Source organism: Alligator mississippiensis, chromosome 6 (assembly GCF_030867095.1).
Source record: "Alligator mississippiensis isolate rAllMis1 chromosome 6, rAllMis1, whole genome shotgun sequence".
NCBI lineage: Eukaryota > Metazoa > Chordata > Crocodylia > Alligatoridae > Alligator > Alligator mississippiensis.
Genome location: NC_081829.1, coordinates 17,531,469 through 17,797,349, shown reverse-complemented (window position 1 = coordinate 17,797,349; position 265,881 = coordinate 17,531,469). Strand labels below are relative to the sequence as shown.

The 265,881-nt window shown below is 45.4% G+C and overlaps 3 protein-coding genes across 6 annotated transcripts; 2 read left to right on the top strand and 1 right to left on the bottom strand.

Annotated features, from left to right (window-relative positions):
- Positions 1 to 3,255: 3,255 nt before the first annotated feature.
- On the bottom strand, positions 3,256 to 21,794 carry NOLC1 (nucleolar and coiled-body phosphoprotein 1). 4 transcript variants are annotated; one of them, XM_019489281.2, is made up of 14 exons: positions 21,650 to 21,794; positions 21,498 to 21,553; positions 17,643 to 17,761; positions 16,157 to 16,314; positions 14,721 to 14,880; positions 13,946 to 14,061; positions 13,167 to 13,326; positions 12,039 to 12,194; positions 10,675 to 10,764; positions 8,963 to 9,106; positions 6,675 to 7,262; positions 6,298 to 6,410; positions 5,837 to 5,917; positions 3,256 to 5,560 (listed from the first exon to the last, which is right to left on the bottom strand). In XM_019489281.2, exons 1-14 carry the CDS (start codon positions 21,758 to 21,760, stop codon positions 5,402 to 5,404), a joined length of 2,211 nt encoding a protein of 736 aa, XP_019344826.1. In that variant the 5' UTR covers positions 21,761 to 21,794; the 3' UTR covers positions 3,256 to 5,401. The 4 variants fall into 4 exon arrangements, with proteins under 4 accessions (XP_019344826.1, XP_019344840.1, XP_006257809.1 ...); XM_019489295.2 differs by having other exon boundaries at positions 13,167 to 13,323; XM_006257747.3 differs by having other exon boundaries at positions 13,946 to 14,058.
- Positions 21,795 to 44,940: 23,146 nt separating this feature from the next.
- On the top strand, positions 44,941 to 130,657 carry PIK3AP1 (phosphoinositide-3-kinase adaptor protein 1). Its single transcript, XM_059729669.1, has 17 exons — positions 44,941 to 45,028; positions 53,848 to 54,264; positions 83,164 to 83,312; positions 87,459 to 87,603; positions 88,459 to 88,601; positions 89,891 to 90,023; positions 91,027 to 91,223; positions 100,833 to 101,022; positions 105,946 to 106,041; positions 111,209 to 111,391; positions 112,248 to 112,310; positions 116,492 to 116,697; positions 118,479 to 118,551; positions 121,253 to 121,408; positions 124,054 to 124,124; positions 125,301 to 125,416; positions 126,501 to 130,657. Exons 1-17 carry the CDS (start codon positions 45,016 to 45,018, stop codon positions 126,553 to 126,555), a joined length of 2,406 nt encoding a protein of 801 aa, XP_059585652.1. The 5' UTR covers positions 44,941 to 45,015; the 3' UTR covers positions 126,556 to 130,657.
- An 11,712-nt stretch (positions 130,658 to 142,369) lies between these two features.
- TM9SF3 (transmembrane 9 superfamily member 3) lies at positions 142,370 to 263,703 on the top strand. The gene is made up of 15 exons (XM_014605000.3): positions 142,370 to 142,540; positions 160,296 to 160,491; positions 187,116 to 187,238; positions 194,669 to 194,829; positions 201,483 to 201,560; positions 206,633 to 206,764; positions 207,491 to 207,657; positions 213,155 to 213,249; positions 219,294 to 219,424; positions 234,684 to 234,823; positions 239,619 to 239,687; positions 239,781 to 239,927; positions 240,195 to 240,278; positions 241,554 to 241,630; positions 256,935 to 263,703. Exons 1-15 carry the CDS (start codon positions 142,448 to 142,450, stop codon positions 257,000 to 257,002), a joined length of 1,761 nt encoding a protein of 586 aa, XP_014460486.1. The 5' UTR covers positions 142,370 to 142,447; the 3' UTR covers positions 257,003 to 263,703.
- Positions 263,704 to 265,881: the final 2,178 nt, after the last annotated feature.

Here is a 265,881-nt window from a genome sequence, read left to right as displayed (position 1 = left end):
CCAAAAACTTCAGCTGTCTCCTGCATTGTCCATGTCTCAGCTCTGTACAGCAAGGTGGGGATCACGACTGCTTGATAAAACAGCCACTGCACCAGCACATGGCTGGATGCAGGCATACCCCGCTGGTCTAGTGCACTGCATCACACCTGAAGTTGGACCCCATGTGCCTAACCCATGGTGGATCTGGCCCACAGACCAACCCTGCACCACTCACCAGGCCTGCAGGGCTGGATAGGTTGAGCACCACTGGTCTAGTTCTACAGCTTTACACACAGAGCTCCAGGGAAGCCACAATTATGACAGGTCTATATTTAAGGAATACATAAGGACTATTCCTCTAAGTGAAGGCCTTTGAATTTCCTAGTCATCATGCCAGCATAGATCAGAGAAGTGGACTCTAGCTGTGAGGAAGCCTATTAGATACGCTGCTATAAGTCAGGGTGGATAAAATATAGCCCGCAGGCCGGATTCAGCCTGCCAAGGGATTTTATCTGGCCCATGGAAGGTATCTTGGCCCTGCCCAGCCCATGGGGCATGCACCTGGTCCCTCCACCCCCAAGAGTGCTGTGGAGCAGGCCAGCACAGCAGATGGCTCAGTCTGCCTGGCTGCTGGCCCAGCTGCCCTGCACCCACCACAGGGGGTGCTGGACAGACTGGGCAGGTGGGATCTCCATGAGGACTGGCCTGGGACTCCCACGGGCAGGATGCACTCAGTCGGGCAGATGGAATAGGGCTGTGGACAGGTAAGGAGCAGCATCTGGGAGCAGCATCCAGGAGTGGGATAGGTGGATGGAGAGCAGCCTCCAGAAGCTAGACAGGCAGGTGGGGGCCAGGGTCTGGATAGCACAGCAGTGACAGCATGGGCCCAGTGCAGAGCCACGACGGGCTTCCTGCATGACTGCCTGCAGAACCTGCACCCACCACAGGGATATGCAGGCAGCTGATAGTGGCTCTGCCCCTGGCCTGTCCCACACTCTCATGGCCTCATAGTCCCAGCCCCATCCTATATACCAAGGCGAGCGTGCCCTGTTCACAGGGGTCTCAGCTGGTCTCCATGGAGACCCTGCCTGCCCATCACACTTGGCAGTAGGTGTGGGGTGGATGAGTCCAGGGCTGGATAGGATCACTTGCCCCCCACTTCCAGCACTAGGCCAGGTCAGCAACCCCTGCTTTCACCCACAACAGCTCACTGAAACTCCTTAAATGGCCCTCCAGCTCAAATACTTGCCCACCTCTGCTATAACCACTTGGGCCCAAGGGTCTCTCTCTTCATTACTGTCTATGAGTTAGTCAACCAGACTAGAATTACGTAAACCAGTATCTCCATCTTACACCTGTACAACAGGGCAGTGGTTCCAGCCATCCACAGGGTCAAAGGAGGTGTTTTATTTTTTGGAGGCCTAGTTAGGGTATCAAAAAAGGCACCAAGTCCAAAAGTAGCAGAGGGTATGGGCCTGTTCATCTAACAGGAAATAACTGAGACAAAGGCTGATCAGACTTTCAGAGTACTGACTTCCCCCAGCATCTGCTGAATATGCTCAGCGTCCACCTCGGGAGATCATGTTGGCCTTTCAGCCAGCATAGCATCACCCCAGGAACTCCATACTGAAACTCAGGGATCTGGGAGGGGCCCAACCTTGTATAACTACAAAGGTGAAGGTCCTCTTATGTGAAGTGACTGGCACCATAAATGGCTTGACAGGGCTGTCCACTTTAAAAGTTCCCAGTAGGTGTGACAGGAGGGCTTGGAAGCACAATAAACTCAACTTTTTTGTTTTGTTACATCAACTCCCCAGTGCACAAGTCTGTGATCTTCCCTTTGCATTAGGCTTGGTGTACCTGGCACGTGTTTGCTCAACAGACAAATGGTGGGGCACACAGAAGGGATGCCTTTACAGAAGTATCTATTAAAAGGGCTTTTTCCATGTTATGCTTTGTGCACAAGATTCTTGTTCCACCAGAAGCATTACACAAGAGTAGCTCAGTGCCCATGGTAGCCAGATTCAGGTAGCAGAAGGTATCCACTACCACAAAGAAGTTAGAATCAGTGTCTAATCATATTTCTTTCTGTAGCCTAGAGTACAGAGACTTCACTCTTTGGCAGCCTTAGTTCACTAGAGTCTGATCTTAGTTCCTGTTCACACTCCACAACAGGTCACATTCCTGAGCATGGAACAGGTCAGTTCCTTTTATCCCACCCCTTTGTTTATCAGAATGGTGGGGGGAGGAAGAAAGAGGCTTTTCTTCCCATCCCCTGGCATGGACAGAGGCAGAAAAGGATCTTGGAGTCGCTGTTAATTTTAAGGTGAACATGGGCCGCCAATGCAAGGAAGCAGTCAATAAGGCAAACCGCACCTTGTCATGCATCCATAGATGCATCACGAGCAGGTCCAGGGAAGTGATCCTCCTCCTCTGCAACATTGGTCAGGCCACAGTTAGAGTACTGCGTCCAGTTCCGGGCACTGCACTTCAGGAGGGATGTGGATAGCATCGAGAGGCTCCAGAGGATGGCCACTCGCACGATCAAGGGGCAGCAGGATAGGCCCTATGAGGAGAGGCTACAGGACCTGAACCTGTTCAGCCTCCACAAAAGAAGGCTGAGAGGGGATCTGGTGGCCGCCTATAAACTTGCCACGGGAGACCAGCAGGCAAAGGGAGAGTCCCTGTTCCCCCGAGCGCTACCGGGAGTAACAAGGAATAACGGCCGTAAGTTGATAGAGAGTAGATTCAGGCTAGACATCAGGAGGCAGTACTTCATAGTCAGGGTGGCTAGGAGCTGGAACCAACTTCCATGGCAGGGGGGTCAGACTTGACGATCTGCTCAGGTCCCTTCCGACCCTACCAACTATGAAACTATGGACCGCCCTTTAGTTCACACTGCGCAGTATACCTGCATTCTTTTCCTGCTTCTTTTGTATGGTGTCAGATACCGATTTCCAAACCTATTCCCAAAGTCTGGCATTACTGCTCAATGTTCAGATTCCATTTACCCCATCTAGGCATTTGTAAAAATTGCAGCTTTCAATTAAGTGCTGTGCTGTTTGCTGGATACTGCATTCACACAGGACTGGATACGGACACTTCAAAACACGAACAATCTTGGACACCTGCATTAAAACACTAATATGGATGATTAACTAAATCAAGCCTAATCTAAGCAAACACAGCAAGACTTACTGGTAGAGTCTGCCTCAGATACTAACCCCACACCTGCCCAACTTCCATTCCAAAAAGTTAACACTCAGTGAAGCACAATTTACAAATTGTCATCTTTATTTATGTATGACACTTGCTCATACATAAAACACCTCCCAAATCTTAAAAAAAAAGTTTAACCATCACAAGTTTGTGAAGTTCCAGATAAGGAGGACAGCAAGGTCTTGACAAGTAACTGAGACTGCTCTAAAAGACACCCCACAAAGGAGGCAAAAAGCATATTTTCCCCTCCTTCAGTCTCTAAATGCTACAAGAGCCATGGTTTCCTGAGCCCATCTGCATTACTGCACAGAAGCCAACCATCTGACTTGTTGTGCAAGCATCAACGGGAGATGCTGAGAGATGTTACTTTCAACATGCTGAAGCTAATGTGCATGGAGGTAACTTAGTCACCCCTCCAACTCTCAATTATCTGGTACTGCCTCTCAGACATATCTAAGCTTCCTGTAGCAACAGGAGGGGCCCCATTCTGCTGGAAAGGAACAGGAGGGATAGAAACCAAGCCCAGGGTTACTCCTCTCTTTGGCATCCAGTGCCAGAGATCAAGCAGTTATGAGTTGCAGAAATTCCATGGGGGAGTGGGACCTCAAGCAGCAACTTGCCTGGATTTTGCTTGAGAACAGGACGTTAACTTTTACACTGATTCCATGCCAGTGTGTTGATACTCAGGCACAGGCAACTGGAGTTCTACTTCTTCAGAAAGGTGCCATAGACAGGAACTAACCCCCAGAGAACAAACCAGCTAGGGGAAGAAGTTTAAGGCAGATTAAGTTACATTCATGTCACTTCCCTCATGGGTTGTACAGCACATTGCCGGGGTAAAGCATGTCCTGGTGAATCAGATTCCTGAAGGTGACACAGCACAGCTTCTACTGCAAGAGCTGGGCAAGGTGGGGGGCCTGGCCTGATGCTTTTACCTACTTTGTCTTTTTATCCCTTCTCTTGAGCCAGACTTATCTGAGAGTCAGCAGGTAACCAGGCATTTCCTCACATCTTCTCTTGACTGGCATTTCCCTCCAAAAAAGCACTGCAGGACTTGCAGCTCCTGGTCTTAGTCCCCATGTGGCACAAAAGCGGGGAAAGCCCTATAGCTCCAAATCCTGAATTTCCTAGTTGGAGAACAGGCCATGGAACAAAGAGCATTTTATTGCTTTGCCTTCCCAAGGGATATCAAATACACCAGACTACCAGTGGAAGGGGGGTGGGGAGAGACACAGCCAGGGGGAATGGCCCACCACAGAATCCAGGGACCATGGACAAGGTGACTGGCAACAGGAAGGCATGCAAGGCTGATATAACTGCAGTTGCCATTCAGCCACTTGCCTGTCGCCACTTCTGCAGCCTTAGCTCCTGGCCCTGCTACCACCCTATGCTAAAGTTAGAGCTGTTGCCATGGCATGGGGTGGTGGCAGGGCATCAGCTCTGGCTCCAGGCATTCACCAGGGGTTGGAGCTGCACTGCGTGCCCCAGGTCAAAACTGAAGCTGCCATTTGCCCTGGTCTGGAACCACCCCAAACCCTGGGCTGGATTCAGCCTGCAAGGAGCCCCATGGTTCAGATCCAGCTTAGAGTGCAAGGCAAGTTTGACATCCTGGCCTACTCTGCCTAGCAGCACCCACGGGATTTCTTCAAAAGGTAGAAAGGTCATTGCAAAGTGGGGCCTTTAAGAAGGACGGAAGAAGAGAAGAACTCTGTCTGTCAGGTGTCTGTTCCCCCACTCAGTTTTCATTTAACAGTGGGGGCATCCAGCAAGGAAAGCTCTAACCACTGGCCTTTCCTCCTTGGCCATAAGCAAATTACAGTACTGTAAATTTCACAGATTTACACTGGCTGAGAAAAGGGGGCTTACAGAAAATAGAAATCCTTTGCTTTAAACAATAGGCAGAGGCCTGAAATCCAGGACACTGCCAACCTTTTAAAATAAAACTGTACAGAATAAGCAATATAACCCTGATGGTTACCAGGCCATAGTCTGGTACCACCAGCTCTAAGGCTCTTACCAGGGCCAAGGTCAGAATTAGTTAGTAATGGTGTGGGAGTCCAGCCACTCTCCCACAGCCCTAGTGTGAGGCATAGGGAAGATTAAGTCCATGAGGATTGATGCCCACTGTGTCCAGTCTTTTCACATGCCCGCTTAAGGGACTGTGGTGGGCACATGGGTTATGAGCTCTCCAACCACATGCAGCTCAGTCACTTTCAAACTTGATGGAATTGACTTGGGTAGAAATAGTGCCTCCGCAGTAACTGCCCCTTTTCTTTTTTGTCTTCTCGTGTCGGAAGGATTTGCCTTTGGTAAATTTCAGGACGTTGTTGGCTCTCTCACCCCAGTCGCCTGCAGCTCCTTTCTGTGACAGAGGGAAGGGAAGTCTGGTCAACAGCCAACAAGCAGTGCAACACAGACAATACTCGGCACTACATGATACACAGCAACAACTTTTAAAGAATGGGTTTCACCCAGCACTCCTGCTTGGAGAGAGTGGGTGCTCCACACTGCCAGCACTCATGAGTTCCTCTAACAGAAGCAGGTCAGACAGGAGGGCTGCCTACAAAGCACCTGGGAAATATCTGCCAGATGGCCTGTCTTATAGAGGCAGACTGTCATTCTGGCCTCACGCGCTTACCTTTGCATCAAATGAGTTGTCAGCTACGCGGTTATCCACTTGGATCTCTTCCTCTCTCACTCTTCGAAATGGAGAAGATGGCTGATTGAAGGAAAAAACAACAAAAAAAGGCCATGGTCATACTAAGCCAGTACACATCCCAAAGCTCTCCTGGCTAGCCCAGGCAGTAATGCAGGGCACCTTCCCGAGACCCATTTGACCCACCTTGCCCTCGTTTCACTGGTCTCGTTTCCCAGGCCTATGTACCACACACCTCACCTGCAGCAGGGCAGGACTAAGGTGCACAGCATGAGCATCTTAAAGGTACCATAAAAATGGACTCTTAGGACAAGTCAAAGAGGGTGCAGGGATCCTACTAGGATCCCCTGCAGCTCTGATGATGAAGGAAAGCAATAGATTGCTGGGACCGGGGGACAAGAAAAAGCATTTCTTCTCACTTAGTGGATTCTGCTTTCACTCACCTGCTTTACTTTGGGAAAGGAATGGGGCGTCTTGTGCTTGGATTTCTTATTCTTATTCTCTGGTGTCGCCAACTCTTGGTCATCTTCCCTCGCCCGCTTCTTCTTAGTAACGCCTGTTAAAAAGGCACAGCAGTCAAACTTCAAGGTGAACAGAATAAGGAGTTTTGTTTCTCTCCTTGTGACTTGGGTCAGCCATAATACAAGCCAAAGGCAGAAGTAGGCTGGGAACCCAAGGACCAACTTAACAAACCTCTAGTAATATGTGGAGGTGGCTGCAGGGCATAGGCTATGCGCACAGTGCTGTTTTGGAAACTGCCTGTGGAAGAGGACCCCGTGCATGCCATCTGACAAATCCTTCCCCAGCCATGAGTCAGTACCTCCGTTTGCTTTTCCCTTTTCCTCATCGGCACTCTCAGAACTGCTCTCGCTGCTGCTGCTATTGCTGATGCCAGCTGGCTTCTTCACAGTTGGCGATTTGGCTACAGGAGTGGATGAAGACTTTGGTTTCTTCTTGCTCACGCTGGAGTTGTTCTGTGCCTCTTTTTTTGCTTTCAAACCAGCAACAGGAGTCCCTGCAGGTTTCAGCTTCTCAGCCTCATCACTGGAACTGTCAGAGGAGCTGCTGGTATTGCTTGCAGCCACTCCTTTCTTCTTCAACGGTGCTCTAGCACTCCCTGCTGGTTTGCTGGCCGATTTCATCGCTGGCTTCTTTCGCTCCTCCTCGCTGCTTGAGCTATCAGAGTCTGAGCTGCTGGCCTTGGGTCCTGGGGTGCAGGGTTTGGACCCTGGTTTGGCTGCTTTCCCTGCTGGCTTAGTTGGAGGGGCTTTCTTCTCCTCCTCAGAGCTGCTGTCTGAGTCAGAGCTGCTTTGTGCTTTCTTTGCAACAGCAGGTGACTTCTTGGATGCTGGTGGAACTGGTTTAACTGCAGGCTTTGCAGGGGCTTCATCCTCAGAGCTTTCAGAATCTAGAAGGGAAGCCTCCAGTGAGAAACCACAACAACTGAGCAGAGCTGGTTCCACAAGACCAACCAGGCAAGAACGCTATCTAACTTAGCATGTGAGCAAAACCTACTTTTTTGCCACTGGTTAAAAAGGCAGAACAACACCCCTATAGATCAAAGTTCTCTGCTTACACAATAGCCACAACATGAATAGCAGCAGTCTCCCCTTAGACTGCCACAAGGGGACAAGCATGGTGGGTAGGTGAGTACGAGTGTGTATTTCCACATGCATGCGCACTGTACATACCTGCCCACTAGGACAGAGTCAAATTTGAGTCACTCACAAGCCAAACAATTGTCAAACCACAGTTTGTCCCCAACTCCTCAATGGAATCAAGTGGCACTTCCAGGACTGAGCTGAGAACATGCCCACCTGCCTCACCTAGGGAGGCTAGAATATGGTTTAATGACTGAAAGCAGCTAGAACAGCATGTTATTATCAAGCAACATGGCATGGCAGGTCTTTAGAAATATTAACCTGGGCAGTGATTATTCGGTAAGTGTTAGGAATACAACTGTCCCCTCCTGCTGCCTTCACCTCCCCGCTGGAGAATGAAGTTCACCCCCAAAATACTAATTTTACAAATATTAACATCTGAAGCTATTCACCAGCAGGGATGACATGTCAATCACATGGTAGAGCAGGGGTAGACAAAATACGGCCCATGGGGTGGATCCGGCCTGCCAAAGCATTCTATCTGGTCTGCAGCGGCTAGACTCCGCTTCCCAGCAGCCCCTGCAGTGATGGCTTATTTCAGCTGCCACTACTAGTGACTCCACAGCCACTGGCCCCAGCCCAGCTGCCTGGGCACCCCAGCCCATCCACCCCATTCCCACTGCTGGGGGGTACAAGATGAAACAGGCAGGGTCTCCATGGAGACCAGGCCAGGACCCCCAGCAGGCAAATCACGTTTGGCCAGGTGGATGGAATGAGGCCACAGGTGGGCAGGGAGCAACCAGGGCTGGGATTGTAGGGCGGTGACAGCATGGGGCCAGGGCCTGGGGCAGAGCTCCAATCTGCTCCCTGCATGCCCCTGCCTGCAGAACCGGTGCCTGTCACAGACACATATAGGAAGCAGATCACAGCTGTGTCTCAGGCCCCAGCCACATGCCATCAATGCCCTGTGATCCTGGCCCCACCTGCCTGTTCTGCTCCCAGACACTTCTCCCCAACTGCCATGGCCCCATCCCATCTGCCCAGCCAAATGTGCTCTGCCCACAGGGGCCCTGGCCCATTTCCAAGAGACCCTCCCTGCCCACTTCATCTAGCAACTCTGACAGTGGATGCAGGGCGGACAGGCCTGGGCTGGATGGGATCAATTCCGTCACCCCCCAGGCCCAGAACAGCTCCCCAAACTTCTTGAAGTGGCCCTCCACCCAAAATAATTATCCATCCTGTGGTAGAGGCACCAGCACTGCAAGTGATAGGGTGTTAATTGGTTAGGAACTACTTTGCCTGCAATTTGTGCCCCAAACTGGCATTTTGTAAGAGGTCGGTTCTGCAGGCTTGGCTTTTACTGAAAGGAACTGATCGCTGAGAATCAGATCTGCTGGGTCACACAGAATCCTTTAGGCATTCACTGCTGGGAATGCAGATCCAATTTTGCATGGCACTTATAGTTATTCAGCAATTGTGGAACATAATAGCCATCTGCTCCCAATACCTGAGCTGTCTGAGGATGAGCTGGAGCCTTTCTTTGCATGTCCTGCCTTGGCAGCAGCCTTTGCTGGTTTGGCAGGAATTGGTGTTGAAGGTGACTTAACAGAAGGCTTCTTCACTACTTTCTTCTCTTCCTCAGAGCTGGAATCTAGGCAAAAGAAACACATTCCCTACATGTTGGGGATGCATCCCAGAAGCACACTAAGACCAATAGGAATCCTGATCAGTGGTAGTTTAAAGCATAGGTGTGGCATACAGTATCACCCACTAGCGATATTCCCACTGCCAGAGTTTCTATACTCATGGGATAGAAAATAACCAACAGGAAAGGCAGGGCCAAACAATTCTGATAAGCATTCCCAGAACAGCAAGCAGAGAGCATCTCGTGCAGCTCTGCCTTGAAGATTGTCAAATTTCCTTTGTTAGCAGAACAGGACTGGCAGCAGCAACTAGGTGCACCCCTAAAGAGTTTTTCATGAGAGGTGGCTGAGGAGCGTTAAAGAAACTAAGCGACTAAGGAGCGAGTATGGGTCTCAAATGGGAAGGTGTCAGAAAGGAAACAAATGGAACGAGAGAGTTGCAATGGAGATCAAAGAACAGAAAGAAACTAGGAGAGAGGGGAGTCAGTGTACAATACACGAGTGAGAGGAATGAATGGAGGAAGCTACCTAAGAGGGTTAAAGTTTTTCTTCCACATGGCAGGCTGGGTCTCGGGGGTGGCCCAGTGATGGGACTGGAGATCTCTGGATATGCCCACTGGCATGTTGGTTTGTCAGTCACACATCAACTTTGGAACTCATCTGAGTCCCAAATTTCAGGGAACATTCATACTAAAGAGAACAGAACCCTGTCAGTGTGGGGAAAGCTGGAATGTAAAGCCAGGGGACACAGGCTTTCTGCTATGTTGAGCCAAGGGACAGGGTAAGCCCTTCCAAAGGTCTGTGGATAGAACCTGACACCTTTCAATGTGACACCCAGTTCTGCCTATCCTTCTCTGGGGTTAAGCATGATGACATCCTCTTGAAAAAGATAAGGCAACTCAAATAAGGATTAAGGAGTGTACACTGAGAGTGCTGAAGAGAAGGAAGTTAGAGTCGCTCATTATATGCTTCAGAGGGCAAAGATGAGACAGAGGGAGGCAAGCGGCTCCCACTGTAGGCAATAAGTGTGATCAATAGAAGATACAAACTGTGGAGCCCCCTAACTCTGGAAGCCCATCAGGAGTTACCTTTTTTCCCCACCGTGACCATGGCAAAGGTGATGGTGACACTCAACTCAGACACCTGTACCTGAAGCTGGCCCTGGCCCCATTACAGATGGCCTGAAGCTGAAAAGCCCAGAAATGGGTCCCCAAGCAAGTTAATCCCTTGTCTGAGGTGCTTGTTCAGAAGCAAGATCCCTCCAGCCTGCAATGGGGAAGACTTGCTTGAGCTCATCACTGTTCTCATCCATACTGCTCAGTCATGCTTCTCATCCGTCCTGTACAGGTAATTCAGTTCTCAATGGATTTTGGCATGGATAGCAGGAGAGCTAAGACTTGCTCCTACTTGAGACCCCAGCAGACAGGAGGTCACTGCACAGTGAGAGTATGGACAAACATACATTTAGAGCAGTTTCAAAAGGGGGGGGGGGGGAAGGAGGAGGGGAACGGGGACTTGAGAGGGGGCATGAACAGAGTCCCTGTAAGGAGAGGTAAGATCACTCTACCTTACTCACCTGAGTCACTGTCTGAACTGGATTCAGCCTTCTTGGTGGCCACAGCTGCAGGTTTTGGGGTAGGGGGCGTTTTAACTGCTGCTGCTTTGGCTGCAGGAGAAAGAAACATAATACACATCTTGCACTTACATATAACCTTGCATCCAGAGACCCCAGTGAGCTTTACAATGGTAGACCAGCATTAGCCTCTTGTAAAGCAGAGAAGCAACTTCACTAAAGCTACAGCTTAAGCCTTCTAGATTTTTCCATCCAGAGCAAACAGGTGCACCTCTTATGTAAAGTGACCATATGTCCTGGGTTGGCTGGGACAGTCCCAGATTTTGTAGGCTGCCCCAGTTGGTTGGTGAAAATTGAAACAAAAGACCCAGATTGGCAGGGGGGAAGTGCTGCATGAGATGTTCACACATGCATGTGTATGTAGCATCCCAGGGGCAGTAGGGGGTGCGGGGCAGCTTGGACCCCTTCCTTGAGTCAGCAAGGGTCCCCCCATCCTGGTTGAACCTGTGTCTGGGGGTGGGAGGGGAACAGCTCTAGGCTCTGCCCTGAGACTGAGGCCCCACCCAGGCTAGGCCTATTGGCAGCTGCTATGCGAGGTACTTGCATGTACTGCCAGTGCAGGATGGGCACAGGGGGTGGCAGAACTGTGCACTTGGCTGTGCTGGCTGCAGGGGTGCCGTGTACCTGGGTCTGCAGAGCGCAGCACCCCTAGCACGCCAGTTTGCACCTCCTTCCAGGTGCTGCAGCCAGGAGCCAAGGGTGTGTCAGACAGCCTTGTACCAGGTGAAAGGGTGCATGCATTGGGCAGGGGGGTTGGAAATCACAGGGGCAGAGTGCAGTCTGGCAGGGAGGCAGAGTAGTATGGTGCACTTCTGCCTGTAGCAACACTGCTGACTTTGGACAGCTGGCGAGGGCAGTATCCTGGATTTCCCATGGTGCCCCTACCCTTATGGCACACTGCAAACTAGGCCTAACTCACAGCCTAGCTCTGGCCTGGGAATGCAGTACCCCACATTACTACACACACCCCTGCTCAGCAAACTAAGAAGATTCTCATCCAGGCAATACATTCCAACTCAGTGTATACCTTTGGGCAACTTCAATATGCACTTGATTCATCCTTAGCATAACTACACTGAGGTCACTGGAGTTACATGAGTGGTTACTTGATCCAATGCATTCAGGTTAGAAATGGGACTAAGTACAGTTTGGAGCCAGGAGTTCAGGTTTTGTAGTTTAGGGAGTGACTAATTGCTTGGAGACATCAAGGAGTCACATACAGAATCCAAAACTCAAGAGTAACTCCTAGAGGAGCCACATGCTTTCCATATATTGATTTCATGGCCAGCTGTCGCCCCACCACACACCTGCTGCTCCCTTTTTGGGAGTCTTGTCTGCTTCATCACTGCTGTCCGAGCTGCTATCTGAGGAATCGCTGCTCTCAGCTTTTTTCCCAGGTGCCTTTGCAACACCACCTTTCTTTGACAGTGCTGTTTGAGGAGGTGGCACAGCACTGTATAGAGCTATAGAGAGACCAGATAAGGGTCAGAAGAAGCACAGCATGCACAGACCACAACTAGAGTGTTGACAAATGCAGCATGTGGCTCCTGGGTTTATCCAGGACAAGCATATAAAACAAGCCATTTGTTATTTGCTCCCACACACAGTCACACACGGGGACTTTAATAAAGCACAGATGCAACACTCTTTCCCCCTCCCATCTCTCTACACTCCCATTACAGTTCCTCTCTCCTCTGCCATCCCACCCACCCTTCCAAGACTGGTAACCAGCACTGCTCCCTTCCAGACTTGGCAGGCTGGACTGATCTCCTGAGCTAACTCTGAATACAGGGAGCAAAGAAGCTTGTATTGCCAAGTACCGTGGCTTAGTACAGCCAGAGGCTTTGTTTGCTGCTCCAGCTCATTTATTCCATGCCTTACCAACTCCCAATGTAAACAAAGACTGCTTAACTTTTAGGGATTGCTTCTTCCTCCACTTGTATCAACTCCCACATTAGTGGGGACACAGGAACTACTATATCAGATCAGAACAGAGGACACCTAGTCCAGCATCCAACTCTGACAAGGGTCAGCACACAATGCCTCAAAGATGCAGGAAGCTCTGGAGTGGACAACTGCAGAATAACCCACTCAAAGCGGAGTTTCTTCCCAGCTCCTGACAGGCTAGGAATCCTGCATGAGAACAACCTTCAATAGCTTTGACCATGGGGCACAAAAGCGATGGGAGAATGCAAGAGGCAAACAGAACTGTCTCCATCTCAGAAGGATTGACTTTTAAGGCCTAACCTCACCAGGCTGTGGCCAGAATAAAACCCCTGCAGCTGTGGCACTTACTAACACCATCACTTCTCTGACCCTTTTTAGTTAGCACCCAGTTAGACTTCTCTGTTAGCACACTTCCTTTTCACAGCATAGCAGGGCAAGGAGGAGAAAAAAACCTCCTTCCCAACACAGCATCAGCCTTCAATACTCACCTGGCTTAGGTTTAGTTTTTGAGGCTGGCTTTTCATCCTCTGAACTGTCAGAAGAATCCTCACTGCTGGAGCTCTCTTTGGCAGGGACTTTAGTTTTACCTGAGGGTGCCTGAGCAGCTGCAGGCTTGACTATCTTGGATGTTTTCTTGGGAACGGCCTTCTTGCAAGAAAGAAAAAAATACCCTTCCTCAGTAAGGAACCTATGCTTTCAGAGAGATGCCCACCCCTACAGGAGACAGTCCTGTTCACTGGACAGATTTCCAGGACATAGAATCAGGATCAAATGAGGTTTCTTAAATGCTGGGAAGCCCAGGATAGCCTCTCAGGCTGGGAAGAGCTGAGATGGAATGTGAGCAGCCTGGAGAGAGCGAAATCCCTTACCACAGCTGTTTACACCCTAGCAGGAAACTCTCTGGGAGATCCTCCTCCTGCTGAAGTAAGACTTTTTGAATTAACAGATTCCCTCTTGCAAAGGCAGAAGCCATGCTATGGCTGGACGAAGAGGCGGACTTTGCACAGAGGAGGAAACCCACAGGGAGAAAGAAACATGCAGATGCTGCAGAAGTATGCTGGGTCGGGTTCAAGGAGAAAGAGGAAAGGGCAGCCTTGTGGTAAGCCCCTGGAGTGAAGGGGTCCCAAGGCAAAGCCCACTAACAAATGACCAGCCGCTGGGAGGTCTGAAGGTTACTTTTCATAACTATTAGAAAATAGGGACTGACTCAATCTCAGCAGGTTTGCACCACACCCAGGGATCCTCATATGCTGCTAGTCATACCTACCTTCACTGGTGCTGCCTTTCCCTTATCGGAATCCTCACTACTACTGCTGCTGCTACTGCTGCTTTCTGCTTTGCCATTGGCCACTTTGGGGGTCACCCGGGCAGCTTTACTTCCTGCTAGGAACAAGGCAAAGAAAATAATTAGAAAACATGAAGGAGGAAGAAATGATCATTACAGTCAATAAAAAGAAGCATAAGAGGAGAATTGCAGTTACACACTCCTCCCTGGGCAATACAGGACTTTACATTCAGGCACCCTGTTTATACTCCTGCTCCCTATCAGGACAGTTCTAATTTTCCACCTGCAGTTTGCTTTTGACACAGCAAGTTGAGTGGAGACAGTCAGGAAAGCACTGACTGCAGCTAATTAGAAGTTCCAGAAGTGCAGGCTGGGCTTAAGTTTGATTTGCCCTGGTCCCATGTGGCCTCAGGGTTGACATCATTAGCAAGAAGCATATAATACCAAGCAGTCTGGGTAAGGGATTGTAAGCAACCACTGGAATGAGTCAGGATTCATCATGCAGCATTTCAGATGCAATTTGTCTAATTTTGTTTTTCACTGGAACTTCCAAAAAGTCAAAGTTGAGTTACATTTCCAGCATGTCCCCATCTCTTGCAGTCCTATGGAAAAAGACTGAACTGATCTGCCTGAATGGATGGTGGGAGTTGATGGTAGATGCATCTTTCCTATCTTCATTTTCAAAGGATTTGATCCCAGGCTCCTCCCCTGGGTTTTCCATTCACATAATCATTCATAGTATAGTGGCAATGTGTACCTGATTTACTGGATGTTTTAGCTGCTACTGGCTTTGGAGTCTGCTGCTTTGGAGTTTCATCCTCTGAGCTGCTAGAGTCTGAACTGGAGCTTTCTTTCTTCTTCTTTTTCTGGGGTTGAGTTTTGTGGTTAGCTGGCTTGGCTTGGGGCTTGGCTCCCTTCTAATCAGAAGGGAAAAACAAGTCAGTTCTTGTTGGCCTAAGAGGGCAAAACTGGCTGAGGTGTGAGAGAGGTGGGAAAGTAATGTAGCAGGCACCCTATTCAGTACAGCGGATGGCTATAAGCAGAGGTTAGACAACTTCATTTCAGGTTTTCCATTCTTGAGTGGCTGAATGCTCATTCTGAGGTACAGATGCAAACGGGCAGGGCATTTCTTAAGCTTCTTGATAACAATAATTTTTCCTTGTACCCTGATACGGCCAAACAAGTACTAATTATCTGGTACAATGCTTCTTCCTCTATAAGAAAGGAAACTGAAACACTCGACACAGACCTGAGGGAGAGGAGTGTTCTGAGGTGTTCAGTCAGCATGCTATATCCTCAGACTCATGACTGTCCCAGAGGGAAAGGAAGCACCAGGGAGAGTTGGGTCCAGGTTGAGCCATGAATATCTCAGCATATGGCTGATGCTCCTGGATGACCATGAGGCCACACTGGACATTTTCTATGCTTTGGGATTCAGTCACCAACTCTGAACTATCAGACAAGGATGGCTTTGGGACTGTGCAGGGGATTGGAGCAGATGATCTTTGGGCTCCCTTCCAACCCAAGGATTATTAGCTTAGATTGTTAGCTCAGAACCTCTCTTTCCCACTGGACAGCATTAGCCTAAGGGTTCAGTGCTGGTGGGGAATGGTTAGTCCTTCTCCTTGGACTCAACTGTGTCTTGATCCTCCAGCTCCCCTCATACTCATGAAGGAAACAGATACCAGCTTCGCAGTCAGGGTGCAGGGGAAAAAAAAAAAGGAGGGCATGTGCCTAATCCTCCCCCATTCACAGGTTACCAACTACTATTTGATGCAAGGAGGGAAGATTTTGCACGTAGGCACTTTGTGCACTAAAAACTAACAGAAGCAGGGCTGAAGGAACAAGTCACAGCAGTAGCTTGGAGCATATGGTAATAGACCCTACAGACCTGTCTCTGCTTCACTGGGAATGAGCTAAGGGGAGGCCTATTCAACACAGGCCTGACTTAGTCACATAGCTCCTGCACACACTAGATGCTTTGATCAGGAAAATGTGGTTCTGCCTCACAGAACTCAGTAAATTGCCCTTAGTCTGAATTTTAAGATTAACAGAACAAAGCAATACAGGCCCATGCTCTGTAGCCAAATCCCAAATCCAGGAGTGGTCCCCACATCCCGTAGTGCTGGTCACACCCTGTATTCTCCAGTGCTGTTGAGCATGTTTTGGGAAGGGCATAGAGGAAGATCTGACCTGTGCTGGTTTCTTCTTCTCTTCCTCAGAGTCTGAATCATCACTGGAGTCCTCACTGCTGCTCTCTGCTTTCTTGGCTGGAGGAAGCTGTTTCTTGGCTGCTTTCTTGGCTGTGTCTGCCTTCACAGACACCTTGGACACAGGGGCTGGCTTAACAGCTAGATTGGAAACAGCAGACACAACACTCACTCTCAGCTCCCATACAGTACTAGAAAAGAGATAAGTCTCTCACAACACAGCTGCTGAGTCCTACATTGAGACCCAGATGCCTACTTCGGCCTCCAAAATGGGAAGTCAAAGAATAAACCCACCAGATTCATTTATTGCCAAGCATACATGCAAATGCATAATTCTCTCACTGAAGAAAATGCTGGGTTGAGCACCAAGGTGTTAGCAGGCTTACTAGCTCAACCTGTGATAGCCAAATCAGCTTTTCTCCTTCACTTCATTGTTAGCTGAGGAGCATGTTCCCAGACTCCTTTTTAAAAATCAAGGTCAGGGTCAAATTCAGAGCCAGAACTGGAAAAAGGCCAAATTAAATAAAATATCCAAGTGGTTCCCTCTTGGCTCCCCTAGACTCTTATGCATTTTTTCCTTTTTCAGAATGCTTGATCCCTTAACCTGAGGGGGCCTCATTGCAACCACTGGTTTTGGCTCAAGCCTAGTTTAACAGGCAGATTTCTGTCTCATTAAAACTGCACTCACTTGCACTGAATTGGGGCCTCTACCCAGCAGCACAATAAAACAGCATTCCTTTGAAAACCAACGTTTTGCTGGACTGTTGTCCCCTTGGAGGCAGCATGTCTGGTATAGGACAAACCTTTCTGGCCATCTCTTTGTTCCACAAACCCAACAATTTAGGCACAAAAAGATGTTAAGGAATGCGAACTGAGGTATCAGAGTACTGGCCAGAGCTGAAGTAGATGCTGACAGGAGTCAGCGTGTCAGAACTTGACAACGTTCAGAGAAGTGAAGACCAGACTCAGAACAAGAAGAAAGATAAATTAAATCCAGAAAATTGAGGGTGGAAATGATTTAATTCTGATTTTTAAAAATTTTTAAATGGGTTTTTTTTTTTAATTAACTGCCACATCTCTACTTTCTTCCCATTTTAAATTCCTAACATTGATGATATGTACTTATTTTTTTAGTTACCCATAAATAAAACAAGCCTGACCTAGACTTTTTTCTATTGAGTAGTTCCATGATTTATCTGATTTGTCCACAGAAACTAGTTAGATGGCAGAGAAGTCAAGAGGCATGAGCACATAAATTGAAAGTGGAATGACAGTGGGAGGGCAGAGGTTCTACCAGAACACAGACCCCCAATTCCCAGTACCAACCCCATCTATGAGAGCTGTTCAAGGACCTGAACATAAGCCACAAAGGCCCAGCCAGGCATCCAGCATAAAACAAACAAACAAACACTTCTCCAAAGTAATTTGGGTCACACCTGCCCATCCTAAAGGCTTTTTGTAAACTTCACCTGGCTTCTTGGCTGGAGGCCCCTCATCTTCATCACTGGAGCTCTCACTGCTAGAAGAAGATTCTTTCTTTGAGGAAGGTCCATTAGGAGCAACCTTCCGTTTCTTCCCTGCAGGGGATCTGAAGAAAGTTTGAAACAAAATTTTCCTGATTTTGAAATACTGTCAGCATTTTAATTCTCCCTTATAAAGCATTTTAATTCTCCTATAAACATCCAGTTTATTATTTGTATTATATCGCCCAAAGACTAAAACTGAACTGGAGCTTTATTGTATTAGGCACTGGACAGCTTAAGACAGTTCTGAAGAGTCTGCTGCCTAAACAGATCTAGGAGGAGGGAGAGGAAAGAATGCAACAGGCTGATAGCTTGCTAATTCCACAAATCTCTCTTTTTTTTCTTTTTAAGATTTGTGGGTGGAGTGCTCAGGTGTACTCTGATGCTTATGAATATAAGGAACGGAGCACTTTCAATACCAGGTCCATACACTTATCATAACAATTGACCACAGCCACTCAGTGAGAACTCCAAGGCCCTTCTGTATGTAGTAATCAGAGAGATTCCTTGCAACAGATAAACTTAGCCTCTTAAAACTACAGCACATCTTTGAGTTATATGTAACCACAGATTTCATATATAGTACCATTAAAAGTGTTAAGGAAAGTTGCCATTCTCCATATTATTTTATAGTGGTGGCCTTAATCCTCATAGCTACAATTGAAAATGCTAAGGATTAACCAAACGCTAATAAAATGAAGCCAAAGGCTACACTTTACCTTTTTGGAAATATAAATGCAACCATGAAATTGTGCACACTTTGGGTTATTTCTGATGGCTTACTTGGACACTTTAATTTATGACTTGTATATGCAACTCATTTTCAACTTTATTTTTCAGTTCTTCATGTGAAGCCGCTGACTATTAAGATAATTCCTACAACAGAAAATGCTTTATAACAGTGACATACATATCCTGATAAAGGCAAGGTTTATTCCACATGCAAACTAGGGGTGCACCAATAAGAGATTTTGGGGGCTGATACCAATAGCTGATTTTTAAAGAGGCATATTGGCCGATACTAACCCAATTTCTTAAACAGCTGCATGTAGGTGGTAAGTCTGTTGTGGTGGAAGGGGAGGGGGAAGGGAAGGAGTGTGGGGGGAGATCAAGTCCCCTGCACTGAAGAAGCAGTGCTGGGGCAGGCGTTGCCAAGCCGGGGCAAGGCGCAGGATGGAGCCATGGTTTGTCCAGGGGGGTGGGGCATGGAGCAGCTCCTGCTGCTGCGCGCATCCTGGGGTGGGGTGTGTGCACGTGTGCCCCCCAGACCTGTGTGGGGCAGGCTGCAGCTGCAGGCTGGGGCCGCACTCAGGGTGGGTGGCAGTGCTGAGAGGGGGACTATGGGGAGAGGGCTGCAGCCCCCGCCCAAATTTCACCATAGCCCCCCCATAGCCCATCCTCCCAGCACCGCCACCCCCCCTTCTGCCAGGAAGAGCCTGGCACAACCCCAGCCGCAGCCTGCAGATGCAGCCTAACCTGCACCCCACGCAGATCCAGGGGCACATGCCACCCCTCCCCCCCAGGGTGCATGCATCACCAGGAGCCACGCCCCTGCCCCACTATGCCTGGACGAGTTGTGGTTCTGTCCCGCCCCCCGCCAGGCAGCACCTACCCTAGCTCCTTCCTTACTCCCTCCCTCACCACAGGGGCCTTTTCTTTACATCAGTGCTGATCCGATATCGGACCAATGTATCGGTGCACCTCTAATGCAAAACACTGTCCTTCAGATCAGGGGTCAGACTGCCACCCGAACAAAATCAACACAGAACAACCCTGTTCAAGGGACTCCTAGGGCAGTGGCTCCCAACCTTTTTTTGCAGCAACCCCAAATCCAGATCGTGAACCCTGCCCCCAACTCACTCATGCCCGGTGGTGCCAGTAAAGCCTGGGCTGGGCTAGGATTGTGGGGGGCAGCGGCAGCGAGAGCCGCATGGACTGTGCACCGGGACAGCCCCGCAGGCAGAAGAGGTGGAATGAAGGGCAGACCTCCTGCGACCCTGATTTGGGTCATGACCTGAGGTTGGGAGCCACTGTCCTAGGATCTACAAACACACACCTGTGCTTAAAAAGAAACAAAAAAACCCAAGAAAAGTAAGCAAAACAACCCCAGAAGCAGCATGACTGGGGAGCTAGGTAGAGCAGAAGCAGAAACTGGGGGAACTTAAAAAAAACTGATCCAAACTCCTCACAAGATAAAGGAGTGGCTGTGTCAGGGTATTCTCTGCTCCTGCTCTGACACTTGTGGTACTGGAGATCTGAGTGCAGCTCGACTCTCTGCCATTTTTATCTCAATACAAGACAACTTAGAATGTAAGACAAATACCTAATAATTAGATTCTATATATTAACTTTTTACAATTTTCCATGCGCAGAATCTAATTCTTGGGTGGGTTGTCTTAAGTGTGTCCCTACCATTGCTGTGACAGGGAAAACAGCAGCAGGGGGGCAAGTAGTGACAAGGAGATACGCAGCTTGTCTCCCACCTCATGCTCCCTGTGCCTGCATCACCTGGCACCTGCCCCCCTAGCACTTACTGCCTCCCTGGTGCCTGCCCCCCTTGGCACTTAGCTCCCTCTCTAGTCCCAGCCTCTTCCTACCATTTGCCTTCGCCTTCCCCCCTGCCACCACCACTTACCCCAGGTTGTGGCTCCAGGTCTGGGTCCAAGTCCAGTCCTGCTCTGACCCAGGGAACATGCCAGTTCTGGCCCCTGCTTGGCTCAGAAGCAGCAGCTATGGACCTGCCCCAGCCCTGAGTCAGCACTAGAGCTGCCAACACTTGCAGCAGCTGCCATCCCAGGTAGAGCCTGGAGATAGCATGTGCTCTGTGCTCTAGGCCAAAGCCAGGACCCCAGGTAAGTAACAGCAGCCAGAGGGGGAAGAGGGACGCAAAGGGGTAGACTGGCATGGGGCAGAGACGGAAGCTCTGACTCTGGGTCAGGGCTAGAGCCACAGCAGCTACCTACTGCTCCATCTTGTTCTCAAATTTACCCCCCACCTCTGTTGAATGGGGAAAATGACCTCATCTCAGATTTGAGTAAGTATGGTACTTTCTGACCAGAAACGCTAGAAAGAGTTTGACTCTAGAGTAGGAGTTTCTCCATGAAAGCAGTGAGGATTCCCAAGCTCAAAACACGTAACCCTCTGAAGAACATACAGATGCCCTGAGCCCAACCCCCTTTCTATTGCATTGTCTTTTTCATGGGGCTGAAACACGCTTAACTGTCTGTTCTGGATTCATAAATCAGCGGGGCCAACCGTTCTGGCAGATGCGTCACAAATTAAGCCCCGTACCCTCCCTGAGTGCCACTCCAACCCCCCTCCGGCGGCATGACCTGCTGCTCTGCTTTCTGCCCTCCCTGCCGGGGGCTGCAGCCCCCTCCTTGATCTGCCGCGTGCCATGCGCAGACTGCTTGTGCCACGTGTGGCACACATGCTGCAGGCTGGCCACCCCTGACTTAAACAGAGGGTTATGGTGAAACCTAGTGTTTCAGAAAGGCTTACGCCAACCCACGACAGCATTTGTGTTTTACGCTCAGGAGCGGCAGCTGCATCTGAGCTGAACTCGTCTGGTCCATGCACTCCCAGTCACAAACTCATGCACCACTCGCTGGCCCTTGGTGTTGGCTGTCCAGGCATGGCTGGCTGGAGGAAGCACTCACTTCCCAGCTGGAGCAAGGCGTCTCCCCCATCCAAGCCCGCGAGCGGGACCCTCCCCCCACGGACCGACCCGGGGGTGGGGAGGGGAAGGAGGGCGGCGGCCCGGCCCCCAGCCCGGCCGCACCTGGCCCCGCCGGCACTCACTTGAGCCAGTGGTCGAAGACGTCGAGCAGCGAGGCGGCGTTGGGGTCCTGGTCCGCCTGCAAGAGCACACACGGGCGTCAGCGCGGGCCCGGCCCAGACCCCCAGACCCTCCGGCCCGACCGCCCCCCGACCCGGCCCAGCCCGGCCCGCACCACTCCGGCCTCCCGGGCGAAGGCGCGCGCGGCGCGGTCGAAGCGGTGCTGCCGCAGAAAGCCCAACACGAGGGGCAGCAGGTCGCTGGGCACCACGCGCCGACCCGCCATGCTGCCGCCACCACGTGTACCGCCCGCCTCCGCGGTAGGGGTCGGAGGTCAGGGGTCGGGGGCCAGGCCGCCGGCAGGGGCGGGCGGAGCGCGGCCGCCATCTTGAGGTCGGGCAGCGCTGCTCGGCAGCTGCTGGCGCCACCTGGCGTCGGGCGGCCGCACTGCGCGTGCGCCGGGCAGCCCAGCCGTCCGGGGGCGCTATGGTTATGGTGTTTGCACAACCCCGGCACAATGTACGGTCAATGATAGCCACGGTGTTCAACATGTAGGGTCATTTTTTGAGGCAGCGAATTGATGCAGGATGTGCAGAACCCAAGTCACTCGGAGAGTTTTAACCCACTTTTTTTTTTTTTGCAAAAATACTTCTATATAAATAAATAAATAAATAAATAACTCCACCTCCAACAGTCTGCCAAGTTCACTGGCAGCGCAGCACACTGAAAACCCATTACACGGTTCGCACCGCGTGACCGCGCACCCGTCCCTATACCCGTCCCCGCGCCCACTGCCCCACCCAGAGGCGCTAATTCTGAAAATGTCTATGCCAGGCCCCTCTCCACCAGATGAGGTCTGCCATTTCTTTCCTGTCATCCTCTTGTGTCTTTCTGTAGTACCAGTACATTTCACTTTGTCCTTTTTTAATACAGTCCTCAACTGTGGGGTCCAAGTGTCAGTCTGTGAGCAGGTAGCTGGTTTTGCACAGTGCCCACCTGAAGCAGGCAAAGAACTGGTCGGGGCCCCGTGCTGTCTGGGCAGGTGCAGTGGCATAGGCGGTGCACGGGGGAGCACATGCACCCCCTGAGAGCGCCGGTGCACCCCCCGACCGGCAGCACTTGCCGCTTAGGCGATGGGCAGGTGGGAGTGCCGGTGCCCCCCTGCAAGCGCCGGCTGATCGCTGCAGTCACTCCCGGAAGCGGCTGCGGCTATAGGTCGCAGCGATCGGCCATTCCGGGATCGGCTGTGGGGATCTTCCCCGGCTGCGGGGGTACCCCCCAGTCAGCGGGACTGGTCACAAGCGGGGCACAAGTCGCCCATGGTCAAGTGCCCGTAAGAACCTCTTCCCTGGTCAGGTCTCTGAAACCTCCCACCACCAGGACGAGCGCACAGACTTTCTTCCCACCTCCCTGGCGTGTGGGCAGTCCCAGAAGAGACGGTCGCATGTTTCTGCCTGCCTGCATCAGGTCAGCCTCAGGCGGGGCAGAGTCGTAACCGACTGCCGAGGTTGCTGTCAGCACTGTCTTGTGACAGCTGTCCTCGAAATAAACAAACGCGTCAACTTGTTCTCACTCACTCACTGGCGACTTAAAGTGAGAAGCAATATAAAGTCAATAAAAATAATTATTTGCATACTTATTTGCATACGTTTTCAGTGTACAATCGTTTTTCAGCAAATGTGATAATTTCAAATTTGATCATTTCATTCCTTCAAACCCTTAAACCCGATGTGCCAGCCCTGGTGCCCTTCTTGGGGCTGCCAGACCCTTGGGCCTGGCCTGGCCTTGCCGGGGTGGGCTTCTAAAGCAGTGAGTCTTCCTCCACCCCTGAAGAGCCCCTCAGGGGTCACACCATGATAGATCCGCGAGGGACTCACAAGAGAAATGCATGGGGACCCCACAGGGCTTGTCCTGCCCTGCCTGGGGTCCAGTGGGGCCCTGCCATCAAAGAATGGCTGGAGGCAAGAAGCAAGGCGCCCATGGCCTTTCCAGTGGAGCTGCATCCTGCGCAGCTTGCACCCCTGCTCTAGGTGCTGCCATCAGACTCGGATGCAGGCACCTCCCCAAAGGCAAAGGCGGGAGCATGAGGCAAAGCCAACAAGTGGCAAAGATCCAGGCCAGAGCCCTGTCCATACATGCCCCCCTTAAGCTCCTGCGGCTGCCCCGGGGCTGTGGTGGGCCACCCGGGAGTCCTCAGCTGGGGAAAAGGACCTTGTTGAGCTGAGAGGAGGCTTTGCAGGGGAGCTTGGTGGGGCCTGGCTGGGGGCCTCTGCAGGCACTGAAATGAGGCCTGTTACTGTAGCACCCAGCAGCCCCAGTCACCAGTCAGCATCCAGGGGTGCTCGGTGCTGTACCTCCAGAGCAGGAAGACCACCTGTACACAGAGAGCTTGTGAGTGAAGCATAAGGCAGTGACAGATGAAGACAGACAGATGGAGGAACGCAAGGGAATAAAATGAGAATACCAGGCACCATGGGAGGCAACAGTTTTGGCAGCCTACTCATTATCCGTACAGTTTCCTTGAAATCAGGGCAAAGGAGAATCCTGATGAGGGTCTTGAGACTGAATAATATGGTCATTCTGCAGATGATTATGGGGAGCCTGTCCCAGGCATGGAGAGCAGGATGAAAGGCTTGGGTTGAAAATCTAACAAGTGGTTGATGGCAGCTAACATCATGAGTTGATCAGAGGAAATAGACCTCTTGATGCAGAATGAGAGAGGATAGGTAGGGTAGGGATAGTTTGCAAAGGGATTCATAAGTGAAGATGAGTAGCTTATGTTTAATGAGAGGATCTCTCACTGTTTCCAATAGGATTGAGGCAGGCTGTCCTCTTGCAATCTTGGTTCAGAGTCTTGTGTTGTTGGACATTATGGGTAGGAAATGGGATGCACTTCAGGCCATAAGGCCATTATTAGACTTTGACATTATTACAGTGCTATTATCTGAGATTTTAGGAGTGCTGCTCTCTCTTGAGGAGCTCTCAACACTGTTGAATCTGTATCACCAACTCCTCTACTTCTTTTGCAAATGTAAGATTTGATTTAAATTTAAAAGAGAGAGAGAAAGAGAGAAAGCAAGCCTGGCACTGAACAAAGAAGCACTTGCTTTTGTAATTTTAAATTTAAATTTTAAACATATCTATGGTGTACGGATCTTCAGGAAAAATAAAATTCTACAGGGATTTGGTATTTATACGCTTATTGACAAGAAACACAGTCCAGCATGTATTACTGTAACACAAAGAATTGGGTTCTGCAGAAATAACTCTAAATGGGCTGATGTGGGGAGGAGATTGCTTTGGTAGACATAAGACATCCTGCAGTGGGGGCTTGGTATGGTTATACTGATTTCTCTCCCAGCAGCAGTGTACCCTGCACTCCAGTAGCAGGGAAAATCCAAAATATGCTGAGCTCACTGTGTGGCTGTCTTCCTCACTTTGCCATCTCCAAAAGCTTCTACATCCAGAAGCAGCCACATATCTCAAAACTAGATCTGATCCCATTAAAGCCATCCTTCCTGAACACCCTTTTGTCAGTCAATGGACAAGGACTCATTGTTAGAGTCCACAACGTCTGAGTGCTTGTGAAAGATCTTGTGTTGATACTGTTGGCTTATAAAAGCTTCTCTCGAGGAGATAGGGATTGTACTAGCTGATTCTTCTGTGTGCTTGTAGCAGGATAGAGCCCCCAGGGGTGGCTGTGATATCCCCTGATGGCAGCGCAGCTCCTGCACCCACTCTGGCTCCCTGGGCCCCTTTCCTTTTCCCTCACCTGCCACACCTTGATGTAATGAGTTGGTTTGTGAAATGGAGGCTTCCCTGGGGTCTCCAAGTGAACCCTGGGGTCTCCAAGTGAACCCTCATCCATCCTTCTTGGCCAGTTGGTCCCTCCTGGACCCCCCTGGTCCCCAAATCTGCCCCTCAGGCACTAGGTGGGCCCTTCTGATCCACCCATGCTCCCTCCAGGGCACCTGTTGCCTTAAGGGCTAATTTTGTGGTCTTTGTCCTCCTCTGTAGCCATGCCCATGCCTCGTGGAGGTTATCAGTCAATCAGTGTCAGGTCTGGTCTTTTTCAGACCTCTCCACTCTTGCTGGGGCTTCAACCCTCCTGGCTGCTACCCCTTTCCTTTCATTAGCTCCTCTGCCTAGGCCCATCGTGCTGGACCTGGCTTCTGGGCTCCAGCTCTTGACTCACCCTCTCGGACTATGTTTTGACCTCTTGGGCTTGGGGCCCCTGGCCCTAGTCTCACCCGTCTTGCGTCTCTGGCCTTGGCCTTCCCAGCTTCAGTCTGTCTCTAGCTCCCCCATCTCAGGCTGTGGGCCCCTGGACTTGGTTTCACCCTCTTGGGCTCTACCCTTTAGCCCTTCCAGCTTCAGGCCACCTCTTTCACCAGGCTTTAGACCTCTTAGCTGCTGCCTGCCTGGGGTTTGAACTCAGCCTCTAGCAAGGGCTCAAACACTCATATGCCCCATGGGCACTACTGTGGCTTGGACCCTGCCCCTGGCACAGGTCACTGACGTGCCTCTCTGGAGCTCTGGGAACTCCTTATCCCCTGATAGTCACATCCCAGCCCATCACTATAATTTTTAGGGCTGTGTGAAGCTTCGGATGGTGATTCGATTCGGAGAAGATTCAGTCCAATTTGGTGGCTGAATCTCCGAATCCAAATTGAATCAGGGGACCAATTTAAAGGTCCGAATCATTTCAAAGCTCTTCAAATCTTCAGCAAAGATTTGGAGAGCTTCGATGATTCATGCATTCCCAGGTGAGCCACTCTGAGCTGGTAAGTACTAGAGGAGGGGGAGGGGGGAAGGGACCATGGGGGGGATCTAAGTCAGCCCCCCAGCCCCCGCCCACTCCCCCAGCTGCCCTGCCTGCCAGGACTCTGGCCCTTTAAGAAAAAAAAAGTGGAGAAAAGCCCCTGGGCTCAGGCTCCTGGTGCAGCCTCAGGGCTTTGGGGGCTCCTGCAGCGCCCTCACCTGGCTCAGAGCATCAGGGATTGCCCCCTGTCCACAGCAGCAGCGAATCCCAGGTTTCTTCAGGCTTTTTTTTCTTAAAGGGCTGGAGCTGGCCCATGCGGGGCACCCATGAGGGGGCTGGGAGAGTGATGGAGGGGTTGTGGGGGCTCATGCAGAGCCCCCCATGCAGCATGGGGCAGCGGGGATTGCCTCCCACCTGGCAGCACCTGCTGAGCCAGGGCTTTTTTTTCCCCAAATGCCTAGAGCTGGGGCAGGCGGGGTGGCCATTGCTGGGCTGGGAGAGCAGGTGTAGGATGGGCCTGGCCTGGTTGATTCGGAGACTCGGCTAAATCGAATCAGGACAGTGATTCAAATCACCGAATCGAATCACTGTCCCCCGAATCAGCCGAATCCGAATTCGAAGCAAATACTAGCCGCTTCATTCAGGCCTACAAGTTGCCCCCTGCAGCCACCAATGCTGTCCATCATTTCAGTTCCCTAGAGTTAGTTGGTTTGTTCGATCGCTAGTTAGCTAGTTATCAACAGTTTTTAAACCAAGTGTCTGAAGCATACACCTTTGGAGACACGAGTGCCCTTTCTCATTCAGCCGTGGGGGCAACACTGGGGACACCCCGCGGACCTGTCACAGAGACTTTGGGGAGATGTAGCAAGTTGCTGCTAGGGGCTCAGGTTGTGCCAGGGCCCAGGACATGGTCCCATGCCTCATCCCTGCTCTTGGCAGTCAGTCTCCTCTTTCCCTCCTTCAGCTCAGGGTCTGTTTTTGTTTGCAGATGCTCCAGCAGGACAAGTTGTCACTGGTGCGCCTGCGCTCCAGCAACCCAGGTGCAGCGTGGGCACATGCCCTCCATGGGATCAATGAGGGGTGGGCAGCACAGGAGGCTTCAGGCCTGTGTGGCCTCCCCTCCCAGCAGGGTTTGCCTGGACAGGCCAACCCCCGCTGTCCCAGGTCCAACCTGGACAGACCCAACTCCGTCCCCCCCTCCGCCCCCAGGAATCACCCCCTGCTCCTCACCAGCAAGTTCCCTGGGGAGGGGGAGCAGGATTGGCCTCCACAGGCTCCGTACTCTGCTCCAGGTCCAGGCCCTGCCCATGCCCCTGCCCTGGGAGTCTTCCCCCTGGCAATGGCCCTGCTCCCCTCTGCTTCCTTGCAGGGTGGGGCCCACATAGGCTCTGGGATCCCCATCCTCACAGTGGTCCACCCAGTGTGATGCGCAGCCCTCATCTCCCCTCAGCACCAGATGCCACCCTGGGTGCAGGCAGGTGGGCAGGAGGAAGACTCCCCCCATTAAGGGCTCTCTATGTTTACCCTTCTGGGGTGAAGGCCAGGGGAAGAGGGACCCTGCACCTGGCGAGTTTGGGTCCAGCCCAAGCTGGGCGGTGGGGCGGGGAGCTTGTGCGGTGGCATGGGGAGAGGGCAAGGTCTCTACACGAGGGCACTCCCCTCTCCCTCCTCAGCCTCCATTCCCAGGGGCCAAGCTGATCTAGCCCCTCCCAGCCTGTTTGGGGCCACCCTCCAGAAGCCTGTTTATGCCAGGAGATCCATCCCCAACCTTACCACACCTTATCCCTTTGCCCCTAGGGACCTATGCTCTGCCAGGGGCATTTGCATCTCATGCAACCAGTCATGTTCCTGGGGTCTCTCCCAGACCTGCTCCATGAAGGGATTCCCACCCCGACCCCCATGGAGGAAGGTCCTGCCCTTGCAGCATGCAGGACTCCTGGCAGGTGCCCCCATGCATTATGTCCCAGAGGGGATGGTCGCCCTGCGCCTTGGCAGCAGAGTGGGCCCAGCTGATTCATGGCCCCTTGTCTCTCCTCAGAACAGGAGCAGTGCTGGGCGCAAGTTGAGGGGTGTGGGAGACCCTGCCAGCTGTGCCAGGCAGTGCTGCAAGGGGCCAGATGTAGCTGCACCCATCCACTGCAGTGAGTCTTTCCCCTGCCCAGGGAGTTGGAGGGGCTGACCTGGGGTTCAGGGGGCTCTCACCAGGTCCCCCGTGCCCCTCCCAGGTAGAGTCTCACTCTCTGCCGACTCCATGGGCCCTCCAAGAATAAGGGAGGGGGTCGTGGGTGCATCCACCGATCACAGGGACAGTCCTTCCCAAACTGGAGTGTCTGAGGGGATCTGGCACCTTGAGTTGGGAGGTGGGGTCTCATTTGAGACAGGTGGTAACAACCAGCCCCTGGGATCCCTGGGACCCAGGTCTGTGAGCCCTACCTGGCCCCAGGGCTATGGGGGCTTCCAACCCTGCATCATGGGGAGATGGGGAATTCACTGCCCATTGCTACAGCAGCTCTTTCCTTCCCCAGGAGGAGAAACCCCATGGCGGGCACCGCCGGAAGTAGGTGAGAGGGACCCAGCTGGGGTGAAGGGCTGTGAGTGAGACCAAATAGGCTGGGTGATGGCTGCCTGGAGGGGTGGACCAGAGGGACAAGCGTGGGGCCAGGCTGGCGGCTGGAGGGTAAACACAGGGCTAGAGGGACAGATCTGGGCCAGAGGTGGCTACGTGTGCAAACAGGCAATGGCATGAGGCCTCTTTAACCCAGACTGTGTCATTCTGTGGCAGCTTGAGCTGAAGGTACTTTGGGCCCAACTGGCACAGAAGGAGCAGGACCTGGAAGTCCTCCTGTCCTGGTAAGTGTGGGGCTGGGGAGGGAGCTGGCGGTTCCCCTTGTGTGGCATGGGGGTTGGGGCACAAGCCCAGGACCCATCCTTGCTTCTGTGCAAGTCTCTCCTTGGGGAAGGGGTATTTTCTGGGATGGCACTGTCAGTCTCTCTGAGCCCGCAAATGTTTTTTGTCTTCACAGTGCACAGCAAAGGGAGGAGCGGCTCCTGGTGAGTTTGCACATGGCAGAGGCTGTCAGGGTCATGTGGCAGGGGAGAGAAGAGGCTGAAGCCAAGCTTGACCAAGCAGGGTGAAATCCCAGAGGATGCTGAAGCCATGAACAGAGTCCTGGCACATTGCATGTGGGGAGAGGTAGTCCCTGATGGGTGACAGGGAGGTAACACTGCTGGTGCAGAAGCCCAATATGCTGGGTACAGGCATGGGCAGGCTCTGACGGGCTGGGGAGATTCTCGTGCAGGCCCAAATGGAGGACCTGAGATGCCAGAATCTCTTCCTGATGCTGGCCCTTGAGGCCAATATGAAGCAGGGCCAGGCTCTGGATGACAGCCCCACAGAGGTGAGCTGCTCTGCATGCCCCTGCCCCAGGGGGGTGGGTGAGTGTGTGTGTGCTGTGTGTGCACAGGGCAAGGCTGTACCCTGCTGTGCCAGGCCCTGCAGTAGAAGGGACAGGGGTTGCCCTGGCTCTGTGGGAGGGTTTGTGTGTGCAGTGCTGGGCACCACGTGAGCTTTGTGGATGTCACACTGTGGGACTGGTGGGGTGACATGTCTGTGCTGCACTGACATCCCCTGCTCTCTGGGTTGCTCTCATCCAGGCTCCCCCATACTCTGCCAGGTGCCAGCTTGCAGCCAGGGAGCTGGATTTTCTCTTCACTGCCATTTTTCTTTTTAATTTGCAACAGCCTCCCATGGATGTAGAGGGGATAACTGAGGAGTGCTGGCCACCATGGAGGGGGTAAGTGGGGGACTGGGAGGAGAGGGTGAGGTGTGGGGCTCTCCTGGGTAGCTTGTGGGCTCTGGAGCAGGCTATGGGGTGTTGCAAGTGGTGCTGTTTGCAGGTAGGGGAGTTCTTTTTCTGGTGCTGGTGGGGATGAATTCAGTCCAGGACCCATTTCTGCCCTGTTCCTTTTTGTGCAATCAGGAGCATTAGCTCCCTCCAGAAGGAGGCAGGGTCCCAGCACAGCACAGGGACCCAGACCAACGTGCCCCTTAATGCAGAGGCCAGCACCCTGGCAGAGAGCCCCTGGCACAAACATGCCAGCACCCAGACCAGGGCCCTTTGGCTGACTGAGGTGGGGTGCCAGGGTGAACCCCTGCCAAAGATGGAGGCAAGCACCCAAACCAAGGCTCGCCATCAGCAGAAAGAAGTAGGACACGGGGATAGTTATGATGCTTTTTATACTGTTAGTTTGTGAGCCTGGGATCAGAGCTGGATGGGAGCTGGGTGATGATCAGGGCCCTTTTTGCCTCTAGGCAGGCCAGGATGACCCATGATGGCCATCCCGCAGGGGGCCAGTGCCCTGTACCAAGGAGTTGTCTCCTGTGTCAGTCCCTCATCATCTCTGGGCCTCCAGATCCTGTGCTCAGGCAACGTGTGGGTCACATTTTGGGAGGGGATTGCCCCCAGGCTCTGTGAAGCCCCAAGAGGCTGGTGGGAGGTGTCGGTAGGGGTGTTGTGCACACCAGGTCATAGTATTCTGGTCCCTTCTGTCTCCGTCCATCTGGGCCTGAGTGGGGAGCAGGCTGTTCAGGTCTACTGGGGAAAGGGGATGATTTCTGAGACAGCTCCATTTCTTTTTTGTTTCTGCAGTCCCCAATACAGGCAGGGGAAGCTGTTAGTGAGTGTGTGTGGAGCAGGGGCAGCAGGGCTCTGGGACCCTCGGGAGAAGGCCAAGGATGGAGAAGGGAGCCAGGAAGGGAGCAATTCCAGAGGGTAACCCAGCAGGGTCCTGACACACTCAGTGCAGGCCTGGGCAGGCACTGACAGGCTGTGCACCATCTCATGCAGACCACCTTGGGAGAGCTGTTTGGGGGGAAGTTGAGGACAAGCAGGACGAGGGGAAGCCATTGCTCCTAGAAACCCCTGCTAGGGAGAACGGCAATGCAGAGATGAGCCCCTCTATGTTCCTGTACCCTGGTGCTGGAGAGAAGAAGGCATTGTGTGTGTGTGTGTGTGTGTGTGTGTGTGTGTGTGTGTTGTGGGGGGGGGGGTCGGGGTGTGTGTGGAAAGGGCAAGGCTGTGCCCCCCACTCTGGATAGTCCCTGAAGGGGGCATGGGGAAGGTGGCACCTTCCCAGTGTTTTGTGGGAGGGTGTGTGCACACTGCTGTGTGTTGTGCGGGGGATGCCCAGCAGGGCTGTGGGGGGCAGGGAATGGGGGCCCCCACACCTGTCCTGCAGGTGCCTGTCTTAGGGTCCTGGAGGTGCATGTGAGGGAGCTCCAGGAGGAGGTTAGCAGGCTGAGGGGAATCAGGGAGGCAGAGGATGAAACTGATGGGTATTTTCTCTCCCTGCAGGGCTATGCATCCAAGGAAGAAGCACCCCAGAAGGTGCCCTCCACAGCAGAGTGGCAGATGGTCCTGTCCAGAACCAGGGCTGCTCTCAGCAGAGCAGTGCCAGTTCCTCCAGTCTGGCTGAAGAACAGGTACGAGGCCCTGGTGACACTGCAGAAAAAGGAAGGAGAGGAGGAAACCTCCAGAGAGGAGGCAACTCCACACTCTGAACAGGCTGAAGGAGCTAAGCAGACCCAGAGGAAGAAACGTCGAGTGATCATCATAGGCGACTCCATCCTGAGAGGTACAGAGGGTCCCATCTGTCACCAGGACCCCTCGACATGCAAGGTCTACTGCTTGCCAGGAGCAAAGATTCAGGATGTGACGGGGATGATCCAGGCCATTATCTGGCCCACCGATTACTACCCCATGGTCCTAATCCATGTGGGGTCGCTAATGATGTGGCCAGAAGAAGCCCTGATCACCTGATGATGGACTACCACGCTCTGGGGGGCATGCTGAAGGAGATAAGGGCAGAGGTGGTATTCTCTTCTGTCCTACCAGTGAGCGGACATGGAAGATGACACGAGACCTGCATCAGAGAAGTCAACTTGCAGCTTCAGGAACGGTGTCTCGAGGCAGGCTTCGGCTTCCTAGACAATGACCCACACATCAGTCCTAATTCACTATATCATGCATGAAGTCCACCTCAGCACGGCTACAACCAGAGCAGTGCAGGACTCCAACTGCCATAACGGTCATAACAGAGGCGCTCACGTCGTGGCCCGGTCAGATTCTGACAGTCTGCAGGTTCTGCTGAATCCCTGTCATCAACTATCTCAGACAGGACACGAGGAGAAGACCAGCCCCAAAGGCTGCTGGATCGATCCGTGTTTGATATCTTCCATCATGCCCATCCTTATGGCCACAAAATGATGTAACCCAAAGACGCAACCAAAGAAGAGGTTCAATGTCAAGTGCTTCAAAAACCCTGCTAAAAACAGCACCTCCAGCAGTGATCTGAAAACTTGCAGAAGAATTAGTCAGGGGTGAACATGGCAGGATACCTGTTGTTCCTCTTAGGACCTAGGCCCTCAGACAAGGAAGCAGAAAGAGTCATCCTCAGCCTGGTGCCTGTGTTCAGACAAGGCCTGGAGGAGTCCTGATGTAGTTGGGAAGCTCTGTGGAGATTGTCAAGGGACAACGATCAAGATGCAGCAAAGGAAGCTTAGGTTGAAGATTAAGAGGAACTTTCTGACTATGAAGGTGGCCAAGCATTGGAACAGAGAAGCTGTGGAATCTCCATCCTTGGAAACTTTCAAGAGCAGGTTGGACAGACACTTGCCTGGATTGGTTTAGTCAGGGATGGTCCTACCTTGAGCAGGGGACTGGACTAGATGATCTCATGATGTCCCTTCCAACCCTACTTTCCTATGATCCTAGGAGTAGAAACAGTTATCACCTGATGTCACTTTTGTGTTGCCATAACTGTTTTAACCAGGGCACAAATACTGAGAAAATGCATCACTACCCTTTGTTGCACCACATCAGTAATGTGACACAAGGTACTAATAGATGGTGCTGCTTTTATTGTGTCAGGTGTCTATTTGCTTTGTGGCAGGAGACTGTAGGCAGCTTAGAGCTGCCTGCATTCTCCTCTTACCCTCAGCATGTGCTCTGTTGGCTTTTGAGCCTGATCTTGCACATCCCAGGTAGGATAGGGCCCCTCAAGCCCCCAGAGCACCTGCCTATTTTTCCCCACATACAGAGATGTGCCCCACAGGTACATCTCCAGAAGCAGAGAAACCCTGCATGGGTCCTGGCATGGAGGCATGGGACCTGGGGAATGCCAGGCACCCCGTATGTCCATCCTGGGGCCCACATGACCCCAGACCTCCATGCTAGGATCCTCACTGATCCATACCATCACTTGAGGCACAGGTCAGTGCAGAACCTGACATGGGGCAGCAAGGGACCCAGGGAATCCCCAGGCAAGGGGAACACATCACCCCTTGTCCTGTGTTGGGCAGGAGACCTCATATGGGGCAAGCGTTGATGTGTGTGTTACCCAATAAAGCAGATCAGCTGGAAAAACATGTCTGGCTGCAGCTGAGCCACTTCAGTTTGGCAACGTAGGTTTCTACCCTATGATCCCACCTATAACAACCCATGAGAATATCATTGGAATTGCCCAGCTCAGCCAGAAGAGGGAGTGCCAGGTCACCAAAGCACTTTTCCTTTCTCTGTTACCAGAAGCAAAGATCTACATGGTTGGGGTAGACTTAGGCAAGCTTTCAAATGCAGTGCTGCCTTCTTCAGGTGTCTCACACTCGAAAGCTTGCCTAAGTCTGTCCCAACTAAGGTGCTGGCCCAATAAAAGATATCATCCACACAAATCCTTGCCTCTCCCATATCTCCTGCACCATCATAGCTACAACATTGCCCCAGCGCTACCTTTCTCTATTATGCCAGTGTCCCAACACAACAACTTGAGACATGGATTCCTGGTTAAGAAAAGACAAAATATGGGACATTTAACCCTCACTCACCTTTCTTGTTGGGACATGGCTGCTGTAATGTCTGCTCTGGCAAAATGTACAGTGCCTTGAGGCTGGCCACTTGTGCCTCTGTAGGCAGACTGCAGTGTAGGTCAGTTGTAGTTTAAAGCTGGGGATGGGGGTTAAAATTGCATTCTCTTTGCTAACAGTTTTTCAGCCATGGAATTAAGTTAAAGCCACTGGACTAAGGCCCAGATTCTAAAAAGTACTTGATCATCTGCCTGTCTCAGTAGACTCCTAAAGCCAATATCTAGGCACCACTGATATCTTCAAAATTGTTACCCAGTTGTCCATGTGGCCATGTGCCTTAGTTCCTGCCATTCAGAAAACTACCTGAGGACTGATGCTGGTTGGAGGCCTCACTGAAATGGAAGCTCGGAGACAGTCCAGCAGGATTCTCATAATAGATGTATCTCTTGTTTATCTAAGTAGTTGGATCTGAGCCTCTAGGCTTCAGTTGAGTCCAGGACCATGTCACCTCTGGTAATAAAGAAGGGAAAATGGTGATATAGTACTCTTCATACACGGGGAAAAAAGTTGTTATAAAGAGGATGGTGATTATCTGTTCTCCATGCCCACTGGGGTAGGATGCTGAATAATGGCTTAACTTTTTGCAGAGGTCATCTATGTTGGAGAGTAGAAAAAACCTTCTGTCTCCTATAAGGATATTTAGGGATGGAAACAAGTAATCCCTGCCACTGAAAGATGAGAATAGGATAGGTAACCATATCAGGAATGGTTTAGGTACAGTGGATCCTACCTCAGAGCAGGGGTTGGGTTAGATGACTTCTTGGAATCTTCTTGGTTAGTCTACTGAGGTGGAGCCGGTCATGCTCTCTGATCAAAGCATTTATTACAATTAGGACTGAGATGGTGACAGTCTGGCATCTCGCCACTTCCTTCATGTGGCTGGTCTGGTATGCAAACTCTTAGGCAGTGATTCCCAAAGGGTGTGCTATAGCACACTAATGCACCATGAGAGTGGTGGAAGGGTGCTGTGAAAAATGATACTTTACTTTCTTTTTTTCCTCCCTTGTATTTTAAGCCAGAGGCACAGAGTCCATGCAGAGCAAGGCACAGTGCAGGGTGCAGTACAGCCACAGCACTTTGCAGATGTCCAGTCCCAGTACAGCTCCCCAGTGGCTGGAAGCTGCACATGCACTGCATCCAGGGATCCAGGGGTTGGGAGCAATGCCAGTGGCACTGGGACCAGACATCTGCAAACTGCTGCTGCCACACCCTGCCTGTACCCCAAGGACATGACTGCACTGTGCACCGGCACATTAATGCCACACTTTGCTGTGCCCAGGTACATGGCAGAGTGCACCTGTGCAGCTCCCCCACTCCTTCTCATCTGGCTGCAGGCAACTGGAAACCCTCTTGCTTAGCCCCCAACCCAGTCCCTTTGAGTTCTATGGAGACCTTGCAACCAAGTATCCCTGTGCCCCACTCCTGACTCCAGCCATGTCTGTACCCTGTGGCTTCCCAGGGCAGTGTGGAGTTTGCTTGACACTTCTGTCTTGGTCCTGGGGTGCACAGTGAAGTGGCTCCATGCACCCTGTTGCAGAGACTGTTGCTCCAGTTCAACCTGATGATGCCTCCCTCGGGGAGGGCTTTCCCCATTCTCTTGCCACTGCTGCTGCTCCCAGAAGTGAGGTCTGTGTGCAGGTTCCAGCCACTGGGGAGCTGTTCTGGGATCAGACATCTGCAAACTGCATTTGCACCGCTACTGCCACTTTTGCCCATTCCCCTTTGCAAGTGTACAAGTGAAGTGTGCTGCCAATTTTAATTCAAAAAAAGTACCCCAGATATCAAAAGGTTTGGGAAACACTGCTCTAAGCCTTCATTTAAAGTCTCTGGTTGAGGTGTCAGCAACCATGCCAGTTTGTATGAAAGTATGATTCTGAAAGGAGCAAGTTACTCCATTTATTTTAGTGGGGTGCCTCAGATGCCCAGTGCTTTTAATGTTAACACTGTTAAATGTCGCTGCACACGAATGTATGGAAGAAAGGAGAGGGAGAAACATTAAGACATACAGTCAACTGTAAGCAGTGGCACATGGGGGCAGACCTTAAAAGTGTCTCTCTGTCTTCCTAGTGTCCTGGTTAGAGGCTGAACAGCCTCCCACCCAGGGCACCCCAGAGAACTGGATGTAACAAGAATTTAAGGCCTTGTATTCATTACAAAGTCCCCCTGACAGTGAAAAGATCACCCCTCAGAGGTGGCATAGCTTGGCCAGTAACACCTCCTGATGCAGATGTAGTTCTGTTCAGGGGACCTGGTATAACACCTCCTGATGCAGATGTAGTTCTGTTCAGGGGACCTGGTATAATGCTGGTGGCAGAACTCTTTCTGTCAAAAATGTGTTAAGACCAGGAGGCTTCACAAACCCAGGTAAGCAGCCCTTTAGTGTTGACTAAGTACTCCAGAAATACAAATGATTCTCTTGGGGCTGAATAATGGATTTGGCTGCTCCTCTGGGAGAAAGGGGAAGGTTTTTGCCAATCCTATTTCTTCCAACACTTCAGCATTTTGTCCTAATTCCCAATGTGTTAAAATCTAACACATTGTTTTAGTGTTTGTTTACTAACATTAAGGGTAGTAAAATACTTGGCAAACAGTGATCCAATTTCACAACACCTTTGTGATGGAAGAAAACAACTTTCTTATGCAAAATGAGAGGCAGTGTTGGACTAATTTGGCACTAGCAAGTTTCATGGTAGTACTGAGTCCTGAGGTGCTCTTGACAGCAGGCAAATCTTTCCCCATCCCTGCTTCTTCCCCTTCCTCCAAACATCAGTAAGTTTTCATTATTAACAGAGATCATTGCAACCAAACAGTTCAAGCAGTAACCAGTTTCATAAAGCTTGGTTTTAATTGTGCAGTTTTCCAGAGTGTAAATTCTAGCATGTGGATTGAAGATCAAATGGGGATGCAGGGAGTCTGTTCTACCACAAATTGTTCTGAGTACAGTCTAGGTAAAGAATGAATAAAGAAGCTTGGAAGGAGACCCTGGATGTGAAATTACCTGTATTCTGCTCCAACTGAAACTGTCACAGATGGAGGAAGGGCTGACATCAAATGTGGCTCTTAACTTTTCCTATTTTGGAATCACCTCATTAGACCTAAGCTGTGAACCAAATCTTGCCCAAGATATATGGTTTTGTTTCAGACTCAAAATCAGTGTGTTTGGTCATACTTACAGTAAGAGGCTAAGGCTGACTAGAAATTGGAATAGATGTGCTGCCAGGAGGAATTGTATTAACTGGTGAAAAGCCAGTGCTCTTATCCAAGACTAATACCAATTGTTCATGCTCTGATAAATCAAAAGTAATTCATTGTAACTTGACATCTGTGCTTCATTGTTTCCTGTTATGAATGTAATGCTTCTTTTAATTCGGCTCTGAAGGGCTGGGAATATGTTTTGAAGGTCTGGATAGCTGGTAGCATTATGGGGTTACCTGATGGCATACAAAAAAGGTAGCTGCCTTAGGGGGAGTATGTCGGGACAACTACTGGGCTTGACAAGGATGAAAATGGAAAGTATTGGTCAGTGCCTGACTCAGTACCTTGGACAGTGCCAACCCTTGGCAAAAAGCCTTCTAATAGAGCTGGAGGTCTGATTTTTAAACTTAGTAGAATTAAACCAGTTCACTGATCCCCACTAAATAAATCTTCATATGGAGCCTGACTAGTCTGCTTATGACTAAAACAGGAACTTGACAGGCCTGATATGTGTGCCTTCCCGTCAAATGCAGATTAAATCACTACCAGCATAGAAAAAAAAAACTGTTGGTGACACAGAAGCCAAGGCAAGGGCAGGAAAAGGGAATTAGAAGGACATAAAATGATTTGCATGGAAGTCTTGAATCAGTATATTGTATCACCACTGTTATTCTTTAACTCAATGGGCAGAACCCCCTGCTCTTCTGCTGCACTGCGAGATAAGAAGCCATAGCTCTAGCATCAGACAAGCCTAAACATGAAGAAAGAGTAGAAGCATATAGCAAGCTGCATCCAATTATTTCCTTTAAGATCTCCCCACCTAATACCTTGATGATGCTCTCAGAATATCAGGTTCCAAGCTGCCTTTCTGTTTCAGCTGTAAGTATAGTTGGTCTACTCCCAGGCCAGTTCACTTCAGAATGAAACCAGGACTTCTACCCCAGAGGAGATTTGGGAAGGGTCATAAAGATTTCAATAATCCTCTGATGTAACAGAGTGCAGAATTTTGCTCTACATTGTTAGCATGGCTTATAGAAGCCCCATCAAATCCAATAGGAAGTTGGCATGAGGGTGGTCCTTGACACTGGTGATATAGAAAACCTCCAAGATACTTTTTAGAAATTATTAGACACTTCAACGGTAAATTTATGTCCCTTTAACCACCCTGGCAAACACACCAAATTAAAATGACTTGAAAAGCCATTTTTCTCTTGGATTTAAATGACACTTCATTTCCAGGGGCCTCATGTCAAATCATAATCTAGCTTCCAGTCTAGGAATGGAAATGGAGAAGGTTCTTATAGATGTTCTGTCTGGATCAAAAAGGGCCTTAGGCTTACAGTGGAGGTTGGACCCTTTTAGTTAAGCCCTGTAGGGATATTTTTGTTTCTCTTAAATTGATTGGGAAATGTTCTAAGCTAAGTGTAAAAAGGTAAACCCCAACCCAGCATGAGTGCCTGATTCCCAAGGAGCAACATTGCATCTAGATTAGGAAGAGAAGCTAAGGGTAGTTGTTTGTTTAATGAGAAGAACCAAGACTTTCCTATATTCAGGGGGACATCAGTCTAGTATTTATTTAAAAGAGATTTGATTTAACAGATGTTCTTTTAAATAAGCTAGGCTGATGTCCCCCTGAATATAGGAAAGTCTTGGTTCTTCTCATTAAACAAACAACTACCCTTAGCTTCTCTTCCTAATCTAGATGCAATGTTGCTCCTTGGGAATCAGGCACTCATGCTGGGTTGGGGTTCACCAGAGAGGGGTTTGATCATGTACTTTTTGCAACCACCTCTGTTTTGGGACCAGCACATGGAAAAATACCCAAGCTGCATGAAGAAGGTACTCTGACTCCACAGCCGTGACCTCATCTCCACAAAGATCAGAACCATGAGACCCTGCATGTCTATTCCTGCTTTGCAGAGGGGCAACAATAATGGTTAGTTGTCAGTAAAGAAATATTTCTGAAGGTGATCTTCATGCATATTGTCTTCCTAAGCCTGCAGGGGGACACGCTGAAATAATGACCAAGATGTAAGCCATGACTAACTCCAACAGGAAGTTAACTCTGAATCCTGCCTTCTAAGTGCCAGCACTATTTCACTGCTGCTTATTTGTCTTGAACTTAAACTATCCTGGGCACAAGGTCACTGTGAAAGCTAGCAAATTCAAGCTAAAAACAACAGGCTTAATCCTATAAGGCACACTTCACAAAGTGCAAGTCACTTAACTGTCTTTTCATTAATGATTTGTTGTTACTTTAAACTGGAGTAAAACTCCTTGCTGCTAGAAGTTAAGCATGGAAGCTAAAATTAAAGGCACAATTGTGGAAAGGGATGTTATATCTGCCCAATGCTAGAACCCCTGTTGCATATTTATCTCTGATTAAATATCATTGCTGTCTCTAGAGTGCATAGAATATGAGCCTTTCTTATTCTCAGATTTTTGGTTTTTGAGAGAACTTATGACCCGATCTGGCTGGAAAATGTCATTTTCATTCCATGGGAAATTCCAAATTTTAGATGTTTTTTTTCCAGTATGAATTGACCCAAAGCTAAAATTTTCCACGGAACAAATATTCCAAAACCCCTTCATTTTGACAGTAGTGAGTCATCTGTTTTAGAGAGGTTAAATCATCATAATAAAATATCAAATATATATAGTTAGTAGATTTTATTCTAAGGCCAAACACTTTTCCCCTTCTGCTATCAGACATCATTAAGTGATACATCCCCACACAAGTTTTAGCTTTTGACAAAACCTTATACTTTGAAAAAACTGTTTTGCTGGAAATTTTTTGACCAGCTCCACTTGAAACCTATCTTCCCACAAAGGTGATGCCACTCACCAGTAACAGTAAATGGCAGATTGACTTAAGAGTCATAGAAAAATAGGGTTAGAAGGGACCTCAGGTGGTCACCAAGTCCAACTGTTGCTCAAAGTAGTTCAGACAGGGATGATCCCATCTCAGCAAGGTGTTTGGAAGTCCTTAAGTACTGACAACGGAGATTCCACAACCCTTCAAAATAATGTTTTAGTATTTACCCATCCTCATATTTAGAAAGGTCTTCCTAATATTCAACCTAAATTTCCCATTTCACTTTTAGCCCATTACTACTTGTCCTGTCACCTGTGGAGGCAGAGACTTGGTTGACCTTTAGGATCCCTCTGAGGTCATTGCTTTCTTTACTGTTTTATTTTAGAAACTCCTGTGAAACCATTCCTTGGCACACTCGATGGAGATCAGCAGAGACCAGAATCACTGGGGGCACAGCCGAAGGAGAAGCAATGAACAAAAATGTAGAGGACACAAACTGCAAAGGAGAAAGATTTTTTGCCAGTGGTAAGTCTTTGAAGAACTCAGTACTGTGTGGGTAGAATAGGACTTTTGAGGCTGATTGGGAGCAAATCTGAGGGTTTCTACAAAAGGAGAAAGGGAACTTTGTACACATTTGAGTATGTGTGGCATGATATGGTCAGATGTCTTTAAGGGTACACCTTCAATGTGGTAATGTAGGCTAGTTTAACATTGCAAAGCTCTAATCTTCTCAGCCCCATGGGCCTGTATTCATAAGGAAGCTGTACTAATCTGGGTGCTGGGACAGATTTCTGGTGCTATACTGATGGCTTAATCCTCTGCTCTCTGACCTCATTAACAGGTGGCTCTCTCTTGCCTATCATAGAGTGGCAGTCTGGAACAGTGACATGAGAACAACACTTATGCAAGGTTCCAATAATGGCATTCATTCTTCCAGCACACGCTTCCAAAGGGAAAAGCGGACAGCATGTCACAGCATGGATGTTTAATGAATGTCATCAGAATCAGTCTCCAAATCACGAAGAGATTTGTAGCACATTTCTCTGACTTTTCCACCTGTCCAGTTCTTTCTTGTCCACTAAACATAACCTCTGTTCTTCATGCCACTGTACAGAGTTTCTTTGGGTAGTGTCTGCCAACTTCTAAGACACCTTCATGAAGCATTGGTGTTGTTGGAGGCCCTCTGTTTAGTGTCTGTTTAGCCCTTTGACCTCACTCCCATCTCCAAGCTGAAGTATCCTCCGTATTCATTTGAACCATCACCCTGTCTGAGTTGTTAGTTCCAGGTGGACCCAGACCTGCCTGTACCAGTCACTCTAATAAACAAATGTGAAAATGTCACCATGGGTCATTTTCCTGAGGTTATGGGTCTAAGTGATATCACACCAGCACTTCATTAGAAGGCTGGTGTCAGCTACTATCCTATGGTCAGAATAGGAGGAAGACTGTGTCAGTGTTCAAGCACCGTACAGGTGCAGCAGAAAAGAAGCAGATAAATGTGAGGTTAAAACACTAAGTGCAGTGGCTTCTGAGGAAGAAGGGAGGAAGCAGACAAAGCACAGACCAGGTGAAGTTGTGGGATGTGAAACTGTGCTGGGTCTGATCACTCTGGGTTCTCACTGCAACACAGGCTGAAACAAAATGCAGGTTTAAGGCTATGTCCTTAACTGTGCTTGCTTACTCATATTTATAGCATGCTCGAGTTTAGTTAGAAGTTTTTCTGTGTAGCTGAGGGCTGCGGTAGCACCTGCATGTACTCTATATGCAGAAGACATTCTGAAAGTGGCTGGCAGCATTCTGAAGAACTGGGATAGAGCTGGGAGACAACAAAGTCTAGGATGGATACAGCATCAAACCTAGCAGCAAATGGGGGATGTAAGTTAAGAAGAGATCCAGAAAATTTGGATACAATGACTGGTGTGCTGTTCCACAAAGTGTGAAGGGGAAAAACATCTTACTTAACACTGCATCAGAAAACAAAGACATCCAGTTGCCCTTTAATTCCTCCTTCAGACTTATATCTTAAAATCCTCATGTGGCTATCAGCTAGTTCCCTTGAATTCCATGTTTCAGTTCACATTTCTTTCTGATTTATTTTTCATTTCAGTGAATTCAAGTCAAAAGGGGAAGAGCTGGAGCAGCCACAGTTAGTCAAGTTGGAGCAATATTAAAGCAGGCATGTTTCCAGTCAGCATCTTTTGGTATAGGACTGGCTAATTTTGAAAACACATGAGTAAGGCTCCATGTTTAGTTCAGCTATTTATAAATTAGAAAACTGTGGAGCTGAGGCAGAGATACGTCATACAAAAGATAATTTGGGAAGGATGGTGGCAAAAGGTTACTAAGCTCTTGGGATAGATCGTGTGTAATTTCCTGGGTCTGCATGCTAAACTTCCCCAACTAGAGTCAAACTCCTTTTGGAGAAGCATATAGGCAATGCTAATTCCTTGTACCATCCTAAGCTCTTAACTGCCCCGCAGTGTTAGCGGACAGGAAAGGGAGATGGAGTAAGTGTTGTTTGTCAGTTTAAATGACCAACATTGTTTATCTACACGTGAGGGAGCTGTTACTGCTAGAAAGGAATGTGTGGTATGTGCACTGAAATGAAAAGCAAGTAGATAAGTGAGACCCTGGTTTCTGTACAGGATATGAAGTAAGGGTGGGAGTGAGCAGGAAGATGTGTGGTCGAGGTTTTGGGTGTGAACTCTATAAGGGTGGAAGAGTGATATCTAATTTAGTGTTCAAGACATAAGGAATAGGAAATAGTGAGCTCTATGTATGAGAATTAATTTGGTGCCAAAATGTTTAACACTGGGTCCAACTGCCAGCATTATATCACTCCACTGAAGTTCCACCATGGTGAACTTTGCTTCCTTTGTCCTTTGGTACTTCATGAATTTGAGGTAACTTCTGTTTGCTTCTGAATTGCAGCTGCTACTGAGGTGGAAACAACAGTTGTTACAATACTGAACCAGAGCTAGGAAGGGAAGGGCAATCTTTGTCCGCTTAAAAGATCTGGGATCGTTTAGGTAGATACTCCCTGAAATTCAGACTTGGTGTGAACAGGTGAACTCCACTGGCTTGCTTACACTGGCTTGCTTACACTCCATCTCAGGGTTTAGTCTGCCTAAATGAATTAACTGAACTTGAGGTTGGCCAGGGTGTTGCTAAGTTAACATAGTGATTAATTCCTTCAAACAAACCATGGGATAATTAATGACCCACAAAGGTAGGGAACTATTTGTCCCTGAAACCCAGCAACATACTGCTCTTTCAGTGTTTTGTCTTGTGGTTCAAGTTCTTTGTAAACCTGTGACAGAGCTCTCTGAAAAACGAGGTAGAAAAGTGTTAGGTTGCCCAAGCATAGGAATGCCTGAAGAACAAATTCCCCTCTACCCCCTCAGGTGGGTCTGTTCCCTGCTGATTTCCTGTACAATGTTCCCTATTATACCCTGGTGAGCTCATGTTTTGCTTAGGTTCCCAAGCTATCCACCCCTTTCATCACCAGAGCTGGGTAGGGAAGGGGAAAGATTTCCAAGTTAGAAGAGAAGCATGCACCCTGCATTTATAGCCTCCCGTCCTTTCAGCTGCCCAAATCTCCCTGTTCTGGGACATATACCTTCTTCATCCCCATGACACGAACCCTGCCCAGACCTGAACTAGGCCTCACTGTGTTGGACCCGGGGTAACAGTGTGGGCAATGGTACCATGGGATCAAGAAAAGGGCATGTGGGTCCATGCCAAACAGCACTGTCTCCTGAGCACCTGGTCTCTATACAGTCCTTTTCTGTGATTTCTCCCTCTGGTTCATCATTTCCACATTGGACTCAGACCTGCTGACGTTTCTGGTTGTTCTACCAACGGCCCCATCCCCATTCCTCCAAGCCTGACCTCCTCTCCCCTTCTTTCTCTCTCCCACACACTCCCCCCAGTCCCCTTTGTCTCACGTTTGGGACGATGTGAATCTGGTTTAGGCCAGAACCAGCCCTTTGAGAGAAGCTGTGGGCCATTTAATGAGCACCCCAGGGGACTGTGGGGGAATAAGAAATCCTCCTGGCTCCTTGCTGTGAAAACCTGCCCCCACAGGTGATCAGCACCTCCATTTTAAATAAATGGAAATCAAAACAGCCTGGACCTGTGCGCGTGCGCGCGCACACACACACACAGAAAGGATAAGGGGGATTAGGACTTTGTATGGCACAAGTTTTACCCCTTAAACTAGAGAGGGGCTATAAACTGGCTCAGTTAAACCAACTCATGTCCCCGTAGGCTACTCCAGTTCGGGCTGAGTGGCTTCCTTCAGCTTCGTTTGGATCAGTAAGGGGCCTCCATGAACCTGAAGTGCCTGTCCCTGGGAGGAGCTGGTGCTGGGCTGCGCAGGATAGGAAGCGAGGGCGGGAGGACGAGCGGAGGGTAGAAGTGGCCCGCTTCGGATCCGCGCTGTGCGGCGGTGGGTGGGTGACAAGGGCTTTTGCTGTGAAACCAGTGCCCGCACGTCGAAGCCGACATGGCCACGGTGGGAAGGGAGCTGCCCCCGGTCCGGCCGGGACGTGGGGTCTGCGCTCCCCAAGGGCGCGTGCCGAGGGCTGTCCTCCTTCTGCGGCCAGCAGGACACGGGGGCAGAGGCGCAGGCGGGGCGCTGGCCGGGCGCGGGGGGAGGCTGCCCGAGGGCCGCTGGCGCGCGGCACGTGCGGGCGGGCGGCCGTGGCCCCCGCAGCCGGGGCGGGCGGGCGGAGCCTGGCGCCGCGCTGAGGAAGTGGCCGCGGGAGGAAAGTCCCCCTCGGGTGCCGGCGGCAGCCGCGGCCGGGGCTGCAGGGCACAGCGCCGCGCCGCGCCGCGCCGCGCCGGACTATGGCCGCCTCAGGTAGGCGGGCGTCTCCCCGAGCCCCAGCGCTGGCTCGCGCCGCCCCGCGGAGCCGCCGGAGCTGGGCGCGCCGCGCCGTCGGGGCCCGGGGCGGCAGGGCTGCAGGGACGGGGCTGGTGTCCGGGCACAGCCGGGGCGGCGGGGACCCTGCCCGGGGCGGTGTTGGACGGCGAGCGGGTGAGGGCGGCTCTAGCTCCGTCCCGCGGCTCCAGGAGACGGGCCTTGGCCGATGGCAGCGGTTGTTGCCAAGGTGCCGCCTTGCCTCGGGCGCCCGACTCAGTTCTCCCTGGTGCTGCTTTCCTGGGCCAAATGCCAGGAAGGTTATTCCCGCTCTCGCTGCGTAGCCTGGTGGAGAGGACAGCCAGAGGCTTTCACCGGGCAGAACTCACCCCTGTGCCCCCTCTTCTGCACTTCAGTCCTCCTTGGTACCTCACGCCTTGGTACCTCAGCTGGTAGCCTGGTACCTCAGGCTACCAGCTGCCCCGACTGTTTTCCTCGAGGGTCCTGCCATGAGATAACAGAGAAAGGGGGGCCCTAGAGTCAAAGAGAAGTTGGGCTGGATGGGACTGGCAGAGGTCATCTAGTCCAGTCCCCTGCCCCAAGCAGGATCACCCCTGTCCAAGACATTTTCTACAGTCCATCATGGAAACCAGGGGTGGACAATGATTTGGGCTAGAGCTCTGCTTAGGGGGTTTTAGTGAGCTCTTGTGGCCCGGGTCAGCATGCCCCCCACCCCCAAAGGTCACCAATGTTTCCTAAGTGACTCTGCTCCATGCTCGGCAGGGTGGCTGGGACGGGGCTGCAGGCAGGCAGAGTGACATCCAGGAGCAGGATGGGCAGGCTGGGCCAGGGCTGGGATTGTAAAGCCATGATGGCACAGGATCAGGGCTGAGTCACAATCTGCTCCCCATAGGCCCCTGTGACGGGCACCGGTTCTGCGGACAGGGGCATGTAGCTCTTCCCTGGGCCCCAGCCCCATGCTGTCACTGGCCCACAATCCTGCGGTCTCTGTGGAGTCTTGTTGGGACCTGTGCAGGCAGGGTGCATGGCCAGGTGGATGAGATGGGGCTGCAAGTGGGCAAGGAGTGGTGTCCTGGACAGGTGGATGGGCCGTGATCTTGGGGCGGTGGTAGCATGGGTCTGGGGCTCCAGCATAGAGCTGCAGTCTGCTCCCCACATGCCCCTGCCCATGCAGGTTCCACCCCTGATGATGGGTGCAGGGTGGATGGGCTGGGGTGCCCAGGCAGTGGGGTTGGGTTTGGCAGCAACAGCAGCCAGAAGGAGCCGCTGCTGCCGGGGCTGCCAGAAAGTGAGTCCAGCCCTACTGCATGCCTGGGGGTGGCAGGACCAGCCACACACACCATACCCTGGACTGCCCTTCACATGTGGGATGGGTGAGGTCAAGGGATACAGAGTCAGATGAAGTCTTTTGCCATATTTTGCCCACCCCTGATCTAAACTCTACCTAAGACTATCGCCAATGCTATAGCATGCAAGGGTGATTGCTCTTTAATTCTGATCTACTTGAAGAAGTTGGAAGGCTGGGAAATAAGGGAGTAAAGTATGTTACTTAGTGCCTTTGATGCTTCCCTCGGTGTGGTGTTTCTTCCATGTCATGGTGTAGGCAGTGGAGTAAAGCTGTATGCTGGTCCTAATTCTCATGGTGGAAACAGGCAGGAGTCTATCCAAGAACCTGTGAGTGTTCCCAGATATATACAGGTGCCCCAAGATGTGGCTCAGGCCTTCATATCACTCCCTGGGCTCTTGCACGGCAGTCCAGTTGCCTGTGGGGATGCCTTGTTGCTATGCAGTTTTATTGCTAGTGTCAATAACCATCCTGCTATATCCCGCTCTGAATGAGGAGGTAGCATGCAGCCAGGGGGTTGGGGCATAATGCTGGCTGGAGTCTTCTAACTCTTGGACATGCTCCATAATGTGAAGTCCATTCCTATTCAGATCAGTAGTTCTGAACTGGGGTGTTGTGAGCCCCTTCCAGGGATGCTGTGATGTCTGTGTGGCTACAGCCAGGTTAAAATTCCTGTGGAGGTAGATGCGGAAGCAGTTGTGGTAGAGCCCATGTGCTTCCTGCAGCCTTCCCTGGTCCAACCCCACATGCTCCCCCATGAAACAGAGATGCCCTGGGAAAATGGGCCTATCCCGCACCCCTCTATTTCTGGGAGGAGCATACCGGGTCGGACCAGAAAAGCGTGCGCTCTGGCTGCAGCCCTTTGCATTGCCTGTCCAGAGGGGTCTGGCTGGGCAGCAGCAGTCATTTGTATTCCTTACTAGATGAGTCCTGCTGTGCTGGAGCAGCCCTTTGCACTAGCTGAATGGAGAAGCTGGGTGTGGGAACCCCCAGGGCAAGTAAGACTGCATTTCTTCCCTCCTCCCAACCTGGAGGCACAAAGGAGTTTTGTCCAGGGCTCAGAACTCATTAGGTAAGCCTGTGCTCCTGCCTGTTTTAGGTTTGCCAGAAATCCCTAATACATGCTGAAGCTTGTGGTACATCACCCTGGTTGCGAACCACTGAGGCAAGTGGAGGCAGCAATGGTTCTCAACTGAGGTGCTATCAAATTCAGAAAAGCTATGGAGGGTGTCTTGATTCTAAAAAAGGGTGAGAACCACTGACCTCTATAACACTGTACAGCAACTTGTTTTCTACTTATCCCCTGATATGTGGCAGGGGCCAGAGATCATTCAGAGACCTCCGGATGCCACTTTGCTCCCGTTCACTTGGCTGAACTCATTTTTTATTAAGTGAGTGCACACACTACAAGTATGTAGCATGTGAGCCCTGGGTGCTCAGTAAAGGGAGGTGGAGGAATGGACATAAGAAGACTTGAGCCTTTGGCTACTTGGAGCGAGCGGGGACAGGTTCTTGCTGCAAATGGAGGTGCCAGGTGTCAACACTAAGAGTCAACCCGTCCCTGGCTCTGTAACTGATGCCAAATTTAGGGCTTTATATCCTCACTCGCCATATTAACTGTGGTGGTTGCAGGGCCTGGCTGTTGGCAGTGACACCTCTCTTACAGCAGCATCTGGCTTCTGCTCCACCCTGCTCAGCTCAAGGCCCCCCTGCCTCCATCTCAGCACCCAGGGTGGAAAATCTTTCAGGTATACCTTTGGGGGGCAGGAATCAGAATGAGCAGAGTGGGGAAGGTCAAGGCCTAACTTGTGCCCTGTCTACCAAGAATGCTCTACACAAAGCAGCTCAGGAAAACATATCATGCAATATAGTTAATAGAAAATGGTTTAAGAAATCTGTGACTAAAATCTAATGCCATTGGTATGTGGCTCTGGAGTCCCATGGGAGTAGGGTTTGGCCCATGTTGCTTAAGTCTTACTGACATTGAACTTGCAAGTCCCCCCTCCCCCGCAGGGAAGCGTGCTTGTTTGTGAGATCTTCTTCTAAAAAAGGGAAAACGTGCCCTCTGGGGCTGTGAGGTAACGTTTGTGCGTCACTGACGCACATCTCCTTGTGATGTAAAAATATCTAAATGAAGGTCTCAAGGGACTCTCAGACAGATACCAAAATTACTTTCTCTTCAGTAAACAGAAGGTGGTTCTAAGAGGAGACTTTGTTATAAGCAGAACTACTTTAGATTCACATGCTGGTTTATGCAAATCTTGTGTTCCGATCACTCAGAGATGATCTTGTTTGCAAAGCTCTTTATCAACTTTTATCCCGCTATTTCCCCTGAGTTTGTTTGCAGCACTTTTAAATAAAGTATTGGTTTCCTGGTCCAGTCAACCTGGGAGACTTTGATAACATGTTGGTTAATAATTATTTTGGGCGATTAGTACTGAGAATGTTTTCACTTTTTTATGTATTCCAGTGACAGACAGCAAGTAGCCATTTTCTTATGTACAGCTTAAATGCAGAAGCTCTTGCCTAGGCCCAAGGGCTGAGATCTGCCAAGGGAATTAAGTATGGCAACACCATACCTAAGTTTAGGTGTTGGCTCTGGGCATGGAATTCAACCCAATCCAAGCCAGGTACCTTGAGTGCCCAGTATACTGAAAGGGGAGACGTAGGTACCTCAGGAATGGGGTTTTCAACAGCCAGCACAGCACACTGGTTGGGGAGATAGCAAGCCAATAGGAAACACAGAAGAGAGGTGTGTGCCTGAAATCCCTCCTCTCCGCCAGACTTCAGCACCTGCCTTGCAGGCTTGAGGCAGAGGTGCCAACAGGAGACTGGGATTCATAGCCCAAAACTCCCTCCTGGATTTAGGCACCAAAGTCATTCGCTTGTGTACAGATTTGCTCCTCTCCTTTTGAAGATGGCTGGTGGTGGTGCCCAAGTTTCAGATGAGTAGCTTTGGGACTGAAAAAGGCTATTACGCTGACCTGGGTAGACTCTTAGCCTAAGGTAACATAAGATGTGCTCTTTAAGTACCCAGTGTAGTCAGTGCTATGATATTAGCAGCCCCCAAACTTACTAGGTCCCTTCCTTCTTGAGACTTCCAATATCTAGTTCTGGCCCTGCTGAAAATGAGTAGAGGTTGCAGCCCTGAACCTGACTGGGTCCCTTTGTTTTCAAGTTTTTAAGAGCAGCCCTTTGACAGCTGCTTCCCCTTTGCTCTTTCTGGAGCAGTTAGACAGTGTATATGACTGGTTATAAAGTAGACATGGATTTACAGCTACCATGCACTTAACTGGAATAATCTTAAATTACGAGGCAGAGAGAGGGGCTAAAAGATGCTACACTTTTAAACAGCTTTGCTATTAAATTTTATGCAGACAACGAGAGTATATTATGATGTAAGCACTGGACAACTGTTGGGATGGGTGTTGTATTATGTAGTTAAGCGAATGATGCACTTACCCATGTAAGTGGAGTGCAGTGCAGTAGCCTGGTAGTTGGGGTCCACCCCAAGGCTCTGAGGTGGTTCACTGGGGCTTTGTGGCTTTCTCAGATTCTACCAGAATTGCACTTTAGGTGCTGAATCCTTTCTTGGATCTGACACTAAGTGTGCCAAGTGCTGAGAATCTTCATTCTTGCAGGAGCTGCTGCTGCCCACAACCGCCTGACAGCACATGTACAAGACCAAGAATTAGGTCTTGGTATAATGAGGACCCTGGGCCTGATGCTGCTTCAATTGAAGCTGATGGCTTCTGTCTTCAGTAGGAGGGAAATAGGTCCTCAACAAAGGACCAGCATTTGAAACTGTGGTAAACAGACTGGTCTTATACCTTTCATTCAGGCAGATCACAATCACTTCACAGACTGTCAGTACTGACCACAGGCTAAATAACATCCCTGGGGTAACCCCTCTGAAGTCATTAAAGTTACACCAGGCATAAAGTTAGCCTTGTTGATAAACTTTTCTTCACATACCACTTACTGAGGTCAACTCAGTAGAAGCATACCAGCTGTCTGACAGCACCCTGTGGCACAAGATGGGAAAATGAAGGCTGTATCCTGCCAAAACTCAGGAGTCATTAAATGGACAAAATGCAGTTATGCCCAAGGAGGACTTTTAACTCCCTACTCTTGGAAATATCGGCTAGTTAATGACCAGAAGTGATCAGAACCCCAGTTTTATACTCTGATAACCAGAGACCAGCTGCTCAATGTCTACCAAGAACATAAGGGCCACAGCCTGGTAGCATGTTTATACTACATCAGACCATGCTAGGGAATGGTGCTATAAAAATGCACTTGCCCACTCTCTCATGCTTTTTGCATGCTGAAAAATGTGTCAAGTAATTGCCATACTCACAAGTGTACCTGAGCCTGAGAACCATGCTATGTATTGGCCAAAAAAGCAGCTACAGGGAAGTGAAGCAAGTGACTGGTGTGTCTTTTCATGACAATACTCATTAGTCCACTCCAATGCAGTGCAGACATAGCCTTACCTCCAAACACTCCTCAAAGATGACCCTGAGGTCTCTCTGTCTCAAAGCCTGAAAGGATGGATAAAGCTGTGTATGGTACAGGTTCTGGTCCAAGGCCTTAGGAGACTTTTACTGTATTCTTTGTGCTTCTCTAGACCATCTATGACTGTAGGCAGGTCACTTTCTGTGTTTAGATTATAAATTATTTGAGATAGGGACTTTCTCATTGTTTCTGCACAATGCTGGCATAATGGGGCTCCAGTCTCTGTCAGGGCTCTTTAACAGTACTGGATCATCATCTCATTATGCACAGTGCCACATCATTGTGATGTAGTATATTTTATAAGGTAATTTTAAAAGGGGCACCCTCAGTTCAAGCTGAATGAAAAGCTTATAGTCTGTAAATATTAATTCTTGCTAATTTTTTTCAATTTGCTAACTTGATAAATTGACCTCTTTCCATGAAGTCCGTCCTTCCTCTTTCATGTCCTTTTGACAAGGTATTTAGCAGAATTCACAGATTCATTGGAATCTAACAGGGCCATGCTGTGAGCACTTCTGCTGTAGCTTTGCATTTGTGACCTCTGAGATGTCAACTGTACACCTGAGCACCCATGGCATCCCAGCCCTTTTCCATGTAATGAAAAAATCTAATGAAAAAATCCTGAATTGCTTGCAACACTACAGAATTTTTATAAAGTAAAGCAATACATGCTTTTATGCTGAAATAAAATGACACCAGAAGTATAAACTAGATTTTAAACTTTTTGAAAATTTAAGGCAGTGCTGCCCAACTGGTGTCCCAGGGGTTGCATGTGGCCTGCAAGGTGCTAACTCATGGCCCCTAGGGCTCCTGCATGGCTGCTGCTCCAGCCATTGCTTCAGCTGCTGCTGCAGGGTCTCTGGGTTCCCCATCCCTCATCGTGCTTCTGCTTCCTTCCCCCAACCCCAGGGACATGGCATCATAGCCCACGGAGTCTGGGGCTCAAGGGACCCTACACAGCGGGGTTGCCCATGCGCTGAGGGGAGCCTGGAGGAGCCCCTGCAACAAGGCAAGCATGGTGGGGGAAGCATGGGAGATCCTGCCTGCACAGTGGTGAGGGAGTCTGTGCAATGCAGGGGGGAAGGACAGGAGTGGGAGGAACCTGTGCAGTAGTCCCCAGGTGCTGAGAAGTAGGACAGACCTGATCCAAGATGCTCTAACAAGTTTATGGAAAGGAAATGAATTTATGCAAAATGAGACTTGGAAAATGTTCCTTATTGTGTATTGTCTTTTTACTAATGAAGCATTAACCTGTGAAACTCCTTGCCAAAACATGTAGCTGACTTGAAGCGCAGGATGACAAAGGAGCTTAGTTAGAGTAAGGACCTATATTTTTAACTGTGGACTTCCTTATCCAGGCACAATAGTGTGTGGCCAGCTTGTGCCCTGAAGCATGAAGGTGCATATTCCTTATGTGTTTACATCAACTGCTGTGGGAGGGAGTGAACTCATTCTATGAAAGGCCTTCCTAGAATTCTCCATTTCCTTCACATTTCTGTGCCAGCTTGTATTTGATGCTTCAGGGGCAGGTACTAGACTAGTTCCACAATTGTCTGAATCAGTGTTTGCTCTGGCAAGGAGGAAAACTGAGCATAGAAATACATCTTATGCTGTCACTGGGTTTGTTAAAACAAATCTCACACTGCCTGTGGTTCCTGTTTGTATGCCAAAATTCTGGTTTTGATACCTTCTTTCACTGTAAATGTGGAGTTCCTGGTGGGAGGTGGTTTGGAGGTTCTGACACCTCAAAAGTAAGTTTGAGGTTCTAGGAAAGGCAGGTAGGAACAGAAACATCCAGCTCAAGTTATCCACAGTGAGACTGACAATGGCAGCTGAGCTGTATACTTCAACTTTGCGTCTATATTCAACACCGAGGTGAATGGAGAAATTCACAATTAAAGTTTCTCTTGAGACTTGGGGAGGTAACATACCCGCAGGTCACATTTGTTCCCTCCTTGAGGCTTTCTTTACATTCTAGATCTAGAAACAATTTTCAGTATTCTTAGGTTCTCAGGCACAATTATATAACAAGTACTGGTCAGGAGTGAAATCCTAAAATAGGGAAGCTGTAGCCATAGGATCCATAGGCATTTCAGTACTGCTTGAGGTCTTGATTTAAACCAATGCACTCTTAATTCTTTGCCTCAGACATGGGGACTAAACATGCTATATAGGAAGTTTATTTCCTGAAATGTGACAATTAAGGGAGAAGTGGTCAAAACTGGGCTTATATGGGAAAACGTCTTGGAGCCTTAGCTATGGAGTTCCTGTCATGGTTCCATGCTGGAGACTCTGGTGAGACCTGATGAAACTCATTTCAGTTTCATACATAAGTAGGCATCTCACAGGCAGTTTGCAGAATGAGCATCGGACAAATACAGTATAGCCATTGTAACTTCCTGTAAATCTTGAGACACCATATTTAAATAAAGACCTTTTTATTATAGCGGTTTACTATATTTAGTTCAGGTTCCTCTGCTTCAGTCTGTAACTTGTGGGCTCGTACTTGAAAACTAACATAATCCACATAATCAACTAAAGTTAATCAATTTTTTACAATAGGCTTGGCTTTCTTTTACCTTAGACTTTTAACCAACCTATTCAATCCGAAAATTTCCATTTGTGGCTTTTCACACTCAAAATTGAGTAGGAAATTCCCCTCTTCAAGGGGGGTTTGTGAGAATGAAACATCTACTCAGATTTTAGCAGAGGAAATGCAAGTGTGAGTTCAGCCAGCCATACAACTGCTCTGTAAATGCAGAAGACATCTGCTTATTCTGCCTATATCTGCTACTTTGTTAAACTTCCATCAGGTTCAGAGCTCATGTATATGAGTCGGAAAGAAATGAGAATTGGTTTCTTTGCTGCAAGTCTAAGGTAAGATTTTGGTTGCAGAGTTGACACTTCTCCCTGTTCTTATCTTGCACCTGCACAGGAGCCCCTGGGGCTTGTGACGTATTGATTGCATATACAGATGATGCCGCTGAATGGTGTCAGTATCTTCAGAATCTCTTCATCTCTTCTCGGCAAGTTCGAAAGCAGCGGATTCTGAGCTACAAGGTGGAGAGTGGGACTGCTATTCCCCATGAGGAGCTGGACCTATTCCGTAGTAGCCGATGCATCCTTGTGTTGCTCTCTGGTGAGCTAGTGCAGAACTTTTACGTCCCTGCTGCCCTTCAGAGCCTTCAAGAAGCTTTGCATCCCCCACACAAAGTGGTCAAACTGTTTTGCGGTGTCACGGATTGTGATGACTATCTGACATTTTTCAAGGAATGGTATCAGTGGAAAGAGCTCACCTATGATGATGAGCCTGAAGCTTACCTTGAAGCTATCAAGAAAGCTATTTCAGAAGGTAAGTTGGCCACCTTGGTTGCATGTTTTCTTTACCAGGGAGGCAGTGTGTGATGTTATTGATCTCAATTTTGTGTGCTGTAAAAGTATTTCCCTGAGTACACAAAATAAAGCAAATCCCATAAGCCTCTTTAGTCAAGGAAGCTCTACAGACCAGAGCCCTTTACATCCACCCCACCAATGGGTTCTTCATTGGGAAAGATTCTCACCAACCTTCAGACAATTCTTTTATTTGGAATGCTTCATAGCCACTTATAATTGAAGAATCCCTAACACGGGCTCCTAGAAAGCAAGCTTTATTTTTCCAGTTAGGTAATAGTGTTTGTTTTACAGGTGCCAATGCATTTTCCAGTAGTCACCTTTGTATATCAAAAAATTCAGCCGAATTGGAAACGTGCTTCTGATCTGGACAGTGGGGAAAACATTGGCTTTGCTCTACCATTCCCACTGAAGGCAGTTACTGTTCACTATGATGCATCTGACATCTGAAAAAGGCCAAAGCCCTCTTTTTAGTTCATAAGCAGTATTGGAGGTTCAGTACGTACAGAAATGTTATTGGGCTCTAGAGAACCCTGAGCTGTGAAGCCCTGTCTAAGTCTAAACTTTGCCAGAGATCCAGGGATGCTCACAGTGCTGTCTTATCAAAAAGTTTTTACAGTAACAAATCAGGAGAACAGTGCTGGGCTTTAGGTTTGTGCTACAGCCAGAAGTCTCTGTGAGTGCCAGTAATCTCCAGTAATCTCACAGGGGATTGAGAGTTGCTGGTATATCTCACCGTCTGAACCTTAGACCTTATCTATACCAGAAAGTCATGCCTCTTTAATGATGCAATATAATTCTCAAGTTTGGCCAATCATACTTAAAAATATATTTAAGTTTTGCCACATGGGAAGAGGAATAACTGTCCTGGTATAAATCACTTTTTTACTGTTGTAATTATTATGGTAAAAAAATCATGCTTGTAAACAGAGTAGTCATAACAATAACATTATTTAGTATAGACCAGGTTATGTTCCCAGCACAGCTGAGCCACAGTAGCTCCTCCGTAGCTCAGGCTGCAGTGAAATATCTGCATTAGCTCAAATTTGGATCCCTCTTTCAAATTCACCAAACCTACTTTGACTTCAAAAAGGTTAGGTTTGGGAGCAAGGCAGGAGTTTCTCTGCTAAACTGGATGTGAATAGGGCAAAAGGGAGCTACACTTCTTTCCCACAAGAACCAGAACCAGATTTCAAAAGTCTATTTGCTGCTTTGCAGGGAAAAAATCCTCCTCTAGGGGAGATATAGCACATGGTACTAACTTTTAGCTGATTAAAACATATTTCCAAAGTTAGTCTTTGGGAACGTCTGTACAGCAGCAATTTTTTTGAAGCCTGTCAAAGGACCATTGGAAACCTATACCTTTAAAATGGGAGTAGGAATCAGCTGTTAGCTTCTTTGTTGCAAATAGCTGTGTCATGTAACTTGACTGATGGGGAGGCTTGTTAATGAGGGTTAGTGGGAGAATGTTAATTGCTGGATTGGTGGTCTCTTTATAAGCCTGGCAAATGTTTGATGGAGTTTCTCTAGTCCTTCCAAAGTGAGGAAACCCCTAGGAGAAAGAAGGACTTATCCTTATTCATCTTATTCTTCCAAATACCTGCTGTTTATCATTTTCCTTCCTGACATCCCCTGATCCTTTGATGGCTCCTAATGTTTAAGTGGCACCAGTGTGCACATGTGGCAGCAGCGTGCACTGCCCAAAACTGGAGCCTGACTGGCCAGAGCCACGCTCCAGCTTCTGGCCAGGCTCTGCACACTGGATCACTGCCACTGGAGTCCTGGGAGGCCCTCAGGACCCCAGGTAAGGCTGCTGCGGGCAGCCCAGGTGCTGGCCCCAACCTCTCCTGCCCCACCTGGGGCAACTTGCCACACACCAGAGCACGCATGCATGGATGTTCCCTAGGGACAAGTAGCAGTGGCACAACTCACCCACTTTAAGTTAGAGGAGATGATTTTTCCCTAAGTTGCCAGGAACTGAGAATATAGTTAAGGTTAGACTGGAAAAGATGGCACCCAAGATAACTGCAGTTTGTTCCAGAGAAGTCACTTATGTGTACCCAAATACTAAAACAACAGCCAAACTATGATCTTATCTCATACAGACTGGGAATCACCTTATGCTGAATCTTGTTCTGCATGCTCGTCTTCTAACTTAATAATATAAGCTCATGTAGTTCCTATGGGAGGTGTGCTACCTCTTAATGCTAGCTGACTAGCTAGCAGCTTCTGGAATCTTGGGTCTGACCTTCCAGGTTCTGAGCATCTACTGTGAAGTGCCAGATGGTCTCTGCACCTCTCAGGACCAGCCCCTACAGAGGAGATAGGAAATTATTCCATTCTGCATGGTGCTGTATTTGTCTAGTAGGGAACTGGTAAAATTCTTTCTGGTATGGATGACCATAATGTAGTATGATTGCTCTACAACTACAGTGAAACTTCTTGTGGGCAGGTGGTAGGAGTCTGATTTTCTCAGATGGAATCTTATAGCTTTCTCTATACCTATTCTTCTGAAAGGTAACATGCACTGAAACCACTGGCACTTGCCTGCAACATCAATTACAGCTAAATGCTATTTTTAATGAAGAGTATGAGGTTTTGTGGTACAATTTTCATAATGAAAAACCCATCAAACTTTGTTTAGTTTCTTCGCCTGAACTCAAATGCATATATTGCCAATTGGCTTTATTGTACTAGAGGCAAAAATTCATCAGAAGAAAAGATAGTGTAAATAAAATACCTCAGTTAAAACTAATTCCTATTTACCAAGACGTTTCTCATAGTCTTTTTTCCAGGCAGTATGATTATGACTGGAATTACTTGCTTTATTCCAATTTTAACATTAACTCCCTCCTCCCCTCCCAACCTGTCTGGCACCTGGGACCATTTTAAGTATATAATGAGACACTTCTAAGATTATCAAAGCACACAGTTTTTTGTCACTCTGACTCTGAATTGTGAATCTGCTTAAAATATGTTATTCAAAACAAGATATAAGTGACATCTTCCATTAAAAATCCTTTCATTCACTGAGTGTGGATACACAATCCATAACCCATCTCCTGCTGGACTGTGATATGATTGCAGAAAAGGTGGGATTGTAATTAAGGCTTTGCATAATCTTGGTTCAGTTCCAGTCTCTGCAACAGACTCCCTCTATATTCTTGGGTAGGTCATTTAACCCTTCTGTGCCCTAGTTTGCAATTTTCTGCTAATCCCTTTCCCCACCCACTTCCATTCACATTTATGTCACGGGGGAGCATTAAATTAGGTTAATGCACATTAACCTATTTTAACGCGTATTAAAGCATCACAAAAAATGGCATTCTTTAGCTAATACACATTAAAATAGGTTAATGCACATTTTTCTAGTACCTCACAATGGAGGGTACCTGTAGACATGCTGGGAGGCTGCTACAACATGCTGTTACAGTTCATTGGAGGAGACTCAATTAATCGAGTCTGCTGGAGTGTGCTAATTAGCGTGCCAGCCTCCATGTCTCATGTATCAGCGTTCCTGTGCATCACCTTATTTGAGGAGCATTAGTTAAAGTGCCCCTGCCACCAGGGACACTGATGCATGACATGCACAAGACACTGTGGCACTTAAATTAGAATGGCTCCCCCACTACCTGCAAAGCACACGTAAAAATGTCTGGAGGAGGTAGTAGATTTAATGTGGTTACTTAAAGTGCATTAATGAATGTGTAGACATGCTCAGGGTGTCTCACTCTACAGCACCTAGCATAATGCTAGTACAATGTGCCCTGATATTATCTGAGGCTTCTACTAATAATGTATCCTTGTCTGCCTGACCTGCTTGATCTCTTTCTGTCTCTCATGATGGTTATAACTGGACATGTCCCACTGTAGTGGCAGCACCAGCAGCAAATGAACAATTAGTGAAATCTTAAAATTTCTGTTACTTGAATTCCTGACTGACTGAGCATGTAATAAAAAGCATCATAATGACAGGTAACTGGTAATATGCTATGTTTTGGCTCTAGAATGGTAACGGTGGTCAGTACGTTTGGGCTTTGCTTTGGGGACTGCAATATTGCCTCCACTGCAGCTGCTAGTGTGGTTTACTTCATATTTCACTGCTGTGTCCCACCCTCAGATATCACATGCAGAATGCTATTTTAATTGCAGTGCTAGTTCTGTAGGAAGTCAGAAATGTGGAAGCTCTTGTAGAGGCTGATACACCCAAGGTGATACTAGTACTTGAAATTGTGTAGCTCTTTAGTACTCACAAGGAGTTGTTGAGTGTTTCTGTTGTTTTCAGAGTTGTCATTTCAAGCACACCTACAAATTAACTTATTATGCAAAGCTTTCTGTACTCACATGAATAATTCCAGGTCTTCACCTGAAAGTGAAATGGGAAAGTGAGCTTCTGCTAGGATTCTTAGTGAAATCTTCCCTGTAATAAGAACCATGCCCCAAGTTACTTAAAATTGAATTCTGTATCCAGAAATATAGTTCACATGTGGAAGAGACATGGAAATTGGGAAGTATGTCTGGAGAGGTCAGTTCTGAAAGACATCATATAAAGTGCTCTTTCAGGGGACTGGAGATGAGGGTAACTGTTTGATGTTTAAGTGAAAGGCTGTGATAGACAAAAAAAAGTGTAGGAGACGTACTCTGGGGCAGATAGCAGGAATGCTTGGGAGGTGATGGGCAGAAGGAAATGATCTGAGAAGCCGGTGGGACACGAATTCTGCAGAAACTTTTAAGATGATGGAGACAGCTCATAAGGGACTGAAAACTGACCCCAGATTAAATTGATGTGCAGTGAGCCTTGTTAGATAATATGAAAGCTTGATATAATCTTATGAAATCATGCACTGAGCCACCACCAGCAATGGAAACAAATTCTGTACCATTTGAAAATCCTGAGGAACCATGCTATGACACTCTTGTTAACCCTGTTGGAAATAAAGCCAAGGGATTCCTTTTTCCTAAGGCATCCCTTGGCACTGAATTTAGTTATTGTCTGTCCTAAACATTTAGAGCAGAGTAGTTCACACAAACTATTCATGTGCTAAAGACTTCAGTGACTTAAATTACAGGAAATAGTGTGATATGCTATAAATGGCCTGATTTTTTTTTTTTGTTGGAGGGAACTAGAGTAACAGAAACCACACAAAATGTTTTATATGCAGGAAGAACAGTGAGAGAGAATGCTAATTAATTTCTCAGTTCTCTTCTTTTGGCCTGGTGAAACTATGAATGAAACTTCAGAGCACATGATACTACTTATCCAAATGCTTTTACTTACTTACTTAGCATGTTGCCAAATTTCACCTGCACAGAGATTTTTCACAACTCGGCAAGTATCTGACTCCACAAATCAAAGGCCTGATTGGTTGTTTAGCTTTACCATATGAAGGGAAAGAGACCCACTCAGAAAGATCAACCTAATTAAAATGGCCGAAAAGACAATTTTATGTTCTGCTTATGTACAGAGCTGGCTGCTATTGGCTATCATTGAAGCAAATAGTCTCTTAATTTTAGTGTTTTTTGATTATTTATTTAGTGTATGTAGGACCAATCTTAACATTGCTTAGCTATCAACCCTTACACATCAGTGCTTAAATTGACCTGTAGCTGGCCCTGGGCAACATTTTCAATCTGTTTTCTATGTCATCAAGGTTCTAGGCTTTATTCTATGCACCACACCAACCCACCAGTGGTACATTGGTGGCAATCTCAACTGTGAGAAGAGGGAGGAACAAACAAGTCATATAAGATAATATGCAGAAGATAATTATTCTGTTGTACTTAGCACTGATAAGGCCTTGGATGGAATACTCGATCTAGTTTTGGTCTATTATTTTTTGTGTCCTCCGAGGGAAGGAGTAGAAGTAATCAGCCTAATTTGTAGCAAGTGTGATTTAGGTTGGATGTTAACAAGATTTTCTGGACTGTAGGAATAGTTGAGCACTGGAAAAGGTTACACAGAGAGATTTTGGAATCCCCATCAGAGGTTCTTAAGAAGCTGCAATAAAGGTACTTCTGAGGGTGTGTGGGAAAGAAGGAATAGGAAAGCAAAAGTGACAGTGGAAATATAAATGGAAAGCTTCTCTATAACCTCTCTTAAGTGGTTGCAGAGATTACAGTGTGGTTGTAGTGCCATGAAGTGTTATTTTTTTAATGATAATATGGACTCATAAAGGTACAAAGTATATCACACTTGAAAATGGGTGCATGAGCCAGCAAAGTCTGAGAACCACTGGGTTAGACAAATATCTGTCAAGGATGGTCTAGGTGTATTTGGTCTTACCTCTGGGGTTAGACTAGATGACCTCTTGAGATCCATTCCAGCCATACGATTTTGTGATTCTTGGTTAATGATTGTGCTCATCAGAATCACAAAAAACCCACATTCTAATTCTATTTAATAATCTTGGAAGAGGAATGAGTCTGAACTAACTAGTGAGTTATGTGGGATCCATGAAACAAATTAATTATTGTGAGAAAGACTTGAGAGACTGGTCAAAAGTACCTTCTTTTGAAAATCCCAGCATTTTTGACTTGTTGATCTCATTGTTGAAAGAAATTTGAGATGTACCATGTCATTGCTCTCTCAAACTTGTATAACATTATAGAGCCAAATATTATAGCAATGAGTCTCATGCTTTATGTATGAACTGACTGTTTAGAGGGTGTCAAGAGACCATTCTTTCTTCTGACACAGAAAGACTGGATTCTAAGGGCTCTGGATCTGGGTAGTCTAGTAGACAGCATGGGATTCTCCAGAAGATTGGACTAACCTATGTTCTACTCCTGTCTCTGCTGCTGATCGGGAACTGCTGTAGGTCATTTAGCTTCAAATTTGCTGCCTAATACTAGACCCGTAAGTCCATGTGAAGCATTAAGTCTAGGTTTGACTGTGTAGTTCATTTCCTGGGCACACAAATGGGGTTAGCAATGATCTGTCTTGTGAGGATTTATGAATTTGTATTTGGGTCATTCTTGAGAAACGTAGTTGAAAGGTACCCTGAAGCTTTCATCTGAAATAGTCCACTGGCCAACAGGCTCACTACAAAATACTGCTAGCATTTACTCCTATGATCATTACTTCTGGCTGATTCTTTCTATTGTACCTTGATATTTTTTAAGACCTTCAAATCTCTCTATGACCAGCACATTGAAATCCAAGGGTATTGAATGTGCTCATCTTCAAATTATATCTAAACCCCTAAGTGCCCTACAGAAGAGCAAAGCAAACCCCAGAGTAATCTCAAAGAAAGGTCTGTAGCTTTTGTGGATGGGATTTTTAAAAAATTACATACTTTTAAAGGTAAACCTTCGCTCCTGCAAACCACAGAAGCCATGAGAGTACAGTAACTGATCAGCTTTGCTAAAGTAACTGTTACTCGATTGTCTAGTAAGGTTGCTATATTGCTACCAAATTGTCTAGGTATGCATCTCTATATTTAGTGCTGAGTGCTCAGCTGCACAGTGAATTTACTCACTCATCTCTTTTTGACAGTGCTAACTGGTTTTTGTCTGTCATGTCTTGCTTGTTCCTCACTTATATTTCTGTAGTAGTTCATAAGGTAGTTCAGTCAGCTCATTGTTTAGGTATACTGGCAAGGCAACATAGGAGTGGGATGTATGCTGGAACTGAGTATTGATCCACAATACAGCTACAATTTGCAGAAATGTTTGTTTAGCATCTGTCAGAGCTTGAACATCAGATTTCATGTGTTGAGACATAAGCTGAACAGTGCAGGATGCAGGAAATTAGTCTAGCACAGTTTAATTCAGTGAGGCCCAAAGTTTTTGGCAGGCACATTACAAACAAGCCCCACACCTTCCTCTAGTGCCAGTGCCTTTCCCCTGCCTGATCTGCTGCTCAGATTTATGTTCCCAGCCCCTGTTTTCCCTGCCTGATCTGCTGCTCTGTTTTCTACTTCCTACCCTATCTGCCACTCTGCTCCTTCCCCACACAGAGGCTGCCCATGCTACTTGTGGCACTCATACTGCATGTTGGCCATCCTTGGTGTAAACATTATACAGTCAGGTGCATAGCGGCTGTTTTGAACTATAAGTCTTTGCATTAGAAAGTTCTTCGGCTGACTGGAAGTCTGTTTCAGAGCGCAACAGTTTTGTAACATAGCTTGCTTCTGGTGTGTGTCAAGTAGTTAAAGACCGGAAAGTCACACATAGGACTTAAGGGTGAGAGAACATTATCAGTGCAAAACAGTAACCATTCCTTAAAAGCATAGTGTAGTTTTAAAGAATAGCTATGAAAACATGGGGACACTATAGAGTTCTATGTTTGCTGTGTTGGGGAAGTATTTAATATTGCATGGTCCAGTTAATGGTCCAAGGAATTTGAATTGTGCCTTCCAGAGATGCTCTTAGAAACAAACTGATACCCTTATCCACAACAAATGGGTTCATTGCAGCAGTAACTGCACACTGAAATAGCTTTTTGAACTATAGAATGGATACATGATTATAAACAATCCAAGTTGCTTTGTAAATTTTTCATTTGTGCAAGCTAAAAGCACAGTACATTATGACTTGCCACTCATTTAGGCTAGGGACAGACATTCAAAAAGCCTGAGTCTGAATTGATTCAATCTTTGAAAGTCAGGCTAACCTATCTAGGTTGAACTGGTTTGCAACTGCACAGACATTCTCTCTGGACTGAGGAAATTTAGGCACGTTTGCAGTGGCTTAGGCTAGAAGCTGGGGGGGGGGGCACTAGAGCAGCCCTCCTTCCCTTCTGCAGAGCTGAGCTGAGAGGGAGCATGGTGAGGCCCCAGCAGGATGCTCTGATTAGGGAGGGATATAAGCCCCTCCATGCCTGCATAATTCCAGGCTTTTCCCCGTTGGCTGTTGAAGAGGTGGGAGTGTTGCCAGTCCCCAGCCCCAGCCTAGCACTCAGAGGCAAAGGTGGGCTGGAGTGTGCAGTGCATGCATCTGTTGATGATACTGAGCTTTTTGATCTCCCTCTCCCTGCTTCTTTATACTGTCTGCAAACCTGACAAGCTAAGGAACCAGCAGGGGGCTGATAACACCAGATTTATCAGCCCATCAACAAACAAAAGCCCCTCTCATTAATTCAAACTCTTCTTAAACAGGTTTTTCCAAGGAAGGAATGGAGGGACATTACCAGCTGACCTGTTGATTATTAGCTCCCCAAAAGCCCTAAACAGACAGTGTTCTTTCTGTCTGTTCTAGTGAAATTGGAGACACACCTCTCAGCATTAGCTAGCATACCATATGCCTAGGGTCCATGGGGCTGGGGACCATGCTGTAGGAGATGGAAGGGAGGGGGGGGGGGAATCCCTGCTTGAGCAGCAAGCAGTGAGGGTAGTGGGGAGGCCAGGCAGACCCTGATGTGCCTGCAGTTTCAACCAGAGCTCTGGCTAGGGAACAGAGAGGTGTGACCAGCTCTGCTCTCTGGAGCAGACAGCCCAGCCCAGCCCAGCCCAGGGTTGCAAAGCATCTGGGATGCTGGGGGACTGTGGTTTAATTTAAATTAGGAAGTGGTCTGGGACAGACATTGCATAAATTGGTTTGACCTAAATCAGTTAAGTCTGCATTCAACCAGGTTTATCTTAAACCAGTTTCAGCCATTTTGAAAGTGGTTTATGTACACTGAACTTAATTCTGTTACAGGTTTAAACCTGTACACTCTGTGTGTACACATTCACACTCTGTAATGATTTCTAATCATTCTGTAATGTCTGTTCCTAGCCTTAGGGTTTTTCCAGCTATATAAATATCCAACTGTGCTAGTGCATTTGTCTAGGTTCAAATAATAAAACTGCACTTTTCTAATGAGTGCTACACAAAGTGAGTGTGGTGAGAAAATGTGTATTTATAATTGACTTCATACATATCAGGTACTCTAAAAATACTTCTTTGAACTGCACATTTTCAGTAATCTACCCAAAAACTGAATAAGGAAGGGGCTTCCTTCAAAGTATCATGGCCACACCCATATCTTGAAGATTCTTTTAAATCTTTATGTAGAAATACTAAGAAAACAGGCCAGTGGCACTTACTGTACCATTATAGTTGCTGTCTTTGGAACAGGGTGGCCATAGCTACAGGCTATGTTTCTCAAAACTTTTAGAAAAATCCATTGTACAAAACAAGTTTACTTTATGAAGTAGATACAAAATTAGAAGGTTAGTTCTGGTATCCCTACAGGGCAGAGTTCAGATTATTTGTGAGTCTTGACTATATATCAGCACTCTGCACTTCCCAGATTTCTTAAGATTACTATTTAACTTTGAATTTCCCATGTGTCCAATGGCTATAATTCATGTCTGCATTGGTATAGAGATTTTGAATAACTCATTATGACATTGCCTTAGCAGCCTAAGTCCCACTGGATTTAAGTGGGGCTCAGGTTCCCAAAGCACATAATGAATTCAGACTAAAATTTTCACAGGCACCTCGCTAAGTTCCTTCACTCAGGATTCCAGGCTAACAGTTCATGGGATCTGGAGGCTTTTCTGTGCATGTTGTACTGAGGCAGCCCTTGCTCTGCAATGCTTACCTCTTAACTGGATGGGAAATAACTGATTAGTGCATTCAATTTTCCCTTTTTTGTATGTAATTGCTCAACAGGAAGACATGAATCAGGAACTGTTAACAGCCTGATTTTTCTGCCCCTTGAAAAGTCCCCAGGTCTGCAATTGCCTGATTGGTTAAACAAGACAGAAGGAATGGATCATTTCTCCCTTGTTCCTTGAGGTTTGGGGCACAGTTTTTATGAAGATTTTGACAGACAGCAATGAACTTTCCACAACTCACACCTGTGTCCTCTTCAGGAGCTTTTTTCTCCTTTGGTTATGTTAGGAGCTATGCTTCTGTCTGAGCATTTCTCCCTGCACCGGTTCCTCAGCTCCCACGGACATATACATTGAAGTGAACTTCCTGCTTGCAGTTGCTTGGGTGTAGCAACTGGACACTGTTACAATCACACAGTAGGCCTCTGTGCCCAAAAGGACCAGTAAGAATAACCCAGTCTCAGGTGAAGTGGAATCTTTTCTGGGTAAGTAGTGGACCTCTAGGCGCAGGTTTGCTATAAATGTATTTCACCTGGGAGCAGGAAAGGGTGGTTCTCTTCTGATCATGGAGGGCAGTCTGATTATATTTCAGAAGAGCAGATTTTAATCAGTGGTCATAGCCTCCTGCCAGGAAGAGTTATGCCCCTTTTCTGTGCGCCTATCCTAGGAATTTGGGTAACAATATGGTGTTCTTACTGGGCTAACAGTGTCTTTTGAGTTATTCACTGCTACCTATGCCTGGGTCCCTCTGGCTGCTTACTCTGCTTGTCCTGCTCTGAGGCAAGGACAGCCTGCAGGCCTCAGAGCACTGCAAATTCACCAAGAGATTCTGTGCAAGGTGTGTAGTGGTGTTTTCAATTTCATCTTTATTCAGTGAAAACACTTTTTTCTTTTTCTGGAAGAGGAGGCTGTTAGTGTTTCCCTTTTGTATTGGGAAAACTTGCATGCCAAACTTCTGTGGAACAGCTCAGTGCTCTGATACTAGTGGGCAGATTTTTTATGGCTGACCACTCAGGTCTCCTAGCTTGCTGTCTATGGAGAAGAAACCAAGGATCAGGTTCAAGTAGAAGCCTGAACTCCATTTCCTTTAAGCCAGATACCTGCAGGTGAGGGTGGGAGAAGTTCACGGTAGCAGCATGGTTGGATGCTTTGTGTAGCTGCAACAGGTGCTGTGTTTGATCTTCAACTAAAACTTTGTCACCAAGCTAATCTGGCATCCCCATTTTGATCCAGGCTTTATACAGCAAGGACTTTCACCTCAGGCAGTCTGCTATTCCTATAAATCCTTCAGGGCAAGTAAAGTCATGTGCACGTGGTGGAGACCTGCAAATCACTGTGGGAGGGCTGTGTTAGCTACTTGCTCACTTAATCACTACTGTTTCTCTGTCCATTGTGCTCCCCACCCTGCAGCTGTTTGGTTTATCAGATGAAACACTATGTGGTTAAATTAGAAAGCTCACATCGCAGAGGTATTTAGATGTCTATCGCTTATGGAAATCACTGAGAGTCAGGTGCCTAAATTCCTCTGGATCTGGGCCTACATACTTTGGGATAGGGTCTGCGTATGTGGACAGCACCTCACATGATAGTACCCTGGTCAAGGCCTCTGGGCATTGCCATGACACAAGTTATAGCAATAACCTTCTAATTGGCACCATACTTCTATGAACACTTAAACAGGGTGCATCCTGAGCAGCTGACTGAAAGCTATTTTTTAATGTCCATCTCAAAACTGAAGGGCCCCTACTGGAAGTGCCTCAGATCCCTTTGCTTCCTCCTTGTTTCCTATTGCTGCCGCTTCCCCTTCCGCTTGCAGCTCTCTTTATCACTGCACCGTCTGTTCCCCATATCAGACCATGTTTTCCTCCTCCTCCTCTTTGCTTTTTCTTTTGTTTCCTGTGCCTTGTTTTGGCTCTCTTCTTGTTAACCTCAACATTCTTAGAACTACATGCTAGCTTTCTGGTCCCTTCCTGCCAAACACACGTGGTTTTAATGGCTTCTTCATTGTCCCTGCTTACTGGTTTTATAAGAGGGACACGGGACTGCCTGTTAGTGTACCCCTCAGAGCTGTTCGCTGACTCAGCTCTGTCCTTCAGCTTGTTTGTTCATTTTGGAGATTAAATTAAAGAGTAACTCAGGAGCAGAGTTTGGTGAATGCTGAACTCTGGGAGACTGAAGGGAAGTCATCACTTGAGTTAATTTTTAATGAACTGTGGAAGGTCACAGAAGGTTCCTGCAGTCTGCTGAGAAGAGGCATTACTGATAAATCTTATTTCCTTTTTCATTTACAGTTCTGTGGTTCTGGTGAATAACAAGGAAATGTTTTACTTATTTTGGTATCAAATATTCTGCATATTTGAACTGCAGAATAGCAAATGTTACTAGTTTCTATGGCATACACCTGCTTTAGTAGCTAGGTACTTATACAAAGCTAAGCACTATTCTACCCAACAGCTACCCACAATAACTGAGAGGCTGGTTCTATCAAAGGGCCTCTTGCCTAGTGACCATCTTATCTAACAAAAAACAAACATAAACAAATGCCAAGATAAGTTAAACTTATTAAATACAACTTGCTTCCGCAAAAGGGAGGGTATTTTAGCGTATTGTAAAGCTTCCAAAATCTGCTTTACAGATAGTGTGATCATTTCTATGAACAGTACATCATCTGTTTCAAGGCAGGCCATGCATAGATTTAACTATCCTTGCTTTCTCTTCTCCCAACAACCTACATATCAAAATTAAGGATTGGAGCAAAAATAAAGGAGTTATTTTCTTTTTCTGCTTGCATGGTCATTTGGTATCATATTAGGATTGCTTCTAACGAAAAAAAACAACTTCTAAGTAGCTTGAAACAATCTTTGTTCCTTTAATTGTGAAGTGAATTTGGGGCTGGTTTTCTCAAACCACGAGGTCAACTTCTTTAATACATGTGCACATTTTATCCTAGCTTTCTTTGCACTGTGTGAGATTGGGCAAGCTACTGAAAGGCCACAAGCCACTGGATGCAATAAGTGTTCAGTATTAGTGGGAAAGCACTGTGTGTGTTCATTTAGGTGTGGACTTTACTGTAGCAGGGACATAGGGCCGTAGGAGATGAGACTCATCCTCAGTCAAAAGTCTTCTTTGGGAAATGTTATGGAAATGCTGAGGGGAGCTGAAGTTCAGGAACAGTGACAAGGCATACTGGAAGAGACCTTGAGTGAGGCAAGGTTTGCAGTGGATTCTTCATGGACTTTCAGTGTGAGGGGGCCAAGAGAAAGGCATGATCAGGGAGTTGGCTGTGGGCAGAAATAGCATAAGAGTTTCGGATGGCAAGAGAGTCCTGGCTTCTACTTTGGGCCTACAGCTGTGGCTTCCAGAGCGTGAGATGAAGCCTCTTTCATTCTTTGTATCAGCAGGAAGACATCAAGATGGGGTGATGGGAGAGAGGAGCTACTGAATAAACCCCTGGAAGGCGAACTTGTGACAGATTAGCATCAGTACAGAGAAGGCTGTGGGCAAAGATAATCAAGGACATGTGCAATTGCTCCCTTGTCAGGGCTTCAGCCTTCTCGGCTTCTGCCCATTTTGTTTTGCTGGGCCCTTTTAGCAGCAGTGCACTGTGCTGGACCAAGCTTTTGCTTCATCCCCTGTCTCTTTTCCTTGGATTTTGAGTCCCTTGCACCATATATTATTCCTTGTCAGGCACCTCTGGCCCCATCTCTGCCCAGCTCTGTGTACTGAGCCTACTTTGACCGTCTGCCTGAGCCCCTGGCCCCGTATTCACTCTTCTCTGGGTGCTGAGTGGCTCCCAGAGAGAGGAGGCGGAGAGAGCCTCCTTTGACTCTCTTGTCTGCTGTCTGATTTCAGGCCAAAGCTCACTCTGTGTCCAGGGTCCCTAAATGCCTGGGTCCCTGAATGCCTGTTGATTGACCTCAGAAGAGGGAGGCTTTAGCCTTACCTAGCTAGCATTCTCTGTATTGAAAAGGAAAAGCAGTGTTGCTCTAGTGCCAATTTAAAGTAGGTTTATGAGATGCTTTTTTTTATTTTGTCACTCAACGTGAACTTCTACCTCACCTGACAGTGCAGGAACTTTGCATGAATCTGAAACAGGCTTGTATCCTTGGGTAAGGCAGCACCGTTAAGGCTAGGATAATGACAAATAGAGCCTCATGTTCCTTACTGTAATTTCCTTATTTCTACTTACAGGGTTTTGCCAAGAGTTTGACAAATGCAACTGAGTTTGTACATACAAAAAACTAGAACTCTTGGTTCCAAAATGATACCTTTTATTAGACCAACTGGGAAATCACAAGAAAATTGTCCTTTTCTGTAAAGATGTAGGCTCAAAGGCCCTTCTATCAGGCTCTGAGAAAAGTATAGATGGTACAAGATGGTAAAAAGTCCCCATAGGTAGGAAGTAAACTTCATTTTTGCACAGAGGGAGCTGGAGATGGAAAGCTGTCCCTCTGGATCCATGGGAGTGTCTTTGTGAGCTGTGTTGAGTAACTCTGGTGTGTAGATTAGGTAGAATTCCTTCCCTGAAGGTGTCAGATGACAGGCAGGCAGAGAGGTAAAAAATATTTCTTGTTGTTCTGCAATTAATTTTAAAATCCAAAATTAGCTAAAATTTGGCATCGTCCATGTTTCAGGGATTTACTTGGTAGCCATGTTGGTATGAGACAAGACTTTTACCATCTTTTACTATATATACTTTTCCCAGAGCCTGATGAATGGCCTTTGAGCCCGAAAGCTTGCAGAAGAGGACAATTTTCTTGTGATTTCCCAGTTGGTCTAATAAAAGGTATCATTTTGGAACCAAGAATTCTATTTTTTTGTATGTCTTCTTGTCTCAGACCAACATGGCTACCAAGTACATCCCTGAAACGGAATTTGTACAGCATTATATCTGAATACTTTTTTCTGGTGTGGAGTATCAGGAGTGATGGACCTGAGCAATCACAAGACTTAAAAGTGATGGTGCCAAACCATTTTCATGCTTTCATACTCATCGCTGACATATTGACATTAAATTCTGCTGCGCTTTAAGCATGTTACTTCATTTGGGGGATAAGCAGTGAGTAGAGCAAATGGAGTATCCAAAGATCACTGGTAAGGGTGCAGTTTTGAATTGACTCACTGACTGACTACTAAACCTTGTGAAGATGATTCATGCCAACCCATGTAGACTGGATTGATAACCAGACACTGGCATGCCCTGGACAAGCTGCTGGTTTTCTGTGTTCATGTGGCTGGCAGTGTATAAATTAAGTTCTGAGTACCATGAAACCACAGCTGTTGTCTCCATGCAGATAGTCAGTTTAGCCTAGAGGAAATGGATGACAGACCGGACGTATGTTTGATGGGTAAGAACATGCATCTTAAAATAACTTGTTGCTTTGCATCGGCATGTATTTCTAGTAAACAGTTAACAAAGCAGGTGGCCAGACTAAGTTTTTCCTGGGGTTTTTGTCTGGGAACTACAGATGCACACTGAGTTTCTAAAATCAAATAGCCCAGTGGAATTGAAAGCTCTGGGTGCAGAGGGCTAGGCTGGTTGAGATTACTGTAGCAAGTTCATGTTCCAGGTGCAGCTGTGACAGCCCTTGCCATGCCTTGGCTCTAGGGTGCCCTCCCCTTCTCACTTTCCTGCTAACCTTAATGTATTTGTTTGATAGAAAGGGAGGCTGCCTAAGGATCCTAAAGCAAGCCCCAGTTCTTCTAGCAGCCAGCCAGGCCCTCCTGGGTTCTACTGTTCTCAGTTCTGCTTCTCTCAGTCAGGTGGGTCTGCCTGACCTGTCTGTTTCCCCTCCCCACCGCCCTGGGTGCCTTAAGAACCGTTATGTGGCTCCAACCACCCTTTACACCACACCCATGTCTTGCAGGTGTTACTGTGAAATTGCTCCCTTGTCAGGGCTTCAGCCTTCTTGGCTTCTGCCCACTTTGTTTTGCTGGGCCCTCTAGCTCCAGTCCACTGTGCTGGACCATGCTTTTGAGTTTCATCCCATCTCTCTCTCTTGGATCATGAGCCCCTTGTCCCATGTATTATTCCTTGTCAGGCACCTCTGGCCCCATCTCTGCCCAGCTCTGGGTACTGAGCCTACTTTGACCGTCTGCCTGGGCCCCTGGCCCCGTATCCACCCTTCTCTGGGTGCTGAGCCTCCTTTGGCTCTCTTGGTTGCTGTCTGATTTCAGGCCAAATCTCACTGTGTCCTGGGTCCCTAACCCCTGGTGGGCTCAGGACCCCTGTGTACCCTCTGTCAGCTAATAATAGTCCTAAACCCAAACCATGGGATTAAACTGTAACAAAGGAATAAGCACACTGGGCATACACAAAAACTAAACCTGTGTTGAGTCAAACATCAACAGTAACTTCCATGCCTTCTCTTGCCTTGGGTTACATCCCCCTGATAGTGAGCATTCAGTGCCTTACTTTCATCCTTAGGGGGTTCCAGGAGTCAGCAGAGCCCTTTCCTGCAGTCCATTACCAGGAGCTTCTCGCTCTACAGCTTGCTGGGTCAGGCTCTTGACCTGGTTTAGGCCCTAGGATTATTTGCAGCCTAAACTCTGCCCCTTCTGGTTGGGTAGTTCTCCAGCTGAGCCAGGGGTTTCTCCTTAGGGCCTGAAGGTTGGTTGCCATCGCAGTTTATGACTGCTGTTCTAGCAGCACACCTGTTCTGCCCTACTGGCCTATTTCCTTGCAGCCAACTCCTCCCAGACAGAGTTTTCCTAGCTGACCGTAGGTGCGCCCTTTCACACCAATGGGCAGCTCTTTGCCTAGGTGGTAGTGTTTCTTTGCTGCCTTCCTTCTTGTGGCTAGCCCCTTTTTAGCTGTCTGGGCTCTGTCTGTTGCCATTTCTCTCTCTAAAGTAACAAGAGCATGAGGCTCCCTGTTACAATTACTGCATGAAATTTGCCCATTGGCTCTTCCTGGATAGGTGTGTGTTCTTTAAGGGAAAGGCTGTTGGCTCAGAGTGCCTTTCCTTACTTGGATGCTGTTCTCTCAAGTAAGTGCCTTCCTGAGAGGCAGTCAGATGTGTTTTGGGGAAGCAGTCATTTCAAAGGGAGCAGAAGGGTTTTGCCTTTGGCAAGACAGAAACTAAGACTTCTCATTTACGAGTTGTTGACCTGTAGTAACTGCGTATGGGAAAAGCTCAGTTCAGGTTTTATCTTATTGATTAGGAAATACTGCATGAGCCTGTCAGCTCCTGGGTAGTGGTCTCTGCAATCACTATGATGAAGCCCATGCTACCAGACTTAATATTAGACTGTAGGTAGTGATACTGAAGTCATAAAATGCTTAGACAAGAATAGTTTGTTGTCTGAAGAGAGAGTTTATTGACACAGCAATTCATGATTTCAAGCATATGATAAAGAACAATAGAAACACTCTGCCTAAGCAAAGACACAGTCCAATAAAACAGTGACAACATGCAGCTTAACCTAACTTAAAATGCAACATAAATCAGAAAGACAAGAGAAAGTCTTGCATAGATCTTACATAATCCTGAGGGCAGAGTGTCTCCCTGCAGCCAGAAATTCTGAAGATCTTTCTGAGGGATCCACAGATCTTCTGGGCAAATGAGGAGGAGATCTGACCTTTGCCTGGGTTTTTATAGGCAGCCTGCATCCCCTTCCCATTGGGTGCCTTGACATGGCATGCTTTTCACATCCATCATGTATCCCTTGTCCCTCATGATTCTCATGCATTCAGAGTCTCTATCTCTTCTCAAGTATTCCAGTCTCATGCCCCTTACAGGTTCTACTTTGTAATGTAAATGTAGCTCCCTGCATGTAGTTATAGAATCTGTGAAAACGACCACACTTATGACTGTGCCAGGTCTTTGCCAAACAATCCCTTCCTTGATGGCCCTCCTAGAGGAGCCATCACTCTTATATTTATGCACAGGGGCGGTAGAGTATTTGAGGCCTATTCAGCTCAACACCTAGTGGGCTGCAGCCACCAAAGGAGCAATTCTTAGTTCTTTTTGATAACGCTCTCACTATCCTTATCCACTCTTGCCCTGGCCTCCATTATGATCTTATGGTATGGGTCTGGTATTGGGTGTCACAGGTTCCACTTTCTCTACACCTAATGGGTTGCAACCATTTCACAGAGACTGATCTTTGTGGCATCTTGTCACCATAACCCAGTCTTGTCCTGTCTACTATTCTTTACACAGGAGGGTTTCCATCCTGGCCATTAAAATTCTAAGGTGACTATACAGGTGACGTATATAGTGCACATAGCTATAGCTGATAACATCTGAGCTAAGAACTATTAATATTACTAATATTAAAACTACTTAAATTTATATGTTAAAAGAGAACAAGGGAATAAAACTACATTACTATCCTTCTGGATTTTTTTTTCCATAATAGCAAGACATGGTATTCATTCATTTATTGCTTCCATTGTTTTACAGACAGCTATAACCAAAGCACAGTACAAATAACAATAATTTGAATCAGTCATACAGTGATTAGTAGGTGAGTAATAATGTGAATAAGTCCTTGGCTGAAGTTCCAATGGGTCAGTTTATCCTACCAATTTTCTGCAGTACTTACTTGGATGCTAGCGTTCAGTTCTTTTAGCTGCTTGTTCTTTCAATCCACAAGCATACCCACAACTTTTCCTTCTACTTTTAGTCTTTTTGTAATTTACCAATTTCCTTCAGCTCCTTCTGTAGCCAAGAATGCAAATTAAGGGGACCCACATTAAAATGCTTCACTAGCTTCTGGGTTCATTTGTTGTGTAATACTTTGCATATGTGATACCCAGAATCCAGGGTATCCTTTGGCCCCAACATTTTGTAAGGACATGTTACTGCACTAGGTTTCCTCTTGTAATTCTTTTTCCCCTATCATTTGATTCTGTGTGACATAGGTAACATTTGTTAGTGAGAACACATGCAGGCATACGTGTCTATCACTAAAGTGCCACAGGCCCTTGCTATGTCCTTTTATAGACACGCACACTTCATGTGCTATTTGCTTTTCCCCCACAGCTCTGTCCATTTTACACCATATTGCCTTCCTGACAAACCCAAATGCTTATCTGGTGTTGTCAGCATGTACATTTATAGCTACCTACTGGTCCTTTTCCCACATGACCCATTCAGGGGCTCCAGTGGCCATGATGGCTGTGCCATTTATCATGCTTCCAATGTTTACAACAGGGTATGTCTTCTTCACAACTCCAGTCACTGGACCTAATATGTATATAGTGTATCTGTTAAAGGTGCAGTCTCCTAGACTTACTTCCCACCAATCTACCCAAGGCATATCTGAGTTACTTACCACTATGTTCCAACTAGGAAGCCATATCTTATGGGATGCATCTCATATTGTTGATTTTAATTTCCTCTGGTGTCCATAATTCAGTCACTTGACACCCCATGGCCTGTGAGACATTATGCATGGCAGTAGCCTGCATTAATACCAAGGCCTTTTGTCCAAAAAGTAGGTTTTCAATTTTTTTTTAATGTACTTACCTCCAGCTTCTTTCACCCTGAATTTACTGCCAATTGATCTTGCCACACTTGAGACGCATAGCCTCCTTCTGATTGTAAATTGCTTTCTAATTTTTAGATGTCTCCTGCATTTAAACTGCCTATTCCTGACCCAAATGTCCCTCAAGGAGTATCTACTAGGCTCCATTTGTCCCTTTCCTTTGACCTTTTCTTGGGGTTTTGTGAGTGAGGCTTATCCAGTCCTCTAAGTTCTTTTGAATACTTGTGATAGCCATGCTACAGCTGGGATACCTTTCTTGTATGGACACCCTTTTGGGTACCCACTTCTACTTAGTCAATCTTAAGGAGGCATTGAATACTATTTGTTTGGGCATGTCTACTTCAGCTTGCAATGGGGACCCCTCCTCTCATTCACTGTAGGGTTTCTGTGCCATAATGACAGATGAATTCCTTAATATTCCACATTTGGCGGGCCACCCTGGAAAAACCCGTTTAATTATTCCCATAAATGCGGGAAGTGTTTTTAGTTGCAAAGTTGTGTTCCCATTGTTTTCACTATTTGTGTAGTTCATCAAGTTCTACAGCTGGAATTGGTTTTGTACGTCCTATCCTACAGTCCGAAAGGAGGGGTGATCTACTGTCCTTCTTCCTTCATGCTCTGCTTCAAGTAAGTCAGGACTGAAGCCTTTCCACTTGCAAATTATAGACATATTGGCCCCTTTGGTCCAAATTACTATTTGACCACAATTTAGCATGGCCTTAAATTCATCACTTTCGCATACTTTCATTATCCACATTACACAAACCATTATAACCACAGTCTTCATCACAGATATTCGCTGAATCACTGCTTGGACCATTTTCTGGGTCTGTTGAGTAGCACCTGAAACAGTTGATACTAGGGTCTTCACCCCTCATTTATTTCCTTTCTAGGCCTTTAGTTGTGAGGCATGAAACCATTTTTTTGCTTGCATTTGGAATTTTGATACATTTCTACTTGATATATGGTTGGACTGGCTTTGTTCACAATTCTGATTGGTCCCATCCATACAGGCCTGAGTGCATGATTTTTTTTCTTAACTTCCTTATACAATACCTAGTACCCAATCTCCCATTCTTAGGGATGCAGCTTGGGGGCTAGATGCTTGTCCATTTTCTGGATATTGGCTTTCAAGGTTGTAGCCAATTGTCTCTGTGTGGTGGCCATTGATTGTAACAGGCTTTTGTAGCCATTGATCTGTAAGGATACGAGGTTGAAGACTGTTCGACGGCTCCCCTACTAACCACATTGGTTTGGTAGCTGCATCTCTGGCCCCGTCATGGCTTTGTATGGGGTGATTCCATGCATGGCTACATTTCCTCTTAGTGACATCAAAGTTAGGGGTAACTTTTGATCCCAGTCCTTCTCTTGTTGGTTGACTATTTTTTGCAAGGCAGTTTTTATGGTTCTGTTTGTCCTTCCTACTTGACCTGAACTCTGGGGGTGTCCTGCAATGTGCAATTTTTGTTTTAGTCCAAAAGCTTGACAGATAGCCTATGTGATTTCTCCAACAAAATGAGAGCCCTGATCCAGATCATTTTATTTGTCCGCCTCCAAAAGAACACTTTTTATACCAACATGCATGCCATGGTGGTCACTGTGTTGTTATGAGTGGATATAACTTGGATCCATTTTGTAAAGATATCCACTATCACCAGGCAGTATTTATTTCCCCTTGCCACTTGAGGCCTGGGTCCAATGTAGTCTATTCACAGCCTATTCCATGGACCAATAACTCTGCTGTCCCAAGGGTCCCTTAATTATTTTGGTATCAGGATTATTTGCTGCACATGGTAAGCAGTTGTCAGTGTATTGTTTCACTTCCTCTATCATAGTTGGTCACCATCCTGCTGCCTGCAGTCTTGTTAGGGTTTGACTATCCCTAAGTGTGGTGTTAAAAAACACAACAACAACAAAACCCCAAACCAGATCTTAGTCCAAGCAGCTCCCAATTTTTAAGTCCAGAGTTCAATAAAATGTCTAAGTGCTGCGCACAATAAAATCTCTCAGTCCAAGCAAATTCAGTAGAGCCCATCCAGGGATGTGAAAATCTGTTACCAGACTTTAATATTAGACTTTAGGTATTGGCACCAGAGTCATAATATGCTTAGACAAGAATAGTCCATTCTCTGAAGAGAACATTTATTGAGCACAGCAATTAGCAATTTCAAGTATAGACAAAGGGACAACAGGAAAACTCCGCCTAAGCTAAGGCATAGCTTAGTAACATACAGTGACAACATACAGCTTGGCCTACCTTAAAATGCAACATAATAAACCAGAAAGACAACAGAAAGCCTTGCGTAGATCTTACATAATCCTGAGGACCAAATGTCTCTTTGCAGCCAAGTATTCAGAAGGTCTTTCTGGGGGATGTGCAAATCTTTTGGGCAGGTAAAGAGGAGATCCCACAGACCTGATCTTTGCCTGGGTTTTTATAGGTGGTCTGCATCCCTTGCTCCCCACTGGGTGCCTTGACCATGGCATGCTTTTTGCAGCCATAACGTATCCCATATCTCTTGACTCATGCATTTAGTGTATCTATCTTTTCTCGGGTATCCCAGTCTCTTGCCCTTTACAGGTTGTACTTTGAAATGTAAATGTAGATCCCCAGATATAGCCTTCAGAATCAGTAAAAAGGCCCACACTTGTTATGACTATGCCAGATCTTTGCCAGCACTCATTTTGCACATACGGAACCTGCAGATATCACTGGGAATGTCACCCTTCAGGAATCTGAATGGTGCACTGGGGCTGCCAACGGTGCATGCCCCTTGTGAAGTGTTGCTGCCTGCAATTGACTGTGCTGCTGGTGCTCACAGGTTCAGGTATGGTTAGTGTGTGCACTTGGCCTTTCTTTTGGCCCTGCAAATGTTGGTCAACACTGATAGGGAAAGCTAGTAAACTCTGACCTAATTTTTCTGAATGAAGAACACATGCTTAATTCAAAATCCAAAACTTCCCAGTTGTGTGTTTCTTCTGCTATTATTCCAGTAACTCATTAACAGGGTTCACTACCTTCTTACACTTTATATGATAACTGTGTATAACTGTGACCTCCAGTCAGTCAGTACCATTATAAATATGGGGAAGTACTATACAAAATCATGAGTCCAGGACTTTAAGCATCTAAATATGTTGTTGTCAGCCAGATCTCTATTGCTGTTTTGTTACAGTAATCATAGAATTTTGGGACATCCGAGAGACCTGTTTCCTCATTCAGGGAAGCTGTGCTGATTCACTTAAATCCTACTTAATTTTCTTTTTAATTGATTTCTCTGTTCCCAAGGGAAAGTTTAGTGGCATCTCCTTAAGCACAGCACATGTTAATCTCTGCTTTTCGGGCTGCATCCTTTTTGTATGGCTCAATCACATCATTAACAAAGTGTCTTTAGAATCTTCCCAACCTGGCAGCTGAAGGGAAGGATTTTGCCTAGGAAAGGGCAAGAAGTACTGTTAACCTCTGTAGGCAAGGACCCAAGAGGGCAAAGGGCTGTTTGGTTGGGAAATTACTCTGTGGAGCACTCAGAGGCCCATCATGCACTATAGCCAGGCTTAGCTTATGCCCATTTGCCTTTCTGCTGGATGTGCTCAGGTTGTGGTTTGGTCCCCAAACAAAATGCTTCCTTTTCCAGAGGCTCTGTTGTCTATTCTTCACTGAACTTTCAGCATTTTATCCATCTTGCCAGATCTTGTTCCTATATCCTTTTGCATTTGTCTCTTTCTCTGCCAGTCCTATATAACCAGGTATCTTTGGAGAAAATCTGGGTGCCCTAACTTGTCTTTTCCCTCCTCTGTCCTGCTACATTCCTCCTTGAAGAGCTCTGCTTTCCTAAAGCTTCTTGCACTTATGGTATCCAGTGGCTTTTCTCTCTCTGCAGTTGTCTCCAGGCTCAAACATCTCCTTTCCCCTCTGCACAGTCTCCCTGTTCTGTTCTAAGAAGATCAATTAGTATTTTTCATGCCCTGCCCTCAACTTCCTGTCTCAGCCTTAAAAGGTGCCATTCTTCAGACTCCGCAAACCCTAATGCCATTGCCATTCCCAATGCCTAACTTCTTTCTCATCCCCACTCTTATCCTCAGCTTCTTTTGATGGAATGGCTGAGCCATATAAATCCTTCTTTTCTTAAAGTGCCTCTGTTTTAGATGGAGTGAATTGCATGCTGTGTAAGTTTGCCATGTTTTCCCACAGTGATGGGAGGGGGCATGATCTCTTCATAATCTAAAGTGCTTCAGGATCCCTCTGGATATTAGGTTGCATATAGATGTCAGGGATTTTAATTTATTGCTGTAATCAAGTCATAAACTTGAGTAGTAGCTTTTCTCATGGGGAAAGCAGTTTCATTCTCTGAGATGGATGATCAAATTGGAGACTGTCTTCTACAGGATTAAAATAACTTGGTTCCAGTGGGAATAGACAGAGCTCACTAAGAATTTTTTAAGCTGTACTGTTCTGACAGTGGCCTGAAGAGAACAATTAATTTGAACTAGCAGAGAGAAATCAGGGCTTGAAGGCAGTGTTGAGTTATCTCGGTAGCTATTCCAGTGATCTAATTTGTCTAAGTGTACTTCATCTTCAGTTTCAACTATATTAGACAATGGGTATATCTACATGTGCGCATTTACTGTACAGTAACCGAAATTACTTCGCAGTATGTGTACATGTCTACATGTACATGCCTGCACTGTGCAGTAAATATAGCAACTTATGCCAACTTGAGTGTAAATTTGATACCTGCATCATGTGCCTTACTGCATAGTAATACTCTATGTGTGGATTGACTTGGGACTAGTAGGCCAGGCCAGGTCCATTCAGCATGTAGGAGCCCGGGTCACACAGCACTTCGACACTGCCTGCCCTGCCCACAGCAGAGCCACAGCCATGCTGCCTGCTGCTACTGGTGCTGTGGAGCCAGGGTGGGGGGCAGGCATGTGGCCCCTGCTCGAGCCCCTCCATGTCCCCACCGACTGGGACATCCCCATCCCCCTCCACTCCCCATAGCCCCCAAGACCACCCTCCACTCCCAACGTCCCCCTGCCACTCCTCACACACTCAACACCCACCCACACCCATAAACCCCCAATCCCATTCCCTAACTTACCTTGGACAGCACCAGAGGCAGCAGGAGCACCACAGAGATGCTCTGGCCGAAACCAGAGCATCTCTTCTGGAAGACTGACTCCTGTGTTTGCTCCGCTGTTCTCCGGAGTGTTTTTTTTTTACCTCTGGATATCCAGGGGTCTAATTTTGTCCCTGCACTGCAAGTTTGCAGCGTGGGGAACATTTTTTCGTTCCCGCACGTGCCTCTTGACACGTCTCAAAGGGGTTTGAGACATGGCAAGAGGCATGTGTGCTCTCGTCTGGATGTGCTTATAGTGTCCAATATAGGCACTCAAAGTGAAATGGACTGATTTGTAAATAGAGGCAGTTTAAGATACCAGTATTGATTATAAATAATTAACAAAGCTTCCACCCTATTTAAATACTTAATTCTCTTTAAATAAACTAATTTGGAAATGATCATTCAAGCTTTAACATGTATTACCTACAGCATATTACAGATTTTATTTTTAAGGCCCACCCTTGGTGGATTTTCTTATTTGAATTGTACAAAACTCTGGGATCTGAACCTTTCAATTTTGTTCACACTTTAGCATATATATAACTCTGCTCTCCAGAAAAGCCCATTCATTTAATGGAACAGCTTCTGCTTCAAATCATACATGTAATGTGAGTGTTTGTAGCATCTGGGATTAAAATGATATTGTTAAACTTAATGACCAAATCTGTGACATAAAAACAAAATTATTTCAGTGTAAATAATGGAAAACTATTTACATGTACTTTAGCCATGGATGCCTTTTTGAAATCTCACACTTAAGTAGACATTGAAAAAAGAGTCTAGAGTTCAGCACTTAGATGACCTTTGAGTTCACTGTTTGAAAACAATGCAACTTGTGCTTCTCCTGGAGCCCAGTTCAACCACTTGAACTTTCATGGGAGGCTGTGGTGCTAGCAAATGTATAATAAAAGCTATTGAATTATCAGTTTAATTTGAATCTCTGGTGTTTATATGACAAAGATGAAATTGAGGCCAGGAGTATCCTTTTCACCCTAGATCAGTGGTTTTCAACCTTTTTAGACTTGAGGGACACCCTTGGAGAATGCCAGCACTTAGTTGTCACTCTTTTTTTGACTACAGAAAAATAATACAGCAGTTTTCTTGCTGCAGAGAACTCGGAAAGACCACAACTATGGATTTCTATTTGAAATCTCTGGGTTTATCTTGTGTGCATCTCGTTAAATCATGTTTGCAAACCTACAGGGTTGACACTGCACAGCACCCCACAGCACCCTGAAAGAATCTCAAGGCACTTCAGGGTGCAGTGGCACCCTGGTTGAGAATCACTGTCTTAGATCAACATTTTTAAAATGTGAAAATTCCCCGTAGGGAAAACCCCTTAGCAAATTCTCAGCTGAATCTGAGATGTATAAGAAGTGAATGTTTTATATTTTTTCTTTTTCCTTTTCTTTTTTTTTTCTTCCCATATTAGTCTTAACTACAAAGAACTATCAACATGTAATTTAAAAAAAAATCATTATTTAAATAGAAACATTTTTAAGTTTTTTTAAAAAAAACATGGCTCAGTTAGATCATGTTTGAAAATATTAGCCCTGACTACTATAAATCTAAGAATATGAGGACCCGCACAAAAAAACTTCACACATTTTCAGAACACTTGGCAACTGTCTGGTGATGATTTCACGCTGGGTTTTTAAAAACGAGTGTGACCATAATGCTAGTGAAAGGTGACTGTTCTGCAGACAAAAATCCTAAATCCACAGAATGGTTGCAGGATAAGTAGCTGTTACTGCTGCCTTCTTCATGTTCTGGCAGGATTCTGAAATGGGATAGGTGAGTTTTATCTGCGTGCCTAGTTTAGTTTGTGATGCCTCTTTTAATGACTGCCAGCAAGACATGTTCAGTTTTTTGGCAGTTCCACAGATGTGGAAAACCATAGGGAGGCCACTATTCTTTGCACATAGACATTTGTCATAGGTACAGGGTAGCTGCATCTCTCTTCCCTCTCTACTCCGAGTGTCTCCCCTTAGGCCTCATGATTTTACTTCTCTCTGGATGGAATCCTGTGATTCTTCCACTCTGAGAATACGAACAAGTGAAACAATTATGGTGACTGGAAAGTGGGAGGAAAGGAGGGACTTGCCATGGTTAAGGTGATCAGTTGTAACTACTAGTATTTCCGAGTCTAAGCTGTACTACAATATGTGGAAGGTAAACTATGGTAATCTGGCAGTTTTTTCATTCTGGTGTTTAACTTCACTAACTGTAGGATAAGAATGGATGCAGGAAACAGATAAAATTAATCAGGTGACATGCGATTACAAGTAGCAAGTCCCTCCTGTTCCTTTTCAATCAGTATAATTGTTCTAATTCTGTAGTCTTAGTGCAGGGGTGGGCAAAATAGCCATTGGGCCAACTGACTGGATCTGGGCTGTGGGTGGGGTCCCACCAATTGATTGGATCTGGCCCATGCCTGCCCCCAAGCGCTCTGCATGGGGCTGAGCCCTGCCCACCCTGCCGTGCCCTGCACAGATCTGGGGACATGTGCCCCCCATGCCTCCTGGGGTGTAGTAGCAGAAGCTGCACCCCTGCCCCCACAATGAGCCACTCACGACTCAGTCCCACCTCCTGCTGGCTGTACAGTGCCTGCCCCTCCCCTAGCCCCAGCCCCACTCCCTCCCCACCCCTGCTGCAGCAGCTGGAAGCCCTCCGGCAGGCTGCCTTGTGGCCCTACCTCTGCCCTGCGTCTGGGGGGGCTAAGCCTCGTTAGCCCTCCCACTTCTGCCACCTATGCCTGCCCCTCTCTTCCTTCACCCCTGGCTGGCTCCTGGGACCTTGCATATGAGCAGCCCCCCACACAAGCACACCCCACCACCACATGCCCCCCCCACCTCCCCCACACAGTATACAAGAGTAAGATTTTATTTTAAGCTGTTATACAATCACGTTTATATACACTACTCAAAAAAACATAAACCAGGACATTTTAAAAAATAAAATTAAAATGTTATAGAAGATGTTTGATTTTTAGTGTGTGATTTTTTTTTTCATTTGTAATTAGTTAAAATGATATCCTCTGAAAGATTTTATGTGTGCAGCCCTTGATAGTTCACTAAAACCCACTAAGTGGCCCTTCAGCTGAAATAATTGCCCACCCCTGTCTTAAGTACCTGTGGCTTCTTCAGGAGCTGGATTACTAGGTCAGACTACTGCAGGTTGGTTATTTTTTTTAACCCAGGGGTTTGTAGGGAGTTATACAAGCAGACCCCCTGCATTGAAGTTATGGGAGAGAAATTAGCTTTTATTTGCTTTGGGAGAGAATTGTGCCAGATACGTGCCTACCTTGCTATTATTAGAATTGGGCAGGCTCAGCTGTTGATGAGATTCTTTTAAGAAATGTTACTATATTGTCTGATTTTTTTTTTTTAACCAATTGCGAATGGGTCTGATTGTCTCAGCACAGAACTGATTTTCTGGTGAATAAGCTTATTAAATGCTGCTGCAGCACTTCTGAGGAGCCATATGCATCTTTGCAAACAGTCCCCAGCTATCCCCTTCAGGGAATAAATGAGGAAACATCAGTAGCTTCCCCTTTCTCAGCTAGATCTCCTTTTCTAAGCCTTTGTTAAATGAATTACAGTAATTTCTGTTTTTTTCTTTCTTTCCATCTTTTCTTGTTTGATATACCAAGGTATTTGTAGCAAGTGTGAATATCATAATGGAGCTCTGTTTTTTGTCTAGATTCTGGCTGTGATTCTGTGACTGATACAGAAGCAGAAGACGAGAGAGAACCAGTTTACTCCAGGAAAATTGCAATGAGTGAACAGCATGGAACATCTGAGGGCACCACAGAAAACCTGGTGGTGCTACCTGATCACATACGTTGTGGGGTACAGTATGTCTGCTGCTTCTTTGGAGTCCTTGTTTTGGAATTGTGCAGTACCCTAGTGGTCCATACTGGAGACTACTCTTCATTCATTTTCTGTCACTCTTGTCCTCAATGTTCCTGATTCCTCAGATTCCTTCCCCCATCCTAGGAGCAGCACTGAAGACTGTCAGTGTCCTAATTTTATCCTGGCTGTATTGAGGACCTCAGGCAAAGATCTAAATAGAGTTGCCATTCATCCTGAGTTATGGGACAGGTTCAGATTTTTATGTGCTTATCCTGCATCCTATTAGGATTTCTAAATAGGTGGGATGTAATAAGTCAAGTTACAGTAGATTCAAGTTATAGAGACAACACCCCAGCTCTTATGCTCCCATGACAATTCCTGCAAATGATTACAGCTGGCAAAACAGCACTTCTCACCAAAATTTCCCTCCCCCCCCCCCGCACTTCCCCCATTGCCATATATAAAGTGCAGTACCAACAAACTGTCAGAATAGCACAACCTAATGGATCACCAAGTTCTTTTTCCTCAGTATCCTGGGATATGTTTTCAAGTCAGAGATTAGTGAACTAATTCAGCCTGACCCTGTTTAATGTGAAATTTGATGACATTACAGTTTGAAGCTCTGACTGTTAAAGGAGACTTAAAACTGAACAGCTTAACAGAGCTGATGTGTTGCAATGTGACCACCAGTTTACATTATTTCCTTTTCACATGATGTGGACAGGAGCAGAGTCAGCCTCTAGCGCAATGTTAGAAGTTCTGCAGTAGGCATTGGGTATGTTTCTAACAGTTATGTCAGTTTATAGGAACCTAAGATTTGCTGTTTGTCTTAAAGCACCCTGGAAGCATCTGATTTGGAGGAATCTCAGCATTTTGGCCTTTATGGGTTGCAGAAAAGCCTGAAAAATATGTGCAGTAAAGGCACAAATAAGAAGTCAGAGAAGAACCCAACATGAATCCCATATAAATGTATAAGCCCATTATAATGTTCTGAACTGGGCTCATGATTTTTAAATGTGTAGGGTTGGCAGCACCATTGCAGCGTAATCTGAAATGGCTTTAGCAGACTAGGTGTCTTTGATTTCCTAGCCCACAGTTTTAAAAAACATGCTACTGTGCTGAGTAGTGAGTTTGAAACTTGCCATTAGCCCTTCATTTCTGGATCTGCAGGTGTCAGATAGAAGCATACCTGATAGAAGCATACCTGTACAGCAGGTAAATCACCTCAGCATACCTGTACAGCAGGTAAATCACCTTAGCTACCTCATGTTTAAATGAAAATAATCAATTGTCCAAGGAGTCAAAAGAATGAAATTTAGAACTCATTATGTGATTCAGTCAGAGAAGATGCAAGGCTGAGAGGAAAAATCCATAAGCTGGTATATGCTTTCTCTGGAGTCCATAGTACCTAGAAATGGCTCTGTTATCTGCTGTTGATAAGCTGTGTCACACTGGCAGAGATGAGAGATCCTGGGGTTCTGCATAAAAGACAATGATCATGAAAGAACCTGCAGGGCACATATAAACTATGACAGTGCTTCCCAAACTATTTTCCATTACGACCCCATTTTAACACATGAAAATTCACAGGACCCCAGAAGCCAATGAAAACAAAACAGCAATAAAGCAGCATAACGACAAAATTCAGTATAGAAAATTCACGTATTATAGAACAACATATAATACAGCATATAAATATGAAAATCTGTTTTTAAAGTACTTTTATAAAGCATTTTTGTGATGGGGTGTGACTGTGTACGTTTCAAGTCAGAGATTGTGTATTTCAAATCCGGGACATGCATGTGTTTTATGGGGTGCTCCATGAGATAGAGGCAGGCCAGCCTGGCTGTGGTCTTTGCCACCATGTGCAACGCTGGCTGGAGCTGCGTGCTGCCAGGCGGCAGCGCTTGCACAGGCCACAAGTGCCCCAAACACCTGCTGCTGCTGTTGCCACTGGTGGGGGCTGTGCACAATGCGGGGGAGTGTGTAGGGGTGTCCCCATACCTCCCCACCCTCCCTTACACCCACACCCTGCCCACCCAAGCTCCACAGTCCCACCACCTCCCTGGGCACAAGCTCTGTGCTGCCACTAGCCCCATGGTCTGTGCTCCTGCCCAGCCATAACTCCCCCTCCTCCTGCTGCTTCCCTACTTGGTACCTGAACCGAGGAGGATGCCGGGGAAGCCAAGCAAGTACCCCAGCACCTACAGCAGTGGCAGCAGCAACCCCACCGGGAAGCTGTATGCTGGCTGGGCCAGGCCCTTCTTCATATCAGGGTGGGAGTAAGGCAAGCGGGTTGGGCAGGGTACAATTACGTGGGCACCCACAAGCCAGATGAAAGTGCCTGGCTGGCCATATTTTGCCTGCCCCTGGATTAAAGTGATTTTATTTCTTGTGACCCTGTGCACTGTTTCTGCGACCCCATTTGGAGTCATGACCTACAGTTTGGGAACCACTGAATTATGGTGTTAATGTATTAAAATGTAGAAGTGATTATATCTTGGGTGTTGGTGATCTTTACAGCCCTGGCTACTTGAGAAATTACTAGTGCTGCACTTAATAGCATTTAAGGTTTAGATTGCCATGACAGCATATTGTTATCTAAAAATAGCTAGGAGTCTTGTGGACCACTAGGATAAAATTTGGAAATCTGGTCCTGGATTTCATAGTACACCAGAGCTGAAGTGAAGTAAATTTATCTGTTGATTTGCTTGCAAACCAGTTACTCTCTGTTGACTGGTATAGTTCAATTGGTTAAAACAAGGAATTGATAATCTGAGGACCACTGTAAGCTTTTTTTCCATGTGAAAAGCAAACTCATTGGGCACGTCTACATGACACATTTACTGCACAGTTGATTAACTAGCTGCACAGTAAACTTTGTTCATCTACATGTACACCTCTATTAGGCGAGAGTAAACTAATTTACTCTGCAGCAGGATAGTACTTGTAAAAAATTCCACAGCAGTGCATGTGTAGACGCTGCCTCAGCTGGCTGGGGCACGAAGGTGCTTCAGTGCAGGGGCTGCCTGCCAGCTAGTCCCACACTGAAGCACCCTCGTGCCCAAGCCAGCCTCTCTGCAGCACGTTGAGCTGGGAGAGCATCCCTGGGCCGGCAGGCTAATCCCCTGGGCCCCCTGTCAACTAGGGCTGCTCCAACCTGGCTTAATGTGCTGTGCCTGAATAAACTCCAGAGCAATAAGCTTTAATGTTTATTCATGCACACTAATAGTATGTGTAGATGCATCCATGAGGTCCAAGTCTCTTTCTTTGATCCTGCCCTGAGCATAAATAGCAATGTCATAGTGGCCATGCTAGTTAGTTGACTATTTGGGAAAATTCACTTTTAGTCTAAGAGGCAGATATAGCAGAAACTGCACTAGCAAGCAGGAGAGATTACAGTTCTTTCCAGTGCCAAAAGGTCTGTCTACACCACCCTGATGTAGGCTGTAGTAGGAGTTCAGCTGCATTGGAACCCAGAGGCACAGGAGTGATTAGCGAAGACTCCGGATGTTGTCTCATCTGCACTATGTATGTAGTCTGGTATAATTTATATTGCAGTAGCAACTGAGAAGAGATCCCAGTTATGAGAGGTGCTGCCACCATCTGGCTGATGGGAATGCTGTGAGCTTTAACTTTTTTTTTACCATATAAATGGCTCCAAAATCCATTATGTGAATGCAGATGCAACCATTAGAATGCCTGGCAGTTTCAGGAACTACCTAATTCCATCACCTATTCTTTTACTCAGAGGCATAGTCCTAGTATTGATAATACAGGCTGCAAAACAGTTTCTGAACATAGGCAGACAAGGTTCTTTGGGTGAATCTGATACCTTTTATTAGACCAACTTAAATAGTTGGAAAACAATTATTAAGCAAGCTTTCGGGTTCAAAAAACCCTTCGTCAGGCTAAGGAAGTTTCAGCAGTTGGTGTGTGCTCTTCCTGGATGGAACAGTTTCTGAACAGTAATTTGTAATGGATTACTTCTTCCAAATGAAGATTAGATACCCTGAGGAAGCATCACCACCATTCTGAGGCTGTTATTCCAAGCTGAATTCAGCTCAGGAAGAATAGGGAAGTAGTTGTAAAGAAGCATGTGTCTTTGAATTTTGATCCCACATGTGATGCCTTTACTGTTAGGTGCAGATGACTGTTTATATAATCATGAAGTGCAAGATGGATGGTAAAGTGAAAACAGAAGCTGAATTCACTCCAGGGAATGCCCCATCTGTGCGTGTGCCAGCCAGGATGGAAAATGAGTACACAGTTTCTGTGCAGGCACCAGGTAAGTACAACCTCTTCCTGTGGGAACAGAAGGTTTTTGTTCTCCTTTGCCATAGAGTTGCAGAGTTGCACAGCTGGAACACAGAGTTACAGCTGGAGAAACCCTAAACTTCTACTCCCAGTTCTCGTGCTCTCATGTTTTGAATTTGGGAGAGAACTATGTTCAATGGCTCTGTTTCACTTGCCAGTAAGAACAGGATATTAATGCTCACTCACCTCAGTGGGAAGTCTGAGAGAGAGTTTGGCTTACGAAGAACTCTAAAGCTGAACAAGCATGGAAGAAAGCTACATGTTATCAGGACCACATTGTCAGGTTGTTAGGAAAAGCGATGCCAGTGATTTAAAAACACAAATGGAACAGCATTGTTGTAATGTGTGAGAATCCAGGTAAAACTGGATATAAAGGTGAAACTGGATATTGTGACTTTTTTTCTTTAATGCATGCAAATATTTGTGTTTATTCTTGGTTTATAAATCACCTTAATCTTTAGAGTTGCAAACCCAAACTTCCATGTTTGGCTTAAAGTTTAGTGGGAAAGGTGCAAGGTTAAAAGTATAGAGAGAAGACTGTGTGATTAAAGTTGTAGGGCAGAGTTCCTAGAGCCTCAGGGAAATTAGCTTCCTGCACTTATACCTATGAAGTTGATGGGCATACAGAATCACTAAGAAGTTGCACAGTACAGCTGGTTTGGAGTCTGTTCCAATGAAACCTGGGACTGGAGTGATATGAGACACCATACTTAGGGGTTGAAGTGCTGTGATTTAGCTGTGTGCTAGCAGCCAGGCTGGAACATATATTTGGAGTTTGTTCTCATTGCTTATTCTCAGTGATGATTATTGCACTTTATTTTTGAAGAGTTAACATCTGGGCCAGTGTCTCTACGGATATATTCAGGTGACTTGTTGGTAGGGGAAGCAAACATCAAGTATTACACTGACATGGAAGAGATCGGCAACCTATTGGCTAATGCAGCTAATCCAGTGGAGTTCATGTGTCAGGTAATGATTATAGACAAGCAGCTGGTTTTGATATTAACTTTTTTGGGGGTGGGAGGGAGATGTGAGGTGCAACTAGATTTACTAAACTCTTGGAATAAAATAGCTCACCCGAAGAAAGGAAACATAAGCAACTTTTTTCTTGCTCTTACTGTCAAATAAGCTTAACAATTTCCCACATCCCTTGCAAGAGTAGGATTAACTTTTTTTTTTGAGGCAAATGACTAGATCTGGTAACTCCAACATCTACTGGCTAATGAAAGAAAATGAACATAACCCCTCAATTTATTACTTAAAAATAGCAAAAAAATACCCCCTTGATATAACAGAAGTATCATTAAGAAATATAACATTTGGAAACCTGTACACAAGAGCACTATGCAAACATATGAATCTAATCAAGTTACTGAGTGAAGTAAAAATAATTCAATGTTTGTTTTTGATCATTTATGCAATTTCTGTAAGTTCTGTCAAAGTGTTCCTGTCATTATTGTTTTAGCTTGGCAACACTATATTTTAGAACCTGTTAGAGTGATTTGAAAGCACTGGGGTAGTCAGGGTAAGTAAGATTACTGTTAATGTTTTAATAAGGGAAATCTTCAGGTCCTATGGCCTTCATTTCCTGTCTGCATATGTCACTTTACTTTCACTGATATATCCATGGCAGAAGCCTGCATAGTAGCTAACAGTCATGACCCTTTCAGCTTAGTTGGACTGGGGCACAGTAGGGGACAGTCTTAGGCTGTGACTGTACTTGGGTCATACTTAGATCTGATACAACAACCTGAAAACCCAAAGCATAAATGAAAACAAGCTGGAATTCATACCAAATGGGTAGTGTCTGTTTGATGTAAGAGATAAACCTCAGTCAGCTCATCTCGCCCTTCCTGCCACTTCCTTACATTAGAGGTCAATGGAAGTGAGCCTACGCTGATTGCTGAACCAGAGATATTTTCTATTGTGTTCTGCTTTCATGGCACTCCCATTTCAAAACATAAGTCAAATGTTGCCATTCCATGATTGTTCCTTGGGCTGTCTAACTAGGATTCTCAGTAACATAGTAGGCAGCTTGAATACTGCTGTTTAATCACATCACTAAATACATTATTGTGAATACACATCAGGAAGCAACGAAAATTGCCTGAGTATGTTTGTTTGTGATTTTAGGGGGGATTTTGGTGGCTTTTTTGTGTTTTCATAAGGTTTATTTATTTAACTTTCTTTATATACTGGTGACCTGAATGTCTCAATTGAAAATACCCTGAGCTAAATTACTCTTCATTTGTGTTTAGGCCTTTAAAATAGTACCATACGACATAGAAACTCTGGACAAACTGTTGACAGAATCACTAAAGCAAAACATTCCTGCAAGTGGCTTGCACCTGTTTGGAATCAACCAGCTGGAGGAAGAAGATATGACAACAAGTAAGTGCTTTAAAAATGACTTCCTCAAAATAACTTTCTGTCTATAATAAATGACTGCAAAATGATTTGCTTACAGCATCATGCAAAATAGAAATACAAGTGCTTAAGAAATGTGGAAGAAGGATCCATTACGTTGCATTGTCCATTCTGACATACCCGAACTGTCTGTGGCCAAGATTTTCAGGAATACTTTGAGATGATGATAGATGCCAAGTACGATCCACTATTGTAAAGGGCCTAATTTTCAGAAAGTTGAGAACCTCCTCTCTGAAAATGAGACTTCCTTCAAGGGCTTAAGTTGGACACTGGAGATCACTAGTCCTTCCTAAACTTTGGTCTGCTGTTTTGTTCTGGGTTTTATCAGAGTGTACTCTGGGTATAGCAAAAGCCATATTGAGTGTGAGCGTTGGAATTACTAGTACCTGCCTGGGTAGTACTTGCTTCCATGCTCATGGATCTGGCCAGAGTCTCTGAACATAGTTTACTAGCTGCTGCTGATGCAACTTTTATATTTCAAGCCATTTGGATTGGAGAAGCCTTTCCAAGCCCAACTGCTGTTATTTGTGGCTGAGGTTCTTCTGGGTATCCTGAGATTCTCACATAGCTTTTGGGAATCTTTTACAGCACTCCAAGAGCCCTTCTATTGACAGTATTTGCCCTTTTCTCTATTGCCCACCTGTGTGGTTACTCTCCCAATCTTCCCTGTGTGCCACGCCTCTGGGGTTTGCTGAATAAGCAGCCCCTTTTAATACTCAGAAAGAACTCCTATGATCTGAAAGGATGATTCCCCTCCCCACCCCATCCCAAAAAGCAATGGCTGAGCCATTCCTCATCTGTTCTGTGCAGTTACATACATACAAAGGTTTCTCCATTTTGAAATGATGTAGTATTCTGAAAGGTATTTAATTTTGTGTCTGTCCCCCTTTGCTGGTATGTGCATTAACACACCCAGTGAACAACATTAGAGAGGAACTTGATTTTAAAAAGCCATGTGTTCTCTTAGACCAGAGAGATGAAGAGCTGCCAACACTGCTTCACTTCGCTGCAAAATATGGGCTGAAGAACCTCACGGCTTTGTTGCTCACATGCCCAGGAGCCCTGCAGGCCTACAGTGTAGCCAACAAATATGGGTACTATCCAAATAATATCGCAGAAAAACATGGCTTTAAGGACCTCCGACAGTTCATCGATGAATATGTGGTAAGAGGGAGCATTGGCCTGGGGGGCGTTAATTCATGCACTTTGCACTGTGAAAGGTACCCTGGAATGCTGCCCCTTGTTGAGGCAGGCCTCCTGTGCTTGGGAAGGGAAGCTTTGCCACAACACAAATGCCTTGATGCTGGGAAGTTGGACTAAGGTCAGGGTACAGCAGGAGAACCAGGAGAAGAAGTTAAGGGTTTTGCATATAGAAAGATAAGCAGACAGTGCCATGTAAATAATGAGCATTGCTTACAAAGTTGTAAGTGTTTTGACAGTAGCCCTGAAACTTATTAGTTTCCCTCCTTTCAAGACAGTTCTGAGTCTGTTATTAGAAATGAAAATGAGGAGAGATAAAAGTCTTGAAACTAACTGGCTGTCTTAATTTTTCAAGGCTTCTGAGAGCAGACTTTTAACAACTGCTTCCCCATTGTTTTTTCTGGATCAACTAAAGACAGTGTGATGAGTTACAAAGTAGACAATAACTAGTATTGTGCAGTTAATCAGAGTAAAATTTGGAGAAGAGTGTGCAGGGGCCAAAAGATGATATGCACTTAAGGAGCACATCCATACATGCAATCACGTTTGCTTGCAGCAGCTCTGATAGAAGCAGTGCAAATTTGAGCTGGGGCATTTTGCCTCAGCGCACATGCTCGGACATGCACTTGGTCGTGGAGCAAATTGTGCCACTTGGGGCAAAATAACCCTGCCTGGCTCCTCCCAGATCTGCAGCCAGGGGGAGCTAGAGCCTGGGGCCAGCACCTGTGCTGTTCCAGCAGTATAAAAAGCTGCCCTGTCCTGGCCCCATCAGTACAAAAAGCTTCCCTGGCAAATAGCTTCAGGGCTACTTGCTCTCAGGAGCTTCTGGGGCCCAGCCAATTGGTACCTGGGGACACTACCCCTTGTGCCTGCTGGACTGCTGAAGCAGCCCTGAGAGTTCCCTGTACCTTTACCCACTGCAGCAGTCTGGCAGTGGGGGCTGCTGCCTGGCTGTGACCTGCTGCGCACCTGCCAGACCTGGATGAGGCATCTGCCCCTCTGGGCCAGCTGCAGTGGGCTGTGGCTGCAGAGTTGGCCTTGTGTGCCTGCTGCCTGGCCATCTGGGCAGCTATCGTCCAGAAGATATTCCAGGTGCAGTGGCCTGCTTTGAATTGTCAAAGCATGTCCTCCTGGCCCCAAGTGGCCAGGAGGTCAGCCACAGCCAGCTGGTTCCAGGGTGCCAGCTCTGAGCAGGCAGGGTCCTGCCACTGGCCTCCCTAGCAGGAATTCTGGTGTTCCCTATTGGAAAACTGAAAAAACCCTGATAAAAAAAATCCCAAAGTCACTCTATAAAATACCCCAAAATCCATGTTCCTCCACAATTAAAACAAAAGACACTCTCTCTCTCTCTCTCTCTCTCTCTCTCTCTCTCTCTCTCTCTATATATATATATATATAGAGAGAGAGAGAGAGAGAGAGAGAGAGAGAGAGAGAGAGAGCAATCAGTTGGGCAGTGTTTTACTGATTTATCTATAGTGTTAAAGAAATTGGAAGACTACCAGTGTCTCTATCATAATAATAAAGTGAACTCTAAGTACATTATTCATGAATACATAACTATATAATTTTGCTGCCCCCCACAAGTGCCACGGCCCCCCCCCACAGGGGCTACCCCCCGCAGGGCCCAACTGCCCTGCCCCACCCCTGCATGTGCATCCCAGCTCTCTGGATTGCTGCTCTGCCTGGCCCCATCCCCCACTTACTCCCCCAGCCCCTTCAATGGTTGCCTTCCTGGCCCCATCACCCACTTGCACCCCCAGCCCCCCATGGCTGCTCCCCCAACCCCAGCCTCCGGCACCTTAAAACCCCCCCAAAACAAGCCTCTACTCACCATAGAAGCAGGGGCTGGGGGGCTCTAGGGCCTCCTGGCAGAACCTGCCCCGGGCAGCGGGGCCCAGGCTGGGACCTCTAGGGCTGTCACCCTGCTCCGCGCTGTGCAGGTGGGGCCCCAGCAACTCAGTTGGCAGCTAGAACTGCCAGTCAGTGCCGGGGTTTTTTTGTTTGTTTTTGTTTTCCCCAATGATGGGGTGGGGGGGCAGGGATGGGGGGGCTCAGGGGGCTGGGGCCGGGCGGGGAAGGGATGCGGGGCTCCGGGGGCAGGCGGGTGGGGTGGGGTCAGGTGGGGAGGGATCGGGGGGCTCAGGGGGTCCCCCCCATGGTCCCTTCCCCCATCCAGCCCCCTGACCCCTTTACTTACTGGCAGTGGAGCCCAGGTCCAGCTCTCTGCTGCTGGTACACTGCCTGCCCTGCTTCAGCACCAGGGCGAGGGCTAACCATAGAGACGCTCTGGCAGCCAGAACCCAAGGAGTTTGTGTGCTTAATTGACAGTGTCTATGACAGTGTAAGCCTGAGGCAATGATTTGAAACTGGTATTATGTTGTGCAGTTAGGTGAGTTATATGCTTATTTGGTATGCAAACAATTTGCAGTGTGCAGTCCTTACTGTTCAGATCCTGTGTAGAAAACCAGACTGAACCAACTGCAGCATCCAGTACCATGCTAATTCATGGTAAAAGATAATTATCCTCTATGGACTTCATTTAGGTTTCCTAGGGTTCACCCAAAATCTGATACTGATATCCTTTCATTTAACCAGAACTATTGAGGCCCTAGGACTGTTTGAAGGCTCAGTTACATTTTCCTGATGCATTTCCTCACTGATTTAAAATTCTTCTCCCTTTCTGCTGCTGATGAACAGTGAGGTGGCTATTTGAATGAGGTAGTGTCCACCCTGCATCATGTTGTGGTGGATGGTTGCAGTAAGAAACCCTGTTCAATTAGGGGAACAGTTCCTAGTTCATAATTGGAAAGTATCTTTAGACTAGTGGTTCCGAAACTCTGAAAGATTGCACACCACCAATTTAAAATGATACAACCTTAGGTACCACCAGCAAATTTTTTGTCATATGAAGAAATTATAATAAATCAGTTAACATGTAACACTGACAGGTTGTCTGTGTACCATTGGTAGTATGCATACCACAAATTGGGAACCACTGCTTTAGACTATTCTGTTCCCCCCTTCACTGCTCAGTGCTGTGCTGTGCTGTGCTGAAATGAGCCTGATAGAAACTCTGGGAGCTGACCCTGAGCCCTGCTCCCCTTGTGCTGTTTCTTTTTGCCAGCATTTATTGGTTTTTATTTTGCAATTCTGGTTCTCCTTTTTTAGTCTGCTGCTTTTCAGAAATATTCAGCACACATGGATCAGTTCCTGTTTTAGATCCACAAGAGTATTGGCACCAACAACTTCCCTGAGACAGAGGGTCTCAAAACAGGTTTCAGCCAGTCCCTATCTTTCCTTTGCTGGAAAGCTATCAGACCACATAGTTGTTACAATGGCTTCTGCCCATGGAGGCAGGATACTTTGTTCATTGCAAACCAGTGGCTTACAGTCCAGTTGTTTCACCTGAGTTACATCTCTGAAGAGAATTTCCACAGACTGAATATGTGATGTTTTTTTCCTGACACATAACACACAGTTATTGGCCACCATAATTGGCTTGGATTTCATTAGCACATCCACTGCCTCAGCTACTCAGGCTGTTTGCTCAGCTCCCACCAGTCCAGGTGTCATCATACTCAAATCACCAGGTTTGGGAACAGTGCACTTCCCCAATCACTGTCTCTGTTTTCTGCCAGTTAGGTGGTTCAGATTTAGCTCCCTTCCTCCCTTCCTTACTCATCTAATCTCATTAACTTGAATTGTTGAGCCAGTGTTCACTCTTTCTACATATTTCCACTGACAATAGCCAGACCCTCATTACTTCTGTTTACCTGGCCATGTCTAACCCTGAAACTACAGAGCTGATTTTTGTTCCTCAAAGCTTTCTCCTTTTATTTGTCCCTGTTTCTTGAACTGGGAGACTGGTTTCCATTACATGTGTGTGCTGCTCTGCACTGTCCAGCCTTATCTTCATAAGAGACCTTTTGATGGCCATTTCCTCCCCAATGCCAGGATTAATCTGAATAGCCTCCCTTAGTTTTTACATTACTGCCAATTTCCCATGTTTTACAGGCTAAACTGTCACGTTCTCATTATTCCAAAATAGTGTGAATGAGTTTAGAATCCCCTTTGCCATTGTACTTGTTAGACACAGGCACTCATAGACTCGTGTGTTACAGGACATGTGGGAATTGGCTTTCTTTTACTTCAGTAGAGGCTACTTTCTTCTTTGAGGCATTCCTTCAAAGAAAGATTCAAATCCTGTGGCCAATTCCACAGTCTCCAGCAGGATCTTTGGCTTCCATTCCTGATCTTGATCTGCAAGAGAAAATCTAGTTGTGCCTCTCAGTTGAGCTACTGGCAATTTATTCTGAATGGTCTTATTGATACTTGATTATATCTATGAACATGAATTGCCACTGGTCCTCAGTGGTTTCTTGTTTCCTCTTCCTTCTGGTTCTTAGTTATGATCTGGCCAGCTCAGATTGGCAAACCAACAGCTTGTATCAGATCTTAACTCATTTGGCCTAAATATAGGCCATTTCTCTGGTTTTGTTTTTTTGGAGGTACATTCTGCAGCACCATCAGAATTGGGGCACTCAAGTTGGCTGCCAGACAGCCAGCACCCTTTCCGTCCATCCTCCAAACAATTCATTCAAACTATGATAAGGAACTGAACCAAATGACCTTTGTCAAGATTGTCCTCAAATAACCGTTGTCCTTAAAGATTGTTGGTGCCTGCACTATTTAAGCTGAAGGAGCACTGACCTTCCCATTCTGCACCTCTGAGTTAAAAACAGACTACAAAACTGTTGTAAGTGTCCAGTCTTCCAGCTAAGCCAATTCACATCCACGTGGCTGATTTCTACTGTGGTTGTTGATCCGTTTGATTTCCCCCTTGAAGTGAGTTTTTAGCCCCTTAAGTCCTTGCTACAGTTTTTCTGTGTTAGGAAGCTTCAAGTTCACTAAAACCTGGTTGGTCTTCCCTATTTCAAGGAAGAACGTCCAGTCCATGGCAGACAAGTCGCTGGTCATGTCCATCTACCACTCCAATTTTTTCTGGGCAGTTTCTAGGTGCTGATTTACTTTTCTGAAGTCTCTAGATCATGTCTTCTAGGTTTTATGTTAATTCTTTCTGGCCATTTAAGATTTCTGCACGTAGCTCATTATTAGTTCTGACTGGTTTCAGCAGGAATTACAGCTCACCTTTTCTCTTGGAAGCAGCATCCCAGTTGTCCCAAAAGTGTAATCAGTGCATTAGAGGAGGTAGCAAGCTCCCTTTTGTAGAACTAGGTGGCACCTAGCCAAGTGCTGGCTTTCTGCTCAAAGGCAAATGACAAAAAATGGATCCTACAGTGTACAAATTAGTAGCTGCTTGCCACTTCGTATGACCTCATCCTAAAATGAGCAGGTTGGGAACTGTCTCCATTTAGTGAAAACTTTTACTTCTAGAGGAAGTGTGAGAATTCAAAATAGAGCAGCTTTCAGGCATTTCCTTCTGAATAAAAAATTAGCATCACAATACTGTGGTCTGGTCTTTATTAGGTTTTTCCCCACTGCTATCATGGAGTCTTGGCAAAAGGGCTAGTATGACCCCTGTGTCATCCGGACTGACTTAATGGAGCTGCTAATTGTCTCTGCTTGTGAAGCTGCAGGCGAGAGAAGAAGTAATATCACTAACAAAAGGCAGTGTGAACACAGCCATAGGAGGGTGACAGCTAAAGCATTTTCTACCCCATCTTACAATATGCGATTTGTGAAGGTCACTGTTGCTCTAGTTAGACAGTGGTCTGAGGAGAAACTCCATGGTGCTGAGGAGTGAAGGCCTGTATTTTGTGAGCCACTGTATCCTGTGAGGTTTCCTGTTGGTCTTACAGAGCAGGTGGTCTTAGGCTTCCAGTACTTGGAAGGTTCATGTTCTGCTGTGGCTGACAGGAAAATGAAACCAAATGCTTTGTGGAGCAAAACTGCCTTTTTTTGTGAGTCCTCAGTGTATGGCAAATGGTTTCTTTGGTTAACCTCTAGCTCAATTAACTGAGATCAGCTTTTGTCACTTTAGAAGGGACTTTGCTTGTGTTTTGACATGTCTAAGTAAGAGATAGTAGTAGGGCAGGTAGTGAATGTTCAGAGAAACTATTCCTCTCCCAAGTTTATATAACCCTTCTGCTGGGCACCAGTCGGCAGCAACAAGGGCAGGGTTCAAATTTCAGCGTACCCAAAGAGTTTTCATTGTGGCTCGAGCTCCTACTCAGAAATCCAGGATCACTGAATTCGGCTGGGGTCTTCTGCATAAAGGAAACCTCCTTGCAAGCGGTGTAAGCACAAAGAACAGATTTATTATGGAAAACAAAGAGCAAAGAAAACAAAGGAAACACCAAATGCAACTCAAACACTCTTAACTACAAAGTATGAGCATCTATACACATACTCCAGGGTGGAGGGGAGGCGCTTTAATTAGAGTGGGTCTGAGAGCCACTCTAATTAAAGCACATGAAGTGTCATATGTATTTAGAGTCCTATGCTTCAAAATGGTGGCGGGGGAGCTTTAACTAAAGCTCGTTCGACAAGCTTTTGTTAAAGCGCCCCACCACTATTTTGAAATGTGGCTGCATACATGTGATGCAAAAACTGCTAGTGTGTGCTAATTAGCACATTCCAGCAGACTCGATTAATCAAGTCAGCTCTGACGTGTGCTAATTAGCATGCATCAGAGCAGAGCTCATGTGTATAGGTGCAAGGGGCCCCTCATTGCTCCCTGGGAAGGCTGTCGGGTGCTCATCTCCGCTTCCATGTAGTGACTGTGAGGGGTTGACTGGGGCTCCAGTCAGCATGCCGCATCCCCAGAATTCCTAGTCCCAATCCCACAGCTCCATCTGGAGCAGGAAACTGCAAAAGAAGTCAAAGGAGGAGCCAGCTCTACCTGCACTGGGCCTGGACTGAACAACAAAAGAGAGGCAGGCCTCCTGCACTGTGGCCTGGACATACAACTGGTTCCAGACACACTGCTTAACTGGGACATAAACTGCAACAGCAACAAAATGTACCAGGACTCAGACCTGGCCTGAAACATGTCAGGCCTCAAGCCCAACCAGCAAAACTGCCAGGCTCCAACCCTGGTCAGTTTGCTCCAGGGATTAATATCCCCATGGTATTATCCCACTTAAAACCCAGGGAAAAAAGGGGGTAAAAGAGGAGAGAAGCTGATTCCCAGACTCTAAGACAGATGTTCTCTCCCTTTACCTTGGATTTCCCCTACACATAGCTCAAACTTGCTTTTCCAATGAAGAGGGGGGAGACCTCCTCACATGGAAAATAGTTTTCTGCAGCTTAGTTGCCCAGTTATAGAGTAGCCTCTGTAGCAGCTCTTCCTAGCTAGCTCTAGCTGCAGACTCCTATATACCTTGGCATGACATAATCCCAAATTTTCCAATCAGGATTTGCCATGCTTCCAGCTTTTTTTTTTTAGCCAATTAATTTCAAACACTCTTCAAATCTAGCCAATGAGGCTAGGGGTCTGATTTTGCCTGCTTAGGTGACTTTCTGGTATGAGCACACAGCAGGGGGTGTCCCAAAACAAAAGCCACTTGTATCATTGTAAGGGGCTTTTCTGCCTACATGCAGACAGCACATTTCTCCAAGCCAGAGGAGAGGAGGCCAGATACACAGCAAGTATAGTGAACGTGTATATATATATATATATATATATATATATATATATATATATATATAGCAATACACTTTGCAGTCTAAACATGATATCCCACAACATGAAACTAGAACACCTGCAGTACAAAATGGCTTGTACATTCTGTGTATGCTATATTTGTAGTAACCTCCAGAGAAAAATGCACTGTATTACCCAGTTACTAATACAGACGAGTGCTAAATAGGCAAGTCTGAAATCCTTCCACCACATACTCCTACTGTGCTTCTCCATAAGAACAGCCATACTAGGTCAGATCAAAGGTCCATCTTGCCCAATATTTTATCTCTAGTAGGATAGGTAGCAGGTGCTTTAGAGGAAGAACCTGAAAAACAAGGCATGTGTAGAATGATCTGTCCCTCCCAGTTACCAGAAGCCAAAAGATTAGGGATGTTCTGAATTTGAGGTTACATCCCTCACTTGCATTTAATAGCTCTAGATCAGTGCTTCTCCACCTTTTTGGACTCAAAGCCTCCCTCATTAGATTCAAGGTCCCACCCCACCCCACCCCCTTTGTGATTTGAGTGGCACCAAATGTCAAAAACTAATTTATACATTACAGTGCTTACTTCCCTGCAGAGGGGCAAGGCAGCAAGGGTGGGGATTGGCCAGGCAGGGATAAGGCTCGACCTGGACTTAACTGATTTTCTCTTCATGCCTCACTTATCTCTTCACACCTTGTGGCACTCTTCAAAGGATCGTGTGGCACCCCAGGGCACCACAGCACCCTCGTTGAGAGTCATTGCTCTAGATGGACTGATCCTCTATAAATTTGTCCAATTGCTTTTTGAAACCAATTATATTATAGGCTTCCACAACTTCCTGTAGCAACACATTCTGAATTTTAATTAAGTGATGTTGCATTAAGAAAAGGGGAAAAAAGAAAAGAAAAGGGCTTCCCTTTGTTTATTTTAATCCTGCTACTTGATTTACTATATCAAGTGCCCCCTACTTCTTGAGTTACGTAACATGGAAAATAATAGTTCTCTGTTCACTTTTTCCAGACCACTCATACTTTCATAGACCTCTGACATCTACACCAGTTAGCCATCTCTTTTCCAATCCCAACCTTTCCAGTATGGAAACTGTAAATTCTTTCCTGGTATGGAAACTGTTCCAGAGCCTTGATCATCTTTGTTGACCTTCTTTGCTACCTTTTCTAGCTTCTCTATATCCTTTTTGATATGGGGTGACCCACATGGTACACAGTATTCAGGATGTGGGCGAACTATGGATTTTTGTTTCCATGTTGCCTCCTCCCTTAGGTGTGGGTTAATATTTGGAAGTTTCTCTCCACAACGAATGGGACAGAGACCCTCCAGAGGGCAGCACTAGTTTCTACAGTGAGAGAACCTGCTGCTGCAGGTTTTGTAGGCTCAAAGCACAGTTCAGCTAGTGCATACAGCAAACTGATATCCCTGGAAATTTTAAACTTCTGCTCATTCACAGCGTGGGCAAGTGCAGGGCATATTCTCTCACAAAGAAAGATTGTGGTCCATTGGTAGAGCTGTTGAGTCTGCATGAACTCATTCAAACCTCAGGCAGTTTCCCCCATTCAAACCTCCGTCAGTTTCCCAAGACTGCTAGAAGGTGCGGGGCCCCCAGTACTAGGAACTGGACTGAATCTCAATTTATTTTACCATCCAGTGACTCTGTCATGATCTATGTAGCCTCTTTGATTCACCCCTGACTTGGGGTTGCGTGGTATTTTGTTAAGAACCACCCTTGGGTCAATGGTTTTAGATCAGTCTGATAACTCTGGTCACTGGGTGGACCCTGTGATGTTAAGTATCTTGTACTTGAACACATGTAAAAAAAAGATCAGAACAGGATAACAGGGCCCCACCTCACCATGGAAGCACAGCTTTGTTTCCTAAAACCTCTGCTTGAAGTAAATTTATGCATTTTTCTTGTGCTCCTTCCTCCAGGAAACAGCAGATATGCTGAAGAGTCACATTAAGGAGGAACTGATGCAAGTTGAAGCAGATGAGTCTGTTTATGAGTCCATGGCCCACCTCTCCACTGACCTGTTGATGAAATGTTCCCTAAATCCTGGCTGTGATGATGAGCTGTATGAATCCATGGCTAACTTAGTGTCTGGTGCCACAGAAGATCTTTGTACGTATAATCTTTATTATTAATCGAGTCTGCTCTGACGTGCTGTAATTACAGTGTGTTGGAGGTGCCTCCTGGTTTGTGTACAGGCACCCCAAAATGTTAAAAGGTACCATCTGTTCTTCACCTGAGTTTGTAAGCCCCTGTTTATAAAGTCTTATTTAGTTGCTGTGGAGATGGTTTTTTTTCTGGAAAACCAAGATTATTCTGAGTTCAGGTGAGAATAAGCAGCAGGGCCAGTCAAACTCTTCAAGAACAAAGCTCCTGTTGTGCCTAGTAATTAAGTGTGTTGGTAGGAGGAGGACTGTGGATAATGCAGACTATTGTGAAAGTTTTCTGCACAGAACTTGTTTTTGGATGTTTTGGATTCTCCTTTTGGGAGTCAGTGGATCTCTGCATAAAGTCTGAATGTGGTCCAGGCAAAAAATATTGGTGCTTAAGATCACCAAGCTAAGCTTCTCTTTCCTCTGTATTTGAAATGTTTAAACTCCACAAAAGCCCAAACAAAATTGACTTATCCTTTTGTTGTGTTTAATTTATTTATTAGCTTTATATGCTGTGCTTCCCAAAAGAGGCTCAGGGCAGCAGTTACAACAGGGAATTACCATGTGCTGAGCAGTGGTGGCACAGTGCCAACTACTGTGCCACTGGTGGTAGCAGTGCCTCACTCCCCCAACGAAAGGCAGAACCTGGGGCTACAGTCCCAGGCTCCCCCTAACCCCATCTCCACACTACTGCTGGGTGGCTTACAATAAAATAGATAAAATAAATACAGAACAAATAAATAGACATGGAAAATAGAAACAGTAGATACAATAAAAAGTAGATAATGACAGCACAAAATATTAAAATAAAATAATATGTAATAGAAGACCCTCCCCAGACATTGACCTAAAACTTAACCACACCTGCTGAAGGCCTGCCCAAAACAAACTGAATAGACCAGGGGTGCTCAGCTTCCAACCTGTGGCGCTGTGTCATTTGGCCCATGTGGCTCCCCACAGATCCAGAAATTTGGCATTGGGAGAGCGGTGGCATCACTCCCCTGTTGCCAAATCTCCAGATCCATGGGGAGCCCCAAGCCTGGCACACTGGATCTGATGCCTGACCCAAGTGTGCAGGGCCAGGGAGAAGCAGTGCTGGGCCCCAGAGCCCAATACTGGCAGGAGGGGGCAGTGCTGGGCCCCAGGGTCCAGTCTGGCCTATGTACCAGCCCCATGCCACTAATTTGGCCTGTGGGGCCAAAAGATTGAGCACCACTGGAACAGACCAAACTGAGTTCCTTGTAAATTACTATTTACAAGTCTTTAGAATTAAACTGTAAAATGTAGCTTCATTCTGAAAAGTGACTTTCAGTGGCAACACAGGGTTCCCCATTTTTGGGGGCTTGACAAGAAAATAGACTGAGTCAAGCAGCATACCTTGAACCTTATTACTAAGGAAGGCCTTCTTAGTCAAGCCTGATAACTTCACTGAGTTTGCAGAAGCTTGTAAGATGAGAAGTTATTGTTTTTGATGCATGAAAGAACTACATCCAGTTTTTACTCTCTGGTTGGCTTGCAGGGCTAACAAGAGCTAAAAAAATTAAAAATCCCAAACCATTCAGCCACTAAAATGAGCATCTGACTCTGACTTTGCACAAGGAGCCTAGTGGAGTGGTGAGGTGCCATTTTTAAGACTTCACAAAATAGAGCTGCTGTGCCATGGCAAGAAGGTTTGGCACCCGAGAAAAAACCCGCAGCGGCAACCTGCCCTCTCCCCATACACTGATCTGAGGCGGCACACATCCCCCCATGCTTGCCTGGGAGTGCACACAGCAGTGGGAGCCACCATCCCTCCATCCCCACGCCTTCCCCAAATGAAGTGCTCATGGCTTCGTCTCATGCCCTGCCCCGGCTGGGCAGCATGTGTTGGCACCCTTTCGCTTCAGCACCTGGGATGGTTGCCCGCTTGCCCCCCCCAACCATCCCCTTGCTACAGCACTGTAGAGCTGTTTTTAATATGGAGGGTCTGTCCATAGAATTTGGTGTAACCATAGACCAGTTAGGGACAAAGTGGTTCCTCCTTTTTCCACAGAGCTGTGCTTTTGTTTGTTTTGGGTTTTTTTCTATACAAAGCGATGGTAAAAGGAACATAACTTCAAAGTCCAGCTACAGGAACTGAGGAAACCCAAGCTTTTAATTTTAGAGATTTAAATCTTTAATCTATAAAATCTGCAATTGTAGAGACACTCTTGGAAGAGAACCTATTAAACTTGTGTGCTATGGAGTTCAGAGAAATGTTAAGGATCCCCCAAATTCTCATTAAGCACGAGTCCTGTACACTCTTCCTTTTGCTATGTCTCATGGTACAAGCTGTGTAATTAGCAGCTTCCCATTCTACTCCAGCTTTTCTGAGGCAAAAATTTCTATACTATTTATTGGTTTTGAGGTACTGCAAGAAACTGCAGCCTCCTTGTTTCCCTCAAGTGAACTGAGAGAATTGTGCACAAAATGTAGCTGCTCTAAAATTCTGTGATCATGCCAGAACAATGAAGCCTGTGTCTTAAAGAATGAAGAATTGACCTATGAATACAATTGGCTTTGTACACACTTGGTAAAACCTGACAGAAAGTGTCTCCTATTTATTAGTGGAAAAGGGGGTTTCATAAAAGGTAGGTACAGACACAAACTGAAACAAGTGCTTGTTTATTGTTGCTGTCTTTAAAAGCCAGTAAGCAGTGACTCATTTCTAGCAGGTTTAGTTCTCTGATACCTTAATGAGCAGCTGTTAAGATTTCTAAAGTCACTAGTTTCTGGAGCATGAGGATGGGGAAACTGAAAGCTAATTTTTCAGACTCGTCCAGCCTTGTGCACTGTAAGACCTGAGGTCCCAGCATCAATTCACCTCTCCCCCTGGCTTAACAGGCCAAGGCCCTTCATCCAAATTCCTATGCTAGCCTCAAGCACACCAAGACCCCCTGCAAAGCTGTTGGTTGTGCCACCTGGCTATAGGGTTCAGATTCTGTGTGATCCTTCTCCCCCAGATCTCTGGCTCCAAGTCATATTCTCAAGTCATGCAACAAGAGGAATAGTTTTTGTAACTAGCAACATTCAAGGTATCTGCTTGATTTTGTGCTTGATCATCATGCAAAACAAAGATATCTGGGGTATAAGGATGTGGCAGTTGTCTCTCCCAAGGTTCTTCTTCCATTAGGCATTTTTTTTTCCATTTACTCACTGTATGTTATTCATTAGGACATGTCAGTACGCTCTATATCTATTTCACTAGATTATATCACTCATCTAATGTTGGTTTTATGCTCACTCATGTGCCATCCTCTGGTGAAGACGGGCATGGGGAACAATGCTCCAAGATGCTTTCCCACCCCCTTACAAGGTTATTGGTCTTCTATTTTTTCAGCATAGAGAGGTAGTTAGCTGTATTAGTCTGAAGTCAGGCAGAAGGCAGGGTAGACTTTCACTTTCTATAAATAAATGTAGTTAGTCTATTAGGTGCAAATATGTCTTACCATCTTCATTCAGCTTTGCCTGTCTGGGGTTGACAGACTTTATTACACTTATATTTGACTGTCTGCTTGCATGCAAGTTTCCAGCATAATTCTCAGCGAGATACGATGCTTGGGTTTGTTTGCTTTTGATTTTGTTCTTTCATAGCAAAATTTAACATGGCTTTGGATTGGAAAAAGAAAAAAATGGACCCCATACAAAAACATGCCATAGTCATGCCATTAGTCATGTTTTAAAACTAAGTAGGGTTGGTTAACAATTCATTAATGTCCCTTAAAGCATACCTGATGTTTACACTGGCAATAATTACTAATAATGATATAAAACAATGACCACTTGATACATGATTTTACTTTGCTTGAAGTAGATGAATAGTTTTTTGGCTATTTAGATTGGTTTTGCTCAGAAAAGTAGCAGCTACATGATCTAAAGCTTTGACTTCATGGCTTCCTGTTCCTGTAATGGTGTATTAGTTCTACAGAACATGGACAAAGAGGAACATGGTGCTATCTATCTTTTTCTATTCAGAAAATAAAATGAACTTTGTATTCCCTCCACTCCCCTATTCCATCCACTTCTGAATCCAAAAACCAGCAGGTTAGTTAGACTGTAGTTGTCCATGGCTCATTCATATAGGTTGCAAATACCATTTTATTAACATTATTAATTATTTGGATGCAAAATGAAAACTCACTATACAAATAGGCACTCTACAGCTGATAGTTTAGGATACTCAGTCTTGGGCTATGTGGGCTTGGGCTTTGTGGCTGAGAGCTAGCAGTCTAACCACAACTGCACAAAGCTCATTGAGGGCTTCAAAACATGCTTGAGAAATTGAGTAAACATTCAGGTGATTAATCTGTATCAGCTCAAGTGTGTCTGTGTGAGTTGCAGTCACTTCATTGACTCTTGTAGACACTCTTATAGACAGTAACTACCAGTAATTCTCAACATGCATTTGGTGCCCTCACTAAATGATGTTAATCATGTGTGCTGTTATATCTTCCTGAGCTGTGCATTGGAAGCATCTGGAGACTGGAAGAATGAAATCTTCCACAATGGCGTATCATTTTTGGTTACATGAAATCCAAACCATCAGAACAGAAGCTTCTTCAAAAATGAGACTTGTCATAACGAAAGCACTTGTATTAAGCTGGCTACAATGAAGTATATTCCTTTTTATTTTGGTGTAGGTATATAATTCTCATTGGTCTCAATGGGATTTAGCACACAAACAATGGTAGGGTTGTAAATTGTTCATCTTTCTTTTTGTTTCTTATCATGAAATCAAGTAGCTAGCTGGTGGGTGGTCTCAGGGACAGTATTTTAGAAATGTCATCTGATTGTATTGGGTTTCTACATGGAAAACACTGTTTGAAGACAGTCATTCAATTGCTGTTCACAATTGTTCTTCCAGATGTTGAGATGCTCCAATCAAAATCAGACACCCCAATCACTAGAGATGAGATTTCTGTGAGAACCAAAGACTCTATGCTGCGCAAATTTTTAGAAGGTGAGAACTGTAGGCTTGCAAGTGCATGTGAGGGGTGGTGGGGGTTGCTCTGAATGAGGAGGAGCCTTTTCGTTAGTATTAAACCATTCAGGTGCGAGCAACTTGAAATATCTTCCTGATGTGGAAAGCTAGAAGCAGACTGGTACAACTTAAAATGGTAACAACGTCTAGTAAAATGCTCAAGGTATCAGACCTGCTTGGGACACAGTACAGTGCATTGAGAACTGGGAGTTTCTGCTGGCGGTGTTGTATTGTTGAATAGTTATACCAGTGTAGATTGAAGAGACATGGCCTTTGTCTCTCTAATTCACTATCTAACTTCCTAGATTGGTCAAAGGCCCCTCTCCTGGGCAAGGCCAACCAAACACCAGAGAGAGGAGGAGCCAAATGCTGATTTTTCAGAAATGAAAGCTGTCCTTTAAACCCTAATTTGTTGTACCAACCCAAAGTGTTCAGGGAGGAAGACCTATTTAAGATATGGGGGGGGAGGTTGCTTGTTGGGGTCAGTGACTTTGCAGTATGCTGCAGTCACTTTCAAGCTTTTTTGTTATAACCACGAGGGCTAGAAATTTCCCTTTATTGCATTTCAGAACAGAGGTTCTCAATTGCCCAACTTCAGGATTCTTAACTAACACTAAATAAGGTGATATTTGTGCTAAAATGGCAAGTTGGCCATTCAGCCTCTAAAACAGCTTATCCACTTGTGCTGAGTTCTGGATGTCCAGTATCTTCCCTTGTGTAAAACATGACTTTCTGACTCAAAGTGGATTGTTGATTAAATTAGTGGAGTGTCAAATTCATCTTTGTAAAGGGGAGGCCGTCTTGGACTTTTTGTATGGAGAGCCACAGCATCTCTCTGCAAAATGGGACTCCAGGGGTGCTTTTGTAAGAAAACATCCTCCACTGAAAGAGGAGGAATAAAACTACATGAGATTTGGAACCATCTTAATCTGTATAGGTACATTCATTTGTGGTCCGCATCTGTTAACTGAATTTGATGTCAGCTACTATGTGTTGTGACCATTCTATACCATTGGCCTCCAGTTGTGATGGGCAAGGGAACATTTTCTAGACAACTTGACCCCGGTTACATTGCAAGTAGGGGAAAGAATTGTGAAGCCATTGTATTTGCCAAATTTGTTCCCTGAACAATACCTGGTATTTGAGACCAGATCTGTGCAAATAAAACTTCCGCTGTGGCAGCAGTGGACCCATTTCATACTGGCAAAATGCTTTTTCCTTTGTCACTTGTAGCTTATTTTCCTTGTTGAACCTGTTATACATTAAACACAAAACTGTGTTGGAAGCTTTTGTCAACAAATCTGTGCTTGCCAGACTCTGAAGCAGTGATTCTCAACTAGGGTGTTGTGGCACCCTGGGGTGCCTTGAGATCCTTCTAAGGATGCTGCACCATGCTAGGCAATGTTAGCAGTGTTGGGTGTGCAAACGTGACCCAAAAGATAAAACCCAGAGATTTAAAATAGGAATTCATAATATTAAAAATGTTGTGAGCCAGTGTCTTTCAAATTTCTTTTCAACAGAAGAATTGCTCTAGTATTTTTCTGTAGTCAAAAAGTGAAAGAAAACTAAGAGCTGGTGATTTCTAAAGGTGTCTAAAGTCTAAAAGAGTTGGGAACCACTGCTCTGAAGCGTGTGCCCGCCCTGGGTATTGTTCTGGGAAATCCTGTTGCCTGCTGCCACCTGCCTGTGCTGCTGTGAGCCTGCAGGGTGGAACATGGGTCTAATAGAAGAATTGGCTATTAAGTGAAGCCAAGAAAATTAAACAAAGATGTCTTGGCCAGGAACTTAATGTGGCACTTGGGGCGCTTGTACACATGATGCTATTAACATGTACATGTGATGAAAATGTCACTGTGTGGCTTAATGGTGTCATGGTGTACATGTGCAAGACTTTGCGGGGTTTTAAATGATTTTGCATTGTTGCAAACTAAACTACATCCAGATGTAGTTTAGTTTGCAGTGTTGCAAATTGCAATGATGCAGCTGTCAGCTCACCCCTTAGTTGCAGGAGAGGCGGGCAGGCTCCACAGAAAAAAAAGGATCAGGCCCCTCAACACTTCTGCCTTCAGCAGGTGCCTGCTAGAGGCAGAAGCAGTGATGGGCCTGATCCTTTTTTTTCCTTATGGAGCCTGCTTCCCTCTCCCATGGCTGGGGGGCAAGCTGATGGAGGGCCAAGTGGCCCTGGAGCTGCAGGGGCCCCCAGTCCTTTCCTCCACAGTGGCAGTGCCCCCTGGGGCCACCTGGGCAGGTTGCTAGCAGACCAGGTGCTACCCCAGGTCAGGGTTGGGGAAGAGCTGGATCCAGCCGGGTGCCGCCTCCAAGCTGGGGCAACACCTGGCCCACTAGCAGCCCAACCAGGCAGCCCCACAGGGCACCACCATTGTGGAGGGAAGGACCGGAGTCCCCCCAGCTTAGGGGCCAGGGGCCACTTGGCCTGCTGGTAGCTCGGCCCCCAGCAGCAAGACTCAGTCAGTTCTGTTGGAAAAAAGGATTGGACCCCTTGCTGCTTCTCCCTTCAGCAGGTGCCTGTTAAAAGCAGAAGCAGTAAGAAGCCTGATCTTTTTTTTTGCGGAGCCTACATGCAGCCCGGGAGGGGGGGAATTGCCAGTGGACCGAGTGGCCCCTGAGCTGTGGGGTCCCTGGTCCTTCCTTCTGAGGTGGCAGTATTTCCCAGGGCCACCCAAGTAGGCTGCTAGTAGGCTGGGTGCTGCCCAGCTCAGAGGCAGCACCCGGTCTGATCCAACTCTTCCCTGACCCCCAGCTGGGGCAGTACCCGGCCTGTTAGCAGCCCACCTGGATGGCCCTGGGGGGTGCCACTACCATGGAGGGAGGAACCAGGGTCCCCTCCAGCTCAGGGGCAGCTCAGCCCGCTGGCAGCTCACCCCCTGGCAGTGGGCAGGCTCTGACCAAAAAAAAAAGAAAAAAAAAAAAAGAAAAGGCTCAGGCCCCTCATCGTAATGTGACAGAAAAATTGAAACAATTTAATCCTCAGTTTTATTCTATGCCCCACTATTTCAATTTAGGGGGTGTAGAATAAAACCTTGGGTATTAAACTCCCATCACGTGTAAAAGTGCCCTTGGATTTCATACTAATGTGATGGAGGAGAAAAAAATCCAGTTGGGAGATGTAATTGGCACTGGTCTTAGACACCCAACCAGCATCTGATATCCAGCTGTAGTGCCCTGCTGGCTCCCAAGCCTGATCTGATCTCTTTTCCAAAGCTGCTGCTTTTGCATTTTCAGACTACACTCAGTCCCCAGCTCCCCACTTACCCTCAGACATGATAAGAGTCCCCATCCAACACTTCTCTGACTCTTCAGATTCCTGCAAGATCCTGTTTCAGTTCCCTGTGAGGGATCCATCTGGTGCAAGAATGGGACTGAAACTGTGACGTTTAATTTCCTACCCTGTGTGGCCCCTGCTAGTGCTGTCACTCTGTGCTGGTGGCATAACAAGCTGAGTGGGCATCTGGGGCAAACCCTGCAGGTGGGGAAGCAGGGGGGACACAGTTCTGGGGAGGTGAGCAGGGGGCAGGGGAGGCCCATGGATTCTGAGGAGGGGGAGGAATGTGGTTTGAGGGCAGGGAGTGAGGGGGCAGGAACTGCTAAACAGTCCCAGCTCAACTGTAGCTGTCCTACATGTTCTGCCTGGCCCAGCTGTTGCTCTTAAAGCAACAGCAGCCAGGAACTATTTCAGAGTTCCCAGCATGGTAGTGCTGCCAGGACACGGACTCTGTAGGGGTTGGGAACAATTCCAGTGTCCTCTTAATTTGGCTTCTGGGGAGGGTGCCCCTCTCGCCCACTCCTAGTTATGCTGCTGCTCTGTGGATCCCACTGTCCTTGCCAGCCTTACAGATTCACATGCATCACTGAAGGGAGGAATGCTTCAGTGTTTAAAGCATGGGCTTAGGACTGATTCAGTTCCCTGCCATTCAGTAAACTCTGAGTAGCCTTGGGCAAATCACTTAGCTAGCCTGCCTCAGTCACAGGAGAATTGTGAGGATGGAGGCAGTAGGGACTGCAAAACACTCTGTGACTATGGTAATAGGGGCCAAATTCATATAAAAGCATGGCCTTTTATATTAAGTTTCAAGGGGACTTGGTTCAGTTTCTTTGCCAAGATATCAGCATTCCAGTTTGTTAACCACCTGCCTATGGCCAGACGGGACTGATTGCATGAGATCTGGGAAACTAGAAGCTGGGAAGCTAGAAGATTCCCAGCTTCCTGCTGGGAAGACAGGAATAGGTTCCATTTTCGGTGTTCCCTTTGTCTCTTCTGCTCTTTTCCTGTGGCATACTTTAAGTTCCTTATCAGGCTCATTGTAGCTGTCATGCACAAGGAGCTAGTATGTAGGTTCTTGGGGGCCTTTTGGGGTAAATTGTAGCCTTCACTTGCAAGACGGGGTGGATGGGGGCATGGCAGGTAGCAGCGGCGCTGAGAGGGGGGACTACAGGGGAGCTATGGCAAATTTTGGTGTGCTGCTGCCCCCTTCCATAGCCCCCTCTCCAAATGCTGCCAGTGCCTTGCCTCACCTGCCCTGAGCACAGCCCACCCTTGCCCTGAACACAAATCTGGGGGGCACATGTCCCTATGCCTCCCCTGGGGGTGCACACAGTGGCCGGGAGCTGCCCCTCCCCACACTCCCAAATAGGGTGGCCATCATAGAGGACAGTCCGGTTGTCCTCTATTGATATGATACTGGACACCTTTATGTCCTCTATTTTTCTCTTCAAGAGAAAAGTAGAGGACATAAAGGCATCGGGTTTCGTATCAATAGAGGACAGAGTAGTAGAAAACTGGAATGTCCCTTTACGATGGCCACTCTATCCCTGGATGAGCCATCCATGGCTCTGCCCCACAGCCTGCCCAGCCCTGGCTGGGCAATACCTCCTTCTGCCTCTAACCCAGCCCCACTGCCTCCCTTACTGTGGGGGCCTTGATCTGCCCCTCCCATGCCCCTTCCCTCCCCCATGCCCTTTTCCCCCCTCAGACTTACTGGCTGGATGTTGCTCTCCAAGCTGCCGGGCTACATATTGGCAATTGGATCGGTATTGGCTGATATGGCTAGTTAATAATTGGTCATTAGTATTGGCCAAAAAAATCTTTATCCCTGAACCCCTAGCACTGACTCTTGTTGCCTTTCAGGCAGTAGCGTAGATATGCCAGATTCAGAAGAAAATTCTTACCTGCAGTGCAGTGGGGAAGATCTTTACTACACTATAGCACAGGATGACTTTCCTTCAGAGGTGGCTAACAGGCCTCCAGTTCCTGTTCCAAGGCCGGATGCCAGCTCCCCACCACCAGACAAAGAGCTGTACATTTCCAAAGGTGAGTCCTGTACCAGAACAACTTGTAGTCAGAGCTACAGAATACAGCTTCATCGCACATGTATGGTAGATGGGGAATAGAGATGTACTCCAGATGCTAAATGCTGATCAGAATCCACATCTGGTTTCCCAAATCCCCAGAGTTTGGATTGTTCAGTTCTGGGGTCCTGGTTCAACTTGCAAGAGGTAACACCCCATTTTGAGATCCAGTTCTTGATCTGAGTTTCACTCTTTTGCCTACACTAGGTATATCCCAGAGTTGCAAGGCAGCTATTAGGCCAGTGGGCAAACTGAGACATAGAAACTGTGACAGTGTGATACAGAATGGAAAGAGCTGTGGAGACAACTTGGGAGTCCTGACTCCAAGCTACTACTCTAAATCACACTCACTTTCATCAAAATTATTAAATACCTCTGGAACCACAAGATAAAATATAGAAAAGCCATCCTTATTTGCTGTGGTTTTTCATATGATCTGGTAGATTTCAATTAAATTAAATGGAATTGTCAGGTCAAGTATTTTAAAGGCAGATTTGGAAATCCCGGACATAATATTTCAAGTGCATTCTAGAAATATTATAGTAAAGCATAGGAAAGTCACTTAGGATGACCCCCAACAGCAGAGTGACACTAAAACACCTGTGGAAAAACATATGCAGACCTTGCTTAGGGCTGGATGGGTTGAATCAACTGATGTTCCAGGGAAGGAAGTTCTCATACTGTCCCTGTCCCATTTTCTTTCACAATCGTCAGTGGGGTTGCATGGGTTGTAAGGTAGTGCAGAATTGGCTTCATTTCTCATTCTTTCTCTCCTGCCTGATATGCAATCTAGTATCTAAAGAATATGTGTCTTACAGTTTTTGCACAAAAAGCCCGAAGACCTGAGAATCTTTATATCTCTTCAGAGAGGGTTAAGAAAGGTAAGTCTGGTGTCTGCACCTTGAAAAAAAACGACTGACTTAGATTCATGTGTGAAAGTTATATACTGGCTTACTTCCATTGCTGGAGTGGACATAGCCACCTGCAACCTCTCAGCTAATGCATTGTTGAGACACAAATGTGTGTCTAATTTAAACTTAATTCATAAAAAACACCCCTAACATATTTTAGATTCCACCAGCACTTGGATGACCCTTTACCTTTAAGTCTTTGAGCTGCTTTCAAAGAGTATCTGGAAAGATTCTAGTTCTGTGGCTGGGGGTGGGGAAAGATTTTTGATTCATGGATTTTGGGAGATGGGTGATTTACTATGGGGGTGACAGGCTTGCTCCTACGTGTTGATTAAAAGTCTTCAAGACTATCTGTTACGGGATGCATACCAGAGTCCGATGATGACATGCTTCTGCTTTCTGGGCTATACATCTCTTCTTCATTTTGCTTTTTTAGCTTTATGTGATCTAAAGCATTTGTAAGGGAGTATCTAAAAACCAACCCCATTGATTTCTTGGTAGCTAACAATCAGCTAAATTAGTTGCAAAGCGCTGTTAGTCCAGTCACTTGCTATAGCTGCTAGGAAATGTCAGCTGTAGGTCACTGTTACTGGTATAAAAAGTATAAAAAGAAAATAAAACAGCTTCCTGTATTGAAAAAACAAGTAGATGTACAGTCAGGGACAGGATATTCTATATATACAGCTGGTTTGTCTTTCTACCAGTCAGACTTAAGCTTATATAGAAAGCAAGACTTCTGTGGTTTTTTTTGTTAGGTTTATAATACTCATTCTAGGATGCTGTTAGGGCATTGTACCCAAAAACTTATGTAACCCTTGTGGTGGGCACTGTTTGGCAGCAACAAAGGCCAAGTTAAAATTTCTGGGTACTCAATAAGATTTTACTGTGGCTCAAGCCCCCACCCAGAAAATTGGGACCACTGAGTTTGGCTGGGGTCTTTCCCATAAACCAAACCTCCTCCTGGCAAGTAATGTAAACACAAAAGGACAGAATTATTACAGAAAACAAGGCTAAAGGAGAACAAAGGAAACACCAAATGCAGTTCAAACACTCTTAACTACAAGGTATAGTCTCTAGTTTGCACCCCTTTTGGGGAGACTCCACCCATGCCCAGGCAGTCTGAGACGTGGCGGCTTACCCAAAAGGTTAGTTCTGGGGGCCTGCACCCCTATACCTGCTACTCAGCAACAGGTTGGATGGGGGGGCTACACTGGAGAGTCTTATGAGCTGCTCCTTGGGGTTTGCTGCACCTCGGGGAGTTGGTAACGAGCGTAGGTCCTTCTGTGATGCAAGGGGCCCCTCACTGCTCCCTGGGAAGCTGTAGGGCACCGATCTCCACTTCCACACGGTGGCTTTGAGGGGGTTGTTGCGGCTTCAGTCAGCATACTGCACCCCCAAAATTCCTAGTCCCAATTCCACAGCTCTGCTGGGGCAAAATAGCTTCAAAAGAACTCTGCAGGCATATCAGCACTGTGGCTTGGACATACAACTGATCTCAGCTACACAGCTAGGCTGAGACAAAGGAGCTGCTAGCATGACAAACAGATCAGGCTCTAGTTGCCAACCCTCCCAGATTGGCCGAGGGTCTACTAGAATCGGCATCAATCTCCCAGTGACTATTGAAAGCAATCCAGGAGATTTTAAGAAAATAAATTAAATTAATGACATTGCATCATATTGGGGAAAAAATATCTCCCAGAATAGCTTCAGCCAGAGTTGGCAATCCTACCAGGCTTCAACCCTGACCCAAAACTGCCAGATTCTAATCCTGAAAGTTTGCTCCAGGGATTAATACCCCCATGGGATTATCCCACTCAAAACCCAGGAAAGAAAAGGGGAAACAAGAAAGAAGGAGAGAAGAGGAGTCCCAGACACTGAGACTCTCTCTCTTCGTTCATGTAGGCTCCTGGGACCCTCTCTGGGGTCTTCCTCCCAACTGCAGCTCTAACCAGCTCCCCTTTCTGTGTACCTGGTGTGATATCACTCTAGCTTTCCCAATTAGGGCTTCCATGCCCTTCTCTTAACCAGTTAATTTAAAAGATCACTGCCCAGTCTAGCCAATTAACCTAGGGGTCTGATCTGATCTCCCCTGCTGAGCATGTCTGAAATCAATCTTTCCTTTTCAGTACACAGCAGGGTGGGTGTACAAAAGCCACAGGTGTCAGAACACCCCAGGGGGCTTTTTTGACTACCTGCCAAGACAGCCCTGCTTCTTTTCAGATAACAAGCAGAGATGAGACAAGATGCAGAAAACATGAGTATGTACAGTAAAGCAGATGCATATTAAACATGATCATATTTAAAGTAGAACACACTTTGAAGTACAAAATTGCTTGTACCTTTTGTGTGTCTTACACATATATATTTAACCCAGTAAGTTCTGAACCATCCACAGGCCTCACTGACCTTAGAATGGGGTCATTAGCAGTAATATGCTGCTATTATCTCGTTGTTTTTCACTCATAGTTCTCATAATACTTCTTCATGAAGAAAAGCAATGGGGAAACAGAGGCAGAAAGAGAAGTACTTTAGCAGGCCTATGGCAGAGCTGGGAAGATACTCCAGACCTGAGTCCCAGTCCAGTGCTTTATCCACTAAAGCACTGTTGCCTTTGACCATTGCTTCAATACATCCAGTATGTTGAGATGAATGTTGGTTTAGTAACTTGAACACTGGATATCAATGGCACCTGACACCCACTCTGCTCTAACATTGGGCAAGACAGGTTTTCTCTCAGAACTTGTTTTTCCTGTGACATTTTGCATTTGTTTAAAATAAGCTACTAAGAATGGGAACCCTCATTATTATTACTATGTGCTTGCACACAAGTGCCCCAGGTTTTTTCTGGTACCCCTCAATTTTATTGTAACACAAACAGTTGCATATGTGGTCAGATCTAGGATTCTGAAAAACAGGATGTAGATGGTGTAGCACATCAACTCATAAATGCAGTGAACATTTCTGTCCAGTAAAAAAGAAACTAGAAGCTTTATTCATATGTTATGGGGGCTAGCACTATAGTATTTAGTTTAAGATCAAAGCAAAAACAAATATTGGAATGCGTACGAATTTGCTAATTTGCTAAATTATATATAAAGTTTTAAAAAATGCTAGGCAAAAATTAATCAAAATAGTCAAAAGATATTATATAATTAGTTCTTTAATCATTCCAGTTTAAATCCAGGTCTCTTATTCAGATTCATAAAGCAAAATCTAGCCTTCTTGAGCATCTTGACAGTACCTCTAGTACTTCACTGTCAGTCATTTCTACACCTGAGTTAATGTTACCAAACCTGAGTTAAAGTTTTTAGCTAGAGCTAAAACCAGGATGCAGGGCTGTGAAATAAAAGAGAGGCATTACCATGAACAGCTAAGAGATAGAAAAATTGCAGAAGAAAGACCATAGTGTGGACTGTCAAGACCACAGTCATTTACACTGGTGGCATGGAGAGGGATTAGCCAGAATTAGGGAGATGACCATAAATAATGAAGTCACTTGACTCCCTCAGTGCTGCCAGAATAGAAATATCACTGCCCCCCCAGGCAGTTGGTTTTAACATTTGGGTGGAGCAGGCATCAAAGGACACCCCTGCAACCTTCCTGCATCTGCCTCTGGTTGCATATCATAGAATGCATCTAAAATGGGTCACTTGGATTGCTGGAACCACACACTTTCCTGAGCTGTCTGTTCAGATTATCTGCTATACCTCTGCACTAACTTAATCGTGTTTTTACCTGTCCTGTGATAAAAGTCCTGGATACCTGGGAGGTCTCCGCTTGTATAATTAACATTATAGATGTAAATTGCACCAGCTCTCCTAAGTTAGCTGCTGCAGTAGGTGGAACAACAGCACCTTTCTAATAGGTGCTGGGGAGACCTGTAAGAGCCTATTTGCATTAAGCAAATGCCTGACCCAGAATGGTTGCAGACACATGATACCAACACTGGTATAAGCTGTTGTGTTTTTCTGCTATTTTTGTAGGAGTAACTTTACAGTGGAATCAAATGAATTAGGCCAGTGTAGGGCTGCTTGTCATGCATTGCCTCCTCGATAATGCTAATGTAAAACCAGATCCACAGGCATGTGTTGTGTATCCAGGCCAAAAACTGATTGCAGAAATTCAGTGACATTTTGACTTTCTCTTTTCAGAACCAGCCGTCAGGCCAGTCAGGGACGCATCTCAGTCAAGCATATATGATCCATTTGCTGGGATGAAAACCCCAGGTCAGCGGCAGTTAATCACTTTACAGGAACAAGTCAAGACGGGAATACTCAACGTGGATGAAGCTGTGCTCCATTTTAAGGAGTGGCAACTGAACCAGAAAAAGAGATCAGAATCATTCCGGTTCCAGCAGGTACATGCTTTTTTCTACCTGTTAGCTGTTTTCCAGTCCTGATCACTCAGTGACTTCACTGCTCAACTTAGCCACTTAGCTACGTTCCTCCAATCACCCAACAGCCACTGAAGGCTGTTACCTTGTGACTCCTCTCCACCCTGTAAGGTCCTGCCCATCCTGTCTGTGCTGAAACTTCATGCTTGTCAGTAGCCTGATCCATCTCCCAGCACTTTGCAAGCCAGAATGAAAGAAGGCTTTAGCCAGTGTCCAGAGGTGCTTCTTTGTGACTGGCAAGATGTTCTAGCAAACTAGTTTTAGGAAAAAGCTTTGATTAGCCTAATCCCTGTGTGGAGGTCAGTGTCTGAGAGCAGCTCAGTAGTTTGCAGCAGGGGCTGAAACACTAGCAGCCATATTGTAATGCTTCTGTGTTCAAGCCTCATTGGCTTTCCCAAAATTAATGCAGCACTAGGTTGTGTTATCATCACTGTCAGTTTAGGCTGTGTCAAACTAGACTATGGCATATGAGCTAAGGCTGTGGGTGCTATTGCCATTTGAGACTCCTTTTGGAAGGGCAGGACTGTACTTCTACCCCATTCTCTCCCACAAAGGTCCCCTTGATCCAGAGTGCATCATGCTAATTCCTCTTATGTGTTGCTTCACTAAAGTCCTGTGAGTGACAGCTAGCATCCTCCAAGCAGAGATGAACTGAGATGTTGTTTGGAATCCAGTATGCTGCTACATACTAGCATAAAAACAAATCTCCTTTCCACACATATCCCTTCTCCCCTGGGCAGATGACAGTCTGCTCTGTTCTGAAATTCTGCTTTTTCATCCTCCAGTTGCTCCTGTTCCTTTCCCACCTCTGTAGGTTTTAATCCTGTAAGGCTTTGTCCCCAAGAATGCCTTTCCATAATGTAACGTCTTTATCACCATAAGATGCAAAGATTACCATGCACTGCTTTGGTGTGGCAGTGACACATCAGGTCCAGTTATATCTCTGGACTTCAGGTTCCCACATATTTCAACAGGGAGGGAGTGTCCTTTGTAAATTGGGAGGAATAAACAGCACTCTATTACTTGTGTTCATAATTGCCTCTCTCTCCAATGAATGTGGCTGGATGGTTATTTCAGATAGGGAGTGAGCAGCACCGCAGATCCTGTTCCTTTGCCAGTGTCAATAATAGGGGGGATACAAATCCAGAAATCGAGAGATACAGGGATAAGTAAAATCTTTTCTAAATGTTTTTTTTGAAAATTTTTAATGAAAAGCATTGGTAGCTCTGCAAAACATGACTTACACATGCAGTAAGTATCTTCAAGTACCTTGGCTCCTGAAATGCAGTGTACACAATGTGTAACCTTCTCAGAGGACTGGATTAAAGCCCATTCACACAGGTTGGCCTAGATGTTATAGTAGGTGTTTGACTTTTAGTGGTATGAGTTGTTTTTTTTCTGGTTCTGAGACAGCACCCCTCTCCCAAAAGGAGTATTTCTGGGGGGAAAGGGGAAGGACTTCTGGTGGCAAAGGTCAGGGGTTAGAGGGTGGGATTTGTGGGGGTGGGGCAACTGTCAAGGGGTGGGGCTACCCATGTGGCCCTTGACAGCTCACTAAAACTTGTTAAGTGGCCCTCCACACAAAATAGTTGCTCGCCCCTGGCCTAGAGCCAGATTTTGCAGATTGTGTGGTTTGTACTGTAACTTGGAAACAGATTTAGCCCAAATGTATTCTTGGTGCTGTCATAAAATTGTACATGTTCACTTATCCAAATCCCTGAGAAAAATGTCTTGTGATGTTCTAGGAAAACCTGAAACGGCTACGAGACAGCATCACCCGGAGGCAAATGGAGAGGCAGAAAGCAGGAAGAAATTCTGGTAACAAATTCTGAGACATACTTTTCTTCCAGTCAATGACGCTACTAATTGGGTAACTTGTACAGTATCTAACCATTAGTGCACACATTATAATAGACACTGTAGGCTGAAACTTGTCTGCTGGTATTGTATTAACTGCATACTGAATTGGTGTATACTCTGTACACCAATTTAGTGTACAGACAGTAGTCTGTAATATATACACATAAAATACATGCCTGTATAATGTATTAGCAAGTAAAACATGGGGAATCTACTTAACTGCCTATGCCTCAGTTTCCTTTTCTCCAAAGGGAGAAGATACCTGGCTGCATGAGTAAGGATCCATATTCATAAGCATAAAGTACGATGAAGATCTATGAGTTAAAGGACTGTATCAAAGGGTTGGGCAATTGGCATTCTGTAGTGCCAGAGAGAGTTGTTTTAAGCTCTGGTTGAGCCAGCAGTCCCAGAAACTGCAAATTGCCTAAGGGTTAAGCCAACCCTACCTTTTCACAAAGATCTCTACTGCTGCAGCCAGGGAGCACCATGCTGGTCTGTCCACTGCTCTGAGCAGTCAGACTGGCATAGAAGGATCTGCTGCATCCCTGAGGGCCCTGCATGACTGTTGAATTCTGCTGCCCATTTCTTTTTATCCCTGCCAGAGAGTGCTGAGAGGCTGCTACAGTAAAACTTATAGAGCTGCTAGAGGAGTGTGGGGGAGTCAGGGAATAGGAGAGCTAAGGCTCATATAAAGACTGGCAGCAGTTTGGGAGAGGTAGATCTGTGCTTCACAGACTTTGGTGCAGAGGGGAGATTTCTGTTCCAGAGCTGGTAACCCAGTGGGACTCCTTCAGGGAAGTCTAATGTCGACAGGAGCAGCTGAGGAAGCCCTTTCCCATAATTCCTTGGGGATAAGGAGGACTTTGTGCTCTCGTTGTGTCCCTGACATCCTGCTCTGGGGTGCACTGCTGTGTTGTGGAAGCCTCAGGCAGGTGTGAGGGTAGGAGGCTTCCCTCAGGAATCGGATCCATTTAGGTTGTGCTTAAAATACTCATCCTGGAAAGGGGCAGATTGACATGGAATTTCCTTGGGTCTTTTGAACTGTCTGCAAGTGGCTCCAACACAGCTGTAAGTACACATGTGGCTTTGAAATGTTCAGTCCCCTCAGCTGCACACTTGCACAAGATAGCATGGTATGATTTCCCCTCCAGCTGCTCTGTGCACATCTGGTCCCTGGGGCATGACTGAAGGCCTGGGCAACTGGAATATGTTTAAAACTGGCTCCTTCCCCTTAACTCTGCCTCCCCCACATTGCAGCCAATCTGTTAATCCATTCCAGGCTCTTCTCTTTGGGCTGTCTTAAAAACACTACAGTGTCTCCAGGTGCAGCCTCCATTTGCTCTGAATCTCTTGCAAACTTTCTGGCTACACAGTACAAACATAAGGCCATCCTCTTCCATGCTCTTAGTCTGTCCCAATGTTAGGCAACCCCCTCTTGTGTCATCATCCTTATCCTGAGGAGAGGTCAGGCCAAGCAGATCCTTTCTGACAACACAGCTTTTGTCTCTTGGGGAAAGGGGACTGTTGAGATTGTCTTCTGGACCATTCTGTTTAGTCCTACTGGCCTGAGACTCCTAGATCTGAATCATTAGTTGTACTCACTCTGCCTGTCTCATAATTTGCCCAACCCTTAATGTTGCCCTAGTGCTTCTCATGTACTCTATACTTTACAAGGGGTGTCCTGGATGGAGCACTGGTCCAGTACCACTGTTCTACAGGTTGTGGGGAGGCAGAAGGGCTGAAGAGAACAATTCCATGGCTTGTCCAGCACCATGTAGCAAGCCAGTGACAGTCTGAATCGCAGCACAAGAATCTTGACTTACTTTGGCTGTTACCATAGGACACATGTACAAAGCATGCTGCAGTGTGGTGTGGAGATACTCGAGTTAGATTGAAGTTACAGCAAGCAGTGGAACTGAGAAGCAGAGGACATTGGCCTGGGTAGAGTACTACCACAGCTAGACTGCTTCCAGCAGCTAAGCCAGCTTGTTCTGTGCAAACTTGAGTATTTCTGTGTAACACTGCATTGTGCTGTGTAGAGACCCACAGTAATCAGCCTGGAGATGAGAGCTAGAGCACAAAGTGGCTTATTCAGTCCAGTGTGTTTCTGCTGTGCAGGGAGAATAGTGATGCTATTTGCTAGTGTCATCCAAAGGTGGTTGTATCTGATCTTTCATGGGGAACACTTCCTTGGATACCTTAAGGAAGGGACAGTTAACCTTCTGACACAGAATGACCCACCCTAGGTCAGAGGTGGGTCTGTGCTAGGACATGGCTGCTGCCCCTGCTTGTCCCCATGGTGGCATGGGGAGAGTGCCCACAGCTGAAGCCCTAGCTCTGCAGACCAGATCCAGCAGTTCTGTGGGCTATATTTGGCCTGCAGGCCATAGGTTGCCAACCCCTGTGTTAAATGTTGACGTGAATGATGTCACTTGGAAGTATCACCTTCCCCCTGCAAGTAAGAGCGGAGCTGTTGATCAGCCGCCCTAGCCTATTGTAACGTTGGTAGAAACTGAGCTGTGAAGACAAAATTCCTTGGTGGACTCTGAATTCTGATGTGAGGGAGTTCACATTTAACCTTTTGTATGGAAGTATGGTTGTCTACAGCACTTGAGAAAACCCTGACTGTGACTGAACTATGCTTAATCTCCCTATCTAGACTTGGAAATCACTGAGCCTATTCGCCATTTGTATAATTCTCCTGGGAAAGTAGAATGCGGCATTTATGAATATACCCCCAGGAAAAGTGCTTTCCCACCAAAAAAGGAGCTAAAGCGAGGGGACTGGAAAACAGAGAGCACCTCAAGCACGACAAGTAAGTAGGTCCCCTGGTCCACCCGTTGGTACAGGACTGAGCTCACTTCCTCTCTTTGGCTCTTGGCTTAGCTGAGAGAGCAAATATTGCCCTCCCAAATCCCCAAGACTAATACTGCAACACTGACTCATATGTGATCTACCCACATGGAATAGCTATAGATATCACGCCACCCACCAAACACAGACTGGCTGCCTCAGATGTGTTTTAGAAAGTCAAAGACGCCTTCAAAATTGCTACAACAGCAGCTGTGACCAGAAGCCACAGCACCCACATGGCCTCTCAAAATCTGAGAGACTGCATTTTGTGGTGTGGGATGCTGTCTTGCCCTGACTCCAATACTTGTATGTAATGCTAGGATTGTGAGGAGACCTCCCCATACCTCAAACTAGTTAAAAAATTATAGAGGGTTATCAGGTTGTAGATTGGTACCCTACTACTGCAGAGTCATCCAAGTACTGGCACCTGAGTACTGGCAACATAACCATCTTGGAGCTGTCAGATTGGCATAAAACTTGGGATTTCAAACTGGCATAATTTTGGTGTGTAGCAACTGTTACAGCAATTTCCTGAGGTGTAAACTGATATTGGAGTCAGACACTTTAATTTAAATGCAGCATTGGTGATTCTAATACAGTGGTTTTCAAACTTCCCAAAGTCATGGAACCTTTCCATATTACTTCTGTTGTGAAGTCCCCACCCCTATCCTAAAGACTGATGTAGAGCCAGATGACCTGGCCAGGCAATGGTGGCCCATTGCCTCTGTCCCCCTCCACCATTACCCCTAGTATCTTAATGGGACCCCGATGACCTATCGCAGAGCCCAGCGTTCCACAGAAAACAGTTTGAAAACTACTGATTTAATATGACTGCAAGGTACGGACCTGTGAAGGACCTCCTGGAAGCAAAGTGCAGTTGAATGAGCCTGGTCTTGGTATCCAAGCTGAGTGAAATGCAAAGACCAAGGACAGGGGATTGCAGAAAGGGTGAATACTTAATTAGTCTGTCAAAATGAGGGTGTGGAGAGAGCAACTGTTAAAGCTTTTTAAAATTATAACACTGTGCTGCTGATTTGCTCTAACACGGGGGTTGTTCACTTGGGGTATGTGTACCCCTGGGGGTACTTGGGAATGCCCCAGGGGATACGTGGTGGCAGTGCAGAGAAGCAGGAGTACATGGTAGGTGGAGGGGTGAGGTTGCCACCGTGCACCGCTTCCCCATGCCCAGGTACCCCCGCTTCTCTGCGTCACCCATAGGTGGCAGAAGGGGGGGGTAATGAGGTTCAGCCCCCCCCAAACACTGGGCAGAGGTAGGGCCACAAGGCAGCCTGGACGTGAGCTTCTTGCAGCTGCAGCAGGGGTGGGGAGGGGCATGCACGCAGCGGTGACAGAGGGAGTGGGTCTAGGGAGCTGGGGCTGGGCCTGGGGCAGTCGCTTGGAGCAGGGCACAGGATGGAGCCATGAGCAGCTTATCTAGGGGTGCGGCTCCTGCTGCTGCATGCACCCCAGGAGGCACAGGGGGCAAGTGCCCCCAGATCTGCACAGGGCAGGGCAGGGCAGGCTGCCGCTGCAGACTGGGGCCGGGGCTGCACCAAGCTCTTCCCGGCGGGGGGAGTGGGGGAGGGAGGACTGCATTGTGGAGGGCAGCTGTGGCACTGGGAGGGGGCTACAGCCACCCCAAGATTCACAATAGCCCACTGACACCCCCCCCCGCCCCCCCAGCACCTCTGCCACCCACCCAGAGTGCAGTACAAACCCACACCCCCCCCGCCCAGGAAGAGCCTGGAGCTGCTCTGGCCACAGCCCACAGTGGCAGCCCGTCCTGCCCTGCACAGATCCGGGGGCACATGCCCCCCTGTGTCCACCTGGGACATGTGCAGACTACCCCTCTCTGCACCCCCCGAACGAACCGTGGCTCTGTCCCATGCCCCACCCTGACTGGGCAGGACCTGGCAGGGTGGGTGTGGGGTCCCAGGGGCTTCATCTCCTCCAGCCTGGTGGTTCAGCCAAGGCTGGCCCTGCTCCGGCCCCTGGCTGGGGTCCCCAGGCAGTTTGGGGCCGGTGCCAGGGTGGGGAGGCAGCCTGGGGTGGGGCTGGGGGCCATGGATTTCTTGGTGCGGTGGGTGCTGGGCAACGACCCTGGGCATGGGGCCTGGCTTGGCTTCTTTCCTATCCCTGCCGGGTCCCAGGCCCAGCCCCCACCCCGCAGCTGGCTGGGGGAGGGGGGAGGTGCTGATTTCAGCCCCCCGCCACCCGACCAGAAGGGGGTACAGTCCAGAAGGGGTACACTCCTTAAAAAAGGCTGAAAACCCCTACTCTAACTGATCTGCTCTTTTTGTGTCTGCACTAACTGAAACCACTGCAACTTTGAATGTGTTTCATTTGATACTCCATATAGAGGTCCCCCAGGTTTTCAGCCAGGCACAAGACAAAATAGTTACACTGTTTCACATGACTCCAGCTTGTGAGTGGTATGTCTCTCCTCTACAATTTAAAAATGGTTTAGTGTTGCCTGTCCACAGTCTGACCATTTCAATGGGCATTAAGACATAAAGGGGAAACTGGCATGAATTTTCCATAGGTAACTTCCCTATAAGTGTATGAGATTTAACAACTAGATTGTTTTTTCTCTCCTACTGTCTCCAGGCAGTGCAAGTAACCGATCCAGTACTCGAAGCGTCATGAGTGGCAGTAGTGGAATGGAAGGTGACAGTGAGGTATGCTTTCAGCTCTGTTGTACACTGTCTGTTTGCCTTCAGTGTGCATTTGGGTCTGATCTTGTATTGCACTATTTAAAAAAAAAATCTACCAACAAAACATACAAAATCACAAAGCAGCTTTAGATCTTCATTACAACAAAGTTACCTACTTCTGCTGTAAAAGGTAGAAGAAACAAACTAACATGATGTGGTTGCTATGGGCCTCTATGCATCCTCATGCACGTAACCCTCTCCACATCTGTTCTTATCCCTTGCTTGGTTCATATCTGTAGTCTAATTTGAAAGCTTTTTGAGGCAGGGATCTTTCCCAAGCACCTGTTCCACAAAACACCTAGCGTGCCTTATAGAATAATAAGAGCTGGAAAGGACTTCACAGGTCATAGGCACAATGCTACTTGTAGTACATATATAAATATATTCTCTGTTACGTTATAAATGGATCTTCACATGATTATTTGTCAAGTCCCAAAGTTTCCTTCCAAGGAAGGTGATATACCTGTGTGGGGAATGAGATCTTGAAGGAACACAGGATTGGAAGGGGTCCCCTAGGCTTTTGAGTCCAGTCTCTTGTATTTGCAGACAGCCATTAACCAAAGAGCCCTAAAAATCTTCCATGCCAAAACCTCACGTGCCACATCTGCAAGGCACAAAACCAGAAATGCTAAGAACACATGGCACTAGTAAAACCAGGGGAAATGAAGGCTCTGCCAGTGCTTTGACTGCATTGACAAAAGGAACTGGAATATTGCCTATTGGAAGGATCCTGGGAAACTGATTATTGCCCATACTACCAAGGAAGGTGAAAACCGCCACAGCCCTTGACAATCTGACCTATGGAAAAATGGCTTCCTAACCCCAAAGCTGGCAACTGGTTTGATCCTGAGCAGAAGGGCAAAACTCTAACTAGGAACCTCTGAGGCTGCTAGCTAGGATAAGATCTAACAGTGGAATAACTGGGGCAGTGTGAACAGGACAACTGCCCCAGGCACTGATTGGGGGTGGGGGGAAGGGGGAATCAAAAATTGTGATCACAGCAGCAAGTGCAAGTTGCTGCTGAACCTGAGCCCTGGGTGTCCAGCAGCATCCCTACACTGCTGAGATCTAAGACGCTAGCACGTTGTGATTGATATGGCTAAACTTAGTTCTCTTGCTCTTTCCTTTTCTTTTGTGTAGGACAATGAAATCCCAGAATCCAAGAGAAGCCACAGTCCAGGAGCCCCACAGGTGGAGAGGTTACCTCTCACTCTGCCCGAAAGGCCTCCAAGAGTGCCTCCCCGAGGTGCAAGCAGGTAATGCATATGACTGAGCTTGATCACAAGCTTCCAATGGGCCAATGTCTATAGCATTATGTGAACAGCAAGGAAAAGTCCATGTGTAATGCATCCTTTCAGAGAAGTTGTGAGGCTGTTTGCAGGAAGCAAATGTTGCTAATAAATTGTGGAATTAATTTGCTCCTCCATAATACTTAGAAATGGTTTCCAAGTTAGTAATCTGACTGCAGCAATCCTTTTAGTGTGTGAGCCAAACTAATAAATGCTGTGTTCCTGGAACATAACATGTTCCATGTTGAATTAGATTGATCCAACTAATCTAGTATCTTTCCTCTTAATACCTGATCCTTTTGAAAAGAACTCATTGTAGGCAGAAGGAATTACCTCCAGTGGGTGAGCTATCTTTATACTCTGAGCAAGACTTGTTTTGTTTCGTCTCATCTCAGCACAAAAGTTTCACTACTTTGACTAAAGGGTTGCTTTTAACAATGTTTAGATAAGTTGTTACAAACTTAATTTAAAAACAACCCTTTAAGTAAACCAGCACACATCTGTGTAGTCCATCTTGGGGATCCTACCTTACATAACTGCAGAGATTAATGATATTTTTCAGCTGGTAATCCAGATACAATTGGTGACCATCCTCAGAAGCAGGGAATTCTTCATGTTAGCTCAGCTCTTGAACTAGTAAGCCAGAACCCTTTTGAAACTGCAGGTGCCAATTATATTCCTCTCATCTTTTTCATTCCAAGATCTTTAGAAGAAAGATGCTATATAAATTCAACATTTTACCCTAACAAAGTACTCTACAGACAGTAAGCAGGCCCCAACCCTCCTGGCAGACAGGTGGCTACTATATTATTGCAACCATGTAAAGATGGAGAAGAAACAGGGAACAAATGACTTGGCCAGCATTATACCAGACTCCTGGGTTCTGTCCCTAGTTGTGCTGCTGCTGCCAGTCTTTGCTAATCACTAGCATGCAATACACGTTAGATATCACAATGTATATTGTTCTTATATTAGATATTAAATATAATTTGCTATTCTAGAATTCTGTTCCCTGGTTTCTGATATGCTCCTATTATGTGTCTTGTTTCAGGCCTGTTAGCAGTGAAAGCCTTCTTCCTCCACCTGTGCCCCCAAGAGGTCGCTGAATCTCAATGTATTTTGGAATCTGGGATTTTCTAGAGCATGTGTGGGGAGGGAGGGGGTGATATTTTTGGATCTTTTACAATTATTTATAGGTGGAAGTAAGGTTATTTTCCTCCCTCGTGTATCGTTTTTTTACTGAGATATCTCTCAGCCTCTGGTGCCTTTTTTCTTGAAGGCTGTTTGTACTTCCGAATTTTAAGGAAAAACCATCTGAATTGACCAGGAGAATTCTGATGAGCTCTCTGACAGCTCTGAATCAAGATAAGGAGCTAATCCTCCCCAGTCAAGAGCATCCCAGCCACCATCCCTTTGGTCATTTTAATAATTATTTTTTAAAAAAGGATTTAATGGAAAATGTTCTTTTGCAAAAAGTTCTTTGAGATTTTATTTGAGGACTGCTCATTACAGGCTTCACAAAAGGAGTATACCAATTAATATGCTATAACTTGGACACTGGGTTCATTTGTATCAAATCCCAGGTAGTTTAGGATTTCTCTTCAAGAAGGAATCGCTAGACAATGGTTTTTGCGGAAGGACTCTCTGAAGACTATTTTATGCAAGCAAATGTTCTTGTATACATTATTTTAATCTAATTGTTTTCTTCTTCCCCTTTGTCCCTGGATGGGATTTTTGTTTGCAAGGTTCCATGTATGCTGCTTTTGGGAATGTGAGACCCCCTGACAGTGACAGATGGATTTGCTCTTGGGCACAAAGCAGCAGTTTAGGAGTCTTCTGCGGATTTTGTTACTTTAAACAAGTAGTTCTCAACCTTTTTAGACTCAAGACACCCTTTGTTAGATTCAAGGTACCCCTTTGAAATTGCAAGCTCATAGTTTTGACTTGTTTTTTGATTACAGAAAAATAATAGAGAAATTCTTCTGTAGCAAAGATCTCAGAAAGACCACAAACTGGAATGCTTTTAAAACTATGAATTCCTATATGAAATATGTGGGCTTATTTTATGAACCATATTTGCATGCCTAACAGTGCTGATGTTACATGACATCTTACAGCACCCTTGAAAAGATCTCAAGGCACAACAGCACGCAGGTTGGGAATCACTGTTTTACATCCAAGAAGCTGACTTCTTGCATGAGGGGAAAGAATATACAATGCTCCTCTACTTTTCTTTCTCCCCTGTGCACTTTGGATTATCCTCACTAGACATCCTGAGGCTCTTTGGTTAGGCTTTATCACAGCTGATCTCCTCCTAAATGCATCCCCCTTACCAGTATCAGCTGTGTGTTTAATCCTTGCTCTTTGTCTGGGGTATGCCTTCCCTAAGCATCCTTTCTGGCAAGGTTAATCTGCAGTAGAAGCATCTCACCTGTTCAGCTTGAGAGTGTAAAACTTCCACAAAGGGCTTCTCTGTTCTGCACCCCTCCTACCATGCCAATGGCACACAGAGCAGAAACCACATGAACCCTTGTTGCAGGGGATGGAGCAGTTGTCTTTGAGACCTTCCTTAATTCTGCCCTGGCCCACAGCTGAGGAAAGAATAATGGGCTCCAGCTGTCCCTGGATGATGTGGCCCATTGGGTGTGATCCACAGCCAGCACAGGTTAGATAGAGCTGCCTGTGGCTGTTTAGCCCAGGGTTAGAGAATTTTTTGATTTTCAGCTTATGCCCCCTCTCCCTCTCCCTTGAGTCTTTGTGGAGGAGAGAAGCCATCCCTTATCCTGGGCTCAGGAGAAGCTGATCTAATGCCTGTGCTGCTCTCTTGGGTTCCCACAAGCCAACAGATAGGCAAATGGGATGAGTTGCAGTTCTGCCTCTCATGCAGTGCAGTATGTGGCCACTTGAGGGACCTGCTGAAGAGCTGCAGCAAAGAAGGAGCAATAGCTATGCTCTATTTCTAGCTCACCTCTGGGCTGCTGTGGGGGATAGCATTAAAGGTACTTCACTGCTTACCTCACTGTTCTTCAGGGCATGGGTGGGGGTGGTGATCAGGAAATGCAGCTAGGTTCACAATCAGATACAAAGTCCCCTCTCAATGCAGGAGTTTCCTTATAAGCCACAGGCTGCACAATCCTTTACATGTATGTAGTGTCCCGTCCAGTGACCAGGTGTGACTCTAAACACTACACACTCTGAATAGCAGTTTGCAGCATCTTGCTCTCTGGTCCTTTGAATGGGAGTGGAAGGGCAGTGACTACAGACAGCTACAGTGGTTAAGTCCCTGCCACTGTTTTAGTGAACAGAAAAAGGTCTTTTTGCTTATTGAAGAGGAAATTGATACCATGGGTGAATGAAGGAGAATGGATTAAGAAAATAAAACTGAAGATGTTAATCCAAGGGCCTGATGGTCCCTATTCAGCCCTTGCTACTGCTGTTCTTTGTATATAGCTTCTTGACATTGTGCTCTGATGTTGTCCTAACCTGCAAGCTGTCCAGTGATACCCTGGCTTCGCTGGTTCTCCCTGTGTGCTGCTCTTAAACTCTGAGATCAGTGATGCAGCATTACGGGAATTAAACTGCTTTTGCATCTCTTCCAGGCACCAAGGAGGGTAGGGAGGGAAGTAAAGGGTGTGGGGGAGATTACAAAGAAGGCAGAAAATAAAAAGCAAAATGTGAAAAGTGCCATGAAATTGCCAGCTCTGAGGAAAGCTTATGGCAAGGCAGTGAGGCAATGGGACTTTGAGTTTAGGCACTGCCTCAACTCAAAGTCATGAGGGATCTCACTGTGGGCAACCCTCATGAGACTGTCAAATATGCTTTCTCTAACATGAGTTCATCTGAACTCAACTAGAGAATGCATTTCCAAACAATCTTAGCATTGCCACCTGTTGGACTGTCATTGCAACAACTGAATTGCATATGCTGAGTTTAGGAGTGAGATGAACTATGCTTGTTCTAGCTGCTTAAGAATGAGTTAATAATAGCCCTTAAATCTCTGCTTAGTGTCTCCTTCTCTTGAAGCTCAGAACTTCCCTCTGTTGAACAGTCTCATAAATGCAAACACCAGTGGGACTCTACTAGTTTCAGGAGCCTGTTGTTGCTTTAGGAGAGACCAGAGCTGCGGCAGTGGGTTCCAAGTGCGTTACAAACCTGACCTGTTCAGAGCCTATAAGCGCTGTGAGGAGATGCCTGTCTCCAGGTTGTGTTTAGGCAGGTATTCCCAAAATGAAGTTTGTTTCCCATGGCCATATTTTCCTTGTGACGTAAACTCAGTTTTAAATAGGTTCCTTTTATCTGTAGGCTATAGATGTGTTGCATATACATGCAATGCACATGGTCCCTGCCTAAGCTGCAAACTGCACCAAAATCACCAAACTACATCCCCGCAGTCTCCAGTATTTCTGCCTCTGCTCAGGATGCAAAACTTCCTAGTTACACTTCTGATCTTTCACTTGTAATTCACTGATTCAAATGGAGTCTGGTCTGCAGTGACAGTCCGGCTGGTCAGTGAAAAGGGTTTGCTCTTAGAGAAGTGTGAATCATAAATCGCACCCACCACAGCAGATGGGTTTGCAGACAGACGTAAGGACTGAGTGAGGCCAAATTTTCCTTCCCGTCACAGGTGGTGGGCCATCCAGTTTAGAATTGACATATGCTAGCTGGCCAGTGTGAGAAAGCGTGTGTCACTTCTCCCTCAGCTGTATCTTTCTCCGGCACTCTACTTATTTTTAAGTATGAGACAGTTGGAGCAATTTTTGACCAACATTTTCCCTTGTGGGACCAGTCCTGCCTCCATTAAAATCAGTGGATGATTTTGCCATGGACTCAATGAAAGTAGAGTCATTCCCTATGGAAAATGCCCATTCATGAAACAGTTTGAATTAAAGCTTAGTTTGTTACAACAATGAAGAAAGTAAATTTGACATATGAGGCTGAGGAGAAAACATTTTATGGATTCTGCAGGCTGTGCCTAATGGAGAAAGTAAATCTATGTTAAAGTCCATCAATCCATATGAGAAAAGACATGAAGGAATATTTGTGTTCCTCTGACTTCTTATGATAGCTCTGTGTGAATTTATTTATTTTTGGCATTGTGCAATATTTGATATGAGAAGAATGCAATGTTTGCTGTTGGTCTTTTGGGAAATGTAAATATCTTATTAAAATTGCTTTTGTATTCCTTTCATTTAAAGATTGTTTGATCAATGGGTGCTTAATGCTGTGTCTGTTTTTTTACTTCAAGCGTTTAAGTTGTTTGGGATATTTATAAATACACATGCCAGTTTTGTAGAATAAAGTTGCAATAACTGACAGGGGAAACTCACCAGTCCCTTCAGTTTGGATAAAATTTTATCCAGGTTTTCAAAAGCATATGCACATCAAATAGGAAATGTTTTTTGCAGTTGGGAGTCAAATGGCACATATGTAACAATGTTGTATACATGCATTATACGTGGGTTGGCACGTGTGGATGGCACCAATTGAAGTGTGGACAGACTAATTTACCCTGGATAATTTATATTGGATTTGTATAGTGACGCAAATTACATTGATATAAGGACAAGATAAACTACAGCTGTCCCAGGATAGGAAATGATATAGCAGAGGTTCCCAACCACTGGGTTATAGCAGGTTGGCTGCCGGGTTGTGGCACAAGCCCTCTGCTCGGACCCTCATCTGTCCGCCTGGGCAAGCGGCTTCTGGGATTAAAACTAAAATTCCAGGGTTAGAGTTGCATGGCAGGGAAGCCCTGGGAGGGAGGCAGCTGGCTCTGTGTGCCCTATCCTGCTCCTGCCAGGCCGTGGTATGAAAAAGGTTGGGAACCACTGTATTACAATGCCTTGCCCTTAGGTGTTGAGGGGGCCAGGAACAGCCTGCAGCAAATGCCTACCCCCTCTCTTCCCACTCTATGGTAGCAGACAGACAACCCCTATATTGGTGTCACTTGGAAGGGTAGAGTTGTCTCTCTCATTCTTCTGAGGAGTGGCTCTCCACTAGACTCTGCAAAGTTACCCTGACTTAGGGATTTGCAACTGAAGTTCACCATGGTAAATATTTCATGCATCCACACCTTCTCTCTTGAAGAATTGGACACAACTCTCAGCGCTGTTCTGCAGCACAAAGCCAAACAATACTCCTATAAGCTAACATGTACAAAATCACTTTGCTAATAGATATGGTCTTTTTAAACTGCGCTTCCCTGAAGCAACAAATAATGCTGCATTTTATGTATGCTTAATCCACTCTTTCTATATTTCAGTCAACTTGAATTGTCATTTTGAGTTGGTTTTATTTTCCAATTCTCATATGCTTATGCCAGTGCTACTGCTCAGATTAAGGATAGGATGGGCAACAGTGATATCCATACTCAAAATATCCAGGGAATATTTGATGGATTAGGTTTACTTTTACATAAAACACAGGGCGTTTGCTACTTGGCAGTATCTCTAATGGCTGATGTGCATTTGAGTGCTGTATTAGAAGGAAGGAAACCCCCTTGCTTCTGCCAGTGTTTGTTCCTGAAACTGTTCCAGTTGACTTCCATGTAGCTCTTCTGATGCACCTTGACTAACTTCTGTTTACCAATCTATTCTGTTCTAGGACTGGCCCCTCATGTATGGTTTTGTCCTAGAATGCTCACTGCTACTGCAGTCTGCTCTCCCTCAAGCACAGGCTGCAGGCAGCACCACGTTGCACAGCACCGCAAATGTGCACCGTGGCTTAACACAAAGTCAACCACTGTCATTGCCTGGACTATGTTGGGATGTTGTTGGTAACGCAGCTCAGGGTCCAATTGACTGGACTAAATCCCTAGAGTAGGGAAGACTTATCCTGCTATGGAATTTGATGCTGAATCAATCCTTGGTTGCAAAATTTGTTTCAGAGTCTAAGTTCCATGTTAAGGAATTGTCAGAGTGCTGAATGTGTTACTTCAGGACCAGAGTGCCCGAGGCGGGCACCTGTACCATGCAGTATTTTTTATTAATCTCCTACAATTGCATTTTAGTTGTGATGTGTGAAAGAGAGTTATATTATAGCTGGTACAATGGTTATTTTATGCTTGTGAGCATCAGACTGGAAAAGCTGAACAAAGATCAGAGTATGTTCCCTTTCACACACACCTCCCTCCACTACCACCGGAGGAACTGGGGGAAGCTATAGTTTAACTGAATTACAGAGATTTTAGTAAAAGCTCTGTCAATGCTGTATAGACAATACTGAGAGCTTGTAATCCTTTCATCAGATTTTTGCAAAGCTGGCTGGGTCTTTCCTTTGAGCTCAACTGTTCCTTCAGTTTCGTTGCTGCCCTGACTCTGCAATGGTAGCAGTTACATCTTACATTTCAGGGATTCTTTTTGGAAATAAGCTATTGGTGTGATAGCTTCCAGTGCTTCTGACTAGTTTGTAAAAAAACTTTTTAGTGGCCAGTTTAAACTATTCAGTTTAATTTCACAACAGGCACTATTCTAACAACAAAAAAAGCTTAAGCCTGTATTTTAAAGGGATTGTGAAGCTAAAGTGATAACAAACGGAGATATTGGCAAGACTCCTTCAGAGGTCTCTGTATTCCATTTGCCAAGTGGGTGTTCATACTCAAGCAAGGTTCTTTGGGTAGATGTGATATCTTTTATAAGACCAACTGAGTAGTTGGAACAAAGTTATTTGCAAGCTTTTGGGCACAAGTACCCTTCTTCAGGTATAAGGAGACTGCTGTTCTTCTGAGAATACCCATAATCATCACCTCACAAATCTCAAAAGGGCCTTCACCCAATAAGGACACTCCTCCAGAGAGAGAGATCACACTTTTGCAAGAGCCACCTGGATACCATGCAAAGATTTGATGCAGTACAAAAAGAAAACTAAGTGTGTGATTCGTGGGGGTTATGACATACCACCCTTCCTGGAACCTACATGGAAAACCCTGAAACAACTGCAACCTATACTAGAAGAAGACCCAATTCTTAAAGAGATCTTTCCAGAACCACTCATCATACCCTTTAAACAAGCACCAAACCTCACTAACCTCATCACCAGAAGCAAACTCCCTATGACCCAAACCACACCTAATGGATCCAGACCATGCCAGGACAAGAAATGCAAAACCTGTCAACACATCTCCACCACCCCCACAATAACCACATCCCACAACAGAACCATCACCATTCCTGGATCTTGCACCTGCACCTCCAGAAATGTAATGTATGTCATCCAGTGCACCAGATGCCCTGATGGAAAATATGTAGGAGAAACCAAACAACTGTGTACCAGAATGAACACACACTGAAAATCCATCAAAGACAAAAATATCCAATTACCTGTGGGTGCACACTTCTTACAAGACAACCACTCCCTCTCTGACCTCTCAGTTCTAATCCTTAAAGAGAACTTGCAAAACACCTTTTGTAGACAAGCCTATCTAATGAATACAAAAAATCATGGACTCAATATAGACATTGGATTTATGACACATTACAATCTGCCTGACATCTGATTCACTAGGTACCTGCCTGAACTTACCATTTACATTTCCCCTCCCTTCCTCCACTCCCCCTCTACCCTTTGTTTTCCTAATTTCCAGCTATTTACTTTTCTCACAGACTGCCTCTTTTCCTTCACCCACTTTCCCCCCTCATTCTCCCCCTCCCCTCACTTGTCTACCCATTGTTTTCCACCTATTTGCATTCTGACCTCCTGTCACACCTTTAGCTTCTTTCATTCCCTGGAGATCTTAGAACAGCAGTCTCCCTATGCCTGAAGAAAGGTACTTGTACCTGAAAGTTTGCAAAGAATTTTTCCAATTACTCAGTTGGTCTAATAAAAGACATCACATCTGCCTAAAGAACCTTGCCTGCCTATGTCCTTAGACCTACACGGCTACAACCAAAAACCCTGTTCATACTCAAAAGATTTAAATACCATGCTGTATGCTGTCATATAGAGAAACTGTCTCCTCCTTCATCAGTATGATTCAAAGAGTGCTTTTGTCCTCAAAATCCACATCAGGAATTAGATTCTCTCTTTTCCAGCTCTGTGTGCCTAGCCTTTATTAGCCTACTTGTGTAAACGTGATTGTTTGACACAGTCACTTATTTGACATGGTCACGGACCTAACCCAAAAGTAAAAGTGTTTTGGGGTGTTTGTGGGCTGTCATGCATAGATATTTTCCTGAATTAGAGAGTTACTAATATAGTGTTCCATCACTATTTAGAGACAATATTAAGCTGTGTTTAGTTTGATCCTTTTTAATGTTTGTTTGAACCATATTTTTGGTATAATTGTAATTTTGGCATTTTATAAGGTTTGACTTGCAAATGGCAATAAGGTGTTTGTTAGATAAGGTGTTTCTTTCCAGACAATATTATTCACACATCCAAGGAGCAATCAATGAGAATTTGTATTTGAGATGTCTATGCATATTGGTCAACCTTGCAGGTGGGTGCATACCTGAGCCATAACCTATTCCAAACAATGGTGGTGTTCATTTCAGAAAGCAAGCCCTTAGCTCAGACCCAGAACTTATCCAATCAAAGACTGATATTTCTCACTGTTGGGCTAGGGACAGACATTCAAAAAGCTGGAGCCTAAATTGTTTCAACCTTTACAGGTTAGTCTAATCTGGCTAGGCTGAACTGGTTTGTAACTGCACAGACATGCAAGCACATGCCTGCAGTTGCTCAAGCCAGGAGCTGGGACACTAGAGCATGCCCTTGGCTGCAGGGAGTTGTGCTGGGTGGGGTGGCCAGTCTAGACTGAACTGGCGAGGGGTTTCATTTCCTACTCCTTGTCCCACTGGCAGGAACCTGAGCTGGGTCTTCCGGGTGCTTCCCCTTTGCTCTGCAGCCGCGGGCCAGCATGACCCCTGATGCCGAGGGGCAGCGCGGGGGGTTATTCTCCCCTCTACCCCAACTGCCCCTGGGGGACTGCAGCCAGGTCCGTCTGCCACATCCATTGCTAACCAGGAGAATAAGTCCCTTCCTGTCCCCTCTGCCAGATGCTGGAGGGAGGGGGAATAACCCCAGTCCCTGCCCCCTCCAAGGGGCCCTGCCAGCTGGTATCTGGCCCTCAGGTTGGGGCTGGATGTGGAGTGGGCTTCCTGGACCAGCTCAGAAGTGGTAGTGTGCTCTGAGCCTGCCACACCCCCCGCCCTGTGGAGAACCCGGGGCTGCAGCCTAACAGGCAGCTGTGGGCTGGCTGGGGTGGGAGGCTGCTCTGCCCCCTCATCTGCAGCAAATATCACACCTACCCAAAGAACCCTGCCTGCGTAATCACCTTTTCCATTCATTTACATTTTTATGTTCAGGTCTCAGGGAATATGTATATATTATGTGGATGACTTCTTCACCCAGATATACATCTGTTTGACAGTGCAGGTATTTTTTTTCTGATTTAATTATATCTAGGAAATAGGTGCATCCTTTTAGACATATAGACCTTTAATCTTAGCTATCAGTTATTCCAAAGAGATGATCTCTCACTTACTTTCTCCAAGGCTGGGGACAGACATTACACATAAATTGGTTCAAGTGATCAGAAACTGGTTTAAACCTGTAACAGCTGCGGCTCCATTGCAGCTGTTCCCCATGCCCCAGCTGAGCTGGGCTAGGCCAGGGAGCACTGCACTGAGCCCCACCTCCCTGCCCTGTGGGGGCAGGTGGAGGAGGAAGAGGAGGGGGAAGAGTTCTCCCCAGAACTGAACAGAGTGCCTCCTCCCCACTCTGTGGCAGCAAGGGTAGGGGAGCAGGAGGAGGGGGAAGGGGACAGTGTCCCCCCCAGCACTGAAAAGAGCCCCCTTCCCCACCCCACTCTCTCTCCAATCTCTCAATTCTAATCCTCAAACGGAATTCACAAAATACCTTTCAAAGACAAACCTATGAACTTCACTTCATCAAGCTACTGGACACAAAAAAGTCAAGGACTAACTATAGACATTGGATTTATGACACATTAGAGCCTGCCTAACATCTGACTCCCCAGGTAAACTTTCTACATGTCCGTTATCTTAGCCCCCACCCCAGCAAAAATAAAAGGCAACGCCTATGCTCCTCCACATAATTTAGAGCACAATCCTTGGAGAAGGTTGAGCATTTCACCTACCTGGGTAGCTAGCTTTCCCAAAAAACATAGACAATATTCAACACCGGATAAAATCTTCCAGTGCTGCCTTTGAACATCTCCAAATTGTGTCTCTAATGATCATGACATCAGGACCCAAACCAAAACTCTCATTTACCAAGCTCTTGCATCCCTACCCTATTGTCTGGGTGTGAAATGACATAGCAGAAACCCTTAAAAGTTTTGGAATGCCACCATCAGCAATGTCTTCAGATAATCTTCCATATCAACTGGAAGGCCAGAATGCCATCCTTCAGGCTGAAGCAACCACCATCAGCATTGAAGCCAGGTTTACATGGCACACCCTGGGATAGGGCATCATAAGGATGCCTGAACCAGCTCCCAAAACAGCTCCTATACTCCTAACTTGGTGATGGTCACAGCTCTAGAGCTGAGCAAAAGAAGAGATTCAAGGACATCCAAAAGTCCAATATGAAGAAATGAGATCTTAACATCAGCACCTGGGACACTCAAGCACTGAATCATCCCCAGTGGCACTAGGATATATGACAAGGCATTAATAATTTTGAGCAACCTTGCCTCACTGTGGAAGTAGATAGCCAAGAGAGACAAAAGGAAAGAGCTGTGACCTGACAATATCAGGATCTACTTCTTTCTTCTCAACTATTTTCCATTTCTGTAGTTAAATGTGCGGCTCTCAAATCAGCCTCCTCAGTTAACTACAGACTCCTGGTGACTTTAATGGAAGACTGTCATCCTTGCATCAAGGGACTGCTTACTGCAGGGGTGGGCAAAATATGGCCCATGGGCCAAATCTGGCCCACCAGGCCATTCTATCCAGCCTCAGGGCCCCTAAAAAAATTAGTAAATTAATATTTATTTTCTCCTGGATGCCTGTCAAAGCTGACAGGAGCCAGGGGCAGTCAGACCAAGGGGAAGCCGTCAGCAGAACTGAGCAGCCCAACCCTGTCCCACTCCCAGCCATTTCACTGCTTTCCAGGCCCTGCTGTGCTCCAGCACTACGTGGTTCCCAGCTGCATCTCCAGACCGGGGAACATGGGGCCATGCCGGTACGTGTATGTTTGTGCATGCATGCATGCAGGCAGGGGCAGTGTGTGTGTGTGTGTGTGTGTGTGTTCATAGGGTGAGTCCCACATGCACCATGCATCATACACATGCACCCACATCCCCCCTCACACTGCCAGACACACAGACCCCCACACCCCATCCCACACCCCACATACCCACACACCCACAACCCCCCACAAACCTATATGCACCCCCCACGATATACAAGAGTAAGACTTCATTTTAAGCTACTCTGCAATCACCTCTGTATACACTACACAAACATGTAAATCAGGACAAAAATATTTTTTTAAAATCAAATTAATGGATGCTGCAGATGTTTGCTTTTTAGAATATAATTCAGTATTTTTCTGGTTCCGAGATGGCAAAACCTCTTGCTGAAAGGAGTATGTCTGGGGGCAAGGGGAGGGACTTTGGGTGGTAAAGTTCAGGGGTTAGGGGGCAGGACTTCTGGTCACGACATGGTGACTAGGGGGCAAGGCACCTGTCAAGAGGCAGGGCTACCCCTGTGTTCCTTGACAGCTTGCCAAAATTCGGTAAGCGGCCCTCTGCCTGAAATAATTGCCCACCTCAGCTTACTGTCACAGGGTATTGTCTCCAGGGGTGGCTGTAAAGCCCCTGGAGGCCAAAAAACGTACTTCTACCCTGCTCTGTGGGCAGTCTGCCTTCATCTCACCCACCATACCTTGATGTTAGTTGTTAAAAAATGCGGGAGACTGCCCTGGTCTTCTTATAATGACTACCAGGTTTGTGGTCAAGGCCTTATGGGCCATTTGCATGGCTCCATTCCACCCCTACGCCATGCCCCAAACCTCACAGATGGCAACCTCATCAGCACTCTATCATTACCCACCCAGCCTCACCACGGTCCCTCAGACCCCTGGGTCTCTCACCTGGCCCTTCTCTGGGCTGCCATACTCTGGTCTCTCACTGGGCCCCTCTCTGGGCCTCTGGACTCTTACAGTTCCACTCTATTCCCAGCCCCTCACTGGGCCTCTGGATCCTTCCAGTCCCACTTTCCCCCTTCCTTTTCTGTTAAGGTGTGGTCCCTTACCCTTCTCCCTCCACAGGGTAACCCACAAGGCTGTGGGAGCTGAGGCTTGCAGGCATCCCATGCTTGCCTTTCCCTGGGGTGGCCCACATGTGGTATTTTGTGGAGGCAGCTCCACCATGCTAACGAGTCCCAGGAGGATGCAGTTCCAGTTCCTGCCCAGGACCAATCTCTAGGCCATCCTATTCTAGCTATCCTGGCCTCTCCTGTGCTCCTCTATGTCATACACTCCTCCTGGCCTGCAAGCTTCCAGGCCCAGCTCAATCTCACCTTTGGAACCCTGGCCCCCAGCTCAGTCTCTCAGACCCCTTTTTTTCCCTCAAACTCTTCACCTCAGATGGTGCTGCTCTCACCATCTTCATCCTGCACTGCACGCCCCTTAATGCCCTTCTCCCAGGCTGTGGCCACACATGGACCTTCACTTTATCTTAGGCACTGGCCTCACCTTGGGCCAGTCGAGATCTCCAGGTTCCCCCAGCTCTGGCAGTCTCTGCAGCAGTATCTTTCAACTTTTTGACCCTGCATGGGCCAGTTAAGACTCCGTGTCAGTCCTCCAGCTCTCAGCCCTCATGTGTGGATCTGCCCTCCCATGCACCTCGATAGGCCCCCAGCCACTCAGCCCCTCCTCTCTAGGTTCACCCAGACCCCTCAATAGGCCCCCAATTCACTCGCCCCCCTCTCAGGGCTCTAGACCCTACACTGGGTGCCCAGGAACCTCCTCCATGCCCACAGTTGCTTCCTCCAGACTATCAGCTGTTATCTCTATGGTAGCACTCCAGAGCTGCAGCTATCTTGCTCTATACATATCAACCCAGCAATCTTCAAGATATTACTATCACCTCTGCTCTCAGGGTCTGGGTTTATATCCTGCCTAATCCCAGCTCACCTCCACTCAGATGACTCCCTCTAATCAGTCCTAGCCACCACCTGCAGACTCCCTGGGCCAGATGACCCCATAAACAGCTCTGGCTCCACCAGCAGGCTGCTATGCCAGCTGCTTGCCCTCTGAAAGTGGAGGTGCCATAAGTGTCCTGCCACATTGACAACAGCTCTTAGTATCCAATAGGTTGATGAATTTTTGTTCCCAAGCTAGTGTTTTGAAGGTGTTTTGTAATTCTTGAGTGCTAGAACTGTGGTCAGAGAGGGAGTGAAAATGTTCTATCTGTGTTCTAATGCCTCTGTCCTTTATCTTTTTGGTGTTCATTCATTCTGGTGCAGAATTTTTGACTGGTTTCACCCACAGTTTTCATACAGGCATTTGGCGCACTGGATGAACTACAGGCAACCCCCGCTTAGCGCTCTTAATTGGTTCTGGAAAAAACGAGTGTTAAGTGGAACCGTGCTAAGCAAAACCCATTTCCCCATAGGAATTAATGTAAATAATTATAATTGGTTACTGCCACTTCTTGCTGCGGCTGCTGCTGCTTTTCTCCACACTCCCTGCCCATCCACCAGCTGCTCTGGCACCATGTACCAGCCTGGGCCCAGCGCTCCTGCTGCCCTGCCCTGCCCTGTGACCTGGCCCAATCGCAGACCCCACACTCATGCCCACTTGCTGCCACTCACAGCTACTTCTTCTCCCCCCGCCCCTCCGCGCTTACCTGCTCAGCGTTATAACGAAACTTGCCGAGCACTAAGTGGAATCAGGTATGTATTTAAAATGAATGCTAGTGAAATAGTGCTAAGCAAAACTGCGTTAAGCGGGGGTTGCCTGTATATCATTCTGGTATAGAGGTATATAATCTGTTGATTCTGATGTTTATTTTGTGGGGAAGGGTCGATTGTTGTAGCAATAGATAAGTTGACAGGTCTTGGATTTATTGGTAAGGAAGGGCTGGGTCTTGTTAGGTCCCTGTTGATGAGTGGGGAGTTTGCTTCTAATGCTGTTAGGCAAAACTAGGGTCTGTCTGTCTGAAGGCCAGGTGCAGGGGGGGCAAAGGTGGGAATATTTGTCTCAAGGTCTGGTCCTTTTTGAGTACAGGCTGTAATAGTTTGATGATCCTTTTTATTGGTTCAAGTGTGGCATGGTAAATATCAATGAAGAGCGTGTGGTTGGCAGGGGTTTTCTTCTTGTATTGTTAATAGAGTGCTGCTATGTATTTGGGCAGCTCTCTCAAAGATACCATCTATTTCTCTGATGGAGGGTCCATGTTGGGTAAAGGACTTTTGTGAGTGGCATCTTTTATTGGACCAACTGCATGATTGGGATGGACTTAGACAAGCTTTCGGGTACAATACCAGGCAGTTTTAGTTTGGCGAGATGGGTGTCAGAAGTATTCTCAGAGCAGATGTGGTGTATTCTTGTCATTCGAGTCTAGTGAAAAACACCTGGGATTTCTAGGCCAAGCCACTGTGAAGGTATGAGCTAAATCCAATAGGAAAACTCCAAAAATCAGTGCGAGGGACATTTGTAGGCACCATAGATGCCTATACACATGCAGGGAGGCTGCTCTGACACGCTGTGGACTCAATTAATCAAGTCTGCTGGAGTGTGGTAACTACCTCGCTCCAGCATCTTGTGTATCAGCGTCCCTGTGCTGAAAAATGGTGGCAGGGTTGCCTTAACTAAAAGCTGCTCCACGAGCTTTAGTTAAAGTGCCCTTCCCGCCATTTTTCAGCACAGGGATGCTGACACATGTGATGCTCCAGACACTGAGCAGCTCTAGGAGCCACTCTAATTAAAACGCCCCCCACCCACTCCTGGAACATGTGTATATTTTTCCCGTAAGTTTAAAAACTTTTAAATTTTAACCCGTTCTCCAAAACTTCCAGAAAAATTCTGCTGTGGAATGAGACTGGAAAATGGCAACCTGAAAATAAGCACCGCAAGGGCTTCCAAATACCAGAAGCAGCACGGGGAGAAAAGCAGGGCACGGATGGAGCAGCTCAGTGCTGAAATACTCTTCCCCTTAGCTCCTACCCTGCCACTGTGAAGCGGGGCACGGGCTGCCCCGCTTCCTCGCGTTCCTCTTCTCGTAAGACCCAGATGAGATACGAAGAGAATGAATTCTTCCGGGAGCACTGCCACCTACGGGGTCGGACCATGGGTCCCTCTTGCCCAGTATCCGGTGTCCAGCGGGTGCTGGACGGTCAGCGCCCCCCCCGCCCGGCGCTGTCCTGACCGTCACTCCCACCCACTTCGCCTTTCACTTATCCCAAGAAATTAGATGCTACTTTCTCAGCGGCCCTTTCTCAAGGAGGTCACTTTTCTTCGGGGTAGATAACAGCCCCCACCCCGTGCAAAGGGCGGGCCCGTCTCGCAGCCCCTCCCGCCTCAAGCAGGCCCGTCGCACCGCTCGTCCCCGGCACTTTTCTTGTCGTTTGTCCCAAGCAACGAGCGCCCCGCTCCGGCGGCCTGTCGTGGGGGGGACTTCGGGTTTTCCTTTGCTGGGCCTAAACCCACGATCGCAGCAGCGGAGCCACCGCGAGGAGCAGCCATAGTCCGGCCCGTAGACCCCTCGTGGAGCCCAAAGCTACCCCGCGCATGCGCCCGGGCACCGCCTGCACCTGCCCCCTTCCCCTCCTGAGCGCGGGCGCAAGAGACGCGCCTCGGTTCCGCGAAGCCGCTGTCTCGCTTGGCCCCCGCCAGCCGCCGTAGGCGCGGCGCTTCCGGCGTGTGCCCGGATGACGTGGCTCGGGGAGCGGAAGCAACGTCTCCTCCTCCTCCTCAGCGGCGGCAGCGGCGCGGGGCCGGGCCGGGCCGGGCCAGGCAGAGCGGGGGCGGCGCGGGGGGAGCGGGAGTTTGCGGCCTTGCGGCGGGGAAGGCGCGGCGCGGCGCGGCATGGAGCTGTCCCAGCTGCTGTGCGCGGCCTCCGCGGCGCTGCTCCTGCTGCGGTTGCCGCTGCGCGCCCGGGCCGACGAGCACGAGCACACGGTGAGCAGCAGCCCGGCCGCGGGGGTGGTGCCGAGAGCGGCAGTGTCCGTCCATACGTCCCCGCGGGGCTCCACACCCCGCCCGGCCCGGCCCCCGCGTGTCCAGCCCACGGGCGCTCTTGGGCGGCGGCTGCGCGCGCGGCGGGACCCAGAAAGGGGCACGTGCTTCGACCGTCGCCCGGGCGAGGGCAGGCCCCAGGGGCGGCTCCGCGCTGGGCAGGGTGCAGGAAAGCTGGAGTCGTGGCTGCACGCATGTCCCTTGCTGAGGTGCTGGTGTCAACGAGTGTCACCCCGCACATCCGCGTCCTGGTTTGGTCACTGTGCGGGGATGCGTCTCGGGGCCTGGGCAGAGTGGGGCTAACCCGGCAAGTGCAGCAGGAAAAGGGGGGTTTATAACAACCGTTGCCAGCGCAGCGCAGAGGTTCCCGCACAGATTCATGGAGCGTGCTGCATCGCTGCGGGAAGTCTGCCTTTGTTCTGTGCGAGTGACCAGGACACCCCCAAAAGACCTGTCAGTAGGAAGGTGTCAAAGGTTGTGTCTCCAGCTGAGTCCTGGGGATATTTTCAGATGCTGCAGAGATGCAAATGAGAGCTAGTGTCTCAAGTTGGTTAGGGGCTGGCCATACACTAAACCTGCTCTGAGAAACTCTGAGGCTTTTCTTTCCATGCTACTTTGAGTCTGGTGCTGACACGATTAAATGCAGACCTGCTTTTGATCACCAGGACATCTAATATAGCTTTTAGGTTACGTGTTTCTTAAGAGTAGATAAGGCCTCAGGATATGAGGTCTTTTGTTTGAAGGACTTTGTTTCTGTTTGACTTGAACTGTAAGTGAATAGTGCTCTTCCTGGAGGATGTTTGCACCTGCTGGAGGATAAACATGGGTTGGTTTGTGTTCTCACAGGCTTTGCTCCAAGGACAACCTGTAGTACTAGGGATAATGGAAATCTAGGAAGGTGTTGCAGTTTGACAGCTCACTGTTGGTAAAAATGGGGTATGGTTTTGATTTGGAAAGGAGGTATAATGGTGGGGCTGTGGAAGAGAAACCTGTACAATCCCTCACTTAGGCCGATGATATTGGCCCCTAAATGTGGTGATGTGTATGTGGAATCCCGTGGGCCTGTGTGTGCTCAGTGATGATCATCCTGGGCTTTCTAAAATGCATGCACTGTGGTGAAAATGGATTTCTGCAAAATGAGTGGTGTTGCTGAATCACTTCATGACTGAGATGAACTTCAAGTTGAAACGTACTATGCAAAAAAAAACAACAGTAACAAGGACTCTTTTTTATAAAATAAGATGCAGTTGAGGCACAAGTTTAAGGGTCTTTTTTAACCATCAAAGTTACTTCATTAGTGGAGTTTATTAGTAACAGATGTAATGTTATATGAAAAGGATTTGTAAAATTATTTTGTATTCTTGAACAGCTAGTTGATAAATCTCTTGGCTTCAAAACCTGAATTTTCTCAACAGGTTAATATAAATGTTGCAATCATACTTGCTGCTTATTCATTTAAAATGGCTTTTTGTATGCATTGCATGATAAGCTTAATCTCTGTTTTTAATTAAAAAAAAAAAAAGGTTGGTATTTAATGACCAAACAGTACCTAATTAGGAAGCTGTATAATGCTTATACATTTTTATAGGTCTTTCAGAAGCACTTCATTGGCTTATCTCTTCTTCCATAGAAGTTGGTGGGAGTTTTACCACTGACCTTAGCGATAGTTAAGTCAACAATTGAGCATTTTTGAAAAACACATTTTAAGTGATTTAGGCCTCAGATCTGCTGTTGAATCTGCTTTTATGGAAAGTATTATCTTACAAGGAACAGTTTGTAGGATTGGGGGTGTTACCTTGTATATTTTCCAAAACTGAAATGTTTGGGCTTTCTGATATTGATGCTTTTATGGAATGTAATTATGCCTAAAACCCACCATGAAGGTTTTACATTTTGCTTTCTTAGAAATTAACAGTTTCCATGGTTCTTAGGTCATCAGGTTAGTTTTCACACATTTAAAGCATGGAATTTGTACTTTACATTTTAAGTTTGTCACAGTTTGCTCTGAGTTACTAGAATCTGTGAGATTTATTCCAACTCCTTTTAATTAAAGTGATGTTTTAGTTTTGGAAAATACTGCTTTAGTCCTGCCATCTGATAGACAGCTAATAGATATGAGAGGATGAAGATTTTGTAGATCCTGAATACTATTCTCGTCTTTTGGAAAACTTTTGTCTTTCCTTTAAAGGAAAAAGGTGGGCAGATGGACAAAAATCCCACAGTGTTCACTAGTATACTGTCCAGGGCTATTTGTTTTCAGTAAATCAAAAGCTTACATTCTCACTGACTGGAAAATGGTCTTTTATTTTCTAGTAACACACAGTATTATGTACAGTGCTGCTATAATGGCTGCTATTTCTGCAACCATGAACCTTTTTTCTTAGACATCCCTAATCACAGGCATACTTGAAGCGCTGTTGTTAGGTTCACAACACTGTCTGTTTTTGGTTGCAACTGATTAGTGATTTTTTTAAATATTATTTTTTAATGTGCTGTGTAAGACAGTTTACAGTATTAGCTGAAGCAGTAAGAGATTGTGGTGGTCTTAACACGTGAATGTTCACCTCTTATTGATTCTAGCCAGAATCATATGAAGAAATTGGCTGTTTACACCACTGAATTTCTGCTTTATAACTTCAGGAACATGCAGTTTTCATAAACTTAGTCTAATTGTTGGAAGAGAGGATCCTCAGCATTGTCTTAACAGATTCCTGCTAGAAAAATATAAATGTGCTTGCAAAAGTCAAATGTGAGTGGATTATTTAGGCCAATGGTTTAAACTTCTCATAATACAGAATGTGCCATAAAACGCTTATGATATCATTTAAAAATAACTGCTATTTTATCCCTCTTGGGCAAGAATGATGCAAAGGTTGTCAGATGCTAAGATTTACATATTTAAAGGTATTAATGTAAGGGAAGAGAAACTGGAACATAGTGCAGCGATTAAAATCTTTACAGTCTAAAGGCAAATACAGCTTTTAAAGGTCCTGGGTTGATATGACACTGCTAGAAAATAAATCAATTTAATTTGTAGATTGGTTTGCTAACTTATCTGTGGGTCCTTTTTTTTAGACAGAATTATTGCATCAGCTTTTTGCCCACGCTAGGTAAACTTGGACAACTTTTGAACACTTAAGCTAGTAACTGTTGTAGATAAGGTGTAGCTGTTTTTACTAAAATGTTAACTGATTCAACACTGGTTAAAGTAGGGACTGCCCTATTTTTGCTGTCCAGGCTTAAGTGAAGTGCAAAAATTAAACAAGTGCTATACATGCTAAAGAGGAAATAAAATTGTAATAAGTTTTATTTCTGGTTTACTAAATGAGTAAAGAAACTATTTTCTAGATGGACTTTTAATCTGATGAGTATATTTAAGTTCTATAAATTCAAATGTCGTTTCAAATTCTTCATTTAAACAAATGTTGTTATAACTTAGTGCAGGTAAATACATTTACAAAATCAGTACGAAAAAGCACCATTTTACCTGACCAAGACATGTGAGGCATGCATTTTTCAACAACTAAGTGCAGGCAAACTTTGTAAGCAATTCCTGTTCTCAGGCCTCTAGAAAGGTAAGTAGGCATGTGCTTTCAGCATTTGCATCTAGTTCAGATCTTTCAGATCTGTGTTTCCAGAGCCACAGCAATTAGCGCTGCCACTGCTCTCCTGCTACCAAATGTCCAGACCCATGGGGGAGCCCCATGGGCTGGATGACATAGCCCAGTGTACCGGATCGCATTTCTGTGGCTGTACCCGGTATGCCAATCCCATGCTGGCCCTGTGCCACTCATTCAGTCCATGGAGCCAGAAGATTGAGTGCCAGTGCTCTAGAGCAGCATTTCTCAACCGGTGGGTCATGACCCAAAAGTGGGTTGCAAGAATATATTAAAGGGTCACGGACAAACTGTAAAAATGGATCAGCAAACTTTAAACATGGATTTTCTTTTAAAGGAGAAAAATGTGGGAAACCCTGGCTTTCCCCTTGCAGACTAGAAGAGTTCCAGTCTGCAAGGGGCTGTTTGAGGCCCCCCAGCCTCCCCCTGTTCCCCACACTCCCACTCTCTGTCCTGCATGCTGGGGGGGCTAGGGCCTGGGGGGCGGAGAGCAGCAGGGTGGGAGTGAGGGGCACAGGGTCAGGACTGGCTGTTGATGTTTACAGCTGGGTCCTGGTACAAAATAGGTTGAGAACCATTGCTCCAGCGCAGTTGATTCCCCAAGGATGTGCTGCGACACACCAGTGGGCTGTGAGAGTAGTAGTGGAAGCGTGCTCCAAAAATGGTACTTTTTCTTCTTTTTCTTCTTTTTATTTTAAGCTGAGGGCACAGTGTCTGCAGCGCATGGTGCACAGCAGTATGCAGCAGAGTCCAGCATGACTATACCCAAGGTGTACAAAGGATGCAGTGCTGGGGGTTTGCAGTTGTTCAGTCCTGGCACAGTTCTCCAGCAGCTGGAAGCTGCATGTATGCCACAGCCGGGGAGCCAGGGGTTGGGAGAAGCAGGAGTGGCACTGGGACCAGACATGTGCAAACTCCTGGCTTTATGCCTTGCATGCATCCCAGGGACATTGCTGCACTGCATATTTGGGCACTCAGCACTGCATTCTGCTGTACCCTGCTCTGCTCTGCACACTCGCTCGCATGCACGTGCGCACCCCCCCCCCCCCCCCCCCCCCCCAAATCCCTTCTCCTTCTGGGCTGGTAGGTGCAGGTCCCTGTTCCAAGAATTGTCCCTGTGCCCCACTCCTGGCCCAGCCATGCCTGCCCTGCATATCTTCTCAGGGCAGTGTGGAGTTTGTTTACAACCTTCTCCTTCCCCCTCAGTCCCAAGGCGAATGATAGAGTGGCTCCATGCACCCTTTTGGTGAGGCTGCTGTTCTGCTTCAGCCCTGCTGCTTCCTGATGCCATCTCCCCGAAGGAGGACTTTCCCCATGCCTATGCTGACACCCCTTCTGCCAGCCCTCTGCTCCCTGACTACAGCACATGTCCAGCTGGGGATCTCCTCCAAGATCAGATGTGTGGAGACTGCATTCATGCTGCTGCAGCTGCTTCCCCCTCCCCCTCCTCCCTGCCTTTTGGGTGTAAGAGTGAAGTGTACTGCCAGTTTTAATCCAGAGTAAAAAGTATCTAAAGTTTGAGAAATGCTGCTTTAGAGTATATATCAGCATAGACAACATGCATAATGTGTACATAGCTATGGGTATATGAGACAGCCACACTTCTTTTAAAAATTCTTGCAGAGGGGTGAAGGGATGCTACTGGAGATAATTTTGCCCCACTGAAAGTAGAGACTTGAAGAAGAAATCCCTGATTCATTGGATTCTAGACACACACTGTGGAGATCAGCCTTTATCACTGGTGCTTGGTCTATACTGTAGGATCATAAGGCACTGAGTATTAGAAATGTAGGTCTATGACACATTTTGTTAATTATTCTTGCTTGTCCTTCTGGCCTTACTCTTTTGTTGCTGTTTCCTGTGCTGCTTTATGCTGACATTAAAAAGACTGTCATGGTAAACTTAATTTCCAGCATCTGTAATGGGAGTAAGGGAAGGAGACAGCCAAACATCTGAAAAATGCAACAAGGGATGAAAGTACAGATCCATGCCTCTGAAGCATTCTGATGTGTTTTTGGGTTGATGTCCCTGTAATTATGCATAAGTTTAGCACAAAGCTAACTGTGACACTGACATTTATCTGATAGGTGTTTGCAGGAAGTATAAGAAATCAGATTTTTTTTGTGCAGTACTCATTAGTCACCAGTGTATGGACTTCAGGATATTATTGGTTAAGTATATCACTGGCGAATCTTGTTGCTAATTTAATTTAAAAAAAAAATCCCAAAGAGTACATTAAGGGAAGGATTTATATGTTTCCTTTTTAACTTGAAGGGAGTGTCCTAAAGGGGAGTTGATAATATTAATGGCCCAACCTGAAGTTGGCCTCAGTATTGCTGTATTTTCTTACAGATGATAAATGTACACGTACATCAAAGTTCTGAACAAGCTATTGGAACCATATTGTTCTGCTCAGACTTGCATTAAAAAGTATCACATAGATGTTCCTGGCCATGATAGTCATGCTGACTAAAATCTGGTTGTACCTGTATTGTGGACTTTACCAGCCCTGTGTTGATAATGGGCATTTTTTCCCTGAAGTTTAACTTCCAGTTTGCAAGACTGACATAGCATAAGCTTGTGTTTATGTTGAAACTTGTCTGAGCTGCTGCCACATTTCTGGGCAATTGAAAAAGATCATTACATTCTCAACATAATTATGAACATTACAGAACTGAATTCAAGCTGAAGAAAACGCTGCTAAGCTAATCTTGCTGCATTTACAGAATAGACATTATATTTCCTTCAAATGATCGTGTATGAAAGATGTTTTTCAGATGCTTCATTTCTTCAGTTTAATATTCTAAAATGAAGCTGCATATATTGGGCATTGTAGCATTTTCAAGACATTTGTTCAGGCTTCAACCTTTTATAAAAATTGCTGTGTAATCTTTCTGATCTTAGGAGTCCTTGGAACATGTGCAAAAAACCCAGAAAGTTGTCAGATATGCCAATGTTGAAGATACAACATTCATTTTTTCACTTCCTTGCTGTTTTCAGCATCACCTTTTTAGTGGCCCTATGTACTGAAGCATTCTTGTTAGGACTCTTTGGATCTGGAAGACTTTCTTTTCTGCTTTTGAGGGTAACATTTGTCTTTTTTTGTGCAGACTGGGTTGAAAGGGAGTGAAAAATGTATGAGTATTTCTAGAATAATTTTGTCTTTTGCAGCAGGTTAAATAATTGGTTTAAAGGGATGCTGTGACTGTTGATGGAGGTTGATTTTTTTTTTTTTTCAAGGCAGAGGCTAATCTGAAATTGCATTTTGACTAGTCTTTGCATCTGTTTACATATTTAATTCCAAACAGGAGTACATCTATGTAATGAAGTAGCCTTTGGTATATAATTTAAGAGAATCAAATCACCTACTCTCCCATGCTTTAAGTCACGACTGTAAGCCTGAATTCTTTTTCCTACCTTATTCTTTAGCGTACCTTATTCTAGCGGGGATCAATCTTTTTGACAGGCATGCAACAGATTAGTCCTGCACCCTTTCTGAGTGCCAGTCCAGTCTCCTTCCTCTGTCCTCTTTGCTGCTTTGCTTTCTGCCCTATTTGCCACTATGCTGCTTGTCCCTTCCCTGATCTGCCACATGACATACACGCAGAGGCTGCCTGTGCCACTTGTGGCACATAAAGCAAGTTGGCCCCCTCCCCTGCCCTTCCTTTCCTCCCTCTCCCTCTCTTTCCCCCTCCACCTGTTCAGTGCAGAGAGAGGTAGTTAGCCATGTTAGTCTGAAGTCAGGCAGAAGGCAGGGTAGGCAGGGTAGCATCTTAGGGATGACCTGGTATAGAGGTATAAGCTTTCATAGGCAATAGCTTACTTCCTACTCCTCAGGTGTTATGACTGGACTTGTAGAAAGCAGGGTTTACGTTCCCTTCTGTTTAGAACCCCTGCTTTCTGTAAGTCCATTCTATATGATCTTATTAAGTAGGCTGTTACCTAGGAAAGTGTGTACCTCTGAATGAGTTAATTCAGACTTACTATTCACTGCAAGGTGCTATTGACCTGCCTATGAACCATAACAGGAATCAATGGGATTTTGATTTGTTCCTTTGTGCTCAGAGATCCTAGATAAACCTGAGGAATTGCTCACCTGTTCAGTAGCTTCTTTCATGCTGGGTTCTGTTTTATCATACTGGTAATTGCATCTATTGGAAGGGCTTGTGATGAAATGTGGTTTATAGTTACAGTATGGTAAGGATACTTAGTTTTGTATCCCAATCCAGCAGACTTTTATGATGTGGTTGAGTGATACGTGAATAAAGTTCTGCCATGAGAAGGCAGAACTTGTTCTAGATGGGCTGGAAAAAGCAACAGGAAGAAGAGGGGGGTCAGGTCCCCTAACTTGAGGGAATATGCTATCTATTTGTACTTTAGCATATGGGATGATGAAGTGGTCAGGGTGGATTCTTGTGTTCTCCTATATGTATAGTGAGCAGTATTTGAGTTATTTAGCTGATATTTCAATCAGAATAAAATCTGTAACCCTTAATAGCTAAAAGGGGTGCAACAAGAACATCAGAGTTGTTATATGCGTTAGGGAACAAGAAGGAAGTTAGGACCATCTAGGAACATAGAATGATTGGCAAGTAGGGCCTGACTCATGAGTTGAATAAATACACCTGGGAACTCTCCAGTTCTACACTGTGTCCCTTGTGAGAGCTTGATGGTCCTGATACATGGGCACAGTAAATATGAGCTTCTCCAATTCAGAAGAAATATTTCTAGTCAGTGTGCTATTTAATACTCTGCATCCTCTTATACCCGGAAGTTAAGGGTTGATGGGATGGATTTGAACTCTGCAGGAGGGCCTTGTCTGGGTCAGAACTATGACAACAGTTCATGCAGCTAATGGGCACAATCTTGTTTTTAGTAGATTAAAGAAAACCTGGCAGTGGTAGACTTAATATATACATTCTTGGCATTGGTTCCAGGTCAGTGATTCAGGTCCCTCAGTTTTGCATGCTGAGCTGTGACTGTATAAGTGCAGCTCTGAATATGTAGCGCAACTGTGTGGGAACATGAGCACATCTATAGGGGAGTACTGCATGCAAGTCCAGGGATGTTGAAACAGTTAAGTTTGAAGAACAGGTACCAAGACTCTGGCAGCCAGGAAACTGAAGTCCATCACATTGGCTTCCAGTGCAACTTTGATTCTAGCCAAAGTGCCAGAGAACTTCTTACGCTGGGGGTTGCATTTAAGGAGTCCTCTTCACCTTTCCTCTGAGCAGCACCACCACCATCGGCAGAACAGCAGTAGATGTCACTGGTTCCAGAACTCTTCTGCTTTTGTCAGACTGCTTGTTCTTCACTGATGCTAGCAGAGAGCTCTCTGTGGGGATGCTGAAACAACACCTCAGGGTGCACATCTATCTACAATAGTCATTACTCAGAATCATTGCAGGATGAATGGGTGTCTTATAACCTGGCTAGTAACAGTACAGTTTATACCCCTCATCTTTTCAGGTTCTGTTGGAGCTCGCCATCTCACTGGTTTCAGTGATGGATCCTATCACATCTCTACTAGGAGAAGGAAATCCTTTTTTCTTCCAGTGTTGGTATCCAGAGTGACTTCCTCAAAAAGTTGCATGGAGAGTAATGGACTAATTACAGGGGATGCTACTCCTGTCCTTGCTTGAAAGATCCTTTTCTTCCTTGATAAGGTGACTAGTCTGGGTGCATACTCATGGTAGCTGATTCTCCGCTCTTGAGGAGCTCTTATTCTGTATTGTAGATGCACAGCATGTTGAGTTGATCAAGAAAAGGCCTAACTGATTACTGAGTTCCTCAAGACCAAGCTCCCACACTCTGCCCAGATGGGTTATGTTAGGACCGGGGCCAGTTACTACAACCAGACACGATTGCTGCAGCTGGTGGCCCTGGTTGCTAGTTGTATGAGAACAATGGAAAAGAACAGCTCTCCAGGGTCTTTTGATTAAAATCATAAAACCATTTATAAGGAAGACCCATTCCAAGTGGAATATATTTTTCTGTAAGGGTGGGCCGGCACAACCTTGTGCTTGAACAGGCCTCAATTGCTAATAGTTACCTCTTTCCCCTTAAGACACATTCTGTGCATAGGGAGGTGCAGTATTGGCAAATCCATTATGCAGGCCCCTAGGCTGGGAGATCTGACAACAGATTTGGAAGATCAAATACTCCCAGATCTGTTTAACTGATGGAGTTCATGGTGCTCATTCCTGTCGTCCTTCTGCTTTCCAGTTACTTAAAGCAGGATCTACAATGACATCTCCTTAAAGAGCAAATCATTGATTTGCTCAACCATGATTCTTCAGGATGTTGTCAGTGTGGATTTATGACCTGCCCCTGTCCTTGCTTTGAGAATTGTTGGCAAACATGGACTTTCATGCAAGGGATGGGGTGGGTCATGCATTCATGCTCTGAGACAGGAGACAGAGGAGGCAAATGGTGCATGTGGAGCTTTGATGTGGTTGTTGAAAAGATTCCAAGTAAGTGTGAATATACCTCACATGTATGAAGTAGCGTGGGGTCCATACTCTCTACATCATGGGTGCTTAACCTCCACCTTATGGAGTCATGGTATCCGCCCTGCAGGGCTACCCACAGGTCAGGAAATTTGGCAGCAGGAGAGTGATGGCTATTAAGAAGGCCACCTTCCTGTGCTGCCAAATTCCCCAAACCCTGCACAGCAGCAGGCTGGTCTGGGTCATGGCCCCTCCCCGCTGCAGCTGGATCAGAGCCAGGCCATGTCCTCCCTCTCCCAGCAGGGTTGGGTTGAGGCCAGACTGCCCCCCTCACGCATGGCCAGATGGGGCCCTGCTGCAACGGTACTAGGTGCTTTGGATCTGGCCTGTGGAAGGACCTGGCACTGCCCATCTGGCTTGCCAGTCAAAAAGGTTGAGTACTGGTCGATATCATCCTCATGAAGAACCAGAATTTACTGTAGAATAGTTTACATAGGGTTGTAGAGTCAATAAGCTTACGAGGTGAATTCTGTAGCATGGTTCATTTAATTCTTATTTTCTATTTCGGTAGTGTTTTATGTGGAGAAAACAGTACGACTTGTCACAAATGAAATGACACCTCCATTCCCCCTCCCTCCTCTCCCCCTGCTAAAGACCTTACAAACTAAGGTTATGAATACAGTACAGTTACAGTAGCGACCGGAACATAGTTTAGAGATTCTTGAGCTATATTTAAACTACTTGCAGTGGATGCTGGGAACGTCTAGCTTGGGATATGCTAATTTATATTGTTTCTGGGGTGGGGTTTGCAAGCTTTGCAAGCCTCTGGTGCTACAGTTACGCTGGAGCGTTGATATAGAATACTCAACTTAGGGAGTATATTAAAAGGGCAAAACTTCTAATAGAATCGATGCTTCAGAACATGTTTTTCTGTTTGTCGTTCTCTATTTACTTGTAAGTAGTCATGGTTTCATAGTTTCATAGTAGCTAGGCTCAGGAGGGACCTGAACAGATCATCTAGCCTGACCCCCTGCCACAGGCAGGAATGAATGCTGGGTTCACAAGACCCCCAGACAGGTGATTATCCAACCTCATGAATTTGCCCAAGGTAGGGGCGAGGACCACTTCCCTGGGAAGTTGATTCCAGATTTTGGCCACCCTAACTGTAAAATATTGCCGTCTGATCTGTAACCTAAACCTATTCTCCATCAGCTTATTACCATTGTTCCTTGTCACCCCAGGTGGTGCTGGGGAGAAAAGGGCTCTATCTATTTGCTGTTGATCTCCCCTGATGAGCTTGTAGGCAGCCACTAGGTCTCCCTTCAGCCTCCTCTTGCTGAGGCTGAACAGGTTCAGGTCCTTCAGTCTCTCCTCGTAGGGCCTGTCCTGCTGCCCTCTCACCAAGCGGGTAACCCTCCTCTGAACCCTCTCCAGGCTGGCCACATCCCTTTTGAAGTGTGGCGCATAGTACTGGACGCGGTACTCCAACTGCAGCCTGACCAAAGTCGCATAGAGGGGGAGTATCACCTCTCTGGACTGGCTTGAGATGCACCTTTGGATGCATGACAAGGTATGGCTGGCCTTGCTGGCTGCAGTCTGGCATTGGCGACTGATGTTCATCTTGGAGTCAATGATGACTCTAAGATCCCTTTCCGTCTCTGTGCTTTCAAGAAGGGAACTCCCCAGCCTGCATGTATGCTGTGGATTCCTTCTCCCAAGGTGCAGCACCCTGCATTTGTCTATGTTGAACCCCATCCTATTCTCATCTGCCCACTTTTGTAGTCTGTCTAAATCTAGTTGCAGCCTCTCTCTCCCTTCAGGTGTGTCCACCTTGCCCCACATCTTAGTGTCATCAGCAAACTTGGACAGCGTGCTTTCCACCCCCTCGTCCAAGTTGCTGATGAAGGTGTTAAACAGTGTGGGCCCGAGGACCGAGCCCTGGGGTACCCCACTGCTCACATCTCACCAGGTTGAGTACAACCCGTCCACCGCTACTCACATTTCGCCAGGTTGAGTACAACCCGTTCACCACGGTGGCAGCTTTTCTTACTTATTTAAAATTGGTCTCTTTCCTAAGGCTTAATTAACAATTGGTCCTTAATACAGTATAATTGAGGTGGAAGCAATCATTGTTAATCTTCCTCATTCTCAGTTTTTACTGTTTTTTTTTCTTCCACCCCCAACTCTGATAAATTCCCTGATTTATTTATTTACTTTTTAAGTCCATTTGGTTTTTACTGCTCTACACCCATTTTTCATTTCAAATCCCTATTAACCAGTACGAGTGGGGAATGGCCCCGGGTCTGTGCAGGACAGGGCAGACTACTGCTATGGGCTGGAGCTGGGCAGGAGGGACAGGACTGGGCTGTGATTGGGGTGGGTGGTGGCGATGCTGGGATGGGGGCTATGCACCAAAATTCACTATAGCCTCCCCAACCCTCCCTCCCAGCACTGCTGCTGCTTGCCCTGAGCGGAGCACGGCCCAACCCCCTGGCAGGAAGAGCCCAGTGTGGCCCCAGGCCAGCGCGGCAGCCTGGCCCACTGTGCACCGCACAGATCCAGGGGCACATCCCCCTGCCCCATGCCCCTCAGGGTGTGTGCAGTGGCAGGAACCATCCCCCAGATGAGCTGTGGCTCTGTCCTGCACCCCACCCAACCCTGGCTGGGCAGCCCCTGGCCCAGACCCACTCCCTTCCTCACCACAGGGGCCTTGATCTGCCCCCACACACCCCTCCCCTTCCACCACAACAGACTTACCAGCTGGACACAGCTCTCTAAGCTGCCGGGCTGTGCTCCTTGCAACCTATGTACTGTGCTGCAGCTGCACGTGTGTACAGGGCAAATGCACACTGGGCACATTATCGGCTACATTGGGCAATAAAAAGCTGATTTCCGTTGCACTCAATTTTCTTTATATCGATGCCAATCCAATATCAGACTGTTATATCGCTGCACCTCTATAAATCGGTGGTTTCCAACCTTTTTAAACTTGAGGCACCCCTTGGACAATCTAGCTTTTAGTTTAATAAATAAATACATAAATAAAATAAGCAAAAACTGCAGAAAAATAATAGAGCAATTTTTCTGTTGCAGAGAACTTGGCCGTGGTTTGGACACTCTGGATTCCTACTTGATTTTGTAAATCAAGTTTGTGCACCTAACAGTGCTAACATTGTGTGGCGCTCCTCATCACCCTTGAAAGGATCTCGCAGCACCATGGTTGAGAAAATCACTGCTTTAGACTACTTGGGTGTATGACGGATATTATCACTGCAAAATGGGTACATGGCCTACACTCAACATTTACGCTGATGGCCGTGTATGGCTAGATAATGCTTTCTAGATCAGACAGTCCCTTGTCCAAAGGTTTTGTAGCCTAAAATACATTGATTAATCTGTTCTTGTTGGAATGAGGCATTCTTTTCTCTACCATTGTCATGTCTTGGCTTTCTACTTATCTTAATGTTTTCTTTGTTTGGGAATTGTGGTAAGGGAGTGTGATAAACATTGAGGCATTGTTATTTCTTATTGAAATGACTGAAGCTGTCCTGCTGTCATCATTTTGCTCTTTGAAGCCTTGAGGCTTAATTGGAGGTTATAAAATAGGATGTTTCATGTGTTGAATTATGAAGTTTCTTGAGGACGAGGAAATGGCAAATATTTCACTGTATTTTAATGATTGCTTTTGCATTTTTTGCTCCTGATAGATGGGAGGATGCTAGTAATTAGGGCTTGGATACAAAGGTGATTGATACAAGTATCTTTCCAGTAATTACACATCTTAAATAAGATCATAGTTGTTTGACCAATAAGCTTGGAAAAATCTGATATTCCATCCTCATTTCATCTTTGAGGTGACATATGTATTGAGACGGTGGCCTGAATTTCCTTATTCAGATAGAAATGGATAACTGTTTTCAGGCTGTGTTCCTTGGAACCCTACTACCATCACAATCTTCGTGGAGAGGAAAGGACTGTGTATGTAGGCTGAAATCCATTCTAATACTTGATTGATCCCTTTTCTTTCCAGGCCAGGATGACAGCACCTTGGGGTCAGCATGAAAAAACAACATTGTCACTTGCTTACATCTCTGTTCTCTTTTGTATTATGTTAACATTTAGCAACTATCTAATTGTGCTAACCAGGCAGTACCCCAAAGAGCTGACCACGTAATCACATAATTTACAATCTGCTTAGGGGATAAGTGGAGGAATGAACATACCACGAATCTCTGTCTGGCAATCTTTTATTGCTCTGAAACACAAAAATGAGGCTTTGGTTAATGTCCTTTTAATACTTGTGTATACACAATATTTCTTGTGTAAACAATCTGGATTCCTATATTCAAAGTTGAGCTGCAACACTTCTAAGAAAGGTGGCCGTCCCCATTCTGTAACAGATGAGCTGCAAATAAGTGCATTATTAAAATAGTAACCAAAAGATCATTTCCTTTTTCTCGCAGCCAAAGAAATGTGTTCAGAAATCTCAGAAAATTGATACAATTCATAATTGTTGTCATGGTGTTTGTAGCTGAGATGATGCAGGGGAAGACCCTGCATGCAAGAAGCAAGATTTCATCGTTTCATAGATGTTAGGGGCTGGAAGGGACTTAACAGATCATTGGGTCCAGCCCCCTTGTACTTGAGCAGGAAAGATGACTGGGATCAGATGACCTCAGCAAGGCGGCCGCTAAGATGCTTTTTTGTGAGATTGTCTTTTATTGGACCACTTTACAGTTAAAAGAGATGTTAATCACGCTTTTGGATGCAAAATGCCCTTCCTCAGATATTACCTCCCAAATCTTCCCCCACAGTTTGAGTGGAAGTTGCACAAAAACTGTAGCTCTGTTTATGTGCTACCATTTTTAGCTTTTGTTCTGCTAGAAGAAATAGTATTGTGCTTGGGTCTTGAGAGATTAAAAACAATGAGTGAGGCCTGGAAAATTGTAGTCAACAGCTTTTAGATATAGAAGTCAAGTGAGGCATTACAAAAGGAGAAGATAGGGTAACATGTCTCTATTTCCCAGCGGAAGCTGGGATCAGTGTCTTGGTTTTTAGTTCAAGAGCAGATAGTGAGGGGAGCTGTGCTTTTTTCCTTCACCTCAAATACCTTCAGATAAGGGTCTTTATGCTGCACTCGTATGACATTGCATGTGTTGCTGTAATGAGGATTTCTTGCCTTTTTTGTTTTCCTCACACAGACTTTTTCTTTATTTCTGCAGAATTTCCAAAATTACCTCTGTGGTGGTGTTTCTTTCCCAGGCCATTAAATAAAAACTGAGAAGTATCTGGTCTGTATTACTGCTCAGAATGCAACAGTGAAACTGTTCTGATGTTTAGTATTTTCTGTTGGTGTTGCTCTGGAAATAATAGCATACTAGGCAGATTTGGAGATGTGTTTATTGGGAGACTGGCATGACTGCTCAGAACATGTTGGCTTAAATCCATGAATTAGAATAAAAATACTTATCATTTGTACCTCAAGTATTTAGAGTACCCCATATTGGTCTGCAGCTAATTATTTTGGGCTCCCCTGGCAGTATAAGTTGATTATTCAAAATAAATGGGATTAAGGACCTTTATTCAGTATTTGAAAGAGAGAATGTACAGTTATACTCAATGTCTTAATTGTGCAATAGAAAATGCACTTTTGACTAACTGTTGTTTCCTTTTCCCACTCTAACTTGTTCCAACTGTATTAATTTCAATCTAGTGAGAGTGTTTTTATTTGTGAGCATTTATAGGACCTGAATTCTAGCTGGTAAATTTGACTGCAGATTGGATTTGCATATGCATAGACAGCTATGTGCATCTAATCCTGTCTTAAAAATCAGACTCATGTGCTTTGCCTGGTTGGTAGGCCAGCTATTTATATAAAGGATGTTGGTGGGGGGAAAGAGCTGAAGGTAAATTAACTTTTTTTTTTTTTTCTGTAACACAGAACCAACCAAGGTTAACATGCTACCGTAAAGTGCTTTGATATTTATTTATTCATGCCTCTCCATGTTTGCATGTTGGAGGCATTTATCTGAGAACATACTCTCATAGGAATTGTCATTCACTGGGTCAGACCATAGGTCCATCTTGTCCAGTATCCTGTCACACAGTGGGCAAGAGTGGATGGTGAAAGAGAGAGTGAACTGGGTATGACCAGGGTATTTTCCACATTCCTCTTGCACTTGCAGCCTCTAGCTCTTGAGGCCTAGGAAGTTCTAATTCAGAGGCTGCACCCCTAACTCCCATACTCAATAGCTGCTGAAGCTCTTTTCCTCCAAGAATTTGCCCAGTCCTTTTTTGAATCTGGCTAAACTGGCAGTTTCCACAACATTGGGTGGCAGTAAGTTCCACATTTTAATTATGCTTTATGTGAGAAAAAAAACTTCCTTTTTGTTAGTTTTAAACGCACTACCTACTAGTTTCATTTTCTGACCCCTAATTCTTGTATTGTGAGAGATTTAGTAAATAATAAATTCGTATATACTTTCTCTTCACCACTTAGTGTTTTGTAAACCCTTATCATGTTCCCCCTCAAGCATCTTTTTTTTTTTTCTAAATGGAATATAGTGGCTTCTCTAGTCTCTCCTTCTACAGAAGTCTCTCCATACCAGTAATAATTTTTGTTGACTTTCTCTGGACTTTCTCTAATTCTTCTGTATCCTTTTTGAGGTATAGGGACCAGAACTGTGCACAATATTTAAGGTGTAGATACACCATGTATTTATAAAGGGGCATGGTAATACAGTTTTGTTTACAATTACCTTCTTAAAAATCCCCAACATTTTGTTTGCCTTTTTGTGGCTGCTCAGCACTGAGTTGATGTCTTTAGCAAACTCTCAGATCTCTTTCCTATGTGGTAATAGCTAATGTAGAACCCGTCATAATGTAGGTATAGTTTGGATTATTTTTGCCTGTGTGTAATCACTTTACACTTATCTACATTGACTTTCACTTGCCTTTTAGTTGTCTAATGACTCAATCATGCCAGATCCTTCTGTAGTTCCTCAGTCTGTCTTGGTCTTTACCACTTTGAATAATTTTGTGTCATTTGCACGTTTGACCAACTCTTTCCCTTTCCCAGATTGTGTGTGATCTTCATATATCCAGAAAGCTGAGTTTCTTGTGATTAAGGCTTGGAAAATTTACTGTGTTCTGACTTGGGACTAAATTTACTGGCTAGAGGTAGCTGGTGGGTGCTTCTTCAGAGAAGTTCAAGACAAAGCCCAGCCTCTGCTACTTCAGGGTTAAGGGGAAGAAGAATGCTGGTTTTTTTACTGGATTACAATCTCTCTATATGCCACTTGGGATATTCATCACTTGTACTAACAACTGTGTGCAGGTGGAGTGAATAAGTATGCTTTCAGTAAAGGTGCTCTTAATTTCTGGCAGTGTTAAAAGTAAGATGTCACTGATACTTTGTGTCACTAAGAAAATGAACAGCAGTGGTCATAGGACTTAGGAAAAATATCTTTTTCTATGTGACTTTTTGCCCTAGTTAATTTTAAGTGCAGCTGTTGCTTGGACTCTTTTTTTCTGGATGCTACAGTCATACTGCTGCCTCTCTAGATAAAATGAGTAATGAATACGTTTTACTCTGCCAGGCTTCTCATATGTTTTAATATACTTGTCTTTCAGTACCAAGATAAAGAAGAAGTTGTTTTGTGGATGAATACAGTAGGACCGTACCACAATCGCCAAGAGACATACAAATACTTCTCTCTTCCCTTCTGTGTGGGATCAAAAAAAAGCATCAGCCATTACCATGAAACACTAGGAGAAGCACTTCAAGGAGTTGAACTGGAGTTTAGTGGTCTGGACATTAAATTTAAAGGTAAGTATTTCAAAGTGCATTTAGTCACTAAAACTTCCCTGTTTATTCATTTTTTTTACACACTTTTCTTAGTGTTTGCCTTATTCACTACTGCAGATAGTCTCTTATACTCTGAGTTTTGCACCATGTTTTATTTAAGGAACTTCTTTTGAAGCAGTTAAACAGAATTAAGGAATTTCAGAAATGTATCTTCTGGTAATACTGATCCAGTTTATATATAAACAGCAGTGGCACATGGATGTGTACTCGACTGTTACTGGTTTGGTAGGGGTCATATACTGTGTCCTTTTCCCCCCCAGACGTTTTCAGGTGAATGAAAGTCGAACATGCAGCTAAAATAATTATGGGTTTTGATAGCTTGTTAGGGGTTTTTTTGGGTGGGGTGTCTGTGGCGCCCCCCCCCTTCCCCCCCCCATTTCAGCTATGCTGATCACATCAAATTCCTGTTAAGGTTAACATCATCTCTGAAAACCCCAACCAAAGTTGATGTTGAATATGTCTCTCTCTCTCTTTTTTTTTTTTTTTTTGTCTTCCACTGTTAAATATACAATATTTTGATGGGTGGTTCTTGGGGAAGGGGGAAGATTTTTTTCTTTTAAGATAAAAAGCAAATAGAACACAGGATCAAAAAGCCTGTATGAGTCTGCTTTATAGGAATTCCAAAAGAAATTTTTGTACCATCAATTTGTATTGGTAATACAATACTTGAAACTTTATTGCTTCCAAAGCTGAAAATAAATGGGATTTGGATTGAAAAGAAGGAAATGACATAAAGAAGTTCACAATTAATTTTTAATCTCCTCTGGCAAATCAATAGAAAGAAATAGAACTTCCAAGTGTAAAACAAATGACAAAAAAGGAAAATAAATATTTGAATGCTTTTTGTATAGCAGGGGTTCTCAATCCCTAGTCAGTGGCCCAATGGCGAGCCACAGGGGGTTGGCTGCCAGTCCGCAGCATGGTTGGCTGATGGACCGGAAGTGGCTGTGGACTAGCAAACTGCAGCCCCCCGGAGCTGGGCGGAGAGACCACAGCTCCTTCTGCAGGGCCTGCAGCAGTGCAGGGTTTGGCCTACCTGCCCACCCAGGGGATGGGGGTATGCTTACCTGTCTTCCAGCCGGAAACTCTAGCTGCAGTTGGCTGTGACTGCTGGGCCGTGGTTTGCTGGGCTGCAGCATAAAAACTTTGGGAACCCCTATTTTGTAGCATTCAAACATTTTTGAAAGGTAAATTAACATGTATTGAATGGAGATTAACATCGATTTCTAACTACTGCACTGACTCTCTAAGGGTAGTTGTGTAACCTATGCATGTTTGCAATTTTATATGTAAGCTTTGAAGACATAATATATTAGACTAAAATTTGACCAAACCTTGTGGCAACCCCATTTTGAAGGGGTTCTGTGTAATTCTTTTAAAACTGATTCTTGATGATAACATGTTTAAATATATAGAGACAAGCAAGAGTACTTTTTAGTCAGTAAGCAAGGTGTTGCTAAAGAACAACAATAGTACATATTTATCGTTAGAATAAAAATAAAACATTGGTGGTCTTAATTCATAGATTCATAGATGTTAGGGTCGGAAGGGACCTCAATAGATCATCAAGTCCGACCCCCTGCATAAGCAGGAAAGAGTGCTGGGTCTAGATGACCCCAGCTAGATACTCGTCTAACCTCCTCTTGAAGACCCCCAGGGTAGGGGAGAGCACCACCTCCCTTGGGAGCCCGTTCCAGACCTTGGCCACTCGAACTGTGAAGAAGTTCTTCCTTATGTCCAGTCTAAATCTGCTCTCTACTAGCTTGTGGCCATTGTTTCTTGTAACCCCCGGGGGCGCCTTGGTGAATAAATCCTCACCAATTCCCTTCTGTGCCCCCGTGATGAACTTATAGGCAGCTACAAGGTCGCCTCTCAACCTTCTCTTGCGGAGGCTGAAAAGGTCCAGTTTCTCTAGTCTCTCCTCGTAGGGCTTGGTCTGCAGGCCCTTGACCATACAAGTTGCCCTTTGCTGTACCCTCTCTAGGTTATCCGCATCCTTCTTGAAGTGTGGCGCCCAGAATTGCACGCAGTACTCCAACTGTGGTCTGACCAACGCCCTATAGAGGGGAAGTATCACCTCCCTGGACCTATTTGTCATGCATCTGCTGATGCACGATAAAGTGCCATTGGCTTTTCTGATGGCTTCGTCACACTGCCGGCTCATGTTCAACTTGGAGTCCACTAGGACTCCAAGATCCCTTTCCACCTCTGTGCCACCCAGCAGGTCATTCCCTAGGCTATAGGTGTGCTGGACATTTTTCCTCCCTAGGTGCAGCACTTTGCATTTCTCCTTGTTGAACTGCATCCTGTTGTTTTCTGCCCACTTGTCCAGCCTATCCAGGTCTGCCTGCAGCTGTTCCCTGCCCTCCGGCGTGTCCACTTCTCCCCATAGCTTTGTGTCATCTGCAAACTTGGACAGAGTACATTTCACTCCCACGTCCAAGTCTCTGATGAAGACATTAAAGAGTATCGGTCCAAGGACCGAACCCTGCGGGACCCCACTGCCCACACCCTTCCAGGTCGAGACCGACCCATCTATCACGACTCTTTGGGTGCGACCCTCTAGCCAATTCGCCACCCACCGGACTGTGCAGTCATCCACATCACAGCCTCTTAACTTGTTCACCAGTATGGGGTGGGATACCGTATCGAAGGCCTTCCTGAAGTCCAAGTATACGGCATCCACCCCTCCTCCTGTGTCCAGGCGTTTCGTAACCTGGTCATAGAAAGAGACTAGGTTGGTCAGGCATGATCTGCCCGCCACAAACCCATGCTGGTTTCCCCTCAGCATAATTTGTCCTGCCGGGCTCTCACAAATGTGAGCCTTGATAATTTTTTCAAATACTTTACCAAGGATGGAGGTGAGACTGACCGGCCTATAGTTGCCCGGGTCCTCCTTCCTCCCCTTTTTGAAAATGGGGACCACGTTAGCCCTTTTCCAGTCCTCCGGGCCTTGGCCTGTGCGCCACGAGCATTCGAATATTCCCGCCAGTGGCTCTGCAATGACGTCGGCCAGTGCCTTCAGCACCCTGGGATGGAGCCCATCCGGGCCTGCCGACTTAAAGGCATCCAGTTCTTCCAAGTGACTCTGCACCACCTCAGGATCTACGCATGGAAGTCTGGCGCCTTGCTGCTGCCTCTCTACAACCCCAGTGAGAGACTTGTCGTGCCACTCGCTTAGGAACACTGAGGCAAAGAACTCGTTGAGGAGTTCAGCCTTGTCCCCCCTGTCTGTCACCAATTGCTTCTGCCCATTTACCAGGGGTCCTATTCCTCCCTGGGCCTTCCTTTTACTCCCTATGTATCTAAAAAACAATTTCTTGTTGTCCTTTACTTGGGTTGCCATCCTCAGCTCCATGGTAGCTTTGGCCCGCCTAACTGCCTCCCTACAAGCACGAGCAGAGGAGGTATATTCATCTTTAGTGATCTCACCCTGTTTCCACTTTTTATGTGCTCCCCTTTTGGCCCTTAGGCTGCCCTGGATTTCTGGTCAGCCATGAAGCCTCCTGGCCCCTTTCCCTCTTTTGCCTCGCTCGGGGATCGTCTTGCTTTGTGCCCAAAGGATCGTTTCCTTTAGGCACAGCCACCCTTCTTGGGCACCCATCCCATCAAAACTCCTACTCTGCAGTGCTTCCTTGACTAATCGCCTGAGTGCAATGAGATCAGCTTTCCTAAAGTCTAGCACTTTTACCCTACTAGTTACCTTACCCACTTGCCGTCTTATGTTGAATTCTATTATAAGGTGATCACTGTCTCCCAGATAGCTACCGATCTGGAGGTCCCCTATCATGTCATCTCCCGTTGCCAATACCAGATCCAGTATGGCATTCTCCCTAGTGGGACCATGCACCTCCTGTGTCAGGTGGAGGGTCCTGTACACAAGTTAGAAACCTGCGTGAGCGATGGGACCTTGCTGTCTGTGTCTCGCAGCAGATGTCCGGGTAGTTTAGGTCCCCCATGACTACCGCCTCTTTAGCTTTTATGGTCTCCGAGAGTTGCCTCAGGAGCCCCGCATCTATTTCTTCCCCTTGGTGTGGGGGTCTGTAACAGACCCCTACCACCAAATCCCTTTCTCCTTGCCCCCCATGTAGCCTAACCCACAATCCCTCTACTTCCTCAGCCTCGGATTCTGTCTTGATGAGGGTTGATGTGTATTGCTCACTGACATAAAGTGCAACCCCCCCCTTTCTTCCCCGACCTGTCCTTTCTATACAATCTATAGCCCTCAATATGTACCGCCCAGTCATGGGATGAATCCCACCAGGTCTCTGTTAGCCCCACTAAGTCATAGGTGTTTAGTGCAAGCAGGAGCGCTAGTTCATCCTGCTTGTTCCCCATGCTCCTAGCATTAGTATATAGGCACTTGAGCCCTGTGACTGGCGCCTTTGCTGCCCCCCTGCTCCCAGTCCCATGGGGCCCATTGTTTCTTACCTTCTTGTTCCTTACCTGTTCTGTTGTGCCGGCCTCCCCATGGCTTTCAGGTTCCCAATGTTCTCCTTCTTCAGGCTGGGCTGTCCTTGTGTGTGCCACATGGTTTGGTGGTCCACAGCTTCCCCTGCCCTCGTACTCCCCTCCCCCCGACGAGCCTAGTTTAAAGCCCGCCGGAGGAGATCCGCCAACCTAGTAGAAAACACACACTTACCTTTGGGGGACAGGTGAAGCCCATCCCAGCTGAGCATGTCCCTCGTCGTGATGTGCGGGTCATTGTCCAGGAAGCCGAAGCCTGCCTCGAGACACCACTGCCGAAGCCGCCAGTTGGTCTCTCTGATACAGTTCTCCTGCCGTCTTCCTCGTCCGGTCACTGGTAGGATGGAAGAGAAAACCACCTGGGCACCGAACTCCTTCAGCACGCCGCCCAGAGCACAGTAGTCCGCCATCAAGTGATCGGGGGTTCTCCTGTCCTCTGTGTCTGGAAAGCTGAGGCAGGCCAGCTTTTTAGCACAATAACTTTTAACTTTTCCAGTATAAACATTTGTAACCTGCTATAAATGATTTGAGTAATGTGATCTGATGCTCTAAGGTAAAAAGCAGCCTGTTTAAATTTGCTGATAATACCAAGATTTGGAGTGAGGTGGGCACGCTAGTAGGGAAGGACAGATTACAGCAGGACCTGGACAGATTACAGGGGTAGGCTAACGAAAATAGGATAGATTTCAGTACAGACAAGTGCAGGGTGCTGCACTTGGGCAGTAGGAACCAGCAGCACACTTATAAGATGGGGAAACTCCCTTCTCGAGAGCACAGTGGCAGAAAGAGATCTTGGAGTCATTATTGACTCCCAAGATGAACATGGGCCGACAATGCGAGGTCACAGTCAGTAAGGCTAAACGTACCTTATCGTGCATCCACAGATGAATCTCAGGCAGGGCCAAGGAGGTGATCCTCCCCCTCTATGCGACACTGGTCAGGCCGCAGCTGGAGTACTGTGTTCAGTTCTGGGCACCACACTTCAGGAGGGATGTAGACAACATTGAGAGGGTCCAGAGGAGGGCCACCTGCATGATCCAGGGACAGCAGGGCAGACCCTACGAAGAGAGGCTACAAGACCTTAACCTGTTCAGCCTTTGCAAGAGAAGGCTGAGGGGGGACCTGGTGGCTGTCTATAAACTCACTAGGAGGGACCAGCAGGGTTTGGGAGAGACCCTGTTCCCCCTACCACCCCCTGAGGAAACAAGGAATAATGGCCACAAATTGTTAGAGAATAGGTTTAGACTAGACATCCGAAGGCACTACTTCACAATTAGGGCAGCTAGGATCTGGAACCAACTTCCAAGGGAAGTGGTGATGGCTCCTACCCTGGGGGTCTTTAAGAGGAGGCTTGCTGTCTACCTGGCTGGGGTCATTTGAGCCTGGTTTTTCTCTCCTGCCCAGGGCAGGGGGTCAGACTTGATGATCTACAAGGTCCCCTCCGACCCTACTTCTGTGAATCTATGAAGCACCATGGATGAATATGCTTTGAAATTTATACCATGCTTTCTATTTACTAGTGAGAAATGTTAATAACCAATGTGGGGAAAAAAATTACCCTAAGTTTCTCCTTAAAGGGTGAAGTGTACTGTGGAAACTGCATTAGGAATGGATAGGGAAGACATAAATGAAGTCTAGCAGGTGTGTGCTGTTGAGGAGCCTCCAGTTCCATGATTGCTTGAAGATACAAGGTGTAGGGATTCCTGTTGTACTCCTCTCTCTACTCCTATGGTAGGCTTCTTGCCTGCAGCTTGCTGGAAGGTAGAGGATCTTTCCTGAACCTTTCAGCACTTGAAAAGGAGCTTGTTTGCGCATATTCCTATGTGTGTGCCTAACATGAGACACTTTTATGCTGAGGGTTTAGAGTTTGGAGAAGAATTCTGTTCCGTCTTTCCACCCCAGGTCTGTCTGTCTAGACTTCTTTGGGGGTAGTCCCATCTGAAAAGCTCTTGGGCCTTCTCTGAAGTTGCTCAGAACTTAAGAACTGTAGCCCGAGACTCAAATCTTGACACTTCAGCGTGCTTGCAATTTCTTTTTGGCACCAGTAAACTTGACTATGCATTCTACCCAGTTATGTCATGTCACAGCAGTTTGCAAAGGCACTTGAGCTGTCTTCCAGCTAATTTGGGAAGATGGCACTGCATTGACTTAGGTTCTCTTTGCATCTGAAATATTTACTGTGATACTGTAAAAGCTGGAAATGTCATTATTGCAGCACTAAAAATCTGACACTTCATTGATTTTTTTTTTCCATCTTCTAAAATGAGAAACACAATAACCATGCAATGTAAAACAAAACAGATCCTTAACATTTCAGTTTTGATAGTTTAAAGTGCTACTGCCTATGTTAAAATAGTTTGCAATGTGATTAAATTGCATTTGTCCTTAACAAAAGGTAAAACAGATGAAGCTCCCCAGACCTTAAAAGCCATCAGAATTCAGTGGAAGCTTCTAAATGTTTGCAAAAGGCTTGTCAGCTGCTCAGTTTCTGTGAAGTTTTTACAGCGAATTCCATAGATGCTGTCATATGTGCTGCATGACTTATGCTATAGCAGCAGAATGATCCAGTTTTTCTTACTGGTTGACTGTTCATTGTTGCCTTTGTGGCTTTTAAAAATAGCTACCTAGTGGCAGCCACTTTTGGGCATGTGGGGTGATTACTTCATGCTGATCAGCTGCAGCCACCCCAAATGTTGCTGTAGCTCCTTCCCAGAGCCACCGCATGCCTGGTGCAGCCCCAGCTCTTCCCGGCTCAACCCTCAGCTCCCCCCATGCGCTGGGAAGCGCCAGGGTTGTGCTGGGCATGCGGTAGTGCTGCGAGGGAGCTACGGTGACATTTAGGGTATCTGTAGCCCCCACCCAGACCCCAGTGAGAAGAGCCTGGCACAGCCCTGGCTCCAGCCTTCAGCTTACTTGCCCTGCCTTGCACTGATCTGGGGGCACGTGCCCCCTCCCTCCCCCTCCCCCCCCATGCCCTCCTGGGGTGCGTGCAGCAGCAGGAGCCACCCCCTCCCCACCGCTGAGCCACAGGTCTGTCCCACGCCTTGCACCACCCTGCCCCTGTTCCCTCCTTCCCTTACCATGGGGGGGGGGCAGTAGCTCTAGGCACCACCTTTGTGAGAGGGGGGGTGCAAAAATAACTGCTACCACAGCAGTGGTGATCATGCTGCTGTGATCAGCAGCTAGTGCTGCCCCAGGCATTGCATGGCTATCCTGGGCATGGAGCTGCCCCACTACACCTTGGAGTAGCAGGATTTGTAGTTACCTAAAATGAAATAATGTTCTGGTTTCAGTTAATCTAATAGATCTGTAATCCCTTTAACATTGCTGGAGTAGGTACATTGGATCTTTCATTGATTGATAAATTGTCTTCATATAACCAGGGCTTTTAAAACCTACTCAAAGCTGGCAAGTGGGAATCTCTTTTTGTGGGAATCCAAGACATTGGTTTTTGTAGAAGTGAAGCTTTTACTAGCTAGGATGTTTTTTAAGTCTGTGTAAGATCCTATTGTACTAAATATAAATCTAGGTAGTGGTATTGCCTGGAGCCTGTAGACGGAACTCTAGTGTTAGTGCTTCTGCTAATAACTTGTTAGCTTCACTCTACCAGAGTTTGACAGTACAAATCAATTTAAATGTGTCTATTCATAACCCTTAGGGCAATCATGAAACTGTCAATAGTGTCAGTTTCATGTTGCTGTCTGAGGCCCCCTCCAGATGTTATTTTTTATAGTGCTAAATTAGTACAAAATTTGTAGCTCTACAAAGAAAAAAGTGCCATGGGTGGCCACACATTCAACACTTTTTCTGAAGCTCTCCAGGCAGGGGGTGATTATGGGGCTTTTAAAGGGCTTGCAAAGCCATCTGAATCTGATCTCAGGCTACCACTGAGCCCTTTAAATTTCCTTGTGCTTTAATGGGTTGCTGGTTTAGGAATATCAGCAATCCTTAAAAGTTCCAGGGTTGCAAGAAGACCCCTTATTCTTGCTGCAAGGGTGACAGAGATTCCTGTGAACCTCTAGGGGTGGCAGGAGCTGATCAGTCCCAATAAGCCCTTGTCACTTGCACAGAGCCCTGTCACCCTTGCTGCTGGACAGGTAACTGCGGGGGCTGTCCAGGAGCCCCCTGCTGTGGAAGAGGCTGATCCAGGGTCTATGCCCTTAATTAGCCCCTGCCTTCACCATGTGCATTGGAGGCAAGGATGAAGAGGCTCTCTCAAGGAGCTGGACTTAATGGATTGGGGGTGGGGGGGTATAGACCCCTTAATAGGACTCTACTGCTCCTTGCAGGGAATACCCTCACCCTTGTCACCTAACTGGGCCTGTTCTGTGGGGCAGGGGGTCTCTACTCACTGTTCTCTTCCCCCTTTGCCTGGCCTTCCCCCCCCCCTCCCCCCCCCAATCCCCCAGGTGCTGGAGCCTTTAAAAGACAAGTAAACAGCCTGGGTCTGAGGACCCGCTTGCCAGTGCTGCCATATGCTCAAAAATGTAAAGGGCACATGGCACCTAGGAGTTCTTTAAAGTATTTGGCTCTTGGGCTGCCTGAGAGTGGGGAGCACTAGTTTTCTCTGCCTTTTCTAGTTGCGACCAGGCAGCAACAGGGGCAGGGCAGTCAGCAAGTCTTCCTGACTGCTTGTGCTAAGTGGGCTGTGCAGGAGCCAGCAGCTTCATCTTTGGCTTCCAATTGGACGGGAGGTAGAGCAGAGCATTGTGGGATCGTGGAGGGTAGACACTTGGCCAGGTGTCAGATTTATCCTAGCACAACGAAGTTGTTTGAATCAGCAACTTTTTTGTTGTGGATCTGCTGCTGTTGTAGTGGATCAACCATTCTGGGGGTTGGAGGTGGGGGTAAATTCCTTTAATTTCTGGCAAGTTACCTTCTGTTGCAGGAAACTCGCACATATCCAGCAACAAATGGTATGTTTTCAGGTTCCTAGGAGACTTCTTCAGTAGTAGTAGTAGTAGGCATGATAAATGCTTTTGAAGAACCCTTTTTAAAATGTATTTATTTATTTTTTACAGTAGCCAAGGGTTGTGCAGCTCAATAAGGTAATGGAAACTCTCCTGCCTTAAATATTCAGGGGACTTTAGAAGGGACAGGGAAGGAACTGAGAAACCCTTTCTCTCTTTGCCTATGAGGGTGAACTCTGATTCATTAAGAAGCCAAGCTGGCTGAAACAGACAAAATATTGACCATTCTTCCCTTTGCCTACAGCCTGTTTCAATTAACTTTTTTCTCTCAGCAGTTGGGGATAAAGAACTGAGGTTCTTGGTGGGACACGGTTGTCTTTGTGCCTTCGTCAATCCTTCTATCTAGTGGTAGCTAATAGGTGAATGACCCTAGGGAGGTGTATGTTAACTTCATAGTTCCATAGTTGGTAGGGTCAGAAGGGACCTTGACAGATCATCAAGTCCGATCCCCTGCCATGGCAGGAAAGAGCACTGGGGTCAAACGACCCCAGCAAGTTGTTCATCTAGCCTCCTCTTAAAGACCCCCAGGGTAGGAGCCAGTACCACTTCTCTTGGAAGTTGGTTCCAGATCCTAGCTGCCTGACTGTGAAGTAGCGCCTCCTCCTAGCTCAGCATATAATATTTAATTTGTATACTAAAAGTCCAGTTAGACTCTTTATTTCCTCTTAATGGTACGGCTAGCTGCTTTATCACCTGTGGACGTGCCAGATCTCATGGGGAGACCCAAAAAGATTACCACTAGTCTAACCACTTGCTGTCTGCCTGGCCCTCTTTGTGTAAATTGTGGGAATGTTACACAAAACCAAACTTCTCCAAAATAAGTCTCTGCTCTTCTTTTCCTCCCCTCTCCCCTTCTCTCCCCCCCTCCCCCCCCATAAGCTGAGGGGGGGAATCTATGACATCATTCAGATTTGTTAAAACAGAAAGAGTATTTTATAAATCTAAAGAGCTGTAGCTAGCACAAGGGAATCTATTTGTGTGTTAAAAATAAATTATAAGTTAACATTTCTCCCTTAAAAAAATTGATTGCACCACCAAATGATACTGTTATTCACTCAAAAACAATTGTTACCATACTGCAGTATTTACAGGTGGTTATGGATTTTGTTGTGAAGGAAAGCAACATCCAATCCAGATTTTTAGAGCGTGCCAGAAAATGGTAAGTAACAGGAATGACAGAGGCTGTTGTTTCTATTGACTGCAATTAAATGCTACAACAAAAATGCATTTAATCTTTCATTTAGTAAAAGTACGATGTGTCTGATTTTTTTTTTCTTGTTTATAAGGCAAATTTATTTCAGTTATTTTTAATTGCATCATTTTGCCTAGAGTTAGAGCATTGTGCCTCTTGACAAGAGTGTTCCTTAAATGCAGTAAGAGCTGTGTATGAAGAATAGAATTTGTGTGACTTGGGTCACAGGTGAATACTGGGGGCTTCTGTTTCAAGTGGGTCCAAATAATTTTTCCTCTTTTTTTTTATTTCTTCTGTTTTTCAAATTGTTGCTTGACTTCCAAAAGATAAGCCGTACAGCGAGTCTGTTCCTGATGGACTATGCAGTTTTCATATTAGCTTTTTGGTGGGGGAAGTTTGTCTTTGTATCTTCATGAATAAAATTACATCAGTGGATTGTGGTGTTCTGTAGCAGATATTCCTCATTCCTCCCTCTTGTCAATTTTTTTTCTGTCCACTATGGAAGCTGCAGCTTTCCCTGTAGGGGTAGCAGTGGGATTTCAGTAAACTCAATTCAGTTTTAAAGTAAAGACAGAGTTGACAGCAAAGGGAGGAAGTGGATTGTTACAACAGCTGTAGGTGACTCAAATGCTGAATGAAAAGACTTTTTTTTCCTTGAGGCATAAAAAGGGATATAAAGCCATTCAACTAGCTGCTTGTTCTTTCCCATTTCTAGATCAGCCATTCATTTGATAAGTGAGGTTCAGTCAGAGTTGGGGGTGGAGGTAGGTCAGAGTTCCTGCATTCTTTCTGTTTACTTCTAGTCTCAATCTTGATGTGACCCAAGTCTAACTTGGATAATCCTGCAACATAATAAACATCTGTAGCTCAGTAGCTGCTTTCTGTTCACCTAAAGGGTAGGATTTTTCTTTTAAATTTAAATAGTTTCCTTCATAAGGATGTGTACAGATGCTTGTATTGTAGTGACATAAATAGCCAGATGGACTGAGCTTTCACCTTTTCAGATGTACTTAAGATTAAATTTTTCTTCCTATCCATTATTCTAGACCAGATGATTTAAATCAGCATCTGTTAAGAGCTGGAAAGAGAATTTGTCACTCTTAACTTCCTTTCTCAAACTATTTTCTTCAGTTCTGCAAATACAAAACATCTCCAGATTAACAAGTCAGAAGGGACAGGTTTGCTTTCTTTCCAGATGTTGCTTGGGGTTTTATTTAGAGGCCAGGGGAAAGTAGTTCATAACAGCTTATTTCTGAATTGTTGACTAAAGAGAAGTCTGATCATTAATTAATAAAGGACACCATCAAGAGTTTCCTAGAATTTCCCAATATCATTCGCTTCTCGTTCTTATTAAACAAATGTGAGAAATTTTATACAGTTTTGTAACTGGGCAATACAGCAGTACACAGGCAATCCAGGAAGTGTTTGGAGCACGTTAGAAACTACTTCCTGCAAGCGTTGGAGAGACCAACTAGGGCCTGTGCTTGACCTACTGCTCACAAATGGGAAAGAATTGGTGGGGGATATAGAAGTGGATGGCAAGATGGGCAATAGTGACCAAGAGATGTTTGAGAATTGTGACAAAAGGAAGAAAGAAGAGCAGCAGAGTATAGACCATGGACTTCAGAAAAGCAGACTTTGACTCCCTCAGGGAACTGATGGGCATAATCCCCTGGGAGGCCAGTCCGAGGGGGAAAGGAGTCCAGGAGAGCCGGTTGTATTTTAAGGAAACTTTACTGAAGGGGCAGGAACAAACCATTCAGTGTGCAGGAAAAAGGGCAAATATGGCAGGTGACCAGCTTGGCTTATCAGAGAAGTCTTTGTGTAACTTAAACATGAAAAAGAAGCTGACAAAAAGTGGAAGCTTGGACAGATGAGTCTGGAGGAGTATAAATATTGCTCGGGCATGCAGGGATGAAGTCAGGAAAGCCGAAGTGCAATTGGAGTTGCAGCTCACAAGGGATGTGAAGGGTAACAAGAAGGGTTTCTTCAAGTATATTAGCAACAAGAGGAAGGTCAGGGAAAGTGTGGGTCCCTTACTGAATGGGAGATGCAACTTAGTGACAGGTGAGGAAAAGGCTGAAATATTCAGTGCCTTTTTTTACCTCAGTCTTCATAGGCAAGGTCAGCTCCCAGACTTCTGCACTGAATAGCACAGTTTGGGGAGAAGGTGAGAGCCCCCAGTGGTGAAAGAACAGGTTGGGCACTATTTTGAAAAGCTGGACATGAATAAATCCATGGAGCCAGATGCAGTGCATCCAAGGGTGCTGAGGGAGTTGGCTGATGTGACTGCAGAGCTGTTATCTTTGGAAATTTATGGCAATCGGGTGGGGTCCCAGACGACTGGAAAAGGACATATATAGTGCCCTCTTTAAGAAAGGGAAGAAGGAGGATTCAGGGAACTACAGACCAGTCAGTCTTACTTCAGTCTGTGGAAAAATCATGGAGCAGGTCCTCAAGGAATCCATTTCTAAACACTTAGAAGAGAAGGTGATTAGAAGCAGTCAGTTTGGAGTCACCAAGTGCAAGTCATATCTAACCAACCTGATTACCTTCTGTGATGGGATAACTGGCTCTGTGGATGCAGGGAAAACCATGGATGTAATATGCCTTGACTTCAGCAAAAGGAATTGATTAAAGCAATTAAATAAATATTTTTGCAAAAAATCTAGTTGATCTAATAGAAGATATCACCTCTACCATGAGTTCTGATTCCTTTTGCCTCTAAACTAATCTTGGATACTTGATACTTGACTTCAGCAAAGCTTTTGATATGGTCTCCCACAGCATTCTTGCAAGCAAGCTGAGGAACTATGGGTTGGTTGTATGAATGAACTAAGTTGGATAGAAAGCTGGCTGGATTGTCAGGCTCAACAGCTAGTAATCAATGACTCAATGTCTAGCTGGCAGCAAGTATCAAGTGGAGGAGTGCCCCAGCCCCCAGGGGTCAGTCCTGGCGCCACTTTTGTTCAATATCTTCATTAACTATGTGGAAGATGGGATGGATTGCACTCTCAGCAAGTTTGCGGATGACACCAAGCTGGGGAGTGTAGTAGATACACTGGAGGGTAGGGCTAGGATTCAGTGACCTAGACAAATGGGACGATTGGGCCAAAGGAAAACTCATGAGGCTCAACAAGGGCAAGTGCAAAGTCCTGCACTTGGGACAGAAGAATCCCATGCACTGGTACAGCCTGGGGACTGAGTGGCTAATCAACAGCTCTGTAGAAAAGTACCTGGGGGTTACAGTGGACAGTAAGCTGGATATGAGTCAGCAGTGTGTCCTAGTTGCCAAGAAGGGGAACAGCATACTGGGCTACATTAATAAGTGTTGCCAGCTGATCAAGTACCTGAAGGGTGGTTCCAAAGAGGATGGAGCTAGACTGTTTTCCAGGGTGACAGACTACAAAACAAGGAGCCAGTTGCAGCAAGGGAGGTTTATGTTGGATGTTGGGAAAAACCTCTCACTAGGAGGGTGGTGAAGCACTGGAACAAGTTACCAAAAGAGGTGGTGGAATCTCCATCCTTGGAGGTTTTTAAAGCCTGGCTTGACAGAATCCTGGGTAGACTGATCTAGTTGGGGCTGGTCTGGCTTTGAACAGGGGGTCGGACTAGATGACCTCCTGAGGTCCCTTCCAACCCTACCTTTCTATGATTCTATGAACTGTTCTCATTTTAATATTTGAATGATTTGCCTTTCCCTATGCCTGTAGTGTCCCTTGTAGTTAAGAGCTTAAAATAAAGTGTTCTGGAAAGTATTGTTGACCTAGCATTAAAAGCAGGTATAAAATATTACGTGGTATGACTGAAGTTCTTTTTCCTGTAGCCTAGAGCTGTGTCCCTGCCAGCTCTGTATTTGTCGTGTGCTTTTATTCCAAAAAGTGGGTAGACCTTATTTTTCTTATAGCCTTATTTTGTTTTGATGTTCAGACATCGCAAACCTTTATTAACGTTTAGAAATACAGCATCCATTGGTCCATTTGCATCTATCAGTACATTTTCTCTTTAAAAAATGTTTCTTCATTGAGAGCCTAAGAATGTGATTCTTCATGGGCCCAAGTTCTAATCTTTCATTATATGAATATCATTCAGCTGTCTTTGCATCATTACATACTGTATTTACTCTCATACTATGCTCACTTAAATTAGGCTCCCACGATTGGGGTGCAGTGATGAGGTTGCACCCTCCTTTGATTCCTGTTCCATCCAACCAACTGCCTGGCAGTAGCAGTGGCATTTCTAGTTAGGCAGCAGTGAGGGGGTCAGTTGAGTTCATGACTCAATTATAATATAACTGTTTCCTGTTAATTGCTCTTCAGTCCACAGGTGCTTATGACCCCCCCCCCCTTAATGGTCTTGGTGTTCCATTAATTAAGCTATCCTTTGTTCAGCAGTTATACAGTTATGTACTCCTGGTCTCTGTCCTCCTACATTGCAGTTCTGCAACCCTGTTTGTAGCTTTTCCCTGAATTCTAGTCCTGTCTATGAAGTCCAGTTTTCAGCAGTAGCTACAGTATCAGTCTTTGACAGAGCAGTCAAGAGCTACCAACAGTTCAGTTACAACTTTTGTCTTAGTAGAAAGGGAGGATGAGCAAACTGAAAATTAGGCTCTGTCCCTGCTCCATGAAACCATAACTCTGGAAAAATCTCTCTTTCTTCTCCCTGCTTTCTCAAATACAAGCCACATGTTTTATTTTCTGGAGGGGGATGGAGGGGAGGTGGTGTGCAAGAAAAGAATATTCTCAGTTAACATGTACACTATACCTGGATATGGTAGCAGGGCATATCCTTACATCCAGTCTGAATAGTTTGCAATCCCAAGTAAGGTCTCTTTTAAGACAAAAGAGTAGAAATTGAAATGAATTGAAGAAGGGTATTTCTGCCTGAAAGCTTGCAAAGAACAAATTTTCCAACTATTTCGTTGGTCTAATAAAAAGTATCACCTCTACCCAAAGAATCTTGTCTAAAATTAGAAATTCTTAAATTTAAGAGTTCTGAAACCAGGTCTTTGTGAAACATGCCTGTAGGCTAGCTGTACAGCCTCTTCTAATTAAGGCTTTAATTGCTCATTTCTAACAGAAAGTCAATTTTGGTTATTGTGCAAGTATTTATATCTTTTCATTGCATCAACTGTCTGCTCACACTTGTGTAGAATCAGCGCAAGGAGGTGAAATTTATCTTGTCTCCAGCCTATTTATTTCCATGAATGCATGAATTTTTCAAGTGGTTTAGAAGCAAGTCCAAGTGGGTTTTGATCTCTATTCTTTTCTTCATAGTTAAGTTGGGTAAAAGAGAGGATGGGTGATAGATGTGTCCCAGCTCTTTAAGGGGTGCAATCAAAATCTAGAATTTGATGTTTTTGTCTTCTTGGAAGTGTGGGAGACTTTAGAGTGCTGGTGGTTAGTTCCTGCCAGTTCTAGCAGTGGTAAACCAACATTTTTCAGGCAGAAATGCCAAGAGTGACTGGATCCCTGTTTGTACTTGGACTCTAGCTGAACTGGCAGTAGCACTGATGAGAATATTCTGGTAAAGTGGTCTGTTTGGCTGTGCCTATGTATTAACCATTAGGCTGATTAGGTTATCTCATGGCTCTTTCGTGGCTGTTAAGCTATTTCATGCCTGATTTTTAACCATTTTTTTTTGTGTACCTGCAATTAAGTTATTCCAAACTGTATTTTCATAACAGATGGGTTAAAACTGGTGCCATCGCAGAACAACGTGAACTTAAATTTGCAAATTTAATGAAGACCTGCCTAAGAAGACATTTACATGCACTATCTAGCCATACAAAATGTTAATTAAAATATTCACAAAGTCCTATTTTTCCATGAACAATTAAGAAGGAAGGAAGATGTTTTATCAAGAGAGCTCACTTTGAAGCTATTATGTACTATAACTTTGGGGGATAAAAAAGAAAAGTAATCCTAATTAAACACCTAAAAGCATAAGAAGGAAATTGGCATAAATTTGAATGGAGCTAGCTAACAGGGCTGGAAGCATATTGGGACTGTCTCTGCTGTGGCACTAAACCACAGAGGGAATGTACTGTCTGTGACAGTAGTAAGGAAGCATTATGGCATATTTTCTGTGCAATTAACACTTACAGAACAGCTTGCTTGAATCATTCACTGGAAATCCCTGAACACAGTAATCACTCACAACTTTGCTTTTTCTGCTAGATCTTGAGGGAAGCACCCATTTTATTTAATCTGAGTCACTCTGAGGGAAGCTGTGGCTAGTATTTCCAAAGCAAATTTTCTTTTACTTGGAAGCTGGTAAGATGAGGGGTGTCTGAGAGGTGACAATTTAAGAGCCTGCCCTGTGTTGTGTATTTGCTCCTCTTAAGCAGTAACAAAGGAGGATCTGCAGGTTCCACACACACGGGACCTAATAACAGGCCTGTCCTGTCTTATGCGATAATGTTACTGACTTGTATTGCCTCGTGGTTTTAGCTTCCTTTTGAATAAGAGTATAGGGAAGCTAATCCACTTTGTTAGTCACTAATTGGTGATCCAACATATAATTTTTTAATTTTTTATGTGAGGCAAAGCTTGAAATTCCATTTCCATTCAGCCCCCTCCTGCTTTATATTCTTTTGAGTACCAAACATTTTGATATTAATTGGTCTAAATGTTTGAACTGTAACACACTTGCACTGTATTTGTATTTAAATGTGTTTAGAAAGCCAGTGTGGATCAAAGTGAAGAGCAAACAGATGGTACTGGTAGCCAGCTGATGAGTAAATGTAGGTGTGTGATCTGGAATGCTGTCTCTGTCCATTTCTATTTTGTCCTTTACTATCTTTATGCCTATTATAAAGGATGAAGACAATAATCCCCTTACTATTTGTTGGCTTGCAGCCATTACTACATCAGAAAGTAGTTTTAATACTATTTAATGTTGGCTCATGAATTTAATCTGAATATTCATTCTGTTTTTAATATAGAAAAAGTGCTGAATATCTTATTTTTGAAGTCAAAGCACTTGAGAGAGATAAAAATAACCAAGTTTCTATTTATTGAGTTAAATTTTTACAAATAACATGGTGACTTGTTTAACCATGAGTAGATTATTTCATTTTTTCTAGTTTATGGGCACTAAAGGTCATATTTAAACAGCCAGGAATCCTCCCCAAAGGGCTGTCATAACAACGAAGTGTTATTTCATACACTTAGCAGGCAAAGAAATGCAGGCATGAAGAGCCAAACACAATCTTAAAGATTCGGTGCCCTTTTGTCAAATGCTTCTGCTGTTGTGTTTCTTCCTTATGAGAGCTGACGTGTATTCTTACTATCTCAATTTAGGGATGAATTTTTAAGTGACATTTCATTAAAGTTTTCATAGCTAAAATTGGCTTGTATGTTAGAGTGAACTGGAAAATTAGCAGAATAGGCATAACATTCGGCTAACATTTTGTTATGTGTTTGCTTTTGGTTTGTTTTGTTTTTCCCCAAAGTTGCCCAAGCATTACCCAGATGAAATTGAGGCCACCAAATCATAAATAAAGACCTATAGTTGGCCTTCACATTTATTTGGACTCATAAAAGGCTTGATTGTCAAATGTGCTAAGCATCCAATAATTTCCCACTGAAGCAAATGACAGCTGGTGAGTGCAGAGCACTCCTGAAAACCAAAACACTTTGGATACCTAAAATGCACTCTGTTAAACATAGCCGCTTTTTAAAAATAGTGGCTTGAGTGCCTGAATTTAGTTTTACAGCTGTGATGATTTCCCTGAAACAAGATCAAATCTAAATCCTGATTTTCAGAGGACAGTCCTTTAGGGATAAACCTTAGTGTTAGGGAAAGTTCAGTAATTAATAAAACATTTTAGTCTTAAATTAGTTTTGGGGAGTGGGGTTGGTCCAAGCTTTCTAAGGGCCTGCCAAACTAAATTTGCTTGTTGTCTCTATATATTGGAGTAAGATGAGAAAAACTGCATCCAACTTCACATGCTTATCAAAGGTGCAGCTCTATAGTCAGAAACTGAATGTAAAAATGGCAAGGTAAATACCAACATTAGTTAATACCAAATGAAGATCACAGCCCCATTCACCTAGTATCTGCTCTGGGAACCATCGGAGACCGTCTTTCTATTTGGAGTTTGTTCTAAATAGACCAGACGTACTTGGGAAATAACATGTTGTGGCTGGGCAGCTGAGGCACACAGATGAGTGACCTCCCACAGGTACATTGGACATTTGTGGCAAATGTAGAAATTGAATTCAAATCGTTTTACTTCCAGTCCAGTGTCTTAACCACAAGACTGTCTTTCCTTCATTATAACCTTCCTCAAACATAGCTAATGAAGGCAGTGGTTAAGATAGTGGCTTAAGGCTCCCACTATTGCTAATGTTACGGGAGCTGACATAGCATTAGCAGTTTTTTCTTTATTTTCCTGCTACAGAAAGTAGCTATCTTCTGTTTTGCCAAATATGAAGCCTTTTTTTTCCTGGATGATGAAATATTGGGCAAGATTCCATATCAACTATTTTTTCTAGGCATATCTAATTTTTTTTTCTATCTGGCATCCAGTCAAAAAATGTTTAGATGCACCTGGATATGGAATTTTGCCCAACATTTTATATAGTATAAAATTGGTGTATGTGTGTACATATATGTACATTTATCATTGCTATGAATTTGGGTCTTTGGACAAAATTTTGGAATGGCTTCATCACCATGCAAATAATATACTTGTTTGAAGTCTGAAAGAATTGCATCAATATCAAATTATCCCCCTACAGTAATTTTTTTGAGAAATTAAATTGGCAATAGAGACAGTTGAATAAAAAATTTGATACCGTTTGTTAAAATGACAAATGTTTGAATTGGCAGTCTCTATCTGTTGCATCTGTGTTCCTGTGAATTATTTAATATATGGAACATTAATACCATAGCAACTTGTACTGGAAAATGAAGATTCTTTGGCATTACTGTCTGGGTAACATTAATTAGGAAAATTAGATTTAAAAAGTGAAAGTGTGTGTGCATGTGTGTGTGATGCACATGCTTTACAGCAGAGGTGTCAAACTCCTCTGGCCCCATGGGCCAGATGAGCATCCTTGAGGTGGTCAACAGGCCAGACTGGGACAGAACCCCTGTGGAATGGCTGTGGTACCAGGTCCAGCTGCACAATGTAGGAAGCATAGCACGCACCAGCCCCTGGGGTCGACATGGAGCCAACACTACCTGCAGTGTGTAGGCAGCACAGGAGGTCAGCCCAGGGTGGTGCAGGCAGCTGTGCCCTGAACGCTGGCTCTGGGTCAAGTGGGGCACTGCATGAAGTGCACGCCCTATGCAAGTCCTCTGCATCATGTGCTGATACTGGGGCTTGCTGGGCATCTCGCCTCTGGAGCTAGCAGGTGCTTGTGGTGCATGGGCTGGACCCAGTGCTTCATGTGGCACGGGGTCCAGGCATAGGCACACAACTCCCTTTGCTGCCTGCAGTTCATGTGGTGCTGGGTCCAGTTTACATGCCACATGCAGTGCACAAGGGAGCATATGGCTCTGTGGGCCATGTTTGACACCTCTGCTTTACTGTATTTTAATATATCACTGATTTAGGAGAATTCTAGAATAAGTGATGTTTGTTCCCAGAAACATGATAAAGGCTGAAGAAATGTGACAGCAGCTATGTAGTACACAAAATGTCATGTTGTAAGGTGCTCACAGTGATGATGTGGCATTGAGACCTGAATAAAATAAAATCTGATCTAAATATTTGGCAGAAATCTCAGAATTCATTGCTGGATCAAGCCCTGCTTTTATTTTGATCTCTTGTATGCTATTTCAGCACTTTCAGTTAGTTCTTAACATGCTGCTGACTGAAGAAATATCGTTGCCCTGTAACAGGTGCCTCCACATTGTTTTGCTCATGTACACGTGCCTTTTCTTCTACAGATGCAACTTGAGACCTTAGATGCTTGTAGTCATTGTTACTGAGAAAAAACAAAATGCTACTTACTCATTGCATCATTTCTACAAAGACTCTATTCAACTTCCCCAAATATCAAATGATATTACAGGATACTTCACAGAAACAGCAAAGACTATATACCATATATATAATGTAGTTATTGTTTCAGTATGCCAAGGAACTAGAAAAAGGCCCATTTCTAATTGTTTTGCAGGAACAGTGTTACTAGATGATTGTTTTCCATAGAGGAAAATGGAGAAGGTGCATGCAATGTGGATGTGAGTAAGCCAAATTGAAAACGTGGTTATAGGTTCAAGATTGGGTGAGGACATAGGGATTTTTTGGCTTTTGAATGATTGGATTGGTGTTACATACAATTAAGTAAGTATAAGGAGTTCTGATGAAGGCCTTTGGTTATTGCTTGGAATTGGTTCATCTCTACTGAAACGATTGGCTGTGAAATATTTAACTTTGAGCCTTTATGATGATGCTTTAAATGTCAACAATAGAGGCCGCATAAATGGATAAAGGCAACTTCATATTCTTGAGATTTGTGTTCCAACTGAGCCAGATATCATGGCAGTGATGTTCTAAAGCAGTGGTTCTCAAACTTTGTTAGACTCAAGATCCCCCTCCATAATGTTTCTGAATTTAGCAGCACCCTCTGTGATGGATGTGGATAGAAGGAGCCCTTCTTTTTTTCACACAAAGGAGGTGTGCCCTCTTGTCTTTGTTTCAGTGCCTAGAGAAGCCTTTCAGAAGCCTAAAGGGAACCCCTCCCCTCCTAGGAAGTGTAGGGGAAGAGGCTGCACCTACTGTATCCTGCCTGTGGTGGTGACATTGCTGGTCTGAACTCCAAGTGGAACAGCAGCAGCAGTCCTTCTAGTCAGGCTGGCTGCAATGGGCCACCCCCTTCTGCTGCAGCCGCTTCTTGGTCCAGCCCTGACCACAGCTTCTAGAAAGAAAGAGGAGGGTCAGCGCACTTCCACCTGGTAGCCGTGGTAGAGTGGCAGAATGGAGGTTAACTGTCTCTAGGCTGCTGCCCCACTGCTTTGCCAGGTGGAACTGTCCCAGGTGCCTTTGTTTCTAGAAGGCCTGTGTAGGACCAAAAAGGAAGCAGGGTGTTTCTGTCTGCATTAGGCTTACCAAATGAACCAGCACCCCCTCCTGCAGAAGTATCCTTAATGGTGCAGTCATTTCATGGTCTGGCTTTACTTGTGCCTTCTGGAAAGAGAGGTTTGTGGGACGGTTTCATCTGAATGCAGTAATACCTTGAAGAGGTCTGGCAGTGTCCCAGGTGAGAGCCAGTGTTCTAAAGGGTTTCTTTGGAATTCCAAGAGCTATCTAGCACCTTGATTCTAAAGCACCAGCACATGGCTTCATTAAGGACAATTTTGCATCAGTTCACTTAGCTGTATGTTGCCAGTTTTAATTCAGCCATGTCTGCTTTCAGTAATTTAGAATTGGATTTAAATCAATTAGTATCCTGGGAAAACTGGTGCACAGATGCATCCATGCTCTCCCAAGTCCTTGGAGCTTGTTTCTTTCCACACATACCCAGGTTTGTTTTTAAATAAAAGCTATGGTGGTCAGAATTAAATTTCAATTTGAAAAAGACTCTGAACAGTGGATATTAGCTGTATCCATTTAGGCCCGAACTAAGATTGATCCTTATAATCCTTGCTAGCAAAATGCCCGACATGAACGACAGATTTCAAAGAAGTGTTTACATGGCCAGCCCTGAAGGGTAGCCCTGCACCTGCCTATTCTGTTGCCCCTCACTGCCAAGCCACAGCCCCCCCAGCCCTGCCAGCACCCCTCACTCACCAAACTGCAGTACCCTGCCCCCCTGGGCCCTGATGGTGTCCCTCACTCCCAAGCCGCAGCTCCCCCTCCCCCTCCCCACCAGTCCTTGCTGGTGCCTCTCACTCCTGATCCACAGCTTCCTGGCACTATCACTGCCCACCCCCCCCCCCCAACCCACAGTCCCCAGCTCCCTCCCTGATGTTCCTCACTCCCTACCTGCAGCCCTCCCCCCCCCCTGCCGCTGGTGCCCTTCACTCCTGAGCCACAGCCCCCTGTTGCTGCCAGTGCTCCCTGCATACCCAACGCACAGTCCCCCAACCCCCCGATGCCCCTCACTCATGACCCTCAGCTCCCCACCCCTTGTGCCTGCTGGTGCCTGTCACTCCTGACCCACAGCCCCCTGGCACTGCCAATGCCTCCCACACTCCCAACCCACAATCCCCAGCTCCCCCCACAATGCTCCTCACTCCCCACCTGCAGCCTCTCAACCCCTGTCCCTGCTGGTGCCCCTCACTCCTGACACACAGCCCCCCGTGGTGCCAACCCACAGTCCTCCGCCACACCCCAGTGCCCCTCACTCCTGACCCACAGCCCCCTGTTCCACCCCCAGCCCTGCTGGAGGCCCCAGCTGTCCCCATCGTGCCTGGGCAGAGCACCGTGGCTCCAATGCATGCAGGCGGCGGTAGAACGTGTCCGGGCCCAGCACGGGCTAAGGGAAGAGGAGGGGGAGGGAGGCTTGTAGCAGCCCTTGCCCTGGGATGAAGCTGCTACTGCACCAGGCAGCCTGGCCATGGCCTTCCCCTCCCCTCCCCTTCCCCCCCCCCCCCCAGCAGCTCTTGGCTGCTTAGCCCCTCTGGGCATGGCCACCGTGCTGCTGCCTGGCCACGGAGCTCCAGGCTGCCCTCAAAGCCCCCCTGTCCCTTTCCCCCACTGGTGAACAGACAACCCTCCTGCCTCCCCCCTGCCCTGTCGCAGCTGGAGCACCTGCTCACTCCCCTCCTAGCCCTGCCTAAATGTCCGGGACTTTGCTGTGTTCTGGGGGTGAGAGAGGGGGAGGTGATTGGAGGCAGCAGGGAGCACCACATGGGTCTGCACCTCCAGAGTTGTAGGTGGGTCCATGTGTGCTCTCCGCTGCCTGCGATCGCCTTCCTCCTGCTCCCACCCCCAGAGCAAAGGGAAATCCCTGACAGCCCACCCGGACTGCAATCAGAGGCTTCAAAAGAGCAGGACACATCTGTGGGAACCCTATCTCGGCGCGTGCACACTTGAGCAAAAGCGTTGTGAACACACACACACACAAACGGAAGTGCTATAAAACAAACAAGCAACTCCCCCCCCCCCCCAAAAAAAAACAGCAAAAAACCCCAAACAAACAAACCCCCAAACCCCATGCTTTACTGGAAGAAGCAGTGCAGCATCTGTATAGGTAGGGCACTTCAACAGGGCTTTTTGGTGCTTTAGCTAAAGCTGATTCAATCAGCTATTAGATAAAAGTATCAAAATAGCCTCATAAAAGTGTTCAATCTATACAGATGCTGCAGAACGGGGTCCAACTGGGGTATTCATGGGACTCTTGGGTATTCATGGGACTCGGTGTGGGAACGCATCAAGTTTAAAGTAAAGCAACATTTTTGGGGGGTGGGTTGCTTTTGTTTTTTTTTTTAATGTCTGTAAGCAGCCATTGTGCGTCTGCTTGTCAGTGCTCTAACAGATTTTTAGAGTCATCTTGGTGTTGCTTAGAAAAGTAATCAAAGTCCTTAAGCTCTGGATTTGTGACTAAATAGAGGATTTACATTTTTCCTGAAATACTTGGTGCTTTATTGCCATTCTTTGTCAGTTTCATACTAAGCTCAAATTGTGATTCATGTTTTGCTTAATAGTAAGTCTTCTTCATGAGCAGTAGTTAATCTCTCAGGGGTCAAATATGGCTTAAAATAAACCTTTCTAAACTTGAGCTACAAAATATTTTGTTACAGTAAATAAGAACTGAATTGATCAATTAAAAAAACCAAAGAAAAAGAAAACAAAATAAACCTGGCCAGCTTCTGCAGCCCAGGCATAACATTTTGTCTGGGGCATCAAAACCTGATAGTTAAAGGGCCAAAACCAGCAGCTCTCGGAGTGGGTTATAGTCTAGAGGCAATGTAGCTATCCTCAGTGCTGATTTATATGGTCACGCTATTTTTTCTTTCCAACTACTAAATAACTATAGAGCACTTAAAATGCACTCCCTTCCTAGTGGATATATTTTGAAAGCAAGAATTTGGTTTAGCAAAAAAGTCTGAGTCTCTGACATTTTCATTTGTTCCATTCGTTCCGTTTGGAAACGTTTCACAATGGAGTGGGGAAGGAAATCCACTGATCCCCAGAATAGCCTGTAATCCAGTGGGGTTATATCTAATTTTGACCAAAAATTGTATCCTGGACAGTTTGACTTCGGCCATGTTACAGACATTCAGTTTCTCCTGAGAGAGTTGCTGCTGTCCCAGGAGAAACCACTAGTGTACAGAGTAAAATAACCTGGAAACAACCAAGGTTAAAGTACTCCTGGGAGACTGAATGTCTGTACATGTTTTCTTCTGAGAGAAGTCACAGTACAGTCCTTTGGCATCCCAGGATGCTTTGCTCCCACCTGTCTCTTCCCCCTCCCAGGAGACAGTGTGCATCTGTACTCTGTTTCTCTAACCAAGCATGGGATAGAATATACCCCCTTCACAATCCCTACTTTGTGCTTCAGGGAGAGACAGACTGACCCTGATTGGTCTGAATCTACCACTTGGGGCTTCCCCGTGCGCTACTGCTATCTTTCTCCAGGCAGAATAGAGACCCTGAAGGGCATGCCGAGATGTGTGCTTAGGGGCCCCCTGTTAGTCCTGCAAAATCTCTGTTCTTCAGGAGCTCAGCATTCATATTTCTGTTCATGAGTCTCTGGGTAAGTTTTTCTACCAGGAAAACAAACCTGGGAGAATTATCCCAAGTCATCTGAATGTGTGTACACATGCTTTTGACAAGTAGGTACTTTTCAAAGTAAAAATGTCTTGATTTAAATTTCCAGCCAGCTCAGCTCAGCTCCCTAATACCCTTTTTGTATCAACAGTCATCGCTTAATACTTTTTATCACGTCTTGAATTTTTATATAATACTTTATATAATATGGCACTAGCTTCCTGAAAGTGGCAGGAGGGTTAGTTATTTTTGTTACTTAATATATTGTGTTGCAGTACTTGCAACACTTACTAACTATATACAGTAATGTACCTTTAAAATGGTTTACGGGTTTGACACTTGTTTAGCAGGTGTTTCTAATTAAAAAAAAAAGTCCTTTGGGAGTGGTTATTAATACAACTTTGCTGCTGACTTTTCTTAAGTCTTCACTTAACCTGTTCAAGTATTCATGAGGCCATTTATCATCGAATGTTTTGAAATCTCACCGTTTTTTACTGTACTGGGAAACGTTTGTGTATTAGGGTGTGCAGTAAAGTGCTGTATTTTCTTACATACAGCACACACCTTCCACCCCACACCTCTGCAGTCAGTCCCCCCAAATTAGGATGCATATATTTATCTGGGCAAGCTGATTTTTTTTTTTTGTCTGGAGTTGGAAGCACTCTGGTTTAATTCCTGCTTTACAGTGCAGCAACTGTAACATTACTGTTTAGTCAGCTGAGGGGACTCCTTTGTCTTAATAGCTGATTGTTCTTCATTCTACAGATGTTAATGATTGTCTCTTCTTTTTTAATGGTCTTGATGTTCCACTAATCAAGCTAAATTCCATTAAGGCAATTTCCTGTGCTAGGTGCTTCTGGCTGCTCTTTCACAGCCTCTTTAGTTCATACCCTTTAGCTATTTAGTGCAGACTCTTTTCAAAATCATAGATCTACCTACCCACAGAGACCCTGCTGGTCACCAGCAGCTAGGGGTTTGGCTTTGGTTATGTGGGAAAGGGAGGATGAGTCAGCTGAAGATTAACCTCTGTCCCTTCTCTCTGCAGCCATAATTCTAGAAAAATCTTATTTTCTTCTTTCTGTCTTTCAAAAACCAGGTGCTTGTTCTATCTGCAGGCAGGTTGTATGCAAGGAAATATGGTAGTTGAGGAATTGGTCAGTTACCTGACTGAGGATATACAACACAGGAATTACAAGTTCTGGAAGTACACATTCTTCAGTTTATTTTGTGTTTAATTAGAGCCATCTCATTAATGCATCTGTTAATGGTGTTTTAATTTTTACAGATGATGTAATGCAGACGACATACTGTGAAATTGACTTGGACAAAGCAAAGAGAGATGCATTTGTGTATGCTATCAAGAATCACTATTGGTACCAGATGTATATTGATGACTTGCCAATATGGGGTAAGTGATAAGTCCTAATAACTGACTGAAACCAAAGCAGTTAGGTTTTGTGTGCTGATAAGATTTATGGAATTGTATCTAACGACTAAGATTTCTTTGGGAAAACCATTGATCAGAATGTAGTTTATGACTACATAAAAAGATATCTTGCTAGAATACTTTTCAGTGACTTGCATTGTTTCAGTTACAGTTTACATAGAAAGAGTAAAAAAGTTGCTTTGACAATTCTTTCCTTAAATTGATATTCTGCTAATGCTCAGTTGCTTTGTGAGATATTCCCAGGCATGTTATTAGCTGTGTGTGTAACAGAGGCCACAATTTGCCTTTTGGCATAGTACAACTGGGATTTTATGTCTCAGATTCAGTAAGCTTCTTAGTTTTCTCATCACTTTGCATTATTACGTTAGGAGCTAAATATTAATTAAAAAGCCACTTAACTATATAGAAGTAAATTGAACTTTTTGAATGGACTGTGTGAAGTACTATGCTTGTGTGAAGTGTATTTACTTGTTCTCTCATCATTTTTCAAATAATTTTGCTTAACTTTCTCAACAGGCAGCAAGGTGTTGAGAACTGGGGACAAATAAAAGAGCTAGATTCATTGTCACAAAGTTTTACATGATTTTGTCCCAAAGTCCAAGTGCAAAATGAGCATTTTTGTTCCTTAGCTTCAAAGCTGAAAGCATTGTATAACTCATCCGAAAGCATTGTATAACTCATCCATTGATGTTAACTACCATCTATTTCAGGACAATTACTTGATATGACTTGCTTCGTCAATGGCATTAAATAAGGGATGAATTTAACTTATTTCCTCTTTTTCCCTTTACTCTCTGGAAGACTGGTTTATACAGAGCAATTTGTTGATATTCTTAAGTAGATTTAAAACAGGGGTGGGCAAAATATGGCCCGTGGGCTGGGTCTCGCCCGCTTAGGGATTTTGTATGGCCCATTGCAGGTCCCTTGGTCCCACCCAGCCTAGGCGCAGGGAACAGCCTGAGCCATGGCACATGCGGCCAGTCCTGCCACCCCTGGGCGTGCAGCAGGGCTGGGGTGGCACAATGGCTGGACTCCATTTTCTGGCAGCCCCAGCAGTGACTTCCTCCAGCTGCAGCCACCAAACACAGCCCCATCTGGACATAGCTCTCCGTCTGCCCACAGCCTCATCCCATCCACCCAGCCAAACAAGGCAGTGACATCATGGGGCTGTGGGCCAGGGCAGAGCTATGATTCATTCCGCACACACCCCTGCCCTCAGAAATGGGGCTCTGCCCCAGCCCCATTCTGTCATTGCCCCATGATCCCAGGTTTTCCATGGAGACTGGCTGAGAGCTGTGCAGGCAGGGTGCTTGGCCGGGTGGGTGGAACAGGGCCACAGGTGGGCGGGGAGCTGCATCTGGGGTCGGGTCCAGGATCTTGGGGTGGTGGCAGTGTGAGGCCAAGGCCCAAGGCAGAGCCATAATCTGCTCCCTGCACTCCCTTGCCCATGGAATTGGCGCCTGTCACAGGGGCATGCAAGTAGCAGATAGTGACTCTGCCCTGGGCCCAGGCCCCTTGCTGTCACTGCAGGCCCAAATAATTGCCCATCCCTAATCTAGAAGATGTACTTCAGTTCAGAATCCAGAACTTTTTTCTTTCCTTATCCTTGGGGTCTGCGACTTCTCCTTTCCTCTTCATTCCCTCTTGTTTCCTAGGCCGCTGTTTATCCTAATGCAGAAAGCTGTGCAGTTCTCGCTTGCAGTGTGTCTTAGTGTCAGGTTTCATGGGCAAAGTTTTACATGTGTAAATATCCGCTTTCTTATTCAGCCAGATTCTTCAAGCTTTAAAAATGAGGCTTAGCTCTACTAGTCCTGTAACTGCAGAGACAAAATAGAAGGTATTTTAATGAGGAAAACTTAGGAAAGATGTGGGTAAGAATGGTAAGAGCAGAGTGATTCTTGCACCTGTACTGATAAAAGGTACTATCTTGAGAGCACCATATGTTGTACGCTTGGCAAACCTTTTAAGGCAGTCAGACATGGATGACTTTTATTTTTACAAAAGGTTTTTTTTCAGCTGTTGATGTTAGCATCCCAGAACGTGCTATTGAGTAATGCTTCTGGACTTGGAGCACAGTTACATAGCCAGAAGTTGCTATCCCTCTGGTGCAGTCTTATTTGGCTTATCTGTTATCCAACTAAAGCTTGTTGTTGGGATTTTTTTCCTTTTTCACTTGAATACCTTTCAGAACAGAATTTCCACTCAGTGCTTGTTTATAAGGGCTGTGTTGTGAGCCTTACTTGGGAGCATTTTGTGACCGACATCAAATACTGAATTTATTGAAGGAAAATTGTTTAACGCGAGCATGTATTTGTAGCAGAGCTCAATCCTCATTATGTAAATAACAAAATCAGGGACTTCTGATGACTTGATTTAAAAAAAATTAAAATTTAATTTAAAAAGGACAAACCAAAACAAAAACATTCTTCATAGCTAAAGAATTTGAACAGTTGCTGTGTGCGCCAACAAACTTTGGGCTGGGAGAAGTTTTCGAGTTGGAGATGGACCAACTAACCAGAAGTTGAAAGTGGTTGACTGATTAGAGCAAGGGTGTCAAACTCATCTATCTCTGTGGACCAGATGAATGGTGGGAGGCAAGTCTGTGGGCTGGATCAGGCCCACAGACCCCTCCTCCCTCTTTCCCTACCCCCAGGATACCTGATTTGGCAACTGCCTCAGCTGGTCTTGGACCTGCTGTGCATGCAATACAGATCCCAGAGTAGCCAGAACAGGTGCTGCATGTGGCATGGTCCTGCCTGAGCAGCAGCTGTACCACACATGGTACCTGCTCCAGCCAGATTGCACTGCACACAGTGCCTGCTCCAGAACTGCCGGGCATATGGCACCTGCTCCAGCCAGTCTAAGACCTGTGCTGCACACTGGTGGCAGGGGCCCCAGATTGGGTATTTTGGGGGAAGCAGAAGGGCAGGGGTCTGCAGTCCAGCCCCATGCTATAGGCATGCACCACTCTCTACTTGGGTCTGATCAGACCCAGGAGCAGCACTAGAGGCTGAGTGTTTGATGCCTCTGAACTAGCCTTAGTGTCCCTTCATTTATGCAGGATTTGCTAGACTCATTACCAGAGATCCAGGTTTTCTGGTACCCATGGAAAAATGGATTTTCTCTTTTAAAAGAGAAAAATTTGGGGAACCACAGGTTTCTCCTTGCAGGATGGCAGAGTTCCAGCCTTCAAGGATATGCTTGGGGTTGGGGGGAGCAGGAGAAGGACAGTTAGAAGCAGGGGGCACCACATGCATGTGTGCGCATACACATGCCCATGGCCAGCAATATAACTGGGAAGCAGCTCCTCCAGCTCCCTGCAGGTAAGTCTGTTGTGGTGGGAGGCCATAGGCAATTGGCCCTGAGGACGGGACCCAGTGTAGGAGGGTGGAGTGGGGCGGGATCAGTTTTGTTGCTGCCACCACTGCTGGGAGTGCTGCGCTGCCATGGCCACCAAGGTGAGGCACTGTCTGCCAATCCAGCAGCGGGGGGGGTGGCGGCGGCACAGCTCTGTGCCACTGCTACTATGGTACCCTCTGCTGCTGTCGGGTGGGCAGGGGGTGCCTCACTTGGGTGCTCATGGCAGCATGGCACTCCCTTCTATGCTGGTACCTGCCTGCTGGGTCATGGAGATGGCTCCTGCCAGGTGACAGTCTGGCCAGGCTGCAGCCTCATTCCCTGCTGTGGGCACAGGAATCCTGCAGTGTATTGCCTATGGCATTTCCTGTGCATACACACCCCCTGCCCCACACATATATACTCCCGACTTCCCGACACGCTGGGTGTCTGGGGACAGGGTGAAGTAGGTTGGGAGTGAGCGGCACCAGCAGGGCTGGGGATGGACAGACGGGGGCTGTGGGTTGGGAGTGGGGGGCGATGGTGTGGGCAGGGCACTGGCATATCAAGGATGCTCAGCGCTAAAAACCAGCGGGGTGGGGCAGCCATAGCCAGACCCACATCTTGGTGAGGGAAGGGGGCAGGGGGAACTCTGACAAGCACTCTGAAAATGGCTAAAAATTATATGCAGACTACTAGTAGAAAAATAGCATCGCATTTGGAAGACAGAAGAACTGAAAATGTTGTGCATGTCTGCATGGCATCTCTGCATGCAGTACCATGTAGAGCTGGTGTGTGTAATTTTTTTTCCTGGCAGTCCACTTAATGAATTTTGGTGACCTATCAAGGGCCTTTCCTGCAGCTGTGACCAGCTCAGAAGCCTGAACCTGCCTGCAGTTTTAGCAAACCACCCCACCCCAAGGCTGGACTTGGCAGCTGCTGTCCATGTCTGCAGCTGCCCACATGTGGCCGGCAGCTTCCCTGTTGGGGCTTCAGGAGGAGGGTTTGGGGGGTGCTACCAGTGTGGAAGCCTGAACCAGTCCATAGCTCTGGCATGCCCCCCATGTTTGGGTAGCTGTGGACATGGCCAGCAGCTGCAGGGTCCAGACTTGGGGAGTGGTTGCCGGGTGCACTACAGCAGTGGGCAGGTTCATGCTTCTGCTTCTGTGCTGGTGGCTGCCTCAGCCCAGAGAGAAAGAGATGGCACGCCCAGCACACTGGAAGTAGCCCCTGGCTGCTTGGCATTACGCAGGTGCCAGAGCTGTTGCCTGCCTACAGGCAGGAACCATTCATTTGGGTGCCTGTCTACAGGCTGGATCCAGTCAGATGGTGGGCTGAATATAGCTCTCAGGCTCTATTTTGCCCACCCCTGATGTAAAGATACCAAACTAGCTCTAAAAGCTAATTTGGGGACTGAAAGTTAGTATGGCTGCTCTACTGTGACTTCTCTTGGGCTGATATTTCTAGCTTCACAGGAAGGCTAACTAGTCCAGGTGAAGTGCTATGCTAATGCATCTATACTGCTCTAGGTACCTACACTAGCTCTGTCTCTGTAAACTTTGTGGCTTGGATGAGCCTATTGGCAAGAATATAAACATATAGTTTATAAAAGTATATAAAATATAAAACATTTATGAAACATAAAAATGTAGTTTGAGTTTAAACTACCATGAGGAGTATGGAAGTAGGAAAACCTAGATAAGTGATTGATACACTAGGAATGCTCTGGATAGTGAGAAATTTCTCTTGTCATGCTAGGAATAACCAGCTGGGTTTTCTGGTAACTATAACTAATAGGTTAAACTTTTAAAGCTTATCCTCAAGTTTCTTTGTGCTGAATCTGACTTCCTCCTGTGACCCATAGACCTTCATTTTGTTCAGTTCTGTCAGGATACGCAATATTTGGAGGTCTACTCCTGATTACTTGAATCTTATGCACCATGCCATCTAACCCTGTGACCTTTTCACAGTGTAGACAGGGTCTTAGCATCTTTTGCCTTAACTCGTCTTGTTGTTTTATCTCTGTGATGTGGAAATGAGCTGCAGTTCATAAGAAAGTTCTAAGGAATTTAATGTAATAGGATCCAGTGGCATAGCTGCTTTCTGTGAACTCTAGGCAGTTAGATTAAACAAACTGTTAAAGCGGATCACTTTTCTTGACAGCTAGTAACCATCTGAGCTTCTGTCCAGATGGCCTTGTGTCTGAGGCTGCCCTCATTGTGTGTTTGAGCATGAAGTCTGTTTGCCAGCATGTTATGTTTTTCCAGGTTGTCCACCATAGTAGGACTGATTAAACCAATGTCAGATTCACTAGTGAAATGCTTACAAGTCCATTAATACTGCAGTTTCATTTAGGAGGAAGGGCTGGAAGGTCTGAAATGTAGTAGTGCTTGCTGGATGTCTATATGTACAATAACTTTTTCTGGCTATAGATAATGAAAAGGCACTGACCTCAAAGTATCATTGGAAGGATGCACCTGGTTTAGTAACTTTAAGATGGCCATCTAATCATTCTTTAACTGCATTCAGGTAAAATGAAGTTTTGGGGGTATTTTTCCTTGACTTACTACAAAGGCCAGGTAGGGAGTAGCTAGACTCTCTGGCTGCATTGCAAGTAGTTGCCTTGTGTGGTGAGAGTGGTGTGTTTTAAATACAGTCCTTCACATAACGGTTGGTCTTAGCGGTCTTGATTAGTTCAGAGGTCTGGGCTGCCAACTCTTTGGATAATGCCCCTGGAACAGGTGGCAGGCTGACTGGCATAGCCAAATATTGGCAAATGTTTCTCTTGTGCTATACTCAAAGCAACACTGACAGATGAGCTTGAGTGAAAAACAAAGAAAAATATCTCCTTGAAAACTACAGAATATAGATAATATACAAGTGCTGTTTCTTCATATGTCTGCTCCTTTGTGGTAATCCTCATCCTTACTTTTCTCCTGCTTTTTTGAGGCTTCCTTCCTATGTTCATACACTTTTGGTATTACTGTAGTAGTAATTTAACATTCAGATTGTTGCCCTCTTTACAGAGAACTTGAGACAAGAAAGGTTTATTTTATGTATTTATGGATGATTCTTAGACATCCTATCTTCTGAGGTGTTAGGAAAAGTTTGGGGACATATGACTTCAAGTTTTTCTGATGAGGAGTGTGAGTACCGTGCCTGAGGTCCAGCTTCTCGATAGTGATAGGATCCAACTCTTTTATGGTGAATTCCTTGCATTCTGTGGAACTCTTGGTAAGGCAACTTCATGGAAGTCAGGATTTATAACCTTTATGAGAATCATTAGTTTTGTTCAGTTCAGTAGTCCTGATAACATCTGATCTGTTCTCTCTCTGATGAGGGTAGGAGTCAAGATGTGATTAGTGTGTGAGCAAATTGGGAATTTCCTTCAAAATACCCTGTAATGAAAATTAAAAGTTCCTATTTTAAATGCTCAGCTTAGATGTGAATGGGGCAGCACCTGATGTAGTTCTTCTGCAAAAGTAGAGTAGCCCAACTCTCTAATTTTTCAAGGAGCAGAAACGTAAGCAGGACAACAAATATGTGATTGGAGCAGATGTGTCAGTAAATAATATTAGGGTATAGAATGAATGTGGAGCAACAGCAATTGGAGAGGAAGGAAGAGAATGAGCAATTCAAAAGATGGTGGAACAAAGCAGAGAAGAAACCAGGTGAAGCAAATGATTGGGGTTTAGAGACAGCAAGCTCATAGGTTTGGAGCTTGAGCGGTCATTTGTCCTGCATTCAGATTTTAAAAAGGGAACAGTAATATATCAGGTGTTATTAAAATGCTAATTTCAGGCTCTTGTGCCTCCAGCTGTGATACCTTCACTAATTTGCCTGTTGGGCTGAAAAAAAGAATCTGTGGTTTTAAGGTGCAGCCTAATTAAACCTGCTAGTTGAAAAGTGGGTGATTAGATGCAATTTGTTGATTTTTAGCTACCATGATTACTTTTGTAATATGCTGTGCATTCATGAAAATTTTCCACAAAATACTTTAGAAACTTGTTTGTACTTGACACTTATTTTTCACCCATGCTTTGTTTCTTCTGCAGGTATTGTCGGCGAAGCAGATGAAAACGGGGAAGACTATTATCTTTGGACCTATAAAAAACTTGAAATTGGTTACAATGGAAATAGAATTGTGGATGTGAATCTGACTAGTGAAGGAAAGGTCAAATTGGTACCAAATACCAAGATCCAAATGTCTTACTCAGTAAGTAATGGAGGAGTACACATCGGATGAGAGAATTTGCAGGGTGCAGTGCAACAGAAATCTGTTCAGTTTGTTCACCACAAATTCCATGTGGCTGCCTGGGTTTAATACGAAAAGCAGCTTTAAGAAGTAAAGGCATGCTTTAGTCTCACTTCATATACAAAATTAAATTTTAAACACTCATTTGCAGCATTTAAAACAAACTGATACCTTTAAGGTGTATAAGTTGTCTTTAGAGAATTTTGCTTCTGGGAAATGGGGAATTGAAAATGACTGACCAGATGAGGGCTTTGTAAGTAGTACCCACACCTATAGAGCAATGACCCTTGAAACCATAGAATGGGCAGCAGATGGCATTAACTTCTTCTCTTGACCTAAACTGCATTCTCAGCTTGTAGCAAAACACACTGTTGAGTCCTTGGAATTCTTTGATAAGATACTACATTAGCATTAATGGCTTTTTTGTGTTTTGCAAAGCAGAGTTGAGATTCACCTGCTATTTAGAGTAGTGCCTATAAAGCCTTTTGTTTTGTGTGTTGAATGTTGGTGAAGTATATTAGGCAGATACTTGTGTGAGATAAAATAAGTGTACCTTGGTATAATTTGATATAGAGAGTGATGTTCTCCCTTGTCTTCATTTAATGGAGTTTTTTCCATTGCTTCCAGTGTCAGAGACCTCACATCTCACTGTCAGTGGTTCTTTGAGCAGAAGTTTTGGGTTCTTAATGTGTTGACTTTTTTTCAGAATGTGTTAGCATAAACAGTTCTAGCACAAAAACTGTTATCTTATACTGAATAATCTGCCTTCAGAATAAAAGTATTGCTAGGATTGTACACCTGTAGTTTGAAGTGTAGAGAATTGGTTTCACATATGTGTTCTGGATAAACTTCAGCATCTTTTTGCTAATCTTTTCTTTTCAGTAGAAGTGTTACAGAGACTCAGAGATTCTCTCAATAGTTTTCCCATTTCAGATCCCAGCATTATAGGGCCCATTCTTTCTCTAGACTCTTGTTTTTACCAGTTTCCAGAGTGGCTCCTAGACTTGTTAGAAAAAGATGTTCCCGTCAAGCTCTCCTACTGGTTTGGAGACCTCGAGACCTTATCTTGATTCCTCCTTGGATCTAGTGGACCAGACATGGGCTTTTTTTCTGGAGATGGGCTGTGAACATAGCCTTGTTTTGATAGTGGAGCAGTTCATGCACAACAGCCTCTGCCACTGATTGGCATTATTCTTGTTGGAAATGTATCAATATGAAATGACGCTGAAAACTTTTTCGGGAATAAGTTGTTAACGATCCAGCTGCATTTGGTAATAGAGAAACACACAAGATGCTTCTGGCAAGTGTACAGTTGGGGTTTTTTTGGCTTTAAGCCATGCTGCACCAGTGTGGTTGGAACTGGGCAATAGTTTCACAGCTGTAAGTAACTTTAATATCCAGCTCAGAGGTTTGTTCAGTCTTTCCCAGAACAGCAATGACTACCCAAGCGCATAGGTGTAAACTATGTGAAATAAGTTAGTGGTGTCTCAATTCAATGTCAGTACAGGGCTAGGTTCCTTGTAATGCAATTTATTAAGCATCCTGCAGTAGTCTGCTCCTAATTCTGTTGTGCATGGGAGCTGCTTGGTCAGGAGACATGTAACTCCTGACTGAGAGGAGGCCATTCTGATTGTTGTCACTGCTGCCTGTGGCTTTGGGTTGAAGGCAGGAGAGTTGGAGTGCATCTCAGCAGGCATGCCATGAAGGACTGAGGGGTATGGAAAGGGTAAGGTGAAATTCCTTGAAGTTCTTATGCAGACAAGGTTCCTAGGGTGAATTTGATATCTTTTATTAGACCAACCCAGATAGTTGGAGAATAGTTATTAAGCAAGCTTTCGAGTTCAAAAACCCTTCGTCAGGCTAAGGAAGTGTCAGCAGTTGGTGTGTGCTCTTCCTGGATGGAATGAAAAGTAAAGAAGCCAGGGGCTGGGCTGGGGAGTCAGTTGCCAGGCAGATTATAATGTATCAAAAATCCAGTGTCTATGTTTAGTCCATGATCTCTAGTATCCAGGAGGTTGATGAAATGGAGCTCATGGGCTCGTCTCTGGGAAGTGTTGTGTAAGTTTCCCTTGAGGATCAGGACTGAGAGATTGGAGAGAGAGTGGCCCTCCTGTGAGAAATGTGCCCCCACATTGGTAATAGGGTATTTTTGTCTTTGATAGATTTCCAATGTGCGTTCATTCTGGTGCACAGTTGTTGTTTGGTCTCTCCTACGTATTTTCCATCAGGGCATTTGGTGCATTGGATGAGATGCATTACATTTCTGGAAGTGCAGCTGTAAGATCCAGGGATGCTGATGGCTCTGTTGTGGGGTGTAGTAATTGTGGGACTGGTGGAGATGTGTTGGCAGGTTTTGCATTTCTTGTCATGGCACAGCCTAGATCCTTTTGGTGTGTTCTGGGCTTGAGGAAGTTTGCTTCTGGTGATGAGGTTGGCAAGGTTCGGTGCTTGTTTGAAGGCTAGGATGGTTCGCTCTGAAGTTCTTATAGCACCAGACAGGGCCTCTTGGATATAGATCAGTAAGTCCCCACTTAAAGGTGGTATTGGGAACAAAAGTAACTTCTTTGCGATTGGTCAGTGAGGATAAGAAAATGGAGTAGGAAACTGAGAAAAGCCTGCAGGAATGAGGGAGGGAATGAGAAGCAGAGGGGCCAAAGAATGGTGGGAGGATGGGAGAGAATGAAAGGAAATAAGGAAGTTGGGTGATGCAAAGTACAGATTGTGGGGGTTATGGAGATGGGTGCCATGATCTTACAATCAATTTTAGGTTCAGTCGGTCTGTCATTTTATGTGAAGAATGTCAAAAGATTACAAGAAACAAAAAGTTACAAAGTCAAGCACTTCTAAGTTAAAGGATTTCACTTACCCTTGCAACCTGAATAGCACCTTCTCGATCATGCACGTTTTAAAATTATATACCATGACCACCAAGATGGTTTTTCTATTGGCAGGGGAAAACCACAAAAGTGGCAAGGGGTAGTACAGCGACCGTGGTAATGCATAGTTAGCCCCCCACTTTCACTTCTAGTGGGAAGATCTTGGCTATATGTCAACTTAATAGAAGTTGGAGACTCCTCTCTAGCTTGCTTCTGTGGCCATATGGCTGGGGGGAAGTGAAACTCGGGGGGCATCCGAACTCCAAACCTTGGGCCTGCACATAGGATGCTTATCAAAGGATTTGGAAATATCTGAAGCCCCGGATGGAGGTGGAGGATGCTTGCCGATAGCAGAGCCAGATATAGTTCTTGAACAACTCTCACAGATTTGGAACTGATTTGGCCGATTTGACTTGGGACACTAAAAATTTGCCTTAAAAAACAAGCAAACATATTGTAATTATACGTTCACATCCTGTTTTTTTTTCCACATTATCCCTGCTGGATTCACATCACAAGATAGATCATTAAGGAAAGAATCAGGGCTCTGTTGTACAGGAAGGGGTTGTCCATCTGTAAGACTCCTGTGCCATTTGTTGTAGGAGTTGGAAGGCACGTAGTGAATTAAGCAAGTGAATTACAGGAAGAGAAAGCGTAGTCTTTTGTGGCAACGGTAGCAGAATTCAGACTGGGAACTTGACTTCTGTATCTGTCTCTGTCAGTCTTAAAGCTGATATTTGGCTCATCACTTAAACCAAATCCTTCGGTTGTGGTTTCTTCATTTTCTGGCACACCAGTGTCTAATAATGAGACACTTGGTCAGATGTGTGGAAGTGCTGAATTAGTATAACTGCACATGATGTCAGTTGTAATGAAATGCTCTGAAAAATCAGTTCCTAGGGTTGTCAAGATGGGCACCAAAATTAGTGGCTTTATCTTTGTCCCTTGCTTTCCCATCTATAGAATGGGAAAACCAGTTTAGCCCAGAAAGTGGTATAAGCATGAATTCAAGAATGTGTGTAAATTGCTCTGTAAAGCACACATTACAGTGATGAAAGCCTTTGATGAGAAAAATGCATGAAAAAAAATTAATAATTCATTATAGGGTTTAGATGGGAAGCAGTAAGAAAGGTATGGAGCTAATCACAAAATGTGGAGAAATTTGTTCTTTAGGTCAAATAATATTTTGGTTAAGACAAGGCAGACCCAATATGTATTTTTGGGCTTCTAGCTGCTACCACAACATAAATTCTTTGTTAATTGAGAGTTAAGGTAGCTCATGCATTTTTTTTTTTTCTTATTTTCATTTTTGTTTTTTGTGATTTGTCCTTGCTGGCAATCGCGTATACCTCTGAGGGCCAGAAAACAGAGCAAAGGCGCCCATGTGCAACCTAAACTCTCTCTTCTCCCAGCAATGCCCTGAAGCACCAAAAAAAAGCAGAAACATCTGTGATGCCAGAGGGCCATCTGAATTCTTCATTTGTGATGTTTTGCCATTGACTTTCCTCGTGTGGTGAACTCAGATATTTCTGTACACTAATGATTAGCTGTTGTCATATCAGCTGGCAGTTCAGGGGCTGCTGTGGTTGCTGAGGAGAGAGGATGCTATGTGGTTCCCAAGGCATCCTTCTTGCTCCTGCCCACTGTCAGAGGAATGAGGATAATAATGGTCATGGCTTGTAGGGCCTGTAGGGTATAGCTGCTAATAAAGGCTGTGAGAGAAATAACATTAGCCCAGTGGTTCTCAACAGGGTGCCATGGAACCCTACTGTGTCTTGAGATCCTTTCAAGGGTACTGTGGAGTGCCCTACAGTGTTAGCACTGTTAGGTGCATGCAAACGACTCACAGAATAAGAAACTTCAAATAGAAATCTATAGTTGTGGTCTTGCCAAGTTCTTCGCAACAGAAAAACTGCTCTGTTTTTCTGTAGTCAAAAAAGAATGAAAACTAAGCCGTCTCTTTCCCGGGGGGTGCCACAAGCCTATCTGAGGGTGCCTCAAGTAAAAAAAAAAAAAAAAAAGGTTGAGAACCACTGATCTATATTTAAGTTAAGAATTGTATCAGTTGTATCACTTGGTGGTTATGATAACTTTGAAGCATGAGAGAAGGCTGGTGTCTGTCTTTTTTCTTGCCAGCTTTTTCAGCAAAACCTCATCTTCCTAGCTGATTAATCTGTTAGCTGCTTACTGTCCTCTTCTGTCGCATAGTCAGCAGAGAGAACAGTCCACTGGGAGATTATTCAGATCTTTGCTTCTGTGACTGAGCCTCCACTTTGCTCTTCATCCGGGCCTCCCCAGCTGTGGCCCTGGTCTGCTCATTGCAGTCATTTCCCCAACCCTAGGATTTTAAATTCGATCCATTTTTGAAGGGCTACCAAACCTGGCTTGCAAAGGGATACAGAGAGGGCTTCAGAGTCATGTCCTGTCCCCTGTTTACCCCCCTCCCTTTCTCTTCCCCCCAAGGATTCCAGGCCATTAGCATACACAGAAGGGAAAATGACTGCACTGTATAAATACATAGGGGTGGGGAAGTGCCAGAGGAAGCTATTTAAACTGAAGGATGATGTTGGCAGAAAAGCAAATGGAAAGAATCTGGCCACGAGTATGTTTGGGCTGGAAAATAGAAGGTAGTTTTTAATAATCAGAGAAGCTGGAACATGCAGTGGTCTCCCAACAGGAGTAGTGAAGACAGGAAACCTCTAATTAGTTTTAAGGTGGAGTCTGATACATTTAGAAATGACATTTGTATGATGTGGGAATGTGAGATAGCAAGGTATTGGATTTGATGACCCAGGAGAACCTTTCCAATCCTAGACCCCTTTCCACCATCTCCCACATCTCTCTCCCCTCACCATAGTCCCAAGTATCACTCTCCTTTCTCCTCCTGACATGCCTTAGCATGCACAATGTATTGAAAATAGTTTGAGCACCTGCTGTCTGCTGTCCTCCCGTTCAGCTTCCTGAAATAATCCTCCCTTGGAAGATGCGGATTGTGACAATAGGTTTGTAGATCTTTCTCAAGATGTAATTTCCTACGCTATTATGAAAGCAAACTGGGACAGGGAAAGATTTTCATAATGGGGTCTGCTTTTGAATACCATGGGATTCATCTAGGTTGGGACTTCTGGATCCTCTTCTGTGCCTTGAGCAGGCAGCTAATATGTAACAGTAGCAGGCTGTTATCCTCTATGGACCAGCCACTAGAAAGGCAAAGAGAAACGCACTTTGCAAGTGGGTTTCTACCTTTTTTCTGATAGTGGAAGAAATGAAGACTCTAGACTTCGTGGTTCTCTTCTGGTATTTAGAAGGAAGTTTTTGTGGTTGGGACTCTGTTCCCACCCATGTGATCTAATGCCCTTTTTCTTTGTCCCTTCAGCCTCTTTGCATCCCAGTCTAGGCCCTTTCGGCTTTCCTCACTCGCATCTTGCTCTGTCAGACTGCTTTAAAGACTGAAGGAGACCTCAGGTGTGTCTCTTCCCCCCTGCCTTGTTCCTAGATCTTCTGTCTCAGAGGTGCACTGGAACAGTTTTGCAGGGCAGTGTGGAGAGGCAAGGATAGCTGATGCTCATGCTGTTGATTTCAGTATTTAGGGCTGTCAGTCCACTATATTTTGCTGTCTCTGAAATTCATATTTTACATTTCAGAAAATGTCTGGAATGGATGACTTCTAAATCTTTGTATTTGTGGGTCAAGCAAGTATTATAAGCTTTTCTAATGTCGACTTTTTTCTTTCCTCAGGTGAAATGGAAAAAGTCAGATGTCAAGTTTGAAGACCGATTTGATAAGTACCTCGATCCATCTTTCTTTCAGCACAGAGTATGTAATTCTAAAATATCCATACAAAGCTTCTTTTGAATGTACTCTTTGTTTTGGAAAAGTCAGTGGAACAGTTTTACAGGCTGTTCCAATTGCTACTGTTATGTGAGCAAATAGAAGTACTGTGAAGGAAGTCCTATATCTTTTGAGGATAAAACAGATTCAAGATGTTTAAAAATGGCTTGTTCAAGTTGTTTTTATTTTTAATACAAGATTGCTTTGTACGAGAAGTCTACAGTACATTAAGATATTCTCTTTAGCACCTAGTAGATGTGAAGGAAATTCGTACAAATTAATCTGAACATTTACCCAGCTATAAACTATGCTGCCATGAGCCCCCCATTCTGAGAGAGGATACTTGTGTTGAGGTTTCCTGAGTGCTTTAGCCTTTTGGGACCTTCCTGGTATTCACCTTGGCATCCTGTAGTTGTCTCCTTTCTCCCAGGAAATTACTACCAAGCAGTTGCTCCCAACTTTGTTGTTTTGTAATGAGCATGTATGGCATGCACACAATAGGTTCCATCAAGTGTAGGGTCATTTTATATGCAAGATCAATTTATAATTGAAATAATGTGGCATAGCCAAGGTGATATAGATAACGGCTGTCCAGTATGCTTTTCAGCTTCGAACATGTAACACAGTGCCATCCTTAGTGACCTTTAGGGGCACCTAGGGGACTTCTGAGTCTCTTTGCTTGCCCTTCCTGCTGGGAACAGACTCCCCTTCACTTGCCTACCACATCTTGATGTTTCTTTGGGTTCCAAAGAGGAGGCTGCCCAAGGGTTTCCCAGTGTTGGGTCTATGCTCATTAACACCTTGTGGTGGTGAGCTGCAGTCTTAAGGGCTCTTTGCACGCTCCTACCTCCCCTTAATGTGCCCCATGCCTTGCAGGTTTTGACTGTATAATGTCCCTTTGTGGGGGCTTCAGCCTCCTGAGCTTCTGCCCCCCTTTTCTCTGGCTAGGCCTACCAGCCAGGGTCCACAATTTAGGACTTGACTTCAAGGCCCTAGCTCCACAAACTACTCTGGGCTCCTGGCTCTTTATACCATGGCATTGGCTCCCCTGTTTCTTTAACACTGCACTGCACTTGTTGGGGCCTCAGCCTTCCCCAGCTTTGCCCCTTACACTATAGCTAGGCCTCCCAGCCTAGGCCCGCTAGGGAAGACCCGACATTGGGGCAGTAGCGCATCCCTCTACTCTGGGCTGTGTGCCCTGTATGGTTGTGCCTGCTATAGCACAGGGTCTTTAGCCCTCTAGCTGTGCCCCATGGACGCTAATGACGCTGCACCTCCCCTATAGCCTCAGCCACAAACCACTGGTTTAAAATAGAACATAAACAATAAACCCCCGGGCTATAATAAAAAAAAAAATAAGGTGAAGAAGGCAGTTTGGCTGCTTACGTTCCCAGGGTCTCTGTCTCTGCATCCCACTGCTGGCTTCTCGCGCACTCTCGCTACCGTGGCTTTTTTTATAAGTTCTCAGGAGTCCACCCTCTCTGCAGCTTGAGCCCCATGGCCAGCTCAGGCACGGCTTATATAGTTTTGGCCTGTTTGGCCTGAGCCCTCTTCCAGTCATCTGATGGCCCATCAGCTGGCCAGCCAGTCAGGCTCGGCTTTGAACCCCTGCTCTGCTGGTAGGCTGTGCCCGGAAGGTTCTGGTCTTACTGGAAAGCAGGGCAGCCCCTTTAACAAGCCTAGGAGTCCCTGTTACAGAGCAAGAACATTCGTCTTGGGCCTTTGGTGCAAATGACTTTGAAAGTTAAATTATGGTAGGGAATCTTTTGTTTTGTTTTGTTTTTTCTTTTTTGATTTAATGATTTTAAAAGTCTCTGCAATATGGAATTCCAATGTTAACCACGATCCCACGTGTGCTTGCATGTGCACGCATGCATGCATTTTGTATATGTGTATCATGCCTTGGTAGCATCTAGATCAGGGGTGGGAAAGTCTGACCTGTTGGCTGGATTGAGCCCGTGGCAGACTCCATTTCCCAGCAGCCCCAGCTCCCAACTGACTGTGGAGACCCCAGGAACATGGGGCTGTGACAGCACAGGGCCACAGAACCAGGGCTCTGCCTCAGCCTTGCCTGGCCCCATGCTGTCATACCCCCGTGTTCCTGGCGTGTCTATGGAGACAGGCCAGGAGCCCCATAAGCAGGCATATAGCTGGGTGAGGAGCTGCTCCAGGGCTGGGGCCGGGATCTTGTGTCAGTGACAGCCCAGGGCAGGGCCAGAACAGAGCTGCAATCTGCTGCCTGTACATTCCTGCAACAAGCGCGGGTTCCACAGGCAGGGGCATGCAGACAGCTGTTTGCAGCTCTGCCCCAACCCTGCCCCCCAACAAATTGTGCCCCCACCCAACCCTTCCCCCCCCCCATGAGGCTGGAAATGAGGTGCCCACGTGTACACCCCCTCAATATACCCTGCCTTGCTCCCACTTTCTTGGGTGCAAGGGCCCTGTCCGGCCAGCAGCACCTTCTGGGCGGGGCTCCTGCTGCAGCCCCCCCCATGGGAAACTGCTTGGCTTCCTGGAAGTCCAACTCACTCAGGATAGCAGGTAGGGAAGCAGTGGGGCTGGTGGTGGGGGTGGACTTGCAGCTGGGTGGAAATGTAGAGCACAGTGCGGAACCCACGCCCTTGAGGTGACAGGAGTGTGGAGCTCAGCTGGGCAGGCTGTGGGTGTGAGTTTGGGGAGTGTAGGGACCCCCCACGCACTCTCACAATGACTTGCAACCTTTGCTACTGGCAGCAGGCGGGGAGGTCAGGGTGCTTGTGCTCGGCACAGGTGCCTGGTAGGCTACAGCTGTGGCTAGTGCTGCATGCCTGCAGCTCCCACACTCACAGCGGGGGAAGCCCTGCACTGGACTCCACGAGGAAGCAGGGGGTGGGATTTCTACCACTCCCAGCTGAGTGTGGGGACCTGTGCAGCAGGGGGCAGGGAATGCAGCTGGCATCAGCATGGGGCTTCCCCCCCTGTGAGTGTGGGAGCTGCGAGTATGCAGCACAGAGTCCTAGTGATAGAGGAAGCTGGGCAGGCTGTGCTTCTCCTCCCCCCCCCCCTTTTGTTTCATAGTTGGTAGGGTCAGAAGGGACCTGAACAGATCATCAAGTCTGACCCCCTGCCCTGGGCAGGAAAGAATGCTGGGGTCAAATGACCCTGGCCAGATGATTATCTAGCTTCCTTTTAAAGACCCCCAGGGTAGGAGAGAGCACCACTTCCCTTGGAAGTTGGTTCCACATCCTAGCTGCCCTGGCTGTGGAGTAGTGCTTCCTGATGTCTAGCCTGAGCCTACTCTCTATCAACTTGTGGCCATTATTCCTAGTTACTCCTGGTGGTGCTCAGGGGAACAGGGACTGGGTACACAGTGCTGGGCTCCTACACTGGGCACAAGTGCCCTGACCTTCCCATCTGCTGTTGCTGCCAGTAGCGGGGGCTGCATGCTATGGGGGCAGTGTGGGGGGTCCCTACAGCCCCCCACCATCCCTCACACCCCACACACCCACACCCTGACCCCACAATTCTCACTGACATACATACGCTCAAACATACCCTATTCCCCCTACACAGCCACAACATCCCTACATTCCACCGCACGCGCATGTGTTTGTGTGCGTGCACGCGCGCACACACACACACTCTCTTTCTCTCTCTCTCTCTCTCTCTCTGTCTCTAAAAGAGTGAGCCTTTATTTTTGAGTTATTATGCAATCCCTTCTATATACAGTACACAAATGCAAGTCACGACAAATAGTTTTTGTAATAAAATTAAAATATAGTAGGTGTTTGACTTCTAGTATATGATTTGTTGGTTTTTTTTCCTGGTTCTAAGATGGCAACCCTCCCACTCCCAAAAGAAGTATTAGGGCGTGGGGGAGAGCAAGGGAAGGGACTTCTCATGGCAAAGGTCAGGGGCTAGGGGGTAGGACTTCTGGTCCCAATGTGGTGACCAGGGAAGAGGGCTACCTATGCAATCCCCAACAGCTTGCCAGAACTTTTTAAGCGGCCCTCCACCTGGAATAATTGCCCACCCCTGATTTAAGGTGTAATTAATTGGTTAATCATGTCTGCCAGGGGCCTTAGTTACTCTTGGTGCTAGTGGCTTTCACTGATCATTGTGTCAACCTAAAATATGGTACAGTTTGCCAGATGAAAATCTCATTTAATAATGTCATGGCTCCAGTAAAGTGTTCATGTGATTTCATGCCTAAATTGGGAGTTTGTTGATGTCATATTTGGCCTTCTGATGGAAAAAAATTAAGATAATTTTCATGCTTGGTAGTCTCTAGTTCGGCTAATGGAAGTACTCGGTGGGTGTGTTTACACGTGCACTTTACTGGACAGTATTACTGCACAGTAAAGTGTCACCATCTACACATGAATAGCAGTTGTGCTGATGTAGACCAGTGGTCACCAGCCAGTCAGTCTTGATTGACTGGTCGATTGTGAAGCCTCTGACAGTTGATCTCAGTCTGTCAGAGGATCCATGATTGGGAGCAGAGGACAAACGTTACTGGGCTGAGCCACGCCCTTTGCTGCCGGGGCCAAGCTGGGTGAGCGAGGTCAGAGCCTGGGAGATGGGATGGGGTGGGGGGTGGGGCTGCGGGGGGCACGCCGGAGGATGGGGTGGGGGCAGTTGATCCTGGCGTAGTCTTTACTTACAAAAAGTGATCTTCACCATAAAAAGATTAGTCTACATCAGTGGTCTCCAATTTGCAGCATCATTGATAGTCCTGTCACACATGGGTACTATCTGACAGTGGAGTAAACTACTGCACTTAAAGGCACGTGTAGACAGTGGTATCAAGATTAGTTTGCTCTGGCTCAAATTGCATTGGACTTTATTCAGTCACATTAATTGCACATGTAGATGCACCCAGTATGTGTTGCCAAAGAAGTCAAAGACTTAAGAAATAAATAATTGTCAGGCTAGATTCAGTAGGCTTTTCACGTGTTTATGTAATTCATTGTTCTTTTACTCAGTAGTTAATACTGAATACTATGAATACTGTACTGTACATACATTTGTTGAAATGTATGTACAGTATTTAAAGCTGATTTTGCTTTTCCCTGTAGATTCATTGGTTTTCAATCTTCAATTCTTTCATGATGGTCATCTTCCTGGTGGGCTTAGTATCCATGATATTAATGAGAACGCTGCGCAAAGATTATGCTCGATATAGCAAAGAAGAAGAAATGGATGATATGGTAAGATGTGTAGTAAGCTTCTGTGAATGTATTCGTTTTATTTGTGTTTGTTTCATTAGAGAGATTTTTAATGGTTTTGTGCTTCACAAAAATAGGAATTTGAGGGAAAATTTCAGGAGAAAATTGGCATGGATTTGTCTTGAAAGTGGGAAGGGAAACGTTTTTCACATTTAAGAATACAGGTTGTGCAGGTTCCTTAATATGTTCAGTTACTGACTGCAGAGGGACAAGCAAGGGAAATGAAAGCTGTTGTGATAGATTACATAGAGGGCTGGAGATGGGATGACAGCCTTCTGTTCCTGTTTCATCTTTGGATTCCACTTAGTTCATACAATCTGCGGCTTATGAACAGGGTTTGCTATTTCATATACGTTCTTATCATTTGCTTCTGGATATAAGACTTTACCTTATACTTGGTCTTTTCAGTTTATATTTGAGGCATACTGGCAGGGTTTCTTGGAGAAAATTTGCGTTGTTCTGATTTGTGTTTCCTGCTCTTCATAAATTGGGCTTTAACCTCTGGAGCTATCAAGCAAAGCAGTTGAATACTTGTCAGATCTAGCCTTCAGCTAGCAACTTGTATTGTACTTTTTATGTGTATTTATGGACTGCTTGAAATTGCTTTAAACTATCATATTTGGGCAAACATTTACTTAATGCCTGGAAATATTTTTTTTCATTTGTTATTACTTGGTTGTTATAACAAAGCTATTATTCTGCATGCAGGACAGAGACCTAGGTGATGAATATGGATGGAAGCAGGTCCACGGAGATGTTTTTAGACCATCCAGTCATCCTTTGATATTTTCATCACTTATTGGCTCTGGTTGCCAAATCTTTGCAGTCTCTCTCATAGTCATTGTTGTTGCAATGATAGAGGATTTGTACACAGAGTAAGTATGGTCATGCTGTGCCTTTTTATATATTTAAGTGTTCTTAAATGAATAGAACGTTTGTAAAAATGAACCTCTTAGTCTGTACATAGTGTTAGTAAAAGTGTTGTTTCAAGTTGCAGCTAAATTTCAGCTTTGTCCTTCGAAGTATATTCCTATAAATCAGCGGGATTGGCCGGTTGCTGACTGGTTGCTGGGGGAGGTATGTGCCTCCCTTGACTAAAGCGGCACCAGGCACCCATGATCTAGCATAACCAACCCCTTCCTCAAAGCTGGACCATCCCCAGCTAGATCATTCCAGCCAGGGTTTTGTTGAGCCAGGCCTTAAAAATCTCCAACGATGGAGATCCCACCACCACTCTAGGTAACCTGTTCCAGTGCTTTTTCCACCCTCCTAGTGAGAGAGTTTCTCTTAATATTTAACCTAAACTTCTGTTGCTGAAACTTCATAGATTTCATAGACATTTGGTCTGGAAGGGACCCTGGAGGATCATAGAGTCCATCCCCCTGCCCCAGGGGCAGGAAGTCAGCAGGGATCACAGGATCACAGCAAGATAAGCATCCAAATGTGTCTTGAAGGCGTTCAAAGTGGGTGCTTGAACCGCCTCCGGCGGCAGTCTCTTCCAAACCTTGGGGGCTTGGACAGTGAAGTTCTCTCTTACGTCCAGCCTGAATCGGTTGTGGCAGAGTTTCTGACTGTTCGATCTTGTCTCATCCCTTGGGGCGCTCTGGTGAACAGACGTTCCCCCAGATCCTGTTGAATACCCCTGATAAACTTATAGGTGGCCACCAGATCACCCTTGAGCCTGCACTTTTCCAGGCTGAAGAGCTCCATGGCTCTCAGCCTTTCATCGTAAGGTCTGTTTTCCTGACTTCTGATCCTGCACGTGGCTCTCCTCTGCACCCTCTCAAGCTTCTTCACATCCTTTTTGAATTGTGGAGCCCAAAACTGGATGCAGTACTCCAGCTGCGGCCTCACCAAGGTCGAATACAATGGGAGAATGACATCCCAGAATTTGCTTGAGAAGCATCTATGGATGCAAGTCAGCAGTTTGCTTGCTTTACTAGCCACAGCATCACATTGAAGGCTCATGTTCATCTTGTGGTCAGTCATGACTCCCAAGTCCCTTTCATCTGTAGTGCTAACCAGTGTAGTACTACTGAGCCTATAAGCATGCTGCAGGTTTTTCCTCCGGAGGTGGAGAGCCTTGCATTTTTCAGTGTTGAACTCCATCAGGTTCTTATCCACCCATTTCATTAGCCTGTCAAGGTCAGCCTGGATTACCCTCCTGTCCTCAGGTGTGGATGCTTTACCCCAGAGTTTGGTGTCATCGGCAAACTTGGCCAGTCCACTTCTGACACCAATGTCCACATCATTGATGAAGATGTTAAATAGTATAGGCCCTAGGACAGAGCCTATACTCTTTAGGACTGGTCACAGTGCACCACGACGTTTGACTTCTGTCAACCACCACCCTCTGGGTCCTGCCGCGGAGCCAGTTCCCCAGCCAGCAGATCATGGTGAGGTCGAGGCCGCAGTTAGCCAGTTTAGCCAAGAGGTGATCGTGGGATACCAGATCGAAGGCTTTTTTAAAGTCAAGATATACAACGTTGATCTCTTCCCCGTTGTCCAGGTGATAAGTCCCCTGGTCATAAAAGGAAATGAGATTGGTCGAGCAAGACCTACCCACCACAAACCCGTGCTGGGTATCCCTTAGGATATTGCCTTCAGCTAGTCTGTTTAGGATGGCCTCTTTGATAATCTTTTCCAAGACCTTCCCCAGAATAGAGGTCAGGCTGATGAGCCTATAGTTTACTGGATCTACTTTCCTCCCTTTCTTGAAGATAGGCATGACGTTGGCCCTCTTCCAGTCATCGGGCACTTCACCAGAGCGCCAAGAGCTCTCAAAGATCCGTGCCAGGGGCTGAGCTATGATGAACTTGAGACCATTGGTCCTTGTTCTGTCATCTACCACCACTAAGAACAGTCTAGCTCCATCCTCTTGGAAATCATCCTTTAAGTAGTTAAAGGCTGCCATCAAATCCCCTCTGTCTTCTGTTCTACATAAGCCCAGTTCCCTCAGCCTCTCCTCAGAAGTCACATGCCCAAGCCCCCTACATTTTTGTTGCCCTGCACTAGACTGTCTTCAGCTTGTCCACATTTTTTCTGTAGTGGTGGCCCCAAAACTGGACTTAGTACTCCAGATGTGGCCTCACCAGTGCCAAACAGAGGGGAATAATTACTTCCTTTACATACTTTGAGAAGTTACTTTCACTCCCATAGGAATTATTCCCAGTGTCTGAAATCAAAGAGATAAGTAAGTACTGGAAAGAGTCTACCCCACAAGGCTTATTCTGCGATCTGGAGTGCATGTAGAACACTGAAGTAACCCTAACTCAAGTTACTTAGACAAAACATAGAAATCCAGATCAGCTTCATTTAAACAGTCAGTCCTGTGGCTTGTCCATTGCTTTGATTATGTTGCTTGTGGAATGGTATTTCCCTTCCCCCCTCCCCTTCATCATTTTGTCAGTTTTTAGACTGTATGTTCTTGGGTATGCACTGGCTTTCTCTGTTTTGAAAAGCAGTTACTGCATTTTGTGTGTAGTAATGACAAATAACTTTACAAATATTTGGTTATTAAATAGCAATTAAAAATCTCTCCTGGGATTTCAGATATAAAAGGTATCAGATTCACCCAAGGAACCTTGTCTGCCCATGTCCTTAGACCAACACAGCTACAACCTATACTCCTGGGATTTCATGCATTTTACAGAGTACTTGCAGTTTTTTTGATAGGCCACTAGAGGGAGCTCTTGCATCTGAGTTTAGCTGCCTCTTTTAAACTGAAACAATTTTTAAAAACCCCATAGGGTCATGTGTTCTTTTTGGTTTTATTGATTGTTCTCCTGATGACAGTAGTGTAGAGGGAATTACACAGACAGATTCAGTTTATTAGAATTTTAAATTGTTTAGGGCAGGAACCATTACTATTATGTTTGAAATATTTGCACATTGCAGTGCAGCTAGTATTGGTTTTGGGTTATCTCGTAAAAGATTTGGGAGAAACAGCTGGTGATTTCAGAAGTGTTTACATGGTCTCTAGATCTGTTTTTTTTTTTTTTTAAAAGTGCCACTTGTACAGAGATATCAGTCTAGTTCTAAGAATGCATGTAAGCATTTAACCAGTTTTGGTTGAGAAGTCAGCTAGAAGGAGGAAAATACAATGGTCTAAGCTGAAAAAAAATGTACTTTTGATTATGCTTTGCCCATGGACAATCACTTTTGCAAAATAATTGGAATTAGTGTTGTGCAGTTCTATAAAAGAGCTGGCTATACCTCTCCAGGATACTCAGTTTTCTGTGGAAGATGTCTAGCTGGCATTTGGTCATACCTGCTGTTAATTTATTAATAATGGATTGTATTACAGGAAAGCTTTTGTGTTTAGGACTTTTGAAAAAAAAAATACGACTGAAGTATAAGGTGGCAAATTCTAACAGGGTGATTCTCAATCAGTGTGCTGTGGCACCCTGGCATGCCATGAGATCCTTTCAAGGGTGCCGTGGAGATTCACACAGTGTTAGGACTGTTAGGTGTGCAAACATGAATTGCAAGGTAAAGCCAGAGATTTCAAATAGAAATCCATAGTGTTCAAAACACTCTAACCTGTTGGAGTCTTTATGAATTCTTTGCAACATAATTGCCCTAGTATTTTTCTGTAGTAAAAAAAACCAAGTGAAAATTAAGAACTAACATTTTTCAAGGGATGCCTTGAGCTGAATGCAGGGTGCCCTGCATCTAAAAGGTTTGGAGCTAGACTGTTCCTAGTGGTGACAGATGACAGAACAAGAACTAATGGTCTCAAGTTGCAGCAAGGGAGGTTTAGATTGGATATTAGGAAAAACTTTCTTCCTAGGAGGGTGGTGTAACACTGGAACAGATTACCTAGAGAGGTGGTGGAATCTCCATCCTTGGAGGTGTTTTAAATTCCCAGCTCGACAAAGCCGTGGCTGGAATGATCTAGTTGGGGCTGGTCCTGCTTTGAGCAGGGGGTTGGACTAGATGTGACCTCCTGAGGTCCCTTCTAGCCCTCATTGTTTGTGATTCTAAAAGCACCGTTCTAACATCATTTCAAGCTAGCATTCATTCACTGAATGCATTGGAGTTCCTCTGGATTTATGCTAACATTAAATTAAGCCAAGATTTACCCCTGCATTTTTTAACAGTCTGCTTCTAAATTGGTTAATGTGAACAAGTATCATAAAATATGTGCATTTGTTGGCTGGAGCTTTCTAAATGGAAAACTTAATTTTAATAGGCAGACGGATTTTAGTAGAGTTCAGTCTAATATGAAAGTTAATACATCATTTATTTATTAATTTATTTACTTTTAATGCAACCGTTCAATCCACTGCCACAGCTGCAGAAGGAAACTACCATGCACTAGAGTTAGCTAGAGGTTAGCATCCAGTGTTTATCCATCAAAAGCTGAACTGCCTGCAGTCCAGAATTTATCAGATAGAATAACAGACTCATCTAATATAGCCAACTGGCTGAAATCCTGCTGTTGATTCTGCCAAAGAAGGGGCAGTTTTATTAGGGGAGTGTATGGCACTGCTTTATTTATGAGTACCCCCTGAGTCCACTTTCTCTACAGCCTGATTAAATAAATTGGTGGGGAGGGGGACACCTTTTGTGGTTTAACATTAGCTTGATTTGCCAGTAAAAGTCCCCCAACAAGTAAAGCTCTATATTTACTATATTAGTAAGTTGACAACTTTTTAAAAATGACTGAACTTTTCAGCTTCAATTTGATGCCTTCAAGGTAACAATATGGAGGCTTCAGTACAACATTTTGCAATATCTATATTTGATGTTTTCAGTCTTCTCTAAGACAAACATTTCAGGCTATCTTTTATTTATTATTTGTTGAATTTGAATAGATGGCAGGCAGGTGATTTGTTTAGTATTCTGAAGAACCATCATAAAGTGACTTTTTGTTTGAAAAACATTACAGCTAAAGTAGTTTTTCATCTGAAATTATGGCATATGTTAACTTAAGGGAGCCGTATGTTATAGTCTTATGATAATTAAATGTGTGTGTACGTGTTATAATTCATTTTTTTTCATGGCATAGGGCACAGCTACAAAAGACAATCAATAATTTGGGTAAAAATTCTATATTTTTCCTTCATTTAAAAGGAAATTAAGCATGTCAGGGACACACTGTACCAGTAACTTAATAGCTTCTAGCCTGGTAAAATAAGGTTGATCTGCAGCTTTCAGTGGGACATAAGTGTCATTTTCAGTAAAGATATTAAACTTTTAAAGACAAATTTCATTGCATCTTGAATTTTGCTCTTACTGCCACTAAAAGTAGCAATTACATATTTTTTGACAGTTGTGCTTGTTTTACTGGGAACTTTTGCTATAATAAACATTGGGGGTTTTTTGTATTTATATTTACCTTGCTAAAATACCTGTTTCTTATTGTAGGAGAGGATCAATGCTTAGTACAGCTATATTTGTTTATGCTGCAACATCTCCAGTGAATGGATATTTTGGAGGAAGCCTTTATGCTAGACAAGGAGGTAACTTTTCTACGTTGTTAAAACTATGTTAAATGATTATGGCCAGGTTAGTTAATGGATTATATTTGAATCTGTTAAGTTGTCATTCCCTGCTCCAGAGTTGGCTGTTTCTCCTAACGGAAGATTGCCAAAAATATCAGTAGTATTGTTTTTTAAATCAGTAAGGAACACAGGGATGTTAAACAGCAGTCTCCTTGCCAAATTGCAGCTCAGTAATTACATTCTGCCTGTCTAATATGTCTTTCTATATCAAATGGATTCAATTTCTTTTGTTCTGAAAGCAGTATGGTATTACTGCGTGCTGTTAAATAGCCTTGGTGTCCAACCCCAGAGAGGTGGCCTTTGCTGCCTGATCCAGTATCCTAATATATACCCCTTCTTCATAGGAACCTTGAGGTTGGCTGTTTGTAAAGAATGAAGGGAAGGGCTGGTAGATGTGCACAGCATTCATTACTTTGAGTTTTTACTGGACTGAGTAACTTTCATGGGATCTTAGTAAAGCATCTGTTGGTTAATTCAGCATGTTTCTTGTTTGTTTGTTTCAGCATGTTTCATCATATTCAAAAGTGAATATTGGTAGGCAGTATAAGCATAATAAAATTAGCCAAGTAAAGTAGGGCAGGCTCTCTGCAATCTTAATTCTGCAGCAGTACCAGTGCTTTCTGAAGATCGAAAGTGGAGTACCCCTGTTTTTCCACAAGCTTCACTCTTTCCCTATGCTGCAGTATGAAAATAATTATTATTTTTTTTCTTAGAACTCATCTTCAGTAAACCTTTAATACTGGAAAAAAATGTTTTTAGCAAGTGTTACTTGTTAGCACTTAGTTTCTGTAACACCCATCTTCATTGCTCTTTAAGAGCTTGAAAATGTCAAGTCTAAACCATTCTTGTTGCAGTTTTTGTGCTGACTGAACTAAAATTGTTTATTGACAGATCTGTAAGTAATTTTTGCTCACAAATAGGGAAGAATTAGTGGGGGATGTAGAAGTGGATGGCAGCTTGGGCATGACTGACAACAAGATGATCAAGTTTAAGATCCTGACAAAAGGAAGAAAGTAGAGTAGCAGAGTATGAACCATGGACTTCAGAAAAGCAGACTGTGACTTGCTGATGGAACTGGTGGGCAGAATCCCCTGAGAGGCCAGTTTTAGGGGGAAGGAGTCTAGGAGAGCCGGTTGCATTTTTAAAGAAACCTTACTGAGGGTACAGGATCAAACCATCCCAGTGTGGAGGAAGAAAAGCAAATATGGCAGGTGACCAGCTTGGCTTAGCACAGAACTCTTTGGGTAGCTTAAACATGAAAAGGAAGCTTACAAGAAGTGGAAGCTTGGACAGATGACTAGGGAGAAGTATGAGAATATTGCTCAGGCATGAAATCAGGAAGGCCAAGATGCAATTGGAGTTGCAGCTAGTAAGGGACGTGAAAGGTAACAAGAAGGGCTTCTACAAGTATGTTAGCAACAAGAGGAAGGTCAGGGAAAGTGTGGGTCCCTTACTGAATGAGGGAGGCAACTTAGTGACAGATGAGAGGAAAAGGCTGAAATATTCGGTGCCTTTTTTACCCGTCTTCAGAGACAAGGTCAGCTCCCAGACTACTGCACTGAGCAGCAGAGGTTGGGGAAAAGGTGAGTAGCCATCTTCAGGCCTCAGTGGTGAAAGAACAGGTTAGGGACTGTTTAGAAAAGCTGGATGTGTACAAGTCCATGGGGCCAGATGCAATGCACCTGAGGGTGCTGAGGGAGTTGGCTGATGTGATTGCAGAGCCACTGGCCATTATCTTTGAAAACCTGTGGCAATCGGGGGAGATCCCAGATGGTTGGAGAAAGGCACTATATTTGCTTATCTTGAAGAAAGGGAAGAAGAGTAGTTCCCTAGATTTGCAGACCAGTCAGTCTCACCTTAGTCTGTGTTCAAATCATGGAGCAGGTCCTCATGGAATCCATTTTTGAGCACTTGGAAAAGAAAGTGATCAGGAACAGTCCACATGGATTCACCAAGGGCAAGTCATGCCTGACCAACCTGATTGCTTTCTGTGATGACATAACTGGCTGTGTGGTTGGGGGGAAAGCAGTGGACATAATATACCTTGACTTTAGCAATGCTTTTGATACGGTCTCCCACAGCATTCTTGCAAACAAGCTGAGGAAGTGTGGGTTGGTTGAATGAATGGACTGTAAATTGTATAGAAAGCTGGCTGGATTGTTGGGCTCAACAGGTAGTAATCAATGGCTCAATGTCTAGTTGGCGGTCAGTATCAAGTGGATGTGTCCCAGGGGTCAGTCCTGGGGCTGGTTTTGTTCAATTTCTTCTTTAACAATCTGAAAGATGGGATGGTTTGCACCCTAAGTAAGTTTGAGGATGACACCAAGCTTAGGGGTGTAGTAGATATTATAGAGTAGGGGGTTTCAACCTTTTTTGGTCATTATACCCCTGGCAGCCAGTTGACAGGTAGGGGAGGGGGATCCCCAGTGGCCAGTCTACAACGGGGGAGGGGTCCCCCACACACCTGTGGCTGCAAAAGTAAAACTGCCATCAGCACGCAGTGGCAAAACTAGAAGTGAACTGAAAACAAAAGCAGTGTGCAGTGGTGCAAAGTGTTGGTGGCCCTGCTCCCTTCCACTGCTGCATACCCCGTGGGGCCTTCCCAAGTACCCCCGGGTGTACACGTACCCCTGGTTGACAATCCCTGCACTAGAGGGTAGGGCTAGGATTCAAAGAGACCTTGAGAAATTGGAGGATTAGGCCAAACGAAATCTCATGAGATATTCAACAAGGACAAGTGCAAAGACCTGCACTTAGGATGGAACAGTCTTATGTGCCACTACAAGCTTGTGACCACCTGGCTAAGCAGCAGCTCTGCAGAAAAGGACTTGGGGTTACAGTAGACAACTAGATATGAGTCAGTGGTGTGCCCTTGTGAGCCTTCTTGAGAACAGCACACGGATTGCATTAGTAAAAGCGTTGCCAGCAAAAGACGGGAAGTAATTATTCCCCTCTGTTCAGCACTGGTGAGGCCACATCTGGAGTATTATGCCCAGTTTTGGGGCCCCCACTATAGAAAGGATGTGGACAAGTGGGAGAGAGTCAAGCAGAGGACAACAAAAATGGCTTAGGGGCTGGGGACCTGGACTGATTTAGTCTGGAGAAGAGAAGTTTGAGTGGGGATTTGATAGCAGTCTTTAATTACCTGAAGGGTGGTTCCAAAGAGGATGGAGCTGGACTGTTCTCAGTGATAGAAGATGACAGAACAAGGAGCAATGGTCTCAAGCTGCAGCAAGGGAGCTTTTAAGTTGGATATTAGGAAAAACTTTCTCACTAGGAGGATGGTGAAGCACAGGAACAGGTTACCAAGACAGGTGGTGGAACCTCCATCCTTGGAGGTGCTTTTAATGCCTGGCTTGACAAAACCTTTGCTAGAATGATCTAGTTGGCACTGGTCCTGCTTTGAGCAGGGGCTAGATTAGATGATCTCCTGAAATCCCTCTGAACTCTAATTTTCTGATTCTATATTTTACTGGTATTGAAACAAGTACATTAGTATAAAGACATGTATGAGGTAGTTGTACCGATCTGTCATGTTTTTCCTCATCATCAATCTGGTTAAGTTGGTACAAAAACTGTGGAAATGAACTCCAAAATGCTGCTGTTAAAATCCATGCACGTTGCCAATTGATAATCAGCATGCAATTCTTGAAGCCATTTTCATTGCTTATTGGCTTTGGTTGCCATATCTTTGCCATCTCTCTCATAGTCATTGTTGTTGATTTTGTTCCTGTATGGTATTTGATCAACTGTATGGGTGCATCCAAGCTCTGTAGATGTTTAAATAAAATATGAGACCATAAAACTTCAAGTAAATTCAACCAAGTGAAAGCAAGCATAAGGTATTTAAACAAGTCTTGCTCAAGTCCCTGAAAAATGTTCTTTGAGTTCTTGCACTCCAAAGCAAAGCAGTAATTGCTAGAGATGGTTGCTAATTCCATAACAATTTGTCTAGGTTTTGAAAATCTTTTTCATATTGACTGATTTTATTTAGAGGTGCCACTGATACTTCAGTCCGATATTGGATCAGCACCGATTTATAAAGAAAATATACTGTATTTACTGTATCAGAAATCGGCTATATTGGGCCCGTAATTTGGCTGATCAATGGCCTGTGCATGCTTCCTCCCCCGGTGCCCTCCCAGACGAGCGGCAGGAGCAGTGGCAGGATCTGCCACGTGAGCAAGTGAGCACCAGATGAGCTGCCAGACCAGCGACGTGCAGTGGTAGGAGCTATCCCTCTCCCTCCCTGTGCCTCCTGGACGAGCCACATCTCCGTCCCGCATCCACCAGGCCGCGGCTGGGCAGCGCTTGCCCCTGACCCAGCCCCACACCCTCCCTCACCACGTGGGGGTGTTGATCTGCCTCCCCAGCCCCTTCCACCACACCAGACTTACCAGCTAGAGGCAACTTTCCATGCTGCCTGCGTGGGTATTGGAAATTGGATCAGTATCGGCCGATATGCCTCCTGAAAAATCAGCTATTGGTATTGGCTGCCAAAACCTCCATCAGTGCACCCCTAGTTTTATCCTTTTTCATTTATTTATTTATTTATTTTTGAAGGCGCCCATTGTACTGAATTAAATTGTATTGAGTTATTTAAATGTAGTAGTACTTATTTTACACGTGTGTGTTAATTTAATAGTAGACGGCAAGAAAAATGGTAATATTTTCAGTCATTGATATGTAGGAACCTACCAAATTCATGATTTCACGGATTCCATAAAACCCAGCATTGCCTGTGAAACCCAGGCAATGCCTGCAAAATCCACAGGGGGAAAAAAAACTTACGGAAAAGGAAATGCTGGCTCCTTAGAGGGAGCCCTCAGTCTTCAGTGTGCTGCAGCAGCCTGGCAGGGCGGGGAAGGGGGTCTGCCCACTCAAAAGGCAGCAGGCAAGATGGCTGCAGCTCCCATCCCTCACTGTTGATTGGCTGTGAGGGCTGCCTGTCATATAGTCTTGCCTCTCTCCACCAATTGATAGTGAGGGGCAAGATTGCATGATGGAGAGCCCTTGCAGTCAATCAGCAGCAAGTGGCAGGGCCACATGACAGGCAGCCCCTGCAGCCAGTCAGTGGTGAAAAGCGGGGCCACTGGGGCCCTTTGGCCAATCACAGGTGTGAGGGGGGGGTTAGGGTATGCTGTCTCTGCTATGCTCCGCCCACAGAATTGCTGCACGGGTGCATGTTCTACCTGAGAAATTGGGAGGCGGCCCCTGCAAATTAGGTAGGCCTCTATAGATATGACTTCAGAGTTTGTCCCATGAAATTCCACTTGAAGTCGGTCTCAGATCGCTTTCCACTTGACCACTTTTGAAAGTGGAACTTTAAATTCATTGACGTAAATACAGAACATTTTACCCAGTAGCCCTTTCTCAAAGAGTTTGCTATCTGTCTTTCTCATATACAGGCAGAAGGTGATCAGAGCAACAAAGGGAAGGGAGTGATGCTGAAAATCACTTTATCATGGAGCTAAGCTCAAGTCTTTAGTCCAGCTTTATGTGGCATTTTATGGGTTCTGAGTTGACCATAGTTGAAATATTGCTGTTAAAGCCGTAAACCATGCACTGTCCTTCCTGTAAAATTTAACTAGTGCCTTGGACTGACATTTTACAACAGTATAAATGTCTACAGATGCAAGTGAGATAACTTTAGTTATAAATACCTATCAGTTGCATTTCTAAACACTTCTTGCATAATAAGCAAAGGTTTTTCTCCATATCACCATTTCCCATTGTAGGCTGTTGTTCTGCTTCCCATCTCCATATTACCATATAGAATGGTGTTTTTGAAATCAAATTTTTTGTTAGGCATGAAAAACTGTTGCCTTGTTCTTGTCTATGAGTAGATTGTTAGCAAGTACTAGTTTCTTTCACTTTTTTGGGGAGAGGGGGCAGGGAGGAGCTAAATACTTTCTGAAGAGCTTGCTGCAAATAAAATGTGAGAGCCCAAATGAATTGCATTCTATCCTCTACCAAAATGTTGAAATGTTTTCTTCTTACAGGAAGGAGATGGATAAAGCAAATGTTCATTGGGGCTTTCCTTATCCCAGCCATGGTATGTGGCACTGCCTTCTTCATTAACTTCATTGCCATCTATTATCATGCTTCAAGAGCTATTCCCTTTGGAACAATGGTGAGTGGTTTTAATAGAGAACTTAAAATATCATAGCAAACCTAGGAAAATTACCCTCTAAATCAGGAAAGCCAATAGCCTGTACTGTTTCACCGCAAAGTGGACTATAAAGTTTAAATACTTCAATCTTAAATACTGTTTCTCTGATAGATAATGTAGAAAATCTGTGGCTGTTGTAGTAGCTTGAAAGAATGCCATTTTTACCTTAAAACTTGTCTTGAAATGTATAATTCACAGTTGCAATTTATATTAAGGTTCCTTGGCTCGCTGTAGTAGCTAAGTATTTAAGATAAGTACAGATGGGAGTGGCGGGGAGGAGGGGTTAGGGGCAGGTTAGAACACATTAAAAATGGCCACCCAGCTTAATGCAAGTTATGATGTGGGGGCTAGCAGTGGGGGCATTGGGGTGATGGGGGGCAAGCAGGCTTGGAAGGGTTATTGGTGACCCTAACCCGCACCCCCCTGCTCTCAGCAGGAATACTGTTGAGAAGAGATGATCCTAGCAAGGTGTCTGTCTAGTCTCCTCCTGAAGTCTTCCAAGGTTGGGAACTGTACCCACCTCCTTGGGAAGCCTATTCCAGATTCTGTTCACTGTTACCATAAAGAAGTTCTTCTTTACATCCATCCTGAAACCATCCTTCAGTAGTTTATGGCCGTTGCTCCTTGTCCTTCCCTGGGGCGCCCTAGTGAACAGATTTTCTCCCAGCTCTTGATATTCACCCCTTACATACTTATAGACAGCCACCAAGTTCCCCCTCAGTCTTCTCTTCCCTAGGCTGAACATCTCCTTAGTCTTTCCTCATAAGGTTGGTCTTCCAGGCCCTTAATTATTCTTGTGGCTGTTCTCTCAACCCTTTCAAGATTCTCCACATCTTTTTTTGAAGTGTGGCGCCCAGAACTGGACACTGTACTCCAGCTGGGGTCTCACCAGTACCGAGTAGAGAGGAAGCATCACTTCTTAGCCGATGCATTGTGAACACGGCTAAATGCTTCTGAGGATGGGGTTGTGGGGGAGGGCATCTGTGGGAGTGATGGGTGAGGGGGGGCAGCTGGGGTCTGGGAGGGTCTGGCGGGATCAGGGGGGCTCTTGGGTCTGCTTGGCGGCCCCCTCCGTGAATGTACATCCCCATCCCCCTCCCCTCCCCCTACCGATGCTTGCTCAGCTCCCAACAGTGGTGAACACTGTTAAAGCAGGCACTGGAGTTGCTTTGGGAGGAGTGGGGGTGGTGCTAAAAATTGCCTGGTGTCAGGGGGTTGCATAGGAAAACTGCTGCCCTGGGGCTGGGTCCTGGGGCCAGTGGTTGGGCTTTTCCAGTCCTGCTTAGGTAACTGTACAGAAATTTCATGCACTAGTCTAACCTAGATCACTAGATTTGAACATACATCAATCCAGGTCTATCTTAGGCCAGGTTCCACTGTTTTTAGATCGGTCTGTGTGTGCAGAACTTCTGTATTGTTATGGGTTTAGATTGCTTATTGAACACTTAGACCCAGTCTCAGTGAAAGGTCCACACCTGGGTGAACTAAGGTATATCGAATGGCCATTTTTAACACGATCTAACCTCCTCCTAACCATCCTGAACGTCTGTACTTACCCTTAATGTGATTTTCAGTTTGTAATTGAAATGCTGAAAATGGTGAGTTTTGAAATTGCATGGAGCCAGTTGCATGCACGTTGGTTTTATTCATATTTACTGGAAAGAGATATGGGTCTTGTGCTTTTACTGTGTGGAAATATAGGAACATTGAAAGGGAGGGATGCATTCAGGGGGGTGGTGGTTGATGTTCTTACAAGAGGACAGCAGTTCTATTATCTTTAATTTCAGAATGAAAATTATGATAGGTCAAGGATGATGCATAGGATGCAGGGTGGTAGGTGGGTAGTGAGACCAAAGGCCGAGACGAGTAATAATATTAATTTTGAGGTGCGTTTTACTGTCAACTGAAGCAGTACTGAAACTTCATTCACGGCGCTCATGCTTAAGACTTTCTATCTAAGGATCTTAGTGCATCACAGTCATTTATTAACTCCATTACCCCTCACTGACAGTTGGCTGTGGTATTCAGGTTAGGTCTGCATCTTGTGCATTTCGTGTTTGTGTGTGATGTCTTAATAACTGAGTCTGTCTAGATGCAGCCTCCTCACTTAATGCCTTTCCTATCCTTCCTGTTTACTTGTTCCTTTTCTTAATCCTTCTGCAGCTTTTGTTTAACACTTGGCAGCTCTTTTCTCAGTTGTATACTTTTCCCCTTCTCTTTATCATTTTTCTAAATTCAATTCCTTGCCATAAACTAGTTTTCTTCAATGAGGCTCTACTACTTTAGGTCTCTTCCCTGCCTTTGCCTTCCAAAAGTTAAATTCCCCTTCCTTTTTCAGATGTTAACAGCTTGCTTAGTCTAGCCCACAAAGTGGAATCTCTCACTTCCATAAATGCAACTGAGAGTATGTAATGGTCATATTCACGTTGAGGTTGGTATGGATTAAGGGCCCAGTTTTGGCTCTTTCTACACTGACCAAACAGAAATGTAAGGTTAGCCTAGATCTTTAAACCTGGCTCCTGACTTCTAATTCACCCTCCCATGTTAGTCTCTGCTGGAAAACTTCACTGTAGGGAATTGATTGTGCAGTTTGCAATGGTATATGCACATTTCTGAACTAGTGAGTTACAGCTGGTAACCATAGCATGCTGTTTGGAAGTCTGTGGAGGCTGGTTAGATGTGCCACTTTGGAAATGTGGTATCCAATCATCTTAATGCATCCCTTCATGAAATAGTGTTCTCAAAACCATAACCTGGGATAGAAATAGTGAGACATTCTGTCCTGGCAAGATTATAGGAGGCAGTATGTGAGTATAATGTACACATAACCAGAATTATTTTTCTAACTGTTTCATCCCCTTGTGAAAATTCTCTGACTTAGATATGTCGCATGTCCCTTCTTTCCCCATCCCCAACTGTATTTAATTAGAACTATTTTTTTCACCTACAATGATATGGAAGAATGGGAATAGCAGGGAAGGTACTTCTGACTGATGGGTCATGCTCACTCCCCTCTGTCATGAAATAAGATTTTATTTGATTTGTCCAACCTGTGCTGACCTTTCAGAGGGTTCTCTGCTGCCTCCATTAACTAAGCTGTCTGCAACTCCTGTCAGATGCTTGGAGATCATACTGCCTTTCACTGTGCTGTCAGAACTAGCACAGTGTTCACTGGACTGAGTTCTGCATGAAATTCTGTTCTGTTCTGTTCCATTTTCACCAAAGTGGCATTGAAGTTTTTTTGCATCCATCTTTTTTTAGTGTGGAAAAAATTCCCAGGTGGAGTGAGGAAAGTGAGAAAGAGCCTATAGTGTTGCAGCAAACTGCAATCCACTGCAAATTAAAAAGAGCAAAGTCACCCCTCCTTCTCCTTGCTGTGATATTTTTTTGCTTTGTAAACAAGCTTGGGGTTGCTTCAGCTGAATCCCTGAAATAAGAACGGGGAGTTAGTGATTTGGTTTTTCCCTAAATAATCAATGTGGTCCTGGTTATAAGCCCAGGCAGGGTACAGCACAAAAGCAGTGCAGGTAAAAAACACTTCTGCAGATTATTTTATTTAACCTTGAGGGTTCAGAATGAAATGTAGAAATCCTGAACTGTTCTGATTTGGGCAAGAGGAGTGGCAGTGTCATCTTATTTCAAAATTGTCCTTTCTGTCCCACTATGTACTTAAAGGGATATGCTTAAAGTTGGTCAACCTAAAATTTGATTGATCATGGTTACTTTTCCTGTTTTATAAAAGCTTGCCCCAGAATGCTAATTGTTTTAAAGTAAATGAGAATGCGTAAGCATATTCATATAATGTGGGGGAAAATAATTTGTTCATGTCTGAGTTTCTAAAGGTGATTATAAATTTGTGATTTTGGAACTTGCTGAATGAAAAAAAGCCTTCTAATATTTTAACATGGCATGCAGAAGCAGCACCATAGCCTTTTTTCAGGCTGCAACCTAAAAGGAATTACAGAATTTTTATTAAACATTTTTTTTCTCATGTAATAGCTATAGTCAACTTGTGGAGTTTAATTTTGTATCATTTTCTTAACTCTCAATATTGTGTTACTCTTTAGTGTCTGAACAGCTAATTTTTCACAAAATGGTAGGTTATTTTTTGCTTAGAGTTTTGAGTTCCTGGAATTTTTTGCTCTAAATCTTTGGTAAAATAAAACATACGTCAATCATGTCACAACTTTTTTTTGTGCGTTGTAAAATATTTTAACTTGTGGAAATCACTATGCAACTCAAATTCAGTTTCTAAAAGACACATTGTTAAAGTGAAGGATGAAGGTGGCAGAAATCATAATTTTAAAGAACATTTTACTTCTAGTCAGGCCTTCAATAGTTTTCCATTGACAATCATAAAATATATGCACATGCATATCCTCCCCCCCCCCCCCCATTCAGCTGTTGAAATTGGGGTCCACATTATAAACAAAGTAATGCAGTGATATCAGTTTATGCCTCTGTTTGGGAAAGCAAAAGTAATGCTGCAGGGCTTCGCATGGGGCTCCCTAGCTGCTGGCTGTGAACACCCCCCCCAGCTTCTGCTGCAAAAACTCTGTTACTTGCTGCTATTTATCAGTGGTTTCAAGGAACGATCTCTTTTTCTCCATGCTGCCTTTCAAGAGCAAAATGCGTATCTTGGGGCATATTGTATGCAAGAAAATACAGTATGTTAGGGTCTTAATATAGCCTTTTACACAAAGTGCAAGACTTACAGTAATAAATACAGTATCGAGTCAAACATTTGTCACTTTTCATCCACTGAATCATGTTTGTTCCCTACAGAAGATATGCAGACCAAGAATTAAAGAGTGATTTTTTTTATTTTTTTTTTTTGTGATGTCTGTGTTAATTGGTTTGTGCTAAAATGGAATCTTGTATCGTTTTTCTGTGCTAAGCAAGCGGTCATACCCAACAGTGTCAGAAAGGTTTACAACATTGATCACTGACACTTGTAAAGAGGCTGTATTTTACTGCTGAGCAGGCATTCACAATATCACATTTCTCATTCGTATTCTGATTTGGAGTTTCAGAATGCTGACAGAAGTGAATTCCACCTGCAATGAAGTTTTAGTCTAGTAATTCTGTTCAACTCATTTTATTTTAAGGTCACAGAAACATGCCCATACAAAAGCAATTGAGAATGTAAATCTTAAAGGGTCAGCTACTGTGTGTGCAGGATCCTTATACACGCAGTGATTTTTATGATCTCTAGCTTTTTATGAACTTATGTTCAAGTCATAATTACTGTGTAGTAATAAACCTCCCTTCACTGGAGTTTGCAAGCTTTTAGTAGGAGCAGGTTGTAAATTAGAAAGTTCATCAGAAAATCTGTGCTGTAATCAGTTTTAATCAACTGATGGAATAGTTGTGTAGGAGGAAAGATAAGAGCTGAGAGATTAACCTTCCTGCAATACATTCGTTTGTCCTTGTGAGCCCCTAACCTCATGTGCAGAGGTTGTCCATGCCCTCCTTCTCCCCAGAGTAGATAAGCTTCTAAAAGTTTCTAATGGCAAAGTTACTCCTGTTCATGGCAGAAACGATACCCAGTCTAGTAATAGGACTTCATGGAGAATCTTATCTTCTCCAGTTCTTAGATTGGCTGAGCCTTTAAGGCTGCTGAGTGGTTTCTGTTTAGGCCCCATTGTGAGTTAGTCCTTTGCCGCTCCATATTTCAGATATGCCCTACCTAGGGGTCTCTCAGGAACCACAACAACAACAAATGGGTTCCCTCCCTCTGTATCCACTGACATAAATTTAGGGGTGGGGCTCCATTTTTGACCTTTTTAGTATTCAATTATTTGTTGGCTGATTTGATTGTTTCATTTTTATATGCTGCTCTTCCCCAAGAAGGCTCAGGACAGCTTACAAAAAAATTAATCATATGAAACTGATAAAATAAGTAATAAACAGTGCCCCGAGCAGTGGCACAGAACTCAGCCCACCTGCTGAGAGCGGGCCTAGATGAAAAGGTCCTACAGTGCTTCTGGAAGATGTCTAGGCTCGGGCTTTGGTGTAAGCCTTCAGGGGCAAGGGAGTTGCAAAGCTAAGGAATGACTACCAAGAACAACCCCTCACTTACTTTCACTGAACAATCTTGGCTTACAGATGGAATTTGCAGGAGGTTGTTTGCAGCTGACATCAGGGATCATAAGGGATTATAAGGAAACAAGGGAGGAAGAAGTCCTTTATGTGTAGAGCCATGGTCACTTAGGGCTTTATAGGTCAAAATCAGCACCTTGAATCATGTCCAGAAAGCTATTGGAAGCCCGTGCAGACTGGAGCACTGAAGTAATGTGCTCCTTTTGATCTACCCCTATCAGAAAGTGGGCTGCAACATTCTGCAGCAGCTGCAGCTTCCATGCAGTCCTCGAGGGTAGCCCTATGTAGAGCACATCTCGGTAGTCTAGCCACGAGGTTACGAAGGCATGGATCTGAATCTGAAAAAAAGGCTGTAGTTTTCTCATCAGATGGAATTGGTGAAGGTGCTTCTAACCACCACAACCTGAGAATCAGCCTGAGCAAAGGAGCCAGGAGCCCACAAAGCTGTGAACTTGATTGACAAGGGAAGGTTGAACCCCATCAAAGAAGTGTCCCTGCCATCCCATCACCCCTCCCAAATTTATGCCTGCAAATCACTGTTACTTCTCTTGTCTGCTTTCAGTTTTAAGGTAGGATTGTCTTGGACTAAACTATTCCAACCAAGTAGCTGTGTAACCTGCTCTTGAAAACTTCTATGGATGGAGATTCCACAATTTCTCTACAAAGCCTGTGCCAGTTCCTAACCACTCTCATAGTCAAAGTCATTCCTAATTTCCAATTTAAATGTCCCCTGTTCCAGTTTATGGCCATTGCTCTTAGTCCTGCCCCTTTGGTCACAGAGAAAATCCCATCTCTACCCTCTCTGTAATTACCCTTCAGGTATTTGAAGACGTTAGCAAATCTCCCCTCTTCTCCAGACTAAATAACCCTAGCTCTTCCAGCCTTTCCTCCTAAGTCTTGCCTCTGAGCCCCCTTTATTTTTGTTGATCTGTACTGTGAGGCCTGGAGTAGTGCTGAGTAGTGTAGCAGAATCACTTTCCTTGATCTACAAGTGTTAATACAACGCAGTATTCGGGGGGGGAAGGGGTTTGCAACAAAAGCACCATTATTGGCTTATATTCAGGTTATAGCTCCCTGTAACCCCCAGGTCCTTCTCTGCAGTACTGCAGCCAGTTTGCCATTCTCCAGTCTTCGTTTGTGCATGCAGTTATTCCATCCCAGGTGCAGGATGTTGCATTTGCCCTTGTTGAATCTCATCTGATTATCCGTACTACTACTGTACTTAGTTACTGTTAACTCAAGTGGCAGATGTTTGCACTGTGGATCGAAAATCACTAATCCACTGGCAAATGATGTGGGTATCAGTAGGACTCCACAATGAAAAATGTGGTTTTCAGTTTGCCTTTTAGCAGCAGAAAATTGCATAAAAGCTGTGAAGGGCACTAAGGTTAAGTAGTGCTAAAATTGCCCTCAGTTTGGCTCCCTTGTGCATATGTATTGAGACAGTCCTTCAGATGCATCAGGACTGTCCAACTGGCAGCCCGCGGATCACATCTAGCCCCTGATAGGTTAACCTGCGGCCTCTGGACTCCTGTTTGGGCACCACTTTGCCCACAGCTCTCCTGGTGCTGCTGGAATCTTAAGGCTTCTGCTCACTCCTCCTGCTTGCACTTCCTGCCCCTGCCTTTGGGGGTAGGGAGGCCTCTGGGCCTGAGGGAGCCCACAAGTAGGGGCCTCAGGGGATCCAGGGACTCTGCACGGTGCAGCAGGTGGAGGTGGAGCCCCCATGGCAAATAGGAGTTCTAGCTCAGTGCAGCAAGGCTGGCTCATGGGATGGGGCTGCACAGTGGCTCAGAGAACACGTAGCCCAAGTAGTGTGGGGGCTGCAGGCGCCCTGGCCACTCAGAAGTTGGACAACCCAGAGTTACCTGACTGAGTCGTGTCGTCCCCCCGCCCCTTTTTTTTGACATGACCTGACTCATTCAGTGCACAGGATGACCTGAACTCTGAGAATGAACTAGGCCTGCATAGTAAAAAAAAGACTGGCCTGTAGGACCCTGCTTCATTTGGTGCAGAAGCTGAGAGTTGTATGGTGAATGAGATATGACTGCAATAAGAGGCTGCTCATTGCTACTGCACAGTAGGGTCGGAAACAAGCTGTGCACCCCTGGGACCGCACAGTAACAACTGTGCAGTTGGGGGCATGTATAGATGCACCAGCCTCTGTTGAATAGCGTCCTGGCACTGGACATCTAGTAGTGCCAGAGGACTAGATTCTGTCCCTGCTGCTTCTGCAGAGTTCCTGTGTGGTGCTGGCCAGGTCCTGTGAAGCAAGTTTGTCTGTCAGCTACTCGTTTTCACTTTTTAGGTGCCCAATTGAAGATACTAGTGGCCTAGGTTACAGGAGAGTTGAACATTCAGAAGCAAGTGGAAGTGTGTTCACTGTAGACTAACTCATGTTACTTTTCTTAAATTAGCCTAGCTCAAGTAAAAGCTGCGATGGTGCAAAATAACACATTGGCTCCTGTGTCATCGCTGGCACTGCATACAGTTGTACTTGTCACTAAGACTTTGGGGGGTAGAGTCCATTAGTTTTCTGCTGTACTGTAAACTATGTGGCAATATGTATTGTTTCTCTGGTGACCTGAGACAACTAATCTATTCTTTAGCAAATGGGTATAGTTTGTGGGGGAAGGATTATAGGAGTGCATTGGAAGGCTAGCATGAGTGTAGCCAGCCTTTGTCCACACTGAAGCATGGTCATATGAACTGGTTGATTGTGCCCTCACTTGTTCTGTAGCAGTAGGTCTCAACCTTTCTTCAGCTCAGGGCACCCTTGTTAGCCACAGGACATCCCTCAGAAAATGCAGATTCTTTGTTTTCACTTGTTTTATGATTACAGAAAAATAACAGAACAATTTTTCTGTTGCCAAGGCCTCAGAAAGACCATGCCAGGTCAGAGTGTATTTAATACAACAGATTCCTATTTGAAATTTTTGGGTTTCTATAGGTTTGTCATGTGAATCAATCACGTTTGTACACTTAACAGTGCTAAATTTTGTGCAACCTGCTGCACACTTGAAAAGATGTCAATGGACCACCAGGTGCCACAGCACCCTGGTTGAGAATCATTATTCTGTAGTCTATACCTGATGATGGGCCAGCCAACGTGCTTTGGAAATGCCCTCATATTTGAGGTGAGGCTTTTTATTTTTTGTTTTTGCATGTGAGGGAGCTGAAGATAAAGGGTAGTGCTCAAGTTACAACTACAGATAACTTTGCAAAGAAAGCAAGCCCTGAGGTTGATTGGAGTTGTGCATTGAACATATAGGCTGCTTGCAGACCTTAAAACAAAAAAAACAAAAAACCAACCAAAAAAACATGCTTTACCAAAAAAAGCAGCATGTTATTTCAACTTGGCTCCACAGTGTCTGTATAGATCAGGTGCTTCAGTGAGGATTGTTGGTGCTTTTTTCTAATAGCTGATTCAATCAGCTGTGTCAAAAAGCCCCACTAAAGCGCCTGATCTATACAGATGCTGGGCGAGCTGTGTTCAGCTAATGTGCTGCTTCTTCTGGGCATGTGCTGCTGGGCTTAGTGTGGGGGTGTGTGGAGTTTAAAGTGCCTTTCTTTTTTTTAACATCTGCAAGCAGCCATAAAGTGCTGCAACATGTTAAGTTCTTTGAAATCACTGGCCACGGGCATCTCAAATTAGGCTGTCAAACATAGAGTGTACTGTTGACCTTCATATGTATCTTGGTTCCCCATCTGTTAAATGAGACTATCATCTCACTGCATAGAGATCTTGTGAAATTAAATCAATCGGTGTCTAATGTACTTGGGTACTATAGTGATGGGACTATAGAAAAGGCTGTGAGAAGATTAATTACTCTGCACTCTGCTGGGTTTAAAGCATGACTAGTAAATAGGATATGGGGCCACACGCTGAATGATGAGTGTAAAGCAGCATTGAATTGCTGATCATACAGCAGTTGCAGTCTCTTTGGCAAGAAGTGAGGCAGGGGTCCTGTACAGAAGTTAGAGTAGCATAATGCTTGTGCAAAAAGGGGTGAGATTAAGGTTGCGCAGGCTATTCATTCTGGTATTTCTTAGCTTTTGGGTGCTTGACATTTAATGTACTTTTCAATATATAATAATGGAGATACTTAAGTTAAATATTAAATCTTAACCAGGTAAATTTAGTGCAATATCTCGGACTACTCTAAGTTTCTACTCCTTTAGCTTTTGCCTAGGGGCCTGCAAATATTGCTTGTTCTGTATGTTAACTCTTCATATGTATAAACCTTTATTACTGTGCTAATTCCATACCCTCTACTTAACCTTAGTCATGGGGAAGTGTCCTATGGTCTCTGGCATACAATATTAGTAGCTGACAGGAACGATCAACCTGCCTCTTCGTTGACAGTTAATTTTTATTTTATTTTTCCCTGGTGCATTAAGCAGTCGGACACCAAAGCCTGCCAGTGGCTGTTTAATATTTGATGTGCTCATAAAAATTTTAATTATCACCTCTGAATGAAGTTTTATCTATAGTTGTCAGAAAATATGAAACGTGACACTAGAACATAAATTACTTCTCTCTTGATAATGTTTCTTTTCAAACAAGAAAAATTAAATGTTGGATGTTCAGTCAAGGGCAACAGAATACTGAATTCTCCCCCCCCTCCTTCAGAAAGGGAGATTTTAAAGAATGCAAGCAGCTGGAGTGGAAGATCTGTCATATGCCAGCTGAAATCAGGAAACAAAATTAAGGGCTGATATTTAAATAATGGGTGTTTTTAGACAGTGCAATCTTGAAGGTGCTAAAAAAAATCAATTTTTTTTTTTGTTTAAATATTTAGTAATATCCGTCAGAGTGGGAGGGGGTTGTTTTGTTTGACTGACCAAAAGCAGGTTTTGCAGATGCAATAGAGTAAAATGTATAAATTCCTTCCTGTCCCAGTGGTGTGGTTAAAACCATCCTTTGAATATCTGTGGCTGACTACTGAAAAATTTGGAGTGAATTTTTAGGGCCCAGTTCTAGTGTCAGAGATTTCTGTAGCTGATCCCTCTGTATTTATGCAAAATACCTTGGTTTTCAGGTGATATTTAAGCCAAGCAACTGCTTTTGTTTGAGTATGCATCAGTGAGGCTTTTCTGTAGGTGTGCAACATCAAAATTTTGAACAGTAGTGTCGAAAGTAATCTAAGTACCCTGGAGTTGCAGCGTTCCCTCCAAATTTCTCTTGCCTTCTGAAGGAGCTAGATCAGGGGTCAGAAATATTTTTGGGAAGTGCCAAAAACTTGACTTATAAGATGTTGGTGTGCCCCCGGGGTGGATGGCAGGGGAGCCACAATGAGTCCGATCCTTATTGTGTTAGCACAGCCTTGGCTCCTTCCCTGCCATCCACCGAGAGGTGTGCAAGCACCCGCTACCAGCAATGAGCTGGGCTGGGGCTCTGCAGACCTTAATGCAGTGGCTTGCAGCCTCCCTGCGGCCTGCTGCGAGTAGCCCAGGCTCTGTGGCAGGCAGCAGGGGCCTGCCCAGAATGGGCCAGCTGTGGCAGATGACCAGGAGGCTGTAAAATGCTGTGCCAAGGTCTTCAGAGTCCCTGTGTGGCTTATTGCTGGCGGTGGGTGTGTATGCATGCCTCTGCGGGAACAGCAGGGAAGCTGTGAGGCCCAATCCTTGTTGTGTCAGTGCAGTCCTGGCCCCTTCCCTGTTGTCAGCTCCATGGCGTGTGTGCCAAGCAAAATGCTTTTTCATGGCACACTCTGACATGTGTGTCAGGGGTCGCTGACCCCTGAGCTAGATAAAGGCCAGTGTGTCACTGCTTCTGGAAACCTAAACCTCAAACTTTCAAGAAATCCATGTCCCCTGACTGGCTGTCTTGACACTGGAAATAAAAGCACCACTTGCTACACCAGAACTGCTGTCCATAACAACTTGAGGGCCAATGAAATTGCACTAGGTGTTCTGTGCTGTGACCTGTCATTGACAGCTCCATCATCACATCTAGTATCGGCATCCAAACAAAAGGGCAAGATCAAAAGGTACAGCTTGAAGGAACCGAGACACAGACCAGATAGCAAGAAATGCTGTCCCTGAAGGAGATGAGGTATTGATCTTCCAGAGAGAGAGTTTTAATCTTATTCTTTTGCCAGTAGACCTCTGCAATCCTGCTCTGGATCCAGCACTCAGCATTGACCACTCTACTGATTACAGGCCTAATTGAGACTCTCAGAATGCCACCTAAAACTGGTCTAGAAATGCTTTTGGCATGTTGCTGATGTATGTTGCCAGAAGCAGAGCCAACATATTACCACACAAGACTGGCACATGCCTCTCCTAGTTCAGGAGAGGGCCTGAGGTAGCGCTTGATCTGCATCTCACAAGGTGCTGAACCAGCATGCTTCATCTGCTGCCTCTGTTGCACTTACCACCCTATTAACCAGGCATTGAATCTGACAGAAATGGCAAAGGTTACAGGAAAGTTGATCAGAGCTAGCAACTACCTGTTGGGAAGTGGCTTGCCCTATTCAGTCAGGCTCAATCCACTGTTGGGTCTAACACATGGGTGTTGGACATGGTTTGGTTCCGGGTTCAAAACTATGTTGTCCAAGGTAAGTTCCAGTTACTTGAAACAAACCCCACCCCTGCGCCTAGCTCACCTTAGAACTTACTACAACTGTAGTCACATGTCCCTTCATGGTTAAGCCACTTGATAGACTTCACCTATGGACCTATGTCTCGTGTAACTTTTTGATCAATCTATTACCTATCCCTGCAGTGGGGCAAAGGCTTGATGTACACCCTACCCAAGGTAATCTTCAAGATTGAGAGAGATGATCACAAACATCCTGGTAGTTCCATACCATCTAAGACCGTTCTTGCTAACAGGCTTAATACAATCGCTTGTTTAGTGATAGCATCCAACTCTTAGATTGGGTGGATTTGATCTCTTAGAACCACAGCCAGAACCTCTATTCAGATCTGAAGGCACTGCCCTGAATGGATGGACTGGCTGTTTCACTAAGCTTTGTTCAAGTTCACCTTCATTCAAGTTCAGTTTGTCACCTCTGTGGTTGTGCTTAGTTTTCTCTCACTAAGTGATATTAAAGCTTTTTTTAAAAGGCCACTTCATGCCTACTTGACTCTGAGAATCCACTGTAGCTCAGGACCTCAGTTCAGGTGTCCTGAAACTCAAAGGAGCCTCTACGTGAGGCTCCCTCAGAGTGTTTTCATATCATCACACCCTGAAGCTGTTATCCTGTTTGTTCTGGTCCAGAATAGTGAGTGATGTCAAGGTGTCCATGGCTCAACTCTCAGACTTCCCATACAACACTTCAGAGAAGAGAGATGATGCAAAGGTCTTGCCTGAAATGGTCTCAGAAATTTTCCTGACCCAGTTCTTAAACTTAGCTGTGTTGTTTGTTTTTTTTTCTCTGAAGTTACAAGAAAAAAGGCACATAACATGCTAGAGGTATCCAGATTTTATTTTTTTTATGACATTGACAAACTAAAGCAGTGATTCTCCACCCGGTTGTTATGAGATCCTTTTAAGGGTGCCACTCAGTATTAGTAACTCGTACACACTTCACAAAGTAAACCCAGAGATTTGGAATAGGAATCCAGTGTCAAAAACATTCTGACCTGTTGTGATCTCTTTGAGTTCTTTGCAACAGAAGAATTGCTCTGTTAGTTTTCTGCAGTCAAAAGTGAGTGAAAGCTAAGAGTTAAAGAGTTAGCATTTCTTGAGAGGTGCCTTGAGACTAAGCAAGTTGAGAACCACTGGACAAACACATGGGGCATGCCTACCTGTTTTCCAGCTATAGCCTTGCTCAGAGGCGAAGCAGTCGTATGTTAAAGGTTTAGAAAAGAGATAATCTAGTGCAGCTCTTTTCTTAGCAGCCAATTACTGTTCAATTCACATGGAGCTGGAACTCCTCATGCCTACTTTCCTGAGGTGCTGTTTTCTATCTGCCTAAAGTTTGGATCCACAATGATCCATACTCAAAAAGGAATGGATTCTAGGATAACTCATGTTAGATATTGTTTGTGTGGATATGGCAAAATGCCCTCATTTCAGCTTTTGGGAGTCCTTGGCTATCATGGGCCAGGGCTTGTGTGGAAACTGAAGGAGGGCTGGCTGCTTTGACAGAGAGACCAAGAGCGTCGAGCTCACTCATGAAGTGCCTGCAGATGTACAGTAGGATCCACACTGAGAACATCTCTAAGGATTGTAGTTACTGTGTGGTCAGCAGCTGTTCTATTTTTAATCATTGGTATCTGGGAGTGGTATGGAGCCATTAAATATTTAAGTAGTTTGATATATCAAAGTTACATGGTTGGAAAACATTCTGCTGAATCCTTAAAATTCTTCTTTTTGAACTGCAAAAATCCATTGCCTTTCATGAACAGAAAAAAATAACACTGTCTCAGAACTGAAAACTGTTTGCTCCAGAGTCTTTGGAGGTACTTTCTGTTGTACTGCTAACTCCAGCCAAAATACTTGTTGCTGCATGTACAATTGTACATCTGATTTGCACATGTATTTATTGCAGTTGCACCTGTAAATTGAGTAACTGTGTATGCAAATAGTTACGTGTCTGACAGCTTTTTTGCGTAATTACCCAGGTTGCAGCCCATGATATCAGCCCCCAAATGTTAGTATGACTAACATGATATGGTTTCAGTGTATTTTTTGGAAGACTCTTACAGATTAAGAACTTTGAGGCCTGACATTTGTATTTGTAACAGGCATTGACAGTTAACAGATAGACAGTAATGATCAGAATTAATGTATTTTGATGATAAGCTCTGCTGCAGTGAAATGCAATAAAGGATCCAGTTTGTTTCAGCCCTTCATAATGTGCAAATTATATTTTTATTCACAATCCTTAAAGTGAAGCTATCTCAAAAGTGCTGTAAATCTCTTGCAACATAATGGAAGGTGGTTAAAATATTTTAATGCATTTTAGTGTCTTCTAGCAACTTAGGTTAAATTTGTCTTGGACCAAATGCACGTTGCCTTAGTCAACAGTCCAGAAAGTGGCTAGATGTTGGCTAATGTCATGTCACCAGGAATATGCTAAAATCTGCACAGTTGTGTTTAGCTATTTGAGATGTCTTGCTTTTCCTCTTTCCATGATCTCATACCTGTTTGTTGAATTCACAGGTGGCTGTATGCTGTATCTGTTTCTTTGTCATTCTTCCATTGAACCTTGTTGGTACAATTCTTGGTCGAAATCTGTCAGGCCAGCCCAACTTTCCTTGTCGTGTTAATGCTGTGCCTCGTCCAATACCGGAGAAGAAATGGTAAAGAGAATCACTTGTAAATCATGTGTAATCACTTGAACTTAAATGTCTTCAGAATTGTTGTTGCATTGTGATCACCGAGCATTCTAGAAAAGCATTTCAAATTTGCTTAATTCAAGAGTTGGTCACCAGAGGAAAACTTCTATCAAAACTTATTTGCATTATTTCTCTTTAAAGAGATGCTGAGTAGATTGGATGGCTACTGGTCTTTTATCCACCCCACCCCCATTCCTCCCAGTTTTTGGGTCACTAGTTTGTATTCTGTCTAATTAGGCAGCGATTGATATGGAAACATTTGACTGTTCAGTTTCCTATTTTAAAATGAGTGGTTCTAATCCTGTTTTAACAGACAGGGGTCTCTAGAAATTAAGCGTCCTCATCCTTGGTTATCATCTTTTGCTGGATTTAGGATTGATTACGCCTCAGAGACAGAGCTCTTATTGATCAGAGTGAATTTCTTCAGGTTATGGCGGAGGTGTGCTTGCAGGGTGTTGTGGAGAGGGGTTGGGGATGCAGCAGGCATTTCATCTGTCTGTTCTGTACATAAGATGTGGATAAATGGAGCTCTTGAGTTTCTAAGCCATAAGTCTGGCATTGCCCTTAAGTCTTGTTTATTTCTTAACTGAATGTAAAGGGATGAACAGTATCAAAAATTGTTTTTGCAGCTTGTAGCACAGGGGTAGGCAAAATATGGCCCATGGGCTGGATCTAGCCTGCCCATGGGCTGGATCCGGCCTGCGGCCGCCTCTGCAGTGCTCCACATGGGACTGAGCCCCACCCACTCCCACCTGGGCAGCCTGCACCGGCACTCCCCCCAGCCCTGGCTCCAGTCAGTGCACAGCTTCTGGTGGGGTTGTTCCCAGTATGGCTGCAGCTGGCCAGATGTTCCTCTGCTTCTCTCACCACCAGGGGGAGCAGCCAGGCTGAAGCTCCCAGACCCTGCTCCCTCCCCCCCCCCCCAGGCTAGAGCAGTGCAGCAGGGGGGCAGGAGTAGAAGGAGGAGTGGCTGCTAGAGGCAAGGGGAGCACAGCAGCACCTGTCTGGCTGCAGCCACACCAGGAACAGCCCCACCGGAAGATGCACATGTTGGCTGGGGCCATCCGGGCAGTTCTGCTCCCTTTGCCTCCAGCTGTGGCTCTTGCTCCTATGATGGTGCAGTGCAGTATGGTAGGAGCAGCAGCAACAACTACAGCTGGAGGTGAGGGAAGCAGAACAACCCAGCCAGTGTGCAGCCTGGCCTGGCACAATGCGGTTCAGCTACAAGGCCAGGGACTACATGGTGTGGCAAAGGGCCAGCCCAACCCGGCCTGTCCCCTCCATGCCTCACACTGCATGGGTCCTGGCCTTGCAGCGGGGAACTGCAATGCTGCTGGGGCAGGCCAGGCCAGGCTGGCTCTGTGCTGCACCGCACGATTCCCTACTGCAAGGCCAAGACCCATGTGGCACAGAATGGAGGAAATGAGCCAGGATGGGCTGGCTACATGCTACAGTGCATGGGTCCTGGCCTTGCAGCCAGAAACTGCGTGCCACAGCTGAGCTGGGCTGGTTCTGTGCCACTCTGTGCAGTCCCCAGCCTCGCAGCTGAAACTGCATTGTGCCAGGCTGCGCCAAGCTGACTCTGTGCCACACCATATGGGTCCTGGCCTTGCAGCCTGGAACTGCATGCTGCAGCCAAGATGGGATGGACAGGGCTGGCTGCCCACCATATCCCCAGCACACACTCCCCACCCTCCATAACACCACACCCTATCACAGCCTCCATACACAGTCCCACACCCTCCCACCATAACCCCACACACACTCCCACCATCCCCACACACACTGACACTCTCCCACACACCCCTACCCCAACCACATACCCCACATCCATACTCCTCAACGTTCACCCCCACCCTCTCCCACACTCCCACCCACACCCCAACCACACAGTCCCCACATACACCCTCTTAACCTTCCCACACACAATATACAAGAGTAAGAGTATATTTTGAGCTATTATGCAATTGCCTCTGGATACACTATGCAAATGCACATAAATCGCAACAAAAATATTTTTAAAAATAAAATTAAAATAAGTTGTAGTAGATGTTTGATATTTAGTATATGATTTGGTTTTTTTTCCCAGTTTCAAGATGGCAATCGCCCCCTCCCAAAAGGAGTACTTCTAGGGCAAGGGGTGGGACTTCTGGTGGCAAAGGTCAGGGGTTAGGGGCAGGACTTCCAGTCCCAAGATGGCGACCAGGAGGCAGGACAACTGTCAGGGGGCTGGGGTACACATGCAGCTACACTTGACAGCTCACCAGCCTCATTAAGCTGTCCTCCAGCCAAAATAATTGCCCACCCCTATTGTAGCATGTGTTTCATGAATGTAATCTCCTTGTCCTATTAGCATAGCTCTGAAGAGGAAGTAAACCATGAAAATAAAACATCTTTTTAGTAAATGATTTTCATATGTTTCCTTCCCTTCCACAGTTGGAAAAGTAAAGGGGACAGTGGGATCTGTACATCCCTGGTGTCCAAGAAATGTTGTGCCTTGATTCTCCTTTGTTAGTGCTGGGGTTGCCCAGCTGAAGAACGGAGATTCGATTAATGTACAGGCCCATATCTTGGGGAGCTGTTGGATTTTCAGTTAGGATGACAGATAGAAAAAAATGAGATGCTTGTAATGAAGGTGAAATTTGTGGAACTGTCAACTTAGACAAGTCTCCCTATAAATAATAGAGGAAGCAGCAAATTGAATCACTGCATTGCGTCTAGTTAGGCTTAGCCTCATTGTAGGAACTTTGAGAGATGACCTCTGGGAAGTGACAGTAACATGTACAAGTAGCTAAGTATTTTAGTCTAGAATCATGGCGTATTGTCGGCATAGAATTTCAGTAATTCTGAACCAGTAACCATTTTTCTGTAAAATATTTTTCTCATAGTTTGTTATTCATGGTTACAGTCTCTTGTAAAAAAAAAAATTAGTTTGGGTTTAAATGTTTTTAATTATGAGTGCAATAAACACCTATATATAACGTGTTTTTGTTAAATATTGGGTGTAGGGTGTTAAAGCAGAAGTGCATGCACATATGAGACTTGAAATAGCTCTACCAGTCATGAACATGGCGCACACTTAGGAATAATAGGAATAATACTGATTTGCAAACACTGAAGATGGATGGGTAAACGAAGGTATTATTTTCACTTTCTAATTGGAGAAAATAGAAACATAAAATGAACTTGCCAAAGACCACAGACTTACCTTTGGTAAAAATGGATATGAAATCAGGTTGTTTGATTTCTATAACCACAATAATGTCTTGTAATAAAATAGTGTCCCTCCAGTACTTAGGTAGGTAGCAATATTCATTTCAGAATTCATTTAACATTTCTTACATCATAGGGCTTTAGTGAAGTTTTATGGCCAAGATTTTAAAAAGAGCAGATGGTAGTTACACTTTTAAATAGTAGGGGTGCACCAATAAAGAGTGTCTTAGTTAACACCGATGGCTGTTTGTTTACCAGCCATATTGATCAATACCAATCTGATAGCCAATTTATAGGAATGCAGCCCAGCAGTTTGGCAAGTCCTGTCTGGCCAGCAAGTCTGTGGGGGGGTAGATGGGTGGGGGGGAAGAAGAGGTATATGGTGTGCAGATCAAAGCCTCCACAGTGAGGGAGGGAGTGGGGCTGTGGCTAGGGCAGGTGGTACCTAGCCAGGACAGTGAATGCAACCCTGGGAGTGGAATGGAGCTGCAGGTGGCTCGTTTTGGAGGGGGTGGAGTGTCTCCCTGCCACTGCACGCACGCCAGGGGAGGCATGGGAGCTTGTGCCGCTGCTGCAACCCCCCGTGCCGCTGCCCCCCCCCCCCCCCCGCCGGATTTGTGCATAGGGCTTGGGGCCAGGAGCTGCACTGGCTTCTTCCTGGTGCGGGGGCTGGGGCTGGGATTCAAGTGGGTGGGGACAGGGCAGGTAACAGCAGCAATGGCAGGGGTGTCTACAGGGAAGTTTGGGGTGGCTGTAGCCACCCCTGCAAGCACTGCTGCTGCCCACCCCACCTACTTGCAGCTCACCTTTGCCCGTGCACAAATCAGGGGGGGCAAATGCCCCCCGTGCCTCCCCTGGGGGACACGCAGAAGCAGGGAATCTCCCCCCTGTGCCCTCCAGACGAGCCGTCCATGGCTCCATCCCACTCCCAACCCTGGAGTTGCATTCAGTGCCCTGGCTGGGCAACATCTGATCTGCCTTGATCTGCCCCCCACACACCCCTTCCCCCGACAGTCTTACCAGCTGGACTCTGCTCTCCAAGTTGCCCGGCTGCATTCCTGGCCACATGCATGCTGCGGCTGAGAGCATGCATGCAACATTTATTGGTGACATTATCAGCTATGGCAGCCAAAAAAGCCAATTGCTGATGCTAATTTTCCTTTTATCGGTGACAATCCTGTGCGACTGATATAGTGGTGCACCTCCATTTAAATAGGAATTCCTTTTTAGGCATGGTGAGCTCCCACTCATTTGACTGGCTGTGCGTGCTCAAAATCCTTAATCACTTAGGACCTGATCCAGTGCCCATTTCTGTTAATGTTTTTTCCATATCCCTTGAATCAAGCTTAAATACGGGTTTTGGAAATTGACATGAATCTTGCACTAAAAAAAACCAAAACAAAAACTTGTCAGCTCCAGGAAAATTGAGGTGGGGTTTGTCAGTAAGTGTTGGGTTTGAGGGGTTGTGGAATTTGTTGTTTGTCTTAATGTATCTTTATAAAGAAAACCCTATTATCACTGATGTGCTAATCCTAATATTTTACAGGTTTATGGAACCAGCTGTTATTGTTTGCCTAGGTGGCATCCTCCCTTTTGGATCAATTTTCATTGAAATGTGAGTTTAAGTTGACTATTGCTAATAAATATGCTTGATCTTTTCAGACTGCTAATAGTTGCAATTTATAATCCGCATATTTGATTCATTTAGGTATTTCATTTTCACATCATTTTGGGCTTACAAGATCTACTATGTTTACGGCTTCATGATGTTGGTGTTGGTTATTCTCTGCATTGTGACAGTCTGCGTGACTATTGTATGCACCTACTTCCTGCTAAATGCAGAGGATTATAGGTGGTAAGTGCCGCCTTTGTTCATAGTTGACTCGATGCACTATCCTAGTATTGAAATGGAAATTGACAAGATATTTTTTCCTATTCTAAGTAAGTTTCTGAAAGTTCTTGCTAGCTTTCTTAATGTATCTTATAAGCAGCTAGACTTTTACATTAGCGGTTAAAATATTTTATTGAGTAGATTTTCTTCTTGTAGGTTTTCCTCATGCGCCATGCATTTTTGTCAGTCAGTATTAGTTTATGTGTTGATACACTTGTATGTTTTTTTCAGGCAGTGGACAAGCTTTCTTTCTGCTGCATCAACGGCAATCTATGTTTACATGTATTCCTTTTACTACTACTTTTTCAAGACAAAGTAAGTGGTAGTTATCATGAATGTTTAATTCCTAAATTAGGAAGGCCTTTGACACTGTCTCTCACCCCATTCTCGTTAAAAAATTAGATGACTGTGGTGATGATGCTTACACAGTCAGATGGGTCACCTATTGGCTGGAGGGCCGCACCCAGAGAGTGGTGGTGGACGGGTCATTTTTGACCTGGAGGGATGTGGGCAGTGGGGTCCCTCAGGGCTCGGTCCTTGGGCCCAAACTGTTCAACATCTTCATCAGCACCTTGGACGAGGGGGTGAAAAGCACCTTGTTCAGATTCACAGATGACACTAAGATGTGGGGAGAGGTGAGCACGTTAGAAGGGAGGGACAGGCTGCAATTGGATCTGGACAGGTTACAGGGATGAGAAGATGAGAATAGGATGGGATTCAACACTGACAAGTGCAAGATACTGCACCTAGGGGAGGAAGAACCAGCAGCATACCTACAGGCTGGGGAACTCCCTTCTCATCAGCACAGAGGCGAAAAAGGATCTTGGAGTCATTATTGATTCCAAGATGAAAATGGGCTGCCAGTGTGAGGACGCGGTCAATAAGGCTAACTGCACCTTGTCATGCATCCGCAGATGCACCACAAGCAGGTCCAAGGAGGTGATCCTCCCCCTCTGTGCAACATTGGTCAGGCTGCAGTTGGAGTACTGTGTCCAGTTCTGGGCACCACACTTCAGGAGGGATGTGGACAGCACTGAGAGAGTCCAGAGGAGGGCTACTTGTGTGGTCAGGGGGCAGCAGGGCAGGCCCTACGAGAAGAGGCTACGGGACCTGAACCTGTTCAGTCTCCACAAGAGAAGGCTGAGAAGGGATCTGGTGGCCATCTATAAACTTACCAAGGGGGACCAGCGGGGAATGGGAGAGTCCCTGTTTCCCCGAGCACTACCAGGAGTAACTAGGAATAATGGCCACAAGTTGATTGAGGGTAGGTTCAGGCAGCACTACTTCATCAGGAAGCGCTACTTCACAGTTAGGGCGGCTAGGATCTGGAACCAACTTCCAAGGGAAGTGGTGCTGGCTCCTACCTTAGAGGTCTTTAAAAGGAGGCTAGATAATTACCTAGCTGGGGTCGTTTGACCCCAACATTCTTTCCTGCCCGTGACAGGGGGTCAGAATTGATGATCTGCTCAGGTCCCTTCCGACCCTACCAACTATGAAATTAAATGCTTATAACATTTTAAGCTTGTTTTAAAATAAGTGAAATAGTGAAAAATGACCTGTGAAATAAATTGCTATCTTGTTTCATTTCAGGATGTATGGCTTATTTCAAACATCATTTTACTTTGGTTATATGGCGGTATTTAGCACAGCCTTGGGGATAATGTGTGGTAAGTTCAGAATATATTAAGAATCTGTTATATTTCAAATATCCAGGTGCCAGTATTTTCAAAATGTGATGCAAATAATTTTATTGGATGCTAAAAATATACAGCTTTAAAAACAGGCTTGTAGTCAGAGAACTAAATGTTTTCAATCATTATGACACTAGCTTAAGTAGTGTAAAGTTATACAAACTAAGTAGGTAAACATCTCCAAGGTGCTGTACAGAAACAGACACCTTGCAGCCATGCTGCAAAAATTAAACAGTGCAAAAAACAAATATAAGGATGTATTTTTAGCATGCTTAAACTTTGTCAAATTAATTCCATAATGATAAAGAGTATCATAAATAGCTTTTATTCTGCCCTTTAGTGACTTACTGTCCTCATGTTAGTGTGAGGTATTGGGGCAACAAGGCTTTTTATGCTGCGTAAGAAAGACACTGTGGAAATTGTCTCCAGGTTACCCACCAGTGAAGAGCATGAGCTGCAGGCTGGAATATGAATACTAGACAAGGGGATAAGGCTCCTAACCACCTGAATGTTTTCCTACCACTCAGCTGCTGCATGCACTTGCAGCAGCCTAGCTTACATGAGACATAGATTGTCTTTCTGGTTTTTTAGTTTTTGGAGTAATTAGGCTAGTTGTTAACATTTTCTGTATAGGATAAGTTGAAACAAACATGCAGAACCTCTATTCCTAGCATGCTGAAGAGCAGGATTTAGACATCCAAACATATAGGGCGCCTATAAATGAGTGCAGAGGCTGCTCCAACATGCTGGAATTCCGGCATGTCAGAGGAGACTCCATTAATTGAGTCGAGTGAGCATGGCAATTACCACGCATGGCAGGAACAAGCTTTAGTTCAAGCATCCCCACCGCCATTTTTAAGCACAGGGACACTGATACAGGAGATCTGTTGGCGCTCTAATTAAAACACTGCTGCGCATGGTACCCCCCCCGAGCACATGTAAAAGTGCCCATAGTGCCATTAACTTGCCAGCACTCATAGCTTTGAGGGGAAGTACATTCTCCAGGGACCTGTTTGGTCTAGGTTGCCCTCCCAAGCCACATCTCTAAGGTATGTCCACACTGTGGCAGCAGTGTCTCTCAACCCTGAGTACCGTGATGAGTTGGTATATTTGGGAACATCATGGCTGGACCACTGCAGTGTAGATATAGGCTAAGATAGGGGTCAGCAACCTATGGCTCACAAGTCAGATCTGGCCTGCATAGGGGATGTGGTGGCAGGGGCATGCTGTCCACCCTGTACTGTCCATTCCTCTGCCACTTACTGCCAGTCCTGTCTGCAGCTTCTAGCATCCCTACTCTGTGCCAAGGGTCTTCTCACCTTGCTACCATGCTGCGCAGCTGAATTTATGGCTCCCCATCACTGTTTGCAGTGGAAAACAGTGGCAGCCATTGGCAAGGGTCAGTGGAGCACAAAGCAGGGACGGCTGTGGTGCTGTGGAGAGGATTGGCAGCCTGGGCCCTGCAATGGCTAGGTCACAAGAGGCATAACACCCTTTGTAGGAAAAACTTCTTTACTGTCTGAGTCCCCAAGGCCTGGAATAGACTCCCTCCAGAAGTGGTGCAAGCACCTGCTCTGGACACTTTTTAAGAAACTTTTGGATGCTTATCTTGCTGGGATCCTTTGACGCTAGCTGACTTCCTGCCTTTGGGGCAGGAGGCTGGACTCGATCTTCGGAGGTCCCTTCCAGCCCTAATGTCTATGAAATATATGAAACTGGGCTTGTTTAGTCTGCAGAAGAGAAGACTGAGGCGTGGGATTTAATAGCAGCCTTCAGCTACGTGAAGAGTGGTTCCAAAGAGGATGGTGCTAGACTGTTCTCCGTGGTGGCAGATGACAGAACAAGGAGCAATGGTCTCAAGTTGCAGCAAGGGAAGTTTAGGTTAGATATTAGGAAAATCTTTCTCATTAGGAGGATAGGAAAACACTGGAACAAGTTACCCAGAGAGGCTGTAGAATCTCCATCCTTGGAGGCTTTTAAGACCTGGCTAGACAACACCTTGACTGGGGTGATCTAGTTGGGGATGGTCCTGCTTTGAGCAGGGGGGTGGACTAGATGACTTCCTGAGGTTCCTTCTAATCCTAATTTTCTAAGTCCTCCAGTATGACATCTAACGGTTGTCACAGTTGGCTGGGATTGCTATACTGAGCCAACCATCGCTACCGCCATGGGACAAATCAAGCTGTTTGCCCTGATCATGAGAAGGTTTCTCCCCAACTCTTTCAATCTCCTCCCCCTCCCCCACCACACACACATTCTTTATATTGTTATATTTGTCTTGGCACTTTCCAGATGGCATGGATTGCTTACTTTAATGACTTCAGCCTTAGCAATGTCCTGTGCCTATTGGCAGGGGTTGAAGAAACATTTAAATATTTACAGTTGATCCATGAACATGGTGCTGTTCAGGTGTTGTTTTAGCAGATGTTTGGAGGAAAATGTAAGATACTGTTTGGAAGTTCATCTGGTAATTTGATATACTAATTCATCTCTTAGTCCTTTCCCTCGCATCTTTTTGAAAGCACCAGTTTGGTTCTTTGTACAAATATGTAGATAGTTTACCCTTTTTAAAGTCTTATTTTACAATTCCGTACACATGTGACTTTTTTTACTTGTATGAATAAACTCAATAACTCTATTAGTGAGTACTTGTGAGTTAAGATACTGATAAGGTTAAGGGTTACTGATACCGTTGCAGGATCAAGCCATTGGTAGATCTTGTAGTCACCATTTATTTCGCGCACAGATTTTTTTTTTTTCTTTTTTAATCTCTGGGAGACCCAAGAAGGTAATGTCAAGACACTCTAGGGGACGAAAAACTCCAGTTATAAAGGCTGAATGCTTTTTATTCTACTGAAATCTCATCTGGCCTCTTGAAGTTCTTGGCACACTACATGGTTTCCCTACTGTTCTGGCAGCGTCTCAGCCATTTTTCTTCAATAAGCTTATACCTTTGAGCTCTAATCTTTCGTTAGTGCTCGGTATGGTACTGATTAAAATGTCTATAATGCAGAACTAAGCATGCCCATCAGTTTCTGTAATTAAAATATGCTAAAACATTGGAAAGGAAAATGTGCATATGCTTTCTTGTTATAGTGGAAAAAATGGATGTAGTATGAAGTAGAACTCTAAATTAGTTTAACTTTTCAAATATTTATCCAGATGAAAACATCTAATATGTATTCCATGTCCGATGGCATTGTTTGGGGGGGGGGGGGGTTTCCCCCTTGCCTTTATTGCGGAACATTGAAAGTAAACCCATGAGGTTCCTTTTTCCTAGGAGCTCTTGTATTCCGTTTGTAAAAATCTCCTTTTAGCAAACTTCACTTGTCTTGCACGTTTAGTATGGGATTTTTTTTAAAGTGTAATGGCTTTTCCCTTGACATCTGAACTAGCCAAGTGCACATTGTTGAAAATTAATTGGTGGCAGTCATTAGTTGTCTGTGGGTTCTGATGTAGCTTTATCAGATCTGACAGTTTCAAAAGGGCTTCTTTTAAAGCAGTCAGACTTGTCTTGAGCTACATTTCGAGGCAACTTGCCAGGAAAGTTGCCCTCACTGAGGGCTAATGGAAGCTTGTGCTATAAAACTGAGCTCTGTACATGCAGGTATAGATCTCTTTTGAAAAACATAGGGAGACCTAATGTTTTGGATGCCCATCCATGTTGTCTGCGTGCGGGCCGGGAGCGGTCTGAGGCCCTTGGGGGTGCGCGGTGGGCTGTGGCCAGCAGCCCTGGCACGCGGGTCGGGGAATGCAGGCCGGCGGACTAGAATTAGGCACGGACGCGTAGCAGTTGATTAAAGATTATTTTACTTACACCGTAGATGGTCGCGGTGCAGGCAGGAAAACTTGCTTGAGTTGCAGTTACAGACAGAAAAGAAGAGCAGACAAGAGTTCTAATCTCGCGAACTCTAGCCCAATCCGGCTGAAGGCTCTAAAACCGCGAGCCCGTCGTGTCAGCTGAAGAAAACAACTCGGAGAAGAGCTCTGGATACACTCACACGAAGTTTGCTAGGCTCTGTGGAACTTGCGCGCAGGGAAGGGGTTCGTCGAGGGATCGCGCTCGGCGACGGGGAGAGGCCAGAGGTTGATCAGACCCCTATAGCCTTCTTAAGGTACATGCTGGGTCCGTTAGGCTCCGCAGCGCTTAGAGTTCTTCACGAAACGTGAAGTCCTCCTCCTCCAGATGGTTGTGGAGTCTTCCAACTTGGGCAGAAACCGCTCAAGCCTCTTATACGGCTAGCAAGCCAATCGCTAGCCGCCACATGAGAATAATTTAGAACTGGCCAATAGTGGGACACAAATTTGCATGCGGGTGGTGGGAACTTCTTTGCACCGGGGTTTTCTCTTTGCAACTGAGAAATGCACCTTGCAAAGAAAGCTCCTCGTGGTGGGAAATAATTTAGCAGTGCCGAAGCGCGCGCACACAAAATCACACCCTTTGGTTTTGACATCCCCCCTTGCTGAAGGCACAGCTGAATTATACCACACGCTTGTCACTCGGGTTATCGAGAGCTCTTACCACAGGTCGCTGAACTAAACGGGTAAACACAAAATTCGCTAACATAAGAAGTTCGTCCTCTAGGGATCGAATTAAATAATAACCAACACAAATACATATACACATAATCAGATTCATAACAAAGAACTGCATGATCAGGGCTTCAGTGGGTGTCATGGTGAAGTCACGCGTTAGGCCCTCACTTCTTCCGATGATGTTATCCTTCTTGGGGCTTCTCTTTGCCATGCACTCTGAATTCCGGATCTGTAAACAAAACTCTCAGAAAATAAGTTAATGTATATCAAAATATTTACAAAGTTTCCATGGAACTACACTATCATTTCTAAAACATATAATACAGGTGTTTGCTACTTTAAACTACCCTCTCTTGCACACTCAACTAGATGAAATCGTTGAGGAGCCGTCGTCTAGTTCTTCTAGATAATGGAAACCTAACTCATAGGCCAGTTGCCATTGGCTTGCGTCCCCTAAAATCCGAAGTTGCCACTTATTGAGTCCAGAACGCTGTAGGAGAAATCCAAACATGTATCGCTCCTCTGGTGTTCTCTGTGGCAATGATGGAAGATTGGATTCGTGATGTCTTGTGCCTTGAGTCTCGGTCGGGTGTCGACGTTCCCGATCACTAGATAATCTTGGCTCCATCAGGATATGCAGTCGTGACAACTGACGAAGGAGATTACTCACGGGTTGGTTCACCGTTGGGTTAAGCAGAATCCGGAGGACGACGATGTTCTTTCGCCCATAAACCTCAAGACAACTATCTATGCTGTGAATGGTTACTGGAACGGTTCCAGGATCTCGTAGATGACGGTGAGGCCATGGTCTTATTCGCTGGAGTGATGTGAGTCCCAGTGCACATGCTCTGGGGTTCCAGGCACAGTACGAGACTCCGATGATCGCTAGCATGAGTTGTTCTGTGCCGGTATGTTCTGGCTGTCCGTCATGCCATGCTTGGGCTTTTTCACCGATCAGTCCTACAACAAGCGCTGGCAGTGGAATAGGCCAGTGAACATTAAACGCCACCATGTCGATGTCAGTGACATGTCCTCTACTCCACGAAGCTTGTCTGACCAAGAAGCTTGCTGCTTCCTGGTTTAGCAGTTTGGATCCAAGTTCCACGACCAAACGTCCCAACCATACAGCTAGAGTTTCTTCAGGTTGGATTCTTGATTCTCTGCACAACTCCTGCAATTCAGTTCTGGTGCGAGCATAATAGGCAATAGCAACTCGGCTGGTTGTTACAGGCTGAACTACTGCTGCGGGAGTCATTGCTGCTGTTATTACTTCAGGCAGGAGGGGCGGATGCACTCCTCCGCTCGATTCTCCGTTCCGTCAGCATGAAGGCATGGTCACCAGAAGCGACACTGCATCGGTGGGCAGGGTTGCCGGAAGCAACGCTGCGTTGGTGGGCAGAGTTGCTGGCCGAACTCTCGCAGGTTCCTCCGAAGCTCCACCCTTCTCTTCTGGTTCTTCCACGCGGTCTCCCTCTTGCTCGGCGCCATCTTGTCGTGGCGTTTCAGGATTTTTTTTCGCAGCCGCTTCTTTGACCGCTTGAACGGCCATATGCAGCTGGGCTTTCAAACTTAAATTCTTCTGCATTAAATTAGTTACAGTACGAAAAGTTGCAGTTAGCACTCCCCCCTTGTTGTATTGTGGGGCCACCCTCTCATCCGCGGCGCGTTCCTCCATCTCCAGATCTTCGCGGAGCTCGGATGGAAGCTCGCGACCCCTTAATCTTGACGCCAGCATAAAGGGGGCGAACCGGTCGATTGGCACCGGTTCTTCACTCTCCCGAGCACATCTTAGGCAACGGGCACACTCCCAGGTGAGGGTCGGGTTTACTGCGCCCGCCGGGTTGACTCTGGCGAGGGACACGGTGTCGAGGGGCCTAAACAGGACCCGCTCATCACTTGTTATACACCTAAATGCCGCGGGGTGCAGATACACTTCCCTCTCTCTCGGGGCTCTGTCTTTGGAAGCTCCCTCTTCTCCCTTCAGCGAAAGGCGTCTGCTGATAAACCTCTCGCCCGTTCCTCCCGCCTGGTGGTAAGCGATATGCGCCTCCAGTTCCATAAAGTTTTCCACTTGGCGTTTTCCACTGCGCCAAGGGCAGTTCTTAACTAATTCTAGCTCCAGCATGCCTTCCCCTGATCCCATCCTCGTCGCCATGTGCGGGCCGGGAGCTGTCTGAGGCCCTCGGGGGTGTGCGGAGGGCTGTGGCCAGCAACCCTGGCACACGGGTCGGGGAATGCAGGCCGGCGGACTAGAATTAGGCACGGACGCGTAGCGGTTGATTAAAGATTATTTTATTTACACCGTAGATGGTCGCGGTGCAGGCAGGAAAACTTGCTTGAGTTGCAGTTACAGATAGGAAAGAAGAGCGGACAGGAGTTCTAATCTTGCGAACTCTAGCCCAATCCGGCTGAAGGCTCTAAAACCACGAGCCCGTCGTGTCAACCGAAGAAAACAACTCGGAGAAGAGCTCTGGATACACTCACACGAAGTTTGCTAGGCTCCGTGGAACTTGCGCACAGGGAAGGGGTTCATCGAGGGATCGCGCTCGGCGACGGGGAGAGGCCAGAGGTTGATCAGACCCCTATAGCCTTCTTAAGGTACATGCTGGGTCCGTTAGGCTCCTCAGCGCTTAGAGTTCTTCACGAAACGTGAAGTCCTCCTCCTCCAGATGGTTGTGGAGTCCTCCAACTTGGGCAGAAACCGCTCAAGCCTCTTATACGGCTAGCAAGCCAATCGCTAGCTGCCACGTGGGAATAATTTAGAACTGGCCAATAGTGGGACACAAATTTGCATGCGGGTGGTGGGAACTTCTTTGCACTGGGGTTTTCTCTTTGCAACTGAGAAATGCACCTTGCAAAGAAAGCTCCTCGTGGCAGGAAATAATTTAGCAGTGCCGAAGCGCGCGCACACAAAATCACACCCTTGGGTTGTGACAGTCTGCAGCATAATAAAACTGAATGCAACTAGAAACCATTAGGATTTTAGATGTCACTGATTGCATTGGCGCCTCTCTCTACCCGTATCACTTGTCCCTAGCTTCAGTTATCTTGACCATGGTTAGTCAACTTGGATTTAACATAATCCGTGGAACAAAGTGACTGCCCCCCTGCAGATCACCTGAATATTGATACTAGCTGTTGAAAGCTTATTACAACTTTCAGGCTTGCTGAGTTCCCTTTAATTTCATTTTGATGAAACTGACAGATTTCTTTATGTCAGAGAAAAGCACTCTACTGATAGAATAGACTTTTTTCAGAGTTTCCTGACTAACTAATGTCATCTTCATGCTCTGTGGAGTGTGTAGTTTGAAAATATGAGCTTGTACTACTCTAGTATCACACAGATAAATAGACTTCTCAATAGTTTCTCAATTTCTCTATTTACTGAATCACAGTCCTACTGTGTATTACTTGTTTTTGCGCACTGTGGAGTTCTTTAGTGATAAAATACTACGGCAGTGGTTACGTTCTGTGGATCAGGTGTCCCCGAGATGTAATGCGCTGTTTCTATTCTGCACCACCACCAGTATAGCACTAGTGTCACTTGGGTTCATAATGAATTACCCATATTCTCAAGTTGTCCCTTTGAATAAACTGGAGTACCTGGATATGCTGCGTCTAGTTTTGTCCATAGAAAACCATTTGCACTGGAGAGTCTAAGAATTAGAGGTTGATAAAGATTTTATAGAGAAAACAAATTTCAGCAAGACCCATTCTCTGGGTGTCACCAGTAGTGGCAGAGGTCAGTCCCAGAGACACCTGAACTGTATTTAGGAATTATTACCTATGAGTTGCTACTAAACTAAGAGTTAAAATTACAGTCTAGATTATGGTGACCCTTAATGCATCACTTCTATGGTACAGATAGCACACAAAAAGGAGGTTCCAGATACAGAATACTTGATCTGTCTGTGAATCTGAATCTCACAGATCATAAAATCATAGAGAAGTAGGGCTGGAAGAGACCTCCAGACATCTAGTTCAACCCCCTGCCTGAGGCAGGTTTGTTCCTATCCAAACCATCCAATACAATTCATAATCTAAACTCTACATAAGTTTACCATCAAGCCTGACAGAACACAGACCTAACACCCTAACCTGCCACAGGTAAAGTAGGGGAACCATGGCAGCTAATGTCCTGCTTCTGTGAAACGTTGTTAATATATGCTCAAGAGATCCCAGGTAGAAGGCCATGCCCCTTGCTGCAGAGGAAGGTATTAACTCCTAGAGTCTGTATCAACCTAACCCTGGGGTAAAATTCCTTCCTGATCCCAAATATGGCATTTGGTTTGACTCTGAGTGGAGGGGCAAGACCCTCTAGCCAGGTACCTCTGACTTGGTCCCTAGCAGGAGCATTGGCCACACCCTAGTCAAATTCCCAGTCTTGGCTGTAGCCAACACCCAGTGCCTCTGAGCTTCTTGATGCATGAAGGAAAAAGAGGGGAGAAGCGGGAAAGCCAGCAAAGCTCAAAAGCATAGGAAATGCCCATAGTAGAACGAATGGATAGCTATGCCTAGGTCATCCCTGACCAGTGGCTGTCCAACCTTTTTTTGAACAGTGATAGAGAGTCCACAATGTCCCTGGGCAGTCTATTCCACTGCTTCACTATTCTTTCAGTGAAGAAGCTCTTCCAGCTATCTAGTCTAAACTTAATTTACTACAACTTCAGGCCATTAGTCCACATCCTGTGTGCAGCAAGAGAAAAAAGGCATTTTCCTTCTTTATGGCAGTCCTTCAAGTATTAAGTCTCTTAAGCACCTTTTCTACAAGCTGAACATGCCTAGCTCCTTCAGCCTCTTATCCTATGACTTGCTTTCCAAGCTCTTGATTATGTTTGTTGCCTGCTTCTGGACTCTGTCTTCTCCATGTCCTTTTTAAAATGTGGAGCTCAGAGCTGCACATAGTATTTCAGTTGAGGCCTAACTGTACTGAGTAGAGGAATTAACACCTCCCATGTCTTGCATTAATAGAAGCATTAGGGGCATCTCAAAACCGTATTTGCCTTTTGTGTGGTTGCATCACACTGCAGACTCATTGAATCTGTGACCTACCAAGATTCTCAGGTCCTTTTCCATGGTTCTGCCATCCAGCCACGTATCATCCATTTTATATTTGTGTTTTTGGTTATTCCTCCTGAGGTGTAGCATCTTGTATTTGTCCTCATTGAACTTCATCCTGCTAGCTATAGCCCAGCTTTCCAACCTGTTTAGATCCTACTGAACTGCATTCATATCCTCCAACATGTTTGCAATCCTTCCCAGTTTTGTGTTGTCTGCAGACTTTCTCAAGCTTTCTGTGCTGGCACCCAAATTGTTAATAAATGTGTCGAACAGCACCAGGCCTAGGACATACCCCTGTGGGGACTGCTCAAAACCTCTTGCCCTTCTGGCAAGGACTTGTTAATAATTTGAAGTCCATAGTGGCTGTTTGTGATCACCCTTTCCTCCTCCAGATGCTTGCAAATAGCCTTCTTTAGGATAATCTCCAGTACCTTTGTAGGTATTAAAGTGAGGCTAGCCAGTCTGTAGCTCCCCGGGTCCTCCATTTAAATTTTTTTTTTTTTTTAAGATGGGTATTACATTGGCCCTTTTCCAGTCCTTTGGTACCTGGCCCGTTTCCCACAACTTCATGAAGATCATTGCCAAGGGCTCTTAGATTTCCTCTGCCAGTTCCTTCAGTACTCTGGGATGAAGTTCATCTGGCTGTGCTGCCTTGAATTCATTCAGACCCAACAAAAGCTCTCCAACCATCTCTTTTGTTATCTCCTCCCTCAGCTTGCCCCCCTTCCTTATCCAGATAATCCCTATTAGGTGTCTGGCTGCAGCTTAAGTTTTTTTTCATGAAGACTGAGGCAAAATAGCTGTTGAGTAGATCTGCCTTCTTTGCATCTTCTGTTAGGAGTTTCCCTCTGACTTCTTAACAAGGGACCCACAGCTTCCTTTGTCCTTCTTTTCTGGCCAGCATACTTTATAGAACTTTTTTTGTTGTTGTCCTTGACTTCCTTCACCAGGTATAGCTTGTTCTTTATCTTTACTTTCCTGATTTTTGTCTCTGCAGGTTCTTGCTGTTTCCTGGTAGCTTTCTTGGTGACCTACCCGTTATTCTATTGCTTGTATGCTTTCCTTCTGCATTTGAGGCATTTTAGAAGCTCCTTGTGCAGCCATATTGGTGTCTTGCAATTCTTCTTGTTTTTCCATCATGTTGGGACAGTTTCTTGTAGAGCTTCCAATACTGTGCCCTTTAGAAGCTCCCAGTCCTCCTAGGTGCCTTTATCCTTCAATCTATCCTCCCCTGACACCATGCCTGTTAACTCCTTGAGTCAGATGAAATCTTCCTTTTTGAAATCTAGCATCCTAATTTTGCTAACCTCATGCTTTGCCTGGCTCAGGATCTGGGATTCTATCATATTGTGATTGTTTCCTCTCAAGTTACCCATCACCTTTACATCCTTTACCATTTTCCCTGTTGGTCAGGACAAGATCCAAGATAGATGATCCCCTAGTTGTATCTTCCACTTTCTGGAAGAGAAAGTTGTCCTCCACATTAGTTAGGAACTGGCTTGGCATTTTTTGTTTGTTGCATTATTCTTCCAGCAGATGTCCAGAAAACTGATATCTCCCACCAGGACTATCCCATAGCATTTTGGATAGATTTGTTACATGCTTGAAGAGTTCCTCATCCACCACCTCCTTCCTGATTTGGTTGCCTATAATAACATCCCACCATTATTTTTATGCTGCGTCTTTCACCTTTCATCTTCACCCAGATGCATTCTTCTTTGCTGTTGTTCCCTGGTTCAGGAGGGAAACAAGTATATGTGCTTTTGACAGAGGCAGCACCACCACATTTCTCCTAGCCCTGTTTGTCTGAAGCAGAGTGTAACCTGTGATGTTGACATTCTCATCATAAGAGTGGTCCCACCAGGTCTCTGTGATGCCAATCAGACCATAGTTCCTTTCACAGGCTGCAGCTTCCAGCTCATCTTGTTTATTCCCCATACTTCTCTCATCTGTATGCATGCATTGGGTATATTTTGCATTTTGACCTACTTGCTTTGCTTTTGCTCTACTTTTGCAGTCCTATAGCTTTCTGGCCCTTTCCCAGAGTTAATTTGTTTCTTTGAGTCCTTTTCCTCTCTGGACTGTGCACTCTGTTGCTGGAGGGTTTTGATCACCATCCCCTGTGGAACCTAGTTTAAAGCTCTCCTTACTGGGTTGGCCAGGTGACGTCCAAAAATGCTTTTCCCCATTCTTGTCAGATGGATCCCATCTCTTTATAGCAGTCCTTCTCCCAAGAGCATTTGTCTGTTGTCAAGGAAGCTGAAGCCTTCATGTCAACACCACTGTCCCAGCCATGCATTCACTTCCAGGATATGATGGCCTCTGCCTGAACCCTTCCCTTCCACAGGAAGAATTGATGAAAACACCACTTGTGCTCCAAGATCCTTAATCCTCTTGCCAAGAGCCTTATAATCACCTCTGATCTGCTCAGTATCATTCCTGGCAGTATCATTGATGCCTACATGGACAAGCAGGAAGGGGTTGGATGCACTTTAGCAGTCTCTCTATAACATAGTTTCTCAACCTGTGGTATGCGTACCCCTGGGGGTACACGAGACACAGGCAGGGGGTATGTGGGTACCCCAGCACTCTGTCTCTTTCATCCTTTTTTCCTCTCTCTCTCTCACCCCTTCCTCCTCTCAAAACTATGGCAAAAATTTGGTGAAATTAAAAAAAAAAAAAAAATTAATTCCCCAGTAATTCCACCCTCCTAGCTTTGGCCAACACCACCTCTAGCTCAGGTACATACTTGAGTTGTGCACCCCGGTGTAAAAGGTGGTAACCCTATCAGCACCAGATCAGACATCTGTCATATCACGGCCTTATATACACAGCCCTTCTTCCAGCAGGGTCAGGAGCACTTCATCTGCACATATTAGTCTATAAATATAAAATCCCCTGGAAAATTGAGTGTTGGGGTACTTATTCAAATTTCCAGAAGTTAGGGGGTACTTATTACTTAAAAGGTTGAGAAACACTGCTCTATGACATCCTGAATTTGGGCTCTAGGCAGGCAGCACACCTGGCGCCCCAAATCTAGAAGACAAATGATGCCTCTGTCTCCTACATAAGGGCATCACCAGCCATCACCACTCTTCCCTTCCTTCATGGTGCAATGGTCCTTGGGGCCTTGTACTTTCTGCTATCCTAGGCTGCTACCTCCTATGCCTGCAGATGTCCTTGTCTACCTTTTCCTCAGCAGTTCCATTGCAGAGTGCTTGGAAGCGGTTGCTAACTTCAGTCTGCAGCTCTTCAATTTTGGGGACCCTCTTTTGAGTAGTTACATGCTGCCACTTCTCCTTATTGCCCTTTGGCCTCTCCAGTACCAGCCTCTCATAACTCTTGTTCAAGTAATCTTCCTGGTCCCTGATGCAGTGCAGCTTGGATACCCGTGCTTCCAATCTTTGAATCTTCTCCTCCAGGAAAGACATCAGTTTACACTTGGTGCAGATGAGTGCTCCCGACCTTCTGGGAAGAACACCAACACAGCACATCCCACACAGGTCACAACAGCTGACTCCCAGACTCCATTTGTGTCTCCTTTGCTGCCTGGAGACCACCTAGGCTGTACGGGCAGGGGGGAGAAGGGGAGAGGAGAAAAGTCATACTACAAGAACCTGCAGACCAAACATCTGCAGCATGGCCCTTGTACATGTTCATACACACAGAATCTCCTGTTCCCTGGCTCGCTCCTACCAGGAAGTCCCTAAGCCAGCAGTTGTCAACCAGGGGCATGCATACCCCCCTAGGGTACTTGAGAAGGCCCTAGGGGGTACACATGGGCAGGCAGGGACAGACTGCTGCTATGCACCATTCCGGCTGGACGCGGGGGGCAGAGGAAGCTCATAAGTGGCCGCTGCCGCTGCTCCACATTCAGCTGCATGCCACCTTCCCCCAGGTCTGCATCCGGCCACTGGGGGTATGCTGATCCAAAAAGAATGAAAACCCCTGCCCTTAGCAAACTCCTTCTCTGTTTGCTGCTCTCTGTTCCCTGCTCAAACTGGTTTGTTGGAGGCTGGCTGTGTATCTTAACTTTACTCCTCAGTTACCTAAATTAACCCCATCCAGAGCAAGGCCTGTCACTCAGTTATTCCAGAGGGGAGAAGCAAAGAAAAGGAAGAAATAGCCAATAGATGAAAGACTGAGAATTAAAGCTTGCTTAAACACACTATTCACTTCTATCTGATGTCCGTAGTGATGAACACTTTCCTTCCCTGCTCCCTATGGAAGGACTTAAATGTGTGGCTTTCATCAGCCCACCGCTATTTGTACCAGCCTGGAAGCAAAAGTCTGGGCCAGTTTTTAGGAGAAATGCACATTATGTACTATAAAGAAGCCCCTCTCAACCCAGACACATCTTTATCCTTTTGAAGATGGTGGTGTTTGAATTGTTTCTTAATAAGGTACTCTGAATTGAGTTGTAAACATCTGCGTGTGGTTTTCTTCTGCATCTGATCAGCTCCCACACAAAACAGTAGTGGAGTCTCTAGTGGATTATTTTCAGGGGTCTCTGGCTTTCCTGTTTTGGGGGTAAAACTTTCCCTTGGGATTAGGGGCTTATATTTTGATTATTTTTCTTCCTTTCTTTTATTTGGGTTAGCAGGGGGTTATTTGGAGGAAGTGGACGTCTGTGTTGGCTGATTGGTGGCCTTCAAGGGGAAAACTTGCTTTGCTGTGGACTTTCCGGTCAGCATCCTCCCAGGGAAACGTGTGCATAATCCATTCTGAGCAGAACAGCCAAAAAGCTTTGTGTTAAAAGCTCTATTAAATTTTACCCGTAGCCTTCAATTGCCCATCCATTGGTTACAATTATTACTATACAGGCAATGATAGCAGTTCTCTTTGATCTTTACCAGGCTTGCATCTCTTGCTCCCCTGTGAGTGTTAGCTAACCTGACATCCACAATTCCACCTATTTGGGAGACATGCAAGGCAGTGCTATGGACTCTTGTATTTCTATGCACCCTTATTGTTTATGCAGCCTTGCTTATCTACCCCAGAGTGGATTGGTGTTGATGAATCTATTTTCTGGGTCAAATTCTTCATCTCTCTTGCCATTAAACTGTCTGCAGTATTTTATTACTCAAACTGCTTCTGCTTGCAGAAATCCATTGTCCTATTTCTTTATTACTTCTGTGACCCAGGCATAATCTTTCCATGATTCTTACTAATTTCAAAACTGCAGGTTGCAATTTCCCTTTAAACTAGTAGCAATTAGTAGTTAATCTTTTTGCTCAGGCCTCCTTGGAATCTCAGACTCCTAGGACTGAGGTCAGCTATTATTTGTACCTTATGGTAAGGCAAAAACACTTGCCAACAAAATACTCATCCAAAAGGTGTGTCACTTATAATAAAAACTTGCCCTCCTGCATACCTTCCCTCAGAGTTAGGGCTTTATGCTTTCAACTCTTGGCCTCAAAAAATGGGCCTGGTTCTTGGAGACAGTGAGGGGGCTGGTACATTTATCAGGGCAACGTGAGCATGGCCTGTTGGTAAGATGGTTTAATGATATCTCTTGAGCTAAATGAGTTTCTGCTAGGCATTCCATGGGATAATTAGAATTTGAGGACAAGTATCCCAGGTAAGTTATTTTCTTTGTTCAGAACGGATAGCGTAAATAGCTTTATTTTAAGAAGTGTGTGTGCGTGACTCTAAAATATACTCTCTTTTTGTTTTTTTGCAGGAGCTATTGGTTACATGGGAACAAGTGCCTTTGTTCGTAAAATCTACACTAATGTGAAAATTGACTAAGGAAATAAGAAAATTGAACTATGGATCAGTTACTGTTTTCACGGGAATGGACTTGCACAGCAACAAGCGCAAGAAGAGATTTGGGTTTTAACACTGGGCACTGTATGGGTCTCCGTTCTGTGGATGGCTTAAAGTAACATCTATTTTCATTGATCCTAGGTTCTTACTGACTGCTTTCTCCAACTGTTCACAGCAAATGCTTGGATTATATGCAGTAGACATTACTACAGTACATGGCTAATCTTCCCAAAAAAAAAAAAAAAACTAGCTCATTAAAGATGAATAGACTAGCTCTCTTCAGTGAAGAGGACAAACGGTTTATTTAAAGCATTTGTTCCATTCAGTAAAAAGAGGGAAACTTGGTTGCTAAAACTATGATTAGTAGTCTTCCTGGTACTTAACATTTCTAAATTATCTAAAAATGCTGTTCCAGAAAGATTACTTTTCAGATTTTTACTGCCATTTTCAGGATAGAGGTATGTTTTATATTTTGACTCTGGGTGCTTTTTTGGTTCATTTGCAATATCAACTATACCTACACCCATTTGTTTAAAAAAATTAAAAATATTAAAAAAACTGCATGTAATATATCAGCTATCATTCTAGTTGGACCAACTTCCCTTTTATTTATCTCTAAAATAATATTCAGCTACATCTTAAATCCATCCAAAGAAAATAAGGCTGAAGACAGAGGTGTGTTCTCTGCAATGCAATTTACTGTACAGTTAGAAAGCAACATGTTAAATGAAGAGGATACTGTTTGTTTTTAATAAACATTTCGAGGTCTAGATTAAAACAAAACCAATATTTTAACTGAATGTCTAAAGTGATTCTCCTTTTTTCCAAGTTAGTCTTATTTTTTTGTTTGGGTTTGAATGAAGGGTTTTCCTTAAAACGTTATTAAAGGGGTAATAAGTGTATATAACATTAAATAATGTAACTTAGGTGTAGATCCCAAATGTATTTGGATGTACAGATTTACTACAGAGTACTTTTCTGATGATTCGGTGTACAAATGTGTGAATTTGGGTGGCTTTTTACATCTTGCCTGCCATTGCATGAAACGTTGGGGTTCCTTCACAATGTGTGTGTCATGCTTTCTGTTCTGTTTCCTTTCTGAAGCTCTTACAGGAGTTAAATTTGTAATTTAGAACATTTTAATTTTTTGTTTATTTGATCTGGACACTGATATAACACCAAAAGCACAGCTGCTTTGGGGTGTTCAGAAAACTAAAATAAACTTTTCAGACAAAAATATTCTGATTGTGAAAATAGATGAGTTTGCAGTTGAAAATGTCTGTTTAAAAAGGCAATGCTACTGAATGCCAGTGTCTGTGTACAGTATTACTGTGCTTTTCAAATATCAAAAACCCATGCTTCACAGTCAAAGAATTTGCTTGCATCTGGATTATACAGTCCAGTTCCAAAATGGATGGTCAGTCTAGAAAGGTCCTCCTTGGCTGGACTGTCGATAGGGAAATCTGTTTATTGATCCAGCAAGCGTACTTGGAAGATGGAGAGATGAGAAGACAACTAATATAAATGAGCAAATAAAGGTTAAGATTGTCTAAGACAAACGAGTGTTAATTGTGCAGTGTACTTAGCTAGGAGGAGTCTCAATGTGTTAAGTCTCTCATGGAAACAGATTTAAGACTTTAAGGGGCAATCAGCTTGGGAATTTTGACACCTGCTATATAGGGAAGTTTTCATAAACCTGTTTGGATCAGAGTATCTTCCCCCAGAAAATGCAACTTACTAAATAAAAAAAAAAATTATAAGCAGCAGTATTTGCATTAATGAACCCTATATTTATCTATCTAAAAATCATACCAATGTTGTACAGGGGTGTGAAATACATTTCTGCTTCTTGAAGAGGGAGACAGGCACTCATAAGGGATTGTGTTGTTTTGAGGTGTTTTTGGAAAATTTTGCATTCTGTTTGTATATATAATGTAAAGTATGTGACCTTAAAATGAGTGGAACAAAATAATTCTTCTGAATGGGGAAAATGCAACCAAATCTACAGGTGGAAGAGATCAAAATCCTGCATATTCACTTGAAATTTTACTCAATAAATGTGTATTGTGTATACACGCGCTCTGATATTTTTTGGCCATTTTAACTGATCTTTGCAGGAAAAGAATTAAGTTATATTTCAAGTGAATTGTCAGTTTTCCTAGATGAGCATATTACAGTTTGACACAAGATACTTCTCATTTAAAAGTACAGACCAACTATAATGGGAGCATAATGTGTTCAACAGTTATTTCCGCCTTTGTCTGACAATAATGTAGGATTTATACAGAGTGGGTTTTGTACTTGTTCCCATTAGTAATTTTGCTAGTGCATACAACTCTCTGAAGCCTTCTGCTGTATATTCTAAACTTAAATAAGAAACCAGTATTTCCACCTGATAAATACATTTAGTACTATGAGATGCAAAATTTTCAAAGGGATATTTTGATAATGGATCTGTATCTGTGATTAGTTTATCAAAATGTCACAAAACCTTTTGTAAATTTCATTTAACCAGTTTTGTACCTGGATTTTTTAATGCTGCAGACTTGTGGTACATATTTCCTTTCTGTGTTTTCTGGCATCATCAGTGTAGATATTTTTTGTACTTCTGCAGTTTCATGGGAATTGCCCCCTTCCACCACCGCTTCTATACAAGTGTAAAGTAGAAGTTATTTTGAATGCCTCGTCTTTGTCATGGTGGTTGACAGGTGCTACCATATTTTTCCGCTTACATCATATCCCCATATATAATACCTTGTTTATTAAGACATAGGGTGAAGAAAAAATTATTTTTCCTCAAAGAAACAAAGTACATTTTGGTCTCTCTTTATGCAAATTCATTTTGTGCAAATTCACTTATATGCAATGACTTATTTATACCAGAAATTCACTTTGTGCGAGAAAAATTTGATATTATGTGAAGAGGCATGCAACGCAGCTATACATGTAATATTGGATTCACTTTATGCAAGGTTTTTTTGGAATGCAGTCCTCGCGTAAAGAGAGAACTGTGTGTTGCAGCAGCTAGGAAACTGAGCCTGCTCCTGAATCTGCACTAGCCCTTGTGCCAAATGAGGTCTGTGGACAGACCCAGTTCACCACATCTGACCTGGTGTGCTGAGTTCAACCTGGCACACTGGGTCAGGAGCCATGTGTCAGCTCTGACCCTGCATGTGGGGCCATGTTACCTAGCCACGGGGGCTCCCCATGGGTCTGGATATTTGGCAGCAGGGGAGTGGTGGCAGTGTTAATTGCCATGGCTCCTAGAGCAGCAGCAATTAACACTGCTGCTGCTTCCCTCGCCACCAAATTTCCAAATCAATGGGGATCAGGTTTTCTCGCATTTAATGTGCACCCCAGGTTTCACAAATTGGTTCTGGTTGAAAAGGGTGCAGGTTATATTTGAGAAAATGCGGTCTTTCCTAGCCAGCTTACACAACATCTTGAGTAATAGGATGTAGAACCTTTCTGCTTAGAGAGTGTCTTCTTTTTTTGTACAAGAAATACACATCTTGCACCTACCACTTCTCCCATAGTCACTTGTCAGGAGTTTCCTTGAATTAGATTTGTTTAAGCCATCTGTTAATTTTAGTGTTTGATTGTACAGCACTTTTTTCCCATTTTGTTACAGATGACATGTGAATTCACTAAATGAAGGGATAGCCAGTCTTGGCCAAATGTTTTAGATTAATACAAACCTGGATGGTTTGAATTTAGATAGGAATGTGAACAGAATGCAGCTGTAATACTTTGTTTACAAGAAAATGGAGAATGCTTAGCAAGAGAATGAATTAGGAATGATCCTCTCAAGGAGTATGTCATTCTTCAGGTGGATAAAGTATGCATGAAACTTGAGATTACTGTTACTACACTTGAAATTATTTGAATTTATGGTTGCAGAAGTGACTAATATTAATGGTACTTTCCTGAAAGCTTTTTTCTCTGTTCAGGAGCATCTCATTTTTGGTGGCAGATTTACATTCTACTGTTCTTATCAGCACTGTAGAGGTACAAAATAATGAAAATGAACTAGGTTCCAGTCTGGTTGTGTTATTAACAGTATCATTAGCCTGAGTTCATAACTGCAGGGTCAATGTGATGGGGTAGTATGCATATAACTGAGGTCAGCATTTGTTCTTCTAGAACTTGCTGTTATGGTGTATAAGCCAGAATAAACCAAGCTATTTTTTCACCCCTCCAGGGGCAAGGATTGTAGCCAGAGGAAATTAATGAAGATTTAAGTACACCTGAGCTCAAGTCAGTTCTCTTTCTGACTAGCTTCTTAAGGAATTCCTGCCAATATTCTGTGGTTCAGTGATAAGATCTGTAGAATAGACAAGGAACTTAAGCTAGAGCCATTTTTTATTATTAAGCTAAACTTGCTACGGTAGGATTTTCATCACTGCTACTGATTCAGCTGAACCAGAAGGGGTATCAGATAGGCCTGTGCGAAGCTGCTAGTATTCGCTTTGGATTCAGACAATTCAGGGGGGGGCAGTGATTCGATTTGGTGATTCAAATCATCGTCCTGATTCGATTCGGCCAAATCTGATTTGGAGATTCGGCTCCTGCCGAATCTCTGAATCAGCCAGGCCAGGCCCATCCCCTGCCCCTCTCCTAGCTGGGCAATGGCTGCCCTGCCTGCCCCAGCTCCCAGCACTTACGTAAAAAACAAAAAAAACCCCAACTCAGCAGGTGCTGCCAGGCGGGGGGCGATCCCCACGCTGTGTGAGGGGCTCTGCACGAGCCCCCTGACCCCCACCTCCCTCCCCCCAGCCCCCCCACGGCTGCCCTGCCCAGGCCAGCTCCTGCCCTTTAAGGAGAAAAAAACCCCAACCTCCCCCCCCCCCCCGATTGTCCCCTGCTCCTGCTGTTGGGGGACAATCCCTGCTGCTCCCCATTGCCCCACACCACGTGCACGGGACTCTGCACAAGCCCCTCCCAAGGCCCCGAGGCTGCCACAGGAGCAGCGAGTCCTGGAGCTTTTCTCAGCTTTTTTTTTTTTTTCTTAAAGTGCTGGAGCTGGCCCCCCATACAGTGGGGGGCAGCAGGGATTCCCCCACCCAGCATCACCCAGTGAGCACTTGGGCTTTTTTTTAAAGTACTGAGCTGGGAGGGGTGGGGGCAGCCATGGGGGGTGGGGCTGGCAGGGGTCCCCCCATGGTACTTACCAGCTCAGAGTCTGACTGCAGCTCCCTGCTGTGGCCACTGGGGACTGCCCAAATCATCAAAGATCTCTGAATCTTTTCTGAAGATTTGGAGACCTTAGAATCAATTCGGACCTTTAAATTGGTCCCCTGATTCGATTCGGATTCAGAGATTCAGCCACCAAATCAGGCCAGATCTCCTCTGAATTGAATCACTACCTGAAGCTTTGCACAGCCCTAGTATCAGAGAAACATTTTCCTAACATAGTGCTTGAAGCATGAACATCATGCCACTGCTGGTCACTGAAAGTGGACCTGCACTTCATCTTTAACACTTTTGAGTTTTGAAGTAAACCATCTTCATCCTTTGGGTAGCTCTTCTCCAAAAAGCTTTTCAGTTTCTGCACTTTTCCCAGCATAGGAGTGTAGATATGTCTTTCTGCACTGAACTCATTCACTTCCAGAGGAAACATGCATTAAAAAAATTGGGCACCTTTTCTGGGAAGGAGCATGTAAAACCTAGAATAAACATTAGCAAGGTATTGCACCTGAATGAGTTATTTCATAGAATCATAGAAAAATAGGGCTGGAAGGTGACCTCAGGAGGTCATCTAGTCCAGTCTTCTGCTCAAAGCAGGGCCTCTACTCCCAACTATATCGTACAACTGTATACAAGCCAGTGGTGCTCGACCTCCAGCACACAAGCCAGATCTGGTCTATGGAACCATGTCATCTGACCTGCAGAGCTCCCTCCTGGGTCCAAAAATGTGGTGGCGGGGGAACAGTAAAATTAACACTTCCACTGCCCCCCCCTCCCCTCCCCCCTCCCAAAATTTCCAATCCCTGTGTGCCAGGTGACATGACTGTATGGGCCAGATGGGGCCCTGGCCCACTCGTGTGGCCCATGGGGCTAAAAGGTTGAGCACCATTGAATAGGCCTTGGGTTCTCAACCTGGGCTTCCTTTTTTATGATGGCTGGAATTTATTTTAATTTTTTTCTCTACTTGTAAAGTGAGATTCTGGGACTGGAAAAAGTTGAGAACTTGCAGGTTTAAGCGATTGCAAGTTTTGCAGTAACTTGTGAAATGATGGTAGAGTGTTCTGATCAACTTGAATGGTTCCAATTATGCACACACAAGTCTAAACCATTCTAAAGAACAGAAACCCACATTGGGAGAGGACAAGAAAAACAGCCTTGCTCTTCTGGAGAGGTAGGATTGTTTAGTTGTCCATGTTGAATTAGTCTGCTGGATGCCAATTTGTCTTTAGTATTTAAAAGATTTCTATTTTAAAGGGCTTTTTAGTCTCCACATACTAAGAATGGTGTAACACTTGCAAAGGGGAAGGGTTCATGTGTACCTAACGAAAGAGAAATTGTTACTTTCTGGTATTTGATCTAAAAGCTCTTGTTTGTAGGAACTGTAGCTAACTAACCAGCTTTTGGGAGTACCAGCAATGTAAAGACCACATATTGGATATCTAATTAAGTTCTACTCCTCTGTAACTTACTTTTTAAATAAAAATGATTTATGCCAATGGATGCTTTTCCTTTACATTCTAAACCAAAGATTCATGTAAGAGTATTCAAGAGTTCATGTGAAATATTCAAGGAAGAACTGAACTTGAGGCTGCTTAGTACGGCTGCCAAAGGAAACGTGTATTGCATTTTTATAACAGCAGACTTCTGCTTGAGTAAAATATATTGCTTACATTTTTACAAAAGAATTGTACTCCTATTTTGAGGGACTGAGTTGTCCATTGCAGTATGGCCCTTCTAGTTTACAACAGTATATTTTTTAAAAAGGCAAAAAGTATCAAACCTGTCAACTATGTGAGAAGCTGGTTAAAATGACAGGTTTTAAACATGCTTATGTTCTGTTGACTTTAAGTGAGTTGCTAATAGGGAATAAAAGTAGATCACCCAACGTTTTATACCTAACACTAGCTTAACAACATAGAACTTTTTTTAACAAAAATCCTGTTACTAATGTAAATGAAAATTTGAATTTGTAGAATCTGCCACACTGTTGAGGATGGTATTTAAAAATGTTCCTTGCAGTTAAGATATTGAGAGATCCATTTCAACAATTAATCTTTTTTGTGCAAGTTAAGAAACTCCATAGATGGAGAAGCTATTTGAGGATACAGTGAAACATTCTGCAAACAATTTGTTTCATGGCATAAGCTGGCTGAGCAACTAGAAAGTTGTATGTTTTACTTCCTCCTTGTTTGTATTGTGATCCCTATGCCAGGTTAAAAATTTGTTCTGATCAAGCAGGGACATGACATAGCAGTAGGCCTTGCTAGAAAGAAGTCTTGCTGACGTAGCGGGTTTCTTTCTAGCAGAATTTGAAGATTGGCACTTAATTTTTGAAGCTTTGTTGAAAGTGTTTCTGGAGGTCCAGAGTGTAGGACTTGATTTGCTGAGTGTTGCTAAATCTACAGTAGTGTTTTGCTGGAAATTATTCCAAACGTTATGATCAATTTAAATTTCCTAAAGGTAAGCTATTGTTTGCAATCAATTGTTCTCATGTTTTTTCAAGTAATAAATCTCTATTCCTTATCTTGTCAGTCTCTGAAGTGCAGAGTACAAGCACAGGAGATAAAGGTTCCCTTTTGGCTCATTTGAATCACAGATCTGGATTTAACTATCACTTCAAGTCATTGAGTAGGATACAACATTTTCCCGTTTCTATCTGTTAACCTGTTGTTTTTTTTAAATAATATGTCTGCATGTGGCAGGCAAGGATGGAATGGAAATCCTCTATTTGTCTTCTCTCAAGGTGAATTATGTTGCATCAAAATGACATTAATACTTACTGGGGCAGGCAAGTATACAGGCTTTAAAATTTGGGAAAATCCTTAAATAATGGTCTTCTAATATAATTGCTCTCAAAGGGGTGCAGTTAGGTAGCTGAGGTTCTGAATTTGGATGCAGGCTTCTTAGAAAAAAAAATTTATACTTAGCTGAAAGCAGCTATTACTTGATTCATTTTTATTTAATGTGCTCCCAAAAAGTGATCACAATCCAAACACCTCAGTGGTATTTGAGAATCTTTAACTGATCAACTTTAATTAATTTCCTTGCCTAAACAAGAAAGCATATTACCTAAATAGTGGAAAAGCAAGATCTAATTTTTGTTCTACTAAATAAAATGGTGACACAGCAAAAGGCATCTAGGTTTAAAATATTTTAAAGCTTGGAGTATCTTTCATTCTTAACATAGGAGAGAGGGTTAGCATATTGTGTATCCAGCAATACCTCAGCGATGCATAAGTGATATTGAGGTTAATGGATAATTTATGGTACATGTGAAAAAAATCCCGTGATATAACTCTGACATTTCTTATAATTAATACAGAAAATTCTATTTCATTAGGCAGTAGCCAGGTTTTCTGCTAATTCATTAACACTAAACATTTGTAAATCATGCCAGATTAATTGCACCAAATTAATTGCAAACTAAGAGCGTATGCCACAAGGCTCTTCAGAAATGGATGCCTCGGGGGGATGCTAGAATGCAACTCCCTCATTCTCTTCAAATAGTAGACTTCAGAAGTTCTCATGGTTCCATCATTCCTTCCCGTCACCTTCTCACAAGACAGTAAATTGTACAGCAGGAATATTTTTCTAGCAGGGCACATAAGAGAACAAAACTCCAGAATGCCAAGTGCCAGGGGATGTTAGAAAAAAAGTGTTCTGTATCATCTTGT

Bases quoted from the DNA above. Each gene is read 5' to 3' on its own strand.
- NOLC1 (XM_019489281.2), bottom strand. From the start codon at position 21,760: ATGGCGGGTCGGCGCGTGGTGCCCAGCGACCTGCTGCCCCTCGTGTTG. The intron at 13,327-13,945 runs GTAGGTATGACT...CTTTCTTGCAAG, and splicing joins GAAAGGCAGCACCAGTGAAG to AAGGCCGTTCCCAAGAAAAC. The intron at 9,107-10,674 runs GTGAGTAAGGTA...TCTTTTGCCTAG, and splicing joins CAGTTCAGACAGTGACTCAG to ATTCCAGCTCTGAGGAAGAG.
- PIK3AP1 (XM_059729669.1), top strand. The intron at 83,313-87,458 runs GTACAGTATGTC...CTTTACTGTTAG, and splicing joins CTGATCACATACGTTGTGGG to GTGCAGATGACTGTTTATAT. The intron at 106,042-111,208 runs GTGAGAACTGTA...GTTGCCTTTCAG, and splicing joins GCTGCGCAAATTTTTAGAAG to GCAGTAGCGTAGATATGCCA.
- TM9SF3 (XM_014605000.3), top strand. From the start codon at position 142,448: ATGGAGCTGTCCCAGCTGCTGTGCGCGGCCTCCGCGGCGCTGCTCCTG. The intron at 201,561-206,632 runs GTATGTAATTCT...TTTTCCCTGTAG, and splicing joins CATCTTTCTTTCAGCACAGA to ATTCATTGGTTTTCAATCTT. The intron at 241,631-256,934 runs GTAAGTTCAGAA...GTTTTTTTGCAG, and splicing joins AGCCTTGGGGATAATGTGTG to GAGCTATTGGTTACATGGGA.